Here is a 288,358-nt window from a genome sequence, read left to right as displayed (position 1 = left end):
TTCTTTAACCAAGTAGTTAGTTTTATACCTGGTGTTTCTTATTAAAGTTCAGGATATATGTTATATCACAGGGCAGAGAATTTAAATGAATTGTTAGAGTTTTGAATAGAAGTAGCAACAGTAATACTCTTAAAATGTACCAGAATATGTACGTACGTGTACAGCTTATTATATTTGTGGTCTGATTTTGTCCATTAGGTTAAGTACTATATGGTCTGAAGAATTACTTGGATTTCTAATAACCTGCCTAGTGACTTGAAATGTACAAACACTGCTCAACGTTTGGATGTAAAATGTCTCCCTCTTCTGTCGAGAAGTGGCAAGAACTTGAGGTATTTATCAAATACGAATTGAAAAAATATTTAAGATTAGCTGAATTGATGTTCAGAATTCGCTCAACCTGGATACAATTCGTTCCATAAACAATTTATGAAAGTCACAGAATTTCAAGCCTGAAAAATATCATGGGCCCAAATTATGGGGATTGGTGGCATAGCGTTAATGTCACTAAACTCGTAATCCAGAGGCCCAGGCTCGTGTTCTGATGACAGTTTCAAATGCCACCACGGCTCTTGGGGGAATTTAAATTTAGTTAATAAAATCTGGAATAAAAATCAGTAATGGTGATGTAATTGATTGTCATAAAAACCCAACTGGTTCACTAATGTTCTTTAGGGAAGGAAATCCTCTATCCTTACCTAGCCTGGCCTACATAAGACTCCAGATCCACAACAATGTGGTTGACTTTAACTACCCTCTGAAATGGCCCAGCAAGTCTTTCAGTTCAAGGGCAATTAGGGATGGGCAACAAACGCCAGCCTTGCCAGCAATTCCCACATTCCATCAAAGAATTTTTTAAAAATAATTTCACCATTCTAGTAGTTGCGACCAATGGCTTTTTTCTCTTCAAGGTACTTGCCTAATTTTCCTAAGAAGAGATTGAGGTTACTTGAAATTACAACATCTCTTGATACATGAGTCCAAAAACCTTATGGTGAAATAATTCTGTTGCATCCAAAATGACCTTGCTCTTCATTCTGTCCATGTAGCAAAACTAGGATCACTGACTAATCCTTTACACCCCTTGACTTATTACGAATACCTTCATATCTCCATTTCTTCAATGGGTCCAAACAAAGATTTTATACTCTATTCCCATTATCATTCACATAACTCTACTATGCACCTTTCAAAGTTCAGTTGTACCCTTCAATGTAAAAAGAATTAGGTACAGCCAGATCAGTACTTAGTACAATGTCAGGATAATATCCTTTAGTTTACATTCCATCCTCTTTTTATATAATGTAACATTCCATTTGCTTTCTTGGCAATGGCTAAACATTCACATAGGTCCAGATCTTCCGTTCTCTGGATGGTTGTACTGCAGAGGTATCCCAGAAGATGCGTTGAGGCCCCTCGGAAGTCCCACTGCAAAACTCCGCGAGAATTGCCTGGGAAGTTTCAACTTCCTTTGGGCATTTACCCCCGCATCTGGAGCCTTTCAAAACTCTGAGTGAGTCGGAAACTTCATACAGTTCCCACATACTCAACAGAATAGAATTGCTAGGGTTAAAACCAGTTTTAACTCACGGTAACTATACTGCTACCCTACCTCCTCACCCACTTACCTTCTCTCCATAGCTTGTCAAATTGGCTTTGGAACCTTTAAACTTACCAGCATATGGAAGCTAGTGCCACAAAAAGGAGGCATGGCATGGCTTTCCCCAACGCACCTGCACTATGAAGGAAAGACTCCAGAAGCAGGTATGCTCCACATTGCTCAGGCGGCACGGTTCAGAGGTCCAGGCAAGAAATGTGGAGCTCCAGTGCAAGGTAAGCAAATAGGAGAAGAGTGGCAATCCCACAGTGATTGTCACTCCTCAGAACATTCTACCCATGATGTTTTGGAGTATTTATCCACCATGGCTTCTATCAAGGTACCTTCCCTAATGCTTTTGTATTTTCCCACTAATTCTATAATTTCCTGTTTATTTCCAACTTAAATAGAACTAACTTTTTCTTTATTTGCTCAAGCTACATCTGTCCAATGGGACCAAGTGCCTCTAAACTATTGCTGCAACCTGTTATAGTTCTTAATTAGTTTTGCATAAGTCCTCTTATGGGAAGTGGTACTGAAATAAGTAAATAAGTGCACTGTCACCCCATCTCTGCACTTATCTACTTAATCTGGAAATTTAGGCTCCCCTTTTGTGAATCTGCACTTGTTTTAAACTAATTTATATCTCTAACCAACTTTTTCCTGAAAATTTATTCTGGAGGCCTACATAATATAAATACAGGGTTAACGAAGCCAAAGCTCCCTAGAGCACTTGTGTTTTGTTGGAGAAAAAATGCAGTTTTATGTTATACAAGTAATTCATCTCCTTTGGCAGGACATTACATAATTTCTGGCACAGTCCTGACATGTAGGCAGCATTAATAGAATCACTGAAGCACAGTCACTATAGCACTTCTTATAATGGCTCAATATAAGCACTAGGTATTTTCATGTAAATTTCACAATCCAAGTGGTACACTTTGGAAGGAGTAATTTGACAAGGAAGTATTCAATGAACGGCATGACACTAGGGAGCTGAGGAACAAAGGGACCTTGGCGTGTGTGTCCATAGATCTCTGAAGGCGGAGGGGCATGTTAGTGGGGTGATGAAAAAGGCATATGGGACACTTGCCTTTATCAATCGAGGCATAGATTACAAAAGTAGGGAGATCATGTTGGAGTTGTATAGAACCTTGGTGAGGCCACAGCTGGAGTATTGTGTGCAGTTCTGGTCACCACATTATAGGAAGGATGTGATTGCACTGGAGTGGGTGCAGAGGAGATTCATCAGGATGTTGCCTGGGATGAAACATTTAAGTTATGAAGAGAGGTTGGATAGACTTGGGTTGTGTTCGTTGGAGCAGAGAAGACTGAGGGGCAACCTGATTGAGGTGTACAAGATTATAAGGGGCATGGACAGGATGGATAGGGAGCAGCTGTTCCCCTTAGTTGAAGGGTCAGTTACAAGGGGGCATAAGTTCAAGGTGAAGGGTAGGAGGTTTAGGGGGATATGTGAGGAAAAATATTTTCACCCAGAGGGTGGTGACGGTCTGGAATGCACTGCCTGGGAGGGTGGTGGAGGTGGGTTGCCTCACATCCTTTGAAAAGTACCTGGATGAGCACTTGGCACGTCATAACATTCAAGGCTATGGGCCAAGTGGTGGTAAATGGGATTAGGTAGGTAGGTCAGGTGTTTCTCACGTGTCGGTGCAGACTTGATGGGCCGAAGGGTCTCTTCTGCACTGTGTGATTTTGTAACAAGCTCCTCGATTGGCTTCAGGTAGCAATCTGGAATAGTTCTCCATTAAAATATGGTTGAAGCCCTACACACAGCAGAATAGAATGTTAGCCATGTGTTCAAATGTCTATATGGGACAGGTGGGCCCTTTGGATACCATTGGCAACAATTTTTAAAATAGTAATCTAGTATCAAAAGCCTGTCAGATGGGAAGTTAAATAATTATACAAACCCATTATTGTCAGAAGTGGAAACAGATGAAAGTTGATGTGCTATGGTAGTCTGGTTCAGAAATATTGAACTCTTATATGGACAAGATTTCTACATAATGGCCCAGCTGACTGAAGGCAAACTACTATTGTTAGTGAAAAAAGTTCCAATCAGCACATATAGTTGATTACTTTGAAACAATGTTAATTATGGAAAATAATTGTATGATTACAATAGTGCTATCCATGGAATACTGGAATACCACATCTTCTGCCATCTTAAGCATTTCCTGTATATTTACCTACTGAAAGCCAAATAAAACAATATCTGATCAGAACAATTGCAATAAAATGTTTGGCTTCCTCCGATTCCAAAACATGGAACTGGGATGGAGAAATCAACGCATTAAAAACCTCCAACTGAGTGTGCATTCTTTATTGCCTTTGTCCTCAAACTAGTTCTGTAAAAATTATACCTTAGTTTTGTGATTATTAGCCTAAATGGAGTCTACAAAAGTGTTATGCTTCAAATGGCATATATTCATTTCCCAGTGTATGTTCTGGAATCATCAGAAGTAAACTTGAGATAATCTGTACAATAATAATTTAGTAAATAGCAGTAAACATGGATTCAATGGGGAAAGATCACGTTGCCAACTTTCTGGAGAATCAAACTATGGACACTCTTCACAGCTGTGTATTAAACCTTCCAAAAGCTCCTGGAAAAAGGTTTATCGTGTGATCAAAGCAATGTGGACCCAGGGCAAAGTTTAGAAATGGATTTTAAAAATGCATGGTATATAAACAGCAAGATGAAGGAGTTAGGTCGCAGTAGGACCAATATAGTTTCAATATGTTATATTCAGAAATTAAAGATTTGCAAAGGATGCCAAACTAAGAAGAGCAATTGAATTTTAACTTATATCTTTCCTCCCACGGTTCCTCATTCTTGAGGATCTCTGCCAGTGACTGCCTAAGATTTCTCATGCAGATTTATAAACTATTGACTAATTTGATTATGATGATTTTAATTTCTCTCCATGTTACCAGTTCATACAAAGGCTACATTTGACATTGGTGTTAGAGAAACAAAATTTGTAATTCAAATCAAACTACTTGTTAGATGGACTTTTGTCAGAAGCAATTGGAATTTAAATTATTTACATAAATGAGGAAGGTAAGCCTTTAAGATAGAGTCCACTGTGACAATGAAGAAGACAAATTGGGTATGAAATGCAGGTTTTTACTGTTGTCTAACTTGGGACAGTTACAAAAGTAAATGCACATTCAGCTGAAAATCCTTTTATTTGTATCACCATTCTAGAACAGTGTATAAAGCAACCATTCTTATGCCCATATTGTAACAATTGACTCAACAGAAGCTAAACAGGTTGGCTGACAGGACACAAAGTAAATAATGATACAGCTTTATTATAATCCTGAAACCTCAGTAATCACACAACGTACACAATGTTGTTAACACAACAAAGGTTTTCTAGAACTTTAATACTGGGTAAAAAGGATGTAACAGTCTTTCCAGGATTTGGGACTACCAAAACCAGACAATAGGCTTCATAACAATTATCTAGATACTCTGTACAAATTAAGAAAGGACAGCATGAGGATTAGTTACATCATTTTTGTCTAGGAGACCAGGACAATATCTTGTAATACTAATGGTAAAAATAACAGTTTTCTAGAAGCTTCAAAATGAAGCTATCACATTCAGCAAAACTTTTAATTATTGTACATCACATGCAAAATTCCCAAATAAACTACCATAGCGAGGCTTTAGAGTTGCACTAGATTCCTCTGTATTCTGTTTATAACAGTTGGAATGGAGTTTGATTTTCTAAGGATCTTCAGGTAGCTGTGGCAACCATTTTGTCATCCCAAAGTGGTTTATAAAAAAAACAGATGTAAGCAGGTCATGGCATAGTAATTATGGTTTTATTTAGTGTGTAATGTACCTTTAAGAATAATATTTGTTAGGCAAGATCATGTGAACTGTAGCAACCAATAGGAGAGTAGCGCAGGCTACCTCAGCAGTCAGTGTAGATTTAGGGTTGGAGTTGAAGGGACACGTGTAGTTGTTGCTGAGTATATTGTAAATAAACTTAATGTTTCCACCCAAAGAGTGTCTGCAGATCAACTCTATCATTAATAGCACAACTCGGCCACCCTACAACCAACTGGCGATGAGGATAAAACAGGATTGAACAGAAGAAATCAAGTTAAAAAGAAATCAGCACTGCACCTCATGATTGTAAGTAGCAAGCTGTTAGAATTTAAGAAGTTACTCTGCCACAATTTGGGAGAATTGATCCTTTTGAACCTGCCACATACGTTTGGTCTCAGTACATAGAACTCCTCACATTGTTTTTTTCAAGCGAACGAGATTACGGGGGAAGAGGCAAGCGATCCTCGAGTACTTGTGGAAGCAAAACTTACAGCTTGATTTGAAGTTTGATGGCACACAGTGCCCCAGATTCAAAAAATTTCGATGAACTGTTGGGCGTCTTGAAGGGTAATTTTCAACCAAAGCCCTCAGTCACAATGCAGAGGTTCAGATTTAATTCACGATATAAAACCATGGGTGAGACAATTGCGTGCTACGTAGAAAATCTGAAGGAGCTAACGGAATATTGTGAATTCGGTGCGACTTTGAATGACATGCTCAGAGATCATTTAGTGTGTGATGTGAAACAGGACGCTTTTCAGAAAAGATTATTGCCCGAAGTCAATCTGGGTTTCAAGAAGGTATTAGAGATAGTGTGTTTCCCATGGCCAGTGCTAGAGATTCAAAAGCAATACAGGACACGCAAAATGGCACCATCCTTCATATTGGGCGAGAAACCTCAAATGAAAGGGGCACAAAAAAGTGAGACTCTGTTGAGAAGAGTGAAACAGTCCCTGCTAGCCAAAGAATAAAGAAAAATAACTTAGCAGTAAAATTGAAGAATAATTTTAATAGAGGTGGAAACAATCAGTCTTTTAGTGATTGGCCAATTAAAAAAGTCGAATGCTATCACTGTCATAGAAATGAACATACGAAGAGGTAACACAAGGAAAGATTCAAGCAGGCTTGTAAAACAAAGAAGAAGCCCACTGAAATCCACAATGTAGAAAAGCCTGAAACAACAAATTCAGACATTTACTCATTGTTTAATCTGAAAGTTGGAAAGACAGAACCAATACTTGTCACAGTTAAGTAAATGGCAAACCTGTTGGAACGGAAGTGGACATGGGAGTTTCCACTACAGTAATTGGGGAACATACCTTCGGATATTTGAATAATGGTGAACATCAATTAAGTTTAGAAGATACAGGTGCCAAGCTAAAAACATAAATGGGTGAAGACATTCAAGTAAAAGGCATAAGCAGAGTAATTCTCCATTTTCGAAGCCAATTGGCAAAGCTACCTGTGTTAGTATTGAGAGGCAGAGGACCAAGCATTCCAGGGTGAAATTGGCAAAGGGAAATCAACATTGATTGGCCAGAGATTCCAAAACGAAGCTGGAAGCGTTCCTGTTTTGAAAAAGGAGTAAGGGCTCAACAACCTGAAGAAATACCAGCTGTCTTCAGCCAAAACAGCAGAAGAAACTTGGAGAGACCCTGCTTGATGACAAGAGTTCAAGAAAAGGTGAGCAACCTTTGAAGGGAAAAATAAAACTTGTTGAAAGACTTTCACACGCTACAAGATTCCCTCAGGTCAAAGTTTGTACCTCTGGAAAAGTATGAAGATAAAACAGAATTTAGCACTTCTCTGAACAAACTGGAGAATGGGTTAGCAGAGAAGACACAACAATGCTCAATTTTCCAGGAGGCAGCAAAAAAAATACAAAAAAGGGATGGAAGAGCTGAAGAATCAGCTAAATGAAGCCAAAGAGGCTTTGGATGCAAAAGTCGTAGAATTTTCCAAGAAGCAGACAGATAATGAAATTTTGGGAGAATCAGCCACTGATTTCAGACAAGTTCAGCTTGCATCCGAGAGAAGTCTGGCCAACAGTGAAGTCAAAAAGGCCGAGATTAAAGTCTGCGCTAGAAAGAAGGCAGCAGGTAGTAAGAAGATACTAATAGGGCTTTAATTCTGGCAGCATACGAATACACTTTCATATATAAACCTGGCAATCAAACCACAAACGCCGATGCCCTTAGTCATTTGCCTTTACAAGAAAATGATGAGCACGTCCCAGTTCCGCAGGAACTTGATTTACTGTTAAATTTCTTAGATTCTTCGCTGGTATGTGCTCGACAGATCAGAGACTGGACAAGTCAGGGCCCAGTCCTATCTCAAATACAAGAACAAGTGGTACATGGTTGGTCACAGGAGCCTGTATCTGACAAAATGAAACCGTACTTCAACAGGAGACATGAAATACCAGCCAGGAAAGCATCTTATCTGTAGGGAGCACGAGTGATAGTTCCTCCAAAGGGAACGGAGCCACTTTTAATTGAACTACAGAGAGCCCATCCAGGAGTTTCCCGAAAGAAGACCATAGCATGCAGCTATGGCGGCCTGGGATGGATGGCGAAATATAGAGTTTAGTAAGGCATTGTGTGCAATGACAGCAACTTCAAAAGTTGCTGGCGACAGCTCCGTTACACCCACAGGATTGGCCAGGTCAACCCTGGGTGCAGTTACACATTGACTATGTTGGACCCTTCCTGGCCACAATGTTTCTGCTCATTGTCGATGCCCATTCAAAATGGTTGGACATATATGAGGTGAAGTCACCAAAGTTGACCACTACAATTGAGAAACTACATTAGAGTTTTGCCATTCACGGACTACCAGGAGCGGTCGTTTCCGATAACAGCACAGCATTTACGAGTGCTGAGTTTCAATGGTTTATCAGCCTCAACGGTATCACTTATGTGAAAACTGCACCATACCACCCTTCCTCAAATGGACTGGCCGAAAGGGTGGTTCAAATGTTCAAGGCAGGCACAAAAAAGCTAACAGGCGATTCCTTGCCAACCAAGCTAGCATGCTTTCTTTCTCATCACACGACTACCCCTCACACAACAGGTGTCACATCTATGGAGTTATTGTTGAAACATTGTCTCAGGGCGAAATTGAGCTAATAATGCCAAATGTAGAGGGGAAGGGGAAAGGAATCCGAAAACTAGACACGACTGGCACAGTCACGAGAGGAAATTTACCGTGCGAGAGCCGGTCGGTATGTGAGAAAAAATTTGGGGAAGGACCAAAATGGTTACTGGGTGAAGTAAGTGTGGTGATTGAGCCTCTATCTTACCATGTGGAGATGGAAGGCCAGATCATTTGTAAACATGTGGACCATTTAAGGAAGAGACACACAAATCACCAAGGTACAGTTGCACCAGTGATCATGATCGGATCTGCGTTTCCTGTTGAGGATACTCAACCCAGGACTGATATGTTTGATGTTCCTGTAAGAGTCCAGCATACAGAACTGCAAGTGCCTACTGAAGCACCTGATGTTCAGGCAACTCCAGAAAAGGAGGTTCCTGACAAAGAATCTGAAGTTGTGGAGCTGCAACGTTCCACACATACCAGGAAACCACCTGAAAGACTGAACTTGTAAATTCCTTACTCAGTGTAAATATTATGTTGTCTTGAAATATATGTACTTGTAAATATATGTATTGCCGAGTTAAAGGTGGAGGAATGTAGTAATTATGGTTTTATTTAGTGTAGTGTACCTTTAATAATAATACTTGTTAGGCAAGATCATATGATCTGCAGTAACCAATAGGAGGGTATTGCGGGCTACCTCAGCAGTCAGTATCAAGATAGAGTTGGAATTGAAAGCACACGTGTAGTTGCTGCTGAGTATATTGTAAATAAACTTAATGTTTCCACTCAAGACGTGTCTGCAGATCAACTCTATCATTAATAGCACAACTCGGCCACCCTAGAACACTTGGTAAGACAGGACCGCCATGATCACTAATTTTCTGACTCATGTATCAATTAGAACATGCAATGGAGCCAAATTTGGTAATAGTGATCAGGAATCAATTTCTGCCACTTAGAAATGTAGCTATGCAACAATTCAAACAAACTCTGAGGCAGCTCTACCAACTTGCATTAATACTATTAACAACTATACAAGTTACATCCTACAAACGATTGTAGTACAAGTATAACAATCAAGTTTGTGAAAGACAGGACTGGTAGTATCTGTGATAGTAGAATACAAAACAAGAATGCTTTTGGTCTGACATTGTGGTAGATCAGGACCACATTTTTTTTTGCAATTTGGTTGTGATGCAAAACTCAACATTTACGAACATAAAAATCTTTTTAAAACATGACAGTAGTCTATAAATGTACTCGAAAAATTTTACAATTCAGTTCCAAAGGAGAAACAGGTGTCAAAAAGAGAGTTTCAACTTAGCACTGCTTAGGGACACATTTTTGAAAGTAGATGACTATGGATTTATGTGACTAATTTTAGGGGGGTTGATCTAATAAGCGTCTTTAACCAAATCTTAAATATAAACGGGAGATGCATGGTAAGTATGGCAGTTCATTTTTTACATCTCGTCAATGTAGACAAATCCCCAATCAGTACAATAGTAACTTATTCCACAATGTAAATTCATTAATTGGATAGAAGTGTTTTGGAAAGATTTTATTTACATTCAAACTGACTTATTAACAGGGCTAATTTCTCTACAAGATTGCATGATGACTGAAATATAAATCACTAAAGCCATGTAGTAATTCTTCAGCCAGAAAGTTTATACCCTAGTTTGATGAACATTATTTGTCTTCTGTGGCTCAGTTGGTAGCACACTCACCTCTGAATCTCTCAGTTCCAGTTTCAAGTCCCACTTTAGGGCTTGAGAACAAAAATCAAGGCTGACAGTCTTACAGTGCGATGCTCCCTCTACTGCACTAGAGGTGTCAGCTTTTGGATGAGACGATAAGTCAAGGCCCCATCTGCCTACTCGTGTGGACTTAAAAAAAATCCCATGGCACTACTTCAACGAAGTGCAGGAGAGTTATCCTGGTGTTCTGGCCAATTTTTATCCTCCAACCAACATCACAAAAAAACATTATCCGGGCATTATCACATTGCTGTTTGTGAGAGTTTGCTGAACACAAATTAGCTGCCCTGTTTTTTATATTACAACAATGATGGCACTTCATAAAGTATTTCATTAGCTGCAAAGTGCTTTGAGACATCTGGTCGTCATGAAAAGCGTCAGATAAATGCAAGTCTGTCTTTGTCTGCTTTACCATATGCCCTCACCAAGCTTTTTGCTTAAAAAAATCAGAAAGGATACTGTAAAATCAAAATGTTAAACATGAAATAAAAATACTCCTGTCCAAAATTTACTCTAACCTTGTGCAGAAACAGCAGTATTCATATAGCATAGCATTGTCAGCGCAAAAGGTTGAGGAAATTAAACCAGTTTTTGGAGTGGTTTGTTTGGTAAGGGGATCAAAGGTTACGGGGAGAAGGCGGGAGAATGGGGTTGAGAAACTTAGCCATGATTGAATGGCGGACCAGACTCGATGGGCCGAATGGCCTAATTTCTGCTCCTATGTCTTATGTCTTAGATGCCCAAGTTTGCTTCAATTTGTGTTAATTCAGCAAAACCTTCGCTAACTACTGCTTATTAACACGACTCTACCACCGTGCAAAAGACCAAAGAAGGCAAATTTTCCACATTAATACCAGAAGTGGCCAGGCTGTAAATTAGATTTTTAATAAATTTTAAGTACAGCAGAACACAAAGTCATCTTAAACATGTCATGTCTAATGTGCATTAACAATGGTTTAATGGCTACAAACTTTAATTATCATGCATAAAGGAGGACTAAAAGAAATATAACCAAAGATACATGCTTTCCTTGGGACCCAACTGTTCATGCTGAATTTGCTTGTTTACCATGACTTTTACATTCCAGCGATTGAGAGTAAGATTCTCAAGAAATTACCAATATCATTCAGTAACATCGGATTACAAAAGTGTAAATTTTGGTGTAACTTACTAGTTGCACCATTCATGGAAATTTTAGGCCTATATATTAAAATTGAAACTTGTAGTGACAGAAACATGAAATATTCATCCAAATCCTAGACAGTTTAAAGTTCAGTTGTTTAAAAATAGCAGCCAAGATATAGGCATTTGTGTATTTCTCACTTTGCAGTCTTGGGAGACTAAACACAACATTGTAGCATTTAATACCACGTAGAATAATTTAAAGTAAATTTCCTGAGTAGTCAAGCTTGCACCATCAGTTTAAAGGACATTTTAGTGCAAACAATGTGGTAAAGTTATTAAGAAACAAACAAGTAACACTTAGATATTTATCATCTGTAAATCTTTTTTAATAAGCATCTGACATTGTTGACCTTCTTGTAGTCCTTCTGAATATGTGAATCTTGCCAGTGCCCATTGGAATAAAAAACATCAGCAATAACCAAAGTTAATGCTGAAGAGTCATCTTTTCTATTATATAACAAAGAGGCATAGTCAAAAATGTAGGTTCAAACAATATTCATTCAAATTCACTGTCTGAAAAACATTATCAATTTGTACTACAGGTACATGGATCTAAACCTTTAAATCTGCATAGGCTAATTATTCTGCCACTGGATTTTTTTACATTGATAATTAATGTAACAAATCTTGCAAAATGTTCACATTACACAGACAAGATTGGACTATTTGATAGCCCAAGAGTATTTTGTTACTTGCAACTGAGTCAGCAGTTGTATCTCCCTTTAGTTGGCCCCCCGCTTAGAAAACATCTAAACCACATTATCTTTAACAGTAACAAACTTAATACATTTGTGGTAGTATATACACGAGAGACAAGTAACATTTCAAAATATCCATCAACTACAAATTGCTAATGATCCCTTTAAAACGGTTAACAACAAAATTTAAGGTTTTTCTTGTTGTTACTGTAAAAATCTAATTGCTGTACAGCAGCCTCATGGTTTACATCCACAGGTCTCATAGCATCAGAGATGAAGTAGTGCCATAATGATGACTTTCATCCACTGTGCTTTTACATATGTGCTTTCCACAGCTCTGAAAAGTTTGCTACTTGACTCGATAACTTTCAGTAAAATTTTACCAGTTGGCTTTGACAGCTTTAATGTCAGTCACCAGGTTCTGCGCCAGGCAAATTCCAAAAATCTGAAAAAAGCAAATCAAATAAATATATATACTTTAACCACAATTGCAATTCCAGTATGAAGAGTAAGTATTGAGATGACCACATGATATATAACCATATACTGATTCTGTACATGCAGATTAAAAAAAACTGCAAATGCAGAGACTCCTCCTCCCAAAATATTAAGCTGCCTTTTTTTCTAAATGTTGGGTAACATATTTTGTTTTATCTTTTTTATTTTTGTAGATTAATACATTTATCTTTTGAATTCTGCATTTTCTGTATAATTTGCTTACCTGTAATAAAGCAATAGCAATGAAGATTCCAGCAACCACTATTAAGTTTTCCTGCAGCCACTTCTCAAACTGCCCAACACATCCTTTGGTATAAATATAATCTTGTTGATCTATTTCCTACAACAACAATAAAAAATGTACACAATTGGATTGTGACTTTTACAATGCAACACAAATTCAATCTCAATTCATTGTATTTGGTAACCGTCTACTTGCCAGGCAATTAGAACAGAGTTCAGTAGAATTAATGGATGAATTATTATATTCCTCAATTTCTAAAAGTTAAAAAAAAACATTTTCTATAGTTAAGATTTAGCTAGCTGGCACTGAACATATTAGAAGGAATTGTAAAGCATTATGTTTCAATTATATCCCTCTCTTTCTATCACCTAATACTATTGAGGCTTTGGTCTAATGGCCATGATGCTCCACTTCAATACAATAGCATGGAAACTGATGGATGGTGTGTTGGAATGTCAAAACGTGTCTGAAATTTTGAATAAATCAGTTAAAAATCTGTAAATTATGCAATTTACATAGTTACTTATTTACATGTTCTGTGTCTGCAGCAAATGAGCTGTAGTGAACATGTCAATTTCTTCTTGCAATTCTAAAGCATACACCCTTCATACATCTGACGAGTGCATGACTGAAGGAAAAGGGATGAAAACAGGACGGAATAAACTGGATCACAGTCTTCTCTGCTAGTTTTTGTCAGCCTTGTTTATTAAAAATATATATTATTTGGATCAGTTTTGCCAATTCATTTTTGTAATAATTTTCAATGCAAGTGCTGACATAACTGAATCATGACTGAGAACAAAGGTTTCTGGATATAAACGAAAGTCTTTAAGAGAGGAATTGTGTATTGGCACCCCTTTATAGTCATTTGTGTATTTATTCATATAAATTAAACCGGATTAAACTAATTGGCTTTTGTACCAGACCTCCATGCTGTCCACACGAGTAATTTATTCTGCGACGAAATTACAGTCTGGTGATGAGTGGGATCACCGATTCCCTAGTTGAAAAATTAGGTTGGAGAAGTCCTTAGCTAACCAACCAAGGAACTTAAGTGTTCTTTTGTTGATGAAAGGCTTCTCTAAAGAAAAAGGTGCGTACACACAAATGGTGGCCAAATGTTCAAGATAGCTGCATCAACAAGAATTAGTCAGGCGGCTAGGGGAGTACTGTCGCGAGTTTTTTAGGGCACACACAGATCATTTAAAAGGTGTTTTTCACTGCTAACAATATCCTCAAAGATTCTGATATTCCAGCTGTCTACCAGGCAGTTTGAGAAAGGAAATGGGCAATATTTTTAACTGAAGCAGGCCCATAAGTGTAGGAGACTCTCAAGAATTTTCTCACCCCCAACAAGCCCAAAGGATAGTAATTTTAATTAAGCTTGAGCAGCACTACAATCCTAAGCCTTTGGAGATTGCAAAAAGTTATCGTTTTGGAACAAGAAATCAGCTGCCTAGTGAAGGCATGGGAGAGTTTGAGGCCTTGATAAAGCTGTCAATTCATTACAATTTTGCAGAATTTCAAGAGAGTGTTGCATGACAGATTTGTGCATGGTTTAAACAGTGAATTAATTCATTTTTTTTTATTGATGACATTGCCAAAGTTATCTTTCAACATAACTTGCCAAACAACATTGTCCATAGACATAGCGGAACATGACCCAAGTTGGAGTTAACAATTACCAGTTGCCTGCTGAAGTAAATAAGCTGGAGAGTAAGCAGAAGGCCCTGATCAAGGCAGTTGGTAGTAGCAATAGTACGACAAAGTCCTGCTGCTGCTGCTCAGGCCAACACTGCCTTCACAAATGGACAATTCTGTTTCCAGGTACTACAGCTACAAGGAGGAGGGTCATCTTTGCAAAGCATGTTGCAAGGTCAACAAAGAAAATGCTGACAGGAGGAACCGTCAGTTGCTGCATACAGTTGTCGAACAGCCACACTTGGATCACAGGTCAGCTGAGTTCCATACGATCAGAAGCACAAGGACATCCAATGGAAATTCGCATGGCATCATGGTCCAAGTAGCGTTGGATGGAGTTCAGGTATACATGGAGTCGACATGGGTGAATCAGTTAGTGTTATTTCTATTGTGGTTTAATGTGCATATACCTTTAAGGAGCATATCTGAAACCACTGTCAATCACTACACACTTCAACAAGATAAGATGTAATAGTCCCTTGACTTGTAGTCAGTCTGCAAGCAGCAATGGTCCAGGTTACATGTGCCTCACAGCCTCCTGCTGAATGTTGTCCGAATATAGTCTTATTTTCAAATAAGAAACCACATTATTGTAGCTCCAATCCTTGTGTTTGATTGATACATACACATCAATGAAGGACAACACAACAATTTGAGTTGCTGTATTGAGATGAGTAGAGTCAATATCAGCTGGAAAAATCGCAAATGCAGTTACGCAGTTATGGAGAAGAGAAAATTCCCACATTTGGAAGTGTGTCAGTTCCAGTCACATACAATAAGGCGTCTGCAAAATTGCCCATCATTGTTGTGCAAGGTGAAAAACCAGCCTTGTTAGGAAGAAATTGGTTACAGCACTCAAGTTAAATTGAAAATAATTTTTTTTATGTTGAAGCAAAATTCACAACACAAGATGATGTGGTCGAAAGTACTCTATGGCGTTCAGTGAAACTGGCAAATCGATTCAATAATACAAGGCTACTGTACATATCCAGAGGCACACAAGACGAGTTCATTGCAGGCCACATCCAGTTCCCTACCCTCCACGAGTGAAGGTAGAGCAAGAACTGAAAAGACTGGAGTCTGAGAACATTATATCTCTAAGGTAGAGCAGAGTAATTGGTATTGCCCCTTCAGGTCTAGCCCAAAGACAACTGGTAGAAGGTACGATGCTAATGCATGATAATGTGTCCAAAGAGAATAGGCTAGCATGTGATGCCTCTCCATATGAAGTAGGTGCTGTGATTTCTCAGGTGTTGGATAGTGGTGAGGAGAGACATTTGCCCCTCTCACTCTTCAATGCCTGTGAGCGAAATTATGCTCAGATATCTTGATTTTTGAAGTATGATTTCATAAGCACTTGTATAGTCATAGCTTCACGATTGAAACTAACTATAAGCCACTGACAGCTATTCTAAAATCAAAGTCTCCTGTACCGACTTTAACTGCAACCCAAATGCAGAACTGGGCTTTCATTTTGTCTGCTTATAAGTACATTAAATATAGATGATCGAAAGATCATTGTAATGCCGATGTGATGTCTAGATTACTTTCACCAGAGACAGAACACAACATGAAAGATGCATTTTAATTTTTGCATGTAGATGAGTTGCCAGTCAAAGCAGTTGACATTAGAAAAACAACTAGTAGGGATCCTGTATTGGCAAGGGTGTTTAACTATATTGCAAATGGGGGGACCAACTTAGATACTGGATTTAGGAATCAGGCCATTTTTTATGCACAAGAATTAGTTCAATTGATAAGAGTTGCATCATATGTGGAACCAGAATTGTAATTCCTGAAAAGTGCAGATTGCAATTACTATGTGGTCTACACGATCAACACCTAGGGATGTGTTTGACAAGTCTAGCAAGGACGTATCTTTGGCAGCCAGGGTTCAATAAAGACGTGGAAGACACAGTGAAACACTGAAGAGTATGTCATGCAGTGAATAAGCCGGCATCTATCCCTTTACAACCATGGAAATAGCCAGCTAGAGTGTGGCAGGGGCTGCATATAGATTTTGCAGAATTTGATGGGCAACAGATATCCACTGTGACACATAGTCATTCGAAGTAAGTTGAGGGGTTTCTGATGAATCAATCAACAACTAGCAAAACTCTAGATACTTTGCGTAGTTTGTTTGCTGCTTTCAGGTTTCCAGAGGAAATTGTGTTCGACAATGGACCTCAATTTTATTCAGAAGAGTTTGCACAATTCACGAGAATGAATGGGGTAAACCACATCAGCCTGTTTCCAATGAAGTGCACAGTACAAATTCTTGAGCATGCTCTTATAAAGCAAATGTTTTTTTTTCAGATTTGTATCTAACCTCAGTTTTCATGGATCTCAGAGACTGGCAATCTTTGTTTACTATCGTGGTACCCCTCACACAACTACTGGAAGAATGCCGCTGAATTGTTTCTTAGCAGGCAGGCAAGAATGAGGTTTTCATTGCTGAAGCTACACTTAGCACAGTCAGTAGAAGAGAAACAATCAAAACAGGAGAGTCATGGCAAGGGTAGGGTGAGAAAAAGAAGTCTGAAGTTGAACCAAAATATTAGAGTGAAAAATCATGATCACAAATAATTGAAATGGCAACCAGGAAGAGTCATGGAAATGTATAAAATCATGTGGAACTCAAACATACTGTAATTTTTTCATTAAAGGAGGAAGGAGTTTTAGATTGGGGGAAGAATCGATTTTAGTAAAATAAGGCAGGATCTGGCCAAGGTAGACTGGGAACAGTTACTTGTGGGGAAATCTACAGAGGAACAGTGGGGAGTGTTCAAAAAGGAAATGGGGAGGGTACAGGCTCAACATGTTCCCTCTAGGGTGATAGGAAGGAGTAACAAGCCCAGAGAACCATGGATGACCAGAGATATTCGGGTTACGATGAGAAGTAAAAGAGGGTTTTAGCAGGTACAAGGGAAGCAAATCAGCAGAGGCATTAGTGGAGTACAGAAAGTGCAGGGTGCAGCTTAAGAAAGCAATTAGGAGAGCAAAGAGTGGATATAAGAAAGCTCTGGCTGGTAAAAGTAGGGAAAATCCCAAGATATTCTACAAGTATATCAATGGGAAGAGGATAACCAGGGAAAGAGTAGGGCCCATAAAGGACCAAGGGGGCAATCTATGGGTGGAGCCAGAGGACATCGCCAGAGTGTTGAATGAATACTTCACATCTGTCTTCACCCAAGAGAATGAGGATGAAGGTATCGAACTCGGGGAGAGAGACTGCGAGGTTCTTAAGCAAATTGATATAGGGAGTGACAAGGTATTGGAGGTGTTGGCAGGCTTAAAAGTGGACAAATCTCCAGGTCCGGATGATTTGTGTCCCAGACTGCTGAGGGAGGCAAGGGAGGAGATCGCAGGGGCTCTGACCCAAATTTTTAATTCCTCTCTGGCTACAGGGGAGGTGCCAGAGGACTGGAGAACAGCTAATGTGGCTCTGCTATTTAAGAAGGGTTGTAGAGATAAGCCAGGGAACTACAGGCCAGTGAGTCTCACGTCAGTGGTAGGGAAATTATTGGAGAAAGTTCTGAAGGAGAGTATCTATCTCCACTTGGAGAGACAAGGTTTGATCAGGGATAGTCAGCATGGCTTTGTCAGAGGGAGGTCATGCCTAACAAATTTGATTGAATTTTTTGAGGAGGTGACCAGGTGTGTAGATGATGGTAGTGCAGTTGATGTAGTTTATATGGATTTCAGCAAAGCCTTTGACAAGGTCCCATATGGGAGACTTATAAAGAAGGCAAATGCACATGGGATACAGGGTAATTTGATAAGGTGGATTCAAAATTGGCTTAGTTGTAGGAGGCAGAGGGTGATGACAGAAGGATGTTTTAGTGACTGGAAGCCAGTGTCCAGTGGCGTACCACAGGGATCTGTGCTCAGTCCCCTATTATTTGTCATTTATATAAACGACATCGGGGTAGGATTAGTAAGTTTGAGGATGACACAAAGATTGGCCGGGTGGTTAACAGTGAGGTTGAGTGTCTTGGGCTACAAGAAGATATAGATGGGGTGGTCAAATGGGCAGATAAGTGGCAGATGGAATTTAACCCTGAAAAGTGTGAGGTGTTACACTTTGGAAGGAGTAATTTGACAAGGAAGTATTCAATGAACGACATGATACTAGGAAGTTCTGAGGAACAAAGGGACCTTGGTGTGTGTGTCCATAGATCTCTGAAGGCAGAGGGGCATGTTAGTGAGGTAATGAAAAAGGCATATGGGACACTTGCCTTTATCAATCGAGGCATAGATTACAAAAGTAGGGAGATCATGTTGGAGTTGTATAGAACCTTAGTGAGGCCATGGCTGGAGTAGTGTGCGCAGTTCTGGTTGCCACATTATAGAAAGGATGTGATTGCACTGGAGCGGGTGCAGAGGAGATTCACCAGGATGTTGCCTGGGATGAAACATTTAAGTTATGAAGAGAGGTTGGATAGACTTGGGTTGTGTTCGTTGGAGCAGAGAAGACTGAGGGGCAACCTGATCGAGGTGTACAAGATTATAAGGGGCATGGACAGGATGGATAGGGAGCAGCTGTTCCCCTTAGTTGAAGGGTCAGTTACAAAGGGGCATAAGTTCAAGGTGAGGGGCAGGAGGTTTGGGGGGGATGTGAGGAAAAACTTTTTTTACCTAGAGGGTGGTGACGGTCTAGAATGCACTGCTTGGGAGGGCGGTGGAGGCGGGTTGCCTCACATCCTTTAAAAAGTACCTGGATGAGCACTTGGCACGTCATAACATTCAAGGCTATGGGCCAATTGCTGATAAATGGGATTAGGTAGGCAGGACAGGTGTTTCTCACGTGTCGGTGCAGACTCGATGGGCTGAAGGGCCTCTCCTGCACTGTGATTCTGTGAGTGTAATATTGCCCTCTTATAGCCATTTGCCTATTGTTTATAAACTAAACCGGTTTAAACTAATTAGCTTTTGTACTAGAACTCCATGTTGATTGCATGAGTGATTTATTCTGCAAATATATTACACTAGGAGCACAGCCTTGTAACAAGATTTAAGCCATGTGTCTTTTTTTATATAAGTGTGATGTTCTATTTAAATATTTTTCCCTCAGTTCTGAATAATTGCAGCTCTTTTCTCCCATGATACCATAGAAATGAAGCTATCATCTATGGAACAGGGATGATGTAATGAACAGGCAAGGAATGTTTTTGTAGACAAAAATGCACATGAGGAAGCACATCTTGCTCTGAGCTGTACATTATGGGGCATGGAAAAGAATATCAATGCTGCTTTGACACAAGTTGCTTCCTTCAATTAATTCGAGCAAGTCATCCACTAAATAAGATAAATCAATTGAGGAGGTATTCCCAATCTGTTTGTGGGCTATTTGTAATCTTACACAAGGCACGATACCGGAAAGTCAGTAACATAAATCATACAAGGCAGACTAAAAATAGCTGTAAGTCTTCAGCCTCAACTACAATGCAATAAATACACCACAATATTGTTGAGGTTTGGATTTGTTCTAAACTTTAAAAGTATGGTTGTGGATTTTACTTTACATGCCCCAAATCAAAACCATGATGTGGTGACATTGTAATGTAATCTACTTCTGTGCATCTGATGCAGTTATGTTTTCTTTTATTCCAACCTATTGGCTGACATATTCAATACCAGTATAATACAAATAAATTTCACTGTCTGCAAATCCCATTAATAGGAACTTGATCTGTTCCTTCATTGAAAATAGAACTATACTGGGTTAAGTGAGCCAGTTGTGTACAGCTAATAGTTCTATGTTTCAATCATTACATACTAGTAGGATTTGGAGGGTTGATAACTATTTCCAGCTCTTACATGGGTTTTAGAAGGGTCTCATGCAAGACCAAAAATTTCCCCAAAAATGAGAGAAAATTGGCTACTCATGCAACCCCAAACAAAGCAACTACAACAGGAGAAGAAAGGAGACCTTAGAGAAGCACAAGATATTAAAATGAAGAGAAAAATATTTTCAAAATTTTGGGCAAAATATAAATTGGAAACAAAATTTTCTCTTCACTCGATCAATTTCTCATAGTCAACATATGTCACTGTTAAACAAGAGAAAAGCTTTCGTGATATCTCAATGTTCATGGTGCTGTTAATAACTACCTCTGTTTAATGGTTAGTAAAAAAAAGCACAGCATTTGCAAAGTACTTTGTTCATTCAAATTTATTAACTGCAAACTATTCTTTTAAAATAATATTCGGGATAGGAGTGGATGGTGCAAAGTGTCATTACATTGTATCCCCAGGATCTGGGCTTGAATTAGAGCCACAGAAGTTTATAGAACAGAGAACAGCCATTTGGCCTGCAATGTTCCTTTCCGAGAACAATCCAAACTAATCGCACTGGCCCCCTCTCTCCACTGTCCTGTAGCATTTGCTGCTTCAAATACTTATCCAACTTCCCCACAAAGGCTGCAAAGTTCTCTGCCCAAACACTCCTGTGTCAAAGGATGCCATACTTCAAAAACTTCTTGGATAAAGAAATGCCTCCTAACCTTTTAACCTCTCGTCACTGGCTTCTCAACTTGAATAGTTTTACATATTCAGTGTCAAAACTTTTCATTGTTTTAAAAACTTTATTAATTTTCTTCTCTATTCCAGCCTCTTCTAATTTTAAACTTTCACCTCTAGCATAATCCTAGGGAATTTACACTGTATGCTCTCTATGTTAACATCCTGTCTGTAGTGGGATGCCCAAAACTACAAACAGTTATCTAACTTTAGCCTAACTGATGTTTTGTATAAATGTATTTCTTTATTCTTATTTTCTTCCCTTTATTCTTTTTTGGGATATAGGCGTTGCTGGCAACACCAGCATTTGTTGCCCATCCCTGATCGCCATTGAACTGGGCCATTTCAGAGGACAGTTAAGAGTCAACCACACTGCAGTGGCTCTGGAGTCACATGTCAGTCAGGCAAAAATGCAGACTTCCTTTCCCAAAAGGACATTAATGAACCAGATGGGTTTTTCACAACAATCGGTGATTAGTTTGTGGTCATCGTTATGGAGACTAGCTTTCAATTCCAGATTTTATTAATTGAATTCAAATACCCCCTGCTGCTGTGGTGGGATTTGAACCCATGCCCCCAGAGCATTAGCCTAGGCGTCTGGATTGCTAGTCCAGTGACATTACCACTATGTCACCATCTCCCTGTTAAACTCTATTTATAAAACTCCAAGTACAGTTAAAACTTTTATTTGAAAAAAAATTGCATTATCCATTTGTGTATGCATTTTCCAGGAATTATGAAGAAAATTTCCTCGCTACTGGCTACTAAAGTCTGAAAAAAATTTTGGTCAGTTCCTATCCAATTCCTTGTAACAAATATATCATTACATAGAACTCAGCACTAGAGTGGTGATATCGCTTAGCTACGTCATAGAATGGCTAGCTTGGAAAATGGTATAATCGCAAGGTGTTCTTCAGATTTTGGGTTAAGAGTGTAGAAGGTATTTTGAAACTTTAATCTGGCATATGCTCAACATTGAAATGGCTGCACAAGCTGAAAATTTCTACTGCCCAGCTTTTTAATGAGGAAGAGAAAAACTACTCGAGCGTTTTTCCCAATTTAGGCTTTGAAGTCAATTTTTTTTGTATGGCTTATATGATTAAAGTGAAACAAAATTTAAAGAAAATGAATTCACTGAATTTTACCATTTCATTGCAAACAAATTGCTTTGTGGAATTTTGTGCTTCATCACACAGTAATGCCTATTTTTTTTCCAAAAAGGTAGAGATTTCCAGCTAACCTGATATTAATATTTTTCAACAATGCTGAAAGAAGAAATGAAAAACTAGATAGGATGAAACCTGAAGCTGCTTTTACGAGTATGATATGTACACACAATCTTCCTGTAAAACTAAAATAACGTATTTCCCAAAGTAACAGGAAATGTTGTTTATTTGACCTCAATAATAAAAACAGCAAATTGTAACCTTTGTCCCTCCCTTCACCAAGAAATGAATTGCAAACACTTACCATTTTCAATCTAACATCATATCCACACTGGGTATTAATGACATCCTCCTGCAGAAAATAAAGTCATTAAAATGTTTCATCGTCCCAACAAAATATTTAGGAGATACATTTCAGTAAGTTATTTAGTTTCGTACATCTGTTTAAGAGCTAGGTAATAAGCAGGTAATAAACGGCAGAACTCTTAGGCAGCATTATGGTATAAAAAGTATGCTTAGCGGCGGCTGTCTCTCACTTTGAGGATGGTGTCTATTCAGAGTCGAGAAATTCTGCCACAGGTCTTCATGTCACTGAGCAGGCCATTTCTCAACCCACAGATCTTTGGGCACATGGGGGCAGGATGTTCTATGAAGTAGTGGGATCTGGAGTGAAGGATCTGCTTCCTTTTCTTTCGGTCTCTGTATCTCATCATTAAGATGTTGTGATTCAAAGCATAACTCAGTTTGATGGACAAGTTGTCACCATTTTGAATGGCTGGCAGCAAGCTCCTCCCAATCATTTATGAAAATGCTGCCACACTTCAAGGAGAGCTTTAGAGTGTCTCTGTTAGCCATTTGAGAGTTGGGAAAACAGGACCTGGCAGAGAAGACACTCTTCGGCCATACAGAGACTGTGTGCAGTCCACAGTTGATTTTGCAGGAGTTTGGCCTGAATGCTTTGGAGCCGGCTTTAAGAAGGACACAAGTGTTTATTTGATGGTCCTCCCATTGAATCCGGAGAATGCAGCGGTGGCATTGCTGATGGAATTTCTCTAGCACTCTTGTGTGTCACTGATACACAGTCCAGGTCTCACTGCAGTACAGAAATGTGGTGCCGACAACTGCTCTGCACACTAGGACTTTTGTTGACTTACGGAGGTTTTTGTTGTCGAACACTCACTGCCTTTGTGGAAGTCTGAGCTAGTGCTGCTGATGTTGGATCTCCTAGTCATTGGTGGCTGCGAAGATATGGGAAGTGCTCAACATATCCCAGAGTCTCTCCTTCAAAATATATGGAAGGTGGAATATTTGTCTGACTAGCTGTGAGTTGACATGGGTGTTGTTTTGGCAACATTCAAGGACAGGCTGGGTGTCTTTTATGCAGAAGTGAAGAGCTTGACAATGGATTGCAAATCTGGTGCAGAACGGACAACAACATTGCAGAGTAATCCGCAAACTGTAAGTTACGTATGTCTACTGTGGTCAGTTTAGTTTTGGTACAGAGACAACTGAGGTTAAAGAGTTTTCCATCAAGGCATAATTTAATACTGACACCAGAGTGTAGTTGATCTTTGATGAGGTGAATGGCCACTATCATGTAGGCTATAAATAGTATGGGGGCTCTCACACGGCCTAGCTTTACCCCAGTCCAGATTCTGAAGGTGTTGGATTCCTAATTCCCACTCAAGACAGTTGCAATATAGCATAAGAGTGTAGCAGTTCAAACCTCGCCCACCAAAAGGTGCTGCATGCAACCTGCCCATAAAGAGGTGAAGATAATAATTTGAAACTTTTTATTCATTCACAGGATGTGGGTATTGCTGGCTAGCCAGCATTTATTGCCCATCCCTAGTTGCCCTTGAGAAGGCGGTGGTAAGCTGCCTTCTCGAACCAGTGCAGTCCATGTGGTGTAGGTACACCCATAGTGCTGTTAGGAAAGGAGTTCTGGGATTTTGGCCCAGTGGCAGTGAAGGAACAGTGATATAGTTCCAATTCAGGATGGTGTATGTCCTGGAGGCAAGCTTGCAGGAGTGGTGTTCCCATCCATCTGCTGCCCTCATCCTTCTCGGGGGTGGAGGTAGGGGGTTTGGAAGGTACTGTCAAAAAGAGCTGTGGTGAGTTGCTGCAGCGCATCTTGTAGATTTACACACTGCTGCCACTGTGCTGGGGTGGAAGGAGTGAATGTTGAGGAGGGTGTTGGACGGGGTGGCAACCAAGCAGGCTGCTTCGTCCTGGATGGTATTGAATTTCTCGAGTGTTGTTGGACCATAAGACCATAAGACCATAAGACATAGGAACAGAAATTAGGCCATTCGGCCCATCAAGTCTGCTCTGCCATTCAATCATGGCTGATCAGTTTCTCAACCCCATTCTCCCGCCTTCTCCCCGTAACCTTTGATCCCCTTACCAATCAAGAACCTATCTATCTCGGTCTTAAATACACTCAATGACCTGGCCTCCACAGCCTTCTGTGACAATGAATTCCATAGATTCACCACTCTCTGGCTAAAGAAGTTTCTCCTCATCTCTGTTCTAAAAGGTCTTCCCTTTACTCTGAGGCTGTGCCCTCGGGTCCAAGTCTCTCCTACTAATGGAAACATCTTCCCCACGTCCACTCTATCCAGGCCTTGCAGTATTCTGTAAGTGTCAATCAGATCCCCCCTCATCCTTCTAAACTCCATCGAGTATAGACCCAGAGTCCTCAAACGTTCCTCATATGTTAAGCCTTTCATTCCTGAGATCGTTCTCGTGAACCTCCTCTGGACCCTCTCCAGGGCCAGAACATCCTTCCTGAGATATGGGGCCCAAAATTGCTCACAATATTCTAAATGTGGTCTGACCAGAGCCTTATAAAGCCTCAGCAGCACATCCCTGCTTTTATATTCTAGTCCTCTCGAAATAAATGCCAACATTGCATTTGCCTTCCTAACTACCAACTCAACCTGCAAGTTAACCTTAAGAGAATCCTGAACTAGGACTCCCAAGTCCCTTTGCACTCCAGATTTCTGAATTCTCTCCCCATTTAGAAAATAGTCTATGCCTCTATTCTTCCTACCAAAGTGCATGACCTCACACTTCCCCACATTGTATTCCATCTGCCACTTCTTTGCCCATTCTCCTAACCTGTCCAAATCCTTCTGCAGCCTCCCCGCCTCCTCAATACTACCTGTCCCTCCACCTATCTTTGTATCATCTGCAAACTTAGCCAGAATGCCCTCAGTTCCTTCATCTAGATCATTAATGTATAAAGTGAAAAGTTGTGGTCCCAACACTGACCCTTGCGGAACTCCACTAGTCACCGGCCGCCATCCTGAGAAGGACCCCCTTATCCCCACTCTCTGCCTTCTGCCAGACAGCCAATCTTCTATCCATGCTAGTACCTTGCCTCTAAAGCCATGGGCTCTTATCTTACGGAGCAGCCTCCTGTGCAGCACCTTGTCAAATGTCTTCTGGAAGTCCAAGTAGGTAACATCCATTGGCTCTCCTTTGTCTAACCTACTCGTTACCTCCTCAAAGAATTCTAACAGATTTGTCAAGCATGACCTCCCCTTGATGAAACCATGCTGACTTTGCCGTATTTTACCATGCACTTCCAAGTATTCTGAAATCTCATCCTTAATAATGGACTCTAAAATCTTACCAACAACCGAGGTCAGGCTAATTGGCCTGTAATTTCCCATCTTTTGCCTCACTCCCTTCTTAAACAGGGGGGTTACATTAGCGATTTTCCAGTCCTCTGGGACCCTCCCTGGCTCCAGTGATTCCTGAAAGATCACCACTAATGCCTCCACTATCTCTTCAGCTATCTCCTTCAGAACTCTGGGGTGTAATCCATCTGGTCTAGGTGATTTATCCACCTTCAAACCTTTCAGTTTTCCTAGCACCTTCTCCTTGGTAATGGCCACCATACTCACCTCTGCCCCCCGACTCTCTTGAACTTTGGGGATGTTACTTATGTCTTCCACTGTGAAGACTGACGCAAAGTACCTATTCAGTTCCTCCGCCATTTCTTTGTTCCCCACTACTACTTCTCCAGTGTCATTTTCCAGCGGCCCAACGTCCACTTTTGCCTCTCTCTTACCCTTTATATATCTAAAAAAACTCTTGCAATCTTCTTTTATATTACTGGCTAGTTTACCCTCATATTTAATCTTCTCCCTCCTTATTTCTTTTTTAGTTGTCCTGTTGGTCTTTGTAGGCTTTCCAATCCCCTGGTTTCCTACTGCTCTTCGCCGCATTGTATACTTTCTCTTTAGCTTTTATGCTGTCTCTGACTTCCCTTGTCAGCCATGGTTGCCTCATCCTCCCTTTACTGTGCTTCTTCTTCCTAGGGATGAATTTTTGCTGTGTCTCCCAAATTACACCCAGAAACTCCTGCCATTGCTGTTCCACTGTCTTTCCTGCTAGGCTCATCTCTCAGTCAATTCTGGCCAGCTCCTCCCTCATGCCTCTGTAGTTGCCTTTATTCAACTGTAATACCGTTACATCTGATTCCAGCTTTTTCCTCTCAAATTGCAGGGTAAATTCTATCATATTATGGTCACTTCCTCCTAAGGGTTCCTTCACCTTAAGCTCCCTTATCAAATCTGCCTCATTACACATCACTAAATCTAGAATTGCCTGTTCCCTAGTGGGCTCCACCACAAGCTGCTCCAAAAAGCCATCTCGTAGACATTCCACAAATTCCTTTTCTTGGGATCCACTACTAACCTGATTTTCCCAGTCTACCTGCATATTGAAATCCCCCATGATAACTGTAACCTTGCCTTTCTTACACGCCTTTTCTATCTCCTGGTGTATCTTGTGCCCCACATCCTGACTACTGTTCAGAGGCGTGTACATAACTCCCATTACGGTTTTTTTAGCTTTGCGGTTCCTCAACTCTACCCACACAGATTCTACATCATCTGACCCTACGTCATTTCTTGCTATCGATTTAATTTCATTTCTTACTAACAAAGCAACCCCACCCCCTCTGCCAACCTGTTTATCTTTTCTATAGGATGTATATCCTTGGATATTTAGCTCCCAGTCCTGATCCCCTTGCAGCCATGTCTCCGTGATGCCCACCACATCATACCTGCCAATTTCAACCTGCGCCACAAGCTCATTTACCTCATTTCGTATACTGCGTGCATTCAGATTCAACACCTTTGGTCTTGTATTTCCCGTCCCCCTTCTCATTGTCGTCCCTTTATTTGATGTGCTTGAAGTTAGATTCCTAGCCCTTTCCAAACACTCTGTCCTATTTTGTGTTCTGGGGACTTTAATAGCATCTCCTGGGCTCTCCTTACTTGTCAGTTTTTTCATAATTTTCCATGAAGTTGAATCCACCCCCCCACACGCTAACCTGCTGCTTTGTTTCACATTAGTCATACTTCTTGGAGTTTTACCCTTCCCTCCCCCCCCACTTCCTAGTTTAAAGTCCTGATGACCACCCTATTTACCCTTTTCGCTAGAACATTGGTCCCAGATCAGTTCAGGTGGAGACCGTCCCAATGGTACAGATCCCTCCTGTTCCAATACTGATGCCAGTGCCCCACAAAATGGAACCCCTCTTTCCCACACCACTCCTTTAGCCACGTGTTTACTTCCCTTATTCTTGCGTCCCTATGCCAATTTGCACGTTGCTCGGGTAGTAATCCGGAGATTATAACCCTTGAGGACCTGTTCTTTAATTTAGTTCCTAATTCCTGATAATCCCCAAACAGGTCCTCTTTCCTAGTCTTACCTATGTTTGTCCCGATGTGGACCACAACAACTGGATCCTCCCCCTCCCTCTCCAATATCCTTTCAAGCTGGTCAGAGATGTCCCTCACCCTGGCACCAGGCAGGCAACATACCACGCGGGACTCTCGATCCTGCTTACAAAGGATGCTATCAACTCCCCTAATTATAGAATCCCCTACAACTACCACTTGTCTTTTTGCTCCCCCCTCTTGAATGGCCTCCTGTGCCACGGTGCTAGCTGCACTCATGCAGGCAAGTGGACAGTATTCCATCACACTCCTGACTTGTGCCCTGTAGATGGTAGACAGGCATTGGAGAGTCAGGAGATGAGTTGCTCACTGCAGAATTCCCAGCCTCTGACCTGCTCTTGCAGCCACAGTATTTATAAGGCTGATTCAGTTCAGTTTCTGGTCAATGGTAACCCCCCAGGATGTTAATATAAGAGGATTCAGCAATGGTAATCCCATTGAATGTCAAGGGGAGATGGTTAGATTCTCTCTTGGAGATGGTCATTGCCTGGCACTTGTGTGGTGAGAATGTTACTTGCCACTTGTCAGCCTGAGCCCTTGCTGCATATGAACTCAGGCTGCTTCAGTATCTGAGGAGTCGCAAATGGTGAACATCATGCAATAATCAGCAAACATCCTCACTTCTGATCTTACAATGGAGAGTATGGCATTGATGAAGCAGCTGAAGATGGTTGGGCCCAGACACTATATCTGGGCCAGGAATTTCGTGAAATTGCATTACCAGCAAGTTATGTTGAAGTTTACGTTAATCTTCCTATTCACAAGTTATGCCAAAATTTCCTGACAATATGTTAATACACTGGAACATATAAAAAAGTGCAAAACAAGTGGAAATAAATGCAAATAGTTACAGGCTCAAGGAAAGAGCTTAAATAAAGAAACATAAAATGCATCATAGAATTGCCAACAAGATCCAGAAATATGACTGAGTTTTGATGCACCTAAAACTTTAGGCTTAAATGTAGAGCCTTCTCAGAATTCAGGAAATTTGAATAAGCTGCAGTTTTCCACAGTGGGGAGAGCAGAGCTACATCAATCGGCAACAGGTTTCCACTGAGGTTTTGCAGAATCAGCAGAACAGATTGAGCAGTATTCATACAGGTCACAACCACTGCAAAATATCCCATATTTTGAGCAACAGTCACAAAAACACCTTACAACATTATTTCTTCACAGCAGGAATATTGACCAACATGAAAGCATGCTAGAAGTTAAATCGATGACAAATCCTTGATTTGTTCATAATTTTATAAAATAGCCAGTTCAGGCTTCATCATAATAAAACCCACACGGCATCAGTACAGGTGATGAAAAGAGAAAATACACAATTCTATGAAGTACAGGATTGTATTTAAAAGTTGGATGATGAACACTGTGCACCAGTTGAAGTTTCAGCAATTTTCTGGTTGCAATTTTTGTTCCAGATTATGATTTTCATTGAGTAACCACTGCAAAATTTCAGAAGTGACATCAAGCAAAAATGGTGTTGCGGCATCTTGTGGAGTAATTTCTGCCTCTTTTTAGTATGTAGCAGCAATTTCTAACTCTTAGTCTAGTGGGACAGGGCACTTTACTATATTTGAAAGTTAAAAAACTAAACTACCTACAGTAACTTAATGTAAGATCATTAAAGTGTATTCATTGTTGCAGCATTCCTTTTTCTTTGAGCAAAACTTTTATGATATTACAACATGTAAGGATTCATAATCAACTGTCATGGTAGAAAGTCAAAAAACATGGATCTTGTAAAGACTTTTAATCACCAGTTCATTTTCCACTAGGTGGATGCAATGTCGGTTCCACCAAGCTTAGCTATAACCTACATACAGTGCACTTAACCCCAAATTTATAAAATATTCATACCGCAGGGTCTTTGATACAGCAGGAAAATGGAACACCACATCGCTCTCTGCTTGGGTTGAAATCTGTACAGTTAAAGTAAATATTTAGGTCCCAGTCGATGGGTCCTCGAGCACCACAGCACAACCACTAAAAATAAACGATAAAATAAAAATGAAATATCAGTTCCATTGAAGCATGAGACTGCAATGTCATCCTTGAAATATGATGGCACTAAAGTGCACTACAGATGTAAAATAGCTGTGCTAAATTCTGTCAGACATGAAACCTGGTTCAGACAGAGGGAATTCCTATTTGTAGCTTGTAATTTATCTCCTGAGTGGTCTAGTGTTGAAAGAGTCAATTTCTTTCAATTCTTTTCATCTTCTAATACGAAAACAAGTTGGCAAAAATTTGATCCAGCTTATGTCAGAGTTGTTGATGTAGCAAATACTTCATCATGAAAGAATATGCATCACATGTAAGGCGCACTCACTGTCAGGGAAAGAAGTATTTCTTGTAGAATGAGAAACTATTTTGTTTTCAAATTGCCCAACAGCCCAAACTCCAGACAGTACTTAAACCATTCCTCTTCTCAACAACTCATTTTCGTTGCAGATGGCATTTTTTAAAAAAAACTTTCCATCTTTTTCCACTTTCTTTGGTACTATTCCCAACCCATAAGGCAAGCAAGGGAACCTACTTCCATGTCATCACAACTGAGGCTTTAAACCACATTTGGACACCTACTGTGATTTAAAAAGGTTTAAATGGTTGAAAGGGCATCTCAACTCTGTTCAATGAACTCTCCACAATTGCAGAGCTATAATTACTAACACAGTATGTGGAAAGTAATGCTGCAAACAGCTGTTTTCTTTCACAATACATAGCACGTGACGCCAATATTCCTTCACCTCCCCACTACCAGAGTCATTAAAATTTACTAAACAAGTAAAAGGAATATCTTTAAAAACTACAAGTCACAGACACCATGCAGGATAATTCAAGTAACATTTCATCTTCAGTGTAACATAACTATCTGTACCAAGGCATCAGTACTTCCAGCAGGAAATTTCAACAAGGCTATTGTCAGGAAAGGACAAGAACAGTGTAGTCTTTGTGGCTTTGTTTTTTATAAAAGGAAACCAAAGTTTAATCCAAGGACAGGGAATATCAGCAAATTTGTGAAAACACTGACAATGAATACAGACAAAGTATTTTCGAACCCTCACTCTTTAACATCCTGTATATATTTACTCAAAGTTCATTTGCATTATTCTAATTCAGCTTACTTCATCAGCAAATTAACTACCAATGCAGCCCATCTATCCTTCTACAGGCTGCTCCACTTTTTCCGAAGCATGCAATCTATGTGAGAATCCATCACACATTTTAGATTCAACTCAAAAGAATATTTCTTTGTAATAAGCTGAAATGTTGCTTTCCCAATCTGGCACATTCCTGATGTTACAAATATTAAGTTTGTAAGAGTGCAGCAAGTCTCTATTGTTCATGTCACAAAATGTAGGTGGGAACTTGCGCTCAGAATGAAGTGGCCAAGTTTACGAAGGTTTAAACGAACATTTGCCTAGCTTTGACTAAAAGGACTCCTCTCTAATTTGTCCCTTGCAGAGTTTTCTCGTGACAAACTTGCATTATTCTTCATGCAGAAATGCTGCTGCCAATTCTAAGTTCCTCACAGTCAAATGCGTAAGTTTCCATTCACATCTGCACTGCAATCTTTAGCTCAAAGTTTGTATCATCATATATTTTATACTTGGATGAACTTGTGAAAATCTTTCAAATGAAGGGCCAATTCTATTACTGATAATATTTGGTTAAGAACATTGCATGAAGATTCCATTACTTCAGAATTAAATCATTACAAGATTAAAAACTCAGATTAAGAAATTGTATGCCTTAAATATGATAAGCATATGGCTAAGAACCCTTTTGAGGGCTTCAAAATGTACAAAATAGCACAACAGCTGCTGGCTCACAATTTGTATTACTGAGTTATATTAAGAAAAGTAAGCAACGGTATAGCATTATCAAATACAAAACTTGCAGTTTCACAAATTTAACATCAAACAGCTCCCAAATGCATTTGATGAGATGAAGCTTCTAGGTAATAAAGAGGACTCCGTGTGATTTGAAGTCTTAAGTTTCAAAGTTTGCCCTAAGTCTATTAATTGCCAACTGTGAATATTACAATACTAGAATAACCAAATTCTATTGAATGCATAAGTTAATTCTCAACCTGATTACAGCCAGAAAAACCGTGCATTTTCACCCTTTTCTTCCCTCTGTCTACTGCATGGACCTTTAAATGGTGGAGCAGATGACAATTTCAGCTCCCTACCTTAAACGGAGAGTGAGCCAAAGCTAACAGTATACATAGAACCTAAAAGTTTGAACAGTAGTCTAACCAGGGTTTGCATTAAAAAAAATTAGGAAATATTTCCTCTTATTAAACTGAGCAGAGAAAAAAATGAAAGACCCAGGGTGTTCAGTATAGAACATGACCAGAGTGAAAAGAGATGGGGCTAATCAGAAAGTAGTGATAACAACCTTGAACAGTAAAAAGCCTGAAAATTGTGAAAGGAAGGAAAGAAAGGCTGAAAGAAGAGTTGCACAGTACATGGAAAGAGCACGAGAGGAGACGACTGCTTGATGAGTATAGGTTTTAAACAAGGGTAAAGGGAGGATAAAGAGCTCGTAAAACGGTTTATTTGAAGCTTATAAATAAAAGGAAAATTCAGGAGCACTGATCACAGCAGTAATGATAAAATAAGGACTATTGTGAGGTTGGAAAATAACAGCATGACACAAACAAGCTTAGCCTTGTACATAGCCTAAGAGTGAGAGAGGCACTAGAAGGGCATCTCGGATAGGAGAACAGCATTCAAGTTTTCAATAAAGGCAAAATACTGCGGATGCGGTAAATCTGGAACAAGAACAAAAAATGCTGGAAAAACTCAGCAGATCTGACAGCATCTGTGGAGGGAAAGACAGAGTTAATGTTTCAAATCTGTAAGACTCTCTGAAGAAGAGTCATACGGACTCGAAACGTTAACTCTGTCTTTCTCTCCACAGATACTGTCAGGCCTGCTGAGTTTTTCTAGCATTTTGTATTTTGGTTCAAGTCTTCGACTTGTGCCTTAGAGAAAGTTAAGATTTCTTAAGTAAAATGTAAGTAATTGTGATGTAAATGGAAACCAAGTTTCTTGGAGGCAACTTTAACAATGGAGCAGATATAGGATGTCTAGCACATTTGACAATTTCAGATTAAATTAGACTTGCACAACAGTAACACTTATTTCATACTCCATAAGGTCCTGATAGGGAAATGGCAGGGACTTTGAACAAATTTTGTATCCATCTTCAAGGTAGAAATCACAAAAGGAGTCCGAAAAATAGAAAATTAGGGGAGGGAGAAACTTAAAACAATTATTGCTAGAGAAAGAGTACTAAGAAAATGTTTGAGGCTAAAGGCTGACAAGTACCTTCAATCTAATGGCCTGCATACTAAGGTCTTAAAAGGAGCGACTGCAGGGCTAATCGATGCATCTGTTGTAATCTTCCAAAATTCCCCAAATTCTGGAAAGGTCCCAGTGGGTTGGAAAACTGCAAATGTAATGCCCTTATTCAAGAAAGAGAGAGACAGGAAGCAGGAACTATAGGCAGTTAGCCCAACATCTGTCATTGGGAAAATGCTGGAATCCATTATTAAGGAGGTAGTAGCAATACATTTAGAAAATCATATTACAATCAAGCAGAGTCAATATGGTTTTATGAAAGGGAAATTGTGTTTAACAAATTTATTAGAGTTTTTTGAAGATGTAACGAGCAGGGTGGATAAAGGAGAACCAGTAGACTCTGTCTCTGGATTGCCAAAGGGCATTTAATAAAGTGGCACCATAAAAGGTTATTGTGCAAGCTAGCAGCTCATGGTCTTGGGGGTAATATACTAGCATGAATTAAAGACTGGCTAACTAACAGGGAATAGTCAGGATAAATGGGCAAGTTGCAGATTGACAAACTGTAATGAACAGGGTGCCACAACTACTTAAAATCTACATTCATGGTTTGGATGAAGGGACCAAGAACATTGAGGCCAAATTTACTGATGATACAAAGATAAGTGGAAAAGCAAGTTGTGAGGAGGACGGAGTCTGCAAAGGGATATTGATAGGTTAAGCAAGTGGGCAAAAATTTGCCAGATTGAGTATAATGTGGGAAAATGTGAAGTTATTCACCTTGCTGGGAAGAATAGAAAAGCAAATTATTATTTAAATGAAGGGAAATTATAGAATGCTACAGTACAGAAGGATCTGGGTGTTGTGGCACATTAAACAGAAATTGGCACGCAAATAGAGCAATTAGGGAGGCAAATAAAATGTTGGCCTTTATTGCAAAGGAGGTAGAAAATAAAAGTAGGGAAGTCTTGCTACAGCTATAACAAGGTATTGGTGAGACCACGCCTGGAGTACTATGTACAGTTTTGGTCTCCTTATTTAAGGAGGGGCATCCTTACATTGGAGGCAATTCAGAGAAGGTTCACTAGGTTGATTCCTGGGTACAGGGGTTGTCTTATGAGAAAAGGTTGAGCAGGTTGGATCTATATTCATTGGCGTTTAGATAGAAGAATGAGGTGTGATATTATTGAAACCTATATGATTCTGGCAATGTTCTGACAGGGCTGACGCTGAAAAGATGTTTCTGCTTGTGGGGGGATCTAGGACTAGAGGACATAATTTCAGGATAAGGGGTCACCCATTTAAAATGGATTTGAGGAAGAATTTCTTCACTGAGGACCATGAATCTTTGGAATTCCCAACTCCAGAGCGCTCCGGATGCTGAGTCACTGAATATATTCAAGGTGAATACAGACGGATTTTTGAACAATAGGAGAGTCAAGGGTCATGGGGAACAGGCAGGAAAATGGAGTTGAGGGCAAGATCAGTTCAGCAGAGCAAACTCAGTGGGCTGTGTGGCCTCCACTTGGCTCCAATTTCTTACGCCCTTATGGTATGAAAATCTTTTGATATACTTATTTTTAAAACAAACATAATACTTACTTTTAAAATAAGCATAAATAAAAAGAAAAATAGACCAGAAAAAATGGGAAGGGCCATTAAAATTGGAAACTCTGCAGACTTGCAAACCGATGTAAAGGGTGCCTGAAAAGATGAACAGACTAACCATTGCTCCATTGTAATATCCTTATCTTTATATTCTTTTGTCAGATTATACTATTCACCATAACTGGATGTGGAATTGAATCTTGGACCTTCTAACTTGTATGGTTTAATACTAGACCAAGTAATGCTTTTGCTCATGTGGCTATCTGGAAAACATCTTGTTTTGTTTTTAAAACAGCTTTGTATATATAAATACAATAATTTCTCTGAACCGCCAGTATTAGTATCATGCATTCCCAGGTCATGAATAGCATGGTTCAAAAGCAGAACAAAACTTCCTCTACTCTATTTCAACAACATGCCTTAAACTAATCCCAAAAGCTCACCTGCAATGTACCTGTGTGCTTTATTTACCCATTTTCTACACAGAACATCTTCGAGTCTCAAGTTAAAATAAGAATATAAACTTACTACTGTACAGTTCTAGACCAGTGTTGTCCAATACACTTGTCACTTGATATTTGCGGCAAATTGGCCACAGACATATGGTAATTTGAGACTGTTCATTAACACAACTCAGTATTGAGTGAGTCTGAAAAAGTTGCAGCAGCGGGTATTAGTATGCGCTGGCTAGACCGCCATTTGTTGTCCTTCTCTGAGCAAGGAAGAATTAGCCATTAAGATGAAAGCAAAATATTGCGGATGCTGGAAACCTGAAACAAAAACAAAAATTGCTGGGAAAACTCAGCAGGTCTGACAGCATCTGTGGGGAGAAAGACAGGATTAATGTTTCGAGTCCGGACTCGAAGAATTAACCATGTTGCTGTCAGTCAGGAGTCACATATCCATTAGACTGCAGCTATATTTACTACAATATAGTTCAGTTGTCGGGTTTTTGGTGACCTGGAAGCTGATGGGCCATTTGCTCAAATGGAACAACAACAGTCCTCTGTTAGTTCTCGTCTCTGTTCCTGTTTTCTCTGGGTGCTTCTATATGACAATACATTTAGATCTAACGGATCAATCTGTGAAGCACTGTAAAAGCAGGGCTGGCTTTCAGAAGGAAACCGATTGCTCTCAAAATTTTTGGAGGGAATCTAAGACACAGGGGATGCTAATTGAAGTGCATGGTTATGTTTAGCTGGTAGCTTGTGGTTTTCACAAAACAGTTGAGTATGAGCAACAGACTGCACTGCATGGCTGCTAATGAGGGCTGAAATGTGCAATTTTGGCAAACTGGGGTGTTGCAGCAACATCCAAACATATTCAGCCTTCATCTTAATAGATCAGTTGAAATAGGCAACTGAAAGGGATAGTACACTATTGGCTTAAAAGGAGATTATAGGAAGTTAGCCATGAGCCAAAGGTAAATTAAATGTCCAGCTGCCGTTTTCAGAAATGGAAAACAGCAGAGGGTAGGGCAAGGCAAGAGTCAGAATCAAGAGTCAGAGGGTAGGCAAGGCAAGAGTCAGAGTCAAGACAAGAGTCAGAAACCAGTATGTAGAGGTTTGTCAATTTTTTTATCCTTCCCATGTCTCCCAATGTACTAGTTCTGATAAAATAGAGATAGCTTACTCTTGGAAGAAATGTATTTAAATAAGCTGGGACACACCATCAGAAACACAACACTTAAATTAACAGATTGCCACCACCCTTTGAGAGTGTAAAAAGTGGACTTGCTTTGTCAAACAATTGGATCCCAAAATCTTATTGAAGTTGTCTTCCTGGCTCTGATAATGTGTATATCAATATCAATTACTGATGGTTAAAAACCTCAAACTTATTTCCAAAAGACTGCACATTTGTTTTTATTAACATTGCATACATTTGCATCATACGACAAATGTGGTGACCTGGTCGCTACAAGTTTGGCAAGCATTGAAATCCTACTTGAAAACACTGTTCTAGACAGCCTGCGAGGAATTAGAGTGAACCTGCTCCAAATCACTCAGCTTTGTACTCCCATAGTCAGTAGATTTTTTTTACCAGTTTTGTCTGTAATCTCATGAGTGAAATGTAACCGGAAGGTCAGTTGTACACAAGGACACCTAGTTCCCTCCAACAGACAAATAGTATAAGCATGAGGAAAGGTAAGTAATAGGAAATTGAAGGTAGAGATGAAACTCTGTTGGTTCATGACCAACAATTATTTATTTGAGTAAGTATTGCTGAAAAGAGAGACATATCTAAGTTTTTCATCTTGCACTCATCAGGGCACTCACAAGAATACCAATTTAAGGGGGGGAAACAACAATTTATGCTGTATGTGAAGAGAGTGCTGATTGGTTGGCAAGTGGCATTGCATGGCAGACTCATTCCACAGGGCAATGCTGGGAACAATCAAGGTCAAGCTCCCTAGTTTAAATTTCAAACAATGCTTGGCAGTTAACTGTAAATCACCATCAGTGGTGCATTCTCCATGGCAATGCCACTTGCCAACCAATCAACACTCTTTCAGCAATACTCAAGTTCTGTACTAACAAACGACTATTTTTTTTTCATTAGCTGCATGTACAAATGGGAAAGGGGTGAGTAGTTGTCAAACCAACTTTAAGACAATTCCTACGTTGTTAGCAAGTTTGAAGCTTATGTGAAATTATTTAATCAATTTTACCCTGCTAATACACAGATGATTCAATTTACTTACATATTCCTGTGCAAAATCAATAAGGTTTTGAAGATCTATGTCATCCCTATAAGCTTGAACATTTTTGTTGATAAATAAATTGAGCTGGTCCTTGATCCAGTCCTTGAAGACAAATGCTAGTATCCCCGTCGTCAACTCCAAGAAGAAAATTAGACCCAAAAATACTGAAAACTGAAAAATAACATTTTTAATAGAATTCACCTTACACCAAAATATAATAAATACAGAAGTGTGGCATGTTTTCTCAGTTGGCACAACATATTTCCATATTTAAATTTTCAAAACATCAGAACATCTGTATTTTTCTTATATTAAATACATTAAAAAGAAATCGTTGGCTATAATTATTACGGGGAGAGAAAATTAACACATGGTGCAATTGCTCCCCCAAATTAAATTCACCAAAATCCTCCCTGCTGCCTACTGTTCCTTCCCATCTTATTTCCCAAGTTAATTTTTGAAATTTTCAAATTATCGCAAATCCAATTATAAAGTATTTTGTTAACTGAAAATATAATGAAAACTGAAAAACAGAGTATACAATTTATTTCAAATTTAGCACTTCTATTCTTAACATGCTCTTTTTTTAATTTATAGACTTATGCTTATATTGGCCTCATTGACATTTCCACTTCGAAAAGGTAACTTTCCAATCTATAGAACTGAAACCAATTCATCCTTCTGCTAACAGGAAAACCACCCTGCATTTGCTATAACTCAAATTTTAAAGAAAGGAAGGGGAAAAATGATATTAATTCTGCTGAATAATTTTGTTAGCCACTAACAATCGTGTGGTCAGCTCGAATTGTTGTTGTTAGGGTTGCTGTTTGGAAATGTTACTGCCCAAAATAATGAGTGACCTTTAAAAATGCTTGTGTCACTTTTTGTCAATCTCATTGGTCAAGTGGTTACATGACAGTTTTGTTCATGTCCCTTAACCGATTGCGATAGCATACAACTGACTAGGTCATTTAACTTTTGGCTGATGGTGCTCTGGACAAAAGTTAGTAAAAGCAAAACACGCACTGGAAGGAAAAAAATCAGGAAGTTTCAGTTTATGCAACTATACCCGGAATGGCAGGATGGCAGATTCCTTGAGCTACAAAAAGATTATCTTCAAAAAACTAACTCAGCCAGAGCATGGCAATGACTAGTGTTCCAAAAGAAACTTCATCCGCAGCATACACAAGATTGGAATGCCAAAGAGTTTCCTCTTCTTGCTTTAACCTGCAATTCTACCAACCTTTGACATCTCCAAGCTTAATTCTATCCATTCCCATCTTTTGATTTTTTTGACACCAAAATTTCACTTTTCTAATTCTCTCTCCTTCAGGTTTTTCCTGATCAATGAGTAGAATCATTCCTGTTACTTCCCAAACTCAGGTTCTTTTAATGACCTCATTAGGTAGAAATGTTTCTACCTCGCCCCGCTAAATTCATCTTACAGCCTGGACAGTTAAATATGAAATTAGTTTTAACACAGATCAATGATATGTGATGCACATTGATAGGAAACATAGAAATATCACCTACACCTCAGTAAATAAAAACAGGGGTAGAAGAGCAAACCGATCTATGGGTACAATTGAAAAAATAATTAAAAGTAGTGCTGCAGGTCAACAAAGCAATTAAAATGCGAATAAAGCACGCAGATTTATTTCTAGGATGTATAGAACTCGAAGGTAGTGAAGTTATGTTAAACTTGCACAGGACCCTGGTCTGGCCACACTTAACGATCCTATGCACAGCTCTGACCTCCATACTACAAACTAGAACATAGAAGCACTGGAGAAAGTGCAAAAAAATCAAGGATGGTACAAGAACTGAAAGATTATAGCCATCAAGAAAGACTGAACCAGTTGGGGCTTTTCACTTTAGAAGAGGACTTAGAGGAGAACTGATTGAGGTCTTTAAAATTATGAATGGGTTGGACATGGTAGATGTGGGGAGAATGTTTCCACTTATGGGAGATTGCAAAACTAAGAGCAATAAATACAAGATAGTTGCTAATAAATAAGGAAATAAAGCGAAATTTCTTTACCCAGATGGTTAGAATGTGGAACTCGCTGTAGTTGAGTCAAACAGCTTTGATACTTTCAAAAGCAAACTACAACAACAACAACAATTTTTATTTATATAATGCCTTTAATGCAATGAAACGTCCAAGGCACTTCATAGGAGCATTCTAAGACAAAGTATGACACTGACATAAGGCGATATTAGGTTGGATGACCACAAGCTTGATCAAAGAGATATGTTTTAAGAAATGTATTAAAGGAGGAAAGCGAAATAGAGGGGTGGAGAGGTACAGGGAGGGAATTACAGAGCTTGGGGCCTAGTCACCTGAAGACACAGCTACCAATGATGGAGCAATTATAATTGGGAATGCACTAAGGGGCAGAATTAGAGGATCACATATCTCAAGAGTTGTGGAGATTATAGAGATAGGGAAGGGCAATACCATGGAGAAATCTGAAAACAAGGAACAGAATTTTAAAATCAAGACATTGCTTGACCAGGAGCCAATGTAGTTCAGCGAGCACAGGGGTGATAGGAGAATGGGATTTGCTGCGAATTAAGATTCAGGCAACAGAGTTTTGGATCACTTCAAGTTTACAGAGGGTAGAATGTGAGAGATCAGCCAGTAGTGTGTTGGAATAGTTGTATCTAGAAGTAACAAAGTCATAGATGAGGGTTTCAGCAGATGAGCTGAAACATGTGCCAAGTACATGAGAGAAAAAGGAATAGAAAAATATGCTCAAAAACTGAGATGAGGGAAATAAAATGGGAGCAGACTAGTGTGGTGTTTAAACACCAGCACAGGCTAGTTGAGGTGAATAGCTGGTTTCTGTTTTGTCTATTCTAAGCAATATCATCTTCTTATCTTGATAGCCCTGGAGAATGTTCAAACATTCTCAAACAAAATCAAATCCATCAACTCTCGCTTCCCTTCTGCTTGATTAGGATGCCATAGGAGTTTTCTTTAGAATTTCCATTTTCACTATCGGATGTTCCAGTTCTCCTCATCACTGATCTGGATAGCACTAAATTAAAATCGCAAACTTCTTGAATGATAGCAAACAATGTCAATTAACTCATTTTTATCCATATGCTCCTGGCAATCCTGCTAATTGTTTGGAATTGGAGGCAAGGAAAAATTCTAATGTCGTACTGCATAGCAGATTTTCCATGTCCTGCAAATGGCAAGGTGCCTGACTTAACATATGAATCAATCAGAAAATCACAACAGTGCACCTGCAATTTTCCAATTTCCACTTGAGACACATCAGGTGCCTCATCACAAATGAAGACTCAGAAATCCTACCACTGTAGGTGTCATGTCATAGCTGGGTTGCTATGATCGCTGCCCCTCATGTATCACTTACAGAAAACCTTGCAACAAACCATAGTAAACTAGTCCAATATAAGCCGACTGAATGGGAAGACCTTTCAGAACTCTTTGCCTTGTTCTCAAGTCCAAATGTTGCTTTTCATATTTGGATCCTTCTATCTGTGCCATCAAAGTAACCAGCATCATTCTAGCTGGCCAGAACATTTTGTTCCTCACTCCCTTTTATCAGGTTTAGTACAATCGTTTCCTCACTCTGTCTCCTGTGCACATTCTGCCTTATACCTGGTGACTTCAACAGTCTGAAATATCCAGAGACAACTTTATTGCTGCTTGTAATTTCTACAAGCCTCTTATTATCATTGCCAATCAGAACCTTACCAAAAAAATACGTCAATTCCTTCTTGCTGCCCTTTCCAAATCTGCTTCTTTCAATCCTCCCATCCAAACTCCAATCTTGACAATTCAGAAAAGAGGAAAGTAACATTATTTCCTCAAACTTAAATTTCCAAGACAGTAACAAATAAATCTGTCTAGTGTTCTTTTTGTAATCATTACAACTGGCAGGTTTATTTTGCCATGTCTGATACTTTGGTCTCTGGTTCTAACGGTATATTTTTCACCACTCTCAGGCCACATGTGTGCCCTACCTTATTCCATCACTTATTTCCAGTCCAACTTTTCTTCTCCTTAGAAATTTGATCTTGTTCATCCTGAGGTGATCCTTTACCCTTCTATGCACATCCTAGTCTTCACAGTTGTATTTTCTGAATCCACAATCAAGTGAAATTTTCAACATGACCAGTCCACTGTTGATCTGATTTATCATCTTTTCCCTCGATCTCCTTATCTCACATATTTATATCTTCTTAATGATTCTGTAACAATATACTGTGGTGCTCTATTAGATCATCCAACAATTAAACAACTGATATACCCTCACAATGTTGGTCTTTCTCCCCCTTCACAAAGTCCCTTTTACTGATCCTATTAATTTGCTTGCCTGTCTGTCTTTTATAGTGTCTTCACTTCCCACAAATTCTAACTGACCACCTGCATGTTTCAAGCTATTTGTTTTTATTTCACATTTACCACATTTGCAGTACTTTTTTGTTTAATTCCTTGAGATTTAGTTCCCTAAATCACAGAACACTTGAATGCAGATTCTTAACAGTTTGGTGAATTCCAAGTTATTTGTTCTGTTTGTCACTAGGCACTTCTGAGTAAGTTACCAATATATGGCTTTCCACAAAAATTAAGTTCTTGACCAAATAGCTTCCTCAAAGTGTTAATGCTTTTTCCATAAGCTCAAGGATTTCTTACAGGTCTATCCCCTCTCTCTATTTTTTACATCAATAATATAAGAACATCAGTAGGTCATTTTGCCTCATGTGCCTGTTCCACTATTCAATTAGCTCATGGAAGATCTGCACCTCAACGCTATTTACCCACCTTTGCTTCATCCTTAATATCCTATGAAAAAGAACAAAAATTAGTCTGTCTTGAAAGTTTCAACTGACTGAGTACTCTCAGCCTTTTTGGGGAAAAGGGTTCCAAGTTCCACTAGGCTTCAGCGAAAAAGTGTTCTGTTTATTTCCCAAATTGCCTAGCTCTAACTTTAAGGTAGTGTCCCTTTGTTCTGCATTCCCCACCCCGCAGTGGAAACAGGTTCTCTGTACCTATCGTTTGGTTTCATTAATCATTTTAAAGACCTTGGATAGATCATTCCTTAACCTTCCAAACTCAAAGGAATACAAACCAAATTCAAAGAACATATTTCATTCATCATGCAACCATATCTACTCTTTCCTAAGATTCCATTCTATACGCTATAAACTTCCTTCAGACTCTATATCCACACAACTTACCATGTCCAGTACGCTCTCAGATGAATCACTGAATATTGATCTCTTTAATGAGCCAATGAAAGTCTTTTTTCTTAATGGCTATGAAGGCACCATTTCCTGTGGCTTCAATTGTTAAAGCTTCCTCCAAATGCTTTGCGTTCCTCTTTTTTAAAACCAAATATGTAATTGCTTCTCATCACTTTTTAATCTTTCTAGTGTCCAAGTTCATACTGAGGCTTGGATTTTAGAGGCTCTTACTACACCTTCTTTGCGCTCCTGATAGCATAAAAGAACCTTGCCACCCACAAGTATAATCCATTTATCAAATCTAGCCTTTAATTGTTTACTCTCCTCTAATTCAGCTTTCCTTGTCTTTCTCTATCTTATCAATCCTATGGTGAGCATTTGTCTGAACTTCTTTTTGAGTTTCTTCTATTCCAAATATTAGAAGCACCTAACTCTTACTCCTCCCTATATCCAAACAGAGTTTGTGTAATACACTGTGCTAGCCTCATGTTTAAACACATTCTTTCACAGAACCTCTACCTGCACAGGTGTATGCAAAAATCCAAAGACACAATCTGAAGAGGAGAGTTTTAATGCTGTCCTAACCAATGTTTACCCCTCAACTAAAACTACTAAAACAGATTATTTGGCCATTGTTCTTTGCTGTGTGACCATCACATCAATTACAATAGTGGCTACCCTAGAAAACTACTTAATTAGTTGTGCTGGGCTTGTGGCATCCACAGAACATGAAAGGGACTATAGAAAGTCCAGCTCTCTCCTGGTAGGTGAAGCCAGTTTCTCTTGCTTAAAAACTTTGAATTATCCAGAAATTAAACTTAGACAATTTTAAAAAAACCTTTCTCCAATTAAGTTTTTTTTGACCAGCAATAGGCTGTAACAGTTTCTCTAACTCTATTAATTAAATATGATGTGCTTTCTTTAATTACAAGAAAAGGTACACGCCAAACAATATTGTCTGCAGCTACCTAAACTGGGCTAACTGGATAAAACTTCACACTTACAAAGCAGCCTGCTTGATTGGCTCCGAATTCGCAATCTTAAAAATTCACACCCTCCACCACCAACACACAGTGGCAGCAGTGTGTACATATACTAAATAGACTGCAGCAACTCATCAAGTCTCCTGCAATAGCACCTTCCAAATTTCCACCACATAGAAGAACAAAAGCAGTAGATGCATGGAAACACCACCACCTCCAAGTCACACACCATCCTGACTTGGAACCATATTGCTGTTGTTGGGTTTCAAAACCCTGAAGCTTCCTTCCAGCAGCACTGTAGGTGTGCCTACACCATATGGACTGCAGCAGTTCAAAATGGGAGCTCACTACCACCTTCTCAAGGGCAATTAGGGATCAGCAACAAATGCTAGTCTTGCCAGCAATGCTCACCTCCCCCAAAAGAATAAAAGAATTGTGCAGATTATTTTTGGAGCCAAGGAATACTAGCCAACTGCATCACTCAATTAACTAAATCCTGATGAGTTTTAAATTTTGTGATAAAAGGTCACAAAGTCACAGACTATCAAAGTGATGCTAAATGGAAAAGCCATCTGTTCATTATTTTTCTCTCATGACACCCTCACTTATGATATTCAGTGCATTGATACACTGAGGTACAACTGACTGTGCTCCAATTGATTGATAATGTTGGTCAACTATTTTAGGTTTTTACATTTGGTTTACAGCGTCGTCTTAACCTCTTCATTCCACTGCTTCTTTGTAACAAACTGCAGACTATATTTCTTAGGAATAACACATTCAAAGTCTACCTCTCACTAAATCTGCAAATATTGTAATCACCACAAGTCAAGGATGTGCAACTTGACCATTAATGTCAAATACCTGCCACTGGTAGAAAATAAATACCAAAAACCACAGAAGATTCAAAAGAATTGAAAGTGCATAAAAGAGATCAAAGCTTATTTTTAAACATTTTCTCCGATAGGTAACATACACAATAAACTGGCAAAGAACTACTGAAAATGCTGGAAGTCAAACCAAAATAGGCAATGCTGGGAGCATTCAGTAGGTCGGGTAGCATCTATGGATAAAATAAAATTAATGTATCAGATATAGCCCTCTGTCAGAACAATAAACTGGCACACCTCCTTAAAAGCAAAGTTAGGTCCATTGTTTCTTTACATATCATATATTTTGTTGGTTAGTTGCAGACAACAGCCTGACATTAGCATCAACCACACAAAGTAAACCACACAGAATACCAAAAGACACATTTTGCTGAACTTCCGATAGTCACATAATATCTTCTACTTGTTATGTCTTATATCTGCACTACCTGGGTGGTTGAAGTTGACACCTGCGAAAGTAAAGCCTTTTCTAATCTTCCTATTCTAGATTTTATCAGAAGCTACTCTCCTGTGAGAGCTCCAACTTTCCACGCATTCAGATGGTCTGCGTTTGACTTGAGAGTTTTCAGTAACACGGTCAGGAAATAAGCAGCAAACCATAACCTGTAATCATGTAACTTTCAGGTGCTGGATTTATCCTGTCTCTATAAGATTTCCAATTTTGAAAATAGTGAAACGTCACACAGTTACATATTTGCAGGCGATGTACTTCCATCTAGCTCAAGTGGACAAAATTATAAAACCATTTCAACTCTTAAAAACTAAGCTAACCATTTGTAAATAAGTTGGAAATAATTGGGCTGCCTTTCCTTGAATCTCTTACTGAACTGACCAGTTCCTTCTGAAATTTTAAGCTACAGTGGCTTCCAATTCATGCAACAATCAGTCCACAATTAGTGCAGAAAGGTATTACTGAGATATCTGGATTTTAAATTCCCCACCAGTCAAATTTAAAAAGGGGCTGTGAATCCTATACACAACGAACCATCAAACAACATTGATTATTCACCTGACAAAACTTGCCACACTATCAAAATTAGCTGGAAACAAGAATTTGAATTGCAGTGAGTTTTTAATCATTTGTGTGCTTTGAATAGGTATAAAGGAACAGCCATTAAATCACAACTCAATAAAAACTTCATTTTTGTCAGAAGCAGTTTAACTACAAATAGTTAGCACAGTGATTTCTATAATGCATGGAGCCAAAGGTAGCATTGCTGAATGGCTCGTTGATGCATTGGATTGTAACGTTCACAGCCACAATGGTCAATTCGTGTATGCATATCTTGTCAAAAGTAGTTAGCTTCCAAGCAATCTCCAAAAATGATATATTTTCCCATTTTAAAATCTGTTTATAATGTTAATGCATACAATTCCAAACCATTTTCCAAAATATGTTCAAAGATGTGTGGATGAAATTTCACAAAGCATTTAATAAATATATGGAGGAATTCCAACATGCACTATTTGGTTTGTTTTCTAACTTACTAAATTTATAGAAAACAATGAATTACAATCATCAAATTTGTTTAAATTTGAGAAAACACCTAAAACAGAATTGTTCTTTTAAGGACTGTTGAAGATCTTAATTGTAACTAATCAAAATTTAAGAAAACACCTATTTTGTAATTTTCCAACATATTAACAGTAATGTAAACATACTTACAAACTTCAACAGGAATGTGTTCTCGCGGAGTGCACCAATACAGCCAGCAAATCCAAGAATGAACATCACTCCACCTACCACAATGAACAACCATACTGGGTCAAACCCTCCCAGATCTGTAATAGAGGAAATGTTGGAAAGCACACCCTGAAAGAGAAAATATTGCATACCATTATTATTAGTCAAAGATACAGTAACATTCTAACTAGCTTTCGCTTATCGTACTTTTTGCCCTAAACTTTCCTTTTCAAGAAACAAGGGGAAAATCAGGAAATTGAGGCACTAAGGAGCAGTCTAGATAAAAATCACAGGCAGCAATAGCAAAAAAAAAATCACAAAAATATTTTAAAATTATTTTATTAGAAGTATTAAAACAGTATTTAGCAGGGAGACAGTGTAGGTAGACATGACCTATAAATTGAGATTAGAAATTATATAACCACATTTAAAATAAAGGAAAAATATTAAATTAATTTAACTCAGAGGATAAAACTCCTGGTCTAGACATAATGCATCTGTGAATTTTTAAAAATTCTAGGGAAGAGGTTGCTGGGGCAATATTACAATATTGAATAATTAGTTAGAAAAAGGAGTAGTACCAGATGAGTGGCTAAAGGCCAATGTGATAGCCTATCTCCCTTTTCAAATAAAGGCAAGTTCCCTCAATATGTTCGAAGTAGTAGGAAAAATGGTATCCCTACTAGTGAAAATAGAAAAATATCAAGAAACCAAAAATATAATGATGAATAGTTAAAATGGACTTCAAAAGGAAAGGCCTTGCTTGACCAGAATAATTTAATCTTTTGAAGAGGTAACAGAGAGTAGGCAGGAGTAATGTAGTGGATGTAATATATCTAGATTTCCAAAAGGCCTTCGATAAGCTACCAAATGATATACTCTAACCTTATTCATTAGTGTGAGACATCAGGGAAGAAACAGCAGATTGAATAGCTAGCTGGCTGCAAGACAGAAAGCAGAGTAGTAGTAGTAATGGATATCTATTCAGTGACAATAGGTAGGAAGTAGAATCCCACAAAGATCAGTGCTGGGACCAACGCTGTTCACAATTTATATTAAGGATTTAGGCTTTGGAATTAAGATCAATATTAAATTAGGAGGGATAACAAACACTGCAGAGGACTGTAACAAATTGCATTGCATTAATAAACTTGCAAAACTGCCTTCAACCAATCATCATACTAGTGAGGTATCTATCATGTGAGCACCACATCATTACATGTTTTCACATCCATCTGCGTCTCATCTCAATGTTTCAAGGTTTTATCTTCTAGAGGGGCCTAGACATTCCAATCCTGTGTTTGCACATACAGAAGCAGCCTCTCAGACAGACTCAAGGTCTTAACTTTTTGCTGCGAGTAAGTTCTTTTGTGACTCAACATCATTTTCCCACAGTCCCACTACCTTGACATTTCTATACTGTGCCCTCCTCCTAAGTTTTTCTACTTTACTAAGAAATTCCTAATAAAGTTAGATTTTAACAATTAGCATTCCGGTTAGTAACCTAATAACCTTACAACTGATTTGTGGACTATGGGGGAAATGTTATGCATACTACACGTGATAAGATGATTGCAAAAATGTGTAGAATGTGTAAGTTGTTATATTTTAGATGGAGGAACAAAAACACATGACAATGGTGATGCATTTTTTTCCCTGAGGGAGGTGTTGCGAAAATGTCTAATTTCAAGATTCATATTTTTTAGGGTTATAGCTTTTAGTTTGGGGATTGAAGTTTTTAAAATACAAGATAAATGAAAAGCCCTGGTGAGAGGCTGGCAAACAGACCTAAAATAATTACAATTCAAAGGATGATCTGTGTTTATTTAATAAGATCGAAGTTGCAAGTGGGAAAACACTAAACAATGGATAGCCCCTTTCTGGATTTCCTGTGCAGCCCAAGATGTCTACAGTTGCCTTCATAAGGAGTTTAAATTGTTCATATGGTTTCCCAAAACAAAGGGAAGGTTTGGAATGGGTAATAATGAGTCTGAATCTCTATATGGAAAATCCCAGGGGTGCCACATTGCCATGGGGATTTGTTGCAGTGAGGCATATTTTTCGGTTTGGGGTTTATGTGTGTGATTTCTCACAGAAATAGGCAGTTGGAGCTTGGGGGCAGCTTTGAGAAGCAAAGAGAGAATTTACCAGAAGCTGGAGAACAAAAGCAAAGGACTATCATAAACCAAGGACCCCAGAAATGAAGGAACCCTTAAGATCCTGTAAAGTATAGGGGAATTCTTAGATGCAAAGAAAAGTAGAATGGGGAGTGTCCTGTTGAGATGTTGGGCCTAATGAATACGTGTTTATGAAATATAGTGTTGAGTTAGTGCTACTTGCTTTGTTTAACTCTTGCACAGTATTTTTTTTTATTTAAAAGCAAAATCTTGTAGTGTAATTCTTTCATTAACAACTGGGAGTTCGAATTCCTTTTTAGAAGTTACTGACCTTCACCAAAATCATAACATATAATTGACAAATTAATTTCAAAATAGATAAGTATGAGGCATTACATTTTGGTAAGAAAATAAGGTCAGATATTATTCAGAAAATAAAAATCTAAATGGCACAGAGGAGGAAAGGGATCCGGGGGTACAAATACACAAATCACTGAAAATTGTGTTGCAGCTCAATAAGGTTATAGCAAAGCAAACCCTATGCTAAACTTGTATCAAACCTTGGTTAGCCCACACAGTTTTGGTCACCATATTATAAAAAGGATAGAGAGGCACTGGAGATTACCAAGGATCGACACTGAACCCATTGCTCTTCCTGATTGTAATGGATACTCTAATTGAACAAGTGAGACAGGAAGTGCCATAGTCAATAATGTTTGCAGACGACATTGAGCTATGTGGTGGGGATGATAAGAACGTGACCGAATATCTGGAGAAAAGCACAGGAAGACAAGGTATGAAAATCAGTACACAAATATCCAATTTATAAATTGTCAGTTTGAGTTGAGGGAAGAGGAGTAGAGTGAAGATGTAAAGATTATGGGTGAAGGCATGGAGAAAGTGAGCTGTTTCAAGTGCCTGGGGTCAGTGGTGGCAGAAGATGGAAGTATTGAAATGAAAGTTAAGTAACAAATTAGCTCTGGTTGGAAGAAACGTAGTAGAGTGTTATGTGATAGGAAATTATCGCTGAAATAAGCATATTTAAAATATGCTTAATTCAGCACTTATGGACAGATTTCACCAAAAGCTTATGCAAGATCCTTGCCTCTATGTTGATATAAATGGCCAAAGGATAACTAGAATAGATGGGAATGGATATGTTAAGGATCCCGACTACCGAGCGGAGGTCAGGAGCTACAATTCCCAACATACCCCAGGAGTTTCCGCGCATGCGCATATCGAAAGCGGATTCTGCATTCGCAGTTCGGAATTGAGAGATCTTCAGCCCGAGGAAAAGTGCCCTGTGCAGCTGCATGGGAAAAATAAGGCCCAAAAACCTGATGCCCAGGATTGGGGCACCATGACACAGAGGAGTCCAGACACAGGGGAGAGGGCAGGGGGAAGCGGCAGCGGGGGAAGCGAGGGGGGGAAGCGGGAGCAGGGGGAAGCGAGGGGGGGAAGCGGGAGCGGGGGAAGCGAGGGGGGGAAGCGGGAGCGGGGGAAGCGAGGGGGGGAAGCGGGAGCGGGGGAAGCGAGGGGGGGAAGCGGGAGCGGGGGAAGCGAGGGGGGAAGCGGGAGAGCGAGGGGGGAAGCGGGAGAGCGAGGGGGGGAAGCGGGAGAGCGAGGGGGGGAAGCGGGAGAGCGAGGGGGGAAGCGGGAGAGCGAGGGGGGAAGCGGGAGAGCGAGGGGGGGAAGCGGGAGTGCGAGGGGGGAAGCGGGAGAGCGAGGGGGCGAAGCGGGAGAGCGAGGGGGGGAAGCGGGAGAGCGAGGGGGGGAAGCGGGAGAGCGAGGGGGGGAAGCGGGAGAGCAAGGGGGGGGAAGCGAGAGCGTGAGAGCGAGGGGGGGAAGCGGGAGCGTGAGAGCGAGGGGGGGAAGCGGGAGCGTGAGAGCGAGGGGGGGAAGCGGGAGCGCGAAAGAGAGCGGGAGAGCGAAAGAGAGCGGGAGAGCGAAAGAGAGCGGGAGAGCGAAAGAGAGCGGGAGAGCGAAAGAGAGCAGGAGCGCGAAAGAGAGCGGGAGAGCGAAAGAGAGCGGGAGAGCGAAAGAGAGCGGGAGCGGGAGAGCGAAAGAGAGCGGGAGCGGGAGAGCGAGAGCGAGAGCGGGAGCGGGAGAGCGAAAGAGAGCGGGAGCGGGAGAGCGAAAGAGAGCGGGAGCGGGAGAGCGAAAGAGAGCGGGAGCGGGAGAGCGAAAGAGAGCGGGAGCGGGCGAGCGAAAGAGAGCGAGAGGGCGAGCGAAAGACAGCGAGAGGGCGAGCGAAAGACAGCGAGAGGGCGAGCGAAAGACAGCGAGAGGGCGAGCGAAAGACAGCGAGAGGGCGAGCGAAAGACAGCGAGAGGGCGAGCGAGAGGGCGAACGAAAGACAGCGAGAGGGAGACAGACAGACAGATGTTCTGCTCAGCGTGGATGAAGAGCTGGAGTTGTGTCTGAGTTAGTGCTGGAGTGCAGATTCAGGAATCCAGGGGAGTGTCGTCTCAAGAGATGAGACGGAGCAGTCATTGAGGCAGTCAGAGTCAGCACAACCTTTGGAGGGAATTCAGAAGTTAGTTCCGAGGTGAAGATTGGAAATCTCTCATGGAGGGAGACAGAGTTTTAATGAGATTGTGTAACCCACAGTATATGCTGATGTCTGAGTGGGATGCTGAGAAAGCTGAGATGTGTGTCTTGGTTGCCTCTGCCATTTATTGTGCAGCGTTTGACCACAGTTTGCCTGTTAATTCACTTGTTGATTCTGAATGTGCGAGTATAAGATATTGTAAATAGTTTTATTTTTCTGACCTTGTACAGAAAAGTTTATTTTGTTTGTTCAAAAACTGTGGAATCTTGTGCTTTATTTTCTTAGTAAGTACCTGGGATCTCAAACTTTGTCTATTTTAAAAATAAGTTACTGGTCCCTGACCTGATTATATCAAAAATTTGGGGATCTGGTCCAGGATCATAACAGATAACTATAGCAACAATAGTAAAATCCATTTTAGTTACAAGTCAGACAACAATAAAGAATAAACAATGCACTGGGGTATTGAAGGATTCCTCAAGGAAAATTTAGGTGAAAGCCTAAGGCATGCTAAAGATTTTAAATAGCTAATTTATGTCAGTTTTCGCACCAGCACATTATGATTATTAACAATTAAAGAAATGTACAGCTGACTCTGAAGTTGTAAATGCCAAAGTGGGTTTGGCAATATAATCCTAGAAAGAATGCTGGTTCTGACAGCATTCGTCCAAGGATGCTCAAAGAGTTAGGATCCTTCCATTTAACCACTTGCTGGAGCCAGAATTTGTTCCCATTAACATAAAGGAAGCTAATGTTCCAAAAAGTCAGGGGAGGAGTGGGAAAGGGACGATCTCCAGAACATCCACCCTATAAGACAGCATTGCAATAAGTCATGTAGGGAGAGCAACCGGACTCGATGACACAGGTTATCAATGAAACCCTATGCCAGTTCCATGATAATACTAAGGGGGCGGGGGCGGGGGTGGGGTGGGGGGGGGGGGCGGTGGCGTGGAGTTGCCCTTGTAGGAATTGTACTGGAACCAAATGCAGGATAAGGGTGAATCAGAGGTTTACATTAAGATGAATTCCTTGCGAATTTTGCTTTGTCAAAATAAAATGGGGTCTCAGCACAATTATGTCTTACCTTATGACTATAACACCTAACTAAAAATTAAGTATTAATTTCTTCACATGATTATGAATTTAACAGACAATTAATTCAGATTTGGAGACATTTATAGAAATGTGGAATAGAGGCAAACAATTAAAATTGAGGCATTCCAATTGCTCAATGTCAAATGAAGTCAAGACTCATTTGGCACATGGGGGAGGATCTTCCGGTCGGTGAGTAGGGGGCGGGGCCCACTTGCCGACACGTAAAATGACATGGTACGATGTCGGGTGGAACTCCCGACGTAAGCCTGCATTATTTCCATTTTCAGGTTGTCTGGGGCGCAGCCGAATCAGCTGCACGCCCATCGACCTGTCAACAGCCTATTGGGGCCATTTAAAAAGTAACATTATTAATGGACCTGCCCGTCCAACCTTAGGGTTGGCGGGCAGGCCGTGAGCCCCGCGGGCTTAAGAGAAAGCATGAAACCTAATCCCTGGGCAGGATGAGGTTTCATTGGGGTTTTTAAATATTTAATTAAGATTTCAGTAAAAGTGATGGACATGTCCCAACTCATGTGACAGTGTCATATGAGGGGACATGTCAGGGAAATCTTGCTATCACTTGTTTAACATTTTTTAATTTGGAGCCGATCTCCCTGGGGCAGCACTTAGCCTCAGGGAGATCAGTGCACTCTTTTGCGCGCATGCATAGCGCTTCCTGGCGGACATCATGCTGGGCAGGTCTTAATTGGCCCGCCCACATAAAATGGCGGCGCGCCCGAGACGCACCTGCCTGCGCCCACTCCTACACTTCTCCCCCGACTGGGGGAAATTTTTTCCCATAGTTATTCGGAAAGAATCTCTCAGAATCACAGTGCAGAAGAGGTCCTTCGGCCCATCGAGTCTGCACCGACACGTGAGAAACACCTGACCTACCTACCTAATCCCATTTACCACCACATGGCCCATAGCCTTGAATGTTATGACGTGCCAAGTGCTCATCCAGGTACTTTTTAAAGGATGCGAGGCAACCCGCCTCCAACACCCTCCCAGGCAGTGCATTTCAGACCATCACCATCCTCTGGATAAAAAAGTTTTTCCTCACATCCCCACTAAACCTCCTGCTCCTCACCTTGAACTTATGCCCCCTTGTGACTGACACATCAACTAAGGGGAACAGCTGCTCCCTATCCAGCCCATAGCTATTAATATTAATATTAAAATTCAGACCAATGCTTAGAAATTCACACTTTCTATATTATGAAATTTTTAGTACTTTAAGTTAGTATAAAACATGATGGCATATATTCTTTGCTTGATTTCAAAAATGACCGCCCATAGGGGAGACTGAACGTTCAAATATCACCAGTGACTGGGGAATTTAAATTCAGTTAATTGAACAAATCTGGAATAAAATAGCTCACATCAGCATTGGTGACCATAAAATTATAGGATTGTTGTAAAAATCCAATTGGTTCGCTAATATCCTTTAGTGAAGGAAATCTGCCATCCTTACCCAGTCTGGCTTATATGTGACACAAGACCCAAAGCAATGTGGTTGACTCTTAACTGCTCTCTGAAATGGCCTAATCAGCCTCTCAGTTGTATTAAATTGCAAAGAAAAACAATAAGGATAAAACTAGAAGGACCATCTAGCAACAACCTATGCACTGGGCATGACAAAGGCACACCCAGCTCCAAAATGCAAAGTCGTTCTCACCAACAACTGGTGTCTTGTGCCAAAATTAGGAAAACTGTTCCTCAGACAAATCAAGCAATAGCCTAATGCAGTCATACCCACAGAACGCCAACATCCAAGATTCTTCTATCGCCATTCCTGGGTATAGCCTGTCGCACTGGCAGGACAGACCCACCAAAGTTGGCAACCAGCATAGTGGTATACAATCAGGAGATGGCAGCGTTGGGAGTCTTCAATACTTACTCTGGATCTCATGAAGTGCAAGGAAACCTCCTGTAGATTACCACCTACCGCCCTCCTTCAGCTGATAAATCAGTAGTCCTGCACATTGAACACCACTTGGAAGAAGCACTGAGAGTAAAGAGGAGAGACTAGGTGACTTGTGTCCTTCCAGAATAGCTTTGTACTACCACTACAGACTGAGCTGCCAGACTCTGTCTGTAGCAGGTGGTGAGAACACAACAGGAGAGAAAACCCTGCTTGATCTAATCCTCATCAATCTACTTGTTGCAGATGCATCCATCCATGACAGTATTGGTGCGAATGAACAATGTACAATGGAGGCAAAGTCACAAGTTCACACCTAAGAACCCCTCCATTGTTTTTTGGCACTGAAATAAATTCAGAACATATCTAGCCGCACAAAACTGGGTACTCATGAAACACTATGGGGAGGCCACAGCTGGAGTACTGTGTGCAGTTCTGGTCGCCACATTATAGGAAGAATGTGATTGTACTGGAGAGGGTGCAGAGGAGATTCATCAGGATGTTGCCTGGGATGAAACATTTAAGTTATGAAGAGAGGTTGGATAGGCTTGGGTTGTTTTCGTTGGAGCAGAGAAGACTGAGGGGTGACCTGATCGAGGTGTACAAGATTATGAGGGGCATGGACAGGGTGGATAGGGAGCAGCTGTTCCCCTTAGTTGAAGGGTCAGTCACAAGGGGGCATAAGTTCAAGGTGAGGGGCAGGAGGTTTGGGGGGGATGTGAGGAAAAACTTTTTTACCCAGAGGGTGGTGACGGCCTGGAATGCACTGCCTGGGAGGGTGGTGGAGGCGGGTTGCCTCACATCCTTTAAAAAGTACCTGGATGAGCACTTGACACGTCATAACATTCAAGGCTATGGGCCAAGTGCTGGTAAATGGGATTAGGTAGGTAGGTCAGGTGTTTCTCACGTGTCGGTGCAGACTCGATGGGCCAAAGGGCCTCTTCTGCACTGTGATTCTGTGATTTGCAACCATCTTCAGCCAGCAATGCCAACTGGATGATCCAACTCGGCCTCCTCCTGAGTTCCCCATCAGTCCTCAGCCAATTCAGTTCAATCCACATGATAAAAGGAACGAATGAGTGCACTAGATCCTGCAAAAGCTATTGCCCCAACAGCATCCCAGCTATAGTGTTGAAAACTTGTGCTCCAGATCTAGCCATACCTCTAGCCAAGCTGTTCCAGTACAGCTACAACACTAGAATTTACCAACAAAGTGCAAGATTGTCCAGATATGTCCTGCCCAAAAAAAGCTAATCCAATCCAGCCAAATGTGGCCCCACCATTCTATTCTCGATCATTAATAAAGAAATGGAAGGCATCATCAACAGTGCTATCAAATGGCACTTGGCCTTCAAGAACCTGCTCACTGATGCTCAGTTTGGATTTTACCAGGACCAATCAGCTCCAGGCCTCATTACATTCTTGGTCCAAAGATGGACAAGAGAGACAAAATGAACAAACTTCCAGGAGTAAGGTGAGAGTGACTGCCCTTCACATTAAGGCAGTATTTGAACAAGTGAGGTATAAAGGAGCCCTAGTAAAACTGAAAAAGTCAATGGGGATCAAGGTGGGGGGAGGGCGCTGGGGGGGGGGGAACTCTTCACTGGTTACAGTTACACCTTGTACAAAGGAATATTGCTGTGGTTGTTGGAAGCCAATCATCTCAGCATTGGACACTGCTGTAGGCGTTCCACAGGGCAGTGTCCCAAGACCAAAAGTCTTCAGCTGCTTCATCAATGAGTTTCTCTCCATCATAAGATCATGAGCGGGGATGTTCACTGATGATTGCTCAGTTTCATTCATAACTCCATAATAATGAAGCAGTGAGTTCCTGTCTGCAGCAAGATCTGGACAACATTCAGGCCTGGGTCACAAAATAACAAGTAACATTTGTTCCACGCAAGTGTCAGGAAATAGCCTTCACCATTGGAGAGAGGGTAACCATCTTGCCATGTCATTCAATGGCAGCATCAAAATTCTGAGGTCACCATTGGCCAGAAAATTGACACTTAATGCTGTGACTATAAGACAGGTGAGAGAGTTAAATATTCTGTGGTGAGTAATTCACCTTCCAACTCCCACCATCTTCCCACCATCAACAAGACACAAAGCAGGAGTATGATGGAATATTTTCCTCTTACTTGGATCAGTGCAGCTCCAACAATACTCAAGAAGCTCGACACCTTCCAAGACAAAGCAGCGCATTTGATTGATCCCCATCCACCACCTTTAATATTCACTCCCTCCACCACAGGCACACAGTGGCTCCAGCGTGTACCATCTACATGATGATACATATGCTACAGCAACTCTCCAAGGCTTCTTCAAGTGCACCTCCCAAATCTGTGACCGCTACTGCCTAGAAGAACAAGCACACCAGGTGGATGGGAACAGCACCACCTGGAAGTTTCCCTCCAAGAAACACACTGTCTTGACTTAGAGATATATCGCTATTCCTTCATTGTCACTTGGTAAATATCCTGAAACTCCTTACTAAACAACACAACTGCAGCAGTTCAAGAAAATAGCTCATCGCCACATTCTCAAGGATAATCAGGGATGGGCAATAAATGTTGGCCTTCTAATGAAGCCCACAACCCATGAACAAATAATAAAACTCAGGTGAAAATGCTTAATTAACAGGAACAGAATCCAATTTATATGTACTGCAACAAATGATGCTTCTTCCTTCAAATGTTAGAGGTGTCAACTGTGGCTCAGTTCATAGCACCCTCGCCTTTGAATCAGAGGGTTGTGGGTTCATGTCCCACTCCCGGAAACCAAGAACTGTGATTGTACTTGAAAGAGTTGCAATCTGTGACTGTTGAGAACTCGAAAGAGTTTCCTTCAAATGTTACTAATTCTTACAATAGATCATGCATTTTTTTCCAGAGAATAGCTTACACACACAAGTTACACAAATTAGCTTTAAGTAAAGTCCATGCTTATGCAAAATACCTTTTCAGCCCATGCCCAGAGGCCTATTCCAAGAAATGCTGCTCCCAGCAACTGCAAAACAAAACAAGATACAATAACACATTAGGTATGTAGAGCAGATGTTCATATACATACGATAACAATTAATGAGTGTTATCAACTTATAATACAGTTTTGAGTCTTTGGAATCAGTGCTGAGTACAAATGGAAAAAAATCAGTGACACAATACTCCAGATTATAGAGCAAGAAAGATCTCTATACTTTCAATTTTAAGCAATGTGTCTAAGGCAAAATTAACCTTACACATCTCTCTCCTAACCATGTGTTATTTTTTTAAGTGTTGCATTTCCATTTTCTGATATGGCCTCGTATTCATGAACTGGAAATGGCACCTTCCAGTTTCTGGTTTAAAAAAATGCCCTTTCTCCTCAGTCAATTTCATGTTTTGTTATTTTTCTCCATCAATCAACAGCATGCACTATTGGTTTTTCCAGTTAATCATTTGCAAATGGAATTAGGCTGCTCAAACCTAAAAGGGTTTGAAATTGAATTTCCAGAAGCCATTGCAAGTTGAGTGGATCTTTAGCCACTACCTTTGCCTACACTACAACAGTGACTCAATTTAAAAAGAAATTCACTAGCCTTGAAGGTATTTGGAATATCCTGTGGGCGCAAAGGTTCCGCATGAATGCAAATTCATTTCTCTTTCTTTCAGTTCCTCGAGAGTGGAAAGGTATGAGTGACAGAAAATACTAAAGGATGTGATCCAGTTTGGAATAAGTAACAAGCAAATTACAAAACATTGTAAGTGCCTTACCTCCCCATAGCAATGATCCACCACTTCGCACACAAATGAGGGGAAAAGGATAAGTTAGAATAGATGAGAGAGACAAAAGGAATAGGAGACAGATTGAATGTGTCAGGAACAAGAAAGCCAGACACTTCATCAACTCACTATGAGCAGCAACAACACCACTATATCAAAAATCTTTAAGAGAGCTTGCATGTGCAAGAAACATTGCCACGCAGCTGCTAGGCAATGACCATCTCCAACAAGGGGAAGTCTAACCATCTCCCCTGGACATTCAACAGCATTTCCATTGTTAACTCCTCCACTATCAACACCTTGGGGAGTGACTCACCTCCTGACTCCCCAAAGCCATTCTACCATTTACAAAGCACAAGTTAGGAATGCAACAGAAGAAGTTCCATTTGCCTGCCTGAGTGCAGCTCCAATACTCAAGAAATTCAGTGCCATCCAGGACAAAACAGCCAGCTTAATTAGCATAACAGCAAAAAACTGCAGATGCTGGAAATCCAAAACAAAAACAAAAATACCTGGAAAAACTCAGCAGGTCTGGCAGTATCCGCGGAGAGGAACACAGTTAACGTTTTGAGTCCGAATGACCCTTCAACAGAACTAAGTAAAAATAGAACAAGGCAAAAGAGAGATACGAAAATCCTGACGGAGAGAAGAGCAATACTTCTTCAAGATAGGCATTCCTTGAAGAGAAGTGGCAGTCAACTAAACACTAAGATAAAAGCAAAAAACTGCGGATGCTGGAAATCCAAAACAAAAACAAAAATACCTGGAAAAACTCAGCAGGTCTTGCAGCATCTGCGGAGAGGAACACAGTTAAAGTTTCAAGTCCGAATGACCCTTCAACAGAACTAAGTAAAAATAGAACAAAGCAAAAGACAGATACGAAAATCCTGACGGAGAGAGGAGCAATACTTCTTCAAGGTAGTTAACGGTGTTCCTCTCCGCAGATGCTGCCAGACCTGCTGAGTTTTTCCAGGTATTTTTGTTTTGGATTTCCAGCATCCGCAGTTTTTTGCTTTTATCTTAGTGTTTAATTGACTGCCACTTCTCTTCAAGGAATGCCTACCTTGAAGAAGTATTGCACTTCTCTCCATCAGGATTTTCGTATCTCTCTTTTGCCTTGTTCTATTTTTACTTAGTTCTGTTGAAGGGTTATTCGGACGCGAAACGTTAACTGTGTTCCTCTCCGCAGATGCTGCCAGACCTGCTGAGTTTTTCCAGGTATTTTTGTTTTGGATTTCCAGCATCCGCAGTTTTTTGCTTTTATCTTAGTGTTTAATTGACTGCCACTTCTCTTCAAGGAATGCTTACCTTGAAGTAGTATTGCTCTTCTCTCCATCAGGATTTTCGCATCTCTCTTTTGCCTTGTTCTATTTTTACTTAGTTCTTTTGAAGGGTTATTCGGACTCGAAACGTTAACTGTGTTCCTCTCCGCAGATGCTGCCAGACCTGCTGAGTTTTTCCAGGTATTTTTGTTTTTGTTTCAGCTTAAATGGCAACTCATCCACCACTCCCTACACCCTGGGTGCCAAGAATACTCTCTACAATATGCACAATACTTCTACAATAGCACCTCCCAAACTGGTGACCTGTACCACCTGGAATGACAAGGGGAGAAGGTATTTGGGAACACCAAATTCCCGAAGTTAAGCACCCTCCTAACTTACAAATATATCACCATTCCTTCATCGTCACTGGGTCCAAAATGTGCTTGGGAGTCAAAGTTAGCTGGCATTGGTATACATAATTACATTCCACTTGAATTACAACAAACTGCATTTAGATTAAACAGTTGTTTCACTCTTACAGTAAACAAGGGTTCAATCCTGGAACTCCCTCCCTTCACCGCACAACTACAGCCATTCGTGAAGAAAGCTCACGAACGCTTTAAGAGACATTTGGAGGCAGGCAACAAATGCTGACCTTGCCAGTGACACTCATATTCCATGAATGAAATAAAAACTTCATGTGATTTTTTTTTCTTCATTCATTGTGAGCAAGACTACAAGATTATTATTTTTTTTAATCTGTTGCTCTTTGATCGTCATGCATACAGCAGCTGATGATCAGCTCAACCAGTCTATACAATCTGGTCAGATATGTATTATCACACAATTTTACTGTGAGGTACTTTGAAATATCATATCTAATGTTATAACACAGCAGTTGGTAAAGGCTGGGTTGTTTAAATCCCAGAGGGAAACTTGAACAACTGTCATAACCTATATTTTCAATTGGTATGTTTGAGATGCAGCTCTGAATTCAGGAATAAGGTCACCAAGCCTCAAAAGGTTTTTTTTATGTAAAACTAAATTAAACATTTATTAATTTAACAATCAAATTAAACACATACACGTGTCTACAAATTACTACCATAATAACTTTTAAACAAATCCCCAAATTAATCACTCCCAGGTAAATCTTCACCAAGACAACAGTAACCCATAGACTTTAAACAGACACCAGACAAAACACAATTGACCTTACGAATTCAAAATGAAGTTCCTATCAATTTGTTTCCTTTGCAGACACAGCTGGAGGCATACAGGCTGGTTAGATCTTAAGTGCCTCTGACTTACACATACAAACTCCTTTCCGTTTATACCTAGCTTCCCCTTTGAATGTACATTTTCCATTGTATTATTAGGTTTCTAATTTTACCTCTCCTAACAATAATATTCTTTCATTCCACCAATTTTATTAGTATTATAAATACATTGCTTGGCATCTCCCAGCTAGGTGCAAAATTTTACCCATTCATTTGAATGGTTTATTCAACAAATGCAAATTTATACTTTACCTTCTTCTCCTTACATTTATCTAATTAACATCTCAAAACTGTTATACATCAAAGCTAAAGACTAACTGGCTATAATCGAATGAAGCCACACAGAGACACAGGCCCTACAATTCCAATTTAAAAATAATTTCCAATAACATTATAGACATTAATATCACATGACGTCCCCCACCCATATCGAAAAATGAACCGTCATAATTTTAAAAGACAGCTTCATTATTTAAATAACCCATCTCATACTATCTTATACTTATTACATTACTAGATGCATGTATTAACATAATATACATACACTAGTCCTTGGAATCAACAGAAATCATTCCAGTTCAGTTCAGGTTTTTTAAAATGTCCAATTTTCCCTTTAAGCTTCAAACTCTTGATAACACAACTGCGAACAGATTTTCTCTACCAGCAACATGTATAATCCATAGATTAAATGGTTGTAATAATGGACTCCATCTGAAAAGCCTTGCACTTTTGTCTCGAAATTTGTCCAAAACTTCAAAGAATTGTGGTCTGTATAAACAATTGTTTCTGATGAATTGTTTGCACCATAAATTTCAAAATGCTGCAATGCTAACACAAACCCAAGGTCCCTTTATCAATTGTTGAATATCTTCTCTGTTGTACATTCAGCTTCTGTGAAAAATACCCTATTGGTTTTTCAATTCCAGTGTCATCCTCTTGTAACAGTACAGCCCCAATGCCTGTATCACTCATGTCAACCGCCAACTTAAATTGCTTGGCATAATTGGGTAATGCCAAAACTGGTGCCATAGTTAATACAGTTTTCAAACTATCGAATGACTTCTGACACTCCAGTGCCCATTGAAATGTCTTGCTCTTTTTTAATAGCTCAGTCAGTGGGGCAACCGCATTGCTAAAATTTGGTACAAATTTCCAATAAAACCCACTCATGCCCAGGAATCTTAAAACTTCTCATCTTGTTGTAGGCACTGGGAAATCCACGATAGCCTTGGCTTTCGCATCTCTCGGAGCCACTTTACTATATCCAATGGTACGGCCTAGATACATAACTTTCACTTTTGCAAATTCATTTTTAGCCAGGTTCATCACCAAATTAGCTTCTTGTAATCGAGAAAATAATTCTTCCAGGTGCTGTAAATGCTCCTCCCATTTCCAGTTTAAAACTATCAGGTCATCAATATAAACAGCACAATTGCCTAGGCCTGCGATTACTTTGTTTGTTAGTCTTTGAAATGTCGCAGGTGCATTCTTCATACCAAAAGGCATGACTTTAAACTGATATAATCCATTTGGCGTCACAAAAGCTGATATTTCCTTTGCTCTTTCCGACAACAGTACTTGCCAATATCCTTTTAGCAAGTTATTCTTTGTGATAAATTTCAATTGTCCCACTTTCTCAATACAATCCTCCAACCATGGTATAGGATATGAATCTGCTTTTGACACCGCATTCACCTTTCGATAGTCCACACACAGTCTTTGTGTTCCATCCTGTTTCGGTACCAATACAATACATGAACTCTAGTTACTTCAACTAGACTCAATGGCACCATTTTGAAGCATGAAATCAATTTCTTTTTGTACTTGTGGTAACTTTGCTGATCTATAAGAATGTTGCCTTATTGAAGCTGAAACCTGTACAGACATATCATGTATAGCTAATTCTGTTTTCCCCAACTTATTCCCACAAATAAGTTTGTGTGGTTGCAATAGCTTTTCTAAATCACTTTGACACTTGTTTGGAAGGTAACTCAATATTTCATTTAAATTTTCAAGCACTCCTTCATTATCCAATTTGATTAGAAGAAAATCAATTTCAGATTTCTGCATTTCCACCTCTTTCTCATTATTTACCACCACTAACACCTCCTTTTGGTCATCTTCACAGTTAAAGTGCTTTTTAAAGCATAATTTATATGACACATCCTCTGCCTCTCTCTGGAGTATTTATTAAATAATTTACTTCACTCAGTGTCTTTTCAATCCTGTAAGGCGCACTAAATCTTGTATTTAATGAATCGCCTAGTACTGGTAACAGAACTAGCGCTTTCTCTCCAGAAACAAAACTGGGAGCTGTCGCCTTCTTGTCTGCCTTCGTTTTCATTATTTGCTGACATCTTTAAACGTTCTCTAGGCAACTCATATGCTCTGTTCAATCATTCCCTGAAATTTGATATGTAATTTAGAATAATTTCTGAATTTTGACCCACCAATTTCTCATAAATCAATTTCAGTGGTCCCCTAACCTCATGATCATAAACTAGTTCAAAAGGGCTAAAACCAATCAATGCATTAGGAGAGTCTCCATAAGCGAATAACGAGAATGGAATTTCCCTATCCCAATCCTGTGGATAATCCTGACAGTACACTCTCATCGTGGTTTTTAAAGTGTGATGCTACCTTCCCAAAGCCCCTTGTGACTCCGGATAATAAGCTGTTGACTTAAATAGTTTTCTCCCCAAACTAGTCATTACTTCCTTAAACAGCTGTGACATAAAATTTGAGCCCTGATCTGATTATATTTCTTTAGGTAAACCATATCTTGGAAAAAAAAAATGTAGTTAACTCCTTCACAATCTTCTTGGCTGTAATATTTCTTAAAGGTATCACTTCAGGAAACCTAGTAGACACATCCATTATTGTCAGTAAGTACTGATTTCCACTTTTAGTCTTAGGGAGGGGTCCTACACAATCAATTATGACCCATGTAAAATGTTCTTCAAATGCTGGTACTGGGATTAAAGGTGCCAGCTTAATCACTGTTTGTGGTTTGCATGTTATCTGACATGTATGACATGTTCTAAGGAATTTGACTACATCCCTATGTAATCCTGGCCAAAGAAAATGCTTCTGTACCGTCGCCTGTGTCTTTCTAATTCCTAAATATCCCACTGGAATTTCATGAGCAATTCTCAGAATCTCATTTCTATACCCTAATGGGATAACAATCTGATGTACCTCCCTCCAGCATTCATTTGCTGAAACATGATCCAACCTCCATTTTCTCAAGAAAATATCACCCTTAAGGTAATAACATACTGGAATACAGATAGCTTCTGTTTCTGAATAAGCTGCCGGATGTAACTGTTTTAATTGCAAATCACGTTTCTGTAATTCCACTAACCTCCTTCAGTTAAACACTTCAGCTGAATTGTCTTGTAGTCTTTCCTCCTGAACAATGTTATCAAACACAGTGCCAGCTAATTGGATTTCGACACCTTCTTCTTGCCTTTGAAATGCCTGCCCTTGTTTTTCTTGTTTCAACCTGAGCCTTTGATCTCACTACCACACAATCTGGAAACAATCCAGGATGCTCTCTCTGTAACACCTCTGTAGAAAACACTTCTATAGGCTGCTCAACTACCATAGGCATCATCCACATTTGTGATCCAGCTATATCATTATCCAGAATAAACTGAACCCCTGCAATGGACAATTTTTCTACTACTCCAACAATAACGTCACCTGTCTTCCATTTGCTCTTTAAATTTACCTTCCACAGTGGAATAGGTTTAACATCTCCATGAAACCCACTTATCACCTGTTCCTGCAATACTCCCTCTGAACAACAAATATCAGTATCCCATAACATAAAGGATTTACTGGCCCATGTCTCTTAAAATTTTAAGATATTTACCTACTCCACCCTGTACACATGGAAAGACTTTTCCTTCACACACAAAATGTTCATGCATTTCTGCAACCTGCTCCTCAGAATTCTCTTGGGTAAACTGTGAACACCTTCCCACATCTTTACCCATCACTGATTCTCCCCGTTTTACTTGTACACAAACTACAGGTTTCTCCTGTGCCTAAACCTCAGAACCCACAGTACTTTTACTTCCAGAACTTTTCTGCATCCCAATAATTCCTACAGATTTCCCCTGCAATTTTCAACACACTGACTTCAGGTGCCCCACTTTATTACAATGAAAACACCGCAATTTTCGAATGTCACTCCTACCTTAAGCACCTTCCTTTTTATTCTGAGAAAAAACTTCCTGGGAATTTCCAGCTGCTACTCCTCTTCCCTGACTACCTACCTTCTTTTCACCTTCCCACTTTCTGTCCTTTTCAGAGTTAAAAGGGTAACAAAGAAAACGTTTAGCTCTATGAACTAACTCATAATCATCAGCTGTCTCTGCTGCTTGTCTTACAGAATCAACCCTCTGTTTCTCCACCCGAGTTTTCACTACCAAAGGGATTAAATCTTTAAACTCTTCCAAAAGAATTACTTCCCTGAGAGCTGCATATGCTATCCCTCTTTTTAATGCCCATATCCATTGGTCAAAATTATTTTGTTTCACTCTCAAATTCAATATAAGTTTATCCAGGCCGTTTTCTCATAGTCCCTAAATTTCTGCCTGTCTGCTTCAGGAACCAACTCATATGCAATCAAAATAGCCTTTTTCACCATATCATAATTCACCGATGCTTCTTCAGTCAGTGAAGCACATATCTCATGCGCTCTACCCACCAACTTAAGAATAGCATCCAGTTTTCCTGTGGTCATTTCATCTGTTTAGCTATCTTCTCAAATGAAATAAAGAATGCTTCAGTATCTTTTTCCTTCAACTTTGGAAAATCTTGTACAAATTTAAACATCTCCCCACTGGGTTCTACTCTGGAGATAAGTCCTTACTCACCTACCGGCGTCTCTTTTTAAACTGCCGACAATTTCTGTTGAAATTTTCTCCCTCTTTTTCTCTTTCCTCCTTCTCTATCTTCACAATTTCTAACTCCCTTTCCTGTTTTCTTTCTCTCTCCTGCCTTTCTGCCTGTTCCCTTTGGAATTCCCTGTCTCTTTCCTTTGCTTCTAATTCAATTTTTTTCAGTTCCTTTGCTTGTTCAAGTTCAAGCGTCTTCATTTGTAACTGAAGTCTCACCACCTCCAGCTGTCTCACTAGTGTGAGGTTTCACTTCCAACTGTTGATGCTGTGCTATACCTTTAATTATATCTGATTTCCTAGGCCCCGCAGGTAACCCCAATTGTAATTTATCCGCCAACTCTGTTAAATTATTCTTGGTTACTTTTTGTAACCCAGAGTTATATCTTCTACTTTGCTTATTTAGAAAAAGATTTAGCCATGGATACAGCCATTTTTGCTGTCTCATCACTTCAAAAATACCTCACCAATGCCTGAATTCAAGATGCTTCTCGTACTTGAAACCTTAAGATTCACCAATTCCAAATCAATCAAGAAATTACAAATATTAATAACACAGAAACAGAAAATGCTGGAAAAACTCAGCAGGTCTAACAGCATCTGTGGAAAGACAAAGTTAACGTTTCGAGTCCGTATGACTCTTCCCCAGAGCTCTGAAATCCAGCATCCGCAGTATTTTGCTTTTAATTTAATTACAAATATTATCCCGCCAAGAGCCCCCAATTGTTATGACACAGCAGTTGGCAAAGGCTCAGTTGTTTAAATTTCAGAGTGAAACTTGAACAACTGTCATGACCTAAATTTTTAATTGGTATGTTCGAGATGCAGTTCGGAATTCCGGAATAAGACCACCAAGCCTTGAAAGGTTTTTTTTTACATGAAACTAAATTGAACATTTATTAATTGAATGACAATCAAATTAAACACATACACATGTCTACAAATTACTACCATAATAACTTTTAAACAAATCCCCAAGTTAATCACTCCCAGGTAAATCTTCACCAAGGCAACCCATAGACTTTAAACAGATACCGGCAAAACACATTTGACCTTACAAATTCAAAATGAGGTTACTTTCAATTTGTTTCCTTTGCAGACACAGTTGTAGGCATACAGGCTGGTTAGATCTTAAGTGCCTCTGACTTACACACACAAACTTCTTTCTGTTTATACCTAGGTTCCCTTTTGAATGTACATTTTCCATTGTATTATTAGGTTTCTAATTTTACCTCTCCTAACAATAATATCCTTTCATTCCACTCATTTTACTAATAATACATTGCTTGGCGTCTCCCAGCTAGCTGCAGGATTTTACCCATTCTTTTGAATGGTTTATTCAACAAATGCAAATTTACTTTACCTTCTCCTCCTTACATTTAACTGATCAATATTTCAAAACTACTATACATCAAAGCACCCAGACTAACTGGCTTTAATCCAATTAAGCCGCACAGAGACACAGACCCTTCCACAATTCCAATTTAAAAATAATTTCCAATAACATTACAGATATTATCAGTTCATGACGCTACATAAAACACTGTTATCTTAAATTAGTATAAAATGTTACAAAGAAATATCAAGTGTAAAGAACGAAAAGTATTTACTATGCAGCAGAACCAAGGGCACCTGCCTTTTATCTTACAAACCTGATATTTTGATAAGGAGAGTCGGAGTTGCTGGGAATCGAAGCAGACCTGCAGGAGACAGTGGGGGCTGAGCAGCGCCTATAAATACAGGCCAGGGATTGCAAAACAGCCTACCTTGCTACCTTGCTGGGAGTCAGAGCAGACCTGCAGGAGACAGTTGGAGCAGAGTTGAGGAGCGCACTGCTTTACTGTTGCAGCTGCTGTGAGGCAGCAGTGCGGGGAAGCAACTGTGACATCAAAGGAAGTCAGTAAGTTGATTGGCCAGTAAGTGCTCAGTCTAAGGGACAGTATGTGAGAAACCAGCTTAGGACAGGCGAGTTCAGGTAGGTCATAAATAATAAGAACTAAAACTTTAAAATAATAAACCAAAATTTGAAAATTTAAAATTAAAATAAAACAAAGATTTAAAAAAGCAATAAAAATAAAGTAATTTATACAAAACATCTAAAACATATTCCTTTGTAGTTATGAAGCATTTAACCTTTAGTTGGCAGTGGTACTGGCCAAGACCCTCAACCTGCACTTCTGATGCTTGCTGGCCAAGGTCTAGGAGCTGGAGTGGCTCAGATGAAGAAGTGGAGTTTTGAGTTCATTAAATAAAAACATTTTTACAAAATACTTTTCTTAAGAGCAAAGGTTGAGCAGGTTGGGCCTTATTGGAGTTTAGAAGAATAAGAAGTCATCATATTGATATAAGATTCTGAGGGGACTTGACAGGGTAGGCATAGAGGTTTCCTCCCCTGGTGGGGGAATCCAGAACTAGGGGCACAGTTTCAATATAAGGGATCTCCCATTTAAGATGGACTTGAGGAAGAATTTCTTCTTTTGGGGGGGTCATTAATTGCAGCACGCATAGGAAGAAAGTAATTAAAGTAAATTAACTAAATAACATAAGTTAGAATGGCAGGACAGGTGTTATGTTGCAGCTGTGGGATGTGGGCGCTTTTGGACGTCAAGGTGATCCATGACAAACACATCTGCAGGAAGTGTAAGCAGCTTGAGGAATTCCAGATCAGGATTACTGCACAAGATAAGGGAGGGGGAGGAATACCTGGATACTTTGTTCCAGAAGGCAGTCACACCTCTTAGAAGGTGGTCATCTGTTTTGGTCAGCAGTGAGGGACAGCAGGATGTGACTGTCAGTGAGGCAGGTAATGGGACCGAGCAAACAGTCGTGGAGGAGCCTCAGACTTTGCAATTGTCAAACAAGTTTGAGGAGCTCACAGCCGGTGTGGAAGAAAGCGAGGTCTGCATGGTGGGTGAGCTGACTGGCCATGGCACCGTGTTACAGGAAGCTGTTCGGGGGGAGGGGGCAAAAAAGAATATAGTGATAGACGGGGATAGTGTATAAGGGGGATTGACGCTCTTCTCTGCATCAAAAAGCAAGAGTCCAGACGGCTATGTGGCCTGCCCGGTGCCAGGGTTCGGGACATCTGCTCAGGGCTAGAGAGGAACTTGCAGTGGGAGGCGGAGGATCCAGTTGTCATGGTCCATGTAGGTACCAATGACATAGGTAGAACTAGGAAAGAGGTTCTGTAGAGTCAGTACGAGGAGCTAGGTACCAAATTAAGCAGCACCTCAAAAGGTAATAATCTCTGGATTATTACCTGAGCCACGTGCAAATGGCATAGGGCAAATAAGTTTAGAGACACAAATGTGTGGCTCAAAGACTGGTGTGGGAGAAGTGAGTTCCAATTTTTGGGGCACTGGCATCAAGCTGTACCGTTGGGATGGTTTACACCTGAACCATGCTGCAATGAGTATCCTCGCAAATCACATAACTAGGGAAGTAGAGAGGGTTTTAAACAAAACAAGGGAGGCGAGGGATCAAACTTGGGTAGAGGTAGCAATTCAAGGTGTAGAGTTAAGACAGGAGAGCAAAATAGTAAATGAGAAATGAGGGTCAAAGAATGGCAGGAAGGGACAGAGAGAAAAAAACCTAAGAAAACATCAACAGTCAAGACTAGATGTTACAAAGATAACAAATAGACAAAACTGGAGGCTCTCTATCTGAATGACAAAGTAAATAAATTGATGGCCCACAGTGAAGTAAATAAATATGATCTGATAGCAATTACAGCGACGTGGCTGCAGGATGACAGAGATTGGGTCCTTCATATTGAAGAGGAATAGGGAGCTAGGTAAAGCTGGAGGGATAGCATTGATAATCAAAGAGGCCATTGGTGCAATAGTTAGAGATGACCTTTGTTCAAGAAATCAGGATGTAGAATCAGTTTGATGGAGATGAGGAATAGTAGGGGGAAAAAGTCATTAGTGGGAGTGGTCTATAGGCTCCCTAACAGTAGCCAGAGTGTAGAACAAAGTATTCAAGAGAAAATATAGTGTGCTTGTGATAAAGGGGCAGCAATAGTCATGGGTGATTTTAATCTATACATAAAATTGAAAAATCAGACTGGCATAGTAGCCTGGATGGGGAGTTCTTAGAATGCCTTTGAGATAGTTTCTTACAACAGCACATTCTGGAACCAACCAGAGAGCAGGTTATATTAAACTTGGTATTGCGTAACGTGACAGGATTAATTAATTAATGACCTCAGAGTAAAGGCACCCCTAGGTAGCAGCGACCACAATATGATTGAATTTTACATCGACTTTGAAAGGGAGAAGAGTGGGTCTAAGACAAGTATCCTGAACTTAAATAAGGGCAACTATGTGGGGATGAAAGCTGGGCTGCCTGAAGTGAACTGGGAAACAAGGCTAGAGGATAGATCAATAGGGAAGCAGTGGCAGACATTATAGGGGATATTTCAGAGTATTCAGAATTAGTATATTCCTATCATAAAGGAAAATTCTATGGGGAAGACCCACCATCCGCACTAAAGAAGTTCAGGAAAATATTAAACTTAAGAAAAAAAAATACAACTCCGCAAAGATAAGTGGCGGGACAGATGATTGGTGGGACAGATGATTGGTCAGAATATAAAGAATGACAGAGAATGACTAAAAGGTTAACCAGGAGAAAGAAATTAGAGTATGAGAGGAAGCTAGCTAGAAACGTAAAAACGAATAGCAAGAGTTTCTACAGGTATTTAAAAAGGAGAAAAGTAAAGTGAGTGTTGGTCCTCTAGGGAGAGACAGTTAATAGTAGATAATAAGGAAATGGTGGAAGAAATGAACAAATATTTTGCTTCCGTGTTCACCATGGAGGATGCAAAAAACATTCCAGTAATAGCTGTAAATCAGGAAGTGAAAGGGAGAGAGAAACTTGGTGAAATTGAATTCACTAGGGAAACGGTACTGAGCAAATTAATGGAGCTGCAGGCTGGCAATTCTCTGGGTCCCAATGGGCTACATCCTAGGGTCTTAAAAGAGGTGGCTAATGAGGTAGCTGATGTGCAGGTGTTAATTTTCCAAAATTCGCTAGATTCTGGAAAAGTTCCATCAGGCTGGAAAGTAGCAAATATAACCCCTCTATTCAAGAAGGGAGGGAGGCAGAAAACAGGCCAGTTAGCTTGATGTCTATCATGGGGAAGTTGTTAGAGTTGATCATTAAGGATGTTATAACTGGGCACTTAGAAGAGCTCAAGGCAATTGGGAAGAGTCAGCATGATTTGTGAAAGGAAAATCATGTGTAACTCATTTATTGGAGTTTTTTGAAGGACTAACATGCGCAGTGGATAAAGGAAAGCTTGTAGACGTACTGTACTTGGATTTCCAGAAGGCATTTGATAAGGTGCCACATCAATGGTTATTATGGAAAATAAAAGTGCATGGTGTAGGGGGTAACATATTAGCCATGATAGAAGATTGGCTGGCCGGCAGAAAGCAGAGAGTATGCATAAATGGGTCTTTTTCAGATTGGCAGGATGTGACAAATGGAGTCCCATAGGGGTCTATGCTGGGGCCTCAACTTTTTTAAGGTTTAATCAATTACTTAAGATGACAGGAGTGCAAACGTGGTACCTGAATTTGCAGATGACACTAAAATAGGTAGGAAAGTATGTTGTGAAGAGGAGGTTGCAGATGGATATAGATAGGTTGAGTGAGTGGGCAAAGATCTGGCAAATGGAGTTTAATGTGGGAAAATATGAAGTTGTTCACTTTGGCAGAAAGAACAAAAAAGCAGACTATTACTTAAATGGAGAATGGCTGCTTGATTCTGAGGTGCAGAGAGATCTAGGTGTACAAATATGTGTGTCACAAAAAGTTAGTATGCAGGTACAGCAAATAATTAAGAAGGCTAATGGAATGCTATCCTTTATTACGAGGGGGATTGAACATAAAAGTAAGGATGTTATGCTTTAGTTATACAGGGAATTGGTGAGACCACACCTCGAACACTGTGCACGGTTTTGGTCTCATTTAAGGAAGGATGTAAATGCATTGGAGGCAGTTCAGAGGAGGTTTACTAGATTGATACCTGGAATGAGTGGGTTGTCTGATGAGGAAAGGTTGGACAGATTGGGCTTGTTTCCACTGGAATTTAGAGAAGTGAGGGGTGATTTGATTGAAGTATACAAGAACCTGAACGGCCTTGACAAAGTGACATTGAAAGGATGTTTCCTCTTGTGAGTGAGTCCAGAACTAGGAGGCACTGTTTTAAAATTAGGGGTCGCCCTTTTGGGACAGAGATGAGGAGATTTCTTTTCTCTCAGAGGGCTGTGCGACTTTGGAACACTCTGCCTCAGAAAGTGGTGGAGGTGGGGCCATTGAATATTTTTAAGGCAGAGGTAGATAGATTCTTGTTAGGCAAAGGTAATCAAAAGTTATCAGGGTAGATGGGAATGTGGAAATCGAAACACAAGAAGATCGGCCATGATCTTATTGAATGACGGATCAGGCTCGAGGGGCCGAATGGTCTACTGTTCCTATTTCTTATGTTATGTTCTTATGAGATAGTACAGGTCTAGAATAGAACAATTTGCTTTCTATTAGATGAAGAGTTAACCACAGCAATTATACTGGAGTTAACAGTACACAGCATTTATCCATGTTTTAAAGCAAGCACTACAAAAATATAACTTTTTTTCATTCAGATTTCAAGAAGAAATTTATCTTGAAAAGCATTGGTAGTACTTTAATGTATTTCAAAAACGTGCATGGAAGTCAAAGTCAGCTGGCGTTGCAATACATAATTACATTCTACTTGAATTACAACAAACTGCATTTATATTAAACGTTTGTTTCATTTTTTCAGTAAACGTGTATAATACAATATTTTTCTCTTGAATTTTAAAAATCAATGATTCTTCTCTGGGATATGTGCCAATATAGATTAAAAAAATTGTCCCAACTAAATAATACCTGTCCTAAATATTCCATATACAAAACCACACACTCAGCTATAGTATTACAATATTGTGTAATGGTTGCAATGTATTGCAAATGCTTTTAACCGTTTAATGGCATACGTAATACTGTTCTCAAATTTTATCGAAAAAAGCTGGCACTCATGCACCGAAGCACTCTACAATCAAACGATTACTTTTGAAGTATAGTCACTGTAATGTTAGACATGGTATCTTAAAGTCAAAAAACAGCAGGTTGCACCCACACTCCAGAGGCATAATCTAGGCTGACACTAAGAAGTGGTCTTAAGTGTTGAAATAAAAACAGAAAATGCTGGAAAAACTCAACAGGTCTGGCAGTCATCTGAGGAGAGAGAAACAGTGTTAACGCCCATATGACTCTTCTTCAGAGCTCTTCTCCAGCTGAGTTTCTCCAGCATTTTCTGATTGTATTTCACATTTCCAACATCCTCAGTATTTTGCTTTTTTCCTAAGTGTTGACTTTTGGATAAGATGGTGATCTCAATTTGCCTGTAAGGGGAACATAAAAGATCCTTTGCCACCAAGAAGAGAAAACTATCATCCCCAAAGTACCCTCTGTCACATACTATCTTGACTTGGATATTTAACTGCTGTTCCTTCATTCCCCTCTATTTCTTCTTGTAGCTACTCCTACCTGAAGACCTGCTATCATGGTACATATTATCTGCCTTGTGCCATCCTCACAATTCCACTGTAACTCGGCTGCAACTACTTGGCGATGTCTACCACCCAACCACGCTGAGGTCAACCCCTCTTTGCTGCTGCTCTCCATTTTTCCCTCTGATCAACTGGCCAAAATACAAACATTTTCTTTTCTGGATGTCATTTATTGCTCTAGCAATTTCAAGAACCTCTTCATTTGTCATATTGTGTGTGTGTGGAAATTTTAGCTTACATCTTGGCATCCACATTTCAAAGGCCTCTATTTTCTTCCACAGATCTTTATTTATTGTCCAGGTTTCTGATGCATACAGGAAAGTGGATAGAATGTAGCATCTTAATTTTTCCCCTTGTTACAAGCTGCCATTTTCTTGCTGTTAACACTTCCTTCACCTTCACAAAATTACTTCTGGCTATCTCTGTCCTTCTTCTGACTTCAGGATCACATCTACTACCTCTTGTTATCATTTGCCCTAAGTAGACAAACTTATTTACTTGTTCCAGTATAACACCATTCACTTCAATCTTCACTCTTGTTTCTTTTTCTTTTGACTAGCATTGTTTTTATCTTTTTGGTGTTCATACTCAATCCATATTCTAAGCTTCTCCATTTTACCTGATCTACAATACTTTATAGAGACTCGTAATTCTGCAAGTTGCACTGTGTTGTCAGTGTAGCACAAGTTTGTTATATTCTTGCCTTCAATTTTAATCCCTGGAAGTAAATCTCTGAACATTTGTTCTGTGTACGGACTGAATAATTCTGGCGACAGTACACAGCCTTGTTGTACTCCTCTCTTCACTTGAAATATGCCCGACTGTCCCTCTTCTAGCCTGATGCTCACTATTTGGCCCTAATATAGGTTCTGGATGAATCATACATCTTTACCATCAATGTCACATTTCAGCAGCATGTCCATTAACTTTTGGCAATAAACACGATCGAATGCTTTTCCACAGCCTATGAAGCATATGTGTGTTCTTGTTTACTTCTAGATATTTATCAAAGATTGATCTTAGGTTAAATATTCCCTCTCTTGTTCCTACTCCAGGTCTAAATCCAGACTGTATTTCACTAATTTCTACCTCAAATGTATTATTCTATTATAATTTTCACAATCACTTTAATGAGATGAGTCATTTAAAGTTATAGCTCTAAACTGATTGCACTCCTTTAAGTATCTCAACAAATAATGAATGTCTCAAGTCACTTGGAATGTATCCTTTGGTACATATTTGATAACAAATTTCTATTATCATTCCCATTTCTGTTCCTCCAAGTTCCCTCATTGCCACTGGTAAATACCCTAGAATTCCCTGCCTAACATTATTGTGGGAGCATGATTACCACAAGGATTGCAATAGTTCAAGAAGGTGGCCCACCATTATCTTTTCAGAGCAACTAGTGATGGGCAATAAATTTGACCTTGACAGCATTGCCACATTCAGAGAACAAATTTTGTTTAAAAAAAATTCAGCGCAGCTTTGCCAATCATCTATCTACATGACAATGTGGAAAATTCCTCAGATACACCCTATTCATAGAAAAATCTAACCATAACAATTACAAACCTAGCAGCCTGCCCTAATAATCAAGGAAGTATATGTAATCATCAATAGTGCCATCAAGCAGTGCCTACATCACTGATGCTTAGTTCAGATCCCACTGTCAGTGACTTGGATCCTGACCTGATGACAGACATAATGAAATAACTAAATGCTGAGAGAGTTGTTAGTATCTGCCATCAATATGAAGGTAGCATTGCCCAAAGAAGCTCAAGCAAAACTGAGGTCAATGGGGTCAACAGGAAAACTCTTCAATGGCTGGAATTATACTTGACACAGAGGAAGACGATCATGGTTGATGGAGGTCAAACATTGCAGCCCCAGGACACAGCAGAAGGAGTTCACTGGGCAGCATAATTTTCTCAAACATCCTCAGCTTCAATGATTTTCATTTAACAGGATATTTGTTGACAACTACACAACATTTAGCTTCCTTCCAATAATGAAGCAGTAGCTGGACAATATCCAGGCCTGGGCTGACGGGTGGCATTCACACCACTTAAGTGCTAGGCAATAATCACCATTCCCTGATCTTCAAAGACATCACTATTGCTGAGTCGCCCATCAACATCGCGATCAGGGGCTTAACTGAATCAGTTATATAAATACACTGTCTCCTGCCAATACAAGATGGCCACCGATACCCAACGGCACATGCACAGAAAACCAATGACGTTATTTGCAAGAGACACATTGCTGGTTGGATCATATTTGGATTCTGAAGCAGATCACGCAGTTTCTGAACCCCACAAAGAGCAGGCAGTCCAGGTGCAATTAGAATGGGGAGGGAGGGGAGGCTTCTGATTCACCCCCTGACGGCTGCAATTCCTGATTACAACCTCCACATCCCACATTTGTAGTGCCGAGGCTTCTTCACAGTGACAGGCCTGGGTCAAGGGAAAGAGGGTCCGGAGCGAGAGATTCAGAAACTGGGGGAAGGCCGTGCCCCGCCTGCCTGCCACAGGGCTCAAAAACTGGATGAACAGCTTCGGGACAAGAACAAGATCCAACTGGAAGAGGCCCTGGAGCTGCAAAGGCATATCATGGAGCTTGTAATGTGGAATTGCGGCCGTCACTAGGCGGATCAGAAGCCTCCCCTCTCTCCCCATCTTGATCCAAGGCTCCATTTCTCCCTTCCGTCCACCAACCCGGAGAAGGTGAGGCTTTTCTAATCACTGTCTTTAATAGTTGCTTGATAAGCATCTCTGCTCCTGGCCACTGTCTACTCCATCACTCGCAGTGACATCATGGAGTAAAACAGCACAACTGCACATGCACAGCAAAAACAGAAACAGAAATACCTGGAAAAACTCAGGTCTGGCAGCATCAGCGGAGGAGAGCACAGTTGACGCTTCGAGTCCTCATGACCCTTCAACAGAACTAAGTAAAAATAGGAAAGGGGTGAAATATAAGCTGGTTTGGGGGGGGCGGGGTTGTTGGGACAAGCAGGCAGTAATAGGTGGAGATAACCAAAAGATGTCACAGACAAAAGGACAAAGAGGTGTTGAAGGTGGTGATATTATCTAAAGGAATATGCTAATTAAGAGTAGAAAGCAAGACAGACAAGGTACAGATAGCTCTAGTGGGGGAATACTAAAAGGGCTAAAAGGTAGAGATAAACAATGGGCGGAAATACATTTAAAAATAAAGGAAATAGGTGGGAAAAGAAAAATCTATATAAATTATTGGAAAAAACAAAGAGGGGGAAAAAACGGAAAGGGGGTGGGGATGGAGGAGAGAGTTCAAGATCTAAAATTGTTGAACTCAATATTCAGTCCGGAAGGCTGTAAAGTGCCTAGTCGGAAGATGAGGTGCAGTCCCTCCAGTTTGCATTGAGCTTCACTGGAATAATGCAGCAAGCCAAGGACAGACATGTGGACATGGGAGCAGGGTGGAGTGTTGAAATGGCAAGCGACAGGGAGGTCTGGGTAATGCTTGCGGACAGATCGAAGGTGTTCTGCAAAGCAGTCACCCAGTCTGCGTTTGGTCTCTCCAATGTAGAGGAAACCATACTAGAGCTATCTGTACCTTGTCTATCCTGCTTTCTACTCTTAATTAGCACATTTCTTTAGATATCACCACCTTCAACACCTCTTTGTCCTTTTGTCTGTGACATCTTTTGGTTATCTCCACCTATTACTGGCTGCTTGTCCCAACAACCCCCCTCCCCCCCCTTAAACCAGCTTATATTTCACCTCTTTCCAATTTTTACTTAGTTCTGTTGAAGGGTCATGAGGACTCGAAACGTCAACTGTGCTCTCCTCCGCTGTTGCTGCCAGACCTGCTGAGTTTTTCCAGGTATTTCTGTTTCTATTTTTGTTTTGGATTTCCAGCATCCGCAGTTTTTTGTTTTTATGCACATGCACAGTGTTGGCAGCAAACGCAGCCATGTAAATATCACAGTTGCAAAAGCAGAGCAGAAACTGTATAATCTTAAGAATGGCTAGGCTCCTGACCCAAGTTGAACAATCAGCTAATGGGAGGAGGAAACTCTACAAGACTCAAAATGGAAGCATGACTGAACACTCACCTGGATGGGTGCAGCTTCAAACAACACTCAACAAGCTGAAGTTAAACCAGAAGAGAGCAAAGGGTAAAGATAAAGGGTGGGGTCATCAAATCCAGGGAACCCTGGATGTCGAGGGATATACAGGATTGGATAAATAGCAAAAGGGAGGCTTATGGCAGATACTGAGGGCTCAAAACAGCAGAAGCTCTAGAAGAGTATAGAATGTGTAGGGAGGAACTCAAAAAGGAAATTAGGAGAGCAAAAAGGGGGCATGAAAAAACATTGGCAGGTAAAATAAAGGAAAATCAAAATTTATTTTACAAGTACATTAAGAGCAAGAGGATAATTAGGGAAAGAGTAGGGCCCATTAAGGATCGTAGTGATAATTTGTGTGTGGAGCCAGAAGACATAGGTAGGGTTCTAAATGAATACTTTGTGTCGGTGTTCACAAGTGAGAGGGACGACGTAGGTATGGAAGTCAGGCAGAAGGGTTGTGAAATAATTGAACAAATTAGCATAGAAAGAGAGGAGGTTCTAGGTGGTCTGGCAGGCTTAAAAATAGATAGATCTCCAGGCCCGGATGAAATGTATCCCAGGCTGTTGAGTGAGGCAAGGGAGGAGATAGCAGGAGCGCTGGCAATAATTTTCTATACCTGTCTGGCCACAGGAGAGGTGCCAGAGGACTGGAGGACAGCCAATGTGGTACCGTTATTCAAGAAGGGAGGAAGGGATAAACCAGGGAACTACAGGCCAGTCAGTCTAACCTCAGTGGCGGGGAAACTATTGGAAGTAATTCTGAGGGACAGAATTAATCTACACTTGGAGAAGGACAGTCAGCATGGTTTTGTTAAGGGGAAGTCATGTCTGACTAATTTGATTGAACTTTTTCAAGGAGGTGACTAGGTGTGTAGATGAGGGCAATGCATTTGACATAGTCTACTTGGACTTCAGCAAGGTTTTTGATCAGGTCCCGCATGTAAAACTGATAACGAAGGTAAGAGCCCATGGGATCCAAGGCAATTTGGCAAATTGGATCCAGAATTGGCTGAGTGGCAAGAAGCAGGTGATGGTCGAGGGGTGTTTTTGTGACTGGATGCTTGTGTCCAGTGGGGTTCCACAGGGATCGGTGCTGGGTCCCTTGCTGTTTGTGGTATATATAAACCAATAAGACTTGAACGTAAGGGTTGATCAGTAAGTTCGTGGATGACACGAAAATTGGTGGTGGTAAATAGTGAGGAGGATAGCCTTAGGTTACAGGAGGATACAGACGGGCTGGCCAGATGGGCTGATCAGTGGTAAATGGAATTTAATCCAGATAAGTGTGAGGTGAAGCACCTGGGCAGGACAAACAAGGCACGGGAATACACGATGAATGGTAGGACCCTGGGAAATACCGAGGATCAGAGGGACCTTGGCGTGCATGTCCACCCGTCCCTTAAGGTAGCGGGACAGGTAGATAAGGTGGTTAAGAAGGCATATGGGATACTTGCCTTTATTAGCTGAGGCATAGAATATAAGAGCAGGAAGGTTATGCTGGAACTGTATAAAATGCTGGTTAGGCCACAGCTAGAGTATTGCGTGCAGTTCCGGAATCTGCAGTTTGGAAGGATGCGATTGCACTAGAGAGAGTGCAGAGAAGATTTGCCAGGATGTTGCCTGGGCTGGAGAGTTTTAGTTATGAGGAAAGATTGGATAGACTGAGGTTATTTTCCCTGGAGCAGAGGGGATTGAGGGAGGGACATGATTGAGGTGTATAAAATTATGAGGGGCATAGACAGGGTAGACAGGAAGGAACTTTTCCCCTTGCTGGAGGGATCAATAACCAAGGGGCATAGATTTAAGCTAAGGGGCAGGAGGTTTAGAGGGGATGTGAGGAAGAATTTTTTCACCCAGAGGGTGGTGGGAATCTGGAACTGCCTGAAAGGGTGGTAGAGGCAGAAATCCTCATAACAGTTGAGAGGTATTTGGATGTGCACTTGCGATGCCATGGCATACAAGGCTATGGGCCTAGTGCTGGAAAATGGGATTAGAATAATTAGGTACTTGTTTGACCGGTGCAGACTCAATGAGCCAAAGGGCCTTTTTCTGTGCTGTAGAGCTCTATGACTCTATGAGAGCAATGTATTTGTTTTCTGTTCCTGCCATTGAATTCAACAAATGCTTCTGCCACTGACAAACTATGGCTATCTTATGGGCTATGTACAGAATACACTGAAACAATACCTCCCATTCCTATGACCTCTACCATTGCAAAGGAAAAAAATATCATTGAAACACCAGCTTCAAGGTCCCTTCCAACTCAACTCCCTACCTTGGCTGTTGTTCCTTCAGTGTTGTTAAGTTACAATTACCAAACAACACAATGGAAACACCATCAATAAAAGAACTGCAATAGTTCAAAGCAACAGATCACCACTTTCACAAGGCAGCAAGAGACAGATAATAACTACACTTTTAGCAGCATTGCCCACATCCCAAGGACAAATGAAAATAATTCCTCAAGAACCACTCAAACACACTTCTCTAGGGCAGATTTTATCCTTTGCGGTGCCTTTATTTAGTTGCTCGTTCTGCTGTCGCAAAGGGCCGAAACACGCCTTCCAGGAGAAGAAGCAATTTACTTGTACTACTTTGTTTGCTGTTCACAACGCAGTCTCTTCTACCTTGGAGAGACCAAATGAGGTTAGGTGATCACTCTCGGAAACACCTCTGTACAAATCACAAGCGTGAACTTCAGCTTCTGATCGCTTGTTATTCTAATGCTCCACCTCACTCCCGCTCTGGCCTTGGCCTCCTGACACTGGTACCGGAAACGACAACGACAATCGTGGCCCTGTTGACCCTGCAAAGTCCTCCTTACTAACATCTGGGGACGAGTGCCAAAATTGGGAGAGCTGTCTCACAGACTAGTCAAGCAATAACCTGACATAGCCATCCTCATGGAATCATACCTTACAGATAATGTCCCAGACTCCACCATCACCATCCCTGGGTATGTCCTGTCCCACCGGCAGGACAGACCCAGAAGTGGTGGTGGCACAGCGGTATACAGTCGAGAGGGAGTTGCCCTGGGAGTCCTCAACATTGACCCCGGACCCCATGAAGTCTCACGGCATCAGGTCAAACATGGGCAAGGAAACCTCCTGCTGATTACCCCGCTCTCAGCTGATGAATCAGTCCTCCTCCACGTTGAACATCACTTGGAGGAAGCAATGAGGATGGCAAGGGTGCAGAATGTACTCTGGGTGGGGAACTTCAATGTCCATCACCAAGAGTGTCTCAGTAGCACCACTACTGACCCAGTCCTAAATTACATAGCTACTAGACTGGGTCTGTGGCAGGTGGTGAGGGAACCAACAAGAGGGAAAAACATACTTGACCTCATCCTCACCAACCTGCCTGTTGCAGATGCATCTGTCCATGACAGTGACGGTAGGAGTGACTACTGCACAGTCACTGTGGAGATGAAGTCCCGCCTTCACATTGAGAATACCCTCCATCGTGTTGTGTGGCACGACCGCTGTGCTAAATGGATAGATTTCGAACAGATCTAGAAACTCAAGACTGGGCATCGATGAGGCGCGGTGGGCCATCCGCAACAGCAGAATTGTACTCGAACACAATCTGTAACCTCATGGCCTGACATATCCCCCACTCTACCATTACTATCAAGCTAGGAGATCCACACTGGTTCAATTAAGAGTGCAGGAGGGCATGCCAGGGGCAGCACCAAGCATACCTAATAATGAGGTGTCAACCTGGTGAAGCTATAACACAGAACTACTTGCATGCCAAACAGCATAAGACAGGGCTAACCGATTCCAAACCAACAGATCAGATCTAAGCTCTGCAGTCCTGCCACATCCAGTCGTGAATGGTGCTGGATAATTAAACAACTCACTGGAGGAGGCGGCTCCACAAATATCCCCATCCTCAACGATGGAGGAGCCCAGCATAACGGTGCAACAGATAAGGCTGAGGCATTCGCAACAACCTTCGGCCAGAAGTGCTGAGTGGATGATCCATCTTGGCCTCCTCCAGAGGTCCCCGGCTTCACAGATGCCAGTCTTCAGCCAATTCGATTCACTCCACGTGATATCAAGAAACGGCTGCAGACACTGAATATGGAAAAGGCTATGGGCCCTGACAATATTCCAGCAATAGTACTGAAGACTTGTGCTCCAGAACTTGCCACACCCCTAGCCAAGCTGTGCCAGTACAGCTGCAACATGGGCATCTACTCGGCAATGTGGAAAACTGCCCAGGTTTGCCCTGGACAAAAACAAAGGGCAAATCCAATCCGGCCAATTACCGCCCCATCAGTCTACTCTCGCTCATCAGTAAAGAAATGGAAGGAGTCATCAACAGTGCTATCAAGCGGCACTTGCTTAGCAATAACCTGCTCACTGATGCCCAGTTTGGGTTCCACCAGGGCCACTCAGCTCCTGACCTCATTACAGCCTTGGTTTGAACGTGGACAAAAGAGCTGAACTCCCGAGGTGAGGTGAGGGTGACTGCTCTTGACATCAAGGCAGTATTCGACCGAGCGTGGCATCATGGAGCCCTAGCAAAACTCGAGTCAATGGGAATCAGGGGGAAAGCTCGCCACTGGTTGGATTCATACCTAGCACATAGGAAAACGGTTGCGGTTGTTGGAGGTCAGTCATCTCAGCTCCAGGGCATCACTGCAGGAGTTACTCAGGTAGTGTCCTAGGCCCAACCATCTTCAGCTGCTTCATCAATGACCTTCCTTCCATCATAAGGTCAGAAGTGGGGATGTTTGCTGATGATTGCACAATGCTCAGCGCCATTTGCGATTCCTCAGATACTGAAGCAGTCCATATCCAAATGCAGCAAGACCCGGACAATATCCAGGCTTGGGCTGACAAGTGGCAAGTAACATTCATGCAACACAAGTGTCAGGCAATGACCATCTCCAACAAGAGAGAATCCAACCATTGCCCCTTGATATTCAATGGCATTACCATCACTGAATCCCCGACTATCAACATCCTGGGGGGTTACCATTGACCAGAAACATAACTGGACTAGCCATATAAATACTGTGGCTACAAGAGCAGGTCAGTGGCTAGAAATCCTGCAGCAATTAACTCACTGTCTGACTCCCCAAAGCCTGTCCACCATCTACAAAGCACAAGTCAGGAGTGTGATGGAATACTCCCCACTTGCCCGGATGAGTGCAGCTCCCACAACACTGAAGAAGCTGGGCACCATCCAGGACAAAGCAGTCCGCTTGATTGGCACCACATCCACAAACATTCACTCCCTACACCACCGATGCACAGTAGCAGCAGTGTGTACCATCTACAAGATGCACTGCAGGGACTCACCAAACCTCCTTAGACAGCACCTTCCAAACCCACGACCACTACCATCTAGAAGGACAAGGGCAGCACGTAGATGGGAACACCCCCACCTGGAAGTTCCCCTCCAAGTCACTCACCGTTCTGACTTGGAAATATATCGCCAGTCCTTCACTGTTGCTGGGTTAAAATCCTGGAACTTGCTTCCTAACAGCACTGTGGATGTACCTACACCACATGGACTGCAATGGCTCAAGAACGCAGCTCACCACCACCTTCTCAAGGGCAACTAGGGATGGACAATAAATGCTGGCTCAGCCAGCGAAGCCCACATCCCGTGAATGAATTTAAAAAAAACTGGTGGGAAGCAGGGCCTGATCTTTTGATTAGCCACTTTCCAGCCAACATCGAGTTCAATAATTTCACATCATAACCACTGCTCTCACCTTTTTCAGAAATCAGCTGATTATTATTCTGCTATTGCTTTTTACACCTCCCCAAGACCCAGATTTTGTTTCTTTACTTGTCCCATTACCATTCCTTTTGCCTTGCACCATCATCCCTTTTGTCTTCTAATCCTCTGCCTTGCACCCCATCATGGACTTTCCTTTTTGTTCTTTGTTTCCTTTCCCTCTTTCCTTGCCTCCATACTTGCTTAAAACATGTTACATCTCTAACTTTTTCTATAAAAGACTATCTACCTGCAACATTAGACGTTTCAAGTCCGTATGACCCTTCATCAGAACTAAGACATATAGAAATGAGGTGAAATATAAGCTGGTAGAAGTGGGTGGGACAGGAGAGGTCGATAGGGGGCCAGTGATAGGTGGAGGCCAAGAAGAGACTGCCAAAGATGTCATAGAATACCTGCTGAGTTTTTCCAGGTCTTTTTGTTTTTGTTCTGGATTTCCAGCATCCGCAATATTTTGCTTTTACCTGCAACATTAGTTTGGATTCCCCTCGACAGATGATGCCTGACCTGCTGAGTATTTCCAATACCTTGTTTTAACTATAAAACTTAGGGAAATGAAAACAATACCATAAATGTAGCAATACATTCTCCATTTTCCATGATCAACTTTCCATTTGTTCTAGCTCCAATAGGATGAGCTGTAAGTAATTTTGCAAAGTAAAGCATTTGAAACAAATTACTTACAATGATCAAGACCAATTGCATGGTTTTCACAGAATGGACAAAATCCCAGAATCCAATCCTCAAAACACCAGTAAAAATCCAGGAATCTTATTTCAGTCCCCATGAGTTAGTAGGCCTTCCTGCATAGTTTATACTACATGCTGTTCAATAAGAATGAATATTTCAGAATGAAGCATGAGATACTGTTTTGCTAGCACACAAATTATTTTAATATTTCATTGCTAATACTAATGGCTGCCGTGTGAAATAAATTGTTTTTCTAATTTGATTTAGTATTGTCCTGAAATTTCAATTTTTTTTTGCAAAGCACTATTCTCTTAAATTCATTCTTTGTTATTTCTAATTAGAATAAACCATTTAGGCGTGGCCCTTATGCTTTAAAACTACAATATTAATATTCCTTATTTAGATTGGTATATCTGAATACACAGGTCCATCCGCATTGCAATCACAGCACCACCTCATTGTAGCATATTGCCAGTTGGCAGTATTGCAACCACACCTAGTATAAAACACAGGATTTCTTTTGAAAGCAATTAAACCATCTCTCACATCTATTACTGGAACCACATCCATATAAAGATCTTTTTCCTCCCTCATTTCTCTCTGATATAACAGAAGACATTACTCTAAAAGGAAAACACAAATTATTTTTACAATCCTATATTCCATGAAGCCCCTCCCAATCACCTTGTTTCAAGATTGAGAAGGCCAGGTTTTTCCTCCGTCCTGCCGTCAGCTTAGTAATGGTGAGCAGAAACCAAAACTTTGACTCTAAATTATGGATTTACATCCAGCAGAATACTCACATTCAAGGCGTATGGATGCCACCCACCCCCATCTCATTGTTTGCTATCTCTAGGCTAGGCTATTCTCACACTCTTGCAGCCCATTTTGCAGCATTTGTTACCTCAAGATTTGACTATGTGGAGGCTAGCTTCCTATCTTCCATCCAACATAAACTCCCAAACCTCTGCTGCCTGTAATCTAAGCAGTATCAAGTCCCATTTACCTATCACTCCTGTGATCATAGGAATAACCAACCGAACAGTTGGTTGAAAGATGGTTGTGGCCATGGAAGGAGCTTTCACATCAAGGCCTGTGAATTCTTCCACTACTTCACTCTATTCTCCAAGGGGCGAATGTTGTTTTGTATCTGCACAATCAGTCCTTTGACATTAGGGATAAGCTTCATGGCTGTCCTCCAGGGACTGAATGTCTCCCTTGTTCCTCAAATGGCCAAAAATGAACAGTACTCATCATACAGTCTGAGCAAAATACTGCACAGTTTTAGCATAATATTAAACACAGATGTCCTCCGATTTGTACCTTATTCCCTATATAGTTCAATATTTTATTTGCTTAATTGCTGCTCCACAGTGTCTCAGCATGTAAAGCAGTGTATACTAATCCCAAAGATCTTTGGCAGCTACGCCTTTAGCTATTTCAGCCTCATTTTATGATGCATGTATAGTGCCCATTTCTTTTATGCCTATCCATAATGATAAAAAAAAACAAATAGCACAGAGGTAGTTGACGGCATTCATAATTGTCTGGACTTCTGCAAAGAAAGACTTGCATTTGTATAATGCCTTTCATGGCCTTTGGTTGTAAAGAGCTTCAGAACATCCTATGAAGTACTTTTAAGTGTAGTCATTGTTTTAATGTAGGAAACACAACAGCCAATTTTCATACATCAAAGTCCCAAAGACAGCAATATAATATGTTTTTGGATGTCGATTGTAAACATGGCCAGAGATAACTCCTCTGCTCTTCTTTAAAATACTGCCATGGGAGTACCACAGTGGAGTATCAGCCTAGATTTTTATGCTCGAGTCTCTGGTGTGCAACTTGAATCTAAAACTTACTGACTCAGGCAAGAGTGCTACCCACAGAGCCACAGCTGGCACTACAGACTTTTGTCTGAAATAGTGTGCCATTCTGGTGCAGTATAAAATGCATTATAAATTGAAGTGGAACAACGCACTTTTTAATAATACACTATATGAACACCTCAGTAACACTATGTAATATCTTCTACTGGAAAAGTCAATAAAGATATTGAAATGAGCAAAGAATCGTCAGCCTAGCTCTTATCAAACACACAAAGACAGCCATTACTATACAGCTTCACAATCTAAACCCCAAAAGAACATTAGAACATGAAGTCAACCAATCCTGAACAAGTACCACAATGACCCCCATCTCACTGCGGATTCCAGGTTACTTTCTATATTCCCTCTGTATGCCTTCAAAGTTGATCAGGTTCAGTGGCCCAGTTTGAAATTACCACACATTACTATTACTGGGTCTTCACTGCAGGCCAACAGAACCTAGAAGTTTCAGGGATTATTTGCCTATATTTCACTAAACACAACTACACAATTTTAAACAGCAACTACCTGAAAGAATGCAGAATCTATATATCTTCACTAATAATTTAAGGCAATTTTTAAGCTGTATTTTTTGCAAACTGTAAAGTTCACAGCATCTGTTGGTTCATGATAACTGCACAATAACAATTACATGACACCACAAGCTATTCAATTCCAAATATTGATCCACGCTTACTCTGTGACACCACGGATCAATGAGATCCCATAATTAATTCGACAGAAATTTGGCTAGTCTGTATGCTGTCATTTTCCTTAGTCGACTGATATTCATTTTTAAATCCTATGCTTCGTTTAAAAAAACCTACATATTTTAAAACATTAGCTCGGACACAAGAGCTCACAATTGGGATGTAACAAACGGTCAGGTAGCTAAAAGCATACTGTTATTTCCAAAGAAAATAGACCACTTCACATCCTTACCATTTTAGTCACCAACCAAATGGCCTCTCTGTCCTTTTCCTTACCTGCTTAATGTACCTAAACATATGCATATACACTTATCATGATAACCCATAAATTGCTGTCAGTATTAGCAGTGAAGTTACACTCCAAATTTCCAACCACATAATTAAGCAAACATTGGTGGGTTGAATGTCAACAACTTGAGATACACAGATGACATTACACTGATTGCAGAGTCAGAAGAGGCACTACAGGAAATTGTAAACATAGTGAAAGTGTGGAATATGAATTAAGAATGAATGCGAAGAGGACCAAGAGAATGGTGATAAGCAGGGACCTAATGCTGTTAGTAAAAACTGAAGTAAATGGGCAAGTCTTGGAACAAGTGAAAAGGCTCACATGCCTTGGGCAGATTATCACAGATGATGGGCAATGTGATTGTGAAATCCAAAGGAGAATTAAGGTAGCCAAGACCAGCTTTGTCAAAATGAAGGACATGTTAACATCAAAGAATCTGAACCTGAATCTTAGGAAAAGAATGCCAAGGTGTTACCTTTTGTCATCTATGTTATACGCCTCGGAGGAACAGTCTATTGATAAGATCAATTAATCTGAGACGTGGACATGTAGGAGGACGGTCTGCATATCGTACACAGACAGAAGAACTAATAAGGAGCGGCTGGAAATGGCTAGAGAAGAAAGGAAATTAGTGCACAACTTCAAAAGAGAGAAAGATACAATATTTTGGTCACATAATTGGAGCAGACAGTAGACAGACGATTTTTGGAAGGAAAGATCGACAGAAAACATAGGAGAGGGGCACAATGGACTGCATGCAATTGACCGATCTGGAATGTGTAAGAACAGCACAGGACAGACAGAGGTGGAGTCATGGCAATCAAACTTCTGGGAAGAAGATGGCACCAACAAACAAAACTAGCAAATTGATGAAAGGTTCTAGATTAAAATACTAAAGATATGGATGTTTTCCTTACACTTCTATGTTATAAAAATATTTAAACAAGAAGGTGCATTTGCTTTTACAAATCATTGCAGAAAGACAAGTAGTGGGAATGCACCACTATAACAACCTCAAAAGCTTGTTATTTGTAATGCATCTATTTTTAATCTTCTGTATTTAAAAAGTTTACATATTAATTCAAATCTATTAAGTGCCCTATGTAATTAATCAAGCAGCACCACTTCCTGACAATACATTTTAATAAAAGGACACATACACAAATGTGCATCCTATTCACAAACAAAAACAGTTGTTTTGTTAAATCTTCAAATCTAATTCTTTACAGGCTATTATAAAAAGCCTTTTTATTAATCTCATAATTTTTAAGCTTACGCCTTAAAATTTGTAAAAAAAAAACCCTCTACTTTTTACATGTTATTTTGTCATTAATTTGTACCCAAGATCTTAAAATTAGGCAATGCCAAACTCACAAGTGACTGAATTCACGCTGTCATTTCCAAAGTGAAGAAGTGACACTTTGCTGTCCCTACTATTTCAATCGCCGACCAGATTGTTTTAAAATATAAAATTCGCATTTTAGAGATGTTGGCTGATGAAATCTACACAGCAGTTATGGGACTAAAGAAAACGAATTGTGTTCCTTCTGACCACTGGCCCTGTCGGATGAAATCAAACGAAATGAGAAAGTCAGCGGGCAAACAGCTTCGAGTAACTGATGAGCAAGAAAATCAACTCCAAACTGGAACATTGGCAATAATGGCCCTTCTTTAGCCGGGTTTTTGTCACCTCTCTACTAAAAATTATTGGAAACTACTGCTGTTACCGGTTGTAAGATACTCCACCACCTATGAACGTCGGACTTTTAATACAGATCAGCTTGAAGGCAAAGGATTTGAACAAGTTTTTTTTTTGTTCTGACATGGTCCTGTAGACAAGGAAAAGCACCGAGGGCCGGAGTCAAACAAAAGGCTCCCGAGTGCCCGGTCACTCGGTATAAACAACACCCTGCAACACTTACCCAAAACACTATGTTGAAGCCAAACAAAACATATTTAACGCAGCAACTAACTTCAGGTCCTTTGAAATGTTTCCCGGACATGGTGAGCTGGGGGCCACGGGAGATAAACAGTAAAACCGGGAGCCGGGCAGCCGCCTTCACTGAGGCTTAGCAGCGAACATAAGAAACCTGGGACCGAGACTCGGCCACCACATCAGGACACCGACTGGACAAACATCCGGGCTTCACTCAAGCCGGGAGGAAAAGCGACACCGATCCTGCTCACAGCTCCATCCCGTTAGCCTCTAATCACCGGCCTCCACCAGCGGCACTGCCACCGACCCTCTCACCATTGCGCCTGCGCCTCCTGGCGCATTCACGCGCAGCGTGCGCTCAGCTCCAAACTGAGCGCGAGCGCGGGCGCGCGCGTTGTATCACGGCCACTCAGGGCGCGCGTGCGCCTCCGCGTGTGTGGGTGGGGTGGGGGCGCGCGAGGTTCAGGGAGAGAATGTAGGGGTGCGCGCGTGCGCCTCAGCCGGCGGGGTGGGGGTGGCGCGTGCCTGATGTAAGGGCTCGTCCCGGAGATTCCGAAAGCGGATTTCAGCCAATCAATTGCTGCAGAAGAACAATCACTTGCAACGTTACCAACCGCATCAGTGATTCCCATTTCTATCCTGGAGTTAACACTGTATTATACTCTATCAGTCAGTTCATAGCACCCTCGCCTTTGAATCAGAGGGTTGTGGGTTCATGTCCCACTCCCGGAAACCAAGAACTGTGATTGTACTCGAAAGAGTCGCAATCTGTGACTGTTGATAACTCGAAAGAGTTTCAAATAGGCAAGGGCAGCAGTCAATCGGCACAGCAAGGTCCCACCAACAAAATAATAAATATCTAGTTAATCCATTCCTGTAATACTGCAGTGGTTAATACATTAATGTAATAATTCGTTAATGTAATGGTGTAACACAGTTAATCAATGACATCTACTTGTGGGCCTGTGTACAATTAATTAGCAACAAGTGCATTAGCAGGCACTACCATGGCATGTTTTTCAGCAAGGAAAACGGTGCAAGTCAAAGACACTAGATACCACTAAGAGGACTGGAAATCCTCTATACCCCCAACAGAATAGCATGTTTTTTTGTAAGTAAAACTTCTCCCCCCTCTCTAACAACCCCACTTGACATTGAAACCATGTGGGACAATTTAAATCCTTCAGTTTACTTACAACTATTTAGTTTATTCGTTAATGGGATGTGGGCATTACTGGCTAGGCCAGCACTTATTACCCATCCCTAATTGCTCCCAAGGGCATTTAAAAGTCAACCACATTGCTTTGTGTCTGAAGTCACACATAGGCCAGGCCAGGTAAGGGCAGCAGATTTCCTTCCCTAAAAGGACCAGATGGATTTTTATAACAGCAAGTATTTTGTGGTCATCATCAGACTTTTAAGTCCAGATTTTTATTGCATTCAAATTTCACCATTCAAACTCAGGTCCCCAGTGCATTACCCTGTGTCTCAGTCCAATGACAATACCACCACCACCTCCCCTTATGTTTTATTTTGCTTGCAACTTGATAAAACCTTAATTGAGACAAAAAAATCAGCAGATTCCATATTACATTAACTATCTAGATCAAGTCTTACAGGACTTTATCTTATTTTGTCACTTTTCATGATAAATTCCAGGTGCAGAGCATGGAAGTGCAAGCATCAGAGTTTCTCTGCACAAAGATAACCCAGGATCTTATTAAATGGGAAACAGACTCGAGATCTGTACCCTGTTCTCCCAGGCAGCTAGTGTCATGCCCAGTACGTTCTCCCAGGCAGCTAGTGTCATGCCAAGTACGTTATATTATGAACTTTGTCAGTACTTTTAAAAACTGGACACAAACCAGCTGTTGACATAGCTGCTACAAATCATGAGAGTTCAGGCATTTAGGCCACAGTCAAATACCTAATTAAATATGGACATCTACAGCTACCCAGGGAACTTGCATCCGACTATGGAGTTCGCAGACTGCCGCTCTATACATCTCAAATTGGACAAAATGAAAGATCAAAAAACTCAATTTGCAGCAGATGGAAGCAAATGGCCACCATCAAGCTCACATTGTTTTTCCTCATCTAAACAAGATTGGGAATGTGGAATCAACACATACACCATACCTTGTGGCAAAGACCTTGCACTTGTGAAAAGCCACATGGAAGCATCCATGTTTTCTTTGTCGGTTTAAAAGATTAGCTAGAAGCTGTGTGCAGGTAGTTTCACCAAAACCAAAAGCAATTCAGCCGGTCTGTGAACCAGACTCCAAAACAAGCTGCGAGGCAGCAGGCACCTAGAACATATATAACCAGTGTCAGTTTAAGGTTCACCTGAGAACTAACCAATCTCCCAGTTACTCAACTACAAGAAACATCACAACCTGCTACGAACTCTTCAATAAGACATCGAATCAATTCAATAAGCCATAAGCTTGCTACGTGGGAGTCCATAAGTCAGAGACTGAGATAACTGAAGTGCTTAACCTTCATCTATATCCAATCTTTCTGTATGGGTGCATGAGTGTGCATAAGATGTTGCATTTAACTTGGGGTAAGTGTGAAAATAACCTTTTCACACAAGTTTGCTACTGAATTATTTAATTGGAATACACACCAAGGGTAAGAAAACATCTCTTTCCCTACAAAACATACTGCTTACAGTAAGAGAACATTCTGCCCATGACACTAGGCATAGGTTAATTAATAACTAGAGCTATGACAATTATCAGATTGTAACACTACAAAAATGTATCAGTACTGGCAAGCAGATGTACCTTTAGCAATTTCAGTTTAGTTGTTTCGCAAATTTATTTGCCTTTTTCAATCTTGAGTTGATTGCATACTGTAACTAGTATTCCCAAGCCTGCTTTCTTGTTTTCCAATCAATAGTTAGCCAGTCTTTGCAGTCCATATGTTAACTTCCTTCCCCTTCCATAATCTTCAAAATGTCCCCTATCCTAATCCAGGACTACCAAGAATAAAAGGTAATCATTTTTAAGCTTGATATCTGGACTTTGAAATGAATAGATTAGGCTAAAAACAGAGAGAAGTCCCCCCCCAACTAGTTGGGGCTTCTAAGACAAGGGGAAATGACCATCTGAGCCAGCCCATTCACTGGGTAGTAACATGGAAGAACAGATTATTTGCCCATAGAACTGGTCAAATTTTAATTGGCATTAAATTAAATGCAGTGACTTCACTCATCTCCAGAGCTAGAAGTGAAGATACTATTTAAAGCAGCCACGTGCTGAGAGAAACAACAGCTCACATTTTATTGCACCATTGTAGGTATAGCTACAATTCAAAACTTCTCTCAAAGTTCACTAAGTGATTCTCTGCATTTAGTCAGAAGGAAAAATTCCAAATATTCAGGGATCATGAAATGTATTTGTCCTTCTCTAATCAGAGTTATTTGGATTATATTTCATCAACCAATCTGTAAGTAATGCTTTAATTCAAAGTTTAGAAATAGAATACAGCATTTAAACACAGGGTTCAAGTTCCCACCCTTACATTCAATTACAGTGGAAAAAAGAGGAATTCAAAATAGAATTCTAATTATTGGCAATTTTGTGTTAGAACTACCATGGAATTGGAGAAGAAAGATTAAAAGTGTCCATGGCCTAGGGTACAATATAATGAACTGAGATCAATTATAATCTTGCAGACAGTAATTTAAAAAGTTTCATTTCCTGATAATACTCATCTCAAACAATGGACTGGTCTATTTATCTAACTGCATATTCAAGAGAATTATTGGTGAACATTGAAATCCCATGATTTAAACATACCTTGCACAAAGATTTTTCCTGTCCAAAATAATGTCTCAAAGATAATTGCAACAGCTATATTTTTAATTTAAAAAGTTAAGTACAATACTGATTCAAGTGCTGCATGTTCCATTTATACAGCTTTAAAGCTTGGCCCAATTCAAGAAACACATTCAACACCTCAAACAACAAATTTGTTTTTCACTCCAAATCCACTCTTTGTAGCAGTGTCTGCATGTGCTTGATAACCAATCACAATCCTCATGGGAAGACCAAGCCTTTCCTTGTAGGTTTTTCTAAAGGAAGAAAAAAATTTGTTTAAAAAAAGCTTTAGCCTAAATTTAAAGTACATTCAACATACTTCCTTTTTGGCACTCATATTCCAATTAGTACTGCTTCACGATGGACACAGTATTTGTGCAATTAATATTAATAATTTGATTAAAAGTTGTAAACTTTGTGGCTCAGTAGGAATCACCCCTACCTCGGAGCTCAAATCCTACTACAAGGCATGTTGGCTGTGGAAGGAGCATTCATGACCTCACCAAACAGGTTGATAATCAACCCTGTTATATGTGCCTGCATGCCACTGTAATGTAAAGGTGCTCAGCAGAGCAAATGTGAATGTGGGACTGGAGAATAGCACTGCCCATGGTGTGATGTATAGAGTCACATAGTAATAGACAGAACAGTCTAGAAACACTGTGGAAGCAGCCTGCATGACAGTAACCTAGGATCTGTAAATAGTTAAAAAGGTTAACAATAAGGCAGCTCACCAGAATGTTCTCAAGGGAAATTAGGGGTGAGCAATAAAGGTTGGCCTAGCCAGTGACACCCACATCCCATGAAGGTAGGAAAAAAAGGATTCACGTTTAAATATACATCGCAAAATCCCATCATTGCGACGTCTAAAGAACCCATATTACAACAAACCCCACTAATCTTTCCAACATGCACATCCATGGCAGGCTGCAAGAGCGGGAGGTTTCCTGGTCAGCTATACTTGATGTGGAGTGGCACCCCTCAGGCTATGACCACTCATCTATGGGACCAGATGAGATGCATCCAAGAATAAAGGAAGTGAGAGTGGAAATTGCAGAGGCACTGGCAATAATCTTTCGATGTTCCCTGGATTAGGGGAGGTGGAGGACTGGAGAACTGCAAACATTACACCCTTGTTCAAAAAAGGTTGTAAAGATCTGCCCTGCAGTTACAGACCAGTCAGTTTAACTTTGGTGATGGGGAACTTCTAGAAACAATTACTCGGGATAGAATTAACAGTGACATGGAAAAATGTGGATTGATTCAGAAGAGTCAGCATGGATTTGTCAAAGGAAACTTGTGTCTAACTAACTTGCTGGATTTTTTTGAAGTAACAGAGATGGCTGATGAGGGCAAAGCCATTGATGCGGTGTATATGGACTTCCAAAAGGCATTCGATACAGTGCCACACAACAAACTTGAGGAAAGTTATAGGTCATGGAATAAAAAGGGACAGTAGCAACATGGATACAAAATTGGCTGATGGAAAGGAAACAGGGTAATGGTTAATAGGTATTTTTCAGGCTGGGAGAAGGTTTGTAGTGGAGATCCCCAGGGATCGGTATGAAGTGTAAACTGAGGACAGTGTAGAACTTCAAAAGAACAGTAACACATTGGTGGAGTGGACAGATAGATGGCAGATGAAGTCCAATGCAGAGAACCGTGAGGTGATACACCTTGGTACAAATAACAGACACGGTATAAAATAAAGGATACTATTCTAAAGGGTGTGCAGGAGCAGAGACAGCTGGGTGTATATGTACATAAGTCAATAAAAGGTGGCAGGACAGGTAGATAGCTAGATTTAAAGCATAAAGATATGTAAAGCATACAGTATTCTGGGCTTCATTAATAGGAGCATAAGGTATAAGACCCAGGAGGTTTTGATGAACTTATAGAAGATACTGGTTTGACCTCAGATGGAGTACTGTGTACAGTTCTGGGTACTACACTATAGGATGGATGTGAACGCATTGGAGAGGGAGTAGAGAGAAGGTTTACAAGAATGGTTCCAGGGATGAGACTTCAGTTATGAGGAAAGATTGGAGAAATTAGGACTGTTTTCCTTGAGAGGAGAATGCTGAGAGGAGACTTGATAGAAGTTTTCAAAATCATGAGGGGTCTGGACAGAGTAGATAGGGAGAAACTGTTCCTGCTCATAAATGGACCAAGAACCAGAGAGCACAGTTTTAAAGTGGTTTGCAAAAGAAGCAAATGCGAGGCAAGAAAAACCCTCAGTGAGGTTGGGGGTTTGGAATGCACTGTCTGGAAGTGTGGCAGAGGCAGGTTCAATTGACTCATTCAAGAGGATATTGGATGATTATTTAAATAGAAACAATGTGCAGGGTTACAGGGAAAAGGCAGGAGATTGGCTTGAAATTAAAATGCTCAGAGAGCTGGTGCAGACATGATGGACCAAATGGCCTCCTCCTACACTGTAACAATCCTGAGAGATGCCTACAGTCCCTCACAGACTATGGCTAATAAGGGGAGCATTAAAAAGTAACATGTTTAACTGGCTAAACAATAAACAATTCTGAAACTCTCAAGAATATTTTCCTCAATTGAGAAATATTTACAATTTAAAATAAGTTGCTTGGCAACAGTGTCCATGGCAACTAGATTTGTAATTACCTCCATCACTAAAGGAGCAGTGGAGGTGAATGTTCCACCCATTTGTCAGTTATCTCTCAAAAACTAATGGACAGATTTCATTGAAATTTGGTAGAGTATGGCCCAAGGAAGAACAGATAGTTTTTGACAAAGGTACAGATCCGAATCTTGGAATTTAAAATGATTGTTAACATTAGGAGTAAGGATGAATTGATGACTAAGCATATTGTGGATCATCCCAGCTGCCGTGGTGCAATTAGCCACAGCTGTCAAAATTGTTGGATGTGGATTGGCCTGAATTTTTCAGCTTTAGTTACAGTTTCAACCAGGCAGGGAAAAGCCTCAAGGAGAGCTGCATTATTGTAATTACATTGAGTTAACACAGCGTGGCAGAAGTACATGCTCTGAGTGCCCCTGTCAGTTATCATTCTTATGTAATAGTTCAGTTATTCAAGTTAAAAGTTAAACATTGCTCTACAATTTTCTTGTATTTTTCCTCACTTCTTCTAGTCACTGCCCCCACCCCAAAGAAAAAATCATCATGTCTTCTCTCCAGCTGGCTGGAACTGCCATTCTCAGCTATGCAGCCATATCCAGAAAATCATTTACAATGGTACCTCACGTCAAGAATAGACCCTTGGAGGCTAATTTCTCAACTGCACATTCCTCCTTGCTGACATCATCCTCAGGTGCCACATCCATACAGACAACACACAACTCCATCTCACCACTGACTGTGTGACAAAGTCAGTCATTCTACTCAATATTTAGTTAGAGGAAAGACCAAAGCCACTGTATTTGGCACCCACCACAAACTGCCCCCTGCATGGCCACCAATTCTATCCTTCTCAATGATAACAGCATGAAACTGTGAAACTGAGCCAGAACATTCACAACCTTAGGTGCCATGTTTGGCCACATGATGAGCTTCTAATGACACATCCATACCAGCATCAAGAATGCCTACTTCAACTTCTGTTACATCGTCAGTCTCGGATCTTACTGCCGTCCCTTTGCTGCTGACACCCTCATCAATGCTGGTGTTTCCTTTAGTCTAGAGTATCCCAATGCTCTCCCATCTTCCAAAACTAAAATTCTGCTGCCTGTATATTAACTCAATTAGTTTTGAAATTCCTCCTCAGCCTCATCCCTGCCATCTCTAACCGACAGCACTAATAAAGCTTCTACTGTACTCCAAACTGCACTATAGATTAGTGCAATCAGTCACCTGGATCCCAAGCTGTGGAATTCTCTCCAGAAATTCCACTTTAAACTCTCTCTCTCACACCTTTGATGTGTTCCTTAAAACCTACCTCACATCAGTCCCAGTATATCCTTGTGACTATCAAATTCTGGTCAATAATGCTCATGTTGTGTCTGCCATTTTGTACTGTTAAAAGTATTATACAAGTGCAAGTTTAAAAAATCTTTTGCAAGAGTTTCAATTATCAAAACAATATGTAAGTACCATAACAAAGCGAGAAGGTATAAACAGCTGCAACAGATCTACAGTTGAACTGTCAAAAATAGCAGTGAAAATAATTATGGATCAGGCACTTAAAAAAAAACTTAATGGAGCTTGCCCTAAACTTTACAGGTGTTTTCCTAGCAAGTGTCCCAATATCAGGCTTTCCATAAAAATGCAAAAAAAAAAATTTTTTTAAATACAAGTAGTGATACCAGGTCTTAAGGTTTAAAATGACCTGCAAGTCAAAAGAAAACTCATTGACTGCATTGGGTGGGAATTCAGGCAATGCAAATTTTCCACAGTTCATTAAGCAATGGACCAAGAGTGATCAGAACTTGATCAATTTTCAACAAGGAAAAAATCCTTTAAGTACTAACTTACCCTATATGTAAAACTGCTTCCTGGTTTTCAGTGTCACGGGTCCATATTGCTATTTTATCTCCTTTTGCTCGGACATTAATTACTGCACCACATACGTCATTGTTATAATCATCGAAAGCTTCTCCAATAAGGCATAGCAGCTTGCAAAGATATTAAATGCAAATATCAATACAAAGTCAAGTTATCTGCACTGATGGGATGATAAAGTAACAGAAGCTGAATGCTAATTGTTCTGTTGGCAGCTTTTCAAATAGAAAAAGACTCAAGTTTTAGAAACTTAGTCCAATCTAACTACAACACCCAGATAAAAAATATTTCAGGTCATCCTAAAATGCTTTACAACCAATGAAGTGTAGTCAGTGTTCTAATGTAGGAAATATGACAGCCAGTTTGCACACAGCAAAGCTCCCACAAAACAGGAATGCAAGCATGGTCAGATAACCTGCTTTGGTGGTTTTAATTTAGTATAAATGTCATCCAGGATGCTGGGCTTAATTCCCTTGCTCTTCTTGAAATAGCTTCACAGGAAGCAAGAGGGCAGATGGAGCCTCTGTTTAATATCTCATCTAAAGCAGTGTCTCTCATAGTTCAGCAGTCCCTCAGCAAAGCATTGGAGTATCAGCCTAGATTATAGTGATTGAGTCTCTGCAAATGGGATTTGAAGCTACAACCTTCTGACTCAGAAATGAGAGAGAGAGTGTTACTATTTGATTAAAAAGGAGTCCCTCCACAATCACAAGTGCTGTAAATTGGCAAAGATTTAAACTTAAGCAATTCTACTTTTATGTTAAGCAAATTTTAACCACATACATTTCAAATATAACAAGTGCAACAACTCATGCCAATAATCAATAGAAAATTGAATGGTGTTTGTTGTCTAAAAGGGCTGTTGCAATTGAGGAAAAAAAAACATTTTCAAACTGGCTATGATTGAAAATCACTGATGCACTGCCTAAACCACATATATACATTGGCTGCAATCTTATTAACTCACTGTTTCTAGCCAAAATTGATCTAGTTCAAGCATCCTTTGCTGCTTGGACAGTGTGATTAACCATCTTCCACCACACTTGTTTCTGTTGTCCTCCCACATTGGTTCAATACCATCCTATGCGGCAATACAAATTAAAAATGTTAAACCAGATCTAGTTTAAAGGAGTTTTAAATCTTAACCAAGACTTCAAATAGTAAAACTCACATTTTCAAAGGAAAGTCTATTTGCAAAAAAATAAAAGCACTGTTTACTTTTACTATATTAAAAGACAACAAGTGGTGATGAGCCTGCTGTCCCACTTGGTTCACATGTGGGCCATGTGAGTGTAGTCCAAGCTTAATTATTTCATACTATTTTGAATCTCAACTTTGTTGCCAAAAGTTAAAATTTTTCAAAGATCACCTACTTTAAACAAGATGGGATTTGACGAGAGGGATGGCACAAAGAGCTTCAGGTCACCTAATGAAGGAAATTTTCCAACAAAGTTTTAATCCCATTGAGGGTATCCAATTCCCACAGCTTGCTCTGCAATAACGTGCTCCTCTTCCTCAGTCAGTATGTCAGTTTAAGCAAGAGTGACAGTTGGACTGAAAACTTCTCATTTGTAAAATTCTACTGCCATAGAACAGAGAAAGCATTTGCACCAGATCATAAAGTTTGAGATACTATTGAGAGAAATTCTTGCTTAGACAATGAGATGTTAGGCATAGATACATTGTTTGTGCAGACAGGACTTGGACACTTGGTTCTCAAACATCTATTACTGAAAATCTTCATTATTTCAAGTAATTTACATTTTGCTACACTTCCTCATGGGGGCACTGCAAACAAGGTGAATCACATTCAGCATTCATCTTTCAGCGAGGTCTTCAAGGTTGCAACTAAATTACATTTCATATAACACTCTGGCTCCTTTGAAACAATTGCTAACTTTGCCTAAAGATATCAAACATACAAACCTTAAAGAGAGAGTAATCACAACCTGACATCAACCTACTGGCAAGTTGAATGTGATTGTATAATCTATTGAAGCAAAAGAGAAGGCAAGTTTCAGTTAGAGAAAAAAAACCCACTTGATACAAGTTTAAAACTGCAACAGTAGCCCTCAGCATTGACATGAAGTTGATCTCACAGTAAACAAAAAGTAGTCACACCCACACATGGATCAAAGTAGTCAAAAGAACAGTCAAGGCCTGCGTAACCTGCACCATCCTAGCAATCCATGGCCAGCAAACTCAGCACACTGGACAGAGACAAGAACCAGTCCAGAACAAAAACTATAAGGGAGAAGGAATGCTGGAAAGACATGCAGGAAACAAATCAGAGCCAAACAAGTGATTTCAATTGGCATGAGATTACACTTATGATCTTGGTGATAAGAGCAGGAGCTTAAAATATATCAAATACTACTACAGGCTGTGTGTCTCACCCCATCCACAAGTAGTGATCAAAATTTTAATCTAGTCAAAATATGCTGTAAACCCATTCAAAGTTCTAGTACATCAGCAGCACTGTAGCACAAAGCAAGGGGAGGAACCTGTTTTTTTGGAACATTTGACGGACATTGAATTTGACATTCTTGCTCTGGAGTTTTTTTTTAAATTTGCAATATTAATTTGGGCTGTGAATATACCATCCTTCAAGAAACCACATGTCAATATAGATGTCCAGTGAAGAACACCTGGGGAGGGAAGAGATATTTTGTATATCTAGGTTAACAAAGAACTGCTATTGCCAGGCTAAAGACTCTTGCTAAAAACAAAAAACTACTGCGGATGCTGGAAATCCAAAACAAAAACAGAATTACCTGGAAAAACTCAGCAGGTCCGGCAGCATCGGCGGAGAAGAAAAGAGCCAACGTTTTGAGTCCTCATGACCCTTAAGCTGTTTTGCTGAAGGGTCATGAGGACTCGAAACGTCGGCTCTTTTCTTCTCCGCTGATGCTGCCGGACCTGCTGAGTTTTTCCAGGTAATTCTGTTTTTGTTAAAGACTCTTGCTGATTGATTAGAAACACCTGGCCTAAGAAGTATTCTTTGAACATCTTAGTCTTTTAAGACTCTTAGTCAGAGAGTGTGCGTGCCTTAGAAGCAGGCTGCAAGAAACAGACTCTTTCCCTCATCTTTGTGTTAAACCTTCCTCAAAAACATGTCACCAGGATACCTCATCTGCTTTTTTTTTAAAAAAAGCTGCAAAGTTGTGATAAGTAAGAGTCGTCAAGGGCAGTTACACCATAAAATCCATTTGAAAAGAACTTCATAGACCAAAATTCTGTTAGATCAACAACATCAAGATCACTTCGAATTTTATCTTTTAAAAAGAAACATTCCCAGCCTTCAGCCTCTGCAGAGGATTGTTAGTTTTGTCCTGTTTTGTGTTTGTGCGCGAGTGTATGGGGATTCAAATATCTGTGTTGTTTTTTTTATTAAAAAAAGGGGGAAATCATTACACATCTAAACTACAACTTGTATGTTAACCAATTTATTAACTTTTTTTAAAAAGATGTTTGTTTTATAATAAATCAATTTTTTGTGTTTACTTAAATAAGTCTAGTTAGACTCTTTTTATACTAGGAATAACAGTGTCAAAGGTAAATAATTGGCCAGTTTTGTGGGTGAATTAAAAGTTAAAACTATTGTTATAACCTGTGAAGAAGTGGGGTTAGAATTAACTGCACACTGCTCCCATCACAGTCTGTAACAGTAATGACTTTAAAAAGACAAGAAATATAACACAACATCTAGCATATATGGGACTTTGCAAAGTGGTCAATTTCATAGGGTGGTTGCCTAAAGGACCAAGTCCAGAAATGCAGCAAGCTTTTAGGCAAGTAAACTTGAATTACAGAGATTTAGAGGTAGCACTGTTTTGGACTCATTTACCTCAGATCAGTTAATGGAGCAGGTGCTGTAGCACCTGCCAACAAGATCAGCTGTTGCTACAACAAAAATTTTGCTACTCACAATTCACACAGACAATATATTATCCTAGAGCGGAAGCAAGAAATCTATTTTTCCAAATTCTTTCAAAATTCAGAGTTCAAAATTAAACCTTAGTAGAAATGGTTTCCAGAAAAAGTGGAAAATAGTCTCCATATTCTGTTCTAATTAAAATACTATCAATACTTACGCCCAGAAATCCTCCACAGTGTCAAATTTAGTAACAAGATGAAGATTTGCCTGCCAGGGTTTACTTTTATCATTTTTGTAAAACCAGAGGGTCCATCTGTAAATGAAGAACATAGAGTGAAATATTCTAGACAACTTAGAACCACTTTATGTTTCAAAGCCATGATTAGTCAACCAATGGTGCAACAGATAACATCTAGTAATACTACCAATGCAATATCCATTTCTAAATAATGTAGAATATTCAAGAACAGTTAAAAATGTTGTTTTAAAATGGGCATAAAAATGTTAGTTTGCACAAAATGAGTAAAATTACAAAAGGTATTAACATAATAAAAACCCTACATTTGAGATAAGTGAAATTCAGCTTAAATCAGAAGCCATTGTGCTTTTGGGAAGACAATTTCTACAAGTATACCAATGGCTCAAAAAAGATAAAATACTCACCATCTTAGTCACATGTACAGTCATATATTATTTAATTGTCCTAGAAATACAATTCCTGCCTTCGGCAAGATTTTGGATTGGCTGCACCTAGAATTCAGTTCAGTTTGATCCCCTCACATGGCAAGGGAAGGGGACTCTGGTTAAGATCCTGGTGGACTACTTAACTGACCATTTCAGGGCCCTGTGTAGAATGACACAACCTAGACTACAGCAGTTCAAAAAGGTGCCTCGGTACTACCTTCTAAAGGTTAGTTAGGGATGGGCAATAAAAGCTAGTCTCACCAGCTACACTCACATCCCATTCACAAAGATTTTTTTTTTTTTAAAAAGCAGTTAGATTAGAGTCCAGGAAATAGATAGCAATTTCTGCAGGAGTTGTCAGTGTATGCAGCAAGTACATATTCACTGCAGGTCAGGAAAAGAGGGTGGTAGTGGAGGTAGTGCTGAATGTATTGAACTCTCAGGAATTCAGTTACAGAGGGTAGGCAAGATAATTGGAACCAGTCATAACTACCCTGCTCACCTGGCGATTACTAGATCCTTCAAGGGCAAGAAATAAATTTAACAGAAGGCTGTGAGAGAGTGAAAAATGGCAGATCGTACATTTAGGTTGCATCATGTGGGAGATGATGTGTCAGAGTAGGTTTGATAGAGTAGTTAATCTTTTTCACATGTTTGTAACTATGAATCCTTTGCTCAATTTAGCACAAAAACATGGGAGTTAGTTTCTGTATGCACATTCACAGTAGCTATATTTCCCAAAGATGAAAAAAAGTTGCAGCATCCAACTTCAGCCAACTGATTTAGGTGTACTCAAATGATCCACAGAAGAAAATATACATGTACCTTTTAGTTTCCCTACTTCTCCAACTGAAACTAAAGTTTCTTTAGATTTGCCTACATTAAATGTGCCACAATCTCAGATTTTACTTTTAAATTGTAATGGTAGCACCACAAAACTGTTTACAGAAAGGAATGTCCAAAAATAAAAAAGGAGCAGCTTGCCTGCCGAATGCCAAAACACCAAATCAGCTTTGATCATCTTATTTGACTGGATAAATAGATCCCTCCAGGGTTTTTGCATTCCTCCAATCTGGCCTCTAGCACATCCTTAATCAGCATCCCACCATTGATGATCTTACCTTTGGTTGACTAATTCCCAAGTTTATGGAATTCTATTCATAAACTACTCTATCCTTTAAGACGGCCCTTAAAAGCATACCTTGCACCAAACTTTTAGTCACTTGTCCTAATGTTTCATTTTATTTGAAAATGCCCCTGTGAAGTGCTTTGGGGTGTTTTACTACAATAAAAGATGGCATATAAATGTACATTGCTAGCTGTAGATCACAGTTGGCCACTAAACTATATATAAAGTAGCACTTGGTTTAAAATGGTGGCAAATTCAATCAGACCAAAGTCAACATTGTCAGAAGAGTTCATTTACATAGTATACTAAAAGATTTAGTGATCAGACAGGCACATGTTCCATCCAGCTCTACATCAAAACACCAGTTGACAGAGGTGGGAAGAAACAGAAATGGTAAGTGCTCTTGATCACAACTCAGTGACCCCACACTGGAAAACTCTCATGCAGATGCCTGGCAAGGCCATCATTGTGCTGAGCTGTGATGGCCCACAAAATGAACAGCATATTAGCACTAATTGTCTAGGTTTAGATTTTGTACATACCATTTGGCTTGCATCCATAGAATTATGCCTATTAAAAGCCCATCGTTTGTGATAAACAGAAAAACATTCATTACTTTGAGTGACAAATAGCAGACAGTTTTCCCATTTAAATATTTAACCAAGCAGAAAAGAAAGTTAATAGCATAGCACAACAAGAAAGGTGATACCTGTTCTGCAAAGGATGCTTCATATATGGTTGAATAGTTAGATTTTCCTTCCTAGAGGACTTCTTAGTTTCTTCGGACTCTTGAAAAACTGCTAAGTAAACCTTAAGGTGCATAAAAAATTGAATAAACTATTAGAATATGAACTCTACATATATCTAAAAACAACATTTTTTTTTACTTCAAATCAATCATCTAAGTCAAAATCCTGGAATGCCTTAGCAGACACAATTGAGTGTGTACCTTCAGGAAGAACTACAACTGCATTCAAGACAACCCACCACCACCACATTCTCAGGCCAGCATGCAATTGACAGAGATGCTGCTTTACCAACAGCCCCATGAAGAATAAATCGAACAAAGAACAGACAGCAAATAGGGAAGGGAAAGGTAAAATAGGACAGAGCAGCCCCATTGAGGGTGCTCAGATCATTATATTGTACATTGCACCATGGACCTGGAATTGATGCAACAAAAATATTATTTACATACAAAGTTGTTTTTATTTAGACCCAAAGCGGATTAACTCCATGTAACTGTCTTGTTTCATCCCCAATGAAAAGACTTCAAGGAAAAAGTGGGAATGGATTCCAAAGACAAATCTAGAACATATGCCAAAAGATTGTTTTTTCATCTTGAACAATAAAGTTCAGCATGCATCCCTGGGTAGGATAACAAAGGCAAAAACCAGGAAATCGTGTATTAAAATCAAAGCTCAGTTGGAGTGTAGATTGTTTATGGAAATACTCATTGAATGGCCTTTTTCAGCCATACCTCACTTATGGTAGTAAATTAATTTAGTTTACCCTCCTTCCCTTCTAGTCCTGGGATTGCTGCAACAAAAATGATTTCTATACAAAGTTGCTTTTATTTAGACCCAAAGCAGATTAACTCCATGTAACTGTTGTTTCATCCCCAATGAAGAGACTTCAAGGAAAAAGTGGGAATGGGTTTTCTTCTACAAGCACCTAAATTCCAACAGGATTTCAATCCTTTAATTATTTGATAAATTCCTCCTTCAGTTCAGAAGGAATTCAGACAAGGTGGTACCTAGAGAATACTTAGAGACCAAACAGAAGCTATATTCAGCAGTTCTCTCCCCACCCAATGATGTTAAGTCTAATTCCTTTTAGTGATAGTGCTGCACACCTTTCAAATACAGGTACGTTTGTCACTCCTCACTACAAAAACATTGAGCAAAGCCACTTCTCAATTTTAACCTCACCATTCCCTCAACCCATTTAGCTTGGTTTTACATTAAAAACTACAAACCACCCAAATAGTGGCACCTGTAACTAGTTAAACTCAGTTTACTGCATTAAGTGTGATGAAACACAATATACATGTAATTTGCGATTTGTTCTTGACCTCAGGAAATAATTTAAATCAATGTTTGTCAAAATCAACAGAAGGTAAAGCGCAAAATACAAGAGTTTACTTTGATGTGCCCCATGTAAAATTAGACCAGTCTATTCTCTTTTCTTGTTCAACTCCATCCAAGGCCTGCTTTAGCGAGTTTGAAAGTGTAGCTCAGGCGGGCAATCAAAAATACAGATGTAAAATTACATTCTAACAATTATAATGTATTTGTCTCTCGGGCAGCGAAACTTTGGTGTAATTAAAAGGTAACGCCGAAAAAAATCTTCCAACAATTTAAATGAGAAGGTACAATGCCGCATTCGCAGGTGTTCCTTTTTTTCCCCAGGTAGAGTATGACACTCATTCACAGACATCCCACCACACATTAACCTAACTCTACCGAACGCTTTTTTCCTTCCTCCCAGCGCATAGCAAATAAGAGGAACTCACTCACCTGCTTTGCTACCGCCATAGTGAAAATGTGAAGCCTCCAAATCGCGTGACCAATCCCACATTTATGGGGTTAATTGATCACTTGTTAAAAGGAATCCATACCAACTACTTTGTCTGATTTGGGAACGGTAATAGAATCCTCAAGTTCACCCCTAATAAAATTTTAGGAAATCATTTGATGCTTCCATGTTTTTTTCTCTCTCTCTGGGTTCATCGTATTACGTACATTTAACCTCACTTATCGGAAATCTCCCACCGCAATTGAGAAGTTTGTTAAGAGGGCAAAAATTGCTAAGAAAAAGCGTCTTATAAAGGGTAATAAGGAAATTTAATGGGATAAAGCCCCTTAAAAGTATAAGCAATAATTTCACATAGACTGCTAATATTTTTAATACATATATATTAGCATTTTCAAATTAGGTAACAAAAATCCTAGCAAATCACAAATGGATGGCATAATCAATGTGGAGTCAAGAAACCAAGCCTTTTGCTAATTGCTGGAGCAGTACAGTTTTCCAATCCTCCTCAAGTGACTGGGAATAGAGATGACTCAGATAGCAAGACAGACTGTTGCCAATCCTGGGCATGCACTCAATAGAATGGCTTTGGAGCATGTATTTGTATGAAGGAGCTGGAAGAAGAGGACTTTGGAGTGAAACTACCTGTAACTGCCACTGGCACCACTGACACTTTTATTACGTGATAGGTGCAGGTATCCTTAGGGCAGATTGCACATGCTTTGCATCTTTCTGTCAACTAATACGGAGCCCATGTAGATATTTCTGTAGCAGTATTGCCATGTGGGAGAAAAACAACATGTGTTATGACCGATGCAGTTGGTAAAGTGGAGTTATTTAAAAATCCCAGATTTTAAACAACTGTCATAATCAATAATTTTAAGTGTTATGTTTGAGATGTGACTCTAAACTCAGGAATCAAACCACTAGTTCTCGAGCTTTTACATTAAACTAAATGAAATGTTTTATTAATTACACAGGTTAAAATATATAAACATGGCTACAAATTACTACTGCCATAACTTTTAACAAATTCACAAAATAAAATTGGTGTTATGAAAGGGGTTTCATTGTTAACAGTGAAGTTCAAAGAGGTTGTTGATACAATGAGAATTAACATTCAATGGGGCTGGTAGGTATAGTTTAGTAGCTTTTTGGGTGTGCAGGTCGAGGCAACATAAGATCAAAAGGCAGCTGTAAGCCTCCAACTGGTCCAACTGGCTCCACAGTGAAAATAACCTCATCTTGAATTTGTACGGTGAAAATGCTTTGCCTGGTGTTTAGTTAAATCTATGGGTTGTTGTTGCCTTAATGCCTTCAGTAAGGAGACCAAAAATGTATACAGTACTCCAGGTGTGGTCTCATCAATGCTCTTATAGCTGTAGCAAGACTTCCCTACTTCTATACTCCATTCCCTTTGCAATAAAAGCCACAGTCTATGCGTCTTCCTAATTACTTGCTGTACCACCATGCTGCCTTTTTCTGATTCATGTACAAGGGCACTCAGATTCCCCTGTACCACAGCATTCTACATTCTGTCAATTGAAGTAATATTCTGCTTTTATATTCTTGTCAAAGTGAACAACCTCACATTTTCCCACATTATATTCCATCTGCTAATTTTTTGCCCACTCACTTGACCCATCTAAATCCCTTTGCAGAATCTTTGTATCCTCTTCACAACTTGCTTTTCTATCTATCTTTGTATCATCAGCAAATTTGTCTACAGTCCTTCGCCAAAGTCATTAATATAGATTGTAAATAGTTAAGACCCAGCAATGATCTCCACAGCACTCCACTAGTTACAGTTTGCCAACCTGAAAATGACCCATTTACCCCAACTCTCTGTTTCTTGTTAGTTTGTCAATTATCTTTCTATGCTAATATTTCACCCCCAACATCATGAGCTTTTATTTTGTGCAGTAAACTTTTCAGTGGGATGTTATCGAATGCCTTTTGGAAATCCAAATACACGTCTGCTGGTTCCCCTTTATTCACCCTGCTTGTTACACCTGCAAAGAACTCTAATAACTTAGTCAAACACAAAACCATGTTGACCCTCCCTGAATGTATTATGATTTCTACCATTGGTCCATTTCTACCAAATGGATTCTACCATTTTCCCAATGACAGATGTTAGACTAATTGGCCCATGGTTTCCTGCTTTCTGTCTCCCTTATTTCTTGAATAGTTGTTGTCACAAAACTACCATATTTTCATATTATTGTGGGGTATGTTTGTGTGTGTAGATGGTTCTGTCTGTGTGGCTGATTTAATTGAATTAGGGTTGGATAGACTGCAAGGTTGAAATTATCAAAAGAGTTAGGTGTAAAAAGGGTATTTGAATTGCGAATGAGTGATCTAGGGTAAAATCAGTAGATATGGTGTGAATGAAATTTGCATTTTAAGATAAGTGGAGAGGTGTTTGGTTTTCAAAGAAACATGGTAAAGTTTTACAACTAACAGGATAAATAGGGCAAGGTTATGACATTTATTTTTCCCAAAAGGAAAAGGACATATTGACAACATGAAAGATTTTTATAGCATGAGAAAAGTAAATTCCAAAGACAAATGGAAACAACGGGATTTATAGATTAAAGAGGAAGGAATATATTTAAAGAAGGATGGAAGGTTGTATCAGGGTGGCGGCCATATAAGATCTAAAAGATACACAGTGTGAAATAGACTTGGGGAAACAGCCTCTAGCCACTTTGCAGAAGCCTGCTGTTCCAGTAACCAAAGTTGTGTTAAAAAGCCTTTGGAATTCCACTGTCGAGTGGGTGCTGTGGCAACCCTGCTGGATTGCCTCTCTATATACAAAATCTATTTTGGACTGTTGCCTTAAAGTGGTTGTATAGTTGAGAGTGAGGTTAATTAGGAATTTTGGAATTTGTTATAATATTAAGTAACGGTGTAACTATAATCTTGTGTATATATTTTAATTATTTGCTTTTGCTAATAAATGTTTTAATTTAATTTTTAAAACCTCTAAAGGTGTTAATGGATTCATTGCTTCTGAATTCAATGCACAAACCTTCACATAATAAATACAAATTGCAAAACTGTTATGATAATGTGGCAAGGTTTCTCTAGTGGATTTGGTCGGCCTGGCAAATACCACCTGTCCTATCATAACAGGTGTCATATGTGCAGTTTTCCAATCACTGGGACCTTTCCAGAATATAGGGAATTTTAGAAGATTACAACCAATGCATCCATTATCCCTGCAGTCACTTCCTTTAATTATGACTCTAGGATTCAGGCCATCAAGTCCAGGGACTTGTCACCCTTTAGTCTCATTATTTTTCCTAGTACTTTTTCTCTAGTGATTGTGAATGTTTTAAGTTCCTCCATCCCTTTTGCCTCTTGATTTCCTAATATTCTTGGGATGATTTCTGTGTCTTCTACTGTGAATAAAGAGACAAAATATGTGTTCAAAGTCTCTGCCATTTCCTCGCTTCCCATTATTAATTCACCAATCTCACCCTTTAAGGGGCCTTCACTTAATTTAGCTACTCTCTTCCTTTTTAGTATAAGCTTTTGCAACCTGTTTTAAATATTTCTTGCTAGTTCTCTTAATACTCTAATTTCTCCTTCTCTCTTTTTTTTGTCATCCTTTGCATGGGAACACCAGATTCCTTTGTACTACAGCTTTCTGCAGACTCTCTCCATTGAAATAATATTCTGCTTTTATATTACATTTTTAAAAATTTTCCCAACTTTTAGGCTACCACTAATCTTTGCAGCATTGTACATCTTTTCTTTCAATTTGTTACCATCCTTAACTTGTTTAGTTAACCACGAATGATTCATCCTTCTTGTGGTATCTTTCTTTCTCAATGGAATATATCTTTGTTGAAAATTATTGTCACAACCACAAAGTGGTCTGTGAGCTAAGAATTTGTATGTGTGTATGCAGCCCGCTTTTAATTTGCAAGTGATTCAATTTAAAAATACGCAACAGCAGAGCTTTATTTTTAAATAAGATAAATGTTAATTTATCACAAAACTACTGCTGTAAGTTACATAAGTAAAAGTAATAAAGTTACTAATTGATGGCATACAAAGATTAAATGTAGAAAAGGATACAAGACACTTATAAAGATGAACTTCAGTTCAGTCCTTTAAAATGTTACTGCAGGCCCATAGCTTGCAAAATGTATTGGTTGCCTGGAGTGAAAGGTTGATGCTGAATAGTTGTGTTCAGCAACTGCAATGGTTTCTGTAGTCGATTCATTGGTATTTACCCTTTCAGGTGGACTCAGGAGTTCAGCAGGTTTTGGGAGAGAGAAAAGGTTTCTTGTTCCTCACTAGTTGTGTGGTTACAACATTTGAAATATTGTTAGATTCTTTTTCAGCAGAACAGCAGTTGATTTCTGGATACCTTCCTCTTTGTTCTCCCTTGGCCAAGAGCCCTCTCTGTTGATGTCTCTCAGAGTTCTTCATGGTAGTTCTGCATAAGATGACTATTCTCAATCAGACTTTATACAATTCAAAACTCAAAATGGCTGCTATTCCAAACTTTTGAATCATGCTCCAGATTAGATATCGGGTTAGTCCAGGTCTGGGGCATAGTCCCATCCATTGTCTTTTAGCCAAAGTAATCAACTTTTCAAATGTCTCAGCTATTAACTTGAATGGCTCCCATTCTTCTAGGTTTGGTGATATAGGAAAGAATGATTCACACCTCCATGGAGGCCATTGCCAATGAGTTTCAATTTACCCTTGTGGAAATGTGCATTGTATTTCAAATATCTTCACATGTCTGTGTATGTCTATTTGTGATCCACTTGAAACCTTCTGGAAGCTTGACAAATATTGCAATTGAGGTTGCAGTTCAGGTGATTTTTGGAAGCCATTTTAAGGCTCCTGTGTCCATTTAAAAGAAAGATTAGCTTTCTTTTACAAAATTTATAATATCACAACTACATGTTTGTGATAATTATAACATATCTCCTTAAATATCTCCGACTTTTCCAATCCATTTAGCCACCTCTGTCTTCATATCCTTATAATTGCCTTTATTTAAGTTTAAAACACTAGTTTCAGACCCACATTCTTCACCCTCAAACTTAATGTGAAGTTCTATCATGTTATAACCACTCTTATCTAAATGACCCTTTACAATGAGATAATTAATTAATCCTGTCTTAGAACACATTGCAACCTGTTTGATTTCAGAATGCATTAGTCTGATAAACCCTATGAATTCATGCTCCAGACTACTATTGCCAATTTGATTCATCCAATCTATATGAAGGTTCAAATCTCTCATACTTATTGCAGTACCTTTCTTACAAGCTACATTATTTCCTTGATTATACTTTGTTCTACAATGCAGCTACTGTCAGGCGGCCCATAAATTACTCCCACCAGTGAATTATTTATTTTGCAATTTCTTATTTCCACCCAAGCTGATTCTACATTTTGATCCTTTGAACTTTGATCATTGCTCACAACTGATCTCATCCTTTATATACAGAGCCACCCCCTTCCTGTTCTTCCAAAATGTCAATTAACTTTGAATATTCAGGTCCCAACTGTGGTCACTTTACAGCCATGCCTCTGCATTGGCTATCTTATCATACTAATTTATTTCCATTTGTGCTATAAATTCATCCATCTTGTTACAAATGTGGTCTGCATTCAGATAAAGAGCCTTTGATTCTGTAATTTTACCATTTCCCTTACTCTGATCTTATTTGCTAGTGCACTGTTATGTTTGTAGGCTCTGTCCCTTCCTCCCAAACTTTGGTTATCATTACCTTATGGCTACCCTGCTACATCTCCTTGTCCTGTTTTGACTTTCCCAATCTCCACTCACCTGAACCCCACCCCCCCCCCCCCTCCCCGCCAACCTTATTAGCGAGTTTCTAATTCATTGGAAACTTTAGGAAATAAATATGACTAGGTTAAGGTGCTCCAAAGTGAACACACACCGAAGGCATCTATCTATGTATGGAGGCACTATTTTCTATCGAAATAAAATTCTCTATAATGCAGAATTTTACAGAGCAGATTATGCCTAATTCATCACCATTAATGTAGGAGGGTGGGCGGAACGGCACAAACATGTTTGAAAAAAGAATTCGCCCTCCCACATTAAACTGAAAAGACTCCTGGTATATTGAAAGGACAGAAGTCGGAGTCGTACAAAGGACAAAGTGCTCACTGGTGAAAATAATGTGACTTGTCTTAGGGGAATTATAATGCACGAGGGGGGGAGTGCGAGGATGTGCGAGTGTCCGTGTGTGATTGCACGGCACTTTGATGAAATCACACGCTCTTTCTGGAAAGCAATAGGTACAGAAGAGGAGGGAAAGAGCCTAGGAGGGAGCACACTACAGACAACACGACAGCAGCTTCAGGCTACAGGTCAGTTAATCGGTGGCATTATCACTGCCGAACTGGATGATCTCCATTCTTGCTTAATCTGAAAGCCCCCCCTCCCCCCACAAACCCCCACCCCCACATGATGTTTTGATCAAATCTGTTCAATCCCATTATAATCCAGTTTGACAAAGGTCAGTACTGATGCTTGTATAATTTTCAGTCGGTGCCTGTTATCTTCTTCACTGATGTTTGGCTGTTTGAGGGTGAATAAATCAGATTTAGTAGATGCTTGTTCTACAGCGTTCCACTGATCGAGGACCAAAATGGATGTTTTCATGAAAGGATTGTCCAAAGCGAAGGAAGGAGTGGCTGCTGCAGCTGAGAAAACCAAACAGGGTGTAGCAGAAGCGGCAGAGAAGACTAAAGAGGGAGTGCTATATGTTGGTATGTACAAATTTAAAGCCAGTGTAATAGAAGGTAGTGTCGCCCTTCCAGTTATACAATGAAACCTCCCTTTCGACAGTGACTAGATGGGTGGCTTACAGTCGTGACATTATAATGGGCTAAAGCGATTTTTTTTTTATTGAATAGAAATACAAATTAACTGTATTAGTTGTTAAAAATAAACGGAAAACGTTTAATCCCGCGGGATCGACCCATTCTCGGACCAGAGCTGCTTTCGTTGTTGGCTCGAGTCTGATTCAAAGGTTTCATTTCCGCTAAGCAGATGGACCAGCCATATGGCACTCTCCTCCAGTACAGTGAAAAATATCCTCCTTCCAAGGATGTGGCGTCCAACACATTCAGGTTTCACGTCTGCCATAAAAATAGCAAAAACGATCATGACATTCAGCAAGAAATGGTAAATTCTCAAGGGATCGCAAAAATGTTTGCAAAATTATGAATTCAGACAATTGCCCGAGGATAACGATGTTTATATTCAACCTTTCCTTAGGGTCCAAAACCAAAGAAGGTGTTTCAAGTGTCGTTTCAGGTGAGTTCACATGAATGTTTACATAATAGAATAATTGAATTGTGTAACGGTGCAGAAGTCACAGTTTTGTACTCGCGCTCATCAATGTGCCGAAATCAAAGGCTTTCTGTCGTCACTATCGAGGGCTGTTGTAAGATGTTGGTTCTGCGCTGGTTAGATTTGTGGACGTTAATTTCAGAAATAGATCAATCCGTTGACACCAGTAATTCTTACACAGTTCGACATAGCGTGACGTGACGGAAGTGTAGTTGCATTTACAGTGCACCTATGGTTGAATAAGTAACTTGTCATCCTGTACATCCGTGAACTGTGTTGCAAATGAAGTTACATGCACGGATAATTTTCACTGCAGTAAGGTGAAACGTTTCTTAGAAAAGGTGACTTATCACTGCATTAACCTGGCTGTTACAATGAAGTTGTAAATACATATAAAAGTTTAGAATTACCATGTGCGATGTTAATGTGTGAATGCTTAATATCTTCGTGTATCATTACTTTGTCCACTATTTTATGGGAAGGATTACCCATTTAAAAAAGCCCATTTTCCAAAAAAAAATGGACAAAGTAATGTCATGCTAATTTTAATGACCAGTTCGCTAGTATTACATCTAGCAATTTTTGGGTAGTGGTATTCAGGAACAACATGGCTTTGATTAATATAAGGTTACCAAGAGATCTGTTAACAATTTAAAACTGCGGTTACACTGCACATGCCGAAAGCATTCTGTGCTCAAACGGTTGTAGGTACTATAGTTATATATTAAACATCTCTATTTATATACTTCTGTAGCGGAGAAGGACGGCCGCCGAGGTGATATTCTAACCAATTCAGGGCGCAGGCCTACGGGCATACTGTGGACATAAGTTTGATTATGTCCATTTGTGCAAATCACGCTAAACACAAGTGGAAATATAAAATCAGAGACAAATTCATGTTGTTAATACAAAAAAAATCTTTTAATATGCCTCGTTGCTGAATTGCAATTCTAGGCTGTACACTTCCATACACCGGGAGACCAGAATTACAATGCCTCCTGCAAATTGACAAATGGGTTTGAACCCTATAACCACCTGGAATTTTATTTCTCCTACTTTCGTGCACCATGGAATTAGAATGGACTTCATGACTTTGCTGCCACTGAATCATAAAAGTAACACACTGACTAAAAAAACTGTATAAAAACTGCATTCACACAATGATTTTAATATAGCAAAAAAACCTCCAAATGGTCAATTTATTTACATTACTGTTGAGCCAAATATCTTGAATAGTGCACCAAACTCTATCTTTAAAGGAATATGAGTTTTCTTTCAGGACCATTCTCATGTCTTAAAAAAACAACACAACACAAAAATCTGTTCCATATCCCATTTGACCAAGGAGTAGTTGTTTGTGATCAGAGTGACCAAAAGGAAAGGGAAAGAAAAAACAAAGCTGTGTGATTAAATAGTATGTGTCTTTTTTTAGAAGGAAGAGAACAGGATATTTTTAGATAATTAAGGGATAACAAACACACTCAGTGCAGTGAGAAACTGCTAAATTTTACTGGTGTAAAGAAGAATGTTTTCCTGAATTTCTAGATACAAAATTGCTCTACTCAAACCACAATAGATCAGGATGATGACCACCTCACTGTAATAATAATTACATTCACAGTGTTTTTGAAAAGTTTGAAAGATGATATATTGACCAAGTTAAACTGTTCAAGCTATTGACCATGTATTTTAAAATTGATACAGATATGCACATTCACAATCCTATCCTTTGTGTATTCATGCTACATGATGATCAAGGGTAGAACTTTCTATCTTGACAGCTAAAAATTATAACACTTAGCAGTAGAAAGTCAGACAACTTATTTAAAATATTGGAAAAGTACTGTGGATGCTGGAAATCTGAAACAAAAACAAAAAATGCTGGAAAAACTCAGCAGGTCTGACAGCATCTGTGGAGAGAGAAACAGAGTTAACATTTCGAGTCCGTGTGACTTGAAGATCTGAGGGAGAGTCTTGAAATGTTGAAATGTTGAAATAAAAACTGCATTCACATAGTGCTTTTAATGTAGCAAAAAAATCTCCAAATGGTCAATTTATTTACATTACTGTTGAGCCAAATATCTTGAATGGCACACCAAACTCTATCTTTCAATATTTCAAGGACTTGAAATGTTATCTCTGCTTCTCTCTCCACAGATGCTGTCAGACCTGCTGAGATTTTCCAGCATTTTTTGTTTATGTTATGTAAAATATTCCTGTATTCATACATCAATTCTATTTTTCTCCACACCAAAGTTAATTTATATCAAAATGAAACATTTCTCAGTGAATCTGGACTTGCATTGAAACAATAGTGGGAGGATCATTTTTTAAAAAATCAATAATCAAAAAAATCAGTTTAAGTAATTAATTATAAATTGATTTGAAATGTGGCGTTGAAAAGAAGGAATTTAAATAAGAAAAGCTCCCTCTGAATAGGAATCAAAGTATACTGATGCTTGCTTTTTAGTGGCGGAGAAGACAAAGGAGCAGGCCTCTTTGGTGGGTGGTGCTGTTATCACTGGGGTCTCAGCTGTGGCTCAGAAGACAGTGGATGGAGCTGGGAACATCGCAGCAGCCACTGGTCTGGTGAAAAAGGAAGATTTCCCATCTGAAGTAAAGGTGAGCCTTCATCAAACATGCACACCCCATCCTCTGATGCTGTAATCATACATCAAACCATTCAGATTGAACGAATGCTGTACACTTAAAAAAAAGCATGTAACACCCAGCATACGGTGAGTACACAATACATGAAACTGAAGATCTTAATTTTATTTAGATTTTCATATCTGCCAGCTGTTTAAATGCCTCAGGATTTGAGATAAACTCTTCTTAATAATTTCCATTATAGGCAGTAATTAACATAGAAATTCAATGGGGGATAAATTTGGCTATATAGTACCATTTTTAGGCACAATGCAGCCACCTAACACTCAAAGATGGGGTCTGCAATGCACACACTGACTTCTAATAGGAAATGTACAGTATGGTTTATCTTGGTTTATGCATGCACATCTAATGACCAATGGCAGCATGAAGAGCAGACAAATTAAGATGTCAATCAGTGTGTAACACTGATTTGAAGCCATCACTGCCATTTTCAAACTTTACATTCCAGCCAATGCCCTATCTTAACCTGACACAGCAGAACATGACTTAAATGAACTGAAGGTTCCCCCCGTCCTCCTGCCACTTCCCCCAAACCTGTGCCATTTAAAGGGATCATGAACTACCTATAGATTAGATGCTGGATTATTTCCTTTAGCTGCTCTGTGCCAAGAGTGTACTATTTCAGCCTGGGCCGCAGCAGTCAGGTCTGGCTGGCTGATGGGGAACAGCAAGGGCACGAGCAGTGTGGCAGGGGTAGGAACACAAATGCTGAAATCCTGCAAATGGATAACAGGTTTGTGCTCCATCAAGCCATTGCCACTCTTCCAAGGAGTTGCCTCAGCAATCCTACTGATTTATTGGTAGACAGATTGATGGATTGCTGTGACATTCTGAAAGCCCCTTTGGGCAGGGGTATTCAGAGTCACAATAGCAGCAGTCTCAGCTTGCAAGGCAACATTCTGACCTTTCAGTGCAGCGTTCAGACCTTTGATATTAGCTGTTGGTGCTGCATTGCAATCTATTTGTGTAGCAAGCTTTGACATCAACCAGCATATTCTGCATCATGGTGAGTTCCACAATGCTGATGGAGGTGACCGCTCTTTCATGTTGGAAGGATGGGCTTCAACTTTTGCTCAAAGCCCTGTGCCAAGTTGATTCTGAACTCTCCATTCCTCTTGACATTGAATGCTAGCTTTCCAGTGCACCAAACATTTGGTTGTGCATAATCATCAACTTTCTGCAGTAGCCAGGCCCATCAACATCCTTATCTGTCTCTTCTGCAGAGAACCAGTGTTGAGTTTTCATCTTGTTACGAAAGTATAAAAATTTTCGTAATTTTTTTTGGTTTATTGTAAAGTGGATTTATGGGGGGTTGTGTTTTTCTGTCTGTGTGTGATTTAATTACATTTTGTAGCCAAGCAGACTGCAAGTTAAAGTTATCAAAAGAAGTAAGGTGTAGAAGTGCCTTTAATATGCTAAGTAGGTAAACATGGTTAGGGTCTTAGCATGTAAGGCGTGAAAGGAATTTGTATTTTTAGATAGATGAAGGGAGATTTGAATTTCAAAGAGGTTAATGAGAATATTGGCAACATGAAAAGATTTATATTATGAGAAAGGTAAAGTTCCAAAGGCACATGGGTCAGGATTTTCCATTTGTCGGGCGGGCATGGCGGGAGCGGACGAGAGCGATCGCAGAGCCGACCGCCGCCCGCGATCGGCTCCAATCCGCAATTTCACGGCCTGCCCTGTGTGGATCGCGAGCAGTAGCGCTGAACATGACATTTGTGGGCAGGGGGAGGAGGAAGAGTCAGGTCCAGCGCTCTTTCGTGCATGTATACAAAAGAGCGCTTCACTCTCCCTGAGGCACAGAGTTACCTCAGGGAGATTGAAGCGCTTTTCAAAAAAAATAAATAAATACAATAAAAATTTAATGAAACATGTGCCCTCAGGTGACTGTGTCACAAGAGATGCGACATGGTTTTATTTTTCAAAAATTTTTTTAATTTAATTTGTAAAAGCTTCAGGAAACCTTATCTCGCTCGTGGATGAGGTTTCCTAAAAAACGTAAAGGCTGCTTTGCCTTTTCACCTGCCTGCCAACCGTAAGGTTGGATGGGCAATGTAAAATTCAGGTTAATTACCTGGTTGATGACCTTCATAGACCTATCAATTATCAATGGGTGCACAGCCGACTCTAGTGCGTGCCTGCCGAACGAAATATTGCGCGACTTTGCGATTATCGCATGTCATTTAACGTTCCGGCATGTCGGGCGCACACCCGCATGCCAAACGGAAAATCATGCCGATGGAAACAGTGGAATTTACACATTAAAAAGGGGGAAACATATACAAAGGAGAATGAGGCTGTGTCAGGAGAAGGCATTGTGAGATCTAACAGAAGTGTGTGAAATAACCTTAATAAAGCCTCCAATGTTTGTGCATAAGCCTGCTGTCTACAGAAACTGGAGCTGGAGAAAAGTCATTTGGAATTCCACTGTCCAGGTTATTGTGTTAATTTGCTGGATCTGTTTAAAATATAAAAATCTATTTTGGGACTGTTGACTGTTGTAACTGGGGTGCAACTGAGAGTCAGGTTTTAGGAGTTATTATAGTAGTAATTTGTAGTTCTATGTCTGTGCTTGAAATCTCCCCTTTTGTTAATTAATATTTTAATTTATTTTTTTTAATCTCTACAAGTCTTGGTGGACTTATTGCTTCTGAATTCAGTGCACGCATCTCAAAATAAATACAAATTACAAAACCATTGTGATAGCGTGATCAAGTTTCCCTCTGGATTTGATCCACCTGGCACTTATCATCTGCCACGTCATAACAATTTGCACTATCCTTTCTCCTGTTCTGGCTCCAATGGACTTGTGTCTGGTGTCAAACCATGTGCAAATCCTACTCTGTCCTGGCCTCTAAAGTACACGTAGTGTCAGTATCTGATGATTATAAGTGTAAGATTGGGAGACAGTGTCTCATCATCTTCACTGTCTTCTTCCTCTTTTTCCTCTGACTGGGATGGTTCCAGTTCTTGGTATCTAAAAAAAAGAAATACCGGTTGGGTTGTGGTGAGGAAAGAGGAGAAAATAAGAAGTGTGTGCTTACATCACCTGCAGCTTGTAAATCAGAAAATGTTATGTGATGAGACTGTGTATGTAGATCCCCTCATCATCAGTCCTGTCCAGCTGTGCTAGTTGCTACAGCCTCAGTGGCGCTTCTTTCCATGATGGCCAGTACAGTCTCCTCCAAGGGTGGCATACTTGCCCTCCAATCTTCTTTTCTGCTGCTTCATGTTACTCACTACATTCTCCAGCAAGAAAGGAAATGTGTCAACAAGCATCCTGCAATAAGTTTGTGTGATGTGGCTGTCATTGTTGAATAGCTGTCAGTGCTGTGTTGTGGATGCAAGGCTTGCAACAGTGCAAAGTGTGTGAAGGTGAGGTAATTGAATGCAAGAATTGAAACTGAGATGTTGATAGGTGGGGTGATGAAAGTGTAGAGAATTGAGCAGTGGACGAGACTAGTGGTGGAGTTGGTAGGATATGCCATTTGAGGATGAGCTCATTCATCTTAATGACTTGCTTCAGATTGTTGAACTCCTTTTTCAATGTATCCATGTTGTTGGAGCAACACTCCTGGCATTAATATCTGTCAGTAATTTTTCCCACTACCTCCTGAACATGTGGCTGGTGGACCTCCTAATCCACTATGAATACAAGATGTTTCTCCATCTTGCCACCTCTTGCACGAAGACCACCAGTATGCTATCCAAAAAATAAAAACAAAAAACTACTGCGGATGCTGAAAATCCAAAACAAAAACAAAATTACCTGGAAATACTCAGCAGGTCTGGCAGCATCGGCGGAGAAGAAGAGTCAACGTTTCGAGTCCTCATGACCCTTCAGCAGAACTGAGTGAAGTTAGGAGAAGGGTGAAATATAAGCTGGTTTAAGGTCGGGGGGGTGGGTGGGAGTGGGAGGGGGGTGGGTGTTGGGGGGTGGGGGGGGTGGAGAGAAGTTGGGGGGGGGTGGGGTTGTAGGGACAAGCAAGCAGTTGTACAGATAATCAAAAGATGTTACAGACAAAGGAACAGGGAGGTATTAAAGGTGGTGATATTATCTAAGAGAATGTGCTAATTAAGAATGGATGGCAGGACACTCAAAGTACAGCTCTAGTCGGGGTGGGGTGGAAAGACTGACAGGGTATTATAGTTATAGATTTAAAAATAATGGAAATAGGTGGGAAAAGGAAAATCTATATAAATTATTGGAAAAAACAAAAGGGAGGGGGAAGAAACGGAAATGGGGGTGGGGATGGGGGAGGGAGTTTAAGATCTAAAGTTGTTGAATTCAATATTCAGCCCGGAAGGCTGTAAAGTGCCTAGTCGGAAGATGAGGTGCTGTTCCTCCAGTTTGCGTTGGGCTTCACTGGAACAATGCAGCAAGCCAAGGACAGACATGTGGGCAAGAGAGCATGGTGGTGTTAAAATGGCAAGCGACAGGGAGGTTTGGGTCTTTCTTGTGGACAGACCGCAGGTGTTCTGCAAAGTGGTTGCCCAGTTTGCGTTTGGTCTCTCCAATGTAGAGGAGACCGCATTGGGAGCGAGGAATGCAGTAGACTAAGTTAGAGGAAATGCAAGTGAAATGCTGCTTCACTTGAAAGGAGTGTTTGGGCCCTTGGACGGTGAGGAGAGAGGAAGTGAAGGGGCAGGTGTTGCATCTTCTGCGTGGGCATGGGGAGGTGCCATAGGTGGGGCTTGAGGAGTAGGGGAACATTCCTTGTTCCAGTCCTACTCCGGCCCCCTCCCACAACTCTTTCTCCGGTACATCGATGATTACTTTGGTGCGGCTTCATGCTCTCGTTGGGACCTGGAAAAATTTATTAATTTTGCTTCCAATCTCCACCCCTCCATCATTTTCACATGGTCCATCTCTGACACTTCCCTTCCCTTCCTTGACCTCTCTGTCTCAATTTCTGATGATAGACTGTCCACCAATATCCATTACAAGCCTACCGACTCCCACAGCTACCTCGACTACAGCTCCTCACACCCCGCTTCCTGTAAGGACTCCATCCCATTCTCTCAGTTCCTTCGCCTCCATCGCATCTGTTCTGATGATACTACCTTCAAAAACATTTCCTCTGACATGTCCTCCTTCTTCCTTAACCAAGGTTTTCCACCCACGGTTGTTGACAGGGCCCTCAACCGTGTCCGGCCCATCTCCCGCGCATCCGTCCTCACACCTTCTCCTCCCTCCCAGAAACATGGTAGAGTCCCCCTTGTCCTCACTTATCACCCCACCAGCCTCCGCATTCAAAGGATCATCCTCCGCCATTTCCGCCAACTCCAGCATGATGCCACCACCAAACACATCTTCCCTTCACACCCCCTGGCGGCATTCCGTAGGGATCGTTCCCTCCGGGACACCCTGGTCCACTCCTCCATCACCCCCTACTCCTCAACCCCCACCTATGGCACCTCCCCATGCCCACGCAGAAGATGCAACACCTGCCCCTTCACTTCCTCTCTCCTCACCGTCCAAGGGCCCAAACACTCCTTTCAAGTGAAGCAGCATTTCACTTGCATTTCCTCTAGCTTAGTCTACTGCATTCCTCGCTCCCAATGCGGTCTCCTCTACATTGGAGAGACCAAACGCAAACTGGGCGACCGCTTTGCAGAACACCTGCGGTCTGTCCGCAAGAAAGACCCAAACCTCCCTGTCGCTTGCCATTTTAACACTCCACCCTGCTCTCTTGCCCACATGTCTGTCCTTGGCTTGCTGCATTGTACCAGTGAAGTCCAATGCAAACTGGAGGAACAGCACCTCATCTTCCGACTAGGCACTTTACAGCCTTCCGGGCTGAATATTGAATTCAACAACTTTAGATCTTAAACTCCCTCCTCCATCCCCACCCCCATTTCCATTTCTTCCCCCTCCCTTTTGTTTTTTCCAATAATTTATATAGATTTTTCTTTTCCCACCTATTTCCATTATTTTTAAATCTATAACTATAATACCCTGTCAGTCTTTCCACCCCACCCCCACTAGAGCTGTACTTTGAGTGTCCTGCCATCCATTCTTAATTAGCACATTCTCTTAGATAATATCACCACCTTTAACACCTCCCTGTTCCTTTGTCTGTAACATCTTTTGATTATCTGTACCACTGCTTGCTTGTCCCTGCAACCACCCCGCCCCAACTTCTCTCCACCCCACCCGACCTTAAACCAGCTTATATTTCACCCCTCTCCTAACTTCACCTAGTTCTGCTGAAGGGTCATGAGGACTCGAAACGTCGACTCTTTTCTTCTCCGCCGATGCTGCCAGACCTGCTGAGTTTTTCCAGGTAATTTTGTTTTTGTTTTGCTATCCAAAAATCTTGGTGCTCGCTTACTGCCATCTTCAGCCATTCCTCAAAGCATCAAAACCCAAAAGCACCACTTTTTGCATTCGTCGTGCACCTCCATTTGAAAACACACAGGCTACTTTTAGTAATCTAGCTGGTCATGTTATTTGGCTCCCTGCTGATGCATGATGCCAATGTACAGCACATGTAGTGCTGGCTGGCTGCAGCTATCATTTAAAAACATAAGCAACACCAATTTAATTGTTCTCTGCAACACAATGAACCAGCGTGGGTTAATCATGCACTATAATCTCCTTGCTCATTTTCGGGTGTTATTCAATATAACTCCCAATTAATTTTATTGATTTCTTCCTAAAATTCTTATTTGCAAAATCTTATTTTTCACCCAAGAATAGGTCTTTGTGAGTTTCAAATTTATAGAAAAATATCTACTCTTCTTCAAATTGTGAACTCGAAGGACTGTCTGCAGCACAACACAGTGGTATTCAATATGATGCACCACAGAGTAACAGGATGTAAGGCTTTGGACCTGATTATTTACATTATGGGTTCTCAGTTTTGGTTAGGATGTCTGGAGCTGGGATGGGTACACTTTCTAAAAGCTGTTTGATACTGAACATGCTTTCTCAGCAAGGTAATGGTGATAAAGGGGAGCTAAAAGAGGATGGAATTAATAACTTTAAAAATGTAAACCTTTGTTAAAGTCTGCATTTTTACAATTAAAGGACAACATGGAATACACATGCACCTTGCCAGTTTACTGGCAAATCATACAGGAAACAACAAGACTTTTAAAGAATCAGCCCCTGTGGAGCAGTAAGGTGGACTGATGAACTGGGGTAAAACTAAGTGACCCAATATGACATTTTATTTAGTCAAAAATAGATTAACTGCCCTTTATTCATCTTCATTGATAATCTATGAATGAAATGGCATGTATGAAATGGAACATATGATATTGAAATATGCGACTTCTTGAATGGCAGTCATCTGTACCTGCAATAAAGATGTTTAATACTTCTCAAATTGTTAAGAAGCCATTTAATCAGTTTAAATAATGGAAAGTTTGGTGAGCAAGTAGCATCGGAAATGATAGGTTCTTTTCAACAAATGGGAATGATTAAGGTTTATTAGAAACACATGAACAAAATGCTGTGTATAAGGCAGTTAAATTGCCTCAAGGTCTTCTCCTGTCTTAAACTGCTTCTATGTTACTCTTACTATGTTAACATCTATCTGTCTGAACAGAACTTAGTGTCATGCATTATCGGGGAAAATGCACTACCAGGTATATTAATAAAATAAAGTTTTTTTGTTGTTCAACTGTGCATTTTGTGTTGACATGATATCTGATCAATTTTTACCAAATTTAGTGTATCTGTGTAAGAATTTCTGAACTACTCCTGAAGATAATTGAAAAAAGAGCTTCCAGTATATAGGAACAAGAATAGACCATTGAGCCTCCCAAGCTGATTCTGGATTCTAGTAGATCATGCAAATAGGCAATATTTCATTCCTTTTGCCTCTTGGCAGTTCGGGAGGTTTTCAACTATCCCAATTAAACGAATTGGTCTAACTGAGCAGAGATTAAGAAGCTGTTATATTAACAGCATTCCAGAGACAAAGATGTTAAATAAAAAACACATACAATAGATTTCTGGTACTGTAAAAGCTACTTTTCATTTAAACGCTGGGCAGGTTATGCCTCTATTTATGGAAATAGTCCTATCTATTCCCATCCGTCAAGCTGCAATATGGAAGTTAGCCGTTTGTTGTCTATAAACACTAAGGACAAAATTTCCTCCCCGTTGGTCGGGGGGAATAGTGTGAGTGGGCATGAGCGGGTAGGCTCCCGATCAGCGCCCCGAGTTGGGGGCGCACCGCCATTTTGCGTGGGTGGGACAATTAAGGCCCGCCCAGCGTGACGTTCGCCAGGAAGTGCTATGCGCTCCCTGTGTGGGCTGGGGGAGGGGGGGGTGCAGATTCCCTCAGCCAGGAGTGTGATCTTTTGTGCATGCACACGAAAGAGCGCACAGATCTCCCTGAGTCTCAGTGCTGCCTCAGGGAGATCAGCTCCGTTTTGAAACTTTTAATAAAGGAGTTTAAAAATTTTCCCTGTCATGTCCCCTCATGTGACACTGTCACATGAGTTGGGACGTGTCCATAGCTTTTATTGCAACCTTTCATTAAAATTTAAAAACCCTCATGAAGCCTCATCCCGCCAGTGGATGAGGTTTCATGTTTTTTCACAAGCCTGTTGAGGCTCCCAGCCTGCCCGCCAACCTTAAGGTTGGATAGGCAGGTCCATTAATAAGCTGAATTGGTTTCTTAATGGCCTTAATAGGCCATTGAGAGGTCGGCATGCACACAGCCGAGTTGGCTGTGCGCCCGCCGACCTGAAAATGTAAATGACACGGAGTGATATCGGGAGTTCCACCTGACATCATCCCGTGTCATTTTACGAATCGGCATGCAGGCCCCGCCCCCCTACACGCCGACAGAAAAATTCTGCTCTAAATCTATCCTTTGGAATAGATATAAAAGCCACACAGTAACTGGCAACACTTTTGAGCTATGTAAGAAAGTCTGGCATATCTTCTGAATACTATGCAACAGTAGGCATTTGAAATGCACCTTTATGTCATGGTTATACTATGAGCAGAATGACATGCCTGATTATACCAGATTTTTGGATTGAGGGGTATGGTCTACAATCTGGATCCCTGACCAAAATTCACAGTTCCACTGACCATCTTTACAATTTGCGTCAGTTTCAAACCTCACACAGAGAAAAGGCTGAGGCAGAACAAATTATTTATGACAGGAGTCAGGATGAATTATCAGCACAGACACTGAAAATATTTTACAATCTACTGCACTGAAGGCCTTAGGAACATTATGACTATTCCAAAAAGCCCACAAAGTTTTTTTTTGTTGTTCATGGATCACAGGGACAAGACGTAATGATTTGTAGAGTAGACAGCATCATGACTATCATGTCATCTTTAAGGCTATGAAAACAATTAGCGGTCTAGAAGCTAAATGCAGGTTTTATCTTCATTGCTGCTAGAATAACTGTGCTCGCTGTTTAAAGTAGAAGCAGTTTTATATTGGAGCATTTGGTGTTGTTAATTCTGCCCTATTTACAAGGGTATGGAAAATAATTATACAGTACCAATCATAATGATCAAGGAACGATGTATATGCAGTTGTTTAAAAGTTGCAATTGCAAATTCTAATATATAGCTCTGGCCTTGAGCCTTCCCCAATACCTGAAGATACAATAGTAGCACGACTGCTTTCAGAAGAGCCCAGAAAACAACGTGCTGTTCCCCCAAGAGTTGCATTGCTGTCACATTTGCTTTATAGCTCACCAATATAATGTGAATTGTGGTACTGTAGTGTAATAGGATAATTTGACATTTGTCTTCAATTTCAACTATTAAATAAATCAACCAGTGATTGCTAATTTATTGTATCCCTGTCAAGTTCAAAGAAAAGGCATTGGCAAATAGAAGGAAAAGTGAAAATCCAGCAGACGGGAAGAGTTGTAAATAGCAACAGATGGATACAAGGAAAGTAATGGGGTTCAAAAAGAAAATTTTCCAAAAAAAACTTGCAAAGAATATCAAATCAAACAGCATTTTCCTAAATACGTTAAAAGAGTAAAGGAAAATATGGTCTTATTTAAGGTACAGTTAGGAGAGACAGTAATGGACAATAAAGAAATAGCAGACTTGTTAAATGAGTACTAGTACAAAGGGACCCAAAAATAAGTCAAGAAGAACTTAGCGCAGAATTTTCCCCTCGTTGGGGGGTTTAAGAGTGGGTGCGTGGAGGCGTGCCTCTGATCGGCGCCCCCATTTGGGACGCGCCGCCATTTTACGTGGGCGGGCCAATTAAGGCCCATCCAGTGTGACATCTGCCAGGAAGCGCTGTGTGCTTCCAGTGTAGGCGGGAAGTGGGGGGGGACTTCCTGAGCCAAGAGTGCGCTCTTTCACGCATGTGCACGAAATAGCGCATTGATCTCCCTGAGGCTAAGCGCTGCCTCAGGGAGATCGACTCTACAATAAAAAATCTGAAAAATAGAAAAAAAAAAGAAAAAAAAAAATGGAACAAAGTTTGATTCTTCTAGGGACCAAGCTCAGCAATTTAAATTTAAAATTGGTGAAAATTAGGTCATCAAGGGCTGGGAAGAAGGATTAGTTCAGATGAGCATTGGAGAGAGAGCAAAACTAACCTGCACCTCTGACTATGCTTATGGAGCTGCTGGCCACCCTGGTGTCATTCCACCTAATGCTACTTTGATTTTTGATGTAGAGCTCTTGAGACTTGAGTGAAATCATTATTCGGTTTGTCTCCTGCTTTTGGCACACAAACATGAGCAAGCTTGAAGATTGTGCATTGAATATGCAGGGCTTGGCTATAATCACACTACATTTACCTTCCCCATCCACAACCTGCTATATGTCAGCAACACATCTGCTTCTCTCATGTTCCTTTTGGGCTGTAACTTAAAACCTGATGATCTTAATCCTGAACTTTATTTTTTTAATTTTTTAAAGAAAATCATGCTTTGCTTTCTGATAATTCTAAGTTGTGCATGATCAAGAATGAACATCAAGCTGCCTATTAGTAAAAAAGGACAGCTGATCATTTATGACATACTACTTAGTGTTACATGAGTTGGGACATGTCCATAGCTTTTACATACACTTTAATTACATTTTTTAAAACCTACATGAAACCTCATCTCACCCGTGGATGAGGTTTCATGCTTTTTCTAATGCCCGCCAGGGCTCCTGGCCTGCCCGCCAACCTTAAGGTTGGACAGGCAGGTCCATTTATTAGTTTAATGACTCTGTCAATGGCGTCAATTCACCATTGACGGGTCGGCGGGTGCACAGCTGATTCTGCTGAGCACCCGCCTACCTGAAACTTTAAATGGGACAGGGTGACGTCGGGAGTTCCACCCAACGTCAACCCACGTCATTTTACGCGTCGGTAAGCAGGCCCCACCCCATCTGCTCGCCAACCGGGAAATCCTGACCTTAGTGAACTTAGTTTAAATAACAACATGGTAATAGAGAAAATAATGGGACTTAAGACAAATCTTCAGGAAGTGATATCTTCAACCCCAAAGGATTAAGACAGATGACAAAATTGTAGGTGAGTTAGTCATAATTTCCTAAAGCTCCCTAGATCCAGTATTTGTACTGTTGATTTGTAAAATTGCAAATGTCACTTTATTATTTAAGATCAGAGGAAGGGAGGAACCTTATTGGGCCTAATTTTTAGCAACATATCATGAAATCATGTACTCCCCCTTTGGGAAATTCTGGGAAACAGTCTGTCCAAATATTGAGCTGTAACAATGTTCCAGATCCTTTCAATAATAAGAGGGCTATTGGTGGACTTGAATTAACCTGATGAATAATATCTGCTTCAAATCAAGAATTCAAACCATGACCCTTCCAGGACATTTGGCAAATGCACTTTCAATTTCTTCACCAGATTTTTTTAATTCTCAGGAGTGGAAACCAATAGACATTTTGTAAAGTCAACTTTTCTTTTTAATAAGAGCAATAAGAACATCATTAAAACCTTTGGAGATTGCTGATTTCAAAACTGACAGTGACCTATTTGAATGGCTTACCACCAATGTCACAATCAGAAAGTGGGGAGGAAGGATTGGTATTGTAGAATGATTTTCCATCCCCTTTTTTGATGGAGTTTGATATTTTTCTGCCCAGCACTGAAGCAATTATACCCACTGGTATATGTAGTGTTTTAAACTTTATAATTGGTGCTATTATTATATTATAACCTTGCTGCTTTGGGCATTTGGATAATCTGAGAATATCCTCTTTGTCATTTCACATTGTTCAATCTTCATCACAGGCAGTTTGGATGGTTAATCTGTGAGATTGTATTAAGACGGCTGTGTTTAAATAGAATGTTGTTTCATAGAGATTTCTATCCAGTACCAAATCAAGTGTTTTCATGGGGTGTGGACATCACTGGCAAGGCCAGCATTTGTTGTCCACCCCTAATTGACCTTTGAGAAAGTGGTGGTGAGCTGCCTTCTTGAACTGCTGCAGTCCATCTGGTGTAGGTACACCCACAGTGCTGTTAGGAAAAAAAAATAGACTCTGATAATATCACAATTTTTTTTAATTCTGAAGATGTGAGAGTGTGATGACACAAATATTGCTATTTTGATACAGTGAACTATAAAAGTGATGTACTCACGCCTGTGCTTCCTCTGCACAAACCTTTTGGTCTCAGTGCGGCTTCAGCGGGGAAGCAGCAAAATGATACCAGGCATATTTCCACAGAAATTGTTTTTATATTGATGCTTGTTTAGGTCCGATTTTGGAAGACTTGAATCTACTGCTCAGCTGCCAGGAAAAGGAAACTGGATTTAATATGAAAACAAGAGATTGGATTTTACACTCCCCTGCCGGTGGGTTTGGAGGTAGAGGGTGGCACGTAAAATCCTGTCTGCTGCCTACCCATCCAACCCGACTTGTCTGAATCTTTACAGGGCACAGGGGAGGTGTTAGACCCTCAAGCCCACCTTTGGGCCTATTAAGGCCCTTAAGTGGCTAATTAATGGCTATTTGAATCCTTCATCCCACTGCCACCACTACACTACCCACAGCAGAGGGAAGCTACACCATGCAGGAACCCATCAGCTTTAGTTGCATGGGCTGGTGTCAGGCAAGGTCAGGAGGACCTCTTTTAGGGGTCCCCTGGACTGATCGAAGGCACTTCCCTCCAAGTTCATCCCCTCCCCTTTAACATTCCTCCCTGGCCTTTTGAACCCAGCCCCCCACTCCATGGGCAGAATTTTGCCGTTGGCGAGCAGGGGGCGGGACCCACTTGCCGACGCATAAAATGATGCGGGACAACATCGGGCGGAACCCCCAACGTCATCCCGGCCCATTTAAATTTTCAGGAAGGCAGGCCCGCAGCCAAATCAGCTGTGCGCCCGCCAACCTGTCAATGGCCAATTGAGTGAACCTTTTCTAAGCCAACATATCTAGGACAGAACAGTCTGCTTGATTCACACCTCATCTAGCACCTTAAACATTCATTCCCTCCGCATCAGCACAGTGCGGCTGCAGTCTCTATCATCGCAGGATGCACTGCAGTAACTCACCAAAGTTTCTTCAACCAGCACCTTCCAAACCCATGACCTCTACTGTCTAGAAGTACAAAGGAACACCACCACCTGCAAGTTCCCCTTGCTCTTACTATTAACTCCTGCATCCATGAATGTATTAAAAAATTAACTATATATAGTTCAGAAGCAGCAGTAATTTAGTGAGCATCTGGATGGAAGCTTACCACCACCATCTCAAGGGCAATTAGGGATGGGCAACAAATGCTGAGCAGCAGCATCTCATAAAGGTGGCTCACCACCAGTTACTTACGTGCAGTTAAGGACAGGCAACAAATTCTGGCCTTGCCAGCGACATCCACATCCCACAAAAGAATTTTTAAAAAGATCCCATGGCACTATTTTGAAGAAGAGCAAGGGAGGTATCCCTCATCTGGCCAATATATATCCCTCAATCAACATCACAAAAACAGATTATCTGGTCATTATCACATTTCTGTTTCTGGGAGTTTGATGTGGGCTAATTCTCTGCCATGTTTCCTACATTACAACAGTGACTACAGTTCAAAAAGTACTTCATTGGCTGAAAAGCAATTTGGAACATCCAGGCGTAGATTTTCACTCCCAAGGCAGGTGCTCAGAGTCAGGATATTTCTCAAAGTGCCCTGGTTGGCGGGACCTTCATCCGGTGGCCGGGGGGGGGGGGGTGGGGGGCAAGTGCTTTGGGGCTTTGGATCCACAACCCCCAGACGCAGATCAGAAGCGGCTACAGGGGTTTCTGAGTGCTGAGTAGGTGGTTCTCTAGGACTTTGTCCCAGTTGTTTTGTTAAACATTCGGCCCTCTAGCCCTCACCCCTCACAACCTCCATCCACTTTCCATGCCAACTCATGACACTTGTGCTCCTACTCAATCTCCTGGCCCCTTATAGCCCCTCTGCCAACTCACTCTGTATCCGCCATGGGCAGACCTCAGGAGCCATGCTGAAATTAAAGTTCTAAAACAGCTAATGCATTAAAGTCCTTTCATTACATTTAAATTCCCTCAAGTACTTAATTCCTTATAAAACAAACTTTTTATTCATAACCCCACTTCAAAACTTGAATAACCTCTTTAAGCCATCAATCAAACTGTGAGCTTACAGCCCACCACTACGATAATGATAGGTTGTGGAAAGCAGTCAAGCATAAATAATGCTATAATGATAGCTCTTAGGGTTATGTCAGCAAACAGCTATTGAAACTTCTAGAACAGATTTTTTTCACACTCAGACACAGGCAGTTTTATTTTAAAAGCTAGGGGATTTAGATAGCTTGACAGTTCCAGTTACCTTATCTGCCCTTAGGAGAATTTACATCAGTACTAAGCTCAAATGGCCCTGCTGTGTTCCACGTGTAGCAGTCACTTCCTTTCCTCAATTGGTCTGTGCTCCACTCAAGCCTCCTCCCATCCCTCTTCATCTAACCAGAGCAGCATAACCATTTATACATTTCACTTTTGTGTGTTTCTTCAACTTCTCCTTAAATGCATTTAATCTATTCACCTCAATTATTCCATGTGGTGGCATGTTCCACATTCTAGCTGCTCTCTGGGTAAAGAATTTTGTCTTGAATTCTCTACTGGATTTATTAAAGTGAGTGTGTTATCCCATGGCCCCTAGCTTTGGTTTCACCCACAAGTAGAAACATCTTCTCAATGTATACCCTGTCAAACACCTTCGCTAGCTTAAACATTTTATCAGATCCTTCAGCTTTCTCTTTTCCAGAGCAAAAAGCCCCACCTGTTCAATCTCTCCTGATAGGTATGACCGCTCAATTCTTTATTATTATTTACTCTGAACACAGTAATGTACATTTGAATGGACCACAGCAGTCGCAAGCCCCGAACATGATAGTCATTTATCTGGAGTGTGGCAAAACACTCAAACTCTCGTTCTCCTTTTGTTAGGTTTCCAATTCACTTCCCATGGTCAAGGAACCCATTTATTTAATTAAAAACACAAGCATATTCCTAATTCTGGCACTGCCTGATACCATGACTTTTCAGTTGCCCATGATAAACAATGTGAATAGAATCACAGCATTATACATATGTAACAGTGAGTAAGACTAATATGTGATTCAGTACTGAAGAGTATTGTATGAGAGGATGTGGTGTATCAGTGGTGTGATTGTTGCACTAAATGGTTTCTCAATTAAGTAGCAACATGCGGTGTATGAAAGTGATGGTGTACCAAAGCAGTGATGTATGAGTGCCATATCAGGAGACTGTGGTCTATCAGAGTTGGCGGGCCCACAAAGCTGATGGTATACTGGAGATGGTGATACCACAGACACTGGTAGTGCAAAGTAAGGTAGCCTGATAACCAAGCCTCCTGGAGGAAGAACCTGTCCCTCCCCTCCCTCCCCTCAGTGTCGCAATCACCTGAACTCTTGCTTGTAGAGGGGCTAAAGCATGCCTAGGAATAAGCTACAAGTGTTACTGTCATAAGTGAAGTGCACTTTAATAACAATCCAACTGCTGCAGCCCTGTAGAATTCGGGGGTGAAGCTGGCTTAATTGCATCCAGTAACTAGGCGTCCTCCTCTACCAATTTCTACCCCCATCATGTGTCTTTCACCAGGACTTCTAATGACCACAGGACATCCCAAAGCACTTTTCATGACCACTGGACATCTCAAAACATTTTACAGCCAATTAAGAACTTTCTGAAGTGTTATCATTGTTGTTCTGTAGGAAATACAGCAGCTAATTTGCATTCAGCAAGCAATCAGAAGGGGCAATGGGATAATGACCAAATAAGCTCTTTTTGTAATGTTGATTGAGGGATAAATATTGGCCAGTACAACAGGGATAACTCACCTGTTCTTCTTTAAAATAGTGCCATGCAATCTTTTGCACCCACATGAGCAGGCAGATGGGGCCTCAGGTTAATGTCTCACCTGAAGGACAGAACCTCTGACAGGGCAGTGCCTCCTCAGTACTGCACCGGAGTATTAGCCTTGAATTTTATGATCAAGCCCTAGAGAGGAACTTAAACCCAGAACCTTGTAATTCAGAGGTGATTAGGCTGCCAGGGCTGACACTGCAGTCAGTGAGAATGCAGACACTAACAATGCAGACACTGACAATGCAGACACTGGCACTTCAGTTACTGACACTCCAGTCACTGACAATGCAGTCACTGACAGTGCAGTCAGTGACAATGCATTCACTGACACTGCAGTCACTGACACTTCAGTCACTGACACTGCAGTCACTGCCGCAATCCAGTCACTGACACTGCAGTCACTGACAATGCAGTCAATGACACTGCAGTCACTGACAATGCAGTCACTGATACTGGAGTAACTGCCGCAAAGCAGTAACTGACACTGCAGTCATTGAGAATGCAGTCACTGACAATGCAGTCACTGACAATGCAGTCACTGATACTGGAGTAACTGCCGCAAAGCAGTAACTGACACTGCAGTCATTGAGAATGCAGTCACTGACACTGCAGTCACTGACAATGCAGTCACTGACAATGCAGTTACTGATACTGCAGTCACTGACAATTCAGTCACTGACAATGAAGTCACTGACAGTGCAGTCACTGACAATTCAGTCACTGACACTGCAGTCACTGACACTGCAGTCACTGACACTGCAGTCACTGACACTGCAGTCACTGACAATGCAGTCTCTGACACTGCAGTCACTGACAATGCAGTCACTGACAATGCCATCACTGACAATGAGGACACTGACACTGCAGTCACTGACAATGCCATCACTGACAATTCAGTCACTGACAATGCAGTCACTGACACTGCAGTCACTGACAATGCAATCGCTGACAATTCAGTCACTGACACTGCAGTCACTGATACTGCAGTCACTGACACTGCAGTGACTGACAATGCAATCGCTGACAATTCAGTCACTGACACTGCAGTCACTGACAATTCAGTCACTGACACTGCAGTCACTGACACTGCAGTCACTGACACTGCAATCACTGACAATGCAATCGCTGACAATTCAGTCACTGACACTGCAGTCACTGACAATGCAGTCACTGACAATGCAGTCACTGACACTGCAGTCATTGACACTGCAGTCACTGACAATGCAGTCACTGACACTGCAGTCACTGATTCTGCAGTCTCTGACAATGCAGTCACTGACACTGCAGTCACTGACAATGCAATCGCTGACAATGCAGTCACTGACACTGCAGTCACTGACACTGCAGCCACTGACACTGCAGTCACTGACACTGCAGTCACTGACACTGCAGTGAGGCCGCAAAGCAGTCACTGACACTGCAGTCAGTGATACTGCAGTCACTGACACTGCAGTCACTGACAATGCAGTCACTGACACTGCAGTCACTGACACTGCAGTCACTGACACTGCAGTTACTGACAATGCAGTCACTGACACTGCAGTTACTGACAATGCAGTCACTGACAATGCAATCGCTGACAATGCAAACCCTGACACGGCAGCCACTGACAATGCAATCACTGACACTACAGTCACTGACACTGCAGTCACTGACAATGCAGTCACTGACAGTACAGTCAGTGACAATGCATTCACTGACACTGCAGTCACTGACACTTCAGTCACTGACACTGCAGTCACTGCCGCAATCCAGTCACTGACACTGCAGTCACTGACAATGCAGTCACTGACACTGCAGTCACTGACACAGCAGTCACTGACAATGCAGTCACTGACAATTCAGTCACTGACACTGCAGTCACTGACAATTCAGTCACTGACAATTATGTCACTGACACTGCAGTCACTGACAATGAAGTCACTGACACTGCAGACACTGACAATTCAGTCACTGACAATTAGGTCACTGACACTGCAGTCACTGACAATTCAGTCACTGACACTGCAGTCACTGACACTGCAGTCACTGACACTGCAGACACGGGCAAATCAGTCACTGACACAGCAGTCACTGACAATGCAGTCACCGACACTGCAGTCAATGAAAATATAGTCACTTACAATGCAGACACTGACAATACAGACACAGACAGTGCAGTCACTGAAAATGCAGCCACTAACAATGCAGTCAATGACACTGCAGTCACTGCCGCAAAGCAGTCATTGACACTGCAGTCACTGACAATGCAGTCACCGACACTGCAGTCAATGAAAATATAGTCACTTACAATGCAGACACTGACAATACAGACACAGACAGTGCAATCACTGAAAATGCAGCCACTAACAATGCAGTCACTGACACTGCAGTCACTGACAATACATTCACTGACAGTGCAGACACTGACAATTCAGTCACTGACACTGCAGTCACTGACAATACATTCACTGACAGTGCAGACACTGACAATTCAGTCACTGACACTGCAGTCACTGACACTGCAGTCACTGAAACTGCAGTCACTGACACTACAGTCACTGACAATGCAGTCACTGACACTGCAGTCACTGACAATGCAGTCACTGACACTACAGTCACTGACAAAGCAGTCACTGACACTACAGTCACTGACAAAGCAGTCACTGACAATGCAGTCACCGACAATGCAGTCACTGACACTGCAGTCACTGACAATGCAGTCACTGACACTGCAGTCACTGACAATGCAGTCACTGACACTGCAGTCACTGACAATGCAGTCACTGCCGCAAAGCAGTCACTGACACTGCAGTCACTGACAATGAAGTCACTGACACTGCAGACACTGACAATTCAGTCACAGACACTGCAGTCAGTGACAATGCAGTAACTGACACTGCAGACACTGACACTGCAGCCAATGAAAATATAGTCACTGACAATGCAGTCACTGACAATGCAGAAACTGAAATACAGTCACTGACACTGCAGTCACTGACACTGCAGACACAGACAGTGCAGTCACTGAAAATGCTGTCACTGACACTGCAGACACAGACAGTGCAGTCACTGAAAATGCAGCCACTAACAATGCAGTCAATGACACTGCAGTCACAGAGAATGAAGTCACTGACAATGCAGTCACTGACAATACATTAACTGACACTGCAGACACTGACACTGCAGTCACTGACAATGCAGTCACTGATACTGGAGTAACTGCCGCAAAGCAGTAACTGACACTGCAGTCATTGAGAATGCAGTCACTGACAATGCAGTCACTGACAATGCAGTCACTGATACTGGAGTAACTGCCGCAAAGCAGTAACTGACACTGCAGTCATTGAGAATGCAGTCACTGACACTGCAGTCACTGACAATGCAGTCACTGACAATGCAGTTACTGATACTGCAGTCACTGACAATTCAGTCACTGACAATGAAGTCACTGACAGTGCAGTCACTGACAATTCAGTCACTGACAATGCAGTCACTAACACTGCAGTCACTGACACTGCAGTCACTGACACTGCAGTCACTGACACTGCAGTCACTGACAATGCAGTCTCTGACACTGCAGTCACTGACAATGCAGTCACTGACAATGCCATCACTGACAATGAGGACACTGACACTGCAGTCACTGACAATGCCATCACTGACAATTCAGTCACTGACAATGCAGTCACTGACACTGCAGTCACTGACAATGCAATCGCTGACAATTCAGTCACTGACACTGCAGTCACTGATACTGCAGTCACTGACACTGCAGTGACTGACAATGCAATCGCTGACAATTCAGTCACTGACACTGCAGTCACTGACAATTCAGTCACTGACACTGCAGTCACTGACACTGCAGTCACTGACACTGCAATCACTGACAATGCAATCGCTGACAATTCAGTCACTGACACTGCAGTCACTGACAATGCAGTCACTGACAATGCAGTCACTGACACTGCAGTCATTGAAACTGCAGTCACTGACAATGCAGTCACTGACACTGCAGTCACTGATTCTGCAGTCTCTGACAATGCAGTCACTGACACTGCAGTCACTGACAATGCAATCGCTGACAATGCAGTCACTGACACTGCAGTCACTGACACTGCAGCCACTGACACTGCAGTCACTGACACTGCAGTCACTGACACTGCAGTGAGGCCGCAAAGCAGTCACTGACACTGCAGTCAGTGATACTGCAGTCACTGACACTGCAGTCACTGACAATGCAGTCACTGACACTGCAGTCACTGACACTGCAGTCACTGACACTGCAGTTACTGACAATGCAGTCACTGACACTGCAGTTACTGACAATGCAGTCACTGACAATGCAATCGCTGACAATGCAAACCCTGACACGGCAGCCACTGACAATGCAATCACTGACACTACAGTCACTGACACTGCAGTCACTGACAATGCAGTCACTGACAGTACAGTCAGTGACAATGCATTCACTGACACTGCAGTCACTGACACTTCAGTCACTGACACTGCAGTCACTGCCGCAATCCAGTCACTGACACTGCAGTCACTGACAATGCAGTCACTGACACTGCAGTCACTGACACAGCAGTCACTGACAATGCAGTCACTGACAATTCAGTCACTGACACTGCAGTCACTGACAATTCAGTCACTGACAATTATGTCACTGACACTGCAGTCACTGACAATGAAGTCACTGACACTGCAGACACTGACAATTCAGTCACTGACAATTAGGTCACTGACACTGCAGTCACTGACAATTCAGTCACTGACATTGCAGTCACTGACACTGCAGTCACTGACACTGCAGACACGGGCAAATCAGTCACTGACACAGCAGTCACTGACAATGCAGTCACCGACACTGCAGTCAATGAAAATATAGTCACTTACAATGCAGACACTGACAATACAGACACAGACAGTGCAGTCACTGAAAATGCAGCCACTAACAATGCAGTCAATGACACTGCAGTCACTGCCGCAAAGCAGTCATTGACACTGCAGTCACTGACAATGCAGTCACCGACACTGCAGTCAATGAAACTATAGTCACTTACAATGCAGACACTGACAATACAGACACAGACAGTGCAATCACTGAAAATGCAGCCACTAACAATGCAGTCACTGACACTGCAGTCACTGACAATACATTCACTGACAGTGCAGACACTGACAATTCAGTCACTGACACTGCAGTCACTGACAATACATTCACTGACAGTGCAGACACTGACAATTCAGTCACTGACACTGCAGTCACTGACACTGCAGTCACTGAAACTGCAGTCACTGACACTACAGTCACTGACAAAGCAGTCACTGACAATGCAGTCACCGACAATGCAGTCACTGACACTGCAGTCACTGACAATGCAGTCACTGACAGTGCAGTCACTGACAATGCAGTCACTGACAATGCAGTCACTGCCGCAAAGCAGTCACTGACACTGCAGTCACTGACAATGAAGTCACTGACACTGCAGACACTGACAATTCAGTCACAGACACTGCAGTCAGTGACAATGCAGTAACTGACACTGCAGACACTGACACTGCAGCCAATGAAAATATAGTCACTGACAATGCAGTCACTGACAATGCAGAAACTGAAATACAGTCACTGACACTGCAGTCACTGACACTGCAGACACAGACAGTGCAGTCACTGAAAATGCTGTCACTGACACTGCAGACACAGACAGTGCAGTCACTGAAAATGCAGCCACTAACAATGCAGTCAATGACACTGCAGTCACAGAGAATGAAGTCACTGACAATGCAGTCACTGACAATACATTAACTGACACTGCAGACACTGACAATTCAGTCACTGAGGCTGCAGTTAATGACAATTCAGTCACTGACACTGCAGTCACTGACACAGCAGTCACTGACAATTCAGTCACTGACACTGCAGTCACTGACAATGAAGTCACTGACACTGCAGACACTGACAATTCAGTCACTGACAATTAGGTCACGGACACTGCAGTCACTGACACTGCAGTCACTGACACTGCAGACACGGGCAATTCAGTCACTGACACTGCAGTCACTGACAATGCAGTCACTGACACTGCAGTCAATGAAAATATAGTCACTTACAGTGCAGACACTGACAATACAGGCACAGACAGTGCAGTCACTGAAAATGCAGCCACTAACAATGCAGTCAATGACACTGCAGTCACTGCCGCAAAGCTGTCACTGACACTGCAGTCACTGACAATGCAGTCACTAAAACTGCAGTCACTGACAATGAAGTCACTGACAATACATTCACTGACAGTGCAGACACTGACAATTCAGTCACTGACACTGCAGTCACTGACAATACATTCACTGACAGTGCAGACACTGACAATTCAGTCACTGACACTGCAGTCACTGACAATGCAGACACCGACAATGCAGTCACTGATACTGCAGTCACTGACAATGCAGTCACTGACACCGCAGTCACCGACAATGCAGTCACCGACAATGCAGTCACTGATACTGCAGTCACTGACACTGCAGTCACTGACAATGCAGTCACTGACACTGCAGTCACTGACACTGCAGTCATTGACAATGCCGTCACTGACAATGCAGTCACTGACACTGCAGTCACTGACAATGCAGTCACTGACAATGCAGTCACTGACAATGCCGTCACTGACAATGCAGTCACTGACACTGCAGTCACTGACAATGCAGTCACTGACAATGCAGTCACTGACACTGCAGTCACTGACAATGCAGTCACTGACACTGCAGACACTGACAATGAAGTCACTGACACTGCAGACACTGACAATTCAGTCACTGACAATGCAGTCCCTGACAATGACGTCACTGACACTGCAGTCACTGACACTGCAGTCACTGACAATGCAGTCACTGACACTGCAGTCATTGACAATGCAGTCACTGACACTGCAGTCACTGACACTGCAGTCAGTGACAATGCAGTCACGGAAAATGCAGTCACTGACACTGCAGTCACTGACAATGCAGTCACTGACACTGCAGTCACTGACACTGCAGTCACTGACACTGCAGTCAATGAAAATATATTCACTTACAATGCAGACACTGACAATACAGACACAGACAGTGCAGTCACTGAAAATGCAGCCACTAACAATGCAGTCACTGACACTGCAGTCACTGCCGCAAAGCAGTCACTGACACTGCAGTCACTGACAATGCAGTCACTGACACTGCATGCAGTCACTGACTCTGCAGTCACTGCCGCAAAGCTGTCACTGACACTGCAGTCACTGAGAATGAAGTCACTGACAATGCAGTCACTGACAATACATTCACTGACACTGCAGACACTGACAATTCAGTCACTGACGCTGCAGTCACTGACAATTCAGTCACTGACACTGCAGTCACTGACACAGCAGTCACTGACAATGCAGTCACTGACAATTCAGTCACTGACACTGCAGTCACTGACAATTCAGTCACTGACACTGCAGTCACTGACAATGCAGTCACTGACAATACAGCCACTGACACTGCAGTCACTGATAATGCAGTCACTGACAATGCAATCACTGACACTACAGTCACTGACAATGCAGTCACTGACACTGCAGTCACTGACAATGCAATCACTGACACTACAGTCACTGACAATGCAATCACTGACACTACAGTCACTGACAATGCAGTCACTGACACTGCAATCACTGACAATGCAGTCACTGACACTGCAGTCACTGCCGCAAAGCCGTCACTGACACTGCAGTTAATGGCAATGCAGTCACTGACACTGCAGTCACTAACAATGCAGTCACTGACAATTCAGTTACTGGCAATGCAGTCACTGACAATGCAGTCACTGATAATGCAGTTACTGACAATGCAATCACTGACACTGCAGTCACTGCGGCAATGCAGTAACTGTAACTGCAGTGACTGACAATGCCGTCACTGACAATGCAGTCACTGACAATGCAGTCACTGACACTTCAGTCATTGATACTGCAGTGCTGACACTGCAGTCACTGACACTGCAGTCACTAACAATGCAGTCACTGACAATGCAGTCACTGAAACTTCAGTCACTGACACTGCAGTCACTGACACTTCAGTCGTTGATAACACAGTCACTGACACTGCAGTCACTGACAATGCAGTCACTGACAATGCATGCAGTCACTGACACTGCAGTCACTGCCGCAACGCAGTCACTGTCACTGCAGTGACTGACAATACCGTCACTGACAATGCAGTCACTGACACTACAGTCACTGACAATGCCGTCACTGACAATGCCGTCACTGACAATGCAGTCACTCACACTGCAGTCACTGACACTGCAGTCACTGACAATGCAGTCACTGACAATGCAGTCACTGACAATGCAGTCACTGACAATGCAGTCACTAACAATGCAGTCACTGACACTGCAGTCACTGCCGCAAAGCAGTCACTGACACTGCAGTCACTGACACTGCAGTCACTGACACTGCAGTCAGTGACAATGCAGTCACGGAAAATGCAGTCACTGACACTGCAGTCACTGACAATGCAGTCACTGACAATGCAGTCACTGACACTGCAGTCACTGACACTGCAGTCACTGACACTGCAGTCAATGAAAATATATTCACTTACAATGCAGACACTGACAATACAGACACAGACAGTCCAGTCAGTGAAAATGCAGCCACTAACAAAGCAGTCACTGACACTGCAGTCACTGACAATGCAGTCACTGACACTGCAGTCAATGAAAATATATTCACTTACAATGCAGACACTGACAATACAGACACAGACAGTGCAGTCACTGAAAATGCAGCCACTAACAAAGCAGTCACTGACTCTGCAGTCACTGCCGCAAAGCTGTCACTGACACTGCAGTCACTGAGAATGAAGTCACTGACAATGCAGTCACTGACAATACATTCACTGACACTGCAGACACTGACAATTCAGTCACTGACGCTGCAGTCACTGACAATTCAGTCACTGACACTGCAGTCACTGACACAGCAGTCACTGACAATACAGCCACTGACACTGCAGTCACTGACAATTCAGTCACTGACACTGCAGTCACTGACAATGCAGTCACTGACACTGCAGTCACTGACACTACAGTCACTGACAATGCAGTCACTGACACTGCAGTCACTGACAATGCAATCACTGACACTACAGTCACTGACACTGCAGTCACTGACACTACAGTCACTGACAATGCAGTCACTGACACTGCAATCACTGACAATGCAGTCACTGACACTGCAGTAACTGCCGCAAAGCCGTCACTGACACTGCAGTTAATGGCAATGCAGTCACTGACACTGCAGTCACTAACAATGCAGTCACTGACAATTCAGTTACTGGCAATGCAGTCACTGACAATGCAGTCACTGATAATGCAGTTACTGACAATGCAATCACTGACACTGCAGTCACTGCGGCAATGCAGTAACTGTAACTGCAGTGACTGACAATGCCGTCACTGACAATGCAGTCACTGACACTGCAGTCACTGACACTGCAGTCACTAACAATGCAGTCACTGACAATGCAGTCACTGACACAGCAGTCACTAACAATGCAGTCACTGAGAATGCCGTCACTGACAATGCAGTCACTGACACTGCAGTCACTGACACTGCAGTCACTAACAATGCAGTCACTGACAATGCAGTCACTGACACAGCAGTCACTAACAATGCAGTCACTGACAATGCAGTCACTGAAACTTCAGTCACTGACACTGCAGTCACTGACACTTCAGTCGTTGATAACACAGTCACTGACACTGCAGTCACTGACAATGCAGTCACTGACAATGCATGCAGTCACTGACACTGCAGTCACTGCCGCAACGCAGTCACTGTCACTGCAGTGACTGACAATGCCGTCACTGACAATGCAGTCACTGACACTGCAGTCACTGACACTACAGTCACTGACAATGCCGTCACTGACAATGCAGTCACTCACACTGCAGTCACTGACAATGCAATCACTGACAATGCAGTCACTGACAATGCAGTCAATGAAAATATATTCACTTACAATGCAGACACTGACAATACAGACACAGACAGTGCAATCACTGAAAATGCAGCCACTAACAATGCAGTCACTGACACTGCAGTCACTGACAATACATTCACTGACAGTGCAGACACTGACAATTCAGTCACTGACACTGCAGTCACTGACAATACATTCACTGACAGTGCAGACACTGACAATTCAGTCACTGACACTGCAGTCACTGACACTGCAGTCACTGAAACTGCAGTCACTGACACTACAGTCACTGACAAAGCAGTCACTGACAATGCAGTCACCGACAATGCAGTCACTGACACTGCAGTCACTGACAATGCAGTCACTGACACTGCAGTCACTGACAATGCAGTCACTGACAATGCAGTCACTGCCGCAAAGCAGTCACTGACACTGCAGTCACTGACAATGAAGTCACTGACACTGCAGACACTGACAATTCAGTCACAGACACTGCAGTCAGTGACAATGCAGTAACTGACACTGCAGTCATTGACACTGCAGCCAATGAAAATATAGTCACTGACAATGCAGTCACTGACAATGCAGAAACTGAAATACAGTCACTGACACTGCAGTCACTGACAATGCAGTCACTGACACTGCAGTCACTGACACTGCAGACACAGACAGTGCAGTCACTGAAAATGCTGTCACTGACACTGCAGACACAGACAGTGCAGTCACTGAAAATGCAGCCACTAACAATGCAGTCAATGACACTGCAGTCACAGAGAATGAAGTCACTGACAATGCAGTCACTGACAATACATTAACTGACACTGCAGACACTGACAATTCAGTCACTGAGGCTGCAGTTAATGACAATTCAGTCACTGACACTGCAGTCACTGACAATTCAGTCACTGACACTGCAGTCACTGACAATGAAGTCACTGACACTGCAGACACTGACAATTAGGTCACGGACACTGCAGTCACTGACACTGCAGTCACTGACACTGCAGACACGGGCAATTCAGTCACTGACACTGCAGTCACTGACAATGCAGTCACTGACACTGCAGTCAATGAAAATATAGTCACTTACAGTGCAGACACTGACAATACAGGCACAGACAGTGCAGTCACTGAAAATGCAGCCACTAACAATGCAGTCAATGACACTGCAGTCACTGCCGCAAAGCTGTCACTGACACTGCAGTCACTGACAATGCAGTCACTAAAACTGCAGTCACTGACAATGAAGTCACTGACAATACATTCACTGACAGTGCAGACACTGACAATTCAGTCACTGACACTGCAGTCACTGACAATACATTCACTGACAGTGCAGACACTGACAATTCAGTCACTGACACTGCAGTCACTGACAATGCAGACACCGACAATGCAGTCACTGATACTGCAGTCACTGACAATGCAGTCACTGACACCGCAGTCACCGACAATGCAGTCACCGACAATGCAGTCACTGATACTGCAGTCACTGACACTGCAGTCACTGACAATGCAGTCACTGACACTGCAGTCACTGACACTGCAGTCATTGACAATGCCGTCACTGACAATGCAGTCACTGACACTGCAGTCACTGACAATGCAGTCACTGACAATGCAGTCACTGACAATGCCGTCACTGACAATGCAGTCACTGACACTGCAGTCACTGACAATGCAGTCACTGACAATGCAGTCACTGACAATGCAGTCACTGACACTGCAGTCACTAACAATGCAGTCACTGACACTGCAGACACTGACAATGAAGTCACTGACACCGCAGACACTGACAATTCAGTCACTGACAATGCAGTCCCTGACAATGACGTCACTGACACTGCAGTCACTGACACTGCAGTCACTGACAATGCAGTCACTGACACTGCAGTCATTGACAATGCAGTCACTGACACTGCAGTCACTGACACTGCAGTCAGTGACAATGCAGTCACGGAAAATGCAGTCACTGACACTGCAGTCACTGACAATGCAGTCACTGACACTGCAGTCAATGAAAATATATTCACTTACAATGCAGACACTGACAATACAGACACAGACAGTGCAGTCACTGAAAATGCAGCCACTAACAATGCAGTCACTGACACTGCAGTCACTGCCGCAAAGCAGTCACTGACACTGCAGTCACTGACAATGCAGTCACTGACACTGCATGCAGTCACTGACTCTGCAGTCACTGCCGCAAAGCTGTCACTGACACTGCAGTCACTGAGAATGAAGTCACTGACAATGCAGTCACTGACAATACATTCACTGACACTGCAGACACTGACAATTCAGTCACTGACGCTGCAGTCACTGACAATTCAGTCACTGACACTGCAGTCACTGACACAGCAGTCACTGACAATGCAGTCACTGACAATTCAGTCACTGACACTGCAGTCACTGACAATTCAGTCACTGACACTGCAGTCACTGACAATGCAGTCACTGACAATACAGCCACTGACACTGCAGTCACTGATAATGCAGTCACTGACAATGCAATCACTGACACTACAGTCACTGACAATGCAGTCACTGACACTGCAGTCACTGACAATGCAATCACTGACACTACAGTCACTGACAATGCAATCACTGACACTACAGTCACTGACAATGCAGTCACTGACACTGCAATCACTGACAATGCAGTCACTGACACTGCAGTCACTGCCGCAAAGCCGTCACTGACACTGCAGTTAATGGCAATGCAGTCACTGACACTGCAGTCACTAACAATGCAGTCACTGACAATTCAGTTACTGGCAATGCAGTCACTGACAATGCAGTCACTGATAATGCAGTTACTGACAATGCAATCACTGACACTGCAGTCACTGCGGCAATGCAGTAACTGTAACTGCAGTGACTGACAATGCCGTCACTGACAATGCAGTCACTGACAATGCAGTCACTGACACTTCAGTCATTGATACTGCAGTGCTGACACTGCAGTCACTGACACTGCAGTCACTAACAATGCAGTCACTGACAATGCAGTCACTGAAACTTCAGTCACTGACACTGCAGTCACTGACACTTCAGTCGTTGATAACACAGTCACTGACACTGCAGTCACTGACAATGCAGTCACTGACAATGCATGCAGTCACTGACACTGCAGTCACTGTCGCAACGCAGTCACTGTCACTGCAGTGACTGACAATACCGTCACTGACAATGCAGTCACTGACACTACAGTCACTGACAATGCCGTCACTGACAATGCCGTCACTGACAATGCAGTCACTCACACTGCAGTCACTGACACTGCAGTCACTGACAATGCAGTCACTGACAATGCAGTCACTGACAATGCAGTCACTGACAATGCAGTCACTAACAATGCAGTCACTGACACTGCAGTCACTGCCGCAAAGCAGTCACTGACACTGCAGTCACTGACAATGCAGTCACTGACACTGCAGTCAATGAAAATATAGTCACTTACAGTGCAGACACTGACAATACAGGCACAGACAGTGCAGTCACTGAAAATGCAGCCACTAACAATGCAGTCAATGACACTGCAGTCACTGCCGCAAAGCTGTCACTGACACTGCAGTCACTGACAATGCAGTCACTAAAACTGCAGTCACTGACAATGAAGTCACTGACAATACATTCACTGACAGTGCAGACACTGACAATTCAGTCACTGACACTGCAGTCACTGACAATACATTCACTGACAGTGCAGACACTGACAATTCAGTCACTGACACTGCAGTCACTGACAATGCAGACACCGACAATGCAGTCACTGATACTGCAGTCACTGACAATGCAGTCACTGACACCGCAGTCACCGACAATGCAGTCACCGACAATGCAGTCACTGATACTGCAGTCACTGACACTGCAGTCACTGACAATGCAGTCACTGACACTGCAGTCACTGACACTGCAGTCATTGACAATGCCGTCACTGACAATGCAGTCACTGACACTGCAGTCACTGACAATGCAGTCACTGACAATGCAGTCACTGACAATGCCGTCACTGACAATGCAGTCACTGACACTGCAGTCACTGACAATGCAGTCACTGACAATGCAGTCACTGACACTGCAGTCACTGACAATGCAGTCACTGACACTGCAGACACTGACAATGAAGTCACTGACACTGCAGACACTGACAATTCAGTCACTGACAATGCAGTCCCTGACAATGACGTCACTGACACTGCAGTCACTGACACTGCAGTCACTGACAATGCAGTCACTGACACTGCAGTCATTGACAATGCAGTCACTGACACTGCAGTCACTGACACTGCAGTCAGTGACAATGCAGTCACGGAAAATGCAGTCACTGACACTGCAGTCACTGACAATGCAGTCACTGACACTGCAGTCACTGACACTGCAGTCACTGACACTGCAGTCAATGAAAATATATTCACTTACAATGCAGACACTGACAATACAGACACAGACAGTGCAGTCACTGACAATGCAGTCACTGACAATGCCGTCACTGACAATGCAGTCACTGACACTGCAGTCACTGACAACGCAGTCACTGACAATGCAGTCACTGACACTGCAGTCACTGACAATGCAGTCACTGACACTGCAGACACTGACAATGAAGTCACTGACACTGCAGACACTGACAATTCAGTCACTGACAATGCAGTCCCTGACAATGACGTCACTGACACTGCAGTCACTGACACTGCAGTCACTGACAATGCAGTCACTGACACTGCAGTCATTGACAATGCAGTCACTGACACTGCAGTCACTGACACTGCAGTCAGTGACAATGCAGTCACGGAAAATGCAGTCACTGACACTGCAGTCACTGACAATGCAGTCACTGACACTGCAGTCACTGACACTGCAGTCACTGACACTGCAGTCAATGAAAATATATTCACTTACAATGCAGACACTGACAATACAGACACAGACAGTGCAGTCACTGAAAATGCAGCCACTAACAATGCAGTCACTGACACTGCAGTCACTGCCGCAAAGCAGTCACTGACACTGCAGTCACTGACAATGCAGTCACTGACACTGCATGCAGTCACTGACTCTGCAGTCACTGCCGCAAAGCTGTCACTGACACTGCAGTCACTGAGAATGAAGTCACTGACAATGCAGTCACTGACAATACATTCACTGACACTGCAGACACTGACAATTCAGTCACTGACGCTGCAGTCACTGACAATTCAGTCACTGACACTGCAGTCACTGACACAGCAGTCACTGACAATGCAGTCACTGACAATTCAGTCACTGACACTGCAGTCACTGACAATTCAGTCACTGACACTGCAGTCACTGACAATGCAGTCACTGACAATACAGCCACTGACACTGCAGTCACTGATAATGCAGTCACTGACAATGCAATCACTGACACTACAGTCACTGACAATGCAGTCACTGACACTGCAGTCACTGACAATGCAATCACTGACACTACAGTCACTGACAATGCAATCACTGACACTACAGTCACTGACAATGCAGTCACTGACACTGCAATCACTGACAATGCAGTCACTGACACTGCAGTCACTGCCGCAAAGCCGTCACTGACACTGCAGTTAATGGCAATGCAGTCACTGACACTGCAGTCACTAACAATGCAGTCACTGACAATTCAGTTACTGGCAATGCAGTCACTGACAATGCAGTCACTGATAATGCAGTTACTGACAATGCAATCACTGACACTGCAGTCACTGCGGCAATGCAGTAACTGTAACTGCAGTGACTGACAATGCCGTCACTGACAATGCAGTCACTGACAATGCAGTCACTGACACTTCAGTCATTGATACTGCAGTGCTGACACTGCAGTCACTGACACTGCAGTCACTAACAATGCAGTCACTGACAATGCAGTCACTGAAACTTCAGTCACTGACACTGCAGTCACTGACACTTCAGTCGTTGATAACACAGTCACTGACACTGCAGTCACTGACAATGCAGTCACTGACAATGCATGCAGTCACTGACACTGCAGTCACTGCCGCAACGCAGTCACTGTCACTGCAGTGACTGACAATACCGTCACTGACAATGCAGTCACTGACACTACAGTCACTGACAATGCCGTCACTGACAATGCCGTCACTGACAATGCAGTCACTCACACTGCAGTCACTGACACTGCAGTCACTGACAATGCAGTCACTGACAATGCAGTCACTGACAATGCAGTCACTGACAATGCAGTCACTAACAATGCAGTCACTGACACTGCAGTCACTGCCGCAAAGCAGTCACTGACACTGCAGTCACTGACACTGCAGTCACTGACACTGCAGTCAGTGACAATGCAGTCACGGAAAATGCAGTCACTGACACTGCAGTCACTGACAATGCAGTCACTGACAATGCAGTCACTGACACTGCAGTCACTGACACTGCAGTCACTGACACTGCAGTCAATGAAAATATATTCACTTACAATGCAGACACTGACAATACAGACACAGACAGTGCAGTCAGTGAAAATGCAGCCACTAACAAAGCAGTCACTGACACTGCAGTCACTGACAATGCAGTCACTGACACTGCAGTCAATGAAAATATATTCACTTACAATGCAGACACTGACAATACAGACACAGACAGTGCAGTCACTGAAAATGCAGCCACTAACAAAGCAGTCACTGACTCTGCAGTCACTGCCGCAAAGCTGTCACTGACACTGCAGTCACTGAGAATGAAGTCACTGACAATGCAGTCACTGACAATACATTCACTGACACTGCAGACACTGACAATTCAGTCACTGACGCTGCAGTCACTGACAATTCAGTCACTGACACTGCAGTCACTGACACAGCAGTCACTGACAATACAGCCACTGACACTGCAGTCACTGACAATTCAGTCACTGACACTGCAGTCACTGACAATGCAGTCACTGACACTGCAGTCACTGACACTACAGTCACTGACAATGCAGTCACTGACACTGCAGTCACTGACAATGCAATCACTGACACTACAGTCACTGACACTGCAGTCACTGACACTACAGTCACTGACAATGCAGTCACTGACACTGCAATCACTGACAATGCAGTCACTGACACTGCAGTAACTGCCGCAAAGCCGTCACTGACACTGCAGTTAATGGCAATGCAGTCACTGACACTGCAGTCACTAACAATGCAGTCACTGATAATGCAGTTACTGACAATGCAATCACTGACAATGCAGTCACTGCAGCAATGCAGTAACTGTAACTGCAGTGACTGACAATGCCGTCACTGACAATGCAGTCACTGACACTGCAGTCACTGACACTGCAGTCACTAACAATGCAGTCACTGACAATGCAGTCACTGACACAGCAGTCACTAACAATGCAGTCACTGAGAATGCCGTCACTGACAATGCAGTCACTGACACTGCAGTCATTGACACTGCAGTCACTAACAATGCAGTCACTGACAATGCAGTCACTGACACAGCAGTCACTAACAATGCAGTCACTGACAATGCAGTCACTGAAACTTCAGTCACTGACACTGCAGTCACTGACACTTCAGTCGTTGATAACACAGTCACTGACACTGCAGTCACTGACAATGCAGTCACTGACAATGCATGCAGTCACTGACACTGCAGTCACTGCCGCAACGCAGTCACTGTCACTGCAGTGACTGACAATACCGTCACTGACAATGCAGTCACTGACACTACAGTCACTGACAATGCCGTCACTGACAATGCCGTCACTGACAATGCAGTCACTCACACTGCAGTCACTGACACTGCAGTCACTGACAATGCAGTCACTGACAATGCAGTCACTGACAATGCAGTCACTGACAATGCAGTCACTAACAATGCAGTCACTGACACTGCAGTCACTGACAATGCAGTCACTGACAATGCAGTCACTGACAATGCAGTCACTAACAATGCAGTCACTGACACTGCAGTCACTGCCGCAAAGCAGTCACTGACACTGCAGTCACTGACACTGCAGTCACTGACACTGCAGTCAGTGACAATGCAGTCACGGAAAATGCAGTCACTGACACTGCAGTCACTGACAATGCAGTCACTGACAATGCAGTCACTGACACTGCAGTCACTGACACTGCAGTCACTGACACTGCAGTCAATGAAAATATATTCACTTACAATGCAGACACTGACAATACAGACACAGACAGTGCAGTCAGTGAAAATGCAGCCACTAACAAAGCAGTCACTGACACTGCAGTCACTGACAATGCAGTCACTGACACTGCAGTCAATGAAAATATATTCACTTACAATGCAGACACTGACAATACAGACACAGACAGTGCAGTCACTGAAAATGCAGCCACTAACAAAGCAGTCACTGACTCTGCAGTCACTGCCGCAAAGCTGTCACTGACACTGCAGTCACTGAGAATGAAGTCACTGACAATGCAGTCACTGACAATACATTCACTGACACTGCAGACACTGACAATTCAGTCACTGACGCTGCAGTCACTGACAATTCAGTCACTGACACTGCAGTCACTGACACAGCAGTCACTGACAATACAGCCACTGACACTGCAGTCACTGACAATTCAGTCACTGACACTGCAGTCACTGACAATGCAGTCACTGACACTGCAGTCACTGACACTACAGTCACTGACAATGCAGTCACTGACACTGCAGTCACTGACAATGCAATCACTGACACTACAGTCACTGACACTGCAGTCACTGACACTACAGTCACTGACAATGCAGTCACTGACACTGCAATCACTGACAATGCAGTCACTGACACTGCAGTAACTGCCGCAAAGCCGTCACTGACACTGCAGTTAATGGCAATGCAGTCACTGACACTGCAGTCACTAACAATGCAGTCACTGACAATTCAGTTACTGGCAATGCAGTCACTGACAATGCAGTCACTGATAATGCAGTTACTGACAATGCAATCACTGACACTGCAGTCACTGCGGCAATGCAGTAACTGTAACTGCAGTGACTGACAATGCCGTCACTGACAATGCAGTCACTGACACTGCAGTCACTGACACTGCAGTCACTAACAATGCAGTCACTGACAATGCAGTCACTGACACAGCAGTCACTAACAATGCAGTCACTGAGAATGCCGTCACTGACAATGCAGTCACTGACACTGCAGTCACTGACACTGCAGTCACTAACAATGCAGTCACTGACAATGCAGTCACTGACACAGCAGTCACTAACAATGCAGTCACTGACAATGCAGTCACTGAAACTTCAGTCACTGACACTGCAGTCACTGACACTTCAGTCGTTGATAACACAGTCACTGACACTGCAGTCACTGACAATGCAGTCACTGACAATGCATGCAGTCACTGACACTGCAGTCACTGCCGCAACGCAGTCACTGTCACTGCAGTGACTGACAATGCCGTCACTGACAATGCAGTCACTGACACTGCAGTCACTGACACTACAGTCACTGACAATGCCGTCACTGACAATGCAGTCACTCACACTGCAGTCACTGACAATGCAATCACTGACAATGCAGTCACTGACAATGCAGTCACTGACACTGCAATCACTGACAATGCAGTCACTGACACTGCAGTCACTGACAATGCAATCACTGACAATGCAGTCACTGACACTGCAGTCACTGACAATGCAATCACTGACAATGCAGTCACTGACAATGCAGTCACTGACACTGCAGTCAATGAAAATATAGTCACTTACAATGCAGACACTGACAATTCAGACACAGACAGTGCAGTCACTGAAAATGCAACTAACAACGCAGTCACTGACAATGCAGTCACTGACACTGCAGACACTGACAATTCAGTCACTGACACTGCAGTCACTGATACTGCAGACACTGACAATTCAGTCACTGACACTGCTGTCACTGACAATGCAGTCACTGACACTGCAGTCACTGACAATGACGTCACTGACACTGCAGTCACTGTCAATGACGTCACTGACACTGCAGTCACTCACAATGACGTCACTGACACTGCAGTCACTGACAATGCAGTCACTGACAATACAGCCACTGACACTGCAGTCACTGACACTGCAGTCACTGACAATGCCGTCACTGACAATGCCGTCACTGACAATGCAGTCACTGACACTGCAGTTACTGACGATGCAGTCACTGACACTGCAGTCACTAACAATGCAGTCACTGACACTGCAGTCACTGCCGCAAAGCACTGACACTGCAGTCAGTGACAATGCAGTCACTGACAATGCAGTCACCGACACTGCAGTCACTGACAATGCAGTAACTGAATATGCAGTCAATGACAATGCAGTCACTGACACTGCAGTCACTGACACTGCAGTCACTGACACTGCAGACACTGACAATGCAGTCACTGACACTGCAGTCATTGACACTGCAGCCAATGAAAATATAGTCACTGACAATGCAGTCACTGACAATGCAGAAACTGAAATGCAGTCACTGATACTGCAGTCACTGACAATGCTGTCACTGACACTGCAGACACAGACAGTGCAGTCACTGAAAATGCAGCCACTAACAATGCAGTCACTGACACTGCAGGCACAGAGAATGAAGTCACTGACAATGCAGTCACTGACAATACATTAACTGACACTGCAGACACTGACAATTCAGTCACTGAGGCTGCAGTTACTGACAATTCAGTCACTGACACAGCAGTCACTGACAATGCAGTCACTGACAATTCAGTCACTGACACTGCAGTCACTGACAATGAAGTCACTGACACTGCAGACACTGACAATTAGGTCACTGACACTGCAGTCACTGACACTGCAGTCACTGACACTGCAGACACGGGCAATTCAGTCACTGACACTGCAGTCACTGCAATGCAGTCACTGACACTGCAGTCAATGAAAATATAGTCACTTACAATGCAGACACAGACAATACAGACACAGACAGTGCAGTCACTGAAAATGCAGCCACTAACAATGCAGTCAATGTCACTGCCGCAAAGCTGTCACTGGCACTGCAGTCACTGACAATGCAGTCACTAAAACTGCAGTCACTGACAATGAAGTCACTGACAATACATTCACTGACAGTGCAGACACTGACAATTCAGTCACTGACACTGCAGTCACTGACAATACATTCACTGACAGTGCAGACACTGACAATTCAGTCACTGACACTGCAGTCACTGACAATGCAGTCACCGACAATGCAGTTACTGATACTGCAGTCACTGACAATGCAGTCACTGACACCGCAGTCACCGACAATGCAGTCACCGACAATGCAGTTACTGATACTGCAGTCACTGACAATGCAGTCACTGACAATGCAGTCACTGACAATGCAGTCACTGACAATGCAGTCACTGACACAGCAGTCACTAACAATGCAGTCACTGACAATGCAGTCACTGACACTTCAGTCATTGATACTGCAGGGCTGACACTGCAGTCACTGACACTGCAGTCACTAACAATGCAGTCACTGACAATGCAGTCACTGACAATGCAGTCACTGACACTACAGTCACTGACAATGCAGTCACTGACAATACAGCCACTGACAATGCAGTCACTGACACTGCAGTCACTGACAATGCAGTCACTGACACTTCAGTCACTGACACTGCAGTCACTGACACTTCAGTCACTGACACTGCAGTCAGTGACAATGCAGTCACGGAAAATGCAGTCACTGACACTGCAGTCACTGACAATGCAGTCACTGACAATGCAGTCACTGACACTGCAGTCACTGACACTGCAGTCACTGACACTGCAGTCAATGAAAATATATTCACTTACAATGCAGACACTGACAATACAGACACAGACAGTGCAGTCAGTGAAAATGCAGCCACTAACAAAGCAGTCACTGACACTGCAGTCACTGACAATGCAGTCACTGACACTGCAGTCAATGAAAATATATTCACTTACAATGCAGACACTGACAATACAGACACAGACAGTGCAGTCACTGAAAATGCAGCCACTAACAAAGCAGTCACTGACTCTGCAGTCACTGCCGCAAAGCTGTCACTGACACTGCAGTCACTGAGAATGAAGTCACTGACAATGCAGTCACTGACAATACATTCACTGACACTGCAGACACTGACAATTCAGTCACTGACGCTGCAGTCACTGACAATTCAGTCACTGACACTGCAGTCACTGACACAGCAGTCACTGACAATACAGCCACTGACACTGCAGTCACTGACAATTCAGTCACTGACACTGCAGTCACTGACAATGCAGTCACTGACACTGCAGTCACTGACACTACAGTCACTGACAATGCAGTCACTGACACTGCAGTCACTGACAATGCAATCACTGACACTACAGTCACTGACACTGCAGTCACTGACACTACAGTCACTGACAATGCAGTCACTGACACTGCAATCACTGACAATGCAGTCACTGACACTGCAGTAACTGCCGCAAAGCCGTCACTGACACTGCAGTTAATGGCAATGCAGTCACTGACACTGCAGTCACTAACAATGCAGTCACTGACAATTCAGTTACTGGCAATGCAGTCACTGACAATGCAGTCACTGATAATGCAGTTACTGACAATGCAATCACTGACACTGCAGTCACTGCGGCAATGCAGTAACTGTAACTGCAGTGACTGACAATGCCGTCACTGACAATGCAGTCACTGACACTGCAGTCACTGACACTGCAGTCACTAACAATGCAGTCACTGACAATGCAGTCACTGACACAGCAGTCACTAACAATGCAGTCACTGAGAATGCCGTCACTGACAATGCAGTCACTGACACTGCAGTCACTGACACTGCAGTCACTAACAATGCAGTCACTGACAATGCAGTCACTGACACAGCAGTCACTAACAATGCAGTCACTGACAATGCAGTCACTGAAACTTCAGTCACTGACACTGCAGTCACTGACACTTCAGTCGTTGATAACACAGTCACTGACACTGCAGTCACTGACAATGCAGTCACTGACAATGCATGCAGTCACTGACACTGCAGTCACTGCCGCAACGCAGTCACTATCACTGCAGTGACTGACAATGCCGTCACTGACAATGCAGTCACTGACACTGCAGCCACTGACACTACAGTCACTGACAATGCCGTCACTGACAATGCAGTCACTCACACTGCAGTCACTGACAATGCAATCACTGACAATGCAGTCACTGACAATGCAGTCACTGACACTGCAATCACTGACAATGCAGTCACTGACACTGCAGTCACTGACAATGCAATCACTGACAATGCAGTCACTGACACTGCAGTCACTGACAATGCAATCACTGACAATGCAGTCACTGACAATGCAGTCACTGACACTGCAGTCAATGAAAATATAGTCACTTACAATGCAGACACTGACAATTCAGACACAGACAGTGCAGTCACTGAAAATGCAACTAACAACGCAGTCACTGACAATGCAGTCACTGAAACTGCAGTCACTGACAATGAAGTCACTGACACTGCAGACACTGACAATTCAGTCACTGACACTGCAGTCACTGACACTGCAGACACTGACAATTCAGTCACTAACACTGCAGTCACTGATACTGCAGACACTGACAATTCAGTCACTGACACTGCTGTCACTGACAATGCAGTCACTGACACTGCAGTCACTGACAATGACGTCACTGACACTGCAGTCACTGTCAATGACGTCACTGACACTGCAGTCACTCACAATGACGTCACTGACACTGCAGTCACTGACAATGCAGTCACTGACAATACAGCCACTGACACTGCAGTCACTGACACTGCAGTCACTGACAATGCCGTCACTGACAATGCCGTCACTGACAATGCAGTCACTGACACTGCAGTTACTGACGATGCAGTCACTGACACTGCAGTCACTAACAATGCAGTCACTGACACTGCAGTCACTGCCGCAAAGCACTGACACTGCAGTCAGTGACAATGCAGTCACTGACAATGCAGTCACCGACACTGCAGTCACTGACAATGCAGTAACTGAATATGCAGTCACTGACAATGCAGTCACTGACACTGCAGTCACTGACACTGCAGTCACTGACACTGCAGACACTGACAATGCAGTCACTGACACTGCAGTCATTGACACTGCAGCCAATGAAAATATAGTCACTGACAATGCAGTCACTGACAATGCAGAAACTGAAATGCAGTCACTGATACTGCAGTCACTGACAATGCTGTCACTGACACTGCAGACACAGACAGTGCAGTCACTGAAAATGCAGCCACTAACAATGCAGTCACTGACACTACAGGCACAGAGAATGAAGTCACTGACAATGCAGTCACTGACAATACATTAACTGACACTGCAGACACTGACAATTCAGTCACTGAGGCTGCAGTTACTGACAATTCAGTCACTGACACAGCAGTCACTGACAATGCAGTCACTGACAATTCAGTCACTGACACTGCAGTCACTGACAATGAAGTCACTGACACTGCAGACACTGACAATTAGGTCACTGACACTGCAGTCACTGACACTGCAGTCACTGACACTGCAGACACGGGCAATTCAGTCACTGACACTGCAGTCACTGCAATGCAGTCACTGACACTGCAGTCAATGAAAATATAGTCACTTACAATGCAGACACAGACAATACAGACACAGACAGTGCAGTCACTGAAAATGCAGCCACTAACAATGCAGTCAATGTCACTGCCGCAAAGCTGTCACTGGCACTGCAGTCACTGACAATGCAGTCACTGACACTGCAGTCACTGACAATGAAGTCACTGACAATACATTCACTGACAGTGCAGACACTGACAATTCAGTCACAGACACTGCAGTCACTGACAATACATTCACTGACAGTGCAGACACTGACAATTCAGTCACTGGCACTGCAGTCACTGACAATGCAGTCACCGACAATGCAGTTACTGATACTGCAGTCACTGACAATGCAGTCACTGACACCGCAGTCACCGACAATGCAGTCACCGACAATGCAGTTACTGATACTGCAGTCACTGACAATGCAGTCACTGACAATGCAGTCACTGACAATGCAGTCACTGACAATGCAGTCACTGACACAGCAGTCACTAACAATGCAGTCACTGACAATGCAGTCACTGACACTTCAGTCACTGATACTGCAGGGCTGACACTGCAGTCACTGACACTGCAGTCACTAACAATGCAGTCACTGACAATGCAGTCACTGACAATGCAGTCACTGACACTACAGTCACTGACAATGCAGTCACTGACAATACAGCCACTGACAATGCAGTCACTGACACTGCAGTCACTGACAATGCAGTCACTGACACTTCAGTCACTGACACTGCAGTCACTGACACTTCAGTCACTGACACTGCAGTCACTGCCGCAATGCAGTCACTGACACTGCAGTCAATGACAACGCAGTAACTGACGCTACAGTCACTGATAGTGCAGTCACTGACACTGCAGGCACTGACAATGCAATCACTGACAATGCAGTCACTGACACTGCAGTCACTGCCAGAAAGCCGTCACTGACACTGCAATCACTGAAAATGCAGTCACTGACAATGCAGTCACTGACAATGCAGTCACGGACAATGCAGTCATTGACAATGCAGTTACTGACACTGCAGTCGCTGCGGCAATGCAGTCACTGTCACTGCAGTGACTGATAATGCCGTCACTGACAATGATGTCACTGACACTGCAGTCACTGACAATTGAGTCACTGACACTGCAGTTACTGACAATGCGGTCACTGACAATGCAGTTACTGACAATGCAGTCACTGACACATCAGTCATTGATACTGCAGTGCTGACACTGCAGTCACTGACACTGCAGTCACTAACAATGCAGTCACTAACAATGCAGTCACTGACAATTCAGTTACTGGCAATGCAGTCACTGACACTGCAGTCACTGACAATGCAGTCACTGACAATGCAGTCACTGACAATGCAGTCACTGACAATGCAATCACTGACAATGCAATCACTGACACTGCAGTCAAAGCGGCAATGCAGTAACTGTAACTGCAGTGACTGACAAAGCCGTCACTGACAATGCCGTCACTGAAAATGCAGTCACTGACAATGCAGTCACTGACAATGCAGTCACTGACACAGCAGTCACTAACAATGCAGTCACTGACAATGCAGTCACTGACACTTCAGTCATTGATACTGCAGGGCTGACACTGCAGTCACTGACACTGCAGTCACTAACAATGCAGTCACTGACAATGCAGTCACTGACAATGCAGTCACTGACACAGCAGTCACTAACAATGCAGTCACTGACAATGCAGTCACTGACACTTCAGTCATTGATACTGCAGTGCTGACACTGCAGTCACTGACACTGCAGTCACTAACAATGCAGTCACTGACAATGCAGTCACTGACAATGCAGTCACTAACAATGCAGTCACTGAAACTGCAGTCACTGACAATGAAGACACTGACACTGCAGTCACTGACACTGCAGTCACTGACACTTCAGTCGTTGATAACACAGTCACTGACACTGCAGTCACTGACAATGCAGTCACTGACAATGCATGCCGTCACTGACACAGCAGTCACTAACAATGCAGTCACTGACGATGCAGTCACTGACACAACAGTCACTAACAATGCAGTCACTGACAATGCAGTCACTGACACTGCAGTTACTGAAACTGCAGACACTGACAATGAAGACACTGACACTGCAGTCACTGCCGCAAAGCAGTCACTGACACTGCAGTCACTGACAATGAAGTCACTGACACTGCAGTCACTGACAATGCAGTCACTGACGCTGCAATCATTGACAATGCAGTCACTGACACAGCAGTCACTGACAATGCAGTCACTGACAATGCAGTCACTGACACTGCAGTCACACACAATGCAGTCACTGACAATGCAGTCACTGACAATACAGCCACTGACACTGGAGTTACTGACACTACAGTCACTGACAATGCAGTCACTGACAATACAGCCACTGACAATGCAGTCACTGATACTGAAGTAACTGCCGCAAAGCAGTCACTGACACTGCAGTCACTGACACTGCAGACACTGAGAATGCAGTCACTGACACTGCAGTCACTGACTATGCAGTCACTGACAATACAGCCACTGATACGGCAGTCACTGACAATGCAGTCACTGACAATGCATTCACTGACACTGCAGTCACTGACACTGTAGTGACTGACACTGCAGTCAGTGACAATGCAGACACTGACACTGCAGTCACTGACACTTCAGTCATTGACACTGCACTCACTGACACTTCAGTCACTGACACTGCAGTCACTGACACTTCAGTCACTGACACTGCAGTCACTGATACTTCAGTCACTGACACTGCAGTCACTGACAATGCAATCACTGACAATGCAGTCACTTTCACTGCAGTCACTGCCGCAATGCCGTCACTGACACTGCAATCACTGACACTGCTGTCACTGACAATGCATGCACTGACAATGCAGTCACTGAAACTGCAGACACTGACAATTCAGTCACTGACTCAGCAGTCACTGACACTGCAGTCACTGACAATGCAGTCAATGAAACTGCAGACACTGACAATGAAGACACTGACACTGCAGACACTGACAATGACATCGCTGACACTGCAGTCACTGACAGTGAAGTCACTGACAATGCAGTCATTGAAATGGCAGACACTGACAATACAGCCACTGACACTGCAGTCACAGACAATGCAGTCACTGACACTGCAGTCACTGACAATGCAGGCATTGACACAGCAGTCACTGACACCGCAGTCATTGACAAATCAGTCACTGACACTGCAGTCACTGCCGCAACGCAGTCACTGTCACTGCAGAGACTGACAATGCCGTCACTGACAACGACGTCACTGACACTGCAGTCACTGATACTGCAGTCACTGACACTGCAGACACTGACACTGCAGTCACTGACAATGCAGTCACTGACACTGCAGTCACTGATACTGCAGTCACTGACACTGCAGTCACTGACAATGCAGTCACTGACACTGCAGTCACTGCCGCAACGCAGTCACTGTCACTGCAGAGACTGACAATGCCGTCACTGACAACGACGTCACTGACACTGCAGTCACTGACAATGCAGTCACTGACAATGCAGTCACTGACACTGCAGTCAATGAAAATATAGTCACTTACAATGCAGACACTGACAATACAGACACAGACAGTGCAGTCACTGAAAATGCAGCCACTGAAAATGCAGCCACTAACAATGCAGTCACTGACACTGCAGTCACTGCCGCAAAGCAGTCATTGACACTGCAGTCACTGACACTGCAGACACTGACAATTCAGTCACTGACACTGCAGTCACTGACAATTCAGTCACTGACAATGCAGTCACTGACACTGAAGTCACTGACAATGCAGTCACTGACAATGCAGTCACTGACAATGCAGTCACTGACACTGCAGTCACTGGCACTGCAGTCACTGACACTGCAGTCACTGACAATTCAGTCACTGACAATGCAGTCACTGACACTGCAGTCACTGACACTGCAGTCACTGACAATGCAGTCACTGACAATGCAGTCACTGACAATGCAGTCACTGACACTGCAGTCACTGACACTGCAGTCACTGACATTGCAGTCACTGACACTGCAGTCAATGACAACGCAGTAACTGACGCTACAGTCACTGACAATGCCGTCACTGACACTGCAGTCACTGACACTGCAGTCACTGACACTACAGTCACTGACAATGCCGTCACTGACACTGCAGGCACTGACAATGCAATCACTGACAATGCAGTCACTGACAATGCAGTCACTGACAATGCAGGTACTGACAATGCAATCACTGACACTGCAATCACTGCGGCAATGCAGTCACTTTCACTGCAGTGACTGATAATGCCGTCACTGACAATGACGTCACTGACACTGCAGTCACTGACAATTGAGTCACTGACACTGCAGTTACTGACAATGCAGTCACTGACAATGCAGTCACTGACAATGCAGTCACTGACACTTCAGTCATTGATACTGCAGTGCTGACACTGAAGTCACTGACACTGCAGTCACTGACACTGCAGTCACTGACAATGCAGTCACTGACAATGCAGTCACTGACACTGCAGTCACTGACAATGCAGTCACTGACAATGCAGTCACTGACACTGCAGTCACTGACACTGCAGACACTGCCGCAACGCAGTCACTGTCACTGCAGAGACTGACAATGCCGTCACTGACAACGACGTCACTGACACTGCAGTCACTGAAAATGCAGTCACTGACACTGCCGTCAATGAAAATATAGTCACTTACAATGCAGACACTGACAATACAGACACAGACAGTGCAGTCACTGAAAATGCAGCCACTAACAATGCAGTCACTGACAATGCAGTCACTGCCGCAAAGCAGTCATTGACACTGCAGTCACTGACACTGCAGTCACTGAAACTGCAATCACTGAAAATGCAGTCACTGACAATGCAGTCACTGACAATTCAGTCACTGACACTGCAGTCACTGACACTGCAGTCACTGACAATGCAGTCACTGACACTGCAGTCACTGACAATGCAGTCACTGACACTGCAGTCACTGACAATTCAGTCACTGACACTGCAGTCACTGACAATGCAGTCACTTACAATGCAGTCACTGACAATGCAGTCACTGACACTGCAGTCACTGACAATGCAGTCACTGACACTGCAGTCACTGACAATGCAGTCACTGTCACAAAGCCGTCACTGACACTGCAATCACTGGCAATGCAGTCACTGACAATGCAGTCACTGACATTGCAGTTACTGACAATGCAATCACTGACACTGCAGTCAATGCGGCAATGCAGTCACTTTCACTGCAGTGACTGATAATGCCGTCACTGACAATGCAGTCACTGACACTGCAGGCACTGACAATGCAGTCACTGACACTGCAGGCACTGACAATGCAATCACTGACACTGCAGTCACTGACAATTCAGTCACTGACACTGCAGTTACTGACAATGCAGTCACTGACAATGCAGTCACTGACAATGCAGTCACTGACACTTCAGTCATTGATACTGCAGTGCTGACACTGCAGTCACTGACACTACAGTCACTAACAATGCAGTCACTGACAATGCAGTCACTGACACAGCAGTCACTAACAATGCAGTCACTGACAATGCAGTCAATGAAACTGCAGACACTGACAATGAAGACACTGACACTGCAGACACTGACAATGACATCGCTGACACTGCAGTCACTGACAATGAAGTCACTGACAATGCAGTCATTGAAACGGCAGACACTGACAATACAGCCACTGACACTGCAGTCACAGACAATGCAGTCACTGACACTGCAGTCACTGACAATGCAGGCACTGACACTGCAGTCACTGACACCGCAGTCATTGACAAATCAGTCACTGACAATGCAGTCACTGACAATGCAGTCACTGACAATGCAGTCACTGATACTGCAGTCACTGACACGGAAGTCACTGACACTGAAGTCACTGACACTGCAGTCACTGACACTGCAGTCACTGACAGTGCAGTCACTGACACTGCAGTCACTGACACTGCAGTCACTGCCGCAACGCAGTCACTGTCACTGCAGAGACTGACAATGCCGTCACTGACAACGACGTCACTGACACTGCAGTCACTGAAAATGCAGTCACTGACACTGCCGTCAATGAAAATATAGTCGCTTACAATGCAGACACTGACAATACAGACACAGACAGTGCAGTCACTGAAAATGCAGCCACTAACAATGCAGTCACTGACACTGCAGTCACTGCCGCAAAGCAGTCATTGACACTGCAGTCACTGACACTGCAGTCACTGACAATGCAGTCACTGAAACTGCAATCACTGACAATGCAGTCACTGACACTGCAATCACTGACAATTCAGTCACTGACAAAGCAGTCCCTGACACTGCAGTCACTGACACTGCAGTCACTGACACTGCAGTCACTGACACTGCAGTCACTGACAATGCAGTCACTTACAATGCACTCACTGACAATGCAGTCACTGACACTGCAGTCACTGACAATTCAGTCACTGACAATGCAGTCACTGACAATGCAGTCACTGACACTGCAGTCACTGACAATGCAGTCACTGACACTGCAGTCACTGACAATGCAGTCACTTACAATGCAGTCACTGATACTGCAGTAACTGCCGCAAAGCAGTCACTGACACTGAAGTCACTGACACTGAAGTCACTGACACTGCAGTCACTGACACTGCAGTCACTGACAATGCAGTCACTGACAATGCAGTCACTGACAATGCAATCACTGACACTGCAGTCACTGACAATGCAGTCACTGACACTGCAGTCACTGACACTGCAGTCACTGACGCAATGCAGTCACTGACACTGCAGTCAATGACAACGCAGTAACTGACGCTACAGTCACTGACACTACAGTCAATGACAACGCAGTAACTGACGCTACAGTCACTGACACTGCAGTCACTGACACTGCAGTCACTGACACTACAGTCACTGACAATGCAGTCACTGACACTGCAGGCACTGACAATGCAATCACTGACAATGCAGTCACTGACAATGCAGTCACTGTCACAAAGCCGTCACTGACACTGCAATCACTGGCAATGCAGTCACTGACAATGCAGTCACTGACAATGCAGTCACTGACAATGCAGGTACTGACAATGCAATCACTGACACTGCAATCACTGCGGCAATGCAGTCACTTTCACTGCAGTGACTGATAATGCCGTCACTGACAATGACGTCACTGACACTGCAGTCACTGACAATTGAGTCACTGACACTGCAGTTAGTGACAATGCAGTCACTGACAATGCAGTCACTGACAATGCAGTCACTGACACTTCAGTCATTGATACTGCAGTGCTGACAATGCAGTCACTGACACTGCAGTCACTAACAATGCAGTCACTGACAATGCAGTCACTGACACAGCAGTCACTAACAATGCAGTCACTGACAATGCAGTCACTGACACAACAGTCACTAACAATGCAGTCACTGACAATGCAGTCACTGAAACTACAGTCAATGACACTGCAGTTACTGAAACTGCAGACACTGACAATGAAGACACTGACACTGCAGTCACTGACACTGCAGTCACTGACAATGACGTCACTGACACTGCAGACACTGACAATGCATCACTGACACTGCAGTCACTGCCGCAAAGCAGTCACTGACACTGCAGTCACTGACAATGCAGTCACTGACACAGCAGTCACTGACAATGCAGTCACTGACACTGCAGTCACTGACACTGCAGTCACTGACACAGCAGGCACTGACAATGCAGTCACTGACAATACAGCCACTGACACTGCAGTCACTGACACTGCAGTCACTGACAATGCAGTCACTGACACTGCAGTCACTGACACTGCAGTCACTGACAATGCAGTCACTGACACTGCAATCACTGACACTGCTGTCACTGACAATGCAGTCACTGAAACTGCAGTCACTGACACTGCAGTCACTGACAATGCAGTTACTGACAATGCAGTCACTGATACTGCAGTAACTGCCGCAAAGCAGTCACTGACACTGAAGTCACTGACACTGAAGTCACTGACACTGCAGTCACTGACAATGCAATCACTGACACTGCTGTCACTGACAATGCATGCACTGACAATGCAGTCACTGAAACTGCAGACACTGACAATTCAGTCACTGACACAGCAGTCACTGACACTGCAGTCACTGACAATGCAGTCAATGAAACTGCAGACACTGACAATGAAGACACTGACACTGCAGACACTGACAATGACGTCACTGACACTGCAGTCACTGACAATGCAGTCACTGACACTGCAGTCACTGACAATGCAGTCACTGACAATGCAGTCACTGACAATTCAGTCACTGACAATGCAGTCACTGACACTGCAGTCACTGACAATTCAGTCACTGACAATGCAGTCACTGACACTGCAGTCACTGACACTGCAGTCACTGACAATGCAGTCACTGACACTGCAGTCAATGAAAATATAGTCACTTACAATGCAGACACTGACAATACAGACACAGACAGTGCAGTCACTGAAAATGCAGCCACTAACAATGCAGTCACTGACACTGCAGTCACTGCCGCAAAGCAGTCATTGACACTGCAGTCACTGACACTGAAGTCACTGACACTGCAGTCACTGACAATGCAGTCACTGACAATGCTGTCACTGACAATGCTGTCACTGACACTGCAGTCACTGACACTGCAGTCACTGACAATGCAGTCACTGACAATGCAGTCACTGACAATGCAGTCACTGACACTGCAGTCACTGCCGCAAAGCAGTCATTGACACTGCAGTCACTGACACTGCAGTCACTGACAATGCAGTCACTGAAACTGCAATCACTGACAATGCAGTCACTGACACTGCAATCACTGACACTGCAGTCACTGACACTGCAATCACTGACAATTCAGTCACTGACAATGCAGTCACTGACAATGCAGTCACTGACACTGCAGTCACTGACACTGCAATCACTGACAATTCAGTCACTGACAATGCAGTCACTGACAATGCAGTCACTGACACTGCAGTCACTGAAACTGCAATCACTGACAATGCAGTCACTGACACTGCAGTCACTGACACTGCAGTCACTGACACTGCAATCACTGACAATTCAGTCACTGACAATGCAGTCACTGACAATTCAGTCACTGACAATGCAGTCACTGACAATGACGTCACTGACACTGCAGTCACTGACACTGAAGTCACTGACACTGCAGTCACTGACACTGCAGTCACTGACAATGACGTCACTGACACTGCAGTCACTGACACTGCAGTCACTGACACTGCAGTCACTGACAATGCAGTCACTGACAATGCAGTCACTGACAATGCAGTCACTGACAATGCAGTCACTGTCACAAAGCCGTCACTGACACTGCAATCACTGGCAATGCAGTCACTGACAATGCAGTCACTGACAATGCAGTCACTGACATTGCAGTTACTGACAATGCAATCACTGACACTGCAGTCACTGCGGCAATGCAGTCACTTTCACTACAGTGACTGATAATGCCGTCACTGACAATGACGTCACTGACACTGCAATCACTGACAATTGAGTCACTGACACTGCAGTTACTGACAATGCAGTCACTGACAATGCAGTCACTGACAATGCAGTCACTGACACTTCAGTCACTAACAATGCAGTCACTGAAACTGCAATCACTGACAATGCAGTCACTCACACTGCAATCACTGACAATTCAGTCACTGACAATGCAGTCCCTGACACTGCAGTCACTGACACTGCAGTCACTGACAATGCAGTCACTGACAATGCAGTCACTGACACTGCAATCACTGACACTGCTGTCACTGACAATGCATGCACTGACAATGCAGTCACTGAAACTGCAGACACTGACAATTCAGTCACTGACTCAGCAGTCACTGACACTGCAGTCACTGACAATGCAGTCAATGAAACTGCAGACACTGACAATGAAGACACTGACACTGCAGACACTGACAATGACATCGCTGACACTGCAGTCACTGACAATGAAGTCACTGACAATGCAGTCATTGAAACGGCAGACACTGACAATACAGCCACTGACACTGCAGTCACTGACACTGCAGTCACTGACACCGCAGTCATTGACAAAGCAGTCACTGACAATGCAGGCACTGACAATGCAGTCACTGACACTGCAGTCACTGACAATGCAGTCACTGACAATGCAGTCACTGACATTGCAGTCACTGACAATGCAGTCACTGATACTGCAGTCACTGATACTGCAGTAACTGCTGCAAAGCAGTCACTGACACTGCAGTCACTGACAATGCAGTCACTGACACTGCAGTCACTGCCGCAACGCAGTCACTGTCACTGCAGAGACTGACAATGCCGTCACTGACAACGACGTCACTGACACTGCAGTCACTGACAATGCAGTCACTGACAATGCAGTCAATGAAAATATAGTCACTTACAATGCAGACACTAACAATACAGACACAGACAGTGCAGTCACTGAAAATGCAGCCACTGAAAATGCAGCCACTAACAATGCAGTCACTGACACTGCAGTCACTGCCGCAAAGCAGTCATTGACACTGCAGTCACTGACACTGCAGACACTGACAATTCAGTCAATGACACTGCAGTCACTGACAATGCAGTCACCGAAACTGCAATCACTGACAATGCAGTCACTGACACTGCAATCACTGACAATTCAGTCACTGACAATGCAGTCACTGACACTGCAGTCACTGACACTGCAGTCACTGACAATGCAGTCACTGACAATGCAGTCACTGACAATGCAGTCACTGACACTGCAGTCACTGACACTGCAGTCACTGACAATTCAGTCACTGACAATGCAGTCACTGACACTGCAGTCACTGACACTGCAGTCACTGACAATGCAGTCACTGACAATGCAGTCACTGACACTGCAGGCACTGACAATGCAGTCACTGACACTGCCGTCACTGACAATGCAGTCACTGACATTGCAGTCACTGACACTGCAGTCACTGCCGCAATGCAGTCACTGACACTGCAGTCAATGACAACGCAGTAACTGACGCTACAGTCACTGACACTGCAGTCACTGACACTGCAGTCACTGACACTACAGTCACTGACAATGCAGTCACTGACACTGCAGGCACTGACAATGCAATCACTGACAATGCAGTCACTGACAATGCAGTCACTGTCACAAAGCCGTCACTGACACTGCAATCACTGGCAATGCAGTCACTGACAATGCAGTCACTGACAATGCAGTCACTGACAATGCAGGTACTGACAATGCAATCACTGACACTGCAATCACTGCGGCAATGCAGTCACTTTCACTGCAGTGACTGATAATGCCGTCACTGACAATGACGTCACTGACACTGCAGTCACTGACAATTGAGTCACTGACACTGCAGTTAGTGACAATGCAGTCACTGACAATGCAGTCACTGACAATGCAGTCACTGACACTTCAGTCATTGATACTGCAGTGCTGACAATGCAGTCACTGACACTGCAGTCACTAACAATGCAGTCACTGACAATGCAGTCACTGACACAGCAGTCACTAACAATGCAGTCACTGACAATGCAGTCACTGACACAACAGTCACTAACAATGCAGTCACTGACAATGCAGTCACTGAAACTACAGTCAATGACACTGCAGTTACTGAAACTGCAGACACTGACAATGAAGACACTGACACTGCAGTCACTGACACTGCAGTCACTGACAATGACGTCACTGACACTGCAGACACTGACAATGCATCACTGACACTGCAGTCACTGCCGCAAAGCAGTCACTGACACTGCAGTCACTGACAATGCAGTCACTGACACAGCAGTCACTGACAATGCAGTCACTGACACTGCAGTCACTGACACTGCAGTCACTGACACAGCAGGCACTGACAATGCAGTCACTGACAATACAGCCACTGACACTGCAGTCACTGACACTGCAGTCACTGACAATGCAGTCACTGACACTGCAGTCACTGACACTGCAGTCACTGACAATGCAGTCACTGACACTGCAATCACTGACACTGCTGTCACTGACAATGCAGTCACTGAAACTGCAGTCACTGACACTGCAGTCACTGACAATGCAGTTACTGACAATGCAGTCACTGATACTGCAGTAACTGCCGCAAAGCAGTCACTGACACTGAAGTCACTGACACTGAAGTCACTGACACTGCAGTCACTGACAATGCAATCACTGACACTGCTGTCACTGACAATGCATGCACTGACAATGCAGTCACTGAAACTACAGACACTGACAATTCAGTCACTGACACAGCAGTCACTGACACTGCAGTCACTGACAATGCAGTCAATGAAACTGCAGACACTGACAATGAAGACACTGACACTGCAGACACTGACAATGACGTCACTGACACTGCAGTCACTGACAATGCAGTCACTGACACTGCAGTCACTGACAATGCAGTCACTGACAATGCAGTCACTGACAATTCAGTCACTGACAATGCAGTCACTGACACTGCAGTCACTGACAATTCAGTCACTGACAATGCAGTCACTGACACTGCAGTCACTGACACTGCAGTCACTGACAATGCAGTCACTGACACTGCAGTCAATGAAAATATAGTCACTTACAATGCAGACACTGACAATACAGACACAGACAGTGCAGTCACTGAAAATGCAGCCACTAACAATGCAGTCACTGACACTGCAGTCACTGCCGCAAAGCAGTCATTGACACTGCAGTCACTGACACTGAAGTCACTGACACTGCAGTCACTGACAATGCAGTCACTGACAATGCTGTCACTGACAATGCTGTCACTGACACTGCAGTCACTGACACTGCAGTCACTGACAATGCAGTCACTGACAATGCAGTCACTGACAATGCAGTCACTGACACTGCAGTCACTGCCGCAAAGCAGTCATTGACACTGCAGTCACTGACACTGCAGTCACTGACAATGCAGTCACTGAAACTGCAATCACTGACAATGCAGTCACTGACACTGCAATCACTGACACTGCAGTCACTGACACTGCAATCACTGACAATTCAGTCACTGACAATGCAGTCACTGACAATGCAGTCACTGACACTGCAATCACTGACAATGCAGTCACTGAGAATGCAGTCACTGACAATGCAGTCACTGACACTGCAGTCACTGACACTGCAATCACTGACAATTCAGTCACTGACAATGCAGTCACTGACAATTCAGTCACTGACAATGCAGTCACTGACAATGACGTCACTGACACTGCAGTCACTGACACTGAAGTCACTGACACTGCAGTCACTGACACTGCAGTCACTGACAATGACGTCACTGACACTGCAGTCACTGACACTGCAGTCACTGACACTGCAGTCACTGACAATGCAGTCACTGACAATGCAGTCACTGACACTGCAGTCACTGACACAACAGTCACTGACAATGCACTCACTGACACTACAGGCACTGACAATGCAGTCACTGACACTGCAATCACTGACAATTCAGTCACTGACAATGCAATCACTGACAATTCAGTCACTGACAATGACGTCACTGACACTGCAGTCACTGACACTGCAGTCACTGACAATGCCGTCACTGACGCAATGCAGTCACTGACACTGCAGTCAATGACAACGCAGTAACTGACGCTACAGTCACTGACACTACAGTCACTGACACTGCAGTCACTGACACTACAGTCACTGACACTACAGTCACTGACACTACAGTCACTGACACTACAGTCACTGACACTGCAGTCACTGACACTACAGTCACTGACAATGCAGTCACTGACACTGCAGTCACTGACACTGCAGGCACTGACAATGCAATCACTGACAATGCAGTCACTGACAATGCAGTCACTGACACTGCAGGCACTGACAATGCAATCACTGGCAATGCAGTCACTGACAATGCAGTCACTGACAATGCAGTCACTGACATTGCAGTTACTGACAATGCAATCACTGACACTGCACTCACTGCGGCAATGCAGTCACTTTCACTGCAGTGACTGATAATGCCGTCACTGACAATGACGTCACTGACACTGGAGTCACTGACAATTGAGTCACTGACACTGCAGTTACTGACAATGCAGTCACTGACAATGCAGTCACTGACAATGCAGTCACTGACACTTCAGTCATTGATACTGCAGTGCTGACACTGCAGTCACTGACACTGCAGTCACTGACAATGCAGTCACTGACACAGCAGTCACTAACAATGCAGTCACTGACAATGCAGTCAATGAAACTGCAGACACTGACAATGAAGACACTGACACTGCAGTCACTGACAATGAAGTCACTGACAATGCAGTCATTGAAACGGCAGACACTGACAATACAGCCACTGACACTGCAGTCACAGACAATGCAGTCACTGACACTGCAGTCACTGACAATGCAGGCACTGACACTGCAGTCACTGACACCGCAGTCACTGACAATGCAGTCACTGACAATGCAGTCACTGACAATGCAGTCACTGATACTGCAGTCACTGACACGGAAGTCACTGAAACTGAAGTCACTGACACTGCAGTCACTGACACTGCAGTCACTGACAATGCAGTCACTGACAATGAAGTCACTGACAATGCAATCACTGACACTGCAGTCACTGACACTGCAGTCACTGACAATGCAGTCACTGACACTGCAGTCACTGACAATGCAGTCACTGACAATGCAGTCACTGACAATGCAGTCACTGACAATGCAGTCACTGACAATGCAGTCACTGACACTGCAGTCACTGACAATGCAGTCACTGACAATGCAGTCACTGACACTGCGGTCACTGACACTGCGGTCACTGACAATGCAGTCACTGACACTGCAGTCACTGACACTGCAGTCACTGACAATGCAGTTACTGACAATGCAGTCACTGACAATGCAGTCACTGATACTGCAGTAACTGCCGCAAAGCAGTCACTGACACTGAAGTCACTGACACTGCAGTCACTGACAATGCAGTCACTGACACTGCAGTCAATGAAAATATAGTCACTTACAATGCAGACACTGACAATACAGACACAGACACTGCAGTCACTGACACTGCAGTCACTGCCGCAACGCAGTCACTGTCACTGCAGAGACTGACAATGCCGTCACTGACATCGACGTCACTGACACTGCAGTCACTGAAAATGCAGTCACTGACACTGCAGTCAATGAAAATATAGTCACTTACAATGCAGACACTGACAATACAGACACAGACAGTGCAGTCACTGAAAATGCAGCCACTAACAATGCAGTCACTGACACTGCAGTCACTGCCGCAAAGCAGTCATTGACACTGCAGTCACTGACACTGCAGACACTGACACTGCAGACACTGACAATGCAGTCACTGAAACTGCAATCACTGACAATGCAGTCACTGAAACTGCAATCACTGACAATGCAGTCACTGACACTGCAATCACTGACAATTCAGTCACTGACAATGCAGTCCCTGACACTACAGTCACTGACACTGCAGTCACTGACAATGCAGTCACTGACACTGCAGTAACGGCCGCAAAGCAGTCACTGACACTGAAGTCACTGACACTGAAGTCACTGACACTGCAGTCACTGACACTGCAGTCACTGACAATGCAGTCACTGACAATGCAATCACTGACACTGAAGTCACTGACAATGCAGTCACTGACACTGCAGTCACTGACAATGCAGTCACTGACACTGCAGTCACTGACACTGCAGTCACTGCCGCAATGCAGTCACTGACACTACAGTCAATGACAACGCAGTAACTGACGCTACAGTCACTGACACTACAGTCACTGACAATGCAATCACTGACACTACAGACATTGACACTGCAGTCACTGACACTGCAGTCAGTGACACTACAGTGACTGACAATGCAGTCACTGACACTGCAGGCACTGACAATGCAATCACTGACAATGCAGTCACTGACAATGCAGTCACTGTCACAAAGCCGTCACTGACACTGCAATCACTGGCAATGCAGTCACTGACAATGCAGTCACTTTTACTGCAGTGACTGATAATGCCGTTACTGACAATGACGTCACTGACACTGCAGTCACTGACAATTGATCACTGACACTGCAGTTACTGACAATGCAGTCACTGACAATGCAGTCACTGACACTTCAGTCATTGATACTGCAGTTACTGAAACTGCAGACACTGACAATGAAGACACTGACACTGCAGTCACTGACACAGCAGTCACTAACAATGCAGTCACTGACAGTGCAGTCACTGACACAACAGTCACTAACAATGCAGTCACTGACAATGCAGTCACTGAAACTACAGTCACTGACACTGCAGTTACTGAAACTGCAGACACTGACAATGAAGACACTGACACTGCAGTCACTGACACTGCAGTCACTGACAATGACGTCACTGACACTGCAGTCACTGACAATGCATCACTGACACTGCAGTCACTGCCGCAAAGCAGTCACTGACACTGCAGACACTGACAATGCAGTCAGTGACACTGCAGTCACTGACACTGCAGTCACTGACAATACAGCCACTGACACTGCAGTCACTGACACTGCAGTCACTGACAATGACGTCACTGACATTGCAGTCACTGACAATGCTGTCACTGACACTGCAGTCACTGACAATGCAGTCACGGACAATACAGCCACTGATACTGCAGTCACTGACACTGCAGTCACTGACAATGACGTCACTGACATTGCAGTCACTGACAATGCAGTCACTGACACTGCAGTCACTGGCACTGCAGTCACTGACACTTCAGCCACTGACACTGCAGTCAATGAAAATATAGTCACTTACAATGCAGACACTGACAATACAGACACAGACAGTGCAGTCACTGAAAATGCAGCCACTAACAATGCAGTCACTGACACTGCAGTCACTGCCGCAAAGCAGTCATTGACACTGCAGTCACTGACACTGCAGACACTGACAATTCAGTCACTGACACTGCAGTCACTGACAATGCAGTCACTGACAATGCAGTCACTGTCACAAAGCCGTCACTGACACTGCAAGCACTGGCAATGCAGTCACTGACAATGCAGTCACTGACAATGCAGTTACTGACAATGCAATCACTGACACTGCAGTCACTGCGGCAATGCAGTCACTTTCACTGCAGTGACTGATAATGCCGTCACTGACAATGACGTCACTGACACTGCAGTCACTGACAATACAGCCACTGACACTGCAGTTACTGACAATGCAGTCACTGACAATGCAGTCACTGACAATGCAGTCACTGACACTTCAGTCATTGATACTGCAGTGCTGACACTGCAGTCACTGACACTGCAGTCACTAACAATGCAGTCACTGACAATGCAGTCGCTGACAATGCAGTCACTGACACAGCAGTCACTAACAATGCAGTCACTGACAATGCAGTCACTGACACAACAGTCACTAACAATGCAGTCACTGACAATGCAGTCACTGAAACTACAGTCACTGACACTGCAGTTACTGAAACTGCAGACACTGACAATGAAGACACTGACACTGCAGTCACTGACAATGCAGTCACTGACACTGCAGTCAATGAAAATATAGTCACTTACAATGCAGACACTGACAATACAGACACAGACAGCGCAGTCACTGAAAATGCAGCCTCTAACAATGCAGTCACTGACACTGCAGTCACTGCCGCAAAGCTGTCATTGACACTGCAGTCACTGACACTGCAGACACTGACAATTCAGTCACTGACACTGCAGTCACTGACAATGCAGTCACTGAAACTGCAATCACTGACAATGCAGTCACTGACACTGCAATCACTGACAATTCAGTCACTGACAATGCAGTCCCTGACACTGCAGTCACTGACACTGCAGTCACTGACAATGCAGTCACTGACACTGCAGTCACTGACAATGCAGTCACTGACACTGCAGTCACTGACAATGCAGTCACTGACAATGCAGTCACTGACAATGCAGTCACTGACACTGCAGTCACTGACACTGCTGTCACTTCCGCAATGCAGTCACTGACACTGCAGTCAATGACAACGCAGTAACTGACGCTACAGTCACTGACACTGCAGTCACTGACACTGCAGGCACTGACAATGCAATCACTGACAATGCAGTCACTGACAATGCAGTCACTGTCACAAAGCCGTCACTGACACTGCAATCACTGGCAATGCAGTCACTGACAATGCAGTCACTGACAATGCAGTCACTGACAATGCAGTTACTGACAATGCAATCACTGACACTGCAGTCACTGCGGCAATGCAGTCACTTTCACTGCAGTGACTGATAATGCCGTCACTGACAATGACGTCACTGACACTGCAGTCACTGACAATTGAGTCACTGACACTGCAGTTACTGACAATGCAGTCACTGACAATGCAGTCACTGACAATGCAGTCACTGACACTTCAGTCATTGATACTGCAGTGCTGACACTGCAGTCACTGACACTGCAGTCACTAACAATGCAGTCACTGACAATGCAGTCACTGACAATGCAGTCACTGACACAGCAGTCACTAACAATGCAGTCACTGACAATGCAGTCACTGACACAACAGTCACTAACAATGCAGTCACTGACAATGCAGTCACTGAAACTACAGTCACTGACAATGAAGACACTGACAATGCAGTCACTGACACTGCAGTTACTGAAACTGCAGACACTGACAATGAAGACACTGACACTGCAGTCACTGACACTGCAGTCACTGACAATGCAGTCACTGACAATGACGTCACTGACACTGCAGTCACTGACAATGAAGTCACTGACACTGCAGTCACTGACAATACAGCCACTGACACTGCAGTCACTGACACTGCAGTCACTGACAATGACGTCACTGACAATGACGTCACTGACATTGCAGTCACTGACAATGCAGTCACTGACACTGCAGTCACTGACACAGCAGGCACTGACAATGCAGCCACTGACACTGCAGTCACTGACACTGCAGTCACTGACAATGACGTCACTGACATTGCAGTCACTGACAATGCAGTCACTGACACTGCAGTCACTGACACTGCAGTCACTGACACTGTAGTGACTGACACTGCAGTCAGTGACAATGCAGACACTGACACTGCAGTCTTTGACAATGCAGTCACTGACACTGCAGTCACTGACACTGCAGTCAATGAAAATATAGTCACTTACGATGCAGACACTGACAATACAGACACAGACATTGCAGTCACTGAAAATGCAGCCACTAACAATGCAGTCACTGACACTGCAGTCACTGCCGCAAAGCAGTCATTGACACTGCAGTCACTGACACTGCAGACACTGACAATTCAGTCACTGACACTGCAGTCACTGACAATGCAGTCACTGAAACTGCAATCACTGACAATGCAGTCACTGACACTGCAATCACTGACAATTCGGTCACTGACAATGCAGTCCCTGACACTGCAGTCACTGACAATGCAGTCACTGACAATGCAGTCACTGATACTGCAGTAACTGCCGCAAAGCAGTCACTGACACTGAAGTTACTGACACTGCAGTCACTGACACTGCATTCACTGACACTGCAGTCACTTACAATGCAGTCACTGACACTGCAGTCACTGACAATGCAGTCACTGACACTGCAGTCACTGATACTGCAGTCACTGAAACTGCAGTCACTTACAATGCAGTCACTTACAATGCAGTCACTGACACTGCAGTCACTGACAATGCAGTCACTGACACTGCAGTCACTGATACTGCAGTCCCTGACACTACAGTCACTGACAATGTAGTCACTGACAATGCAGTCACTGACACTGCAATCACTGACAATGCAGTCACTGACAATGCAGTCACTGCCACTGCATGCAGTCACTGACAATGCAGTCACTGGCAATGCAGTCACTGCCGCAATGCAGCTTCTGACACTGCTGACACTGCAGTCACAGACAATGCAGTCACTGACTATGCAGTCACTGACAATGCAGTCACTGACATTGCAGTCACTGACACTGCAGTCACTGACAATGCAGTCACTGACATTGCAATCACTGCCACAATGCAGTCACTGCCACTGCATGCAGTCACTGACAATGCAATCACTGACAATGCAGTCAATGAGAATGCAGTCAGTGCCACACTGCAGACACTGACGATGTAGTCACTGGCACTGCAGTCACTGCCGCAATGCAGGAAATATGCCAGCTAACCCATGCACAGCAAGCTCTCACAAAAACAATGTGACAATGATCAGAGAATCTGCTTCTGTGTCGTTCACTGAAGGACAAGTTACTGGCCAGGACACCCCTTCTTTGGCCCAAGAACAAACATTACACGTTTCAAGTGAGAAATATTGTTGACATTGAAAATCTGAAATAAAAATGGAAAATGCTGGAAATATGCAATCTGAGTGAATAGAAAAACAGAGTGAATGATCTGGATTTATTGCAGTCTTTGCATTGGGAAACATGACGGCTGGGTCCACTTAGTCACGGGAAAGGACCCACAACAATCTCCTGGCGGAGGAAGAAACCTGTCCCGATTACGTTGGCAAGCAGGAGGGGATGACGAGGGATTCCCAGCTGCTGGCGGTGGAATGTCAATTAGGCTCATTAATGAGCGAATTGACACCCATTATTGCTGAGTCGACTGCAATTTAGTGGTAACTCAGGGAATGGGAACTGTGTGGCTCTCCCACAGCTTCTAAAGAATGTTCAGTAAACCCTGTCAGGCACTCTGTGCCTGACTGGAGGACACAGAATCAGGAAGTGGGCTCTTACTGAAAGCCAACCTCCTGCCCTTGCCTCCAAACCCCCCAGCTCCCCTTCTCCTGCAATCCCCAGCCCACTCTCACTCACCTTTGGTCTAGGGTCCCATAATGATCTTTGACCTCTGGTGGTTGCATTGACACCATCTGCCACCGCTCCCCGATGGCATTGGTGTTTTAGGGAACTGCTGGCCTCGGATTGGATGGTAGGCCTTGGTGGTTTGAATTGACTGTCGGGGACTTCAATCGAGCAGAAGGTCCAGTGGTGGGCACTTAAGTGCCTGAAAGACACTTGATTCTGTCGTGCCTTCTCCACAGTACTGACAGGGTTTCCCCGCCAGTTATCCAATCAGTGGGTGAGATTTCTTCGGCCCGACAGAATCCCAACCAATGTTTCAGGTTGATAACATTTCATCAGACCTGAAACATTAACTTTGTTTCTCTCTCCACTGATGCTGTCTGATCTGCTGAGTATTCCAAGTTTCACAATTTACGTGTTGACCATAATCTTAAAATAATAATTGAGTTTTCCTTACTGAAATTATGAGAATATTATTCATATACATGAAAAAAACTTAGATGGGAGCACTCACAAATGATTAAAACACACCTCAATTTAATAATTAAACACACTTACTGAAAATGTATTTTTCATGCACAATAGGTTGTTGCCTTTAACAAGTATATTCTCAGAGGCGTAATTGCAATCTAGTTTAGCTGTTTTACTTAAGGTATACATAATTAATTTTATGTAAAACAAGAATAATATGCAGGATGAAAAGAAGTGGCATGATGGCAGGTCTCTGAAGCAACATTAGGAGCTTGTTAAATTGCTAGAAAATCCAAAGAAGCACAACTATTCCAGGCATAATTTTTGCTAGTTGCAGTGCAGTTTCAAAATTGCACACTGCTCAGATGAAAATAAAAACCCATGTATAAACTAGCAATGAAACAGGCTGCAACCTATTACCAAAACAGGAATATTGTAGTTGTTAAATTATGGGTCAGAATTTCCTGTGAATTTGCGCCCAAAGACTCATGCAATTGAGTCACAGAAGTCAATTCCTGCCATTAAAGATTGAGAAATTTGAGTATGTGTTACACACTGAGCCACAATATGCCCAGGTACAGGGATTTTTTTTATTCATTCATGGGATGTGGGCATCACTGCCTAGTCCAGTATTTATTGCCCATCCCTAATTGCCATTGAGAAGATGGTGGTGAGCTGCCTTCTTGAACTGCTGCAGTTCATGTGGTGTAGGTACACCCACAGTACTGATAGGGAGGGAGTTCCAGGATTTTGACCCAGTGACAGTGAAGGAATGGCGATATATGTCAAAGTCAGGATGGTGCGTGGCTTGGAGGAAAACTTCCAGGTGGTGCTGTTCCCATGCATCTGCTACCCTTTTCCTTCTAGATCGCCCTGGGTTTGGAATGTGCCATCTAAGGAGCCTTGGTAAGTTTCTGCAGTGCATCTTGTAGATTGTACAAACTGCTGCTACTACGCGTCAATAATAAAGGGAGTGAATGTTTGTGGATGCGGCGCCAATCAAGTGGGCTGCTTTGTCCTGGATGGTGTCAAGCTTCTTGAGTGTTGTTGGAGCTGAACTCATCCTGGCAAGTGGAGAGTATTCCATCACACTCCTGACTTATGCCTTGTAGATGGTGGGCAGGCTTTGGTGAGTCAGGACGTGAGTTGCACGCTGCAGGATTCCTAGCCCCTGACCTGCTGTTTTGCCACAGTATTTATATGGATTGTCCAGTTCAGCTCCTGGTCAATGATAACCCCCACGATGTTGATTGTGGTGAATTCAGTGATGGCAATGTCATTGAATGTCAAGGGGCAATGTTTAGATTCTCTCTTGTTGGAGATGGTTATTGCCTGGCACTCGTGTGGCATGAATGTTACTTGCCACTTGTCAGCCCATGCCTAGATATTGTCCAGCTGCATTTGAACAAGGACTGCTTCAGTTTCTGAGGAGTCGCGAATGGTGCTGAACATTGTGCAATCATCAGTGAACATTCCCACCTCTGACCTTATGATGGAAGGAAGGTCATAGATGAAGCAGCTGAAGATGGTTGGGTCTTGGACTCTACCCTGAGAAACTCCTGCAGTGATATCCTAGAACTGAGATGATTTATCTCCAACAACCACAATCATCTTCCTTTGTGTTAGGTATGATTGCAACCAGCGGAGAGTTTTACCCCTGATTCCCATTAACTCCAGTTTTGCTAGGGCTCCTTGATACCACACTCGGTCAAATTCTACCTTGATGTCAAGGGCAGTCATTGTCACCTCACCTCTGGAGTTCAGCTCTTTTGCCAATGTTTGAACCAAGGCTGTAACGAGGTCAGGAGCTGGTGGAATCCAAACTGAGCATCGGTGAGCAGATTATTGCTAAGCAAGTGCCACTTGATAGCACTGCTGATGACCCCTCCATCAGTTTACTGTTACCTTTACTGATGATCAAGAGGAGACTGATAGGGCAGTAATTGGCCTGAAATATATCACATGGAGGAACCAAATTGGCTGAAGACTGGCACTTGTGATGCTGGGGACTTCCGGATCACCCATTTGGCACTTCTGGCTGAAAATTGTAGCAAATACTTCAGCCTTGACTTTTGCACTGATATTTTGCGTTCCCCCATCATTAAGAATGGAAATATTTGTGGAGCATTCTTCTCCAGTGAGTTGTTTAATTGTCCACCGCCATTCATGGCTAGATCTGGTAGGACTGCAGAGCTTAGATCTGATCCATTGGTTGTGAAGTCACTGAGCTGTGTCTATCGCTTGCTGCTTATACTGTTTGGCATGTTTGTTGTAGCTTCACCAGGCTGACACCTAATTTTTGGGCATGCCTTCCTGCACGCTTCATTGAACCAGGCTTGATAAATAAGTAGAAAAGATTGAGGAAATTTATGCATGCATCGCACAAATACTAACGCTATCCAAATTTCCTCTATCTTCTATGCTGTTTATCAAGTTCTGCACTCAGACACATCACAGCTCACTCTCATGGCTCAGCTCCCAAGGTAAAGAGTGGTAAACAAATTTCCTGCAATTGCTCTAGTTCAAGCATGGTATAAAATGAAGTCTGGAGTTTCAGATACACAGGCACCTAATAAGAACATGGGAACACGGGTACTCCATTCAGTTGCTCAAGCCTATGTTAATGAGATCATGGCTGATTTGTATCTTGACTCCATCCACCTTACTTAGCTTCATATCCTTTTATCTCCTTGGTTAGCAAAAATTTATCAATCTCAGATTTAAAATGATCAATTAAGTCAGCATCTACTGCTTTTTTGGGAGAGAGTTCAACACTTCTACCATCCTTTGCACGAAGAAATGTTACCAAACTTGGCCCCTGAGTTGTGAATTTGAGCACCAGATTGATGATTTTTGTTTGTCATAAGATTCTGAAGGGGCTTGACAGGGTAGATGCTGAGACACTGCTTCCCCTTGAAGGGAATCTTGAACTAATGGGACACGATTTCAAAATAAGGGGTCTACCGTTTAAGACATAGATAGGGAGGAATTCATCTCTCAGAATGTCGATAATCTTTGGAATTTACTAACCCAGAGAGCAGTGGAGAATGGGTTATTGAATTTTGAAGGCAGAGTTAGATAGATTTTTGATCTGCAAATGAATCCAGGCATGTAGTGGTAATGTTGCTGGACTAGTAATCCAGAGGCCCAGACTAATGCATTGAGGGCATGGGTTCAAATCCCACCATGGCAATTGGTGGAATTTGACTTCAGTTAATAAGTTTGACCATGAAACTATCATCAGTTGTCATAAAAACCCACCTGGTTCACTAATGTCCTTTTGGGAAGGAAATCTGTCATCCTTACCTGGTCTAGCCTACGTGTGACTCCAGATCTGCAGCAATGTGGTTGCCTCTGAAATAGCCTAGCAAGGGCAATTAGGGATGGGCAATAAATGCTGGCCTTTCCAGCGATGCCCACATCCCATGAAAGAATAGAGGGAAAAAAAGGCTGCCTACAGCATCACTTCAAAGTAAGAATTTAATTAACCCTCAATGCCTTTTACAGATTCCACCCAATTTTCCCTGAGACCTCAGTGGCTGATTCCTACATTCCAGAACAGTGAAATTAGTTTTACGGGAATTAACGTTTACAAAATGGGTGTATGAATGGGCGCATAATCGGAAAAACTTGCTGATTGTGCCCCCATGGGAAACTATAACCACAATTTAATACTGTTCAGGAAGCATTAAAATAATTCAGCACGTAGTTTACGAGAGAGACTTGGCTAGTCGATATTATTAGCTTGTTATGACATGGCAGATGTTGTGTGCCAGGTGGACCAAATCCACAAGGGAAATTTGGTTGCACTATCGTAACGGTTTTGCAATTCGTATTTATTATGAGATGTGTGCACTGAATTCAGAAGTAATAAGTCCGCAAAGAGATTTAGAATTAGAGATTTTAAAAATTATTAAAATATTTATTAACAAAATATAAAAGATTTCAAGCACATACATAAGACTACAATTACTTATTATAATAAATCCTAAAATTCCTATTAATCTGACTCCCAGATATGCTTCCTTTAAGGCAATGGTCCAAAAATAGATTTTATATTTAGGTTTAGGTGTTGCAACAAAATGAAAATAAATGTTTGCTCTAGGGATCAATAGCTATTTGTCAGCATTAAAATTAACATGCTCTATTGAGAGATATTCATCCATGTTGAGGCAATTAAAGACTAACAAATCAATGCTTGGGACCAGAGATACACGTACAGCTGAAGAAACAATGGGAGACTAAAAATCGCAAATCAGGCATATTAGTGATGTTTGGCTTAAGTGCATACAAGGTATCTCTGATTAATAGATAAAATAAGATCCTATAGGTGGAGAGCTCTCAGTAATTAATAACCTGTTACTCTTCTGGGATAGTTATCCCTGCCACATCAAGGAGCAATATTCTTGTCTGAATACATAGAATCATAGAATGGTTATAACACAGAAGGAGGCCTGTTGTGCTCATGTCAGCTCTCTACAAGAGCAATTCATTTAGTTCCACTCCCCTGCTTTTTCTCCACAGTGCTGAAAATGTTTTCTCTTCAGATTTGACATAATTTCATTGGTCCTGCACACCTCATTCCCATCCTTGAAGCCCATGACCCCATATGCCCCACCAACTGTTCTCCCAATCTGTCCCACCTCCTTCAATGACCTGCACACATACATCCAGGTCCCTCTGTTCCTGCACCACCCCACAGAACCATACCATCATTCTACATTGGCTCTCCCGGTTCCCATCAAAATGAATCAATCCACACCTCCCTATATTAAATTTAATTTGTCACCCATCTTCCTGCATCACCAGCCTGTCTATGTCCTCTTGACGTTCATCATTACCCTCCTCATAGTTCATTGCAACTCGAAGTTTTGTGTCAGCTGCAAACCCTGAAATTATGCCCTGTACTGTCCAAGCCAGGATATTAACATATATCAAGAAAAGCAGAGGTTCCAATACTAACCCCTGGGGAACCCCACTATATATCTTCCTCCATTACAAAAAAACAACTGTTCGCTACCAGTCTCCGTCCCCGTCACTCAGCTAATTTTGTGTCCCTGCTGCTACCATTCCCTTCCCCACACTCCAGGGGCTCCAACCTTGCTATCAAGCATGTCATGTGGCACCTTATTAAATGGCCCCTAGAAGTCCATGTACACTGCATCAACCACATCACCCCCATCAACCTTGTCAACCTTCTATGTTACTCCATCAAAAAACCCAAGCATGTCCATAAAGCATGATCCATCCCTAACAAATCTGTGCAGGCCCCCCTCAAACAATCCACATTTGTTCAAGTGACTGTTAATTTTGTCCCAAATCATTATTTCTAAAGGCCTTCACACCACTGAAGTCAAACCAACAGGTCCACAATGGCTGAGTTTATCCTCACATATGCCCCACACCCTCTCCCCCACCCCCCCCACCCCCCACATGCCCCCCCCCCCCCCAACAAACAAGGGCATAATACTTGCAACTGTCCAGCCCCCGAGCACTACCCCCACACCCAAGGAGGACCAGAAGACCATGGCCAGTGCCTCCGTAACCTCCACCCCCACCCTCCTCAGCATCCTGCTTGACCATCGGGGTATTATAATGTGCCAGGAACAGGTATCAGAGAGAAATGTGAGCTTTTCCACAGAAACAAGTCACAACTTACTGCAGAAACCTCGGCAGAAGGTTGCAGAAGAGAAAGGTGCTGTGCTATTACTGACTATTACACCAGATTATTTAAATTCAGTCATCTTGCAGCTATAACTAGCCATCACATTATCAGGTAAAGGCACATGTCGGTTAATTATAAAACAACAGATAAATGCTATCATTCATAACATTAGACAAAAATCTGAAGTAAAAATGGCCAAGATGAAAAATGACAATAAAATAAAATAATTTAAATTTAGTATTTCATTCAAAAATATTAAGAACTAACAATAAATGCAAGCACCCTTAGCTTAATCAGCAATGTTTAGTTAGAGTTCTATTTTACAGGACCATACAGAACAGGCAGGGGAGTGGGGCCAGCAGAGTTGCTCTCGCAGAGAGGTGGCATGGGCACAATAGACTGAATGGGCTGCTTCTGTGTTGTAGCCATTCTATGATTCTATGTTCTTCAAGTACAAGAATCTATTGATAAAATAAGCGTTAGATTGGTAAATAAAACAGATGGGCAAATCCTGTTACAAGGAAAGGCAAAGAAAGAACTCCTAGATTGTTCATTGTGCAAACAGCAAATGGCAATATTCGTAGCAACTAAAGACATCTGCAATTAATTCCAACGTCAAAGGATAATCAGTCAGACTGGGATTTGCGGGCTATAAATGATATACAGCCACCAGATGAATTGCACTTGAAGATCCTGCTGTCTAATTATTACCTGCTAATCAAGATTGAAGTGATGCTTTTTAAAGACCAACCTAGAAAGCATGGAAAGCATAAGAAAATGAGAACACAAGAAATACAAGCTGAAGTAAATCATATGGCCTGTCAATATGGTCATGACTAATCTTGGGCTTCAACTCCATTTTCCTCTGTTCTCCATATTACTTAATTCCCTGAGAGACTAAAATCTGTCTATCCTAGCCTTAAATGTATTCAATGATGGAGCATCCACAACCCTCTGGAACAGAGAAATATAAAGATTCACAACCCTTTAAATGAAGTAATTTCTCCTCATCTCAGTCTTAAATGATCGAAGCTTTATCCTGAGACCATGAATGAGAGATGTATTGATTGTGTTGAAAGTGAATTGGGAGATAGGCAGATGATGATAAACTAAAGGTTCCCCTAAAAGGTAGTAGTTTCTTTGAGGATAAAAGGCCGAAAATATACAAAAGCACAATTTTGTGTGGTTTCCAGGAACAAGCTTGATATTTGTACAGTCAAGCGTGGGGTTTGCAATCTATTATGTTTTCATTGATTTTTAATCTTAGACTTTTGTCTCTCCTTGTCTGTTAACTGCCCTAATATTGATGGAGTGTCTAATTCCTATTTACTCTGTGAGAAGAAAGAGACAGTCAAGTTACAAAAAATATCAACATGACACCAGTGGCACATGACTCAAATCTCACCAAACCGATATAAAAGCAAAACACTGCAGATGCTAGAAATCTGAAATAAAAACAGAAAATGATGGAAAAACTCAGCAGGTCTGGGAGCACCTGTGGAGAGAAAAACAACCAGCATTTCGAGTCTGTATAACTCTTCTTCAGAGCTCTGTCTTTCTAACTGATTAGATTGGTTTATATTGACAATGACCCAGCCCAATGCTGATAGTCTGACACCCAAATTTAAAAGCTGTCACCTTTATTTAGAACCTTTATTTGGTTGCTCAAGTACAATTAGTTACAAGGATTTTGTAATGCCTTGGAAAATCTTCTAACTTATCAACTATTGGTTTGAGAAGTTATGTTCTCTACCCAGTCTATTACCTAGCCAATCAATAAATGCTGTGCCGTGGCATGGTGTGAAAATATAACTGCTACACTGTTTAGTTATATTGAAAGCAGGTTTGCGTTTAATGCATGGAAAGCAACTATTCAGGCCTTCAGTTCTCTTGGTACCCGGAGAATAATTTCCTTGGGTTAGTAGGGGATGTGCTACAGAGATTATAGATCACTAATTGTTCAACTAGCTGAATAAGAAGTGGTTCTTGTTATAGACTAATAATTGTTTTGAACTAGACAGAGATTGCGAAAAGAAGATTTCCCTTTGCATCCATTGTATTATTCACTGATTGATTCTGTTGCCTTGCCTGGATTTGAGTTCACCATTCTGAGGAAAACAAGGATGACTTAAATACATGTCTCAAATGATTAACACCATCTGCTCCCATTAATTACTTCAAACTGTTTCTACGTCACGTCAACCTCAATTCCATGGAAACAAACCCAAGTTAACCCTTTGAGTATTGAGCGACCTTGTATTCTTTCCAGCACAGTTTTCATCAAACAGCTTCAATCACTGTTCAGTGAGTGAAATAAGATAAAAGGACTGAAGTTAGAAAAATAATTATCATTGCATTAAACTAACATTCTATTAAAGTGCAAAACATTTCTAGAATGTTGTGAAGTTTAGCTACCATTGTAATTTTTAAACATTCTATAGAAATAGTCCAATATAAAATAAATCAAATGTAGCATATAATTTTACCCCTTAGTTCTAATAGAACTCTCTTTGTATGTTAAATAAAATTGTGATGGTATGTTGCTAGATGAAACTGAAGAAAAAGCACTAAAATCATACAAAAATCACCCCTCAGGTCTGGAAAAAGTTTAAGCAAAAAGCACTACTTTTGGGATTTATACTCAAATATTTAATCATTTACTTGGACCCCATTATTATGACAATAGCTATCAATAGCACTCGCAGGGCCAACACACTCAATTTACAGCTCTTGCATCCCTCTTCCACTAGGGACAACAAAGTTCTGCTTAAAATAAAATTAAGTTTAATGAGTGCTCCAGTTCTGGGAACGTTTTAAACTTTGCTTCACATAGTGGACTGCAGTTAGCTTCCTAATACTGGTGTGAAAATCCAAGCAGTGTAAAACCTTATCTACCAAAGTTAGCTTTGTACTTCTTGCCTAGAGCAATCACCTATTCAGTTTTGAATTGGTAGTTTGGTTTTAGGAATGGCCAGTTGATAATTTTAGTACTGAAAGAGCAGGAATAGGCTGACTTATGATTGCTGCCATTTTTTAAAAAAGAATGTGATACTTGAAAAGACTCTTATTTTATAGATGCATGGTCAAGTCATTTTCAAGTCATTAATGGCGTGCGTTACTAGGTGCACAATAGTAACATGGAAATTACCAGATGAGAATAAACGAAGGCCCATCTTATTCACCTTCTTCTATCCTGGTGGTTACAGGATACAATGATGATGAAGTTGTTGGCTGATCATAGCAATTGATCTGTCTATAACACACCCAGACACAATGATGGAAAGCTTTTAAAACCATGGGGAGAATTTTCCCCCCATTGGGAGGATTATGCGGGGGCGGGCGCAAAACTGATCGGCGCCCCCGATTGGGTCCACGCCGCCATTTTATGTAGGTGGGCCAATTAAGGCCCGCCCAGCGTGACGCGTGCCCCGAAGCGCTGAGCGCTCCCTGTGCAGGCGGGAGGGGGATTTCCTGAGTCGGGGCCTGCGAAAGAGCACAGAAATCTCCCTGAGGCAGATTAGTTTAAGTTTTAAAAAGCGGATTAAAGGAAAGAAAAAATTTTAAGACACGCCCTTCATGTGACAGTGTCACATGAGCTGGGACATGTCAATGAATTTTTAAAAAAATTTTTATTCAATTTATAAACACTTCATGAAACCTCATCCCGCCCGTGGATGAGGTTCCATGAAAAATGCGAAGGCCGCTAGGTCTCTTCGTCTGCTCCCCAACCTTAAGGTTGGACGGGCAGCTCAGTTTATTGGTTTAATTAGTTTTAAAATGGCCTTAATAGGCCTTTGACAGTTCGGCAGGCGCGCAGCCAAGTCAGCTGCACGCCCACCAAACTGAAAATCTAAATGACGTGCGGTGACGTCGGGACACACGTCCGATGTCACCCTGTGTCATTTTACGCTTCGGCAAGCGGGCCCCGCCCCCATCCCCGCTTGCTGAGCCAAAAATTCTGGCTCATAGATCCAAGGTCACCTCTTCCTGCCAAATATCCCACTCAGCATGTCATGTCTCAAACTATTCAAACTCTATCCCAAAGTATAATGTTCCATAAGAAATCTTCCTAATTTACATTTCAATGAATCAATTCTATCTGAGTTCACTGTCTCCCTCGGCAGCGTGTTCTAATAGGTTTTTAATTTGCCTTAATTCCCCACCCCATTCAGATTTACAGCAGACAAAAAGTTGTCATCCTTGTCTTCTTATAATGTGATTCACAAATTACTGAATCTCCTTTGGAGCTATATTAGCATTTAAAACCACTTTGTATTAAAATTAACTGTTAGTGTAACTGGTTCATTACATCAGGATATGGATAATTTTGAAATGTTTCATGCATATTTTAACGTCTTAATTCAAAAGAGTGTAATATAGTATTTACTGGTTTAAACTCACAAATACAATTTTTCGAAAGGTAGAAAATTAAAGAAAATATAGCTTTAGATTTTCGATGAATTTAGATATCCGTCCTAGCTAGCATCAGAATTGAAAATGTATGCATTCAATAAGACAACCTGGCGTGACAGTGAGACAAAAAGAGAGTGAGAACATTTAAGAAAAATATATTTGCATATGTAAATTGTGGTATCTAGATTTTACACACAATGACTCATTGTCTATTTACAGAACATTATGTGCAGTGTTTCTTATAATTGTGCTATAATGACTGTCCTGACTGATGTGTGTAAAAATTAGCATTAACAGATCTCAATTTAACAGAGTCTGTGCTAAGAACCATAAGGTCACAGTTTAGAGAAGATTAAAGAATCACCTTGATCCATATAATTAACATGAGCTCTGAAAAACATTGATCTATGCTTATTAAGGTTAAACATGAACTCTGTGATGACTGTCACTTTGAGATCAGTTCAACTGAGCAGAGGTCACATGATTTGTTCAACCAATGTGTGGCTAGCGTGGGGGAATAAATTCTAGAGAGGGGTTATCTAGGAAAAAGAAGATGGCTGTAGGAAGGGCTGGCTGGATACAAGCAGCCATAGAAGTTCTCGTGTAAATAAAGTTTGTTTTGTTTGACTAAGAAGCCTCCCAGAGCATGCTTCTACAAAAACATAGCATTTATTTCAACATTAAACTGCAGTGGGGCCGAAGATCACAAACTTCCATCTTCAAGATGCATCACCAACTAAGCAGGAAAAAAAAATGAAATGATAAAAGGCAATTTTTCTCATTGAGAATAGCAATTAATTGTTATGTATCATTCTATGATGGGAACTCAAAACTAGTAACATTCAAAGCTTTAGCACAAAATCAATAACCTGCTTGAACTCTTAATGAGAAATCAAAGTGTATCCAAAGCATTTCATTCATGACAGTTCCCCAAATGGAGTTTTTAACTATTTACCAGTACCTTTTGGTTTCAATTGTGTACACAGCTTTTAAATTCCATAAGCTCATTTTAAATAATCGCATCAATATATACCCTATTTAAAAGTGTTGGATGTGGATCTTTATGAAGCACTTCTTGAAAATTCAATTAAATCTACTCTTTTGAATAGTCCTCAACAAACTAGATTCGCTAGCTACTGAATGAATTCTAGCAGACCAGTAACATATTACACCCTTTAATGATTCTAAATCCACATTGACTACACCCTATGGATTCCTTACTCCTTAGATAGTATTGACAGTTTTTAAAAATTATTTTTCATTCATGGGATGTAGGTGTGTCTGGCAAGGTCAGAGTTAATTCCCCATTCCTAATTGCCCTTGAAAATGGGGTGGTGAGCTGCCTTCTTGAACCGCTGCAGTCTGTGCGGTGCAGGTATTCCATAGTGTTATTAGTTTCAGGATTTTGACCCAGTGGCAATGAAGGAATGATGATATAGCTCCAAGTCAGGCTGGCATGTGATTTGGAGGGGAGGGGAACTTCCAGGTGCAACTTCAAACTTACTTTAAAATGAAAATTAAGATGTAAACACACCCCCACCCTGCTTTATGCCTGCACCACCACCCCCCCACCCCCCACCACCGCCCCCAGTCCAGAGCAACATTTGTAAAAGAACATATGCTCACTTCAACTTCAGCCCATGAATAACACCATGGCATATGGGTATATATACCTTGCAAAACTAGTTCTTCCTTTTGGCAAAGATTTGGAAGACGTTGCATCCTTTATCTAAACTCGGAATGGGAACAGGATAGGCAGGAGTGAGAAATTTAAATATGGGAAATAGGTGGAGTGGGAAACCATTCAACTTGGCAATGGGAATGTTAAACATCTGGGCATTATCTGCATAGTCCCCGTCGGTCCAATGCCCGCCATCAGTGAGAAGCAAAAGTTGGCCAGTGGGTAATAGGCCACTGCTGGTCAACCAAAGGAATGATCGCTACTGGTACCTCTGTGAGGGGAAGGAAAGCCAGGGCAGGGGAGAACAAAACTTAACTTGTGGGGCCTGGAGGATCATTCCTACTCCTTCAGGCTCCACTAGGAAAGTTTAAAAAATACATGAAAGAAAAGCTTAACTTTTTGAGCCTCTTATCGGCTGATTCCTCTTTCCACTATCTTGTCCTGGGGAAAAAGCCACAAAATGACTTTCTTGGCTGGTCTCTGGTAAAATAATAATCAGGCCCCAATGCTGCCAGTGAAGACTGATCTGCATATTTAAAGAAAGACCCTGATGGCTTCCAGCAAGTTCCCCCCCTTGAAGCTCAAAAGAGCTAGTTACAATAAGAACCTGTGAGATCAGTGTGGGAGACCCATGGCCAATTTTACTGTCTGTCCACCCTCTTCCTGCCAAGTAGGTAGCTTTGAATTCACCCCTATGATTATAATTATATCTTCAACTGATGTTATTTCTGTGTAAATTTATGAGTCTATATTTATTTTCTTCTCTATTGACAGCCTGAAGAGGTTGGGGAAGAAGCTGTTGAAATCATAGGAGAAAGTACAATGGAATCAGAAGGCGAAGTTGAACCTGAAACTTATGAAGAGGCTCCACAGGTAAAATAGTCAAAGATTTAATTGTAGGTGACCGATGTAAATATGATTGTGAAGTTGCTGTATTGGAACTGCCAGCATTGAACCCTTAGGGCAGCTTTTCATTCTAATCATGGTCTGATTTGAATCTGCATCACAAATTAGAGCTTTGAGGTGTATCTTCAGTCACAGCCCATGAAAAATGATTGATCAATTAAAGATATCTTGTATGGAACACTATTTATAGCTTTAATAACTGATAATTGAGCAGAAGTGACAAAGTGACAACTGATTTATCAAATATGTGTCAGATGGGAAATAAAGGAAAAAATAATCCTCAAAACGTAATTCTGTATTCTACACACAAAAATATACGCCAAGAGTTTTGACGCGCGATGATGTCGGGCGAGCGTCCCTAGGTCATCCTGCACTCGCGCGATATTTTGGTCGGCGGGCGCATGCGGGAGTTGGCAGCGTGTCCGCCAACAATGAAAAGGCATATTGAGGCCATGAACAATCCAATTGATTTAAATTTTTCGCTGCCCGTCCAACCTTACGGTTGGCAGGTGGGCGAAAAGGCCAGGCGGCCTTTGCATTTTTTGCGAAACCTCATCCACGGGCGGGATGAGGTTTCGAGCCATCATTATTAAAATTAAAAAAAATTCATCCTAATTTCTAACATGTCCCTGCTCAAGTGACAGAGTCACATGACGGGACTTTTTTTTACAACTTAAAATTCGTTATTTTTTATTTTGAAAACTGTTCATCTCCCTGAGGCAGCTCAGTGTGCGCGAAGTTCACGCTCACCCTCCTCCGCCCACCTCTCCACACACACAGGCAACGCCGAGCACTGCCACTTGCGACTCACGCTGGGCAGGCCTTAACTGGCGTGAAATCGCAGTCTGGCCCAGATCGCGGGCCCACCCGTCCCCGCCGAATTCTTTGAGGAGGTAACGAGTAGGTTAGACAAAGGAGAGCCAATGGATGTTATCTACTTGGACATCCAGAAGGCCTTTGACAAGGTGCCGCACAGGAGGCTGCTTAGTAAGATAAGAGCCCATGGTGTTAGAGGTAAGGTACTAGCATGGATAGAAGATTGGCTGGCTGGCAGGAGGCAGAGAGTGGGGATAAGGGGGTCCTTCTCAGGATGGCGGCCGGTGACTAGTGGAGTTCTGCAGGGATCAGTGTTGGGACCACAACTTTTCACTTTATACATTAATGATCTAGATGAAGGAACTGAGGGCATCCTGGCTAAGTTTGCAGATGATACAAAGATAGGTGGAGGGACAGGTAGTATTGAGGAGGCAGGGAGGCTGCAGAAGGAGTTGGACAGGTTAGGAGAATGGGCAAAGAAGTGGCAGATGGAATACAACGTGGGCAAGTGTGAGGTCATGCACTTTGGTAGGAAGAATAGAGGCATAGACTATTTTCTAAATGGGGAGAAAATTCAGAAATCTGGAGTGCAAAGGGATGTGGGAGTCCTAGTCCAGGATTCTCTTAAGGTTAACTTGCAGGTTGAGTGGGTAGTTAGGAAGGCAAATGCAATGTTGGCATTTATTTCGAGAGGACTAGAATATAAAAGCAGGGATGTGCTGCTGAGGCTTTATAAGGCTCTGGTCAGACCACATTTAGAATATTGTGAGCAATTTTGGGCCCCATATCTCAGGAAGGATGTTCTGGCCCTGGAGAGGGTCCAGAGGAGGTTCACGAGAACGATCCCAGGATGAAAGGCTTAACATATGAGGAATGTTTGAGGACTCTGGGTCTATACTCAATGGAGTTTAGAAGGATGAGGGGGGATCTGATTGAAACTTACAGAATACTGCAAGGCCTGGATAGAGTGGACGTGGGGAAGATGTTTCCATTAGTAGGAGAGACTATGACCCGAGGGCACAGCCTCAGAGCAAAGAGAAGACCTTTTAGAACAGAGATGAGGAGAAACTTCTTTAGCCAGAGAGTGGTGAATCTATGGAATTCATTGCCACAGAAGGCTGTGGAGGCCAGGTCATTGAGTATATTTAAGACTGAGAAAGATAGGTTCTTGATTGGTAAGGGGATCAAAGGTTACGGGCAGAAGGCGGGAGAATGGGGTTGAGAAACTTAACGGCCATGATTGAATGGCGGAGCAGACTCGATGGGCCGAATGGCCTAATTTCAGCTCCTATGTCTTATGTCTTATGAATTTAACCATATGTATAGTGTCACATATGGTCAATTATTTCTAAGCAAACATGGTTAACTCTGGAAGCAGTATAAGTGGTAACATATGGACTGGAATTTTACACTCACCCGGTAGTGGTCTGGCAAGGGGAGGTAATAAAATCATGTCACATGGCAGGGAGCACCGTTCCTATGGTGTACTTACCTCCACTGGTACTTTACCAGTAGCAGGGGAGGTACCAAATGGCCTGCTGGCCCTTGGGCCAATTGAGATCCTTAAGTGGCCCATTAATGGCCTCTCCCAGCTGCCACTGGTATTTTACCAATGGTGTGGGAATGGGTGGGGGGGAGCCTTGCCATGTGGCAAGGCCGCCAGGTGAACCCTGGTAGCCCTGTTGTGGCTGGAGGAGGGGTCCCTACTCTTCGAGCACTCTGTGCCCAATGGAGGTACTTCATGGCCCTGCTTGTACCCCCTACTCGCCTTCCCAATGGCAGACCCCCACCACCTCCCCCACACCCCAGGGCTTGCTTGACTGGCTCTGGCAAACTTCTCCGCCCCACCCCACCCCACACTTACCATTTTATCTGGATCCCGGAATGCTCTCGGTTGGGGACTGGTACTGGAGATCTGGTGGTCATTTGATTAGGGGTGGAGTTCTCACCTTAAGTCAATTAACAGCCCAACAGCCATTAAATCAGGTTCGAGCTTTTGGGCCACACAGATACAGACCCTTTTCAGCCGGAGGTCACCACCTCCACTCAAATTTCTGGTCATAATCTTCAGTCAAATGCATCATTCTCATTACTAACTATAGAATGATAATACTTTTAGTGGTGCCCTGCACAAATACAGAATAAAATTGATAATTTTGGACTGGTCATACATCCATATTGAATACGTAAGTTGCGCTTATTTGATTTTGATCATAGGAAGGTATTACTGCATAAGTAGATGTTGCATAGTGTGAGTTAACCTAACACCTTGAACACATCTGAATCAAATGTGAAAGTTGGCAAGTAGGAGCTGGCTTCCTGACGCACCGTCAATTTGTCAATTTTAACACTCCCACCTGCTCCCAAAGTGTTAACAGCCGATATTAAGCATCCACATAATATGTTGTTACATTTCATATGTTCTGCTGTGAGTGGAATTAGAGACACAAAAGCAATCTTTGAGACCCATGAAGTAAAAATTTAGCAGGAACCAGAATTAACAGGAAGTCAGCAGAATATGATTTTAATGACAATAATGCATCTGAGAAATGCTCAGTGTTTACCAGGGGTATACAAAATCATCTACTGAACTAGAATAATACATTTCATTTCGAAACATTTAAAGATTACAAATGAAGATGATCCCAATTCCAACATTAAGGATTTAGTAGGATTTGAACGACAAAATCTGAACATAAATCTAGTCAGATTTGACACAGGCCCACAATGAATGTAACATTTTTCATAGAAGAGTTCTGCCTTTAGGAATTTCTTAGATTCCCCAGTGTATTGATGCTTATATAAATTTGCATAATGTCAATTCCAATTTCCTGTATGTGAGGTTGAATGATGAATGTTTTGGAAAATTTCAATGTGCAATGATGTCAGTGTTACAGAAACGCTTCTTTGTTATTCCAATAGTCCAATGATTGTCATTCACATGTTCCCTTGCTAGGTTATTCTCTATATTTTCCAGACTAAAAGCTGAGGTGTTCTGCCTTTAGTCCTCTACCAATGTTCCCCCACCACTGTTCATTAGACACTCCATGAGAGCAACCTTGGTTATCTGGATGTCAATCATCTCGCCCTCCATGGATTGAACAATCTATCTCTTAATTGCTGAAACTAGACATAATGCCCAAGCTAAAGCCTACAACTCACAGACTAAGAAATGGATGCAAAGCTGCAGCACAACATTCCATGATGCATCAAGTCATCACTATACCAGTAGCAGGAATCTCCACAGAGAATGGGAAATTAAACCTATTGTGTGGCAGGAGTGGTACAGATAGCCTGCAGAATGAGGCTAAGAAAAATGCTCAATTTTCATGAATCATTTACCTAAACATAGAAAGTGCTGAACTAATGGAAGGGAAGGGAAAAATTCTGAGTCGTTTTTCCAAACTTAGTGTTATAGCCAGTAGACAGGGTAGGAATGGTGGCAGTGACCTGGTGCTGTGGCCTAACTGTCTGAGCAGTAGGTGCTGGAAGTATTGGTGTAGGAATCTGGAGCTTCTGGATTTAATGGGGAGGCGATGGCGTAGTATTGGCGCTAGACTAGTAACTAGACTAAAGACCCAGGGTAATGCACTGGGAACCCAGGTTTGAATCCTGCCACGGCAGATGGTGGAATTTGAATTCAATAAAAACCTGGAATTAAAAGCCTGCTGAAGACCATGAAACCATTATCAATTGTTGTAAAAACCCATCTGGTTCACTAAGGAAATCTGTCATCCTTACCTGGTCTGGCCTACTTCTGACTCCAGACCCACAGCAATGTGGTTGACTCTGAAATGGCCTAGCAAGCCATTCAGTTGTATCAAAGTCACAATAAAGGAATGAAATCAGATGGACCAGCCGGCATCAAACTAGGCACCGGAAACGGCAACAGCAATCGCAACCCTGTCTACCCGGCAAAGTCATCCTTACTAACATCTGGGGGTTAGTGCCAAAATTGGGAGAGCTGTCTCACAGACCAGTCAAACAACAGCCTGACATAATCATCCTCACGGAATCATACCTTACAGATAATGCCCCAGGCACCATCATCACCATCCCTGGGTATGTCCGGTCCCACCGCCAGGACAGACCCAGCAGAGGTGGCGGCACAGTGGTGTACAGTCTGGAGGGAGTTGTCCTGGGAGTCCTCAACATCAACTCCGAACCTCATGACGTCTCATGGTATCAGGTCAAACATGGGCAAGGAAACCTCCTGCTGATTACCATGTAATGCCCTCCCTCAGCTGATGAATCAGTGCTCCTCCATGTTGAACACCACTTGGAGGAAGCACTGAGGGTGGCAAGGGTGCAGAATGTACTCTGGGTAGGGGACTTCAATGTCCATCACCGAGAGTGGCTCAATAGCACCCTACTGACCAGGTTGGCTGAGTCCTAAATGACATAGCTGCTAGACTGGGTCTGCGGTAGGTAGTGAAGGAACCAACAAGAGGGAAAAACATACTTGACCTCATCCACACCAACCTGCCTGCCGCAGATGCATCTGTCCATGATAGTATCGGTAGGAGTGACCACTGCACAGTCCTTGTGGAGATGTTGTCCCGTCTTCACATTGAGGATACCCTCCATCATGTTGTGTGGCACTACCACCGTGCTAAATGGAATAGATTTTGAACAGATCTAGCAACTCAAAACTGGGCATCCATGAGGCACTGTGGGCCATCAGCTGCAGCAGAATTGTACTCAAATAGAATCTGTAACCTCATGGCCTGGCATATCCCCCACTCTACTGTTACCATTAAGCCAGGGGATCAACCCTGGTTCAATGAAGAGTGCAGAAGTGCATGCCAGGAACAGCACCAGGCATATCTAAAAATGAGGTGTCAACCTCGTGAAGTTACAACACAGGACTACTTGCATGTCAAACAGCATAACCAGCAAGTGACAGACAGAGCTAAGCGATTCCACAACCAACGGATCAAAACTAAGTTCTGCAGTCCTACCACATCCAGTTTTAAATGGTGGTGGACAATTAAAAATCTCGCTGAAGGAGGACGCTCCATAAATATCCGCATCCTCAATGATGGAGGAGCCCAGCACATCAGTGCAAAAGATAAGGCTGAAGCCTTTGCTATAATGTTCAGCCAGAAGTGCCAAGTGGATGATCCATCTCAGCTTCCTCCGGAGGTCCCCAGCATCACAAATGCCAGTCTTCAGCCAATTCGATTCACTCCACACGATATCAAGAAATGGCTGAAGGCACTGGATACTGCAAAGGCTATGGGCCCTGACAATATTCCGGCAATAGTACTGAAGACTTGTGCTTCAGAACTTGTCATGCCCCAGCTACAGCACTGGCATCTACCCGACTGTGGAAAATTGCCCAGGTGTGTCGTGTACACAAAAAGCAGGACAAATCCAACCCGGCCAATTAAAACTCCATCAGTCTACTCTCAATCATCAGTAAAGTAATGGAAGGGGTCATCAACAGTGCTATCAAGCAGCACTTGCTTAGCAATAACCTGCTCACTGATGCGCAGTTTCGGTTCCGCCAGGGCCACTCAGCTCCTGACCTCATTACAGGCTTCATTCAAATATGGACAAAAGATCTGAACTCCGGGGGTGAGGGGAGAGTGACTGCCCTTGACATCAAGGCCACATTTGACCGAATGTGGCATCAAGGAGCCCTAACAAAACTGGAGTCAATAGGAATCAGGTGGAAAACTCTCCACTGGTTGGAGTCAGAGATAGCACAAAGAAGGATGTTTGTGATCATTGGATGTCAGTCATCTCAGCTCCAGACATCACTGCAGGAGTTCCTCAGGGTTGTGCCCTCGGCCCAACCTTCTTCAACTGTTTCATCAATAACCTTCCTTCCATCATAAGGTCAGAAGTGAGGATGTTCGCTGGCGATTGCGCAATGTTCAGCACCATTCGCAACTCCTTAGATACTAAAGCAGTCCACCCAGACGATGAGAGCAGCAGATGCATGGGAACACTACCACCTGCAAGTTTTCCTCCAAGCCATCCTGACATGGAACTACATTGAAAGTCCTTCACTATCTCTGGGTCAAAATCCTGGAACTCCCTTCCAAGCAACATTGTGGGTGTAATCCACCACATGGACTTCAGCAGTCAAAGAACACGGCTCACCGCCTTCTCAAGGGCAATTAGTGATGGACAATAAATTTTCACCTAGCCAGCAATGCCCACTTCCTGTGAAAGATTAAGAAATAGGAGTAACCTCCTGTCAGTAATGGGTGCTATCATTGCAGTTCCTCTTAGGAATATATTTGTTATGACACAGCCGATGATAAATGCTGAGTTGTTCAAATCCCAAAGGGAAACTTGAAATAACTGCCGCAACCTGTTTTGCAATTTGTATAAATTTCGAGATGTGTGCCTTGAATTCAGTAGTAATAAGACTACAAAGTCTTATAGGTTTTACAAAACTAGATTAAACATTTATTAATTAGAGAAATGATTTTTAAATATATATATATATATATAGATCTACAAATTACTACTATAACTTCTAAATTCCCCTAATCAATCTAACTCCCAGTTACACTTTTGTTAAGGCAACAGTGAGACCAACAGGGCAGGATTTCCCCATCGGCGAGCGGGGCCCGATGTGTAAAATGACGCACGGTGACGCCGGGCGGAACTCCCGACGTCACCACGCCCCATTTAAATTTTCAGGTAGGCGGGGCGCAGCAAAATCAGCTGGGTGCCTGCCGACCTGTCAATGACCAATTGAAGCCAATGACAGAGTCATTGAAGCAATTAATGGACCTGCCCGTCCAACCTTAAGGGATGAGGTTTCATGTAGGTTTTAAAAAATGTAATTAAAGTTTTTTTATAAGTTATGGACATGTCCCAACTCATGTGACAGTATCACATGAGGGGACATGTCAGGGAATTTTTTTTTTCAATTTTTAATATTTTTGACAGTAGAGCCGATCTCCCTGAGGCAGCACTTAGCCTCAGGGAGATGAGTGCGCTCTTTCGTGCGCATTCGTGAAAGAGCACACTCTCAGGGTTAGGGATTACCCCCCCCTCCCCGTCCGCACAGGAAGCGCATAGCGCTTCCGTGTGGACATCACACTGGGCGGGCCTTAATCGGCCCACCACGTAAAATGGCGGCACACCCCCAATCGGGGGCGCCGATTGGAGGCCCGCTTTCACGCGTCTGCACTTCAACTTCGTTCCCGATGGGGGGATTCCTGCCCATAGATTTTAAAAGACCCAGGCGAAGAAACATGATACCCTGAACAAGTCAAATTCAAAGTAAGGTTTCTTAACTTCAGTCCTTTGAAGACAGCAGCTTGATGCATAGATGCTGAAGGCTTCTCAAACTTGCAAGATCTTAAAATGCCTTCCCTTACAAATAATCTTCTCTCCTTTATACATATTTTCCTCTTTGAATGCAAGTACCCATTGTTTCATTATGTCTTTGGACTTTAACTTCCTGATAATAAAAACCTCTCATAGCACTCAGTTTTACCAGTTTTTGGGAAAAATAAATACACTATTTCTAAACTTCACCTGGCTAGGTGACACATTTCACTCCCTCTTTTGAAAACAATCTAGTCATGTTTATTTAAAAAGGCAAATGTTCCCTTGACACCTATGTTTCTAAGCTTCCCCATGTTTACCTAATTAACATTTCAAACCTAACTTCTCTTCTTACATCAAAGCACCCAGACTAATTCAATTAATCTCTCATACACACACAGACACATATAGACACATAGGCAGATCCCACTATTACTATATTTCACAATAAGTTCCAATAACATTATGAGAATTATTATATCTTCCTGACAAAATTCAAGGTGATTTGGACAGATTTTTGATTGACAAGGGAGTCAAGGGTTATGGGAGGCAGGCATGAAAGTGGAGTTAAGGCAACAATCAGATCAGCCATGATCTTAGTGAAAGTCAGAGCAGTCTCAAGGGGCCAAATGGCCTACTCCAGCTCCTTTTTCTTATGTTCTTTTGTTATTATGGGTGTTAGGCAAAGATGGTGCTTCTTCATCAGATGCCTGATGTTGCTCTCGTCCTTCATAGTGAGGCTACCTTGGTTAGCCAGCTGACAAATCGTGGATACCTGAAAGTAAAAATACAGAAGGAGAGAGCTGGGGTGAGGGAAGTGGGGGTAGGGTTGAAAGCAAAAGATCCAAAGTCACGCCATCTGCAACTTGCTCATCATGCCAGATAACAGGATGAGTATGAAGTGAGATTTCAGAAGGGGAACACGGCAGGAACATACTATTAACTTCAATATTCTCGATGCCACTGGTGCAATACTCCCAGTCACAGCTGGCCCCATGATGCGGAGCACATGCCTGTCCCCATTGGTTCTTTGCTGCTTCCTGCAGTTATGTTCCACCTTGCCCTGTAGAAGAAAGTAAAGAATGTCAGTGAGGATGTTGCAATGTGTTTGGTAATGGACCTGCCATAGCTGAATAGCTGGAGGAATGTGGAAGCTGAGAGAGGTGGGTGTGAGGCTGGCAGCATTGGCAAGTATGTGAGGGTGAGGTGGAGCATGTGAATGCTGGCATGAGTTTTTGTTGCTGGTGGGTGACTGATGGGTGCATTGAACAGCCTGATAGGTTGGTTGAGTGGTGGATAATTGACGTCATTTGAAGATTTATTCACTGACCTTGACCACATTTGTGAATTCATTGAACTTATTCTGGCACTCCAGCCAGATCCTTGGGGCCAGACTCTGGGCATCGACTCCTCTAGCCACTTGCTGCTATTCCCTTCACAGGTTGTGCGTTGAGGGCCTCCTGTGGAAATATGGCCTCCTCCCTCCTTTCCACCTTCATCACGAAGGCCTCCAGACCGACATCCAAGAACCTAGGAATCCTCTCTCTGCTCAATTACCAGCCCTCTTCCTTCTACCTGATTTAGGAGCTATTGTAACCTGAGTGCACCTCCCTGTTAAGGGGACAGGCTGCCTTTAAGAAGTGCACGCTAGCTGCTTGCCATCTTATCTTCATAGATAACTGAGCTCTCAGTGGAACATGCCATCAGTCAGTGCAATATTTCATCAATCGCATTGATGGGCAGCAGCATGAGGTTTGTGAGCTGCCTGCCTCAATGGGACCATGCCTGGGATAATTGAGCGTCGTGACCCCTGCACCCAAAATGGGCCTAAGCAAACTTCTCCCCCGAAGTCTTCAGAAGGTGAAGGATAATTTGCCTGAGGTGCCCAGATGTATTTCTTGCATTCTAAAATTATGCATTTGCCCATATTTTATACATTACATATCACATTGCAGCTTTGTGTTTGAGTGGTTAAAAATGATCAAGGGCAAGGAGTGAAGGAAAGAAAGTGGAGTACGCATGGCTGTGGATTGAAGTCATACAAGTAATTGTGAATGAGGATAGAAACACTTCAATTTGCTGGAGCATGGCCAACTAGTGAAGCTTGGAAAAGTGTGATGGGAGTGCATGTCTTTGTGTGAGTAAGAATGCAAATCATAAGGTAATGGGTCCTTTGTCAAAATTGGAGGCTGACTACCAGATTCTTTCAGAAATCAAATCTCAAGATAAAGTCTGAAGTAGGATTTTGGTGACAGTGCAGAGGCACAAGAAAGTGGAATTAGAAATAGAAAATTCATGGGGAATGGGCCTTGGCATTAAGTTAAAGTTTTGTGCCTTTTCACCTAGATTGAGCTGACAACCAAGGAGGTTGATACACTGTGGCTGATGGTGGGAAATAAAGAAATAGCTTTGTCAACATTAAGATATTCCATACAAAATTGATGAAGTTGTAACTCACTGGTTAAGCCTCAACTTGAGTATTGTCATGCCCAGAACTGGACAAACTTTTGGAAAGATGGAGTCAGGAGAGAGTCTGGATTTTTTCTCCTTGAGAGCTGGGAAGGTTAAGGGGAGATTTAATAGAGATGCTCAAAATTATGAGGAGTTCTGTTACTAGATAGGGAGAAACTATTTCCACTGACAAGAAGGTTGGTAACCATTGAACACAAATTTAAGATAATTGGCTAGAAGTGCAGGGCATGTTTTTATGCAGTGTTTATGATCTGGAATACATTACCTAAAAAAAGGGATGAAGGTGGATTCAACACTAACTTTCATAAGGTAATTGTATATATACTTGAAGAGGAGAATTTTGCTTGGTTATAGGGAAAGAGCATAGGATGTGAGTTATTGGATAGTCAAAGAGCTGGCATAGTCATGATGGGCCAAATGAGATCATGTTCTTTATGATTCTATGATTAAAGCTGTTGAAAATTCTGCCCTTAATGCCAGACAGGAAACTTGAGGAAGATACTTTCAGTTTTGCATTGATGGAGAAGATGTGGATGTAGAGCTGCAAGACATAAGTCAACGTGTGGAAACTGATGTGGCAGTATGTTATGGCCATGGGAGGATGTATAACGGAGGAGGAGAATAGGACGGAGGAAGGAGCTATGGTATCTCTTCTTTCTGGAGGTGATCTTAGAGGCAAAGGAGGTGAAGCAATTGGGAGCATTATGTCCTTGTCTTTCCAGGTAAAACAAAGCTAAAAGAGAATATTGCAATGAAGATGGATTACAGAGGAGAGATGCTGGAGCCGAAGTAATGTCAAAATTGATGAGTAAATGATAAAGGGACACGGTGAAATAGTACATATTGAAGATAATTTTATCTTAATGGAAGCTGAGCTTATTCATTAATGTTGTTTAGGGGTAAAACCTGCCATCCATTCCTAGTCTGACCTGTATGTGATTGGAGTCCCACACTAATATGGTTGGTTCTCATGTGTCTTCTGAAGCGGTGTAACAAGCCACTCAGTTATATCAAATCTTGGAAGAAGGACCGCTATCACTTTCTCAAGGCCAACTGCTGATGGGCATTAAATGTTGACTTTGCTAGCTAAGCCCACTTACTGAGAATGAATTTTTAAAAAAATATTTAGTTAGGGCTTCTGAACATTAACCTAGTGAACTCTGGAGGACAGTGCAACCTGATGGACTACAGCTCAGGACAGGATCAGGCTGCTGCAATGAAAATGTTGAAAGCTGTCAATACTCTGCGTTTAGGCTAAAGCATGAAGCATGCCCCTTGGATGGTGCTCTGGAGACTAACCAACACCCATATAATTGTGCCCCAGCAGGAGATAACTGGTCAAATAAGTACTGCTGAGTATATACACTCAGTCATAGAAAATTTAAAAAAATAAAGACAAGTAATGATGAATTGAATTGGAGCATCTCCCAAAAGGAGGAGGAAATTGAAACTGAGTTGCTATTCATTGATTTCACTTGGAATCTCAAAATAGTACTAAACTAAATGGACTAATAATGAAATAAGAGTAAAATTGAAATTAAAAATAGGCATACACTAAATACTTAGACAATAAAGGAGAAGATGGCAAAAGGGAATATGAAAAGGTTAGGAAATAAGTAAAAAAAATTAGGAAGGCAAAGAGAAGCTAGAAAACTAAATTATACAAGAATATTGAAAGAAATAGTAAAATCTTTTCCAAGGAACTTTAATTGGCTGGGGACAGGACTTCCAACCCTCACTCGGGCGGAAGTGGAAAATTGCCTAAAATGGCTATGTGGAAAATTGCCCAGGTATGTCCTGTACACAAAAAGGACAAATCCAACCCGGCCAGTTACCGCCCCATCAGTCTACTCTCGATCATCAATAAAGAAATGGAAGGGGTCATGAACAGTACTATCAAGCAGCACTTGCTTAGCAATAACCTGCGCACTGATGCCCAGTTTCGGTTCCGCCAGGGCCACACAGCTCCTGACCTCACTACAGCCTTTGTTCAAACATGGACCAAAAGAGCTGAACTCCCAAGGTGAGGTGAGAGTGACTGCCCTTGACATCAAGGCAGCATTTGACTGAGTGTGGCATCAAGGAGCCCTAACAAAACTGGAGTCAATAGGAATCAGGAGGAAAACTCTCTACTGGTTGGAGTCAGAGCTGGCACAAAGGAGGATGTTTGTGGTCGTTGGAGGTCAGTCATCTCAGCTCCAGGACATCACTGCAGGAGTTGCTCAGGGTAGTGTCCTAGGGCCAACCATCTGCTTCATCAATGACCTGCCTTCCATCATAAGGTCAGAAGTGGGGATGTTTGCTGATGATTGCACAATGTTCAGCACCATTCACAATTCCTCAGATACTGAAGCAGTCCATGTCCAAATGCAGCAAGACCTGGACAATATCCAGGCTTGGACTGACAAGTGGTAAGTAACATTCACGCCACACAGGTGTCAGGCAATGACCATCTCCAACAAGAGAGAATCCAACAATTGCCCCTTGATGTTCAATGGCATTACCATCACTGAATCCCCCACTATCAACATCCTGGGAGTTATCATTGACCAGAGACTGAACTGGACTAGCCATATAAATACTGTGGCTACAAGAGCAGGTCAGAGGCTAGGAATCGTGCAACGAGTAACCCACCTCCTGACTCCCCAAAGCCTGTCCACCATTTGTAAGGCACAAGTCAGGAGTGTGATGGATAAATGCAGCTCCCACAGCACTGAAAAAGCTGGACACCATCCAGGACAAAACAGCCCGCTTGACTGGCACCACATCCACCAACATTCACTCCGTCCACCACCGATGCACAGTAGCTGCAGTGTGTACCATCTACAAGATGCACTGCAGAAATTCATCAAGGCTCCTTAGACAGCACCTTCAAAATCCATGACCACTACCATCTAGAAGGACAAGAGCAACAAATAGATGGGAACACCAATATCTGGAGTTTCCCCTCCAAGTCACTCACCATCCTGACTTGGAAATATATTGCTGCTCCTTCACTGTCACTGGGTCAAAATCTTGGAACTCCCTTCCTAATAGCACTGTGTGTGTACTTATACCACATGGACTGCACTGGTTCAAGAAGGCAGCTCACTATCACCTTCTCAAGGGCAACTAGGGATGGGCAATAAATGCTGGCCCAGCCAGTGAAGCCCACATCCTGTGAATGAATAAAGAAAAAAGTCCCACCTGAGAAAGCTGTTGGCCAATCTGATTGGTTGACAGCTCTGTAGTCCCAGCACCAACAGTGTCCAGGACTGGGACTACAAGTTGTCCCCAAATTCTAAAGCCTGGAGTCTAAGACCAGGTATGTGCAGGGAGGTCTCACAGCAGGGAGGTGAGATGAGGCCCTGAAAATGGGGTCTTAATGGAGAAGACAAGGGGGTCAATAATTGGCTACTTAAGGGCCTCAATTGGGGCGAGGCAGATGGGCTGCCCAAAGCCTTGCCTGCCCCCACAAAAAATTGTGGGCAGGTTGCGGCAATTGAGGGGGCAGTGGGAAGGCCACCTGGGGAATTTTATGGGCTGTCCACTGCCTGCAAACTCGCCGGCGAGGGACCGTGAAATTCTGCCCATAAAGAAGATGTTTCAAGTTGTGGGCAAGACTAGAACTAGGGGCCATAAATAAGTTAGCCACTAATAAATCCTATTGAATGTTCAGGAGTAATTTGGTTCCCAGAAATTGGTTATAATGTAGAACTCATTTTCACAGGAGTGTTTGAGGCAAATGGCATGGATTAATTCAAGGTGAAGCTAGAGAAACACATAATGGGGAATGGAATTGAAGGATACGTTGATGGAGTTAGTTGAAGTGGGTTGTGAGAGAAGACCCAGGTGAACCATAATCACCGACATGGACCTGATGGGCCGAATGGCTAATTCTGTACTGTAAATACATTGGCCAGAATTTTTAGGATGGCAGGGCTCGGCCCTTACCATCTGAAGAGTCGGTGGGGATGACTCCGAGAGCCCCGTTTGCAATTTATGCTCTAACAAGCGTTGATTGGCAGTAGGCAGGACTTCTGCCCCTCACTCAGGAAGAAGTCCCACCTTGGGGAACTGCCAGCCAGTCAGATTGACCAACAGCTCTCCTGTCCCTCCAGGAGAACAGCGCTGCAGTGGCCAGAAGAGGCACTGCAAAAAGCTTCCTCAGCCTAAGTCCAGGGGCAAAATTTTACGAGTTGGCGAGCGGGGGTGGGGCCCACTCGCCGAAGCGTAAAATGACGTGCGGTGACATGGGGGGGGGGGATCTCCCGACGTCGCCATGCCGATTTAAATTTTCAGGAAGGCAAGAACGCAGCAAAATCAGCTGCGCGCCTGCCGACCTATCAATGGCCAATTGAGGCCATTGACAGGGTCAATTAAGTAATTAAAGGACCTGCCCATCCAACCTTAAGGTTGGCAGGCAGGCCAGGAGCCCCAGCAGGAACTAGAAAAAACATGAAACCTCATCCACGGGCAGGATGAGGTTTCATGTAGGCTTTAAAAAATTTTAATAAAGATTTAGTGAAAATTATGGACATGTCCCAAATGAAATTTTATTTTTTTATTTTTATCTTTTTTACATGTACAGATGACCTCCCTGAGGCTGCACTTAGCCTCAGGGAGATGAGTGCGTTCTTTCATGCGCATGCGCGAAAGAGCGCACTCTTAATTTTGGGATTCCCCCCCAGCCCGCACAGGGAGCGCATAGCGCTTCTGTGTGGACATCACGCTGGGCGGGCCTTAATTGGCCTGCCCACATAAAATGGCACCGTGCCTCCAATCGGGGGCGCTGATCGGAAGCGCGCCCGTACACGCCCGCCCATCAACATCCCCCCCAACGGGAGAAGGAACCGGAGAAAATGGTTTTAGGGGTCGAGGTGGGGAGGGTAGGGAAAGCCTTGAGGAACATGAAGAGGCCAATCGGAGTCTCAGGGGATAGGCTGGGAGGAAGATGGATGTCCACAGGTCACCAGGCCTTAAGGGGAGCCGCCCAAGTTCTAACTCCCTTCCTTCCCGGCCTTCCCCCCCACTGAGTCAGCCTGAAAATGAAGGCTGGACGGGAAACAGCCTTTAAGTGGCTATTAAGTGGCCACTTAAGGGCCTTAATTGGGGCAAGGTCAGGCTTCCCATCGGAGGCCCTGCCCACCCCAGCATGAAATCGTGACTAGGTTGGGGCAGGTGGGAGCCTGGAGGGAATCTCCTCCGTGCAATTTCACACTCCCCCCTCGCCCCCACCAACTCCCCCTGCCCCCACTCCCCAACCTCAGAACCCACCGGTGTGAAATTCTGGCCCTTGTAATGCTTGGTATGTTGCACGAATGTAAAAGAATTAATTAGCTTTTTGTATGCAGAAGGTGACAAATGTCAATTGACTGTTGTTCAGAAAGTGGGGCTAATTGAATACACATTTGATTGTACATGTTGAAAACAAAGTTTATCCGAAAGTGCTTAGGAACAATATCACATAAGAATGGAAGTAGGCCATTCAGCCCCTGAAGCTTATCATGACAGTGGCATGAAAAATTTTATGCTCCGAAGAATATTGTCAAGAAAAATCAAGACATTGCAGGAACTGGTCTCGTTGTGGTGTCACACAAAATGCATAAAATTGCATTTTTCCTAGTCCTGGAAGATGCTTGAAAGTCTCTCTTAAAAAATTTTCAGAGGAGAAACACAAAGAGAATCAATTTTTGCATCTTCAATTTATTAAAAGAAACTGAACTGGACTGGCCATATAAATGCTGTGGTACAAAAGTACGTCAGAAGCTAGGAAAAGTGCAACGAGTCACCCATCTCCTGACTCCCCAAAGCCTGTCCACCATCTACAAGGCACAAGTCAGGAGTGTGATTGAATACTCCCCACTCGCCTGGATGAGTGCAGTTCCAACAACACTCAAGAAACTTGACACCATCCAGGACAAAGCAGCCCACTTGATGGGCACCACATACACAAACATTCACTCACTCCACCAACGACGCACGGTAGCAGCAGTGTGTACTATCTACAAGATCCTCTGCAGGAATTGACCAAGCACCTTCCAAACCCACAACCACTACCATCTAGAGCAGCAGATAGATGGGAAAACCACCACCTAGAAGTTCCCCTCCAAGTCACTCACCATCCTGGCTTGGAAATATATTGCCGTTCCTTCACTGTCACTGGGTCAAAATCCTGGAACACCCTTCCTAAGAGCACTGTACCCACCCACACCACATGGACTACAGCAGTTCAAGAAGCCAGCTCACCACCACCTTCTCAAGGGCAACTAGGGGTGGGCAATAAATGCTGGCCTTGCCAGTGAAGCCCACATCCCATGACTGAACAAAAAAAATTACATTGGCAAAGGAGACATTGTCCACTCTTACATCTAGGTAAAGTTCAATCCTTCCCTAAATACTGCAATTTGTTTCTTCAAGAGAAATGGAGGCAGACAAGTGAAACATAGGAACAAGAGTAGGCCATTCGGCCCATCAAGCCTGCTCCACCATTCAATTTGTTCGTAGCTGATCATCTACCTCAGTGCGGGAATGTGGCACTACCTCCATATTCAATGGTCTCCAGAAATCTATTGATTTCTGTCTTGAACATGCTCAATGATTGAGCATCTACAGCCCTCTAGGGTAGAGAATTTCAAAGGTTCACCGCCCTCTGAGTGAAGAAATTCCTCATCTCAGTCTTAAATGGCCTACCGCGTATTCTGAGATTGTCGCCTAGTTTTAGACTCACCAGCCAGACTCAACATCTTATCAACAGCCACCCTATCACGCCTTGTAAGAATTTGATAAGTTTCAGTTAGGTCACCCCTCATTCTTCAAAACTCTAGAGAAAACAGATCCAGTCTCCTCAATCTCTCCTCATAAGACAATGCTGCCTTCCCAGGGATTAATCTGGAGAACCTCCATTGCAGTCCTATGGCAAGTATATCCTTCCTTAGATAATGGGACCAAAACTGTACATAATACTCTAGGTGAGGTCTCACCAAGGCTCTATATAACTGCAGCAAGACATCCTTATTCCTGTACTTAAATCCCCTCACGATGAAGGCCAGCATGCCATTTGCCTTCCTAATTAGTTGCTGCACCTGCATGTTAGCTTTTAGTGACTCATGAACAAGGACACCCAGGTCACTTTGGACAACTGCATTTCCCAACCTCTTACCATTTAAGAAATACTCTGCCTTCTCATTGTTCTACCAATGTGATTAACTTCACTTATTCACATTATATTACATCTGTCATGTTCTAGCCCATTCACTTAGCCTGTCCAAGTCCTCTTGGAGCCTCCTTGCATCCTCCTCACAACTTACATTCCCACCCAGTTTGGTGTCATCAGCAAATCTGGAAATATTACAATTGGTCCCCACATCCAAATCATTTATATAGATTGTGACCAGCTGTGGACCTAGCACGGATCCTTGTGCTACCCCAGTAGTAACAGCCTGCCACCCTGAGAATGATCCATTTATTCCTACTCTCTGCTTTCTGTCTATTAACCAATTCTCAAATCATACTAGTATATTTCCCCCAATCCCACGTGTTCTAATTTTGTTTCCTAACTTCCTATGTGGGACCTTATCAAAAGAATTCTGATAATCCAAATACACCACATCCACTGGTTCTCCTTTATCTATGCTACAAGTAACATCCTCAACAAACTCCAACAAGTTTGTCAAACATGATTTCCTTTTCATAAATCCATGTTGACTCTGCCCAATTTTACCATTCCTTTCTAAATGTCTAGTTATCACATCCTTTATAATAGATTTTAACATTTCCCTACTACTGATGTCAAATTAACAGGTTTGTAGTTCTCCATTCTCCCTCTTCCTCCCTTCTTAAATAGTGGGGTTACATTTGCTACTTTCCAGTCCACAGTAACCTTTCCATAACCTATTGAATTTTGAAAGATAACCATCAATGCATCCACTATCTCTCTAGCTATCCCCTTCAACACTCTGGGGTGATGCTCATCTGGTCTAGGGGATTTATCAACTTTCAATCCAGTTAGCTTTTCAAACACTACTACCCTTTGCTAATACTAATTTCTTTTAATTCCTCAGTTTCACAAATTCCTTCGCTGCCTAGCATTTCTGGGAGATTTTCTGTACCTTCTTCTGTGAAGATAGACGCAAAGCAACTGTTTAGTTTCTCCGCCATTTCCCTATTCCCCATTATAAGTTTCCCTGTGCACACTGTAATGGGCCCACATTTGTCCTAGCTAATCACTTCCTTTTCACATACCTAAAGAAGCTTTTACAGTCTGCCTTTATCTTCCTCGCTAGTTTGCATTCATAGTCTATTTTCCCTTTCTTTATCAGTTTCTCGGTTCTCCTTTGCTGGGTTCTAAATTGCTCCCAATCCTCAGGCTCACTACTTTTTCTGGCATCATTACATGCCAGTTCCTTTAATTAACTGCATTATTTAACTTCTTTCATTAACCATGCTTGATTTACTTTTCCATTTGGGTATTTGTGCCTTAGAGGAATGTATATCTGCTGTATACTGTGTAAATACTAGCCATTGCCATCTACAGTCAAATCCTTTAGTGTATTTTCCCAATCCACCATAGCCAACTTGCCCCTCATACCTTCATAATTTCCTTTCTTTAGATTTAAGACTCAAGCTTCAGAATGAACTCTATCGCATTCAAACTTAAGGCAAAATTCTATTACATTATGGTCACTATTTTCCAAAGAATCCTTTATGGAAAGATTGTTAATTAGCCCTTTCTCATTACACAACACTAAATCCAAAATATTCCGATCCCTAGTAGGCTCCTCAAAGTACTACTCCAGGAATTCCTCCTCCAGAACATTAATGCTGATTTGGTTAACCCAGTCTATTTGTAAATTGAAGTCATGCATTATTACTGTGTTACCCATGTTACGTGCAATTTCCTGATTTATTCCATGCCCAACATTAGTGCAATTTGGTGGCCTATAATCTACTTCCAACAATGTTTGCTGCACCTTGCTGTTTCTTAGCTCCACCCAATTTCTACATCTTGATCCTTCAATATAAGATCCTCTCTTACCAACGTATCGATCTTGTTCCCTATTAAGAAAGCTACCCAACCTCCTTTTCCTTTTTGCCTATCCCTCCTAAATGCCGAATATCCTTGGATATTCAGTTCCTACTCTTGTCCCCCTGTAGCCACGTCTCTGTAATGACAGTTAAATCATGCCATTTACCTCAATTTATGCATTCAAATCATCAACTATTTTGCGAATGCTACATGCATTCAGACAGAGTGTCCTATTTGATGCTGCCTATGCCTTGTTTGTCTTCAATTTTTCTTTCAACTTTCCTGCTTCCTTTTACCAGTTTTGTTTCCCTCGAATCTGAGATCCCTCTCAGGTTCCCATCCCCCTGCCAATCTAGTTTAAACCTTCTCCATAGCACTAGCAAATATCCCTGCAAGGATGTTAGTCCCGGTCCTATTAAGATACAACCCATCCATCTAGTACAGGTCCCGCCGGCTCCAGAACCGGTATGAATGCATCAGAAATCTGATGCCCTCCCTCCTACCAGCCATGTTCTCCAGCCATGTGTTCGATTGCTCAGTTCTCCTATTTCTATAATCATTAGTCCATGGTACTGGAGGTAACCCTGAGATTACTGCTTTAGGAGGTCCTGCTTTTCAATCTCCTTCCTAGCTCCCTGAAATCTGTTTTCAGGACCTCATCCCCTTCCAACCTAAGTCATTGGTACAGACATAGACCAAGGCTTCTGGCTATTTATCCTCCCCCAGAAGAATGTCCTGCAGCTGCTCTGTGACATCCTTGACCCTGGCACCAGGGAAGCAACATGCCATCTTGGAGTCATGTCTATGGCCTGTCTGTCCCTCTAATAGATGAATCGCCTATCACTACTGCTTTTCTCCTCTTCTTCCTCCCTTCTTGTACAGCTGAGCCGCCCATGGTGTCACAAACCTGGCTCTGACTGCACTCCTCCAAAGAACCAACACCCTTACGAGTATCCAAAAGGGAACATCAATTAGCAAGCAGGACCTCAGGGGATGCCTGCACTCCCGGCCTGGTTCTCTTGGACTGTCTGCTGGTCACCCATTCCCTTTCTGCTTCCATGCTCCTAGCCTGCAGTGTCACCATCTCTCTGAATGTGTTATCCATGTAGCTGTCAGCCGCACAGATGTTCCACAATGACTCCAGCCACTGCTTGAGCTCCGAAACCCGGTGCTCAAGTTTCTGCAGCTGGCCACACTTCTTGCACATGTAGTCATCTATGTCACTGCAACATCCAAAACTTCCCACATACTACAGGACATGCATTCCACATGACCGAGCTGCCCTGCCATGTCTTTACTTCACTCACGTTAACTTTATTACTTTGGTTAAAGTTTGGTTTACTTATATTAACTTTACTTCATTTGACCATAATGTAATAAACCTTACAACTATTGATAAACCTTACTAGTACTGATAAATCGGACTAATACTTAACACACTTTATGAGTTGCAAGAAACCTTATTTAAAGCACCTCTTTCCCCTGTTCACTGAATTCCCACCTGAACCTCAGGCCTGAGTCCAGGGGGTTGGGTCCAAAAGCAGCACTCTCAGGCTGGAGTCCTGTGGGTCAGGTCCACCGGTTGCACTCTCAGGGGATGCGGTGCCCACCCGATGCCAATGGCACTTATACCCATGCAATACTCAATTTCTACACCTCTGAATCCTTCCAGCCTTCAGCTGGTGACATGTGTAGAATCTTATAGGCAGCCACTCACTGCTGCATAAAGGAGGTCACAAACGCACTATTCAAGAGGGCAGATGATTTCATCAGATACTAGATAGACCAAGACAACCAGACTGAGAGGTCCAGGGGCATTGCGGCGATGGCCAGTTTTCCATATGTGCAGAGTGTCATTGACTGCAATCATGTGGCCATCAAAGTATCATCAGATCAGCCAGAGTGTGAGCCCAAGCCAAACCACCAACATCTACCCACTGTGGTGATTGTATTTGCTCTGTTGCATGGAGCGGGGGAACGATATGATGCTGTGCACTCTGAGATGTCAACACTCTTGTCCTCAGAGGAGGCCTGAGGAGCTTTGCTGGTGGCTTCCTTATGGCTCTCTGCTGCAGTTGCACCTGCAAAGAGAAATACTCACAATTAGTTTTTTTTTAAATATCCAATGCTTTACTCCCATTCTTGGATGCAGCCCTCTTCCTTTGCAGCTAGAGTTGATGGCAGAGCACTAATCCTCCTCACACTCAATGCCCATCACTCCAATCTCAATATCTGAGATGGGATGTCCACTCTGCTCTCTGGCCAACTCATTTGCCTCCATCTCAGTGAGAGTCAGAGAATGAATGTCTAGCATTCTTCCACCAGTCTTCATCCTTTCACGGTTGCTGTGAGCTCTTTTATCCTGCAAGTATAAGGGGAGAATGAGTTGAGCTCCAGATGCTGCTGAGAGAAACCCCTCAAGGCAGGACTTCCCTTGGTGCCATGAAGGGTTACCGCATCTGTATGTCCTTCCCAAGTATACGCTCTCATGGGAGATGGCTGATGTGAAGAGTGAGATGCACATGCCTGTGATCCACATGCATCCACTACTGCTAAGGTAGCTAGTGAGGGGGCACAGTGTACACATCGCCCATGCGATCCCATACAAATTGAGTAACCCTTCTGTCCCCTCCTACTTTTCATCCACAGTTTGCACATCATTCTCTCAGTCACCATCATGGTGCAAAATAGGTCATTCTTCCTGTTACTGCACTGGACCCAGTTTCATTGCTGCTCACATTTGCTGTGACCTCTGCCCAGGCATGCTTGGATGGCGGGAGGGTTTTTTACGGCCATATGCTGGGAACAATACATCGCACTGTTCAATGACCACCTGGATGAGGTCACACAGTGAGGCATTGCTGAACTATGGGACTATTATCTGAGTGGCCTGTGGCATCTCTTCAGCTCTATGGTGTGCAACTGACTGTAACTTTTACCCTCACTCTCTCTGGGGTGTACTATTCCTCAATGATATGTCACTGTAATTGGATGCTGGAGTCTTCTAGTTTAAGCTGCTCCTCTTCCTACCTCTGCTGCTTTCAGTGACATACTCCAGGAGCTTTGGAAGTCAGAAGGCTGAATAGGCTGCCGTTTAAATATAGCACCATCTCCTGCACTGAATTTACCTGATGCTGACATTCCTGCACTGAAGATGGTCCCCATCCTGTAATTGTACAGGCCCCGCATGTCACTTCTGTTCACTGGCTGCCTGTCATTTGATTGCGGTTGGCCAGACGCCACAGACCCATTCCGGATTCCCGCTGACATTCGATCCCGCCAGTGGGATCCACACGCACCACAACAACTAGAGTCTGCCCAGTGACTTTAGAACAAAACTAGAAGATTAGTAAATAATTAATATTCTCTGCAAGGAAGCAAAAGTAGTGTTCCTCAGGATTTCTTGAAGGACAATATAACACTTTATTAGCAGCTGTGTGGGAATTTACATCATGGCGGTAAGATTAATGTAACAAATTACTCATACTTCCTCTTGATATGCAAAGCACACAATGGTGCTGTGGGATACGAACATCCCTTTCAGAGAAATGTTGCTATGCTGCAGCTGATAAGAATAGAATTATTCTTGAATGCTTCATTTCAAGGTAAAGCATAACATTAATTTCCAAAGAGATATTGTGTAGAATACACAAATTGAAATTGGATCCAATGCTTGTTTTAATTTATTTTTATATCTCTGTTTATCAGAAAATCATTATTTGGTTTGAGTAGATGATCATACCAATTTGCACAACAGCGAGCTTCCACAAATAATAAAATAACTAACCAGATAATCTAAGCAAAATACTGCGGATGCCGGAAATCTGAAACAAAAATAGAAAATGCTGGAAAAACTCAGCAGGTCTAGTAGCATTTGTGGAGAGAGAGACAGAGTTAATGTTTCGAGTCCGTACGACAAAGGCTCTGAAGAAGGATCATACAGACTCGAAACGTTAACCCTTGTTTCTCTCTCCAGAGATGCTGCCAGACCTGCTGAGTTTTTCCAGCATTTTCTGTTTTTGACCAGATAATCTGTTTTTCAGTGATGTTAATTGAGGGATAAATGTTGGCCAGGACCCTGGGAGAATTCAGCTGCCTCCTTTCAATAGCACTAGGGGATTACTTACCTTTATCTGAGAGGGCAGTCAGGGCAGTAGTTTAATGTTTGATTCAAAAGACAGCACCTCTCCTTTAGCACTGCACTGTTCTGAAGTGTCAGCCTAGATTATGAAATAGGTTGGAACAGCGAGGAGGTCCTGCTGAAAGAATATCTGGAGTTAGGCTTTAAACTAAAAAGCAGGACTTGGAGGGTAATAATCTATGGATTACTGTCTGAGCCATTTGAAAATTAGCATAGGAACAGACAGATCAGGAGAATTAACATGTGGCTAAAGGGCTGGTGTAGGAAAGAGGGTTTCCTTTACATGAGATACTGGAACCAGTTCTGTGACAGGAAGGAGTTGTACCCGATGCAATGGGCTCGACCTGAACCAGGATGGGTCCGTGTCCTGGCAGAAAGGGTAAATAAGGAGGTGGCAAAGGCTTTAAGCTTACAAGGGGGAGGGAGGGATCTACTAGAAATATAAGCAGCCTAAATATAAACAAACAGGGAAGCAGAACACAGGAAAATAAAGTAAGGGAGGACATTGACGGCATGAGAATAAGCAGAATTATTGAACAGGAGCCAAAAAAGATGGTTAAATTTAATGGGAGAGGAAATCCTATTAAAATGCGTTTAAAAGTCTGTACATAATAAAGCAGGGAAACTGGAGGCAAACATGCATTGGAAAAAAACAGATAGACCAGGGGTTAGTGAGACATGGCCACAGGAATAGAACATACTTAGAAAAGTTAGAGAGGGAAAATGGGGAGGTGGAGTAGCTATAGTTAGTATAGAAAACGTAATGGCAGTAGAAAAAAGGGATCCAATTATCAGCAAGACAAAAATAGAATCCACCTGGTTAGAGATAAAAGATAATAAAGGATCAATCACACCACAGGTTAAGTCTACAGACCACCGAATAATGGAAGGGAGGTGGAGGAATAAATTTGCAGACAAATTAGGGAATTTAGATAAAAACATAGAATGTTAACCATGGGGGATTTCAACTACACTGATATTAACTGGACAAAAGAGGTAAGTAAAGGTGAGAAGAGAATGGAGTTCCTACAATGTGCACAGGAATTTCTTTCTAATTGAATATGTAAAAAACCCAACAAAGAAGTCATACGGAATCGAAACGTTAACTCTGTTTCTCTCTCCACAGACTTGCTGAGTTTTTACAGTATTTTCTGTTTTAATTTCAGATTTCCAGCATCCACAGTATTTTGCTTTTATCTTAAGGAAGATTCAGAATTAGATCTAATAATGGGGAATGAACCAGAGCAGAGAAGAGAAGTGAAAGTAGGGGAACAGGCAGGCAACAGTGATCAAACCAGAGCAGAGAAGAGAAGTGAAAGTAGGGGAACAGGCAGGCAACAGTGATCATAATATTTAAAATGATGATAGAGAAGGGCATAAGTATAATTAAAACCAAGTTAATAGATTAGAGAAAATCTGATTTTGAGGGGTTGAGAATAGAACTTGGGAAAATAAAATGGGTAACTATATTGACAAACAACAATGTAGAAAAACAATGGGAAACATTTAAAATGGTGTTCAACAGAGTGCAGAGAAAATATATTCCATTAAAAAGAACAAAGTAAACACCCGTGGAACCCCATGGATGAATAAAGACAGAAAACAACTGAGAGTTAGGAAAGAGGTATACATTATATGTGTAAACACCAACGGTTGCATGATAGAAGAGAAAATGGAGAGATTAGGAGAGAAATCAAAGAACTTAGGAAGACAAAGGGGAACTATGAAATTAAGTTATCCAGGAACATAAAACAAAATAATTAAACATTTTACAAGCACATAAATTAAAAAAAGGAATGCTGTGATCGGTATACGACCATTAGGGGATAGACAGGATAATACCATAAATAATGATAGAGAGGTGACAGAAATATTAAATAATTATTTCACTTCAATATTCAACAAGGAGATAGAACAGGTAGACATGGCATTAAATAAGGAGAAAAGTACACTTAAAATAAAGGGAATGTATTGAATGAACTGAACAAACTTGAACAAGATAAAGTCTCTAGATCAGATGGATTGTATATTTTAAAAGAATCTAATAAAGCGATAACAGAGGCATTACTCCTCAGATTTGATAATTCATTAAAAAAGGTGTAGTACCAAAGGAGTAGTGGATAGCTAATGTAATTCCTATATTTACAAAGGGGGCCAGCACATGTCCAGGGAGCTATACCACATCACTAGAAGGAAAAGTAATGGAATCCTTACTAAAGAAGAGAATAGAAGAACACCTGGAAATGAGAAGCATAATCATGAATAGTCAGCATGGATATCAAAAGGGAAAATCTAGCTTGATCAATATTATTAAATTTTTTGAGGCGGTAACAAGAGAATAGACAATGGTAATGTTGTAGATGTAATTTATCTGGATTTTCAAAAGGTCTTTGATAAGGTACCCCATAATAGTCTAAAGAATAAGGTCAGAGAATGTGAAGTCAGGGGATAAGTGGGGATAAGAACGGATTGCTAGCTGGCTTCAAGACAGAAAGCAGAGCGTGGGAATAAAGGGTAGTTATTCAGAGTGACAGAAGACGAGAAGTGGTGTTCCACAAGGACCAGTGCTGGGACCACTGCTGTTCACAATTTACAATAAGAACATAAGAAATAGGAGCAGGAGTAGGCTATTCGGCCCCTCAAACCTGCCCCGCCATTCAATAAGATCATGGCTGATCTGCACCAGGCCGCAACTCCTCTTTCATGCCAGCTCCTCAAAATCCTCAACTCCCTAATATTTCAAAAATCTATCCACCTCCTCTTTAAATACTTCCAGTGATCTAGCCTCCACAACTCCCTAGGGTAGAGAATTCCAAACATTCACTACCATCTGAGAGAAGAAATTCCTTTGCATCTCAGTTTTAAATGAGTGTCCCCTTATTCTGTAACTGTGTCCCTTGGTTTGAGATTCCCCCACTAGTGGAAACATCTTCTCAACATCTACCCTGTCAAGTCCCCTCAGAATCTTATACGTTTCAATAAGATTCTTCTAAACTCTAACGAATGAAGGCCTAACCTGTTTAGCCGTTCTTGATAAGTCAACCCCTTCATCCCAGGAATCAGTCTAGTGAATCTCTTTTGAACTGTCTCCAATACCAGTATATCCTTTCTTAAACAGGGGGACCAAAACTGCACCCAGTACTCCAGGTGCGGCCTCAACAAAATCCTGTACAGTTGTAACAAGACTTCCCTATTTTTAAACTCCGCCCCCTAGCAATATAGGCCAAAATTCCATTTGCCTTCTTAATTACTTGCTGCACCTGCATGCTAACTTTTTGTGTTTCATGCACAAGAACAGCCAGATCCCTCTGTGCTACACTTTTTGGAGTCTCTCTCCAAATAATGATCTGGACTTTGAAATCAAAAATACTAAATTACAGCTGGACATTAATTAACTTGCAGAATGGGAAAATAATTGGCAAATGAAGTACAACACAGATTAATGTGAACCAGTACATTTTGATAGGTGGAATAGGGAGGTGTCATTACTTGGAAGGTGCATATCCAGACTGGATAAAGAGAGAATATTTCTTCTTGTGGAGAAGAGCATAACTAGAGTCTATCAATATAAGATAGTCACCATGAAATCCAATAGGAAATTCAGAAGAAACTTCTTCACCCCAAGAGTGGTAAGAATGTGGAAGGCGCTACCACTGGAGTGGCTGAAGCGAATAGTACAGTTGCATTTGAGGGGAAACTAGAGAACCATATGAGGGAGAAGGGAATAGACAGTTAAGATTGTAGATTTAGATTAGAAAAGATGGGAGGGGGCTCAAGTAGAGCATAAACATCAATATGGACTGGTTGGGCTTAATGGGCTGTTTCTGTGCTGTAGATCCTTTGTAATCCCACATAAACATTCCTTCCTGTTGTATGTTATATGTCTGTCAGTAGGTCTCATGAAGAGGTTCTGAGTCTTGTATGGCTGAACATTAAGGCCAGGGCCCGACACACCGGCACGTAAAATGATGCGCGATGACGTCGGGCTTGTGTTCCGACGTCATCGCACTGTCTCGCAATGTTTCGTTCAGCGGGCGTGCAGCTATTAAAGAAGTAATTAATGTCAAGGTTACTGCCCGTCCAACCTTACGGTTGGCTGGCAGGTGAAAAGGCCAAGCGGCCTTTATATTTTTTAGGAAACCTCATCCACAAGCGGGATGAGGTTTCCTGAAGCTTTTACGAATTAAATAAAAAGCTTTCCTGTAAAATAAAAACATGTCCTATCTCATGTGACACAGTCACAAGAGGGGACATTAAATTTTTAATTACATTCATAAATTTTTTTCATTAAATTTTTAATTACATTCATAAATTTTTTTCAAAAGTGCTTCAACCTCGCTGAGGCAGCTCCGTGCCTCAAGATTGAAGCGCTCTTTCACGTACATGTACGGAAGAGTGCTGGATCCGACTCTCCCTGCTCCCCCTGCCCATACAGGTAGCGCTCGCTACCGCTCACGTATTACACTGGGCGGGCCTTAATTGGCCCACCCACATAAAATGGCGATGCGGAGCCGATCACGGGCAGTGGTAGGCTCCGTGACCGCCCCTGCCTGTTCCCGCCGAGCCCACCCAACGTGGGAAAAATTCAGGCCTAAGTGTTTATTGATAACACAACAGTGTACATACGTACAGGGTATAGCCCAAGCTATGAGCTAACTCCATGCTTGCTTTTACACAGGTCTCTGTCCAGTCCACAACTGACACTAGGCTCAGGTCATATGTATCTTTACATCACACTGGGTGCTACCATTTCCCAGTCGACATTAACCCTTGCTATGCCAGATACCCTTGTACTTCATCTCCCATCCAAATCTTTACCCAACGTATTTACATTACAATGGTGCTACCCCTTCTCTCCCACCACTCCACCACCCCTCAAGTCTCTTATTTTATAAATTCAGATGACCTGGAGGCTTGATAGTTCTTCAGAATCTCAGTCTGGTCACATTTAGGGGAGTGGTAGGTTCTGTTGATTTGAGCAATCTTTGTTTGTTCAGAGTTCAAGTCGTTACCTATGTTTTGTCCCATCCGATTCGCGTTTTCCACTCCTTGGATTTGAACTTTTCTTTGTCAACTCCATCCCCACCCCCCACCCCTTCTCTGACTGGGGACCACAGGCTTGTCCTGTTCTTTCCGCAGGGAGTGCTCACTCAGTTCATTCATGGTACAAACCCAGTTTTGCTTTTTCTGTGTGTTCAGCGGTGATATTTCTGGGAGTTGAAGGTGTCTCTCCCTATATTTTGGATGTTCCTCATCAGTGGGCTCAGGTTGCAGTTTGGCTTTTATCACGACACTATCCACGTATCTCGTGCCTCACTGGGGTATGCTCTGGCGAGTTGATGGTCACTAGTTCCTTGCTCCAGCATCATCTTGCAGATTTGCATGTTGACAGGAGGTTGCAGTGTCTGTGCCATGGTATTTACAGGCAGTGTGACAGCAACTGTTGGAACCTGGGGTTGGGGGCTCATTTTTCTGTTACTGGTCATTTTCCTGTGTATCTTCTACTTGAGGTACAATGGTAATTATCTGAAGGATTGGCTGATCTGATCAATGAGGAGCTTCTGCTGCCTGCAAAGAAAATAAACAAACTGGCTCTGCGAAGACTGAAGACAATTCAAAGCTGAAGTTCCAGTTGAGAGTCTCTTTACTGGTGGGCCTCTAAGGAACTTGCAGTCCAGTGTAGTTGATGATAGAGGTTGTCTTGAGGTTGTCTGCCGTTTTAAGAATGTTAAGTGCAGCACGAGTATCTCTGCTCAAGAGAGAAAATGATGATGTTTCATGATGTACATGACTTCAAATATCTTCTTGTTGCCATACCTTAGTGGTTGTAGGATCATGCTTATGACCAGAAGTAGGATTCCTACAGGCCCATAGAGAGTGATGTGTCTGTCTTTCATAGCCAGAGGTCTCTCAACCACGGTGCCTTATTTGAGAGGACTGTAACACTGGCTCCCGTGTCCAATTTGAAGTTGGTGAGGTGACTGTTTATTGAGATGTCTGCTTTCCAAAAAGAGAATCTAGGATCCTTGACCTCACCCAACATCCTCTGCCTATCTAGGTGTCTTAGCTTTGCATAACTTTCTGAAGTGTCCCAGGCTGTTGCATTTGAAATACAAAGCTGAGATTGCTGGACATTGATCTCGACTGTGGGGTCATTTGGCTCCACGGCACTGATGTGGTCTCCCACCCTCTTGTGGTCTGTTTTGGTATTGCCTTCCTTGGCCTGGAGTCTCTCTGTCCCTTTGTTGTTTCACTAGCTGGACAGTTGCGGTTGCACTGTACCATGGCTTACTTTCTCCCCATAAAATAGATCGGTGTTGTTTACAGATTTCAGACTGTCTGCCTATTTGGATGGTGTTTTCTAAAGTCAGGTCTTCCTTGCCCCAAAGTCTGCCTGAAAGGGCATCATCAGCTGCTCCAACAATAATTCTGTCCCTTATGAGTTCTGAATTAAGGCCACCGTAGTCACAGACTTCAGACAATCGGTATAATTTGTTTATAAGAGTCGACCAGTTCTCCAGGCTGTTGGACACATTTGTTGAATTTTACTCACTCTAATATTTTGTTGCTTCTTAGATTAAAATGTGTATCAAAAGAATTTCAGAACTTCTTCAAGCTTATCTGAAGATTAATTTATTCCTTGCCTCACAATAATATAATCAGCTATTGGACCTACTGAATAAAATAGTGCATTCACCTGTTCAGCTTCTACCTTTTTATTGAATCCTGAAGCTATCATGTGTCTTAAGAGTTTTTTTCAGCAAAGTCCCCAATTTTGTGTTTGGTCTGGCCCTTGGATCAGCCCAAACTGGTCTGGTAATGTTGATTTGTTGTCTATGGTTGCTTTAAAGTTCAGGGGAGTGCGACTTTAAATGCTGTGCAGGTTTTAAAGGTGGCACCACAATAACATTTTTTTCAAAGAACCTTCCTGTACTCATTGCGTTTTGGTGGGTTCCTGCAGCGATGGCGGTCCCAACCTATTTAGGGTTTAGTTTTTTTGCAGCAATTTGTTAAATCAACAATTTGGGTCCTTCCCTGTGATAGCAGAGGATTTCCGTGCATTTTACAATCAATTCCCAGCTTTGGCTGAGGTTTTTAAACCTTCTGCTTCCTTTTTTTCTTACAATGAGCTCGGCTGGTATGGCACCAATTCTGAACCCAGCTGGCCGCAGTGATTTCGGAATCAGGCTGCTCTGACTTTATTACAACACTGAAGCTTTTTAAACTAGTCCTGGCTTAGAACTGAATTTTTTCTTCATCCCTGTTAGGTCCTTTGACTCTGCTCTCTGTGGCCACTCACAATGGACCTCCACAATCTCTTGTGGAGTCCTTAGCTGCACAGTGGAGTTTTTTTTTCTGCTTTTCTGCTTCCAATTCTGCAAAGGGGCTTCTTTCAGGTGATCTCCCTCTGTGTCTTCACTTCAGGTGCTTTCAGTCAGGTCAGAATGCTGCTGCCTTAATTTTCCAGCCTTTGAATTGCTGCTCCAGCTTCTCTGAGGTTCTGGGTTTTCCCATTAGCTGTCATCATGTTGTGTGTTGTACGTGTGTTTTCCAGTCCCACATTAACCCTTGTTATGCCGGATACCCTTACACTTCAATCCCCTGAATTCCGCTCACCCCACCCACCCAGACACCACACCTGGCATTGCAGTATTTAATCTCATGGGTGGGGCCAAAAAAGAAAAAAAGCAGGGGAGTAAGGGAAAAAATACTTCACATAATTCCTCTCTAACTCCTTCAGACCATCAAAACCACTGAGGAGATCACATAGACCGAACTTTAGTTAAAAAGACATTTACCTTCTATATGATGTCAGGAACCAGTCCAACTCCCTCTTGATGGTGTACCAAGAGTCAGCATCCGTCATACCCGCTGGCAATATATGTCACAATGAGAGTCACAACTCTCGAGGAAAAGAAGAAATGCCTAATGATCAGTCTATTCCCACTCTTATATTCTTTAAACTCCTGTCCTCTGATCCTCCCCAATTTATTAAACTGGAATACTCTATTAATAGGGACACTATCTAGCTCTTTAATTGTATTATAGACGTCTACCAAGCTTACATCATCACTGCCCTCAAGTAAATAGACAGGTCCTTAAGCCTATCTGAGTAGCTGAGGGTCTTTAAGATAGGAATCATTCTTGTAGCTCTCCAAGGCCACTGTATCACCCAAGTGGGGCAGCCTAACCTGGGCACAGTACTCCAGACATTGTTTAACCAACAAGGTATATAGTGTCAAAAAAGTACCGTTTAATTTATTTTCTAGAATTCTATGAATATAACCCATCAGCTGCTCGCTTTAACTGCAGTTTCTCTACATTGGTCATGAACCTTCGGTGAATTGTGCACAACAACACCAAAATATTTTTCACTCTTGACCTCGCTCAATATTATTCCCTGCAAACCATATGAGTATTCTACATTAGCCTGATCAACATGCATGACACAACATTTACCTAAATTAAAAGCTATTTGCCAATGTATTGCCCACTTCCCTAGTGCATCCAAATCTTTTTGGATGTACCTTATCAAAATTTTCAGAAAATCCTTGTGGTCAATGACCACCAAATCTCCCTCATTCACTACCCTAGTGACTTCTGAAAAATCTATTCCAGGTTAATTAGGCATAACCTATGTTTGAGAAGCCATGCTGTGATTTTCCAATGACCCCTTCCCTTTCCCAGTGATCAGGAAGGACATCTCTTGTCATCCCTTCCAGCATATTTCTAATAATGGATATCAGGCTGATAGGCCAGTAGATTCCTAGCTCTGATTTTATTTCAGATGTTTATATTCTCTTTCTTGCATCTTGTAGGTCTGTTTATTCCCATGTTTATCTTATTCCCTTGTTATGCTTCTTTCTCTTTATAGCTGTTTATTTCTCCTTCTATATTTCTTCAGCTTGTTTATTATTTCTTTGACTGTCCCTCTGACATTTTTTGTTATCAGTTTCTATTTTCTTTACTTTGAGCACTTTTGTTTCTCCCAGTGTTATTCAATGCGTAAGCCTCTACTTTTTTATCCTTGTAGTTCTTTATCATGATTTCTTCTCCAAGGTTGTTAAATGCGTTGTTGCCTCCCATTTGGGTTCCCATCTTTCCCAGAACTCCATCTTTGAATCCCTGCAATCAGGTTTCCATCCCTGCCACAGTACCGAAACTGCTCTTATCAAAGTCACAAATGACATCCTATGTGACTGTGACAAAGATAAACTTTCCCTCCGCATCCTTCTCGATCTGCCTGCAGCATTTGACATGCTGGCCACATTCTTCTTCAATGCCTCTCCGCTATCACCCAGCTGAGTGGGGCTGCTCTCGCACGGTTCCATTCTTATCTAATTAATCCTAGCCAGAGAATCACTTGCAATGGCTTCTCTTCCTGTTCCTGCATTCCCAATCATAATTGCTCCAACATCAGTGGCCATACCTTCAGCTGCCTAGGCCCCAATCTCTGGAATTCCCTGCCTATGCCTCTCAGCCTCTCAACCTCGCTTTCTTCCTTTAAGGTGCTTCTTAAAACCTACCTCATAGACCAAGCTTTTGGACATCTGACCTAATATCTCCTTATGTGGTTCAGTATCATACTTTGTTTTATAATGCTCTTATGAAGCACCAAGGGATGTTTCATAACATTAAAGGCACTATATAAATATAAGCTGTTATCAACCTTATTTCAAGTACCAGTCCACACTGACTCTGCCAAAGCATCCAAGAAATCATACCGAAAAGACTGAAAATAAATAAATGCTACCAAATACTTTCACTACATACGTAATGCAAAAATGGTGCAGATGATCAACCAGTCCATTTATTTAATGATACAATTCATAACACTGTCATATCATAAAGTATGATTTATGGTACTTTATACACTCCTTCATAAATGCAACTCAGGTGAACAGCTTTAAGTGGGAAACCATGAGCCATCTAACCACACATCTAATATTCACAGCTATGAAGCTGACATGATTTTTCAAAAGTATTTAACAGATGTACAAAGCTTTCCTGTAGCATTTGAAATGTTCCTTTTTGTCAGGTGTGTCATCATCCAGTTTGTGATATTTTCATGTTGTTTAAGTCTCTTGAGATTACATTCTTTCAGTACAACAACAGTGAAATGGCAAAAAGAATCACCAGTTAGATACAAAATAATTTAGTTCCTATTCATCTTGCAAGGTCAACTACAGTCAACATTTCTTTTACTTGCTGGACAACGTGTTTGAGAAACTTGTTTGATGTTATTAACTTGGCACATCTGGTATTCCTAATACTTAGTAATTTTATTCCAAGCATAAAACATTACAGGTAATGCTTAGGAAGAACATAACAGGTTGATGAAGTTGGAGTGATTTACCGAGAATTAATCAACTTGAGGATTAATTTGTATGACATCTGTGGCAAAGTGGAGTGCTATGTACCTTTAAGAGAATGTAATTAGTTGACCATGTGACTGTATTGACCAATTGCTACACAGCACGGGCTTCTTGTGTAACTGTAAATCTAGAGCTGGAAGTGATTGAAGAAGTACATATGGCGTTAGTGCTCTGTTCTTAGTTCCAATATACCACCAGTGTTTGTTCAGATAATCGGTCTCTCTGCCTATATTGTTTCAAGCACCAACTAATGTGTTAATATCAAGGACGCAACTAGCGTTCGCTGGACAAAGCGAACCTGATAACCAAAAACGTAAAACTGGCGATGAGGATAAACCAGATCAATTGACGGCAATCAAGAAAGCCGTGGTAAGCCAGCTACGTTACTTCGCCACTACCTTGAAAGCTCTTTGAAAGCGCAGTCCCCTTAGTCATCGAGTAAGCTGCGGTTTGGGCATCTAGTCTATCTAGAATAGTTAGGTACTTGTTTGACCAGCGCAGACTCAATGGGCTGAAGGGCCTTTTTCTGTACTGTAGATCTCTATGACTCTATGACTATGACTATCTCGAACCATTCGACTCCGTTTCCAATGACTGGTCTTATTACATCAAACGCCTAGCATTCTTTTTTACCACTAACGACATTGCAGGGGAGGACAAGAAGAGAGCAATTCTTTTGTCCACATGCGGGAGCATAATGTATGGGCTGATCCGCAGCCTCACATCACCAAACATCCCCGATACGAAGCCTTTTGACAAGTTAGTAAACATTGCAAAAAAGCACCTGAAGCCAAAGTCCTCAGTCACTGTGCAGCGTTTAAATTCAGTTCGAGGAATAGGCTTTCAGGAGAGACAATCACTGGCTACGTAGCTGCTTTAAAGGAATTAACGGAACATTGTGAGTTTGGAACTTCAATTAATGACACGATGAGAGACCAATTGATATGCGGAATAGGGGACGATGCTATTCAAAAGCAATTGCTATCTGAAACTAATCTAGACTTCAGTAAGGCTTTAGAATTGGCAACAGCACTGGAGAGTGCTGTTAGAGACTCGGAGGCAATAAAAGATACACAAAATGGCGCCGTCCATCTTGTAGGGCGCGTAGGTCCGGTAACAAAAGGCGCAAAAATGTCAGACTCCACAGAAAGGCAGAGTGCCCACTGTGTACAGACCATTGAAGAACAACAGTACTACAGTGAAAACCCAGGATATTAATGCGAGAAATACATCCAGGCAGCTGCAGGCGATCGAAGTTCAGAAATATTGAACGCTTCTTTTGTCACTACAATGGTCACAATGCGGCACTATCAAGGTAGGCTGAGACAGCATTTTAAAAACAAAGGTAGAAATCGCAAACTCTATCTCGTTGAAGAACCAGAGAAAGCAGAATCTGACATCTATTCATTATACAACCTGAAAGTGGGTAGAACTGAGCCAATCCAGGTAGTCATTCGAGTCAATGAACAGCCCATCAAGATGGAGGTCGATACTGGAGCATCGACATCTGTCATAGGAGAACATACATTCAGACACTTGAATAAAGGAGTCCATCCTTTAAGTTTGGAACAATCAGGCACTAAATTAAGAACATATACAGGTGAAGAAATAAGAGTGAAAGGGATATGTCAAGTCTTTGTGCAGTATGGGCATCAGTTTGCAAATTTACACCATATAGTAGTAGCTGGGGCGGGTCCCAGTTTAATTGGTCACAGCTGGCTCAAAAAGATTAAATTGCAATGGGCCAAGATTTTTCAAATCAGAACGAGAAACTCACAGGAATTGTTACAAAAGTGCACTTCCATTTTCAGTGATGAGATAAAAAGGATTTGTGGGCTACAAGCCAAAATCCACGTAGACCCTAACGCAACCTCAGAATTTATCAGAGCAGACCAGACCCTTATGCTCTATGGGACACGGTCAAGACTGAGATTAGCAGTCTGGAAAAGTTGGGTATCTTACAACCGGTGCAATTTTACGAGTGGGTGGCACCCATGAAGCCAGACCAAAGTGTCACTTATGTGGTGACTGTAAGTTAACTGTAAACAGAGGGACCAAACTTGATAGACACCCGATACTGAAGATTGACAAATTATATTCGAAATTGCCAGGGGGCATCACATATTCAAAACGCGATATGAGCCACACCTACCAGCAGATAGATAGAGGGCTCTAGGGAATTTGTGACCATCAATACACATCAAGGATTGTATCAGTATACTTGACTACGCTTTGAGGTTTCATCGGCATGTGCTATTTTCCAGCATACCATGGAAAATCTGCTTCAGGGACTGCCCCATATCATTATTTATCTGAATGATGTCTTAGTCACTGGATGAACTGACAAAGAACACTTAGTTAATTTGAAGGAGGTGCTGAAATGCTTCTCACAAGTGGGGGTGTGCATGAAGCGAGAAAAATGTCTTTTCTAAACTGAAGAGGTAGTTTATTTGGGCCATAAAGAAGGGCCTGCATTCTGTGGAAGAAAAGATCAAGGCTATTCACGAGGCACCTGCACTGAGAAAAACTACAAAACTAAAGGCCTTCTTAGGCATGAAAAACTATTATGGGCGATTTCTCCCAAACCTATCAACCATACTGGCTCCATTATACGTATTGCTTAAGAAAAACGATAAATGGATTTGGCGAACTCCACACCAAGATGTGTCTCTGAAGGTAAAGCAATTCTTAAGATCATCGGCCCTAATGGTCCACTTTGACCCAAAGAAAGAATTGATTTTAACTTGCGATGCATCCCCTTATGGAGTAGAGATTGTACTTTCACATCGGATGGCGGATGGCTCCGAACGACCCATTGGCTATACATCTCGCACACTCAGTGCTGCAGAGCGACGATATTCTCAAATTGAGAAGGAGGGCTTGTCTGTTGTGTTTGGTGTTCAGAAATTCCATCAATACCTCCACGGTCACCATTTTCACATTATGTCCAACCACAAGCCTCTGCTGGGATTATTTGGAGAGGTTAAGGTGATACCTCCCATTGCATCTACTCGTATCCGGAGGTGAGCACTGATATTGGCTGCTTACAAATACACTTTTATTCACCGATCGGGAAGCCAGATCGCACATGCTGATGCGCTGAGCCGCCTCCCCCTGCCAGATAACAACATGAAGGTTCCAATTCCCCAGGAACCTGTCTTAGCACTAAATGTTTTGGATTCCTCTCCTGTCCAGGCCAAACAAATCCATGAGTGGCCAAGCCGAGATCCACTTTTATCTCAGGTCTGGGAGCAGGTCTTGAATGGATGGTCAGACGAGCCAAAGTCTGGCGACATGAAGTCCCATTTCAATCGCAGATATAAGCTTACCTGCCAGGACATCATATTGCTCTGGGGAGCAAAGGTAATCATGCCCCCGAGAGGGTGAAGGCCATTACTGGCCGAATTACATAGCGCTCACCCTGGCATTAGTAGGATGAAGATGCTCACACACAGTTACTTGTGGTGGCCAGGGATAGACACGGACATCAAAACCTTAATCAAAAGTTGTCTTCAATGCCAGCAGGTACAAAAGCTACCCCACCTTAGCTCCATTGCACGCTGGGAATGGCCGGGGCAGCCATGGGTATGCTTCCATGTTGACTACATGGGGCACTTCTTGGGCACGATATTCCTTTTACTAATAGATGCCCACTTCAAGTGGATGGATGTCTACGAAGTCCAGTCACCCACATCTGCTGTCACCATAGACCGTTTGTGACAAGAGTTTTGCAGTGCACAGGTTACCAGAGGTGCTCATGTCGAATAACGGGACTGTATTTACCAGTGGGGAGTCCCACAGGTTTACAACCCTCAGCGGAATAGCTCATATCAAAACCTTGCCTTATAGAGCTGGAGGTGATTGAAGAAGCTCACATGGTGTTAGTGCTCTGTTCTTAGTTCCAATAAACTACTAGTCTTTGTTCAGTTAATCGGTCTCTCTGTCTATATTGTTTCAAGTATCAACTAATGTGTTAATATCAAGGGCACAGCTAGCACTCGTCGAACAAAGTGAACCTGATAACCAAAAACGTAAAACCATCCAAATACTTTAAATTGAAGAAGGGTCATACGGACTTGAAACGTTAACTCTGTTTTTCTCTCCAGTGATGCATGCTAGACCTGCTGAGTTTTTCCAGCATTTTCTGTTTTTGTTGCTTTAAATAGTTGTTGGATGGAGTAGGAAAATGTTTTATTCTCTAGAATTGCCATTGTCAACATAATATGCACATGAAATGAATATGCTATTTCTAATTGAAATACAAATCTAGAGTGTGTAACTGATGGAAATGGAACTGAAGCATAATTTTTCCTTAAAATAGGCACTGTTATTTTAAACATTTAGAGAATGCTGAGTCTAATACTATGATTTTGGTTGGAACTGGATAATAGTGCAATTAAACATCTGTACCAGTCCTTCCTATTCCTCACAGCAGCACAATTACATTTTCCAGCATTAAATGCCATGGCTATTAAACAGGTGCTGACAGCCAATAATCTTCTTTCTGAATGTCATCCTCTTTGTATTGCTAAACATATTTTTGAGTATTATTAATGATGGTGTGCAAGATCTTAAAATTACAGTGTGCACCATGTGTTTCAGTACTGTGGAGATTAACAGTATTCCAATTAAAGACCATGGTTAAAAAAAATAAAGAGAAATGCAGCCCTTCCCCTACTGAATTTTAGCTGACCCACTTTCAGAAAAACTGAATTGGACACATATACTTTGATCATAAAGTGCTATTCAGTGTTTGTGATGGAAAATGGGGTAAAGCCACAGTTCAAGATAAAGCTGCAGTTTGGTTTTAGGTACATTACTTGCTTATTAAGAGATATTATGCTGTAACAATGCATTGAGAAAGCAGAGATGTTGCAACATATTCTGGATGTTTCAATCGCCAATGGGTAACAAAAAAACAAAAGCAGCTGTGGATTTGTCTCAATTTCAAAGTTGTATTAGGTGAAGATCTGTGCTTATTAATCAAAGCTGAATATGAAAAGTTATCCCAACCTTCCTCTTAATTACTTAATTCACTGCACCTGTATAAATGCTATTTTATTACTAGCGTTTAAATTGATTTTTGTTCAATCTTTGAAGCTTCGTACACAAGGTGAATCAGTTTTTTTGCTAACTCCAATGGAGCAGTGAATACTATCAGTTGATAAGAAAGCAAAATTACAAGCATTTGCACACATGTACCGATATGTCATCGCCTTTTTTTGCCAAACCTGGATGTCCTGATAGAGCTGTAAATCTGATAGAGCAGTTTCATGATGGAATGACCACTGGAGTCACTGACTGTGAACTGACTCTCACCCCTTTGATGTTACAAGTGTTGTGAAGCAGGGGTGTGTCATGGCCCCTCTGCTCTTCGGTATATTCTTTGCTGCCTTGCTTTCTGGGGCATTTGATGGAGATATTTATGGAATATACATCGAATTCATAATTCATTAATCTCTTCAACCTGAGACGACTGAAATCCTCAACTAGGGTATGAGAGATGATGATATGAGAAATGCTGTTTGCCGGTGACGTAGCCCTTGTATCACACTGAGCCTGGCCTTCAAAGGATCATGGGCTGTTTTTCAAAAACAGGTGATGACTATGGGCTAATGGAACATCACCTTAAGGAAGACAGAGGTATTCCACCAAACACCACCAAATTCTGACCATACCTCACTACTATAACTATCAATGACATGTCTCTGAAGGCTGTAGATAACTTCACCTAACTCAGAAGCAAATTTCCATCTCAGAAGCAAAATCTTCAGAAGTGTCTGCATTGATAGTGAAGTGGCAAATTGAATTGCGAGAGCAAGGTCAGCATTTAACCATTTACATGAGAGACCGTGGAGGAAGCGAGTTATCAAACTTACAACAAAACTTGCTGTGTACAAAGCTGTGGCAATACCTACCCTCCTATTTGCCTGTGAGACATGGACTATCTACTCCAGACACATTAAGTAGTTGGACAGGATCCACATGAGATGCATTTGGAATACATGGGCATTAAATGGTAGGACAAAATCAAAGAACGGAAATGTCTGGAATTGAAGGCCTCCTTATCAGACCCCTCAGGTGGAGTGGACATGTACAACATATGACTGATAATAAAATCCATAAGGTAGTCATGTATTCACAACTTCAGCTTGGACATTGCCTGCGAGGTAGCCTGAGATTAAGGTTCAAGAACTCCTGGAAGGCGAATCTCAGGAGATGTGGCATGTCTGCCACAGAGTAGGAGAAAAATGCACAAGAGCGAGCTATCTGGGGAACAATCTCAAGTAGTGACGTGTTTCTTTCAAACAGCAAAGAATACAGACAGCTGAGGACAAAAGGCAGGCTAGAAAGACCAGGCAGTCCCAACAAAATCAGACACTTCACCCTTGCCCACGCTGTGGAAAGCCATGCAGGTTTGCAATCTGGCTCCACAGCCGCATTAGAACACACAATAGAGGACATTACGCACACAAGAAATAGCCATCCTCGATAACAAAGGAAAGTAAATCCCTGGCCACTTAACTTGGCCAGTTCCTTCCTGGCTCCAAGTTTGAGGATGGCAGGAGGAGTTCAGGGTGTTGGGGGGGCCCGACAGGTCTCCCTGCTCACCTCAGATGGGAAGGGATGGGCACCTCCCTCAAGGGCCTCCTTTCCACATTGGGTGCCCTCCCCCACCCCCCATCAATTTTCTTCCCTCCGTTGGTACTCCCTCCCATCCTGGCTACTCCATCAAGACCCCCAGCCCCCAATCTTCAACTGCCCGCCACCGCCCCCCCCCCCCACCCCCCACCCCCGCCATGAAAGCCCTCCCTGCCCGCACTCCCCCACTTACCTGATCCTGGACTACGGGGCTTAGAATCTGTGGACTGCCTATAGTCCTAGTCCTGGCCACTGGCACATTGCCAAATAGATTGCCCGGCAGCTCTCTGAGGTGTTACTTCTGCCCAAGTGAGGGTCATTAAGTCCTGTCTCCAGCCAGTTAACGATCAGAGTCTTAAATGGCTGTGGGGCTGTTGTGATCTGTGGGGCTGCATTCATCACCATCTGAAAAACCCTGCACATAATTTGGGGCTCTTTGACATACATAGAATCCTGCTCATCATTATAGGGCAAAAAATTGGTTAAAGTGTGCACTCTCTGCCAAGGTCCATTGGTGACACAGCAGAAGAATCTCAGAAATCTAAGCTTTATATATATCTTTTGTGGGGCCATTACTGTCTTGTGCTTCCCCACATCACCCCCCTCCCCTCCCCCCCCACCCTCCGCCACCTCTGAGTGATCGGAATTTACCTTATGCCATCTGACTCTGGACTGTCTGATATTGCTGGATTCAGGCCAATACAAGTTACTTCTTAATTCTATTTTAATGTGGTCTTAGCCTCAAAATGGCTTTGGCCTATTTGCTGTTGAAATGGGAGGATGGCTAGTGCGCTCCACCAGTTAGTTGCACAAAAGGCACAATTGCCTCTGAGTAAAACTGAAACACATACAAACACATAAAACTGATGGGTGGGAAAAGACCAGGTAACCCATCAAGTCTACTCCACATCATGATGGACAGAGCATCATAACACTCTTTCCCTCATCCACAGCCATGCAATCGCCTTTGAGAGGGTTAGAAAAAGCTCAACACAGGTTACTTATCCTTGGCTAAGTCAAAAAAAATGTTACAATGCATTGGTATTAAAAGGAGGATGAAATACAACATTTTAAAATTAGCAAGTAATCAGAGAACTAACATCTCACTTTGGAGAGGCAATTTTACGCTGTGAATGATTGCATGTGACAGTCTCTGAAACATCCTGTCATGGGATTAGGATAAACACTGACATAACTGAAAGGTTGACTGATTCTAAAGAATAAAATGAAAATGGAACAAATAGAAAAAGTTGGAATTGAGAGGATTATTTGAAATAAACAGAGAAGGATTGGTAATTGACCTGTCAAGGGAATAAAACCTCTGAATGTTAGGCTAAAAAGCTACAGTACAGATCATTGGCTGAGAAATTTCTTTCCTATTTCAGATTTGAAAGCATGGACACCTCTAAATCACTGTTACTCTTCATAATTCTTGATGATAATATTTGAGGTAACATTATTCATTCTTTGGTCTGTTGCACTACATTATAATAGCCCAGGCGTAGTCAATTTATCACAGCCCACAATGGTTCATCTAGCAATGTTAACACCACAACTCCTAGGCCAGAATTTTATGGGGCCCAATCGGGCGCGTGGCCAACCCGAGCTCTTATGAAATTGCGTGCCAAAACGTCGGCCGAGCGTCCTGAAGTCATTGTGCCGTTGCACCACATTATGGTCAGCGGACGCCTGCAGGAGTCGGAAGCACTCCCGCCGACAATTCAAAGGGTAATTAAGGCCATTAAAAAGCCAGTTGCTTGGAATTTTACCTGGCCCGTGTGATTTTGCGGTTGGCAATTGGGCCACACGGGCAGGCGGCCATCCCGCTTTTCATGCAAACTTGATCCAGGGCGGGATAAAAAGTGACCAGAGCTGTGGCTCTGTGAGTAGGTAAGAGTTCAGGTGAGAGTTGTATGTAGGTGCTTTTCTGACAGTTCATTGCATTTTCTGTATTTTTTGAAGGACTCTTTGGCCCACAAGCTTTCTTCGAGGCTTTCTGCTGAGTGCACCCTTCAAGGCTTTATCCTGTGTCATCTGTATTCCAGGAAATGGGGATTGTCTACTCAGCTGGAGGCACTTCGTCCTCTGAGGAGGAGGGGCCAGAAGGGAGAGAAGGGCTGGCGTCTGCAGGCAGCATCCCAGAGAGCGACTTGTGGAAAGAGAGGTGCAGCAACATGGGGTGCAGGGCGAACAGGAAGCCCAAAGCAGAAGGGTCCACAAAGGCACTATTATCTTGCAGGGAGAACCTACAGACAATGCTCCAACTACCTGAACATGTCGGAGGCCCAGTGCCAAAGGAGGCTCTGCCTCTCTGGGGAGACTGTGACCTCCATATGCCATGTGACTGGCCCCTAGATCACCTTTATCTGTGTCGTTGGCAACCCAATGCCAGTGGCTCTTAAGATTACAGTGGCCCTGAACTTTTTCCCCTCCGATTCTTTAAGGGTCTGCGGGTGATCTATGGCATTTCCTAATCTGCTGCCCATAGTTGCATCAAGCTGGTCACTGACGCTCCATTCAGATGGGTGATGAACTACATTCATTTCCGGACTGACCATGCTAGCCAGGCTGAGCGGGCCAGAGGCTTCACTGCAATGGCTGACTTCCCGCACATCCAGGATGCCGTAGATTACATTCATTTGGCCATAAAGGCGCCAGTGGGTGAGCCGGGTGCCTTCATCAACAGAAAGGGCTTTCATTCCATCAATATTCAGGTTATGTGCCACCACAGGTCACAGGTTTTACAGGTTTGTGCCAGGTATCCCGGCAGATCCCATGATGCGTACATCCTGCAGCACTCCCAGGTGCTAAGGCTTTTCATCGCCTCAGCTCAGTTGGATGGTTGGCTCCTGGGTGACAAAGGCTATCCCCTGAAAAGGTGGCACATTGTGCCACACCAACACCCAAGGACAGGGGTAGAGGGGAGGTACTGATGTAGAAGTCATGCCTCTACAAGAGCGGTAATTGAGAGGACAATTAGCCTGCTCAAGATGAGGTTCCGCTGCCTGGACTGATCAGGGGGAGCACTGCAATATCCTCCTGAGCACGTCTCACTTATCATTGCTGTGTGCTATGCTCTGCATAGTCTTGCTTTCTCAAGGGGGAACATATTGGAGGATGAAGGCAACTCTCCAGGCCAAAGAGGATGACTCAGCTGATGGTCTGAAGAGGAGCCAGAGGAGGCCCAGGTGAGGATGTGGCTTCAGGAGTGATGAATCTTGTGGGAGGCAGGAGACCAGGGAGGCCTTGGTTCTCCATTCATTCAGCTAGATGTCCAAGGCTTGGCATGAAAGTGAGGGCAAGGGTGACGCCTCCCTGCTGAACATTCCTGCTGAGACCACCGTGTGAGGCTTATGTCAACTTACTGCCTCCTAAATAAAGTTTGCAGCCGTTCACGTCTGTCACAAGCCACTCCCATGCCCATCACCTAGGAGAAACATGAAGCACATTCAAACCATGAAACATCATAACATCTTTAATTGGTGGTTGTGTTTACCTTAATGATCTTGGTGGCTGTCCTTTGGCCAGTGGAACATGTGCAGGCCCTGCCTGGGAGGGAGTGTCCAGTGCCATGGCTGGGCTCTCCTCAGTTGTGGCAGCCACGGGTACTGGTAGACGGGCGAAGAAGCTGCTGTCTTTGTCTGGAGCTCCCTGAGAAGAGCCCACAGATGCAACGCACAGCTCGTCTGCCAGCGTGAGGTTGGTTTGAATCTCCCTGCTCAGCATTGCTAGACGGGCACCTAGCACAGTGACAAGGTGCCTCATTCATCTCTCACACTGGTAGTGCGTAGGCTTGCAGGATCGAGTGCAGCCCCAGAAGTCCCTGATTCTGTTCCTGGAGCTGTCTCTCAATGGAAGAGTCAGTGCGCTCAGTGCTCTGGGTCAACGCAGTGCTCATGACCCCCAGCGATCTCCACCAGATCTTCACACACATCCCGCTGGACAACCAGCATCTGCCACCAGGTGGATAACTCCAGAGGTTCGTCATCTGCTTTGGACTCAGCATGGTCCTGGTCTCCAGCAGTCCTCCGACTGCCAGGCTGTTGGCACCCTGGGCACTCTCTGCCTCCGCCAGCTCCTCATGTGAATGTGATGTGCCCTCACTATCTATAGTACCTCTCCTCTACCCCTGTCCTTGGGTGTTGGAGTGTCACGCTGTGCCACCTTTTCAGGGGATAGCCTGGTTCTCTACAAATTGAAGTGCACTACAAACTGAGCTGATGTGCTATTGCCAACTGATGTGCCTGTATCTGAGTTGGTGCTTGATGCAGAAAGCGGATGTGATGCAGGTGTATCGGTCAGCTGTTCCCCCTCAGGTGTCAATAGGGGTCCTTGGGGTGAGCCTCACGTCATGAGGATGGCATTTCTGAGGGTGGAACATCATAACAAAATGTCTGTGCAAGCACAATGGTTGTTTGCCACAATGGACAGCTGCCTCACTGAGGTACTGTGATTGGATAAGCAATGGGTACTCTGGATTTGAACTTCTCATTGGACATGTCATGGCCCTACCTTTCTTGCACACCCCTCCAGTCTCTCATCTGCCCACTGGGCTCTTACCGTCCTCTGAGACCCCTGCCTCTCCAAGACCTGTGGGCCTTGCTCCTCACTCGCATTCCATGTCCAGGACATCCATCTCAAACCTGGAGAGGATCAGGATGTTGGGCACCCCACTACCTGTTTGTGCATGCTCCAGCGCATTGTGGCTTCTCTTCTCCTGTACAGACACAAGTGCCTTCATTAGAACATCCTTTACCTGCATCACAATTCCAGCCTCGCAACTCACCCCCCAGGAGAGCCAGCTTGAGGTTCCTGCCACATTGGCACTCCTCACCTTTCAGGCAGGAATGAGGTCAGCATGAGAAGCAGACCCTCAAAGGTAATAATTTCTGGATTTTTACCTGATCCACGTACAAATTGGCATAGAACAAATAAGATTAGAGAAATGAATAGCTCAAAGACTGGCATGGGAGAAGTGGGTTCCAGTCCATGGGGCACCAGTATTGGGGAAAGTGGAACTTGTACAGTTGGGACAGTCTACACCTGAACCGCGCTGGGGCTGTATCCTCGTGAGCCGCATATCTAGGGAAGTATAGAGGGGTTTAAACTGAATAGTGAGGGCAAGGGATCAAATTTGGAAAGATGTGGTAAACCAAAGAGTAGAGATAAGGCAAGAGAGAAAGGAATTAATATGGGAAATGATAAACAGACTGTGACAGGAAGGGACAGAGCATACAAATCTAAGAGTAAGTCAGCAGAAACAGCTAGACACCACAAAAATAATAAAAGGACAAAACTAAAGGCTCTGTATCTAAATGCACATAGCATTCGAAACAAAAGAGATGAACTGATAGCTGAAATGGAAATAAATAATTACCATCTGATAGTCATTACAGAGACATGGCTACAGGATGACATAGATTGGGATCTGAATATTAAAGGATGCATGACATTTAGGAAGGACAGACAGCTAGGAAAAGGCAGAGGGGTGGCTCTGTTAATTAATGATGGTATTAGCACATTAGAGATGGATGACCTAAGTTGATAAACCAGAATGTAGAAGCGGTTTGAGTAGAGATGAGAAATGATAAAGAAGGGCAGTTATGAGGTCATGAAAGCGGAGCTAGCTAAAGTGGACTGGCAAATGAGGTTTAGGGATAGGTCAATAGAGGTTCAGTGGCAGATATTCAACAAGACATTTCAGAATACACAGAATAAATACATTCCAATGAGAAAGAAAAATTCCAAGCGGTGGAGAGGGTGCCCACCATCCCTGGTTAACTAAAAAAGTTAAAAGATAGTATCAAACTTAAAGAGAAGGCACACAGTTCCGCAAAGACAGGTGGCAGGTCAGAAGATTGGAAAGAATATGAAGAACAGCAAAGAATGACAAAAAGATTAACAAGGAGGGAAAGATTAGAGTACAAGAGAAAGCTAGCTAGTAACATAAAGATGCGGGGTTGAGGTTTAGATCAGATCAGCCATGACCTTATTGAATGGTGGAGCAGGTTCGAGGAGCCAAGTGGCCTACTCCTGCTCCTAATTCATATGTTCATATACATGCAAGGTATGCGGGCACATCTCCCACCCTTGGCAGGCACAGGGATATGTGCCATTTGGCACTGTGCATCTCACACCCCTGAGCGCCACGAATAACAGCCACCCTCCAAGTCATCTATACTCAGTTCCATGCCAACTTGGTACTCACCCTTGCAAAGCACAGAAAATCATTGAACCGTTTCCAGTCCTGGATCCATGTGCAGCACACAACATTATGCCCGCTCACTTGGGTAGCCACCTCCATTTAGGCCTTCTTCGTCTGGTGGGGTGACCTCTTCTTGAGTATTTCATACCAGGCACTCTCTGCCTCCACTAGAGCACAATGACACTCATATGAGAATCGTGGGGCAGAGTGCCCAATGGCATTGCCCTCACTCCTGCTGTGCCCACCAGGTGCTGAAGCCATCACAGCTGCCAAATATTTAAGTCTCTCATGGACAGCTCCCTGAGGCTCCTTCCCAACTCCTGGCAGCCTTCAGGAAGCTGCCTGGGCTCTTTTTATACCTCCCTCCAGGCCACTATTCAATCCACTACCCACCATGCTCCCATCCCCGCTGGCAGTGCTGCACCAATGTCCAGACATGTTTCACACTGCCCGGCTCTTAATTGGCCAGCCAGCGTGAAATCGCGTTTCAAATCCAATCGCAGCCAAAAGCAAATATCTCATCCGCTTCCGGGCCCACTGACTACATACCCACAAGGTGCGCAAAATTCAGGCTGTAGGTAATGTACAAGTACCCACTTCATGAAATTGAGAACTACTTGGCTTTTGTGGGATTGCTTAACTTTCCTGCAAACCCTTGAATTTTGAATATTGAAACGGCCCTGACTAAAGTTAAAACTGAGATCTTTGGGACGGTGGCGTAATATCCCTTGTCTCTGCAGCTTTTGACATGGTAGAAACACTTTCATTCTCCAATGTCTTTCTGTCATTGTCCAAATCAGTGGGATTGCAATTACATAGGCCTGAATTTTTCAGGCAGCGGGCGGGCTCGGCGAGAGCGGGCCAAGGGAGGTTGCGGAGCCAATTAAGGCCCACCCAACATAATACACGGACCGTAGCGCTCAACGTTAACTGTGTGGGCGGGGGAAGAGTTGAGGCCAGCGCTCTTTCACGCATGCACACACTCAGACGCACGCCTGATGTCATCATGCGTCATTTTACGTGTCGGTATGTCGGGCCCGCCCCCGCACGCCAACTGAAATATCTTGCCCATAGTTCTGCTTTCATGTATCAGATCACGGTGAAAACACCTCCAGTAATTGCTTCTCTTCCTACCCCACATTGTTACTTCTACTCACACTCAACCAGTCCAAGAATCTATCCTTGGCTCCTGCCTCTTCAGCTGCATCATCCAAAGATATGTATGATATCTGTCTACCATCTTTTCAACTCCTCCACTGCCTGTATTATCAGCATACCAAAAATTCCCACAGCTTAAAATAAGGAGACTAAAGCCCTAAAACTTCCTTATTCACACCCTTATAACCACAAATTCAACTATCCTAATTGTCTCCTGGCCAGCATGTCATCTCCCACTTCAGTTCATCCAAAATATCCTTTCCCATCTCCCTTCCAAACCTTGCTTACCATTCCCCATCCTATACAGTTTCTTCCATTAACCTCTCTAACTCTTCACTTCTTTCTTTTCTTTAAGATGCTCCTTAAACTCCACCTCTTTGGTCAATCTATTGGTTACCCTTCCGAAAATCCTCTTCTTTGCCATGGCTGCCGTGTTTGCCTAATCTGACGCATCTTGGGTTTTATTCAACATTAAAGGTTCAATACAAGTACAAGTTGGTGCTGCTATCCAAAGAATTCCAGTGCTTTCACCCCCTTTTCTCTGCATTGGAATTCAATGAAGTCCATTCACTACAATGTTCACTCTATGTGAAGCAAACCTTGTGATGTCAGTCCTAAATTTGCCTTTTACTAGTTTGAACCTATGTTCCTTTGTATTACCCTCAGTTTGGTTTGAAATGATTCGGTTTGCCATTTGGTATATTAATTACCTCTACATGATCACCCTTCCATTTGAAAAGACTAAAGTTCTCCAGTTTTTCCTCCTAACTTAGGCTCGTAACACTAGGAAACAGACTCATTTTTTTTCTGAACTCCTTTCAGGGCTTAAATGTTTCCCTTCCTCTCAGCCTAGATTTTTACTGAGTTGGGTTGACTTGAGAGCCCTTTAAAACTGGTGGGTGGGTCCTGATACCGGGATTCCTGACCGCATTCCCGGGATGTGCAATTTTCGGGAGTGCCTTTAAAGGGTGCAGACTGCTTCCTGTCAGTAGCCCTCATCTGGCTGGCCAGGTCCGTTGCAGAGATAGGCATGTGCTACTCCTCTGCAATGTTCATGGAGTCAGGCCAGGCTTTTAAAGAGTCGTGGTTGACAGCCCCTCAGCTGAGTCGTGAACTCTAGTGTACATGAGGGGACCTTTTAAAAGGTAAGTTCAAAAAGTCCCTATACTAAGTTACACTCCCACACCCACTCCCTCAGGCCTCTCATGCCCCCATGCCAAGCTTTGCCCTTCCACCCACCCCCTATGTCCCATGTCCTCATGCCAAGCTCTGGGATTCCATGCCCATTGACCCACTGTACACTTTCTAGAACCAATGAACATCATGGTGTATAGTCCGATCTGTTTAAAAAAAGATTGAGCCCAGACAGCTCCCCAGAGGAAACATTGATTGATTGACAGCTCAGGCTGTCTAACCTCTGTGGTCAATTGCACAATGGCTTTTGAAACTTCAAAGGGCCTGGATGATTGACACTTTTATTAACTTGGTCCAGACTTTTTCATAGGAGAAATTTATCAATGTATTATATTTTTCCAAAGCTATATATATTTTTTTTTTAACAGATCTCACTACACATCATGGTGTTCATTGTTTCTAGAGAGTGCACAGTGGGGCAATGGTCATGGAAGTGCCAGAGCTTGGCATGGGGGGGCATGAACTGGACAAAGTGGGTGGGTGGAAGGGCAGGAGGGAGTTGCCATCTTCTGTCACTAAAGGATATTGTCAGTGGCGGAAATGGCAGCGGCACAGCCACTCCTGCCCCCACTGGTATTTTATCAGCATCAGGACGGGCTGTTACTGTTTGCAAAGACTGCCAGGTAAACCATGATGGCCTCCCAGTGGGATCCCAGAGGTTGGGGAGGGATCTTCCTTTTTGGCTGTTCCATGGCCCATGGAGAGGTCATCTGGCAGCAATCACTACTCCTCCCCACCCTACTCCCTAGCTCCAATGTCCCCACTGGAGGGTTAACTCCCCCGACCACTGGGACCTGCCTGCCTGGCCCCGGCACAGTGAAAAGAAATTTACCTCGCCTTTGGGTTCCTCAGCATGGAGCAGCGTTTTCCTTCCTGCAGCCTTAGCAGTGGCTACTCTTTTGTTGGCACCACTGAGGCACCCAAACTGCCAGTCCTCTGATTGAGTCAGCTCTGATCGGTAGGCTGCCATCCTAATTTGGGCAAGGTTGTTGGCGGCAATCTCTTAGTCGGCCACCACCAGCGAAATTCCACCATTGGTCCCACCATCCATCCACATGGGCTCAGGACATACATTTGGTCACAGTTGTGGGACAACCAGGGTTTACATAACATCAAGCCCAAAGTGTTCCAGAGTGAAGATAATGGGCTGAATTTTCTGATCCCCGCTGCCCCCATGCTGGGTTTAATGGCTGGCAGGGGACGGTGGGGACCAATGTGGCAGGAGCTGAAAAATCAGTTTCCTGCTAGCGTAAAATGACAGGAGGATCTTCCGCTCCCAGCCACCATGGTGGGTGCCATTCCCACCAGAGGCTGGCGTGAAACTGTTTTGCATCCTGTTAATAGCATGCAGATGAAGGCCTGACTGGAATCGTACCCCACCCCCCCAATCCCACCCCACCCAATCATCTGCACCACCAGCAGGAAATCACACCTGTCCAGAACACGTCTGGACCAGCGTGGCGTGTACATGTCGGCATTTACCTGAAGAAGGCCTAGGGCAGGTCATGGGGATCAGAAAAGAAGTTGGAGGCCTCCAGCGACTGGACCCTGGAACACCACGTGCAACAGTGGGTGAGTGGAGGATCTACATGGATCCTCTATCCTCAGGATCTTCCAGGAGGTCTGTCCATCTTCTGACTTCAGGATCTTCAAGGAGGTGCATCTTCTATCTTCAACGTTGCGTAGGTTGCTGTCCGCGTACCATCCAGCCCCGCCCCTCTGCGCAATATGTCAGGAAACCCCTGAATGCATAATTAATAAGGCCGGGATCGCGCAAAACAGCACAAATTCCCAGCAGCTTCCATGGCAGGAAACTCTCTCTGTTCCCGCCCCCACCATGGGACTTAATTCCGGAAAGGAAAATTCCACCCAAAGCTTTGTGTGTGAAACAAAGTCAGTTTGGCCTTGATGCCTCATTCTTATTCCACACATAGCATTAAGAAATACAAATAATGAATTCAAGTAACACCTGAAATATTTACTCAGTCAAAAAATAGCATTTAAAACTATCTATAAGATTGATATACCAAAAGTTCAAGGCAAAAGTGAGGGATACTATACTGTCAAGGACATCAACAGGGCATTGGTGAGACCGCATCTGGAATACTGTGTTCAGTTTTGGTCTCCTTATTTAAGGAAGGATGTAAATGCATTGGAGGTGGTTCAAAGGATGTTTGCTAGATTGATACTTGGAATGAGTGGGTTGTCTTATGAAAAAAGGTTGGACAGGCTGGGCTTGTTTCCACTAGAGTTTAGAAGATTGAGGGGTGATTTGGTTGAAGTATACAAGATCCTGAACAGCATTGACTAGACGTTGAAAGGATGTTTCCTCTTGTGGGTGAGTCCAGAACTAGGGGGCACTGTTTTAAAATTAGGAGTCGTCCTTTTAGGACAGAGATGAGGAGAATTCTTTTCTCTCAGAGGGTTTCGTGACTTTGGAACTCTCTGCCTCAGAAGGTGGTGGAGGCGGGGCCATTGAATATTTTTAACGCAGAGGTGGATAGATTCTTGTTAGGTAAGGGAATCAAAGGTTATTAGGGTTAGATGGGAATATGGAAATCAAAACACAAGAAGATCAGCCAAGATCTTGTTCAATGGCAGAGCAGGCTGAAAGGGCTGAATGGCCTACTCTTGTTCCTATGTTTTATGTTCTTATGATCAACACATCTGAAAAGTTAAATTCAGTTGTAGTGTTATTTCATGTTGTGGAGCTTTGGCCTTTCACGTATTTTCATTTGATGAGTTATTTTTATTGTTATTTGCAAAGCCATCCATTAAAATTTATATTTTGACACACTACAGTAATCAGTGCAGAGCTGGAGGATTATTAATTTGAAGGAAATCATTGGTATCTGAGAAAAGATTACTCTGTGCATTCTACAGCGTCCGCTCAGTGGCAAGGTTGCCTATGAGCCTTCCCATCCCGGACTTAATCGTGGCAGAGGTAGGAAGGCAGCGAGTTCCCCACCCCACATCCTCTAACCTGATTAAGTGGCCCTGCCTCCAAATGCACCTCAGGGAGGGCATTAAATTCTGCCCCCCCATGTGAAATGCCACAAGAAATGAGCTAGCAATGTGGTAAAAACAGGGGGGCAGGATGCCACTCCTGCACTCATTAGCCCAAGATTTCCTGCCAACACATTTAGACAAATGGAACATCATAGGCTGCTGATTTTATAAGTAGAATTGCTATCCTAATATGTCTAGCATGCATTTTCTGGTCACGGCATTTTAACATCCTACTAGAAATTCCCATGTCAGATTTTAAAGGAATAAAGTAGCAAACAGCTGTCATCTGAATGTACAAAGTGCCCAGTTCATTTAAAACAACTTAAATGATTTAAGAAACAAAAGATTGAATTTCCTCGGACAATCTGCCAATGTTCTCCCATAACTTCTTCTCTGATAGAAATACTGTTAACTTTATGACTTTAATGGAACAATTCACAGTTTAACAGCAGAATAATACATCATTCACTACACAGTATAATATTCCTGTCGCTGTAGAACAGCATAACAGTGTATCTTCTAGTTTACGATGAGCAATGCAATGGATGATTTACTGGTTGATAGTATGTCTGGCGTGTGTTTCTCAGTCACTTCCCTCTCCTGAGCCCTTGTTGTGAGCAAGGATTCTGGAGATGAGCAGCAAAGCAAGAGAAGCAGCTTTGAGCCATTCAAAAATAACTTGAATTATAACAGCGCCAGTTCAGCACTTCTGCACTATTGGGACTCGCACTTTCACAAACCCAGACCCCAACTTCATATCGGATCTGGATCATGAATGGGAATGCAGGTTCAGGAGAAGCAAGCGGTGAGAGAGCAAGGATGTTCGACGAGAGGGTGGGCTGGGCAGTATGGTAAGTCGGAGGTCGGGGAGGGGAAGAGGCTGCAAGTCAGAGGTCGTACATGGGGAGAAGCTGCAATTCGGAGATTGGGAAGGGGAAGTTACCACAACTCAGAAATTGGGCACTGGGAGACACTGCAAGTCGGAGAGTTCGAGAGCAGGAGAGGGCGCTCCAAAATGGCACCAATCAGGTTACATGGGAAATGACATTAAAACGAATCTCATAATGCTGAATGAGATTAGGCCCCATTAATTTACTAACGTTAAAGCAAAACAACTTTAAGCGGGTCAACAATAAACAGGGACTTAGTGTAGCTGAATAAATTTCATTCTCTCTTGCAAGAGTGAAGGAGGTTGAGTGAGCACACAATTTCACAAGAATTGCAGGTTTCCCTATGATGCAGGGAGCCATTGGCCAGGATTTTTGTTTCGTCGCGTAGGCACGGTGTGCAGGCCTGGAGCGGCCGGGAAACGGCCCACCACCCGCAATCGGCCCCCGACCATGATTTCATGCTGGCTGGCCAATTAATGGCCAGCTAGCGTGAAATGCGCATTGAGGAGCTCAGCGCTCTTGGGCTGGGGCGGGAGGAGTGTGAGCATGGAAGTCTGCGCATGCGTGGGGAGCGTTCACTGAAAGCTCCCTGAGGGCACAGAGCTGCCTCAGGGAGCTGAAGAATTGGAGAAACAAAAATAAAGATTTTGAAGATGATATAAACATATCCCCACATGTGACTCAGCCACATGATCTATGTTTAAAATGATGGTGAAAATATCTAATGGTTTTTTTATTTACCGTTGGAAACCTCATCCCGCCCGTGGATGAGGTTTCGTTAAAAATGTAAAGGCCGCCTGGCATATTCACCCACCCACCAACAGTAAGGTTGGACGGACAGCTAAAAACACAAATTAATTTCTTAAGAGCCTTAATAGGCCTCTTAATTATTTGGTGGGCACGTTGCTGACTCTCGCACGCACCCACTGACCAAAAGATCATGAGAGTGCACGATGACACCGGGACACTGGGCCAACATCATCACGTGTGATTTTACGCCCGATCGGGTTGAGCGCACACCTGCCCGACGAACGTAAAATCCTGCCCATTGACTGCTTACATATCACTTTGTAAATGTACATTTTGAAATGTACCACAACCAGGTGTTCCATTCCCTCAATATCCAGTTGATGTGTGACCCTACTCAGCACATCATTCAGGGCAATATGCAATATCCTAGCAATAATCATGAAGCCTTTGTTGTGCATTAATCCACTGTGCTGTCAGCATTTGAACCACCAGGACAAACCAGAGGTTGGCTACCCTCTCTCTATCTGCTGACCACCTGACTCATGACTCCAGTGTGTAAGCCACACACATCTGGGCACCATGCATGCAATGAAAACCATGCTGCCACGCAAAATGTTATCAGCATTGTGCCAAGAGGACACTGACGATCAGTGAAGGTCAGTTACAAGCCTGTTAATTTTTTCTCATACCTTACCTTCCTGGTGTTATTGATCATCAGTGACCTCTTGACCACAAAGCTGAGCTAAAGGGCACCATTAACAAACTTTCTGAACTAACTTTATAAATCAAACCATTCAATCTCTCCTCATACAAAAGTAAAATAATCACCCTTGTGAACATCAGTAACTTAAATGTCTCATTAAAAATGCATATTTAAAATTAATTTTTTGTCACCCTCAAAACATGTCAATTTTTATGAATGTGTCAAGCATTTGATCAGGTAGCTATATTTTAGCTATCAAATATTAAAGACATGCCATAAAATAGTAAATATAAAACTGGACAGGACATAACAGATAAACAAAGAAACACAGAAAATAGAAGCAGGAGGACTTCATTAGGCCCTTCGAGCCTGCTCCACCATTCAGTAAGATCATGCCTGATCCTCTATCTCAACGCCATACTCCTGCTCTCTCCTTGATGCCTTTAGAGTGTAGAAGCCTGTCTGTTTCCTTCTTAAATATATTCAGTGACTTGGCCTCCACAGCCCTCTGTGGTAGAGAATTCCACAGGTTCACCACCCTCTGAGTGAAGAGGTTTCTCCTCATCTCAGTCCTAAATGGCCTACTCCATATCCTGAGACTGTGACCCCTTGTTCTAGACCCCTTAGCCACAGGAAACATCATCCCTGCATCCAGTCTGTCCAGCACTGTCAGAATTTTAGATGTTTCAATGAGATCGCCTCTCATTTTTCTAAACTCCAGTGAATACAGGCCTAGTTGACCCAATCTCTCTTCATACGACAATCCTACCATCCCAGGAATGAGTCAGGTGAACCTTTGCTGCACTCCCTCCATGGCAATGTTATGACACAGCAATTGGTAAAGGCTGAGTTATTTAAATCCCAGAGGAAAACTTCAACAACTGTCATAACCAATACTTTCAATTGGTATTTGAGGTACAGCTCTGAATTCAGTAATAAGACCACCAAGCCTCAAGAGATTTTTTATATAAAAATAAATTAAACATTTACTAATTTAACAGAAAATTAAACACATATGCATGTCTACAAATTACTACCATAATAACTTTTAAACAAGTCCCCAAATTAATCACCCCAGGTAAATCTTCACCAAGGCAACAGTAACCAATAGACTTTAAACAGATATCAGGCAAAGCACATTTGACCTTACGAATTCGAAATGAGGTTCCTTTCAATTTGGTTCCTTTTCAGATACAGTTGCAGGCTTATAGGCTGGTTAGATAATAAATGCCTCTGCCCCATACACAAACTCCTTTTGCTTTATACCTAGCTTTCCCTTTGAATTTACATTTTCCATTGTATTGCTAGTTTTAAAAAATTTTACCTCTCCTAACAATAACCCTTTCATTCCACCAATTTTATTAGTAATATAAACACATTGCTTAGTGTCTCCAAGCTAGTTGCAAGGTTTTATTCAAAAAATGCAAATTGCACTTTACCTTTTACTCCTTACGTTTATCTAATTAACATCTCAAAACTACTATACATCAAAGTACCCAGACTAGTTGGCTTTAATCCAATTAAGCCACACAGACACACACATAGACACAGATCCTACTACAATTCCAATTTAAAATAATTTCCAACAACATTATAGACATTAACATCTCTTCATGACAGGCACGTGTATCCTTTCTTAGGTAAGGAGACCAAAACTGCACAACAGGTGTAGCCTCACCAAGGTCCTGTACATCTGCAGCATGACATCCTTGCTCCTGTACTCAAATCCTCTTGCAATGAAGACCAACATACCATTTGCCTTCTTAACTGCTTGCTGCACCGCATGCTTGCTTTCAGTGATTGGTGTACAAGGACACCCAGGTCCCTCTGTGCGTCAACATTTCCCAATCTGTCGCCATTTAAATAATGCTCTGCTATTCTGTTTCTCCTACCAAAATGGATAACTTCACATTTATCCACGTTATATTGATTTGCCATGTATTTGCCCACTCACTCAACTTGTCTAAATTGCCTTGAAGCTTCTTAACATCCTCCTCATCATTCAGATTCCCACCAACTTTCATGTCGTCAGCAAACTTGGAAATATTACATTTGGTTCCCTCAACCTAATCATTGATATATCTTGTGAATAGCTGAGGCCCAAGCACTGATCCCTGTGGTACCCCACTAGTCACCGCCTGCATCTCTGAAAAAAACCCATTTATTCCTACTGTTTCCTGTCTGCTAACCAATTCTCAATCCATGCCAATATATTGCTCCCAATCCCATGTGCTTTAATTTTGCACACTAACCACTTATGTGAGACTTTATCAAAATTTTTCTGAAAATCCAAATACACCACATCCACTGGTTCTCCCTTATCTATTCTGCTAGTTACATCCTCAAAAAACTCCAGTAGGTTTGTCAAACATGACTTCCCTTTCATAAATCCATGTTTGTCTAATCCTGTTGATATTTTCTAATTATCTGTTATCATATTCTTTATAATAAACTCTAGCATTTTCCCTACTACTGATGTTAGGCTAACCGATCTGTGATTCCCTGTTTCCTTCTTTAAATGGTGGGGTTACATTTACCACCCTCCAATCTGCCAGGACTATTCCAGAATCTATGGACTTTTGGAAGATGACAACCAACACATCCATTATTTCCATGGCCACTTCCTTTAGTACTCTGGATGTAAATTATCAGGCCCTGGGGATTTATCAACTTTCAGCCCCATTAATTTCTCCAGCACTATTTTTTTAGTAATACTAATTTCCTTCAATTCCTCCTTCTTGTTAGACCTTGGTTCCCAGGCATTTCTGGGAAGTTATTTGTGCATTCCTTTGCGAAGACAGGACTAAAGTAGTTATTTAATTGTCCTGCCATTTCCTTGTTCTCTATTATAAATTCTACCATTTCAGGCTGTAAGGGACCTACATTTGGCTTCACTAATCTTTTTCCTTTTACATACTTATAGAAGCTTTTACAGTCTGCTTTTATGTTCCTTGCAAGTTTGATCTCATACTTCCACTAATATTTTCTGCCCTTGTTGCTTCTTAGTTCCACCCTGATTCTACGTCTAGATTTTCTGAGCCAATATCCTCTCTCACTATCACACTAATTTAATCCTTAGTAACAATGCCACCCCACCTCCTTTTCCTTTTTTCCTGATGTTTAGGAAGGACGAGCACCCTCGGATATTTAGTTCCCAATCTTGCTCACCCTGTAGCCATGTCTCCCTAATCACAATTATATCATACTCATTTACATCTATTTGCTCTGTTAATTCATCAACCTTATTGTGAATGATCTGTGCATTCAGATACAATGCCTTTAGACTTGTCTTTTTAACATTTTGACACATTTTTTGTACTATTGCCCTATTTGCTGTTATCCCTTGTTTCCTCTCCTTTGCACTTTTGCCTTCTACTTTTCTGTCCTTCATTCCTATCTTTGTTTCCGTCTCTTATGCCTCCCCGCTCAGATTCCCATCCCCCTGCCACTCTTGTTTAAACCTTCCCCCACCATACTGGCAAATACCCCTGCAAGGACGTTGGTCCCGGTCCTGCTGGGGTGCAACCTGTCCAGCTCGTACAGGTCCCATCTTCCCCAGAATTGGTCCCAATGCCTCAGGAATCTAAATCCTACACCATCTTTCCAGCCACACATTCATCTGGTCTATTCTCCTATCCCTGACCTTGCTAGCATGTGGCACTGGGAGTAATCCTGAGTTCCTGCTTTTCAATTTCCTAGCTCCCTATATTCTGTTTTCAGGACCTCATCCCTCTTTTTATCTATGTTGTTGGTGCCAATGTGGACAACGACCTCTGGCTGTTCACCCTCCCCCTTCAAAATGTCCTGCAGCTGCTCAGTGACATCTTTGACCCTGTCATCAGAGAGGTATCATACCATTCTGGTGTCACATCTGTGGCCACAGAAACGTCTATCTGTTCCCCTTACGATAGATTCCCCTACCACTATTGCTCTTCCAATCATTTTTCTCCCCTGCTGTGTAGCTGAATGACTCATAGTGTCATGGACTTGGCTCTTTCTAAATTCCCCTGAGAAACCATCTCCCCTAGCAGCATCCAAAACAGAAAATCAGTTAGAGAGGGATATGGACCCAGGGGACTCTTGCACTACCTGCCTAGTGCTTTTATTCTGCCTGGCAGTCACTCATTCACTTTCTGTCTGTGCACTCTTTACCTGCAGTGTGACCACCTCACTGTGCATGCTATTCACAAAGATCTCATCGTTGCGGATGCTCCACAGTGACTCCAGCCACAGCTCCAGCTCTGAAACACGGATTTTGAGTAGCTGCCATCGGAGACACTTCCTGCACACATGGTCACTCTGCATACTAGAAGTCTCCCTGACTTCCAACATCACACAGGAAGAGCATTCCACATGGCTGAGCTGCCCTGCCAGGAGTTACCTTTGAATCTGTTTAAGCTAGTTATCTAATTAACTAGCTGCAGCTGCAAGCAGAGCCTGTATAACCCCTGTTTTAAAGCTGGACTAAAATTCACCTTTTCCCAACCCAAAGAGCAACTTTTAGTTAATTGCCAAATTAAAGAAAGACTAGACTTTAGATAGAAATTAAATTAACCCTTAAAAGTTCCTCACTCACCAAACTCCAACTTAAACACTAATGCAGTCCAAAGCAACATTCCAGCGTAATGCTAATTAAAACAAATGTCATGAGATTAATGTTGAGATCTGTCATTTGTGTATTTTACTGTATTTATTCAGTAATTGTTTTTCTAATGAAAAATTTTCATTTTTTCAACTAAATTATGATAATTAATAAAATATTTAAAATTTGGCGTCAACATAAAAGTAAAGCATGGATTACTGTGAAGTTAAGGACCCTCCATTATTCCCCGCAATGTTCCTCAAATGCAAATTCACCAGAGAACTCCTCATGGCGCAAACAGGTTCCTTCCATTTCTTGCACTAACCATATCTGTGGCCTGGCAGCTTGTCACCACAATTAGTGCAGAATTATCAAGAGTCTTAGGATTTGAATTTGTGCCAACTTCAAATGGTGTTGACACAGCCCAGATATTTAATAAAGGACCTTCAGTCAACAAAGGGAGGCTTTCATCCTAACAGCCTTGAGAGCAAAAACTAGATCTGCACAGTGAGATGTTTCCCAAACCACAGTGCCACTCAGTACCATTTCTAAATTATTGAAAAATTAAGTTAATTATTTTGAGAAAGATACTTTTTATGCAAGTGATTTAAAAATATATCCAACCTCAGTAAAATTAATTTGGTTAATTTTCTTTGGTTTGTGCTGCTTTGATAATTTTTTTAAAAATTGGGTGTAGATTTCAGATCACAGCCAATTTTAAAGTGAGCTGTCCAATTCTTTTTCCATGCAGAGCTTCACAGTGTATTAAGTACACAATACATATGTGTGTCTAATTGGCTTGGAGTATCAACGAAGGGAAATGTCTGTCTGCTGCTGAATGAATGCACACAATTAATAGTGGCAGGATCAACTTTTGAGATACCATAGCCCATTGGAATACATGGGCTGAGATTTTCCGGTCCCGCCATGGCAGGACCTGCTGAGGGAGATTCGGTGGCCCAGTCATTGGCCAGGATTTTCCCGTCGGCGATTTGGGGGTGGGGCCCGCTCGCCGAGGGGAAAATGACACGGGATGACTTCGGGAGGAACCCCCATGTCATCCCGGTCCCTTTAAATTTTCAGGAAGGCGGGCGGACAGCGAAATCAGCTGTCCGCCTGCCAACCTGTCAATGGCCAATTGAGGCCATTGACAGGCTAATTAAGATTGTTAAAGACCCTGCCCATCCAACCTTAAGGCTGACGGGCAGGCCAGGAGCCCCAGCAGGCTCCTGATTATACATGAAACTTCATCTACTGGCAGGATGAGGTTTCATGTCCGTTTTTAAAAAGTTTCATAATGTTTATGTGTTTCTTATTAATGTGTCCCATCTCACGTGACATTGTCAATAATTTTAATATTTTTCTATTTTTGGAGTTTTTTTTACCTGTCAGTAATCTCCCTGAGACAGCACTTAGTCTCAGGGAGCAGTGCGCTCTTTCGTGCGCATGTGCGAAAGAGCGCACTTTGACAGTTGGGGAATCCCTCCCCCCCAGCACAGGAACCGCATAGCACTTCCTGTCAGGCAGGCCGCTGGGTGGGCCTTAATTGGCCCGCCCACTCAAAATGGCGGCGGGCCCCGTTTCGGCGGCGGAGTTTGGCTGCCCGCCCGCCGCCAAGCCACTGGGGCCCGCCCACCCACCAAGGCCAAAATTCTGCCCATTGACTTTAGACGGGCCCGGATGATCCCAGTGGCAGGCGGGCGGGCGGAAAATCCCACCATTGAACTAAATTAGTATAGGCACACAAGTGCTGTCTATGTTAAAGAGAGAGAACTCAAAGTGATGAATGATATTTTGAGTGGAAAAAAATGCTAACCAATTGTTCATAAAATTTTGGAAACAATCGATAATTTTTGTTTCTTTACATCTTAGGGGGAGTATCAAGAATACGAACCAGAGGCATGAAGCACAATGTGACAAACAAGATAAAAAAAGAGATTCGTATAAAATGATTGCTGTAACTGTCTTCTATTGATCCAATGATTCCTTAACTTTTGTTATTTTGTTATACCGTGTAAAAGAACCCTTTGTTAGCCATACTGGTGTTATACAATTTTATCTGCCATGGCTCATTTCACTGAATCCCTCCCACTGAAATGGGACCTTGACTTTGTAGAGATGGCATTGTTTTCAAACTGTTTCTATGTGTGATTTTGTGTTTTGAAAAAGGACCAATGTTATTGCAAACTTCAAGTCTGAACTTTAAATTAGATAGCTGTCTGGCTGTACATTGCTTGTATGTGACTAGGTGTCTCATATTAACTGAATTTTTATACATTGTGTCACTTTAATGTTGTTTGTTGTAACCATCAAATGGGAACTGAGTAAAATGTTTAATATTCCCAATTGTGGCATAAATGTGTCCAGGTGAGTCCCAATTCAAGCAAATTGAACAGGGAAGTGTCTTTATGCCGAGAATGATTACCTGTAAATAAAGTGCTAGGACCACATTACATTAGTTTCTGCAATGTTTCTAGACTTTTACAAAGAAACAAGGAGCTGCTTATCAATTACATATCAAGTGACTTTATATTTTACACTTCTAATTTGGATGAATTGCTTAACATTTGCTACGTTCGTCATAGTAACAGTGAAAATGAATTGATAGTACAAATCAAACATTAGATGGTACTTTAAACGGTAAACGGTAATTTGCTGGTGCAAAATGTCTGCTTAATTAGTCCAAGTAATTACTCTCCAACAGTAATAAGATTTTGGCAAAAAAACAACCTGCACTGAATTAAAGCCACAACAGGAGAATCAATCTGCAGAGGGAGAAAGTTCAACGATTGAATGGGCTCATCTGATCCCAGACTTTTCTTATATTATTAACATAAATCAAGCTGTGAATTTTACTAGTGTTATTGTTGACCGATGTAGAACATAAAATGTAATTTTAGCAATGGGTCTTTGTTTCATAGTCATGTGTCACTCAGTACAATACAAAAAGTGCAATGTTTTTTGTGCAAATATTCAGGCCTGCAAACATCTTTGCTATAATTTCTGTGGTGCAGCTCCCAATCCCCCACTGTAACTTCAGCAGGAGATTAGCAGAAAGCTGAGACAAGTGGAGAACAGATAAACAAAGGAAGATCGGAGTATCCCTGCTGAAATTCTACTCGCTTGAAGTTAGGAGGCTTCAGTGGAGTTGGTCTTAAAGTCTGATTATTGACCATCAGTTTTATTTTCCTGCTTCCACCTCAAATATTTGGCAGGTTTGAACATCAATTATAAACAGCTCTTGCTCGTGGTAACTTACCTTCTTGGTTGGCAGGACAGATGTTTGTTTGCCCTTAAACAATATGGTAGCCATTACACTTCTGGCTTGGCATTTTAAAACTTTAATAAACTGTATAACCATGGGGTGCAGAAGAAAATTACTAGCTGTCATGTAGTAATCAGCATCACATCATTAATTAACACTAGTTAGTATTATAACAATAATACTACAACCAGTTACTTGCATATATTCCAATGTACTTCTTGCTGTTCAATTATTCATATACTTCACCAAAATCTTTAAGTCTGTATTTCCTGCTTAGAAGAGATTAGGCTAAAAATGCTGCTTCTTGGTGTGGAGGTCATGATTTGCGACCCACCCATGCCCTTTCAGGTGAAGGTAGGCAGCACACAAATTTGGTGCTGCCACTTCATTTACTCATTTGTAGCCTAGGGCCAAATGTCTCCAAGTTTCTGGCTGTCTAACATTCTGGCTGGTTAACATTCTGGCTGGCTAACATTCATGCCACACAAAGGAATTGGCCTGGGAGTCCTCAACATTGACTCCGGACCCCATGAAGTTTCATGGCATCAGGTCAAACATGGGCAAGGAAACCTCCTGCTGATTACCATGTACCATCCTCCCTCAGCTGATGAATCAGTGCTGCTCCATGTTGAACACCACTTGGAGGAAGCACTGAGGGTGGCAAGGGCACAGAACGTTCTCTGGGTGGGGGATTTCAAAGTTCATCACCAAGAATGGCTCGGTAGCACCACTACTGACCGAGCTGGCCGAGTCCTAAATTACATAGCTGCTAGACTGGGTCTGCGGCAGGTGGTGAGGGAACCAACAAGCGGGAAAAACATACTTGACCTCATCCTCACCAACCTGTCTGCCGCAGATGCATCTGTCCATGATTGTATCGGTGGGAGTGACCACTGCCTTCACATTGAGGATACCCTCCATTGTGTTGTGTGGCACTATCACCGTGCTAAATGGGATAAATTTCAAACAGATCTAGCAACTCAAGACTGAGCATTCATGAGGCGCTGTGGGCCATCAGCAACAGCAGAATTGTACTCAAACACAATCTGTAACCTCATGGCCTGGCATATCCCCCACTCTACCATTACCATCAAGCCAGGGGATCAACCCTGGTTCAATGAAGAGTGCAGGAGGGCATCCCAGGAGCAGCACCAGGCATACCTAAAAATGAGGTGTCAACCTGGTGAAGCTATAAAACAGAACTATTTGTATGCCAAACATCATTAGCAGCAAGTGATAGACAAAGCTAAGCGATCCCACAACCAACGGATCCAGATCTAAGCTCTGCAGTCCTGCCACATCCAGTCGTGAATGGTGGTGGACAGTTAAACAACTCACTGGAGGAGGTGGCTCCACAAATATCCCCATCCTCAATGAGGAGGAGCCCAGCACAGCAGTGCAAAAGATAAGGCTGAAGCATTCGCAACAATCTTCAGCCAGAAGTGTCGAGTGGATGATCTATCTTGGCCTCCTCCAGAGGACCCCGGCATCAGAGATGGCAGTCTTCAGCCAATTCAATTCACTCCACGTGATATCAAGAAACGGCTGAAGGCACTGGGTTTGGCAAAGGCTACAGACCCGGACAACCTTCCGGCAATAGTACTGAAGACTTGTACTCCAGAACTTGCTCCTGGCCAAACTGTTCCAGTACAGCTACAATGCTGGCATCTACGCAGCTATGTGGAAAATTGCCCAGGTATGTCCTGTACACAAAAAGCAGGACAAATCCAACCCGGCCCAATTACATTCCCATCAGTCTACTCTCCATCATCAGCAAAGTAATGGAAGGGGTCATGATCAGTGCTATCAAGCAGCACTTGCTTAGCAATAACCTGCTCACTGATGCCCAGTTTGGGTTCCACCAGGGCACTCAGCTCCTTGGTTCAAACAAGGTTGGTTGGACAAAAGGCTGAACTCCCAAGGTGAGGTGAGAGTGACTGCCCTTGACATCAAGGCAGCATTTGACTCAGTGTGGCATCAAGGAGCCCTAGCAAAACTGAAGTCAATGGGATTCAGGGGGAAACTCTCCACTGGTTGGAGTCATACCTAGCACAAAGGGAGATAGTTGTGGTTATTGGAGGTCAGTCATCTCAGCTCCAAGACACCACTGCAGGAATTCCTCAGGGTAGTGTCCTTGGCCCAACCATCTTCAGCTGCTTCATCAATGACCTTCCTTCCATCATAAGGACAGAAGTGGCGATGTTCGCTGATGATTGCACAATGTTCAGCACCATTAGCAACTCCTCAGATACTAAAGCAGTCCTTGTCCAAATGCAGCAAGACCTGGACAATATCCAGGCTTGGGCTGACAAGTGGCAAGTAACATTCACACCACACAAATGTCAGGCAATGACCATCTCCAACAAGAGAGAATCTAACCATTGCCCCTTGATGTTCAATGGCATTACCATCACTGAATCCCACCCTATCAACATCCTGGAGGTCACCATTGACCAGAAACTGAACTGGACTAGCCATATAAATACTGTGGCTACAAGAGCAGGTCAGAGGCTAGGAATCCTGTGGCGAATAACCCACCTCCTGACTCCCCAAAGCCTGTCCACTGTCTACAAGGCACAAGTCAGGAGTGTGATGGTATACTCCCCACTTGCCTGGATGAGTGCAGCTCCTAAAACACTAAAGAGGCTGGACAACGTTCCAAGACAAAGCAGCCCACTTGATTGGCACCACATCCACAAACATTCACTCCCTCCACCACCGACTCACAGTAGCAGCAGTGTGTACCATCTACAAGATGCATTGAAGGAATTCACCAAGGCTCCCGAAACAGCACCTTTCAAACCCACGACCACTACCACCTAGAAGGACAAGGGCAGCAGATAGATGAGAACACAACCAACTGGAAGTTCCCTTCCAAGTCACTTACCATCCTGATTTGGAAATATATCGCTGTTCCTTCACTGTCGCTGAGTCAAAATCCTGGAACTCCCTCCCTAACAGCACCTTGGGTGTACCTACACCACATGGACTGCAGCGGTTCAAGAAGGCAGCTCACCACCATCTTCTCAAGGGCAACTAGGGATGGGCAATAAATGCTGGCCCAGCCAGCGAACCCTACATCCCGTGAATGAATTTTAAAAAACAAGTGCAAGGCAATGACCATCTCCAACAAGAGAGAATCTAACCATCTCCGCTTGACATTCAATGGCATTACCATCGCTGAATCCCCCACTATCACCATCCTGGAGGTTACCATTGACCAGAAACTGAACTGGACTAGCCTCATAAATACTGTGGCTACAAGAGCGAGTCAGGGAATTCTGTTGAGAATAACTCACCTCCTGACTCCCCAAAGTCTGTCCACCATCTACAAGGCACAAGTGCGGAATGTGATGAAATACTCTCCACTTGCCTGGTTGAATGCAGCTCCAACAACACTCAAGAAGATCGACACCATCCAGGACAAAATACCTGCTTGATTGGCATCCCATCCACAAACTTCAACATTCACTCCCTCTACAACTGACTCTCAGTAGCAGTAGTTTGCACCATCTACAAGGTGCACTGCAGGAATTTGCCAAGACTCTTTAGGCAGCACCTTCCAAACCTGCGACCTCTACTAACTAGGTAAGGCAGTAGACAGATGGGAACACCATACCCTGCAAGCTCACCTCCAAGTCACACACCATCCTGACTTGGAAATATATCACCGTTCTTCATTGTCGCTGGGTCAGAATCATGGAACTCCCTTCCTAACCGCACTGTGGGTGTACCTACAGCACATATGCCACAGCAATTCAGGAAGGTAGCTCGCCACCACTTTCTCAAGGGCAATTAGGAATGGACAATAAATGCTAGCTTAGCCAGCAATGCCCACATCCTTTTAATAAATAAAAAAAAAATATGGTGCAGCCAATCCTCTGCTGTTAAGAGAAGTCAATTATAGACAAGGAAAATGGATCATCAGAGCAATGACAGTTTTCAAGGTCACAGATGCAGCATTGGGAGGCCTCAGTGGCAAATATGTACAAGAGAAGAGACACCATGTTTCCAGCAGTTTGAGAGGACTTTGGAATGTGATGGGTGCTGAAGGCCTTAAAGTCCATCCTTGAAAAGGATTGGGAGCAGGTGGATTAGGAGGCAACAGTGCCTCAAGCCTAATGACCTCACTCTGGTGGTCAAAGTCAGTGAATGCATCTTCAAATGACTTCTCCTCATAACTCTCTACCAGCCTCTCACACTGCTCAATGCGCCACACACCCTTCACTCACTCAGCAACAGGCGCTCAGGACACTATCCAGACACTCCACCTCAAGCTCACACACTAACCAATGCTGCTAGCCTCATACCCACCTCTCACTGCCTCCACGTACCTTCAGCTATTCAGCACTTGGCTACGGGCTAAGTGCTGGAAAATGGGATTAGAATAGATAGATGCTTGATGGCCAGCATGGACATGATGGGCCGAAGGGCCTGTTTCTGTGCTGTATAACTCTATGGCTCTATAGCAGGCGCACCACTCAAACACACCACAAGATAATCACTGGCATTCTTTCCTCTCTTTTGCAGGAAAAGGTACCACAATAGAACAAAACGGAGCAGAGCTAGCAATGAACAAGGGTGCCTGCATCTCCTGAAACCCAAAGGGGATAGCTCTCAGCATCATGAGGCCAGCTATGACTGAGTCTGTGGCATCCAGCATCACTGAGAAAATTGAAGATGACACCTTATGTCCCTTCTCAACTTCCAGATCACCCTTACGCTGCTACCTGGTGTGGTGAGCTAGCCACATATGGTGTTGTCATGGACCGCTCGCTTTCCACCCACCTCACAGCTGTAGTATAAGGGTGTTCATAGCAAGGTTAATGTGAGACTGGAGAACAACACCGCCCACAGTATAATGCAGAGAGTCACATGACAGTAGACAGAGTTGTATACAGAGACCTGTGTAGAAGTAAGCATGGTGTTAGCTCATAGTTTGGGCTATACTTTGTATATATGTAAATAATTACGTGTTACCAATAAAAACTCCTGTTCACCCCTACAAGCCTTTGAACCTCTTTGTGAGACGTACTGAACAAACCCTTACAACATGGTGGTAGCTAATGAACAAACCCAGAATCAAAGAGGCTGGTAAAGGATCCCTGAGTCTGAAAAACTAAAGGAACAGCATCCTGTCCTGACTGAAGTGCACCTTAACCGAAGACACAGCCGGATATCACCAAAAAAGAAACTCCATGGCAGACATGGAGGCTGAAGGGCAGATAGGACTCCACCAGAGCACATGGAGGTCTATTGTGGATCCCCATCAATTGCAGCGCTCAAGGACCTAGCAAGAGTAAGCAAAAATTCAGCTCTAAGGCTGAACTAGCCCTTAAAAGTCTTCATGCTATTAATCAGTCAGAGCAATCTGTTTCGTTAATCACTACAGGCAGGGTGCACAGTGGGTGCCCTACCACGTGGTGGTCGAGCTCCTTTGAAAAATAGCAAAGCTTTAAAAGCTCAACCAAAGCCGGGAATAACCTTTAAATTGCCCTAAAGTACTCTGGAAATGTTCTAAAGGGGTCCAAATCTTTGATTAAAAAAATTGCTGCAAGAAATTGATGTCTGTAGGAAATCGTGGGTCCACAATCGCCAAAACCCAATAAGCACGGGAAGAAGCAGTGCGAAAACGGTTACTGCAGTGCCATAGTTAAAAGTGAAACATCATTTAAAGCTGTACCCTCCTGATCTGGAAAGCTACCATGGCTAATAAATCAACCCTACCAGGTCAATTTGGTCTAATATAAGGGACAGACCAAGAGCAGAACTGGGGGCTTTGGCAAAAAAGATTTTCAAGATACATGTTAGTTTCAGGATTAGATAAGACAGATGCTGAACAAGTGAATATTCTACTGTACACAATGGGTCCAATAGCCAATGACATCATTGCTAGGCAAAGAAAAAACTCCAGATAAGTTTGAAAATGTTCCAAAATCTTCAGTACCTACTTTAAATTAAGAAGCAATAAAATTTTAGAGTGAGCAAAGTCCAAAAAGCAGGTCCAACTACCTGGAGAACCCATCAACTCTTTCATAAATGAATTATACAGATTGGTTGTGACTACGGCAATCTTAAGTCAGCACTCATACAAGACCAAATAGTAGTTGGAGTGGCTAATGAGACCACTTTGGACATATACAGGCAAAAGAAGATCTGACTCCAGAAAAGGCCATCCAAATAGTCAGACAATCTGAAATTTGCCAACAACAGTCCATTTTACTTGGTGAGCTTAAGCCGTGGGAAACAGCAACCACAACTGTCCAGCTCATAAAGCAACAAAAAGCCAGGGAGACTCCAGTCAAGAGAGACAATACCCAAACAGCCCACACAATGTTGGGAGACCATGTCAGCGCTCTGGAGCCAAAAGACCTCACAGGCAAGAGCAATGTCCAGCAATCTCTATGCAATGTTTCAACTGCAACCGGCTGGGACACTTTGGAAAGCTGTGCAAGCCTAAGACATTGAGATGTGCGGAGGATCCGAAAACAGTCACCGAGATTGAGTTACCACACCAGGAAGATGTTCAGCTGTGTCTCTTGGATGAGATCAGGGATCCTGGCTTCTCCTTTTGGAATGCTGACATCTCTGTAAATGGTCACCTCACCAATTTTAAATTAGACATGGGAGGCAGTGTGACGGCCCTCTTGGATAAGGAACCATGACCAAAAGATCTCTGGCTATAAAAGACAGGCACACCACTCTATGGCTCTAGAGGAATCTGTCTTCCGATCGCAGGCACGATCCTGGAACCACTCCCGTATGGCGACAAGCAAATATTCAAAATTTTGTAAGTCATTTAAAGCCAATCCTTTTCTCTCTTAAGCAGAGATGCCTGTGTTGCCCTTAATCACCTCTAAAGGGCAGAAGATGCCAACTGTTGTCAACTACATGGAACTGCAATTACCCAAGAAATCCACCAGAGAAGAGACTCTAGACTGGGACTGCAGCTCTGAATTGTCTTCACTCTTTGCAGAGCCAGTTTGTCCAACTTCCCTGCAGGCAGCAGAAGCTCCTCTTTGGTCAGACCAGCCAAACCTTCAGATAAGTACCCCCATACTTTGAGCAGAAGATGCACATGAGAAAGACCAGCAACAGAATGATGAGCCCCAAACTCAGGCTCCAATCGTTGCTGTCAAACAACCAGGGAGCACCATGGCAATTAAACTGCATTTTCCAGCAGAAACGCACAACAGCAAGGCAATGCTGGAGCAGAATAGTAGCAACCATCAACTCAGAGTACACATCAGTGAGGTACAAGGGCACAGGATTAAAGCCAAACTGTAGGTTGAGCTCATGGATGAGGAACATTCAAACGGAATGGAGATACACCATCAAGTCCCAGAAAGATCATAGCGGACCCCACGGATAAAGAAAACGCGTGATCATACTATGAAGGAATGATGTGAACGCTCCCTCCAAAGGAACAGGACAAACTCATGGTGTCCAAACAAAGCAGATGGGCAGTTGATAAGGAAAAGTTCAACTCCAAGGAGCGCAAAAAATGAATTAGATGGAGACAACCAAGTACTAGAAACACAGAGTACTACAACTTCAACTCCAAGCCAACAAGCTTGCCCAAATTAAACTACCATTCCTCCAAATGTAACCAGAACAAGATGTGGAAAAATTGCCAAGTCTCCAGGCCATCGGAATTTATGAAGTCAGAGACCTGAGGGGAAGAGAAGGGGTAGCACATAAGGAAAGATTGTACTGTAAACATGTTGCAATGTCTGGAAAATATAATAATCTTCATAATGTTATTGGAGTTTATTGTAAGATTGGAATAGTGTGTGTCTGTATATGTGCGTGTGCGTGTGTGTGTGTGTGTGTGTGTATGTGGGACTTAATTGAATTAAAGACAACTGGTCTGAAGACTTTGATGTATCAGAAGAGAAGCTAGGTTTAAAATGTTAAATAGGGAAACATGGCTGGATTTTAAGAATGTGAGGTGTAAAGGGAAAAGTTGCATTTTAGATAAACCAGAGTAATTTGAATTTCAAAAGAGGGGGTGAAATGTTACACTTAGCCAGAAGAAGCCAAACAGTGTGTTTATTTTTCCCAAAGCTTACTGATCAAATTGACACTATGAAAGATTTTTAGTAGAGTTGAAAAGACATATTGGGACAATGGGATTTACATTAAAAAGGGAGAAACCTGTATAAAGGAGATGTGGTTATGTGTAAGAGGAAGGAATTCTAAGATCTAACAACTGTGAAAAGCCTCCAACCTCTAAGCCTCAAGTTGCTGTCTACACAAACTGAAGTGAAGAAAACTCACCTTGAATTAGACTGTTCTGGATATTGTGTTACTTTGCCTGGGCCTTTTAAAATCTGTGTTTTACTGTTGCCCTAATGGACTTGTAACTGGGAGTTAGATTAACTAGGGGAGCTAGAAGTTATCATAGTAGTAATTTGTAAACCCATGTATGTGCTTAAAATCATTTTTTATTAATAAAGGTTTAATTCAGTTTTGTAAAAAACCTATAAGGCTCGTTGGTCTTATTACTAATGAATTCAAGGCATGCATCTCAAAATAAATACAAATTGTAAAATAGTTGAGGCAGTTGTTTCAAATTTCCCTCTGGGATTTCAACAGCTCAGCATTTACCATCCGCTGTGGCATAATGTGGGTAAAGACTTGCGGGGAGACGTTGTTCGATATGGCAAGGGTTAATGTGGGACTGGAGAACAGTGCCGCCCACAGTATGATGTTAAGAGTCACATGACAATAGACAGGAGACAGAGTTGTATGCAGAGACATGTGTAGAAGTAAGCATGGAGTGAGCTCATAATCTGGGCTATACCTTGTATATATGTATATAGTTATGAATATAAACACTACAGCACGACATTGCAAGCCTCTGAACCTCTTCCTGAGACCTACTGAACAAACTGTTAAGACAACCTTCCCCTTCTGATCATCTGCTTTCAGACACCCAAGAGTAGCTCTCTATCTAGCCACAGAACACTCAGGAGAAAGGGAGGGAGCAACAGCACAGCACTGATGAAGATGTCCCATTCCTTGATCTGACACTTGCAGCCACCAACTCAGATATTGGTACAGTGCAGACCTGGGAGATGGGACTAGCATGTGGCGAGCTGCCAGGAATGAGTGGGTTGCACCCAGGCCAAGGGTAAAGGATGGTTTTCTGTCAGCCCACTGGAAGATAAGGTAAAGATGGGTTTTGCGACAGAGGTCACAAATGATACAAAAAAATGCTAATGGACAGACGCACCAATTCTGGGTGCATTGGCTGGCTCGCCAGACAGCTCTTTATCACTGTCTAGGAGCAAGAAAGAGTCTGACTTCAAGCTGGCAAATGGCATCGCAGAGAGCTTCCTGTCGTGTTGCTGACCGAGAATCCCCCAAACCTGCAGCAACTTTTGTGTGGACAGGTAACCAAATCATCTGATTGGAGTCATACCCATCACAAAGGAGGATGGTTGTGGTTGTTGGAGGTTAATCATCTCAGTCCCAGGATATTGCTGCAGGAGTTCCTCAGCGTAGTGTCCTAGGGCCAGCCATCTTTAGCTGCTTCATCAATGACATTCCCTCCACCATAAGGTCAGAAGTGATGATGTTCACTGATGATTGCACAATGTTCAGTACCATTTACAATGCCTCTGATACTGAAACAGTCCATGCCCATATGCAGCAAGGCCTGAACAACATTTAGGCTTGGGCAGATAAGTGGCAAGTAACATTTGTGCCAAACAAGTGCCAGGCAATGACTATCTCCTACAAGAGAGAATCCAACCATCTCCCCTTGACATTCCATGGCATTACCATCGCTGAATCTCCCACTATCAACATACTGGGAGTTACCATTGACCAGAAACTGAACTGGACCAGCCATAATAATACCTTGGCTACATGAGCAAGTCAGAAGCTGGGAAGTCTGCAGCCAGTGACTCACCTCCTGACTCCCCAAAGCCTGTCCATCATCTATAAGGCACAAATTAGGAGTGTGCTGAAAGACTCTCTACTTGCCTAGTGTAGCTCCAACAACACTCAAGAAGCTTGACATCATGCAGGAAAAAGCTTGATTAGCACTCGATCCACCACCTTAAATATTCAATCCATTCACCACCGACACACAGTGGCAGCACTGTGTACCAAAAACAAGATGGAATGTAGCAGCTCATCAAGCCTTTTTCAACAGCACCTTCCATACCCGTGACCTCTAATGAACTAGAAGGACAAGAGCAGCAGACTCATGGGAACGCCACCAACTGCAAGTTCCCCTCCAAGTCACATACCACCCTGACTTGGAACTCTATTGTCATTCCTTCACTGTCGCTGGGTCAAAATCCTGGAACTCCCTTCCTAACAGCACAGTGGATGTACCCACACCACATGGACTGCGGCGGTTCAAGAAGGTGACTCACCACCACCTTCTCAAGGGCAATTAAGCTTGGATATCAAATGCTGGCCTAGCCAATGATGTTCACATCCCGTGAAAGAGTAATAAGATCTCCAGGATACTTCCAAAAAGTACGTAATAGCAAAGATTATTCAAAATGACCTTAACTGCAAGGTGGGTGCCTGACCCTTTAAATAATGCTAGTGCTGGGCCCCTCTTGCAGCAGAATGTTTGATGCTTAATGAGTGACAAGTGAATCCATTGAAGGGACCTGCATTTGGTCCAAATTTGGAAAATGGGTATCATACCCACTTATTGGGCTGTGTGAGGTCAGTATTGCGTCACTTCAGCTACTTCCAAAGCATGTAGGGAATGGTCACGCAAGCAGGCTTTTCAACATGCTATGATGCAGGGACCACGTTGGAAGTAGCTGGCAGTGCAGCTCTCACTCTCAGAGGGTGTTCAACTTCCAATGTGCTGCAGATCTGAATTTTGCACCCCTTACTTTTAAATCTGTGGCTTAGCCAAATGTTTAAGGGAATGTTCTAGCTTGTGTCCAAAAGGTCACTTGTAAACTTTCTTTTTGTTGGAAGTTATTATGTTCGTAACTGATATAAGAATGTGTTACAACTTAGATTTTTTTAATGTTTTAAGGCCAATTTTCAGAGTTTACAGAACTCAGCAAATGGTTCCAGTTGAGATTTGCTGGAGAATGAGACAGAAATGCTCTCACTCAATTGCTCAACAAACACACTAGCCCAGTGTGCCATTAGTTAAGACTAGTTAATTTCAGTACTGATACATTTTTGCTTGGTTAATGACGGTTACTATTTATTCCCAAGGCATCTAAAGATCTGTTACATCAACTTGCTAATTCCAACTGTTATCCTACAGAACTTTGAAAAAATTAGTGCTGTGAAATATAAAATACACAATGTATTGTGGGTTAGAAATGGGCAAAGAAAACTATGTTCAGGATTTTTTTTTACAGGTTTAGCAGAAAATTCTAGGAAAAATCTCTGTGCCAAGTAGAACTAAAATGATTACTTTAGAGAATTAATTACAAATAGTTGGAAAGAGAACTGCATGACACAAATAAAATGCTTTAAAACTTGTTATTTTACAATTGACTGATTTTTTTTTTAGGTTGTAAAAATGGGTTATAGCTATAAAAATAGTTAAGTGATGATGTGGGGAAGTGAAGATATGCTATATATGGCTCTGGCAGAACAACACCACAGCAGTCACAGTTCTGGTGTGAACTTCTGTCACTCACTGTCATTGCAAATATAACCATACTTTAAAATTAGCACCCTGAAATGCAAGTGAATTGGATAGCATGTCTCTGTTATTAACAGTTAAGACTGTAGACTGGTACCAATTAATTACATCTATATTTTTGTTGAATATTAGTGTCAATAAATCAAGAATTGTGACACTAACTAGTTCCTTAATGAGTTAATAAAGGCTAATTTGTTTAACTTTAAAAATTCACTGATTCAGTTTTTAAAAGTAGTAAATCAAATTCAGTAGGCAAATGGTGTGATATCTTCAGTTTTGAGGTTACCAGCTCAAAGAAGACTGACTGTGATGCTATTAACCTCATGTGTGTACATGAATATCATTAAACAGATAGGGGATTGAAGAAGAAACAAAAGCAAAAATTATATTTGGTTATCAACAGGTCAATATCATTCAGTCCAGTGGATTTGATGAGGATTACTACATGACAAAATTGTACGCCCTACAACAGCAGAGCACTGTGACTAGCCCATCAAGCCTCCATAATATCATGACAGAACAGGCACCACAAAAACTGTTAGTTCTTAAACTAGTTCCCTTTGTTTATGCCAGGTATGCAACAGCTGCTGCAGCTGCAGCTCAACATTTTGTATAGATCAAAAAAATTGACACACAATACAGAGGTAAAGTGCTGTTCCTGCCTATGAAAGTACCTTCAGAACACTCTGTCCTTCCTGTGTACAATTTGAAATGCAGTTACAGTAACTAACACTTTAGAACCGGGGCTGTAAACATCCACCAATTCTGATTGCCCAATTTGAGCTCTAGTGCAACTTCTCTATCTTCCCAAAAATCAAAAATATAATTGCATTTTCCACAACACTCCTCATGTTCAGCAAGATGTCAACAAGAGTTGTACATTAAGGGCACAAAACAATGGATGCTGAACACTGAGGAAAAAGAGAAAAATGGTTATTCCAAAACCAGCCTCTTCAAGTCAGACAGAAGGTTTTTGAGAATAATTTTGAAAGCATGGAGGGAAATGGCAAGATGGAGGTGACTGGGTAGGAATTTATAGAGCGTAGGGATTGGAGTGGCTAAAGGATGTTGTAGCAACAGACAAGTGTTGATAGGACTGACCAACATGCATTCTGCTACCGTATCTTGGAGAGCATGCCTAAACAGCACCACATCAACCTGGTGAAGCTACAATATAGGCCTACATGCATGCTAAACAGCTGAACCAGCATGTTATAGACAGAAATAAGCAATCCCATTTCAACCGATCAGGTCAAAGCTCTGCAGGCCTGCCACATTTGGTTGTGAAAGCTAGTGGACAATTAAACTAACAGGACTGTGAACATCCCCACCCTCAATGATGGTGGAGCCCAGCACATGAGTGCAAAAGAGAAAATAATTTTCAAACATCTTCAGCCAGAAGTGCCAAGTTGATTGATTTTGGCCTTCTCCTGAAGTTCTCACTATCATAGATGCCAGTCTACAACCAGTTTAACTCAATGCACATGACATTAAGAAGTAGCTGTGTGCACTGAATACAGCATAGGAGGCGGCTCAATAACATCCCGGCTATAGTGCTGAAGACCTACGCTCAGAACCAACTGTACCTCTAGCCAATCTATTCCTATACGATTACAACACTGGCATCTACCCAACAAAATGTAGTATCGGCCATGTCTCTCTGGTCCTCAAAAAGGACAAATCTGATCTGGCAAATTACCATCCCATCCATCTACTCTCATTCATCAACAAGGTGTCAAAAGCTGTTGTTGACAGTGCTACCAAGCAACAGTTACACACCAATAAACTGCTTACCAATGCTCAGTTTTGGTTCTGCAAGGATCACTTGACTCCACATCTCATTATAGCCTTGGTCCAAACATGGATAAAAGAGCTAAATTCCAAAGGTGAGATGAGAATGATTGCATTTGGCATCAAGGCAGCATTTGAACAAATGTGGCATCAAGGAATCCTAGTAAAATCGAAGTCAATGGGAAACAGCAGTAAGCCCTCTAGTAGATGGAGCCATACTTAGCACAAAGGAAGATGGTTGTGGTTTTGGAGGCCAATCATCTCAGCCCCAGGACATTGCTGCAGGAGTTCTTCAGAGCAGTGTCCTAGGCCCAACTATATTCAACTGCTCCCTCAATGTCCTACCTTCCATCATAAGGTTATAAAAGTGGATGTTCACTGATGGCTGCACAGTGTTCGGCACCATTTGTGATTTCTCAGATACTGAAGCAATTCTTGCCAACATGCAGAGAAACCTAGGCAACATTCTGGCTTGGGGTGATAAGTGGCTGATGTAACATTCATGCCACACAAATGTCCATCAATGATCATCTCCAAGTGGGCAGAATCACTTTAACATTCAACAGCATTGCAATCACTGAATCCACCACCATTAGTATCCAGGGGGGTCAACATTGAACAGCAATTTAACTGGATCTGCCAAATAAATATTGTGCCTAGAAGAGCAGGTCAGAGACTGGGAATTATAAGTTAAGAATGTTAAGTTCTCCTCTTGCCTGGATGAGTGCATCTCCAACAACCCTCAAGAAGCTTGACACTATCCAGGAAAAGCAGCCTGTTTGATTGGCACTCCGTCTAACAATTTAAATATTCACTCCCTCCACCATTGCCAGACTGTGACTATATTCTGTGCCATCTATAAGATGCACTGCAGTAACTTGCCAAGTCTTCTTTGGCAGCATCCTCCAAACCTGCAACCTCTACCGTCTAGAAGGACAGGGCAGCAGGTGCATGGGACCTCCATGACCAGCAAGTACCCCTCCAAGTCACATAGCATCCTTACTTGAAAAATATCATCCCCCACCCCCTTTCATCATCATCGGGTCAGCATCCTGGAGCCCCCTATCTAACAGCTCTGTGGATGTACCAGTACCCCACGGCTATATCGATTCAAGAAAGCTGCAAACTACCACCTTACAAAGACAATTAGAAATAAATTCTGGTGTCTCCAACAATGGCCACAGCCCATGAACAAACACAAGAGAAACAAGGAGAAATATGATTTTACCTGAGCACAGGGACAGAGGTCAAATGAATTCACTAAGGTAGAGTGATCTATTACAATGGAAAGATCTGAAAGTCAGAACAAAAATGTTGAAGTCCATTCTCTGGCATACCTGGAGCCAGTGACATTTGGGGAGGATATGGTGATGCTAGTGCAGGGCTTAGTGCACGTGTGCAAGTGGACTGCAACATTTGAGGTTAATTGAAGCTTATGGAGCAATGAGACAGGGAGGCTGCAGGGAAAGGGTTAACCAAGTCAAACCTTGAGGTAATTGTTATGGACAGGAGGGGGGTTAATTTAAACAGCATTATTTTTCCCTCTCACCAGCTGTCCATAAACAAGGAAACATTTTGATTTGTTTCCCTCTTTATAAGTGGTGGCGTATTTTCGAACCCCTTGGTTTTGTTGTGATCCAATTTTCTAATAACAACCCCATAGTGAACTTGCGATAGGATGAACTCAAGGGTTAGTTCATTTGCACACACTTAAAACATGAAAGGAGAGTCGCAATGTCACCTCCACACTCAGACAGTAAAGAGAGGGATAAAGAAAAGGTTTTACAGTACAGAGACCACAGAGAAAATAAATATTCATTCACATGAGTTCCAGTCCAGAATCAAAGTCCAATGAGGTATTCCTTCACGCAGGCTGTAGGGTTGAAAACCAATGCTGGATAATTCACTTCTCCAATTGTGTTGACTGCACACAATGAGATAGGCATGCAGAGATGAATCAGTTTTGTAGGTGATAGCACAGAATTTCCAGCAGAAGAAGTGTAGGTGGGGCCAGTTGTCCAACTGGGCTCAGCTCCTTGTCTGTGAGGCTGATAGTTAGATGGTAAACAGCAGACTGAGCTATGCAGTTCTGCAAGGCAATATTACTTGTTCCACAAGACAGAGGCCCATGTCTTGTGACTCCCACCTCTCCATCTGGTCTTTAGTAAAAGCTTTGTATCCATCGTCTGGATTCCAAAGACTGTTAAATGCCTCAGCCATTAGAAATTGAAAGGAAGGTTGTGGGGTTTGTCTTAGCAGATGATCCATCTCCTGTTGGCCAGCCTGGGTTATTAAATGCAGATGGCCTTTGTATAGTTCTCTTTGAATTAGGGCGGTGCAGCCCATAGGTTGTTATTAGTGGCTCCTCGGAGATGACGAGGTGCAAGTTTTTCCACATCTGCTAGCTTATTTTGTTCAGGGGTCAGAGACAGAAATAGGTTCAACTATTTTAAAGGTCTTTGTTCAGTTTTAAAATAGATAGCAATGAGCACATATATATATATTTTATAAGAATATACAGTGTGAGGCTTTAGCCCCTCACATGATGAAGACACAGCCTCAGGTTTTATCAGTGGAGAAAAGTAAGGAGTGGTGGGAGGTAAGCAACATCGCAGAGGTTGAAGACTTACTTTTGGTAAAGCATCAAATATGAAACTGAGCTCAGCATCAAACAATAGAGACAGGTTCTGCACATTCTAGCTCAGCTTGAGGGGTCAGCAGTAAGTGGCAGGACAGCTCCTTTCTCTGTGGTGGGACACTCAACTAGTAATCTAGTTAGGAAGTGATAAAACACATCGGATAGTCTGACTGCAAAATCTAAGCACCAGCAGCCAGTGATAAAACGTGAATCCATGAAAGAAAGCATTGGAAAGTGTACAATTTTGCTGCTATGTTAAAAGACCACCCAATAGTACAAGTATTCTATAATAAAAGTTCACATTAATATCTAATTTTCAATACTATATAGAGGTATCAATGACCAGCTCTGAGAAAAACATGCAAAATCCGCTATAAAGAGACCAAACCATTAACCTGTGTTGCTTTTTTCAAATCGGCTTAGCAATTAGTGCAGTTCACAACTAGCCCAACCCATATGGTACTCACTGTTACTGAGCTAGTGTGAACAGCTCAACTAGATCCAGCAATTGCAGCAGCTGTCGGTTTCAGACTGAGCCATTTAGGATTCAGATTATGCCACTTTCATTGGCAACGAGCTACAGAGCATGAGCTCAAACTCTACTGTAAAATGCGAGATCAGCAACTCCATTTAAAAATGCACTCGTTTGCAAATGGTGATAAACAAAGCACACGCTAAGCTGCCTTTACTGAACACTCTATTAATCTCATCCTTTTCAAAGAAAACTGCACCACTAATCATGGTTTGTGTAGCCTTGTCAAATTTCAGCCCTGGGGCATTCACAGCAAAACTATTAAACCCCTTGCATCAGAACAGATTCCCCAAGTGTAGTTGCTGCTAGTTCATTTACTGCAATAGAGCAGGAGAGAACAGAATAATATGGCATCAATGAAAAAATCATTTGAAGAGCTGAAGAACACAACACAGACAGCTGCAAAGGGAATGGCAGACACAACAGGTTAGTAACTGGGCAAACAAAATGGAGGGGGGTTCACATGGAAGCTCAGGAGAGTATAATCACGTTACTTCTTTTTAAAGTTAAACTTTTTCCTCACCTTTTAGTGCAGGCAGCTCAAGAGGCAGTTCAACAAGTGGCCGAATCATCCAAGGAAACTACTAAAACAGGTATCTCAGTGAATTGAGCTCTCCACTGCTTGACAACTCAATCTTTCACAAACATTGAAAAGCCATAACACAGGTTAAAATGTTCTTTGAAATATTCTGCTTCTCCATTAGGTGTGAAAGGAATTAAATGGCAGAAAATTGGTCAGAAACACTACTTTAACACAGTAAAATAATAAGATATATGTTAGTTGTTGTAAGGGAAGTTTTTAACACATAATTTTCTATTGTAACACATAGTACACAAATATTTTAATGCTAAAGCCAGTTCTTTGTGGAATTAAAACAGAAAAGGCTGGAAAAACTCAGGTAGCATCTTTGAAGAAACAACACTTCAGTTCAATGACATCTCATAGATGAAGTGTCATTTCCCTGAAATGTTAACTCTCTCTTCACAGATGCTGCCTGACCCGCTAAGTATTTTCAACTTTTATTTTAGAATTCCTGGATTCACAATAGTTTGCTTTTGTATCATATTGAATTATTTAGTTTAATGGAACTTACTAACGAATGTTTTGCTAACAATGATTTAGCATTTAATTTCCTGTTTAATCTGTTAACCATAAGAATCCAGTTGCCAAAAAGAATCCTTTTTGGCTTCTAATTCAGAGATATAAATGCATTTCAATTCAATGAATATAGAACTGTAATGTTATAACTTTAATGGGAGGGAGGATGGGGGAGAGGTTTTCCTAAAATCAACTCGAACCTTGTCATTGAAATTCTGGGAACGTTGTTTAATTGAATTTGCTATGTTTTAAATCATGTATACATCTAAACTTTTCTTAAAATATTCTTAAGTTGTGTTGCTCTTTTAAATAAAATATGAAAGTACTGTATAAGTACAACAGGTCAACTAGCATCTGAAAGAAAGAGAATAACATAAATATAAACTCCTAAATCATTAACTTCTTAAAACCACACTTTTTAAATTGGCTTCCCCGATATGTTTTCATGTTTAAGTGATGTCAATAGATTTTTTATGAACCCTTACTGATTCCTAGTGTGGACCTTTTGGACTATTAGTTGCATCTGACAAATCTGTAGTTATTGAAAGAATACAATAAAACAATTAAAATGAATAGCACTGTAAATGGTCTGTCGACCTTCAAACCTGGATTAAGTAATATGACAGGCTGATATGACACACAACTGGGGCTGATTCTGCCCTCACCCAATAGCACATACACTTCCATCAGCAATCACTGGATCATTATCAGCTGTGGGAACCCTGGTCGTTTCACTCCTGTGTAATCCAGGAGCCCTTCAGCCAACTGTGTGGGGGGAGGTGTCAGCTGTGGCTCAGTTCATGGCACCCTCACCTTTGAATCAAAGGGTTGTGGGTTCATGTCCCACTCCTGGAAACCAAGAACTATGATTGTACTCGAAAGGGTTAAAAGTACTTCATTAGCTGTAAAGAGTTTTATAAAAGAGGTGTCAGCTGTGGCTCAGTTCATAGCACCCTCGCTTTTGAATCAGAGGGTTGTGGGTTCATATCCCACTCCCGGAAACCAAGAACTGTGATTGTACTCGAAAGAGTTGCAATCTGTGACTGTTGATAACTCGAAAGAGTTTCAGCCAACTGTGGCACTGCTGCTGCCATCCTGGCTATGGTCAGTTAATTCAACATATACCATAGATTAAACCTGGGAATTTACCAGTCTCCTGGGCTCAGCTACTCACTCAACTATCATGGAAGCCCTAACACAACTATGTCGAAAGTATAAGCCGATATAGGAGGACAGGGGCTTACAGTGACTGTGTAGAGATATTGAATTCTACTTACCTATTTTTATTTTCATGTATGTCCATAGCTACTGAAGAAGCATCAAAACAAACGCAAACTGCTATCAACTCTGTTGCTTCCAAAGCACAGGACAGCATCAAGGGTTTCGGGCAGAAGCTTGTGCAGAAATGAACTTTTGCTTGCATTGCGCAAATCCGAGATTTTTTTATACATACTACTGTGTAATTCTGCACAATAAGTTATATAGTTATATTACATATAATACTTAGAACTTCAAAAGTGGATATAAAAAGAATACAGTTTCTAATGAAGCCGTAATTCAGGATTCACATAGACTTAGGCAGTTAGAAAATCAATACTGCTTTGCCTTCCATTTTACTCGGGATCATTACTGGCACAAGTAATTTTAGGTAATAAGATAATGCAACATTTTTGGAGGTTTATTATATTTGATATTTAGCAGAACAAAATAAGCTCTCAAATTTTAAGGCAGCACTTTATTTATGAAACTAAGAGGAAACTATAAAATAGCCAAATGTCTGATAGGAGCTATAATACAAAACACACACGCATATAAAAAAAAGTAGAACTTTAGAATTGAAAATGTGAATCCAACTTATGGATAAACAGAAAAAAATCTTCATGAAATGATTCCTTGACCTAGCACAAAGTCTTCCCTTGCAGCTGAATGTTTAATTCTCCAAAGTGCTAGACAGAAACCTTCACAAAAGAGTATATGTGAATACAAAAGAAGCATTTCATGCTAAACTATTGAAGGCCACAGTAGGCATTCAATAAAGTCCATAAGTACTAGAACAGAATATAGTAAGCTAATCAGGATTTAAAGTAGAGGCGCAATTAATCATTTTTGCATGTGATTTATTTTGCACTGATTTGGAAAAAGATTACTTTAGAAAAAACATGTGCTGAAAAATACTTCTTCCTTAGAAATTAAAAGACTTGCAGCCTTCAAGGGCTTTTAGCCTTTTCCACTTTTAGGAAAGGTAACCTTTTATCTAATTTTGAACAATGTACTTTTGCTGATCAAAATGAGGAGCAAGTGTGTTGGGCAATGGAACAATACTTACACTCAGAACATCAACTAATTTCATTGTAGAAATATAAGGAAAAGTGGAATGAGAAAAGGCCATTCAGCTACTGAGCCTGATGAAACTACATTTTGTTTATAAATAGTTATCTAGATGTTATATAAGCTATCACTCACTACATTATGTATTGAATTATCAGTATGTTGAGAAGAGGATTGAATGCTACGCTTGATAGTGAACCAAATTAGATTCTGTCAAGCTAAGATATGCCTTTCTATTAAAAAATAATATACATGTGCACGGGAATACCCTGAAATTGCATGATGTCAATAATCCACCATCCTAATATCTGTGGATAAAGGCTGCATTGAGAGTTGCTAATTTCACCATTACTTTATCAACTGCATGAGCTAGTATCTCTGGGATAATCCCCAACTCTCTAAAGTTACATCTTTTACAATTAAAACCTGAAAAATGAAACAAGGTCTGCTGATGAATGGCTTGCCAAAATTACTAAAGTTCACCAGTACATATAGTTAGGATTTTATCATAGTGTTTCACTAATGTTTATTCTTAGTTTTTCAACAGCTATTTTTGCGGATACTTTGATGAACAGTTTCCTCTTCCTCATCAATAATTGTTAAATAATAACTTCACCTTAAAACTTATGATTGATATTTCATATTTTTGACTCTTCCTCACAATAGAATTTAATACTGAAATTAAATAAATCTGTTTGTAAATTGCTGATCTATATATTGCTATTTGTAATAAATTTTAAATCAGAACCATTTCACTGGGTGTGACATCATTTTCAGTTTAGAAATCTGAATGGATATATATTAGAGGGCATCTCATCCTTAATGCTACATTTAAAGCTGTTAAAAAAGATTTAGGATTAACATAAGCAGCATTTTGTCTTTTTTGCATTTTATATATATATACCTCTGTATAAACATTGAGTGCTGATAATACTATTTGTGGAGTTGATGGGAAAGGGTGGTGGTTAGGAACTGCAAGAGGAGAGCTAGTGAGCCTGGGTGTATATTAACACACTATTAGTAATGGTGCCAAAACTCAGTCACGGATACATCTTCTTCAGAACATCCATCTGTTCCAGACAAGAAACTGTGAACGCTGGAAACCAACATGAAAACCTGAGATGGAATACAAAAGAGGCCCTGAGCTTACAAAAAATATAAACCGAGCAACAGTGATTTTCCGGCGCTGTACAATATATTTTGGTTCTGTGATAAGGATGGTTTGAGTTTCATTTTGTTTCCAAGGTGGACTTTAATAATAGGGTGAACTTACCAATAGGTCTGGTGTAAATGGTACAAGACTTAAATCTTGGGTACAAGGCTGATGTAAGACTTACGATTATAAAATCATAAAGCGGTCACAAAAGTACTGAAAGCAGCCAATATAATTCAAAATATATTTGATTTCTGTGCATTTGAAAATGATATAATTCGATATTGTAGTTTCTATGTTTCAGTACCTTGTTGATTGTGGCTGAGCTAGTATTAAATCTTTTTAATACATCACATTGAATTGTCTGAAAGCACATTTTATCCATGTTGACAACAGCCAATTGTGGATGATTTGCAGGATCGCCACACAACATTACAAATTCTGTTAGTGGAAAATAATCTATTGAAACCTACGTTGTATGTGTTTGTGACCATCTGTTTGGAAGAAGAGCAACAGTACAATAATGTTTTTCAACATTATAGGAGCAAAGATACCGAAAATTCTTAAAGAAATATTTGAAAATATAGAGTAAATAATTGTTAAAAACTTTGAGATGATTTTGCACATTGAAACTACTAATTAGAATTACAAAAAATTACAGCACAGATAAAGGCCATTTAGTCCAGCAACCAATCCATGTTGGCATTGATGCTCTATTCAACTCTCCTCCTCTCTTTCCCCAAACAACTTGATGAGAATAACATTCTATTCCCTTCTCCCTCATATTCTTAAGGGAGGCTATATAAGCCTATCTATACTGTTTGCCTTAACTACTCCCTGTGCTATCAAGGTCCACATTCTCACCACACTCTGGGTAAAGAATTTTTTCCTGAATTCCTTATTTGATTTCTTGGGATTATTTTATATTGATGGACTCAACTTTTGCTCTTTCCCACAAGTAGAAACATTTTCTCTGTATCTACTCTTTCAAAATCTTTCATAACTTTAAAGACCTCTATTAGGTCACCACTCAACCTTCTCTTTTCAAGAGAAAAGAGACCCAGGCTCTTCAGCCATGTCTAATATCTACAAATTTCTCATACCATCCTTGTCAATTTTATTTTCCACCTCACCAGTGCCTCTATATCCTTTTTATGACCAGAATAACATACAGAACTCCAAGGGGAGAATTCTCCCCTTGTCGGGGGGTTTTTGCGGGGTCGGGCAGGGGCGGGCATGGACCCAATCGGCATCCCCTATCGGGTCCACACCGCCATTTTACGTGGGCAGGCCAATTAAGGCACGTGCGCGAAAGAGTGTAGAAATCTCCCTGAGGCACAGAGCTGCCTCAGGGAGATTAGTTTAAGTTCCCAAATTTTTATAAAGAAAAGAAAAAGTTTTAAGACACGTCCCCTCATGCAACGGTGTCACATGAGCTGGGACATGTCAATGAATTTTTATAAAAAATTTTATTCAATTTATAAACACTTCATGAAACCTCATCCCGCCCGTGGATGAGGTTCCATGAAAAATGTGAAGGCCGCCTGGGCTCCTCTCCTGCCAGCCAACCTTAAGGTTGGACAAAAACAAAAACAGAATTACCTGGAAAAACTCAGCAGGTCTGGCAGCATCGGCGGAGAAGAAAAGAGTTGACGTTTCGAGTCCTCATGACCCTTCTACTGAACAGTTCTGTTTTTGTTTTGGATTTCCAGTATCCGCAGTTTTTTGTTTTTATCTTAAGGTTGGACGGGCAGTTGGCTGCGCGCCTGCCGAACTGAGAATCTAAATGACGCGGGGCGACGTCGGGACACCCGCCCGATGTCACCGTACGTCATTTTATGCCCCCGCTCGCCGAGCCGAAGATTCAGGCCTAACCAAGGTTCGATACAACGTTCACATAACTTCTCTACTTTTCAATTCTATCTCCCTGGAAATAAACCCTAGTGGTTGGTTTGCTTTTGTATGACTTTATTAGCCTACATCACTACTTTTAGTGATTTGTATATTTGTAGTTTGAGATCCCTTTCTTCTTCTAACCTATTTAGATGCTTTTTTCCAAATAATATGCAACGCCGTTAGTTTACTTAGTTAAATTTTACCTCATACTTACCTATGGTGAAACATTGGGTCTCTTGAAAACATATATTTTTAATATTTTCCTTATTATCAGCAGAGCCTTCCAACCCAGCACTGTGGGTTAGATTGAAGCACAGGTTTCAGAGATGAAATGATGGACTACCAACTATTCAATACTCTCCCCCACCCCACCCCTACGATGTTGCTATAATTTTAATCCTAGTTGTTTAGTGCGGCCCATGCTCTACTGCCTCTTTTCATCATAATGCGGTGCTTAGGGCCATCATGCAAATACTATGCTGTCAGAAGGATGGAATGTAATTCTATTGTCTCCTTGACAAACAGAAAATACTACTGTGCACCATCTAGTTGCTGAGAATTAAGCAAATTTCCATTATGCATGATTCAGAATCCAGCTCTGATTAGTGAAGTCCTGAGATAGTCCAATACATCATGAATGTTCTGTCATTCCTTTGTTTTCACCCACAAAGCATTTGGTTTGGTTGTCTCTTTCTCTCCTGCTGCAGATATTAAAAGAGCACACTCTGCTTCCAGAGTAGTTCCGTCATATGACTCGACATTGGGCAATCAAATTAATGGGTCAGCATGCAAGACGTAGCCAAACAATATGCATCTTTGAATCTAATCATCAACAATAAGTTGTTCTGGGAATTCAGTCTCTGGCCATTCTTAAATTCTTTAAGTAGATTGCTAGTTTTGTCATTTTTTTTACTGAATTCATAGTTTAGTTTAGAAGAATACAGCGTGTTTATATAACAGGTCACTTACCCTTTCCACAAGCAGAAATCGGTTACTGTAATCTTACTCACTTCTGTTACTCAGGAAAAACATGCATGTTAGTTAATATGCAGTGAGTTAGTATCCCAAAACTTAACAATCTGAAGTAGCCTTTTCACTGTCAAAAATATTACATCTTTATTTTTAAATATAATTTCTAAAAATACTTTTCTGTAATGGTTAATAAAGCACAATACAAGGATTAAGGGCTCCCTTCATGGTTCAGTGAGTAGAGAAAATGGGCGGAATCGCCCTAGATTTGCACAAAGTGTGGTCGCGAGCGGGAAAAAAGCTGTTTTACCCGTCGGCCGCAATGACGGGTTTTGATGCCATATCGTCCCATTCTCGGCACGTCCCGCCTCATTAATAATACATTCACGATAAACACTCTGGTGGGCAGGCTCGTATTTGCCTGCCCTGCCATGGCCTCAGCGCTTTCTTGCTCTGGACGCCATATTTAAAGCACACAGGAGTGCAACCCACTTCATGTCTACGGATCAGGATTGCTCCAGGCGACAGATGGTCCTGAAAACAAAGAAGACGGCAGCCCCCAACTTTAGTGACGCCTCTCTGGGGCACCGGCTGGACACAGTGGAAGGCCACTACGATGACCACTACCCCTGTTCTGGCCGTAGGCCAGAGTCACCTATCCGGCCTGGAAGGCAGTGGCATCAGTGGTCAATGGCACTGGAGCACAGAGGAGGTCAGCCATCCAGGATGGATGCTTTCATCCGTTCTGCCAGAGGAAGTCAACCATCTTATCACTCTCAACTCACACACTCACAAACCCATCACACAGGGATCGCACACCTCAAGGGACAACACCACTAACTCTCACACACACCCTCACATCTCCATCAGGCTCATATCCTCTGGAACTCACGTCCTCATCTCGTCCATGGCTCCGCTCACCACACAAATATTCCACACAGTGCCATGTGTCCTGCTCACACTCTCTCCATTTGTTTTCATGCAGGAGAAGCTGGCCCACAACAGCAGGGGGAGGGCCCAGACCAGGGGTGGAGTGGCCCACATTAGGCTCCTCACTCACTTTGAGGAACGTGCCATCGTGCTGACTGGTGAGGACGTGGCCCGTGCCTGCAGCGGCAGTAAGGTCAGCAACGAATACCCACATGAGGATCCTGCACCACATCATCCCTCTCTCAAAGCAAATGTGAGTGCTTTCTCTCCTGCTTTTGACTGTGCTGCCATGCACTAATTATCTCTACTTTTGTTCACAGGGAGCTCTGCCAAGCGGCTGACGCCCTCAGCCAACCAGTCCCTCAGCCCCATCCACATCATCACCACCAGCCAAGAGGGCACTTCTACCAGTGAAGAGCTGGAAATAAGCAGCCTGGAAAACCCATCACAGTGCATGCCGACACCCTCCACCAGCGCAGAGACATACACCTCTGTGGGACCTAAATCTGGAGCAGGCTCGGGTTCACAATCTGGTGGTCACCGCACAGACATGTGCATGCAATCGAAAGAGGCAGGTTCAACTGAGCAGCCCAGCACTCGGAGGACTGCTGGGGAAGAGGCATCTATGAGGTTCGAGTCAGATGACGAGCCTCTGGATTTGGCCTTCAAACTCATTGTGGAGAGTCAGCAGAAGTCGGGGGAAAATCATGCAGAGCTGTTGGGAGCCTTCAACAGAGTGGCTCGCAAGTAGGATGAGTGCATCTGCCTGCTCTCTGATGAAGTGGTGCCCGCATGTGCACATATGGAGGTCTCCATAGGAAGGATGGTGGATACCATGGAGACCCTGGTCCAGCAGGATCCGGAGATGCACTCCATCACATGGGCAGAATTTTGCCGTCGGTGAGCAGGTGGCGGGGCCTGCTCGCCGACGCTTAAAATGACACGGGATGACGTGGGGCGGAACCCCCATCATCCCGCCCTATTTAAATTTTCAGGAAGGTGGGGGCACATCAAAATCAGCTGTGCGCCCGCTGACCTGTCAATGGCCAATTGAGACAATTGACAGGATCAATTATACAATTAAAAGACCTGCCCGTCCAACCTTAAGGCTGGGGGGCAGGCCAGGAGCCCCAGCGGGGAATAGAAAAAACATGAAACCTCATCCACCGGCGGGATGAGGTTTCATGCAGATTTTTTAAATGTTTAATAAAGTTTTACTGTAATTTATAAGCGTGTCCCATCTCTTGTGGGGGACATGTTAGGGATTATTTTTTTCTATTTTTCATATTTTTAAAAGTGTAAGCGATCTCCCTGAGGCAGCACTTAGCCTCAGGGAGATGTGCACTCTTTCGTGCGCATGCGCAAAAGAGCGCACTCTCGCTTTTGGGGAATCCACCCCCCGCCCGCGCAGAGCACTTCCCGCTGGACGTCTCGCTGGGCAGGCCTGCCCACTTAAAATGGCGGCGGGGCCCACTTCTCCGGCGGGGATCGTCTCCCCGCCCACCCGAGATTGGGTCGGGCCCACCCACCCGACAGGCAGAAAATTCTGCCCCATGGGTACATTTCTGCAGTGGCAACATGAGAGGGAAACGGGACACCTCGACGTCACTCCAGGTGATCCTTCACCTCAAGGAGTCAGGCTGGTGCCCTTGGGCACCTGAAGAGAGAAGGAGTGGCAGCTGGACACCCCGGGGTCATCTGCTCAGGAATCTCAGAGGCTGTTCACTCCCTCCAAGTCCCCTTTCCCTGTGATCCCCTCAACTTTGTCCTCTGTCACCGCAGAAGGAGCAGCTGGCCCACAGGACAGCCAAAATAAGCCAGTGCCCCCGATGCTTCAGCTCTGCAGAGAACCCACGCTGAAGTCATCAAAGGCAACAGGGCCAACCATTGCACAGGTTGTCTCTATCCCTGCTGCTGATGTCAGGGCAGCTCCTAGAAGAAGTGTAGGCCTAGAAAAGTTAAGAAATTCTGATCACAAGTGTTGCATGGGTGAACACATTTTGCCACTTTATAATCTGAAAATATATTGACTTTCACTGAATAATGTGTAATGATGGGCAGGATTTTCCAGCTGACGTGTGGGTGGTGGAGCCCGCACATTAGCGCTTAAAATATCGCACGAGCGTCCCAACGTCAACGCGCGGCATCGCGATATTTCGGTCGGCGGGCGCACTCAGCAGCGGGACACTCGACCGCCATTAATTAAAGGCCTCGTTAAGGCCCTTAACTTGCCAATTGTCCTGGATTTTGAGGGGCCTGTGTGACCTTCGGGTCAGCACATGGGCCCAATGGGCAGGTGGGTAGGAGATTTTTTAAGAAAACTCATGCACTGGCGGGATATGTGGACTTAGAGGGGTTGTTCATGTTTTCCACGAAGTTTTAATTGCAGAAAGTGTTTTAAAGTTGCCTGTGTGATTGTTAGCAGTTCACATCGATTTCCAAGATCTTTTTGTGTACTTTAAAACCAGTCTGCGGACAGTAATCTTTCTCGGGCCTGTAGCATTCCGGAGGCCTCCATTTGGCTTGCGTATGGGTTCTGACATCTCCACTGGAGGCAGCTCCTCTGAGGAGGAAGGAAGGGATAGAATAAGGAGGAGGCCATACTGGACAATCAGCCTCCAGGGCAGCCACCTTTGGGAGGCCAGGGGCAGGCATAAGGGGCGCAGGGCCAAGAGGTTGTCCAAGGTGGAAGGGACCGCAGAAGACACCACTATCCTGCTGCCAGGTTATACAGGCGGCGAAGCAGCTACCTCAATATGACTGAGGTGCAATGCCGAAGGAGGCTCCGACTCTCAAGGGAGACAGTCAACTATATCTGTCAGATGATTGGCTCTGAGATCACCCCTAACTGTGTGGGTGGACACCCCATGCCAGCGGCTCTGAAGGTCACAGTTGCCCTAAACTTCTATGCCTCTGGCTCCTTCCAGGGGTTGGTGGGTGACCTTTGCGGTGTCTCTCAATCAGCTGTACACACTTGTGTCAAGCAGGTTACAGACGCTCTGTTCAGACGGGTATTGATCTTCATCCACTTCCGCTGTGACCAGGCAAGTCAGATACAGCGAACCAGAGGCTTCGCAGCCATTGCTGGCTTCCACCGCGTCCAGGGTGCAATAGACTGCACACATGTGGCCATCAAGGCGCCAGCAGGTGCGCCCGGTGCATTCGTCAACAGGAATGGCTTCCACTCCATGAACGTGCAGATAGTGTGTGATCACAGGATGCTGATTCTACAAGTCTGTGCAAGGTACCCAGGCAGCTCCCACGACACCCACATCCTCAGACACTCCCAGGTGCCGGGGCTCTTCAGTGCTCTGGCTCGGCTGGATGGATGGCTGCTGGGTGACAAGGGCTATCCCCTGCAAAGGTGGCTCATGACGCCTCTCCGCCATCCAAGAACAGAAGCTGAGCAGTGGTACAATAGGAGACAGGGCACCACAAGGGCTGTGGTGGAGAGAGCCATCGGTCTTCTCAAGATGCGCTTACGTTGCCTGGACCGCTCAGGGGGCGCACTCCAGTAACCCCCAGATCGTGTCTCTCTGATAGTGGTAGTCTGCTGCGCTCTGCACAATCTTGCGCTGGAAAGGGGGGATGCAGTTGATGATGAAGACCTTGATGCCCTGGATGAGGCTGCACATGATGAATCCAGCAGTGCCTCAGAGGATGAGGAAGCACAGGGCGATGATGAGGGGCAGCATGCTGACCCGCATTTACACCAAGGAGGCAGGGACACCCGGGACAATTTAATCCAAAGAACCTTCAGCTAGCTCCACACACATGGATCAGCAGGAGCAGCATTGCCTGGAACATCCACACGTGGCACTTGGGTGCTACCTCTTCCACCTGATCAGCTGCAAATAAGGGCTTAATACAGAAACATTAATGTCCACTCAAACACTCATGATATGTCTGTGAAAAAGAAAAATGCACCACAAAGGAAACATCCTCAGCCATGGTCAGAAAAGTGGACTTTATTATGTCCAAAAAAAAACACAGACTTCTCCGTTGCAATAAGAAGAATTTTTTCCCTATTCTAAGGCCAACACAAAATTATCAGTGAGATACCCGTTGAGTGCCTAACGTGCCTTATGCTTTCATTTTCGGATGCTACGTCTAGGTGCCGCCCCATCGCTTGGAGTGGCTTGTGAGACAGCCTGCTGACTCTGCTGTCCGGTTGGCGTCGATGACCTTGGCAGGTGTCCTATGGCCCATGGAGCCTGTGATGGCCCCGCCTGGGAGGGAGTGGCCAGTTCCAGAACTGGCACCTCCCCAGTTGTCGCCGCCTCAACGGAAGCAACACTGACTGGCAGAGGGGCGGAGGAGCTGCTGCCCTCATCCAGAGCACCCTGAGAGGAGCTCGCAGCTATAACCTCCCTGCTCACCGCAGATGCAGGGGCACCGAATGCCGATGCTTGGTGCCCACAACATCTCCCACATTGGGAATGACCACCCATGGCCAGTACCGCTGTGAGGGCTTGCAGGTTAGAGTGTAACCCAATCAGAAGATTTTCCATCCGATTGAACCCCCTCTCCATGAGAGTCGCCAATCTCTCAGTGGAGGAAGCCTGAAGCTCTGCCCTGAAGTTCATGGCTTCACGTGCACTCTGCCTAGACTCCTCCATCGCAGAGAGCAACTGAACCACTCCCTCATGCAACCCTGCCAGATGCAAATGCGCTTCCTGCTGCCTGTCCTGCAGCTGCTGCATTGGGGACAACTCCAGAGGCACGTCATCAGTGCCGGACCCAGCATGTGCCTCGTCCCCTGCAGCCCTCTGGCTGCTGGCACCATCGGCACTCTCTGCCCCTACCATCTCCTCCAGTGATTGTGATGTGTCCTCTCCACTGTGACCCAGGACACTAGCTGACGGTGAAGTCCCCAGTTTGTGTCTGCAGTGGTGCCTGGCTGGCTGAAATGATGTGCCGCAAGTTGCACATGTTGGGCCTCAGGTATAGAGGGGGAGCCGCGGGGTTGAGGTGTGGATCGCTCTGGTGGTGATGCTGAAATTAACAACAAGGACACTGCATCAGTTAGCGTACAGTCACTTCAACCTTTCATCCCTTTCCCCCCCCCAGCCTCATAAGTCGCTCGCCCTTCAAGACCCTAAGGAGACGAACATTGGTGGGGTGGAAAAGAGTCAAGAGGAGCCCCAACCATTAAATGCACAGGCTGGTCAGATGGCCTCAGGAATGCCACATGGCATGTTATGTAGCATTGGAGTGGGGAGAGTGCAGAGGTACCTGACCTGGATGCATTCTGGCCTGGATAGTTGCGATGCTGAGGAAATATCGCAAACAGTTGTGACATTTGCCGTGGATCACAGGAGATTGACAGGTCACATTATTGCCCTTCATACCGTTAGGAGGGGCATAGACCGGGTGAGCAGAAAGCAACATTTCCCCTTGGCGCAGGGATGAGTAACGTGGTGGCATTTATTTAAGTTCAGTGCCATGAGGTTCACAGCTGTGGTGCTGAGGACCTTCTGGACAGAGTAATGTTGGGCGCACTGGCTGAAAGGGTGGTGGAGGTATCAACCCCCCCTAAGATGCAATAAGTCTTTGGCTGTGCAACAGCGATGCCATGGCATGTTAGGCCATGGTGGTAGTGCTCACAAATGGGATAAGGTGACTTTGGAAGGTGGTAGAGACGCGAATCCTCAAGGGGACGAGGGACCTTTGTGTATGACCCACACGTCAGAATGTCTCAGTCTGTGAATGAGCAGTGTTGCAGCATTAACAATTGCAGCAACCATCAGTGGTTTGGATGGTGGGCAGACAGAGTGCATGGGACTGTGGACCTCAAATACTTGGCCCTGGACCCCAGCCTCACCACCCCCGGCCGCCCTGGCCTCCTGCCTCCTCCCCAGCTCCATGGCCTGCTCCTCAAATGCTGTGAGGCGCTGGAGTAGGGCGCACCCACCTCCAGTCCTCTGGTGCTTCCGCAGATTGTGCTGACTTTTTGCCTGCGAAACAGAGAAAAGGATTTATTGCAGCTGATTGCTCATGTACCCTGCACACGCACGCCGCACCCCAACCACAGTGGCCCATCTGAGGCCTCCAGCGGCTCCTGTCCACACTACTGGTGATCAGTCCCCAGAAAATAGTACATCTGCTCCAAACCCCCTCCCCCAACGGCCACCTTGGACACATTCAGCGTCCATTACTTTGAATTGCACATGGGTCTTAGCGCCCATGGCAAGGAGGCGCAACTAGGTGCGGCGCCGATGCCAGCAAATGGCACTTGGCCACAACACCTTGAGGCACCCCTTGCACCATCTCATCACCATCAATATGACATGTGTTGGAGTTCTGAGTATGTGTCTAGCTGCCTCCCCTGCAGGTTGCCCCCAGACTACTCAAATGCCACAAACACCAACATATGCTGCAGGGAGAACCCTTCTTCTCCTCAACCACTAAGGCTGATGCAAGCATGGTCAGTACTCATTTGCCCACCCAGCGTGCGCCAATGCAGTAACAACAGCAAGACGCGGGGGGCTCAAAGGCTAAGGCTACCTTCTGGGTCAAATGACCAAGACCGACATGATGCTCATCCGTCCAGAGCGCAGCAAATCATTGAATCTTTTGCAGCACTGGGTGCCAGTGCGCCGCACATCATCATGGGCGCTCACAGCGTCACCCACCTCCTCCTACACCTGGCTGGTGACATGGGGGGCCCTCTTCATTCCATCCTCCGGATACAACACATGCCAACGGCTGGAAACCTCTTGGAGGAGGACAGCAAGGCATGCATCGGAGAATTGAGGGGCACAGTGGTCCCCCGCTGGCCTCTCCTGCAGCCTGTCCCCTTCCTCTTCCACATGCTCCACTAGAACCACAGCTCCCTCCCTCGCTCCCCGAGTGGCCATGGTGCACTGCCTCAAGCAGACTGCCTGGCCACTCTTTATACAGGCTGCCAGCTCCTGATTGGAACCGGCAGTCTGAGGCCGCCCACCCCCGTCACTATTTTCCCATTCTCCACGGGAGTCGCTTACTCATTGGGCGGGCCTTAATTGGCCTGCCCGCGGAAAATGGCAACGTGGCCCATTTCGGCGGCGGCAATCAGCTGCCTGCCCGCCGCTGAGTCGGTCGGGCCCACCCGCCCGTCAAACAGAAAATTCTGGCCGAAGTCTTTCAGCTTCATTGACAGGCTTCGCCAGTCCTCCCACTGCATCCCCCTACTAGCGGCTCAGCGGCACACAGCCGGACCAGGAGTGATTCTGGAGGAAGAGGTGTGTGTGTCACAGGGTCTTTCAGAGCCTTGTGCAAACACTCTCCCACGCATGCGGAGCCTTCATCTATCACACTTATCTTACTGTCCTGAGCATTTTCAATGCTGCCTGCTGGGGTTCTCTTTCAGTTGTCCATCTGATCTGATCTGCAACCCACTGATCACACTCCCATGCAGCACCTGTGCCTGTCCAACACGAGGCTCCACTCACTTTTGATTTCGACAACAATGGTCGTAGTCAAGTTTTTGATCAGTTCCCCCATCCTATCCCCTCCCCAGTCACCAATGTCCTTTCCCTCATCACTATTGACCTCCTGGCAGCTTCTTCCACTTCCCACCATCACCTACCAACCCAAACCCTTTTCTTTCCAGGATGTCCAGGTGAATATGCACGTTACCTACCTTCCTGAGAATCCCATCCAGATTGACCTCCCCAACCTCCTCCTTCCTACCCCAGGGTCCATGTCTGCCTCCAATCACCAACAACCACCCTTGCTGATCATTCTACCGTTACCAACGCACCCATCCCCTTCCACCCTTCCAGCTCCCTTGGCCCCCTCTCATACTCACCATTCCCTTCTACCACATCCACCCACTTTGCTCCCCGCAAAGCAGTTATTGACTCTGTAGACTTCTCTATTACATGTTTATCTGGACATCCCCCATGCCTTACTCCCTCCTCCGCCCTTATTCCCTCCTCTTCAGGACACCTTCCCCCCTCTGAACTCCCTCCCTTACATTTTCCTCCCCACTTAGACCTACCTCCCCACTTGCCACATTCTCCCCCATTACACATTCCTTCCCTGTATTCCCTCCTCACAACTTTGTTCCCCCCACCCCAACCTCACTCCCCGACACCTTTCTTCCCTGCCCTCCCAACCTCTCGCCACCCCCAAGTACACCTTCCTATCCCAGTCACACCTAGTCCTTCTTCCCCCACCATCCCCCTCCCCCAAGATACCTTCCTCTCCCACTCACAGCTGGACCTTCCTCTCCACCCACCCCCTGCCGATCATCCATAGCAGCCCATGGCCAAGACCGTGATGTTCCGAAGCAGACCCGAGACATCAACGAGGCCTCCCACCTGCCCTGAGCTGCTTCGCGGCAGAGCCATGTCCATGAGACTCCACCCAGCATGCGATGCACATGTTCCTCCAGGGTCCGGTCGCTGTAGGGCTCCAGCATCTTCTTCTCCTCGGATATCTGCGATCTGAGCAAGGCCCTAACGGTAATTCCCAACCTCTGCACGTCACACTTGTCCAGACATGTTCTGGTGCAGCATGTTTTCCCGTCGGCGGAACAGTAAATCTGGCGTGAGGGTACGATTCTGGTCAGGCCTTACTTTGCATTCCATTGGTGGGATGCAAGCCGGGTTCATGCTGGCCTCCAGCAAGATTCGTGTTCTGCCATGGCGGGCACCATCAGATGACCCCACTGTGCTTTCGCGCCAGTGTGAAACCAATTTTTGGCCTTCTCGCCAGATTGTGCCCCCCCCCCCCCCACCCCCCACCCCCCACCACGATGCCCGACACCAATGGTGCCAGGAAATTCCGGCCAATGTGCTTTGTTCAGTATCCCTTCACTGAGGTTTGCAAAGAAATGTTACAATCAGCTCTTAAACTGCACTGCAACATAGCAGTTTAATGGATTGAGTGTTTGATGCTAGACCCACCTGTCACTTAAGCTTGTTTATCCCAGTTTAGCATTTTTCGTTAATTCATTTATTCTTTATACTAAATGGTGTTCTATCACAAGAGAAATAAAAAATAAACTGATATCATCTGTGCACCTTGCTTGAATCATGGATTATTACAGGCTAACATTCATGGCTAAACATACAACCCACCATACCCTGGCTGTAATAGGATGCAAACAGCAATAGTTCATCAAGGTGGGGCAAAATAAGAGATGAGAAAACACATTGCAGTTCACATGACCTACAACTGTGCAATGACAAAAATTGGAGGCGGTGCAATTTTATGTGATTGATTATTTGAAGCTGTGGGAATTGAGTCAGTAATTGTGGCGCAATCTGTTTAGCTGATATGCCTGTCAGGGTTGAATAGCTGGCAGTGCATGCAAGCTGTGAGGTGTAGGTGTGAGGGTTGCAGCTGTGATAAGTGTAGGAGGGTTAAATGAAGCATCAGAGTGCTGCTCTGATAAATATTGTTGGTTAGTTAGTAATAGGGGTGTAATGAATTGAGCAGTGGCTGAGGCTACTGGTGCAGTTGGTAGGATATAGCATTTGAAAATGCCTTCACTAGCCTTGACCACTCATATGATGTCATTGAACTTCTTGCACGACTGAAACCAGGTCTTCGGAGTTTGATCCCTGGCATTGACCTCAGTGGCTATCTGCTTCCACTGCCGATTTGACCATGTGTCTGGGGAAACTCCTCCCTCCTTGCAGATACAAAATATCTTTCCTCCTTTCCAGCTCCTTCACCAGGACCCTGGAATCCACTTTCTCCATTGTCCTGCCATTCCTCACTTTTTTACAGGTCAGATTCTCCTCAACCACAAGCATTAGCCAGTGCTCCAACCACAACAAATCTCTTCTTTAAGAAATGCAAGCTGGTTTTAAGTGATGCTAGCCACTCATGATATTGCTCTATCACCACTAGCAGCCCCCCCTCCACCCCCCTGAGAAGTGCAACCAATGAACAGTGCAGTTAGCAACAGCTGGATGTGGAAACAGTTCAAATGAATGATGAACAAAGTTGGCATGTTGCCTGCACTGCAATCAATGGGCTCTGGATAATCCCACAATGCGATCCTCACACCATTTTTAGGGACTATTTAATTTAGCCCCCCAAGTATTTTATGTATAGGTGGATTTTCTCTCAATCTAGTGCATCACAAGAACACAAGAAATAGGAGCAGGGGTAGACCATTTGGCCGATCGAGCATGCTCCACCATTCAATACGATCATGGTCTTCAACTCCACTTTCCCACCCACTCCCCACATCCCTTAATTTCCTGAGATACCAAAAATTGGTCTTTCCTAGCCTTAAATATATTCATTGATGGAGCATTTACAACTCTCCAGGGTAGACAATTCCAAAGATTCACCACCCTTTGAGTGAAATAATTTCTCTTCATCTAAGCCCTAAACGATCAGCCCCTTATCCTGAGAATGTTTTAGATTCCCAAACCAGTTAAAACAACCTCTCAGCATCCACCCTATCAAGCTCCCTCAGAATCTTGTACATTTTAATGAGATTGCCTCTCATCGTGGAACAATCCCCTCATCCCAGGGACCGATTTAGTGAATTTTTGCTGTCCCACCTCCAATACAAGTATATCCTTCCTTAAATATGGAATCCAAAACTGCACACAGTATTCCAGATGTGGCCTCAACAAAGCCCTTTACAAGTGTAGCAAGACATCTTTATTTCTATACTCCAATCCCCTTGCAATAAAGGTCAAATGCCATTTGCCTTCCTAATTGTTGCTGTACCTGCATGCTAACTTTTTGTGTTCAGTGTACAAGAGCACCCAAGTGTCTTTGAACATCAACACTTACATGTTGCACACCTTTTTAAAAATATTCTACTTTTCTATTCTTATGGCTAAAGTAAATAACTGCACACTTTTCCACATTATACTCCATTTGCCATGTTGTTGCCCACTCACTTAACCAGTTGTCACAATAACGTAACTTGTGCATGAGTGATATCAATCTGTATTTTCATCGGCTGATCAAGCGCATATTGAACAGTTTAAAAAGGACTTTTTAAAAAGTAAGCAAAGGCACTGACCTATGATGGCTGCCACAAGTCACTCAATGTCTCATAT

At 42.9% G+C, this 288,358-nt stretch overlaps 4 protein-coding genes and 1 pseudogene across 8 annotated transcripts; 3 read left to right on the top strand and 2 right to left on the bottom strand.

The window, feature by feature from the left end:
• Positions 1-11,992: 11,992 nt before the first annotated feature.
• Positions 11,993-90,664, bottom strand: tspan17 (tetraspanin 17). Of its 4 annotated transcripts, none has more exons than XM_078550773.1 (8): positions 90,523-90,664; positions 57,156-57,206; positions 46,493-46,639; positions 37,731-37,901; positions 29,964-30,089; positions 22,646-22,693; positions 12,932-13,048; positions 11,993-12,655 (listed from the first exon to the last, which is right to left on the bottom strand). In XM_078550773.1, exons 1-8 carry the CDS (start codon positions 90,565-90,567, stop codon positions 12,590-12,592), a joined length of 771 nt encoding a protein of 256 aa, XP_078406899.1. In that variant the 5' UTR covers positions 90,568-90,664; the 3' UTR covers positions 11,993-12,589. The 4 variants fall into 4 exon arrangements, with proteins under 4 accessions (XP_078406899.1, XP_078406898.1, XP_078406900.1 ...); XM_078550772.1 differs by lacking the exon at positions 90,523-90,664 and adding an exon at positions 88,370-88,731; XM_078550774.1 differs by lacking the exon at positions 90,523-90,664 and adding an exon at positions 88,421-88,731.
• A 483-nt stretch (positions 90,665-91,147) lies between these two features.
• Positions 91,148-103,136, bottom strand: LOC144685268 (eukaryotic translation initiation factor 4E-1A-like). The gene is made up of 6 exons (XM_078549689.1): positions 103,099-103,136; positions 100,794-100,889; positions 98,626-98,689; positions 97,667-97,780; positions 96,673-96,812; positions 91,148-92,464 (listed from the first exon to the last, which is right to left on the bottom strand). Exons 1-6 carry the CDS (start codon positions 103,119-103,121, stop codon positions 92,350-92,352), a joined length of 552 nt encoding a protein of 183 aa, XP_078405815.1. The 5' UTR covers positions 103,122-103,136; the 3' UTR covers positions 91,148-92,349.
• A 7,811-nt stretch (positions 103,137-110,947) lies between these two features.
• Positions 110,948-251,994, top strand: sncb (synuclein, beta). 2 transcript variants are annotated; one of them, XM_078550770.1, is made up of 6 exons: positions 110,948-111,299; positions 111,558-111,701; positions 112,213-112,251; positions 114,758-114,909; positions 189,717-189,815; positions 250,962-251,994. In XM_078550770.1, the coding sequence occupies exons 2-6, from the start codon at positions 111,581-111,583 to the stop codon at positions 250,992-250,994; spliced, it is 444 nt and encodes a 147-aa protein (XP_078406896.1). In that variant the 5' UTR covers positions 110,948-111,299; positions 111,558-111,580; the 3' UTR covers positions 250,995-251,994. The 2 variants fall into 2 exon arrangements, with proteins under 2 accessions (XP_078406896.1, XP_078406897.1); XM_078550771.1 differs by having other exon boundaries at positions 111,230-111,448; positions 111,543-111,701.
• Positions 121,842-125,942, top strand: LOC144686100 (peptidyl-prolyl cis-trans isomerase FKBP1B-like; annotated as a pseudogene).
• A 17,237-nt stretch (positions 251,995-269,231) lies between the features above and the next one.
• Positions 269,232-273,897, top strand: adirf (adipogenesis regulatory factor). The gene is made up of 3 exons (XM_078550768.1): positions 269,232-269,388; positions 269,493-269,555; positions 271,367-273,897. The coding sequence occupies exons 1-3, from the start codon at positions 269,310-269,312 to the stop codon at positions 271,468-271,470; spliced, it is 246 nt and encodes an 81-aa protein (XP_078406894.1). The 5' UTR covers positions 269,232-269,309; the 3' UTR covers positions 271,471-273,897.
• The last annotated feature ends 14,461 nt before the right edge of the window (positions 273,898-288,358 follow it).

Source organism: Cetorhinus maximus, chromosome 10, assembly GCF_964194155.1.
Source record: "Cetorhinus maximus chromosome 10, sCetMax3.hap1.1, whole genome shotgun sequence".
In the NCBI taxonomy this organism is placed as follows: Eukaryota; Metazoa; Chordata; class Chondrichthyes; order Lamniformes; family Cetorhinidae; genus Cetorhinus; species Cetorhinus maximus.
Note: the sequence above shows the minus strand (reverse complement) of the source record. Positions and strands in the feature narration are given on the sequence as shown.

What these genes read in the sequence shown, in the direction of transcription:
- tspan17 (XM_078550772.1), bottom strand. Translation starts at nt 88,450, where the DNA reads ATGTCCGGGAAACATTTCAAAGGACCTGAAGTTAGTTGCTGCGTTAAA. An exon ending in TCTGGGCATGGGCTGAAAAG is followed by an intron (nt 46,640 to 57,155) that starts GTATTTTGCATA and finishes TTTCTCTTTCAG; the next exon opens with GGTGTGCTTTCCAACATTTC. An exon ending in TTGCTATTGCTTTATTACAG is followed by an intron (nt 12,656 to 12,931) that starts GTAAGCAAATTA and finishes TGCTTTTTTCAG; the next exon opens with ATTTTTGGAATTTGCCTGGC.
- LOC144685268 (XM_078549689.1), bottom strand. Translation starts at nt 103,121, where the DNA reads ATGAAGCATCCTTTGCAGAACAG. An exon ending in ACTGTGGAGGATTTCTGGGC is followed by an intron (nt 98,690 to 100,793) that starts GTAAGTATTGAT and finishes TTGCTTCAATAG; the next exon opens with ATTATACAATCACATTCAAC. An exon ending in ATCAATTTTGGCTAGAAACA is followed by an intron (nt 96,813 to 97,666) that starts GTGAGTTAATAA and finishes TATCTTTGCAAG; the next exon opens with CTGCTATGCCTTATTGGAGA.
- sncb (XM_078550770.1), top strand. Translation starts at nt 111,581, where the DNA reads ATGGATGTTTTCATGAAAGGATTGTCCAAAGCGAAGGAAGGAGTGGCT. An exon ending in TGTTTCAAGTGTCGTTTCAG is followed by an intron (nt 112,252 to 114,757) that starts GTGAGTTCACAT and finishes CTTGCTTTTTAG; the next exon opens with TGGCGGAGAAGACAAAGGAG. An exon ending in ATTTCCCATCTGAAGTAAAG is followed by an intron (nt 114,910 to 189,716) that starts GTGAGCCTTCAT and finishes CTCTATTGACAG; the next exon opens with CCTGAAGAGGTTGGGGAAGA.
- adirf (XM_078550768.1), top strand. Translation starts at nt 269,310, where the DNA reads ATGGCATCAATGAAAAAATCATTTGAAGAGCTGAAGAACACAACACAG. An exon ending in GGGAATGGCAGACACAACAG is followed by an intron (nt 269,389 to 269,492) that starts GTTAGTAACTGG and finishes CTCACCTTTTAG; the next exon opens with TGCAGGCAGCTCAAGAGGCA. An exon ending in CAAGGAAACTACTAAAACAG is followed by an intron (nt 269,556 to 271,366) that starts GTATCTCAGTGA and finishes GTATGTCCATAG; the next exon opens with CTACTGAAGAAGCATCAAAA.